This window comes from Bombus terrestris, chromosome 5 (genome assembly GCF_910591885.1).
Source record: "Bombus terrestris chromosome 5, iyBomTerr1.2, whole genome shotgun sequence".
Taxonomy (NCBI): domain Eukaryota; kingdom Metazoa; phylum Arthropoda; class Insecta; order Hymenoptera; family Apidae; genus Bombus; species Bombus terrestris.
In genome coordinates this window covers 2022310-2278635 of record NC_063273.1, presented here as the reverse complement: position 1 = coordinate 2278635, position 256326 = coordinate 2022310, and the positions used below count along the sequence as shown (strand labels likewise).

General features: G+C 37.4%; 1 protein-coding gene across 2 annotated transcripts; it reads right to left on the bottom strand.

Annotated features, from left to right (window-relative positions):
- Positions 1-19728: 19728 nt before the first annotated feature.
- On the bottom strand, positions 19729-224850 carry LOC100645946 (hemicentin-2). 2 transcript variants are annotated; one of them, XM_003395723.4, is made up of 13 exons: positions 224622-224850; positions 223865-224089; positions 81682-81811; positions 75473-75684; positions 74299-74616; positions 59965-60116; positions 56000-56275; positions 55367-55526; positions 51047-51381; positions 48980-49346; positions 28313-28561; positions 24476-24756; positions 19729-21571 (listed from the first exon to the last, which is right to left on the bottom strand). In XM_003395723.4, the coding sequence occupies exons 3-13, from the start codon at positions 81804-81806 to the stop codon at positions 21428-21430; spliced, it is 2619 nt and encodes an 872-aa protein (XP_003395771.1). In that variant the 5' UTR covers positions 81807-81811; positions 223865-224089; positions 224622-224850; the 3' UTR covers positions 19729-21427. The 2 variants fall into 2 exon arrangements, with proteins under 2 accessions (XP_003395771.1, XP_003395772.1); XM_003395724.4 differs by lacking the exons at positions 223865-224089; positions 224622-224850 and adding an exon at positions 179831-182123.
- Between the last annotated feature and the right edge of the window lie 31476 nt (positions 224851-256326).

Genomic DNA, 256326 nt, shown 5'->3' with positions numbered 1-256326 from the left:
CGTAATGCCGTGATTTAATACCCAGGCGAGACGAATATCCTCCATTTCTAGAATTAATGGCAGGATGCACTTTGCAATGACAAAAGAAAACGGAGCTGAATTCGTGAGACATTCGTTCGTAATGCTTAATTTATTATACATTATCTCGTCGCACTGAATAGAAAGTCGACGATCCTTAGACACTAAGATTACTTACTGAATAATACATGTATGTACAACAGAATATGTATAATAGATATGCGTAATGGGAGAGACGAAAGTTGCTTGAAATGAAAGTTTTGTAACATCACGTTGACAATTTTGTATTAAAACAGTATCATGGTTTTCGATAATATACTCTAATTTTTTCCATTGACTGCTTACAATCACATCAACTACTATAATCGATCAACAGTATGAAAACTTATGATAAAGAATTGTCAGATCTTGATTTCTCATCATCGTCTTTTAAATCACTACATGCAGATAATTCTTTTTAAATGTGCGCGGATGTCCTATCAATCCTGTCAAATTGTTATAACAATTAATCGAACACCGGTCGAAGTTTCAAACGTTCCGTCGTTCACGAAACTAATTACAACCGTCGGCAGCAATGCACGATCCTAGAGATTAGGGCAATCATTATTCAGATCAAGGTCTCACGTGCGCTCGAACCGGAAACGGATCTCAATAAATGGCCATGCCAGATGGGCCAATCCTTTCCGAGATATATAATAGAGGCAGGAAACAATGTGCTCCCTGTGTGCCGCAGGCATTATCCTTTCATTCTCCTTGCGGCTTAGAATCTACTCGACGATCCGTGGTTGCAGAACCGTCGAGTTTTCTGCGTTAATATCCGAAGACTGTTTGTATTAGAATCTATAGGTAATACAATTGCTGCTTCATTCGTGGCTACGATTACTTCAATGAAAATCGATTTCACGATTTATCGTTGAAAGAGTTCCCATTGGCTTCGAGTTTAATATAGAAATTATTTGAAAAATTGACAGAAAAAAAATTGACAATATACAGATTGTCCCAGCTTTCTTTTACAAAATGTTGGTACATTCTGTGAGTAAAAATAGGGAACTTTTTTAAAAATTCCGAGAAAAATATGAAAATCTCTTGATTTTTCGTTATGGTTTATTTTTGTATGGTATATCTATTTTTTTTATTTTTACTTGTAAAATGTGCTAACCTCGTTTCACAGGAGAAATATGGGACATTTTGTATATGAAAGCTACGCATTGCATGATATCGAATAAGTTTCTTAATCAAATTTTTCATTCGTATAGGGCATCTTTTTAACTTTACATCCGTTTCTTTCCTATTGTAGTATGTATTAATGTTTACTTTTGTATATTAAGGATATGTCTTACAGAACTAAATGTACACATTTTATGTTCTTCTTTTCTGTCCCTTATGTCGTGTTTTTCGATATATATGTAGGAATATCGATCTTTAAGGAAGTAACATCTATGTATATTTAATTGATGAATTTTAAACCATTTAGTATAAACTGCTACTTGAATATTGTATATTATATATGAAACAAAAATAACGACAAATTGCAGAATGAATATTGAATTAATTTGCAGAATGATTATTACTATCTGTTAATTATTAATACTTTTGCGAACACAATGCTGCTTCTACAAAATTTTCAAACCTTTCCCATCTACAAATAAACATGATTTAATCTCGCGAACGGAAGCGCTCCCACTCGATAGCGAATTAAGTTTCCGAAACGTGCAAATATGTATTCTAACGATACACGAATATCGTAGATCACTCGTGCAATTCGCAAGTAGTACAAAGTGAACCGACCAATACATAGACCGCCGCAATCTTCATATATTTCTCCTCGTTCGTTCACTCAGGCAGTTGCTTCAACTTTTAATTTAACTTGTATTCAAGCCGAAATATGTTGCCACCGGTAAATTGTATAGTCCGCCGGTAACAATATCTCGGAGCGTTTATGCGAGAATCATGGTTTCCGTTGTGGTGTCCGTACAAGGTAAAATATGCTGGCGATAATTTTACGAAACGCGCGAAGAAAATAAGCGTACCGATATCGGTGGATCGTTCCGCCGGAAAGTGTTTCCATAGCAATTTTTTTATTGCTTTTATTTTCTTTTGTTTTTAGTAACGTATCCGGCGTGAACAAGAAATATAGGTGTCGTGATTTTAATCCAAATCCGACCGGAAATGGAAGTAGTCACCGAATGTATCGACGCGTCAACTTGTCAAACCGATCCTTTCGGCCGTTTATCTACCGGCGTGGCCAACGTTTGTCACTTTTTTCACTCTTGTGCGACCGTGGGGAATGAAGTTATTATCTTAAACCTTCTTGGATCGACGCGAAATCTCGCGTTACAATTCGAGTAGATTGTTTTTAAATTAATTATATTTTTACAACCAGAATGATGTCTAGCGTTAACAACATAGTATCGTGTCCTGTGATATTTATTGTATCTTTAAAATAATATTTAGATTGTGGATTTTTATGCACTCGTGGTGTAAAATTTATGCAAAAGTATAAATATTAATCGTAAGCGATTATAAAGACTAACTCTGCGATTTTGACGATCCAGATAATATGTGTATAACATACGAAGATATATAAAATATCTAAAATACAGTTTAAGATCCAGTGGAACACCCGTTGAAAGGAATATTCGAAGATTCATTTCCTTATAACAGCATGTGCTATAGAACCGTATTGTAAAATATACGTATCTCGTCGCTATTAGAAAACCAATATCGTCCAAAACTTTCATAGAACTTGTATCCATCACTTGCTCCTGATTCAAAGAGATCAATACTTGAAATCCGAGAAAGCGATGTCTCCGCGTCAATGACGTTTCCTAGTCCAAAAAAAAAAAAAAAACGGATCGTGAACCACATAAGAACTCAAAACAAAGTTGCTAGGGGTACGAAACTTCGCGGCTACTCTCAAGCTAGGTCAAACTCCCACAGGGTTTGCATAATTAATTTGAGAAACCAAGATTATCCCGTACGCTTCTCTCGACCCCCTGTACCAGGATTGGAACTTCTGTTACTATTCCTGTTTTCTTTTTCAGTAGATGCTATCCCTTTCAGCGCACGTATAAAGCCGAAGACATCGCATCGTAATCATATTTATTTCATTGGCCAACAGAAGCCAAGCCACCGTTGGCTGCCATGCCTCTTAAAAGCAATCCGAAAAAAGAAGTAACGGCCTAGGTTTCCACAATTCTCTTTTTTTTCTCTTTCGTCGGACTATTGTGCGTCTTCGTCGAATTTGCTTGAGTTTCCGTTCTCCGTCGCAGTCTCAACGGTCGTTATTAAAGGCAGCGAATTGCGACGATGCGGCACCGTGCCGTGAATAAGAAATTAATTTTCTTTTCCTGCATCCGGATTCCGGCGTGTCTGGCCTCCACCCACCGATCCTCCTTGTGATCCATTCCTTCTCTTTCCCTCGTTATCTCTCCCCTTACAGCCTTTCCTTTTTCTCACAGGCTAATCCAATCGCTAATAGGCAAGGAAGCCGCTCAACTTTATAGTTACAAGCGTAAACTTCATTAGCAGCTTCCAATTACTTTTCTTTTCCCTTCTCTCAGCTCTCTTTACCGCGCGCTTTTCTTGGACCGACTTCATCTTATCGTCTCCAACGCCCGTATTATCTTGCTGGCGCAGGAAATGAAAGGGCGCTTCCGTTTTAACGAACGCAACGGCGCCTGTGTGAGACAGCTCTGCAACGTGGTGCGTTGTCGAAAAGAACGTTGCCCACTTAGCGTAATTATAGTGAGATTTAATTAACGTCGTTCACAAGCAGCATATTTTTCTGCTCCTTCTTCAGTTTTGCTCGGGATGACTTAACAATGAAATTATTCGTTATAGGTTTGTTTTATGTTTTGACAAGAGACTGTAAGAAGTCGAGGATGTGATTAACGGATAGTGCTTCTTTCTTTAGGTGTCACAGTTTCTCAATTTACTGGTTGATCTCAAACTGACACGTTGCTTTCAGTATCTATGATAAAACTGGTATAAAATATCGATTTCGAAGCACGTTATACTTGCATAACCCAGAAGTGTGCATCCATTACTCGGCAATTAAATTTTTAGAATGAAAACTGCTACGCGAGTATGAACTGACTCTACACCATTCTGCGTATAACAGTATGCTTGCAAATTTTGGATTTAACAAAAAGTTTTGAATCGGAAATGTGATGGTCCCTGAATATAAATACTTTAATTAATATTGATATTATTGTATACTGTATATTACGTCATATACGTATATTTCATGCATTTATTTGTACCATTAATAATGCATGCATATATACCAGATGTAAAAAGCGTATTGGTCATGCTCTCTGCAAATGAATCTACGATAATGGCACGATAAAGGCTATGCCGTTATTACGCATAATATCTGAAGAGTAGCTGCGAGTACATAATAATTGTGGATTAATTCAAATAACAAGAATCAATATATATATATATATATATATCTCTGATGACTGACTGCATAGTATTAAATTTATTTTGCGATCTTTCAGTACTATTTATACTTGCAATCATTTTCGGAAGTGATTATATTATATGCGATTGTTATATTATATCATTTGAAATATCAACTGACAGTGATTCAAAATTTAACGAATACATTCGATTTAGAACTGTAATAAAGGGATGACGTTATTAAAAAGAAATTATTACAAAAACGTCGGGTTCCTAGATGAGAAAACATCGATACACCAGCTTTAAAATGTTTAAAAACGAGGTATTAGCGCGATTCTCTTTTTCTTTCGTTTTGAGATTTGATAAACGTGTAAGAATAGGAAAAAATTACCTATTAATAGAATGTACTGATTTTTAATTACAGTCTCGAAATGACTCTGGCACACGGCCGACAAAAAGAACCATGACGTGATACATTTCTTTCTATTGCTTTCGTCACGAGTATACACGCAACTGAATCAAATGGATACCTTCCTACATCTTGGCCAATATAAAAAAAGAGTTTACGAGTTCGATGAACGTCGCCGATTATGTCTGGAGCTGAATTATTTAATAAAAATGAGAAAGTATCGCGTGTTAAGTTGCAGTTCCGTTGTAGCTTCCGGCAGACGTGTTACTACCCTTTTTCATGCTGTTAACTCGTGGCTGAAGAGTGGTCTAGAAAAGGACAACGCGGAAATGGAGGACGAAAACGGAGCGCGGCTAAATTATTACGAAATGATTAGAGTTACCATTAGTCACGAGTCGTTTCATGACTGATCGATGATATGGAAATTGAGTCATCAAGGGACGTTTCGTGTCGTACGTGAATATATATATATAAAACTATCAGCAGTTCCTTTATCGATCAATAATCCTCCAAGGGTAGATTTCACGTGTCGCGAAATTTTAATTTCTAAAACATTACGTCGTCTAGCGCTAGATGTAATTTTCGTTGTGTTATTCTGTTGCAAATTTTAACGTCCTATTAACGTTAGAATCAAGTTCTATTAAATATAGTAAGTAGTTAAAATAATATATACGATGGTACCACTTGTGCCAGAAATATTGAAATCACGTTTTCCTGGAATGAATAATGCAAGGACAAGGGGATTGCTGGTTCTCGTAAGAGTCGCGCTAAAGTTTTATAAGTCGATAATAGAGAATAGTTAGGGATACAACAATTCTTCTCATACGAGAATAAGTAACAAATTTGATTGTCTGTTAAAATCGTCTGTCATGTACTACGTCTCGGTTTTTGTTATTATTTTATTATTGATTGAAATTTCAGCAGAAGTTCTTTTCTTGGCTTTAAACATGTTGCTTTAAACTTTAAACGCGACATAGTAAAAGGTGAAGTAACGTTCAATTTTCAACAAACATAAAAAGCTCGTTACTACAACGACAACAGCTAACCTCATATTTCTTGTCGCTCCATGCAAGAATACCATCAATAACAGCGCAATAACGTATACTTACATATACAGAAGGAGTAACATACAGAAAGTGACGGAGCCATAACTATATAACACGTAACAATAGCTACTCACCTTTTGTTCCGTTAATTGTTACTTTCTTGTTCTTTTGCTACTTTCTCACTGCGAAAAATTTCTTCGTTTAAATCCAACTAATTTTCAAATAACATACATTTTGGATCATAGCAATATCTCTACATATTTATGAACAAAATTTACTAAAATACAAGATATAAATTTTTACTTAAACAATAAGAAAGGAGTACTAGTTGAACATATTTATATTCAATTCCATGACAGATCAATGCTTAGTTTGCGAATAATAAAGATATAGATATTTATTTTACACAAACTCAAAATGATCAGATCTGCTTAGACTGAAATATTCGAAGTATTTGGAAAAATAGTTTTGATAATTTGAAGTGCAAAAAGAAGCTACTCGTGTCGAAAGAGTTATATAATTAGGCAGCCAAATAAATATGGGACAATTCTCGTATCGAAACAGGCTGACAATTTCTTGATTAATATTTGAGTAAATGAAACTATTTATTGTCTGTCGAATCTATCTGTCTGTTTATTCGTTCGAATGCAGATAATTATGTAATGTTACGTATACTGTAATTATGTGTAAATATCGCAGTAAATCCACTGAAATCGCCAAGACTATCGTCTCGGGGCATGTGTCAAAAATTTAACCTTGTCGTACAAAAGCAACAAATTCGAAAAACCCAAATGCGTCCAATCGCTACAACGATCAGGCTTATTTACAGTCAGCAAGAAGAAACCGTTTATTAATCATAGCCCCATCGAGCTTTGCTAAAAAAAGCGAATCGATAAGACGTAACTTTCGGTTGGAGTGACTCTTGAGTTTTTCATGCGATTTCGTCCCTTGGGAACAGGTTCTGTGACGTCTAATGGATCGTTCCACGGCATTTTTTCGTTCACGCCTCAACTGTGACTGCCCCAGGCGTTAGATAAAGACATTAGGATGGCCACGATCCCGATTCGATTCCCTTTTTTCCCGAGAATTCGACGACTGGTCAACGACGACATCGAAATTTATACGCATCACTTCTCGCGGCGATCGTTTCAATTTCGAGCCACGAAATTGGCCTGGATTTCGAGAGAGAACCGATCTCGTAGTTTACGATAGAAGATTTCCGATTATTTTCTATCAACTTGGTCTCTCTACCCTTTTATTTTTATAGAGGTTTTGTTAATACGATAGAACGTCCATTGTCCAGACTATCGTAATTACTCACACAAAAAGCAAATAATTAAATTTTTTATCGAACGATTAAAATCGAAGATTGACAAAGAAAAACGCGATAAGTCCATTTTTATCGGTTTCCTGATCTTGATGTTACCCGATAGCTGAGAAAAAGTATATTTTAATATGAAATCATCGCGATAGGAACAATTAGATCGAAATACATGTATTTTGTAAAAAGCCAATGATATTTATATATATGTATGTTTGAATCATTTTCTTTTCAGTCTTCTAATCTGTATTCAGAAATCTTTTCGAGCCACCAAGTTAGAAATTGTTTTTAAACTTGGTAGATCTGCAGATTTTATTGGATAGGAGAAGGTTGACTCGACGGTAATCGATTAAAATTTGACAGATGCCGTTCGAAGTGGGTTGGACTAAGGGATCGGTTGTTAAGCCGTTGTGTTGAGAGGATTCAATTAACGATGTCGTTTTAACGAGACTGTGTTGTCGCGGCTTGTAAGATTGATAGTTTCGGACGAATTAGCGTAAGAAAGTGAATCGATAAAATAATGATTAACGAGCGACTGTCCTTCGCGCGTGGCTGGTAAACACAACACGAACATAACATGACAATTACTGTTTTGCGAATATCAAATAATAACGAAGTTTAATTAGATTTAATTATTTTATATTTTTATTATTGTAATAAATGATTATAGTTCTATTGCCAAGGATATTGTTTAAAGCAAATTCGAAAATGTATATAACAGTTACGGGAAAAATATATTTAGTTTACAAATTATTTAATTTTACGTTCGCTCGATCAATTCGTACGTGATTTATAGCAAATTTCTTCCTGTTTAACGTAATTAACAGAATAACGTTATAACCATATAATTCCAATTTCACGTCGTTATCCTCAATCCTTTGTAATGGTTTCTAGATTTTCGTAAGTACTTAGACTATACTATCGTTTAACCATGCTGATTTTAATAACGCGTAACTTGTTCAGACGAATGTGTCAAACCGCCGAAACTGAAGCGATCCCTGGGCAGACAATCGTTACGCGGCTCGTTTTCAACGGCTCTCAGCAACGTCACGTTGCAATTAACCGTATCTCTTGCATAATAAGCCAAAACTCTGGCTGCGTCGTACGACGCATCATGCCGCGCTAGCTGTCTTTGCAAAATTAAGCGTTTCGTCGAACGCGAAACGCGAAGCACCCTTCAAACATTCTCGCTCGTTTCGCGAGCGAGACTTCGTCGGCGCTCGCCTAAGAACCCAGTCAGGCCGAAACTAAAGCTAACTTGTAACCCTGTTCGCTGTGTAACTGCATCGCAAAGCGGCACTTGTATAAATTAACTGGAATCTCAAGAAGTAAAGTGGCCGAAGAGCAACGCGCTGGTTGACTTGTTAATTCCATTTACCGGCGCGCGCCTCCGTTCTCGCGTGTGTTCGCCGATCGCGTTCATGCAGCTTGCGTTGCAGCTACTGATTTTAAGTGGGTATCTTATGTACGGTAGTCGCGGTGCGACTGGTATAGTGAGATTATAAATTAAAAAGTCAAGTAGCGATTGAGAAATGTTAAAGCGACGTATAAAATCCTTTTAGGAATTTTTCCTATATATACGAGACGATACTTACTCGACGTATATAAATATATATATACACATACGTAATTAGTAAACCATAAAATGTCACATTATAAAACACAGTTGCTGAGCCTTACTCAAATTCATTAAGTTACTTGAGTCGAAGTAAATTAACATCTGTATTAATCGAAAATGATCGAGATTATTGACAACTTTATCCGTGACATTTCAGATATCTCACTTGCCTGAGTATTTAGGTAAATATCGGCTACTCTAGTGGCTACGTAATCATCCGAATACTCGCCTGAATACTCATCTCATAAATTAATAGCTCTAAACGTAAGCACCTGTTGGAAATTGTTCTTACGAAACAGCTATGTCCAGCTCGTGCGTCTCTTCCCTCTAATTTCCCGGCGGCGACCACGCAACGTCAAAAGTCGGCCTTTCTCTTCCAGCCACTGGCTGAAATTCGCCGCACGTAGTCCTGTATTAACATCCTGGAAAATGAATGGTTCGTTGCGACTCGTCGAGTCGAAAGAGGATCCCTCTCTCTCTCTTAACGAACTTTTCAGGTATACGTTTCTGTGTCATACACCTACCTTTTCGTTCCTTCCCACCCTTTTTGTCATTTTGTTGCACCCACTTTTGGATTTGATTTCGTCTCTCTGTTTCTGAAAGGTATACGTTTTTTCATTTTGAAATTCAAATCACACGGGCAAACCTACACATTCTCTGTTTGTCGGTGTTCTGCCTTTGTGTCTGATTCCAACGGAGAATTGCAGAATTACTGACTAGTTCAAAGGTCACGTGGATTTCAGCCGCCTTTCTAATGCATTTGTCTGGGTGGAACGACCGATTCGAAAGTTGATTGCAGTAGGTCATAGTGTCAGACGACACGCGGTTATAGGAGAAATAGTAGCTCGATGTTTTTGGTTTCAGTTCTATTTCAGGTGATTTTTGATGGATGATACCTTAAATACATGACGTTGCTATGTGCCAATATATCTATATATATTTCTTATAATACGACAGACACGTACATCGCATAATATCTATCACGCGATGTATTATACATACGTACCTTTTTAATTTTATTATCTTATTAACTTTATTTCCACACAACTTTCTTCTAGTTCCACTTATACTCTAGTTACACTTATTATAAGGTGTCATGACAGGTCACATAAGTTTCTTTAACATATAATTTTTAATTTTCGAAAAGGATGAAGCAAAATGTTAAACTATGGAAGAAATAACGGAAAACGAAGTATATTTCTTGCGTATAATTATTGTACATAACTCGATGTGGTCGGTAAAAGATATTTAGATACTTAGAAGTTACCCTATTATCTTATTTTATGTAAAATTATAAAAGTACAAAAGACAAGTCTGTAATTTACAATTTCTAATAAATTATTGCAATAAAGGGCTCAGTAGTCGGGATTGAACGCTAGAGAATTATTAACTTGTATAATAACGTTGTTAACTCGTTATACTATCAACATTTTTTATGCTTCGAAATCTTTAACAAGAGAAATACTTACTATCACTATTTCTGTGTTTATTTTCAAGATTGGCTCGGAACAGTTTTATCGACGTTTGATAGGCGAACCACTTTTTCACGTCAAGTCTCAGAGACTCACGCATCAATCGGGAAATGTCTAGAATGAAAATCGCATACGTGGCAACTTTTTCCGTTTAACTGCCATGTAACTATTTAATTTTATTCGTAAAAATTCCCATTTTATCGTCTTGCTTGCCAATCTTTAATCGAAATACGAAAATATTTATACATATTATATAATACGTTAAATTAAAAATACGTTAGACAAAAGCATTTATTATCGGAAATAGTTCTGTGTCAAATTTCCGTCAAAATCACTGAACAGTTATGAAACATAATAACCCCTAATTGGTTTGAAGAACGATCTCCGCCACTTAACGGTCAAAAGAGAAAACTTTTTGATAAGTCATCCCCGCGACGATCCTCCTCGATCAAATCTACCACTTTGCGCGAAACTTTTCCGTCGATGCGACGCCTCAAAGCGTTCATAATCGAGCTCGGAGCGTTGCATTGTATGACTGACGTTGCTATGTTAGACGTTTGTAATTTTCCAAGTTGCCAGCTTTAGGCTTATCGTATATCAGGCGTTGCCATTATTCTATGTCCCGTTTACGGCGAAGGCTTGTATTCAAACTATACTCAACCGTACTCTTCGCCACTTACCTCGACTGACGTGCATCGTGTGTACCAACGGCGTTTCAACAGCTCGTTTGGTTAACATGTGCCGTCGTATTTCTAACACGAAACACACTCAGGCCAAAGGAAACGAATCCTCGCCGCTTGTGCTTCTGCGCGAAGACGCAAATTGCGCGAGGCGATGTCGAGGGTGCGACGATTCGAACGGAAGAACGTAATTCCACAGGTTCAATCGTCGTACTAGCCAAGTGTTAATTACGCGTTAATTGACTTGCTGTCACGTTTTCAAACCTCGTTACTACCTGGCCACGTAAGAAATTACGTTTGTTCCAAGTGGTTGTCGTTACGAAATTTGCAGCGATCCCATGACCCCCTATTAGTCTTCTTGCAAATGAACTCGCGTTGGATCGCGAGTTTGCAAATATTTGGCAAAGATGGATCCTCAGTTAGGACATTAGAATTGCCTGTCACGTTTTCGTGAAATAATCGATACGGGTAGTTTTTAAGTGAGGAACGACGAGGATATAAAATTGCAAGCATAGCAACAAAAGGTACTAGTTTTGCTTGTAGTTAGACGCGAAAAGTTGTTGAAGAAAGAACATCGAGCTTTCTTAAGATACTTGCTTACTATTTATCGAATCTAACAATCGTAAGGTTATTCGGCATTTCTTATGTTCAATAAAATTCGTGATCTCGCAGTTCCATTTTCCAAAAATGGTTAACTTATCGCGCCGTGCATCACGGTGCCATTTCATCCATTCATCGTCGATAATATTCCATCAATTCCTGCAATCATGGCTGCTGGAGACTATCGCGAAATCTACTGCGCGATTCTTTCGTGCAAGTCGACATTTTGCTAAAATCCTCTCGGCGTACAATGTGGCCGTGGAAAATTACTGGGGAAACGATGGCGGGCCCGCAGTTGTTACCGCAGATTGCTACGATGCGAGTGACAGTGCTTAACTTTTCATACGCGCGGAAACTTCAATCCAAACTTTTCCACACCGCTCCTCTCCCTTCTCATCCTAACCCATCGTTCTTTCGTATGTCGCTTTACGACGTTCACGGAAAGCGTCCAGATGCACATTTTCGGCAAGATTTCCCGCGACGAACCGTCTTCGATTGCTCGTTTCCGCTCCTCTGCCCTTCTGTCGATCGAAACTTCGAGCGCCTACTCGTTGCGAATCCTCGACTAGGGCTGCATCGACGAGTGGCTGTGCTGCACGCCGGATGGGTTCTGGACAACGAGAGTGGCACCGAATGGCTCGTAAAAAATGATCGTAGCCGCCCGTAAAAATAGAACGAGCGCGAACGAGGCGGTCGAGACGATTCGCGTTGCGTCCGCGAACAACGCCTGGAGCTGACTTTCCGTGGAACTGCGGATGAGGGATAGACTGATACTGATAACAACGATGGCAAGGGAATGGAAAACCATGAAACCGTGTAATCCGGTGAATCGATAATGTGTCTTGCTCTTACGTATTTTTTATTCCTCGAATATGTATACGAATTGTTTGGTCGTAAACATACATATAGATATAATTTCGGATTTTTTTCGTTAAAATAAATCATATCGTAAGTAGACGAATTAGCAAATAAATTCTTATACATAAATAGAAACCAAACATTTAGCGTAAAAAATAATAAGAAGACTTAAAATTTTTAATTGACAATTTTTCGAGATATTAATCGGATCTAGCAACATCTTCATTCACATAAGTTATATATGTTATCAACAGCACTGTTTGGTACAATTAGTGAGACCATTAAACAATTTCAAATTAAGAAGTTTGCATATTGTCGAATATTCAATCGACTTTAGATATTTCATTACTCATCCAATCATTAAAACCTACAACATGATTGGATTCCAGAGAAAATAATTTTAATAATGTGAAATTTCAGCATGTAATATTAAATCATATATGTATATAGTCGTATACATTGCAAGAAACATTTTAATCATTTCGCACTTTAAAATGTACGACGAAATAAAAAATTATGAAACATTGGAACATTTAGTGAAAAATTTCCAACGTTTGCTTTAATTAAAATGATCATACGCGAATGAAATACACAAAATGTATTCGGCGAGAAATATTTTTCGATATAAAGTTATTTTATTTCCAGATATCCGAAAGTCGAATGTTAAAATTGATTTTGTGCGTTCTTGATTTTATTGAAATCGATAATTCATTACTTTATGCACAAACTTACAGTTATACCTTCGATAATTTCTATCTTCTCTCAATTAATTGATCGTTAATCCCGATAGTTATAATTCTGTCTTATGGCGTATGATTTTTTAATGTTAATGTTATAGCTAAACCGTCACACATTACCTATCCAAAATCTTATTATATGATTATTTCAGATGCGAAAGTTTATCAGTTAAAAGTTAGATTAACTTTCGTCTGTAAAGATTATTTCAGTTAATTTCCTGCGTTTATCATAATCATATAACAATTATTACTTCGGTCAAGTTATTACGGCTATAAACTTCTAATTTATAAACGAAACAACTGGCATAATATTAATTTTAATAGCGTGAATCGAAGAATAAAATGAACTTTAAAATTGTCTGTGAGAAAGCTTTCAAATATTCCTATGAATTCTTTCAATTGCGCTTCAATTTTTAATTAAGAACTCAACTACCTTTTCAACAGTCTTGTTTAATTTTGTAGGGCTTTCGCGCTATAGAAACTCTATATTAAATTCACCATCACATTTAACACTAATTAAATCTTCTAATTTCGTGCTTCGTCATTTGTCGTAAATAGTACGCCAATTTTATCGACGAACTGTTTCTAAATCGATCACAACAGAAATTGAACAACCTCGGAAAACATATGTAGGTGCGCGGAAATTAATTTTACGGTGTTTCCATCGTGAAATCCAATCGGAGTGATGAAGAAATATCGGCAGAAGCAAATAACTCGTCTTCCCATGTCGAACGACACGTATTGCGAGAAAGGTGGCACATTTTTATGGAAGTCAAGTCGGGCGACGCGATGTCATAAACGGGTGATCTATAACATTTGACGAGATATTCGACCGTCGATTTCACTTCTTCTTCGACGGAACGATCGATGAAACGGAGTGACACACGCAATCGGCGCATTCGCCTTCCAACATACACCCGATACGCTCGATACACGTCTCTTTCAACATTCATAGCGTATCCGCAGCGTCCATTGGCTGCTTCCACGTGTCACTTCGCAGCCATCGATCCGCAATTATTTACGGGCCATTCCGGACATCAGACACTGTCGATTATCCCCGACTAGAGTTGGTCGCCTCTCTGAATCGTACGCGGCACGCGGCTCACATTTTGTATTCGCTACACGTTCATCAGCATCTCGGAACCAAAAGGCTACTTCTTCCCTGTCGTGGAACGTGGCTCGAGGTAATGAAATATTAGGCGAACAGGCGAATTTCTAGTTTAATTCTCGACCATAATCAAATTGTAGGCGAGTAACAGGAGTTAAGTCAAATTAATAAATTCGAAAGAATAGAAACTCAAACGTACAAGCTTTTATTTTAAGCGATTCACGGTTGATCCCGCAGGGTTAAACTCCTAATCTGCTGTATTCTTTGGTCTCTGCGTCAATTACGAAAATGAAAAAGATTGCAATCTGAAATACAACGAATAATTAGTCGCTAAAGCATCGAAATAAAATTTCCATAGCTTCGCTAGTGTATTTTAATCGCGTCTGTTATTTACACCGAAATAAAATAACCTGTATTAGTATAATTAATATAGGAAGAAAGTTTACTAACATAAACAGATTAATCGTGAAATCTACCTGTGGACGTCCTTATGAATATGTAACGAGAATAAAACTGGAAGAACATTAATTATTAAGCAATATACCAACTAGCAAAAGCTCGGATACTTCCATCATAAATATTTAAGACGTTTTTGATAATTAGGGAACTATAATTCTTGATCGGTTACAACGATAACAGATCATTTTAAATAGCATGCAACGTTTAAAATTCTGCTTCAATAGGAACTATATCTTTCATTTCATTGTTAATTTTTTATTCAAACCTGCGCCACTACTTTCCTATATATAGCTAATTACAATTTTAACTGTCGGCTCTTGTCGAGCCATTTAGCCCTTTATCTGATGTCAACGTGACATATCACATTATTCATATATATCAACACTGTCTATCTTTACATCCTTCGCGACTTTGTTTAAGGGCTTCGAGATAAAGCAAAAGGTTGTAAAGAAGCGTGTGCATGTATAAGTATGTCTGGCGACCAAGTTGTAAAAACGAGTTCAGTAACGCGAACCATGAAACTGATTCTCCTTTATATCGCTAGATACAATATTATTGTAGAAAATAAACATTATCTTTGTTAAAACCTGTTTTTGCTAAGGCTGACGTTATTTCAGTCTTAATATTAGAATTTCTTTCTGATTACTATTTTACAATTTACTTTAGAACGTCAACAGAATGTAAATGAAAACAAAGTAGTATAAATGATATCCTGATCGGTTCAAACTAAATAGTTCCGCGCGTAATCCTATTTCATTCATCTGAATTTATTCGACGAATTAATAAACAGTTAGCAGAAAGCTCGCTAAAGCTAATCGTTAATTGAATCAGTGTGTGCCCGTAGATCTTATTCCGGTTCAATACTCGGAGAACATTTTGGCTAATTTTCTGGTACGATAACATCAAGCCTATTCCACTGGGTATATTTGATCTAAGCTTAGAAGACAAATATGAGACAATAGACGGCATCAAAGTAAATGGAATTACTGCGTAGGCAATTGCCAGACATGATCCAAAGCTACGGATTAAATTATACTGATTTGCTTAATTACGTTTAAACGAAAAATCATTCTTTTTCGTAAAAAAAAGTATTAAACGACTAATATGTACGTTAGAAATTAGTTAGGAGAAAAATAGACGAAGAAGATTGAAAGTACATATATTCCAATTTTAATCTAAAAATGATACCTAAATAATATAACAAGCTACTAATAATGATAATGGAGAAACAGAACTCTTTTAAAATAAAACAGAAAAGGTTATCATAAAGGCATACACGTATCTACTATTGATCTCTATATTAATAAATAAGTAGCATAATAATGTATATTTAAATATACGTACCTTCTGTTTCTTATGATCTTCTTAATAACATTCCTTTTCCTAATTTATTTTCTTACAAGAACAAAATAATAATACATGTAGCATACAAATTAAGCTTCTTACCTAGTCGATGATAAATTATTGCAATTATTCCATTGTACTATAAACTCTAACTAAATAAAGCTAAATAAAACTAAACTTTAAAATTATATAACTGAACCCACCCTATTTTCAACTATCTATAAATGCAACGAACTATCTACAAGGGAGAGAGTCAAATTTTGCAAACGTTCCACATCATAAACCAACTACCCATGAAAAACATTTGTCATTATTCCTATTTTAATCTTCAGTTAAAAGTTGATGATGGTCAGAAAATATGTCAAGGGCAGCGACAACGATTACAAGAAAAAGCTAAGCGTATAATTGGGAATTCGGTGAACGTTTAAACAAAGTGTACAAATCAGGCTAAAGCCGATACTTATGCACCAGGCGTACGTTGTTCATATCGATCACAACAGGCTGTGCTTAAAATAATACAGGTTTCTGTGTAGATTTAATGGGCGGTTTAGGTAGGTAAGTGCAGTAATTTAGACTACGATTCCATGACCATACCGCGAGCTCGTTAATTATTAGAGAACGATACCGCCCATGGATATCGAGTACTTTACAGCGTGTTGTGTACATTTACATACTAGACGTTTTCACATACAGTATATCGAGGACATCTCCGAAGATATTTTTCATGTTTTCAAATAATACGATACCGTTCGACCATTTGTCAGAAATATGAAATGGTTACCGCGATCAGTCCCCATGGAAATTTATTCGTGTATTAAAGCGACTGTTATCGACGGCGAACGTTCCATTATGTCAGAACGCGGGAACAATATTCTATGAACTGTTAAAGAGTTCTATCGTAATTTGAAATATCTCATCTCTCTCAACGGAGTTTGACTTTGAGAATTTTGTTTCGGGAATTTGTTGTAACTTGTATAATTACGCGTACACAGTACAGCTTATTTATAAGTTTTGATTACCTATATTGCACTTTATTATAAGTTCTGATTAAATTTTGATTAAATTTTGATTAAAACGATGAGTAAGAATGTGTATGAATACTTATAGGCCATGGTTTTCGATGTATATTAATCCTTTGACAATGTAACAAAGTAACGGAGAATTGAAAATTAATGATTTAGAAAATAATTATTTATTTTCGTTTCTTGTGTTCCCCATATCAGATATAAAATACACGTGCTCATAATTTTTTATAAATAATAAATATTGATACGAAATTCCTACCACTGTAATTGTTGGATCGTTCGAATCTGCCTCTGAATACACCGTGAAGGGGTTAAACAGAGAAGCATAAATGTAGGCGTATTGTATCTTATATCTTAATACGTGAGCTTTTTAAAATTAAACGCAGCTCTATCCATATCCAAATCAAATTAAATTTAATTCATAATAGAAAAGATACGATGCCTGAAACTTGTCGCCACGAATTAATTTCGCTAATGCGGTCACGATCAACCAGTTTTGGTTAATTTTGAGCACAACTGGTTAATTGGATATCGACTATGACAAAACCAGGTCAAGGAGACAGCCATAGAATCGAGTTCCAACAATAATACATGTATATCATTGACAATGATTTGTGGATATTTCAGGATAATTTAATATTAACTCGAATAAGTCGCAGTTGAATCACTTTGTTTTAAAATATTGCAAGATACTTTAATTTCTCACGTCAAATTCATTTTTCTAATTTCTGAATATGCGATAAAATATACTTAACGTTCGTACGTTTACGTGACAAGTAAGAAGCCCAACTTACAATTAAATTTTAACATCGTAAAGAAGTAAACGTTTATGGAAATGATTATTTTTATCAAAAAATGATCGTGAAATTGAAATATAGTTCCATTATTTGACCACTTTATTTTTATCCTCGTGGAATAAACTACAAATCGTTAAGCTGCTAAAACAAATCAAAGCTGGCAAGTAATATAATATACGTACACATTTTTAATAGGTTTTGACGTTACATGAAATGCGCGTATATGGATATTAGCAACGATAATGAAACATGAAAATATCACAAGGATTAAAATTTGTTGTAAAACGAAGATAGCTTTTGAAATTTGTTTTTATCCCATAATTTACAAATTTATGCCAGAAATACGACATTTTCGACTTTATCGTCATCTTCAGAAGCCGTCATCTTTCTTCGGTTCATATTACGCTCCATTATAAGCATCGTTCGTCTTCGCTCGTGTCACTTACCTCCTACCTACAGTGGCAAACAAATCATCTCCTCGAATTAACAACAACCAGCACCAGTGTACAGGAAGTAACCAACGGAGAGCCAAAACCCATAGAACCGAGTCAACTTCCCAAAATAGCAATTAGAACAGACACAAAGATCCCCCATCGAACAAGCCATCGAAGCAAAATCAACTACCCTACGTCGTTCAAGTACGTAGCGTAGCTGCACGAAGTACAGTCAACCCAAAATTCGAAGAACCAATTACGCGTCAGCACTGTAGACGCTTTCGCTGATGGAGCAACGACGATCATGAGTGTTCACCACATCTGTATCCACTACAAAATCATCGGATTACAATGGTTGGATGGATCGTAATTACATAGTGTATTCACGAGTAGAATGGGCGACAGTTGGAGGCGCGGGGTGAACGCTGCTTGAACGTTAGGTGTAGAGAGTCGGGGTCGTCTTAACAGCCCCAGAGACACGGTTGGCACATAGAATAATAGGGTTCGTCAGTGTGCCGGGTTAGTCCCTGTTAGCAAGACCGAAGGTGCACAATGTATGCAAACACCGTCGCGCCACGGGATTCCCTGGAAATGCTCTAATTAATGCGCTCTGCCCAATAGGGCGCATCCTCTCCTTCTTGTCAGCCCGCTCTGCGTTCAAAACTAACGGTGACAAGCCGGCCATTCGTTTTCCTTAAAATGTTGGAAAGTAGGTCGAGGTGATATTCGAATGTTTATTCCTCGGGTTTGCTCGGAATCAAAGAGTTGAAACAACGTACGCTACACACTACCGCTTAGAAGTACGTGGACTGGTTTATTTGTTATTTTTTGGGAGTATAATTTGATTAGAAAGTTAGAATTGGAGAGATACAAAATGATCCCTTCGACGTAATTTAACTTTTTGGTCTGATTTCATATCTTTAATTCAATCGAGCCTTTATCAGAGCAGTCGTGGGATATCAGCACACGATAAAATTTATTTTTTCAACTTTGTATATAAAATATGTACATACGTAGTATATACATAAGCGTAGTTTTTGAGAAGTCTTCCATATTTTGTTAAAGTGCCAAACGCTGAAAACCCAAAGATTCGAGCAATAATCGCTGTAAGTGTCAAAATGAACGAAGATGCGTTTTTCTTACGCGTTATTCCTATCGGGATAATTTACGAATGTGAAATTATACTTACCTGCGTTGTAAAGGTACTTGGAAATTATAATACGATACAAATGGGCGTATGAATATACGTTTGATTGAGCAAACTTAATCAAGCAAATTTCAAGCTTTTTGAGGAATACCTTCATCTTACCTTTACCTTTTTCTTAACAACGCATATCACAGAAACTAAAATAGAAGGTAAAGTTTGAAAGAAATCGTAAAATTAACAACACAAAAGACAAAATGAAATTTATATTGAAGCAGTATAATACACAAAATATATCGACTTAATATTCATTTACGAATGACAATAATGTCAACGAAAATGAACCTAAACGATACATCCAGCTTCGTTTAAAACGAACACAAATAAGAGAAAGAAGGTTTACATGGCTTAATAGAGAAAATAAATTTTTAAGATTAAAATGATCTCAAACGAGATAATAACATAACAACGCATTGATATTAATCTGTTAACTGTGTCATCTCTTAAATAAGTACCTACTTCTGTAATCATGGAATTCAAAATTAATACGGACACATTAATTTTCGTTAGACTCGATTTAGCTCTCGCAAATGTAGACGTATTATATTTTCAAAGAAGATGGAACGACACAGGAAAGAGATAGGAGATTCGTCAATTAAAAAATTATTATATTCGTCTTCTCCGGTTAACAGGGTAAACGTTAGAAGATTATTTGGAAATGAAAGGTTAATCGTGTCTTTATCGTCGTCGAAAATTTAAACCAAAGTCGAATCGTCTTTCGGTACGATCGTAGATGTTATTTGATAGTTGAGTGGTTCTGATACGAATAAAATTTTCACGCTGCTTTCACCGCCGTAAATGCACGTGATGCGCTAAGATTTTCTTCACGTGCAGGATGGAGAATGGTTAGCGGTCAGTGAGAGGAAAGGCGAAATGCGATTCGACTCACGTGCGACTGAAATTTTGACTGCTCGTTCGGTACGTTTTCTGTTCTCTTAATAGAGAAGATCGGGAAAAGGTTCGGACAGGACGACAAGTGGGCTAGGCTCGTTTCTGTAAAACAGATGAAACGTATTCTCTTTATTTCGTATGCCATCGAGTATTTATCTTACGTGACCGAACAATCCTCTCCCCGACATAACACGTGACTTTAGCGAATGAAATTCGGACATCGGTAACTATCCACTAGGACCAGGCTGTCTCGCCTATTTACAATAGATCTTTGTACAAAAACTAATCTCATATAAACAGTACAATGCACGATTCCAAGGTTCATGTACGCAACGTGAACAAGAACGAAGATCGTTCGAGATATCCATTTCGCGTTACAAACTGTATATTCGATAATTCAAGGACGCTGCCTCGTCAAATTGGACTTTGCTCTTATCGAGCTCTGTTTCCGTTCTCTCTGCTTTTCTATTTCCGTTTTATTCGTGTAACGTGGCCGTACTCTATTATAAAAATCTGCAGGTAAAAAAAGAACGTACAATTCAAACGATTCGATACACTTCGTCAAGCATCGAGTTCCTGTCTGATCATCAACGTTTCATTAAACCTGCAACTGGACATCCACTTGTCCAATCTGATGGTGTACGCGACTGAAATCGTCGGCCCATCCGGGTGCAGGTCCTCGTTCTCGTCACAGACACGGAATTTTTCCGACGGTTTCTCCCTCTTTTATTTTTTTATTTTTCACTTCTTTCTCTCTTTTCCTCTCGTTATCTCCGTGTTTCTTTTGTACAGCGAATTGTTCGCAGTGTTTCGCGAAGATGCTTGGAATTTCGCACGTCGATCGTAGAAAGACGCAACGTGCGATTCGACTCGCGAGAATTTCAACTCCGTTTCACAGACCCGGCAACGATGTTCGCGCACTTTGTAACTAGCTTTTCGTACGAACGTTGTGCAGAGTCGCTCAAGTGTCTAGACTCGGTGAGACTTTCATCGCGAGCTTTATATACAACTCTCTTGTATTCGATTCGAGCGCGTCACCACTTCCGGTTGATGGAACTTCCCCTGCGCGGAAACCGACGAGGAAACTGGCCTCTGCGGCATCGACGATAAACCTTTGCCTGACCTCTGGAGACTGTAGTATACCTGCAATCAATGAAACAGGATTCTTCGTTTCGAAAAATAAATGTCAACCATCTGGTTGAGTAACGAGCTAATTCCTTAAGGCTAAAGTTCTTCGTCAGTTCACTGATATTAGATTATCCTGAAAATTCTCGCGTTTTTTGTCATATTTAACTTTGACGCGAAGGATGATTCTTATTGTAATAAAAATATTCGGAATTTTATAAATTCGACATTGGATAAAATAAATAAATTCCATGTATTTTATGGAACAAATTAATCTACAATGTTTCATGAAAAATTGAATAAATATGTAAAGCGGTTCATATCATTTAGATTTTCCATGTTTCAAGAGTACAAGGAAAATGTTTTAATAGGATTGAACGTAATAAAAACAGAAGGCTACACGCATTAAGTAGGAGTAATAATTACGTAATTTCGAATTTTAATGGCTGTCCAGTTTGGCAGAAACTAGCGCTTAACTAGTTTACGATGCCGAGGAGAGAGATTAATTATTTTCCTTAACGCTTTTCGAAGGATGTAAACATTCTTTAAAATTGAGTTTCAGTTAATTGCGTCGAGAACGTAAAACGTTAAATGCTTTACGGAAGGTTAGTTCGCGTCCTTAGAGACTTTTCTGAAAGGTAAACGTGCTTTTTCTAACTTGTTTTTTCAATGTTAATTGAGTTTGCACGTTACCATATTGCATCAACGCGTTCTATTTTCATTTAATATATCAAAAAGCCATTCCAAAGCAGTTTTAAAATTGACGATAAATGGATTTAATTTTTATGAATGATTACTTATTAATGCATCGCGTTTATTTTATAAAAACAGAGAAAGGACACGCTTTTGCATCTTCAAAATTGCGCGTTTAAAACTCGTTAATTTCAGTGTAACTTATAACAAAATATACCAAAGGCGAGCCAAGTAAAACGATGCCAACTGTTGTTTCCAAATATACTGCAGATAGATACCGATTCCAATTTCTTTTTTCAATTAAGCTACAAAAATTTACTTCAAAATTGCAGTTCCTCGAGTTCAAATCACATATTAAAAATGTTTAATTTACATACACCGCGAGTGTATAATTTAGCGTCGCTTATAACCGTATCATTAGCGCAAAAATCAGATACGTTAAATCGGATCTCGAGATCAATAAAATCTATATCGTATTGCAGAAGCTGCATAAACTATTCGTTTGGAAAATAACGAAAACTTCCGATTTGCGATAGAGCCGCGTGAAATGCGAGTGGACGAGCGAAAGAGAGAGAGGCTACAAAGGGAGGAAGAAAGAGGGTGGAAAAAGAAAAACGGTAAATGCAAATGTATCGATACTTGTGAAAATTGCAAATTCGGGGTTGGAATTAATAATGGAAGAGCTGACGGGGAACGAACGCGCGGAGCGAGGTTGAAAATAATCGAAAACCGCGGCCGGCTACGTAATTCCGAGGAAAACAAAAACAGTGAAACGAAAACATCCAGGAGGAATATCGGGATCGGTTAATGAAAAGAACGACGAAGTAATGGTGTAGATGGTGGCTGGATGGGGGACTGGTTCGAATCGGTATTAAAATTATTCAGACACTCAACGGAACGCGACCAGTGTCGAAAGGAAACTGAAGTCGAGTTCAAGACGAGTTATATACGCGCATCGGAACCTCTCGAATTATCGAGGAAACTTCGATGTAATTAAACTGGCGAAAGCACAGATAACCCAAGGCCTCGCTAAACCGGAAAAGTTAAAGTAGAAGACTGCCGCATATTAAAACGAGCGATCCCTTTTCTTGGCTCGTGCCCTAGGTCTCCTGTGGTCGTCTTCGAAACTTCGAATATTTAAAACAACCTTGTCGGTTTGGCTATGCGAGACAGAGTAGAAATTATACAGAAGAAAAAGAGAGGCAAGACCGGTCGCGATAAAGAAGAGAAATCGCGTCGACGAAAGAGGATCGATTGTATTACTTCCTCCGGCGAAAAAAAGGAACGCGATCTCCCTGTTGAATATTGTATCACGTTTTATCGATCGTTCGTTCGGTAATTCGCTAGTTTCCCCTACGACCTTCCACTTCTTCCTCTCTACTCTCTTCGGTAGCTAGGGGAAGCGTTAATTGCTTCTCATTAATCAAACGGCTTCGACTAAATACACTCTATTAGATATCGCTAAAAAAGGCACCCGATTAAATTTACAGACCGTAATGAGTTTACGGGGCTAATTGTCGGAATGATTTATATGGCCACGGGACTCATCGATTAGTTCCGCTTCCGGGATATCGCCTATTCTGCTTCTACGCCATTTTTGTCATCTCTCGGCACCAGGGAATATGAGTGAAACGCTATTAAAACAATAGACTGGAAAGGAATGAAATCTGTATGATATCGCAGATGCTTCTTCTTTCGCTTGTATATTCGTTTACCTGTCATCTCGTTTCTTGTCCTACTACCTATAAGAATGAGGGTTCGTGAATTGTTCCCTCAAAGAAGTAGCCTCTATCGAACAATTTCGAGGAAATTTAGCTTAAATCGAGTAAAGAAATCTATACTTTTAGTGGAATCCACTATCACGATTGTAAGGTTAATATCAACGCTGCAGTTTCAAAAATTATACGTTTATTTTCGGTGTTGTAATTAATTTCGAGATATGTTTCTACTGTAAAATATTTAACTTCTCCTAGATTGCTGCTGTATGAATATAACTTCTAATAAAATTAACTCTATGCGGAACTATTCTTTCAAAGCATCGTAAAAGTTTCATTCTTTATGTCAGATCGATGGATATGAAATATATATTCGTTATCCTTTACTATCCTCAATACATAGATGCGATGCTTCAAATTTGGATATTATTGAAGCTTGGACAACGATCCGTTTAAACTTCATTGTCACTTTGACTTGAAATATATATTACGAAAATATTCTTGAAAATCTCACATTTTGGTTGTTTCGCTGGTTGTAAGCGTCCATTGCCATCTGCTTGAAGTCCGCCATAGTGGGTGGATTACTGTAAGTATTCGCTTGGGATACATGGTTTTGGGGATAATTTATGGTCGGCGTTGGCAGACAATCGGTCAACATTGGATCCGGTGGTAGATCTAAACCGTGTTGCACGATCGGCCTTTTCTCTGGCGAGATCGCCTCGTCTATAACTCGATCTTTCTTTCTTCGTTGAGGCGGTGTCTTATATATCGGAGTATACGTTAGAGGTCTTCTCTCTGTGAACAGATTCGAACGAAGCCATGCAAAGTCGCGCATCCACTAAGCAGATTAGTCGATTAAATCTAGACGAGAATGGTCTCCGCGTACGATACAATACGTTACAACAGGACAAAGAAGTTCGCAAGCAGCGCTAGATTTATCTAATATGCCATTTTTCAAAATAGAAAATTATATTTCTCTATATAGCGACGTACTGAGTTAATTTCTCGATAGTAAACAGCTTATTGGTCATACGATTCAATTCCATTTGTTTCTCTTTGAAGGACGTACAGAAAACAATTTCCGTGAGATGTTGGTAGCGTTAGAGGAAATTTAATGAAATAAAGCGGAGGAAAGATGGTAAAAAATTATTGAAATCCGAATGCATCGATATTTAAAGTACGAAGAATAGAACCAATGTTACACTTATGCGTACTATGTATTCACGATATTACCAATTATGATTTTACTTCCTTTCGCAACCACCAAATGCACGCAAATGCTTCTAAAACTAATGTTGACTTCGATTGAAATGAAAACACGATTATACTATACATATAGCTATCAATTTTCAACACATCGCTTTAATTATAATTATTTGCGTGGAATATATTCAGATCCTATATCTAGTTGCAATATCAATAAGGTATTATTAACAACAAGGACCTAAGTAATTGTAAAACAATGATTATTTACTATAAACTCGTTTACTTAATGGAATTGAATATATTTTAAATATCGGAGGTATCTAAATTCACATCATTCTCTATCATGTTCCTTCAAACAAAGAGGAAATAGATCAAAGAAATTGAAAGAAATTGAAACCGAAAGAAAAGAATACTTTCAGACTATTACATTTTAAGGAGAAATAGTTATTATTGCTTCGTTCATTTTTCTTTCGACGTATCGCGCGTCAAAGCTTTCGACGCGGCGGACAGTGCGTTTGCGTTCGCCCACGTTAATGCTGAGATAATAATGTAGAAGTTTGATGAGCACACATTGATCACTATTCACTGTGGATAAAGGCATTGCATTTCCGATCTATTAATGTGTATTGAAGCGTACCAATTTAACCTGACAATGCATTTCGAAATTCATTGCTACGCGACGCGGAAATATCTTTGATGGGAAAAGAACGCCAAAGCATTCGCTATTAACATTCCCGGGAATTTGAATAGAAAGAAACGACAATACACTATCATACCTTTATCGATCTTTTCTTCCGTCCGATCAACGAATTATCCAAAATTAAACCAAAATTATACCGTGAATCAGAGCTTAAATAGAAAGCAAGCGTGTTTATGATTAAAACTCAAATCAGATGACAAAGTTTAAAAGAACGAAATTGTACATTTACATTGGACTTGGGCAAATTTTATTTGAAATAGAGATGGAAAAATCTAGTGCCGATTATCTTAATGAAATTTAGGTTAAGTATCTAAATATTTCAAACAAAATATAATTATCTACTCGTTCTACCTTCTACATTTTTTATTTCTTTTATTTCAAACGATCTATCGGAGACAGAATGTGATAAGAAAAAAGCTCGGTATTTGACAGATGATATGTAACTCTATAAATGTTTTGCAACTGGTAAATTGCAACCGAAACGAATAAACCGCGGAATTTCCACTTTCAATCAAGCGATTTAACGAGGAAGAGAGACACGGTACTTCAAAACCAATAACGATTCCATGAAACGATAATAATCTGTCCAGGACAATCATCGCGTGAAAAAATCTTTCTGAAATTTTCATTTCATCCGAAGATTATGGCCTGAAAAAACATAATATGTCCTACGGGGCAGGAGTGTCGTATCCCAATTAATTCTTTGAAAAATAAAGATTCCACGTGTGTGTGTGTGTGTGTTTGTATGCGTTATCTTTTAGTGGAATATTAAATTTATATTCTCGTATATACATATACAGGGTGATTTTGAAGTAATATTTAATACTTGTAACAGGGGAAAAAAGTTATTATTCGGATAAAAATAAATCGAATATATAAATTGACGTTCTTTCATGCTTCGTTTCCGAGAAAATCGAGTTTGAAAAGCTGTCAAATAGACTTCAATTTCATTAATTATCGCCTGTACAGAAGCGAATATATTTAATTTATCTACTTACAAAATAATTGGAAATGGCTATCGTTTTTTTTTTATCCTAGTTTTAAAATAATAGGTAGTAAATTTCAACAATTGAATAATACATTTTTCTACTCCGGGTGATATATTAATCATGAAAAAGAAAATACAGAATTAGAAGTTTACAGCAATAGCGGTTATTCAAAGCAAAAATTGGTCTTTCTAACTCGACATCCTAAGCATCTTTTATCACGTCCTGACCCAGTACACGTAGCAGGATTAAAGGAATCCATGAAATTTGTTTTTAACTCTACTGAAAATAGCCACGATTCTCAATGAACAATTGAAACAAAAATAGAGCGGGCCACGTCGATAATCCAAGAAATTGCACGATCTGGAGGCACACGGAGGTATAAGTACAGGCACACGAAAGCGGTACGATAATCGACCTGCGATTGTTCCAGTTACGCGAATCGTGGCTATCAATCGTGGCGAAGACGAGCAATTAAACAACCAACGAAATAAACAGATAAAAGTACATTTTAACCAGTTCAGCAACAAGAATTCTTTTTCTAACCTTAGGCGTATATTTGCCAAATCTAGTTTATTTGGCGAACTTTGTGCTTCGTGTATATTTTTTCTTTCTTTTGGACAGAAAAAATGTTTGCAGTGAATAGGACCATTGTACCTAGCTTTACGATACAAACACTGAATCCATCCTTTGTTTTCAAGCATTTAGGTTTTCAGCTTTTGGGTATAGCATAGTCGAACATTTCCACTCACGATTTTGTAACAACGTTCGACCCTTTTGAACTGAATTTTTGTTTGCTGACAAGAAGCTCTAATTAATCACAGCTTCTCATTACGATCCACAGACTAGGAACAAATAATTGTCATAAATAGACTCTCTGTTACTGATATAAAAAAAAAAATAGGAAAAATTAAATTAGCCAAGTTTGCTCATACTCGACAAATCTTCAAGGATGTTGGTTTCATTTTGAGTCATGGGATAACTTGTACCGATTTTTTCAACCTGTTAAACCATATTAAAATGTAAGATTTTAATTGTAATAAAAGACACCTATATTTTGGTTTAGTCCACATGGTGATTCCAAGATCATGGTTCAAATTTCATTTTCTCAAGAACAAGGCGTCGAACGAAAAAACTTTATTATACGTTCTCGACATATTTTCACCCGTAGGATAAGCTCCTGCCGAGTCTTCGCTTCTGTACAGGCGATAATTAATTAAACTGAAGTCTACCTGACAGCTTTTCAAAGCCGATTTTCTCGGAAACAAAACGTCAAACATGGAAAAATGTCATTTTATATCTTCGATTTATTTTTGTCCGAAGAATCACGTTCTTTCCCGTTGCAAGTAGCGTTACTTCAAAATCACCCTGTATATGTATTGGTCTGTATGGCCGCATTGTGTACACGAAGGCCATAGTTTAGCGAACGTTTCGAACAATCGGAAAGCCGTAGACTCACCATACTCGTTGGGTATGATGTCCGGATCGATGTCATCGACCGCCTGCTTGGTCTGGGGGTGTACCGGAGTAGTTGCACCTGCATTAGGTGGCTCGCACACGATGGGAGCGTGCTTTGGACTTCCGGGCCGACCGTTCGAGTGCTTCCGGTAGAGCGCCATCAGGATTCCAGCTACAGCCAGGGCCAAAAGGGTCGCTGTTGCTGCCAGGCCCAGCAGCAACGGGTTCAACATTGATGCGTCCGTGTTCCCTGTCATGGCAGCAATGTAAAATGCTCGATCAGGCGGAACTTCCATCGGGTTACCTATCTGTTTTGTCCCTGCTTCTCGGTTATTGCGGCAAGTATATTTTTACCTCGTGATACATCCACCCACTCACCCTTTTTCTACCCCTTGCGATCTCGCCACCGACGATCCGATTTTGTCGGCAGACATCGCTAAATCTATCGGTATTGTTCGTCTTTTTGGGATACACTGGCTCGCGAAACAATTCCAGCATATATGACAATCTTTTACGAATATATTAAATACACGCGCTGTACGAAACATTTTGAAAATTCACTATCACTGTAACGAGATTATAATCATGATTATATTGATAAAATATAAAACAAGATTGACAACCTGCGTCGAGTATAAGAGTTGCAAGATATTTGTTACAAATATGTAATTAGTAGCAAATTTTATTACAAAAAAATACAAACAAAACAGTATACGACATAAACAGCCATCTTAAACATATAATGAATGTTAGAGATCGATCTACCGAATGGATAATAGCACTTTTGTGATTTTTATGAAATGTATACTTAAAATATCTTGTACCTTTCGTGTATATTTCTAATCCTATTTCAATTAACAACATAATCGCGAATGTCGTGCCCTACTACAATGCTAATGAAATTTCAGAATGTTTCACGCGACACGCGTTATATATTCATACAAGATTTTTACATATGTATCGTATGTTTAAGTTTAATTCAAAGATATATCTAACATTGGAGCAATAAAATATTTCTAAACAATGTGTAAATGTATTGGCACTTTTTTTATGTTATCCAGACACTTAGCACGATCCTCTATTTTCAACCGCATCATTATTCCCACTCGTGCTCTTTCTAGGATAGGCCAGCTTAATAAGCAGAAGGATAATTAACGAAGGTATGTCAATTACGCTGCTATTGCAGTTCAGCCGTAGTACACGTACAGTGTCCCGCTTTAATTATTCGATGCGACTATCTCTAAACCTTGTGACTGTTAAAAGAAATGTTATCGCTCAAAGTTAATCTGCTTGCAGACGAATGGCAATAACTTTTTGAAAGGCTTTCACGATTTAGTACGCTGTTTGAAAAATAGTGCTAGCATTTAAACAAAGGTCGATTCTTACCGTTTTAAGAAAGAAAACGACGAAATATTTGTATCAAGAAAATGTTTAAGTTCAATTTAAAGTAAGATATCATTCAAAAATAAAAGACTACAACGGTGCTCCTCTTGTATTCTATTACGAATTTGTAGCATCAAAAATAAAATATATCTTCGAATATTACAAAACTAATAGTATTTATAAAAATGGCATAAAATTCGATTGAGTTTAATAAAAAAACAGTGAAAGTATCCGTTGGAAAACTAACAATTTCAACGCGATTTCCTGGTAAGCGAGAATGTTGATTTAGAACGAAATCGTTGAAATAGGGCACCGCCCATTCACATAACAAAGAGTGATCCTTGTGTCCACTTCTCTGAATACAAAATGCTGTTGATCCTTAGAAATATTACAAAAATTAAAATGAATCTTCCGGATGTCACGACGCAAATCCTTGTTTCGATTTCTCTTGAAACACAACGCGTATAACTCATTTCTACCAACGTTGAAGCACAGCATCGTCTATGTATAATCAGATAATACAGCATGATCCTTATGCCCATTTCTCGGAATACAAAATACGATTCAACTTTAAAAACATTACAAACAATAAAATAAATTCTTCTGCCCTATAACGACGCATGAACTTCTGCATTGTTCTATACACAATACACAATGAAATATAATTTTGTCAACTAAAAAAACGAGATGAGCAATGAAAATTCTAAGGACAACAGTATACATCATATTATCGATTGGAATATGCTTGAACGCAGCCGTCGCTCAAACACGCACGTTTCTTCCATCGACTTCGTATTGAACGCGTTCAGACTTTCTCTACTTAAAATCTGTTCACTTTAAATTAAAACCCTCACAGCCGTCATATATCGATGCACGAGAGAAACGTTACAAAGACTAAAACAAATCTTCGTAGAACGAGGCGACAGAAATTCTTACGTGCATTTCTTTCGGCACGCAACGCGACTGATACTCAGCATCCGGCTTTTGTACGCCTGGTGCATGCGGATACATGGAAGCGTGTGCACGCGTCACTGCAGGGGGTTGAATCGTAAATCAGCCGTTAGAAGCCGTTTAAAGCTAGTCGCGCCGATGTCGCGCGTTGTAAATTTTGTTCCGGCGTGGCGCGCGTAATCGTTGTAAATTATTAAGCGGCCGGTGTCCGTTTCGCACGAGGCATCGGTTCGCTTTCGCCCTTATCGATTTTTCCGCGCCGATTTTTCCCAGCGCCTTCGATGCTATCGTGTCTGCTAATTGGTGTTTGCGCGAAAATGTTTGCTAGCCGGGCATTAATAAGGCTGTTTGGTTTCGTTACGCGGCGTGTTTGCTCACTATCAAGCGAACGGATTATTCGTTAGCCATTAATTGGGAAGTATTCATAGGCATTGCCCGCGCGCTAATACCGCGATGAAAAAAACTTGATTGCTTTCAGTTCATTGTGAAAACATTCGATCAATTTTTATTACCGTTCCTGCAAATATTATTAATCATTATACAGCTCTCGTAGATGGCAAACGCTTTGGTTAGACAGATGTTAATATCGATATGTTTATTGGGAATTTTTGCAAATTTAATTCGTGTTGAAAGTTGTTCTATTAGGTACGCTAATTTTTCCACAAGTATCATTCTTGCTGAGTATCATTATGGCATCGTTGCAGAATATAACGACGTTTATTGAAAACAGATCTCGAGTTGTGTTTTTTCTATTGCCGCGTAATTTTACATAAAATATACCAAGTAATTTATACAGGCGAATAATTTTGCGAATATTATTTTATATTATGAACACAAAACATAAATAATACAAACATAAGGAATAAATAAAAGAATCTCGGGAAATAATATGATTGATAATTATAAAATTATACAACATTAATTGATATAATAAAAATATTTAATGCTAAAACGCTGAATTCTATAAACAGTTTGGTTTTTCCACTGCATCCCTACCCAGGTGCATGTAGGTTTCAAACCACATCCCTCTCATTTTCATGGAAATTTCGCATTCATTGCACCTTTTTGTTCGGCGAGAGTACGTTTTAAAACTTCATGAAATGAAATCGATAAATTCGCGTATAGCTCGCGGGCCGAAATAAATGCGAACGAAAATAGCCGTAAATAAAGAGTCGCAGTACGAGCGACGATACGAAAGAGTTCAGTGAAATGTTATATTTCAATCGTCGTGCCTTCATACGAAAAGAATCATTTCAAAAATAGCGTCGAAAATTACGAAAATCATTTATTTTTAATATATCAATTATCAGCTGCAAGCACTGGTCAAAGCAAATATCAAGAAATACGTATTTTTCAATTCGAGTGAACTTTAATTTCACGAAAAAGATTGTGATTGACGTCACATTATTTTACCTAAAGGAAAAGAATTTTTAGAAACTTTAATTCGTAGTTGATGTAATTGAATTTATTATTCGATGATAGGTTGAGAACAGTGGCGATATTTTATCCGAGAAAAAATAATTATTCGATAAATAAAGTGATTTTTATATTGGGCATATTATATTTCGTTTTTGCAAATAAAACTTTAACTGCATGTTAATGTTAAGGTATTATATTTAACTCAAGTAATTTCTACATGATTTTGCGCAATTTTATTATTTCAAAGTCGTAAATATAGGGAATTGACCACTAAATTTTACGATTATGAAGATGTTAATGACTTCATTTACACGTATCACACTTAAACATTGGCCCGATATTTCCTTAACGTAAGAATCAAAAAATGATCCGAATTAAAAGAGAAATCCAGTTATGATTGATCCGAGGAATTCGCAGTTATTACTCTAAGTACTTCAATACCTTTTCAAACGTATTTCAACAATCTTACGACGAACATAGCTAAATTTTTGGTTATGGTATTGCAGAAAAAGGTTTAAAATTTGCATTAGAATACTCTCTACTTGAAAGGGATCAAAAATCTATAATAACATACTCCAGGAACTTCGAGGATAGTTACATTTTATATAGGAGAAATATATACATACACGAGGAATATTTTATCTGATCATTTTCATCGGTCATTTAAATATCATTTCACAAAGGACTTCGCATTAAATAAATTGAATCGAAGCCGCGCAACGACATTGTTTAACTTAAATATATGTTTCAAGACAAATCTACCGATAAAATTAGCGCCGTGCATTGTTCGGAACGTAAAGCATCCTCTGGAAATAATCAAATTTCATAATATCGTTTAAATATTATTAAGTACCATTGTACGATAATTAATTATTAATGTCTTTCGTATTAATAGTAATTATAGTACTTGTGAATAAAACCACAATGTTCAGCAACTATATAGAGAAGAATATAGCGAACTATAAAAATTTCTATAACGCGACGGAATTTGATACTTTAAGGTTTAATCATACTTCGGTTGAATGGACGTGGTCTCATTGTCAGTGGAAAAAAGGGGAACGAAACCTATCGGTAAAATTTAATTCAGCGGTCGGGACATACATCTGCCTATATTCAACGTTGTCGGCTGATCGTTGAAATTTTTAAAAGAGCCGTAAATCCAGCGTAACCCTTGCCGACTATACTGTCGCAGATCGAGCCGGCGTTGAATTCCCGAGCTGGACGATCGTCCAGGGAGCATTCGTGATACTCGTTAAAGTTTGATTAGACTTTGATTGCCGGCAGAAAGCGGACCAATTTAAACTCCACCTAGCGAACGGCAGTCGGTGTGTACAAGATAAAAAGAGGAGCAACGATGAGCAAAAGGGTAGAACGATAACGAAACGACATCCGGTGATCAAGCGAGCGGCGCGTCACCATCGAGGAAGAATTCTACCTCGAGAAGAGTCGTCGAACTGTCTTTCTCTACTGGCGCGCTGTACAGACGTGTTTACACCGGAATATGTCACCAACGTTCACTGTAATTAAACTTTTTCCGCCGCGAAATTGGTTGCTCGCCACTCCCATCCCGATATCCCTGCACCGGAACCAGCTCGACGGCAGATTAATCGATTGCTGTGGAAAATGGCAACGGCGAAATTGCTCAGACGTACGCGCCAAGAAGAATATGTTGTAACGCCCGCGATTCCAAATGGATCTTGTCTAGATGAGCCATAACCTTCACTACGTTCTCAGATATACCGAAAGATAAGTCGTTATTTGTATTAACGATAAAAATGGTTGATTAACGCGTTGATTGTAATCATATATTTGTAGAACAATATACACAAAGTGTACGCTAACACGCAATTAATAAAACATAAATCGTTCTACCCAAGGACAGAACCAACTTTTGACGATCGTTATCTGATACTTTTAACGTTTCTCTTTGGACGATATTTTTCTCTTTTATTTAGCTTTTCATAGCGATGCATGAATATTTTCGTTTGATCCATTAGCCGGAGTTATGAACGTTGGACGATTTCATCCTGTAATTTGTACAGCACGAATAAATATAAATTTCTTAATTTATCGATGCATTAACCTATCGCGCTCAGTCGCTTCTGGATCTGATCGTACAAAAATTGCGTTTTATATATGTTTGCATAAATAACACCAGACTATTTTCCATGTAAAAGTCACTATATAAATTCTTAACAACACGATTGATACGGGTTTACTCACTATACCACATACCATACGCTTTTACATTTTATTTGTTCCTAACTTTTATTTGTTCATTTGCCAGAATTTAGAATAATATCTGTATATTTTAGTTTTGCTATTAGACTAGATTTATGTGAACGAACGATTTTATTAATAAAATTTCTCTAACTAACTCCTCGATTATTCTCTGACAATAGTTATCTTATTACTTCATTACTTCATTCCTTTCTGCAATAGGAAAAAATGTCAGAAGATTCAACGTCCTTTCCACACAATTCAAAAACAAATATCCATGTTCCATGCGGAAAAAAGAGATTCAGAGGATTCGGTATAAATCATAACGCATCCCGCGATTATTTTGCTAGCACGACGCTTGCAAGAAATCACCCATCTGAAATCACAGCGACGATCCGTGTTCCCCATCTGCTGAAACAGTCTAAATGAGCTTCAAGTTTAACCGTAGAATAGGAGTCGTAAGACTGGTGTCTCAACTATTCCCATTGGTGAACCAAACATACTCAGCTAGCTTAAATACGTTTCCTGGACTGTTTGCGTTGGAACTCGTGAGCTCCGCCAACCTACCGTCCCATTACTAATTGTGACAGAAACAAGAGCAAATAATGAAGCAACGACGGGGAATAGGTACCACCACGTCAACTGTTGCCAAATATTGATATACCTGCTACTAGGTTGCAGTAACGACTGATGGAAATTACTACCACTACGAGGTAATAACAACAACGGTAACAACAACGCATGTTACTGCCAGGACTGCCTTTTATAGGAGAAATAACCGGCTAAACACGCACGAAATACTTAGGATAGACGTTTATATATCCAGCGGTAATGTAGCTTGCGTTGCGTGCTACTACGTTTCTACCGCCTTTCCGTATCGCCTCCTTTGAATATTTAGGCAGCAACTTTAAATATTGAAAGTATTCCTTAATAATGAACCAACTATCTTTTCGCGTACAGCCAAAGGGAAAGCCAGCTGCAGATAGAAGAACAAATATCCTGGGGAATACATATGTCGTGATGTTTCTGGATTTTTATAACTTTTTGTACTATCGTAGGTAGATAGCACGAATGAGAGTTTTAATGAAACATTGAAAAGTATCGATATTTACAGAAAAGGAGAATAAGCAATCGATAAAATATTGTAATAGTCTTATATTTTGTCGAAGTAATTACTTCAAGAAAAACTCTATACCTTTTCTTTTGTATACCCATCACCTGGAGACAGCTGTTACGAAGAGAATAGAATTTAGTGAAACAAAAAAATATTCTAAATAAGGAGAGGTCCAAATTATGTTTTGGGTTACAAGGTATAGAAACAAAAGAGCTATAAGATTTCTATTGTTGTTTCTTGTAGTTTTTAGCTACAGCTACAAGGTTAACCTTTTTGGTAATGTTCTTTGCTATAAATATATGTACGTGTTCTCTATCAATTCTATTGTATTGTAACACTATAACAGTAATAATCTGGATCAGTACACATTATATTTATACTTATACCCTTATTTATTTCAATATATTTTTCTATTACAAATTCATCTACTCGTTCTTTTATCAGTCAACCTCGACACATTTAGTGATTCGTGTTCTTTTTTATATGGCCTATTGTTCTCTTTTCCGAAATGAAGAAAGGTTAAAAATTTCGAAATTTATTGTTTTGTTTTTCGTCTTACTTGAATCGAACTGTAGTAGATGCCTGCTTCACGAGAATCTTATAGTTCAAAAAGATACAATGGAAACGTACAGCGCAGGAATGCGTTCCTCGTTATATGGGCGCATATTTTTCAAACCAAAAAGTCGACAAATATGTCAAAATTTATTTAAAGCATTTATTGTACAGAGCGTTTATCGCGTTGTAAATGTACCAGGCCGTAATTTTTTCGTCGTGTCAGGGATCCACCGTACAGGTGGCCAAATACTTATGAACGATAGTGTATGTCTTGGTCCAATTGCGTGCAACACCGTGTATTGCTTGATTATTCCCGAGGCCGTCGATCTTCATTTCATATCTTAATTAGTCTGTTTCGTCTTAACAAAGTCAAGTTGTCGTTTCAATGCACCGCGACGTCGCCCCATTTGGCATCTTTTTCCCATCTCGCTCTCTTGAATAGTTTGCCGACTATCGTCGAAAATCTCTCATGGCGTTAATAATTAATAATAATTTCGCTAAACGACACTTATTATCATTCAGAACGAAATATCTCATTGCACGAATCTTCGGGCTCTATATATTTTTCTGGATGATACGCTGCTCGTAGGAGCTGGCAATTTTAAACGGACATATTCGCAAAGAGCTTTACGATCCCGCAGCATTTATTTCGGGATAGGAGTGAACGGGCGAAAAAAGCGGAAGATTATGGGAGCACATTTCTAACAACTGGCTCCTCTGGCAATTCGTGTTTCAGTTTTCGTATATTTCACGGAGAAATAACCATCGTATTTAAAAAGAACTTTTCATTCGTTCTTTTCTATTCTTTTTATTAAGAGATAAACTATGGCTATTTAAATTATTTGAACACTCATAAGAAATATTTATAAATACTTTTATTAATATATTATGTGTCTTATATGAAACATATTTCGACAATCTTGTTGATATTTGATAGAGTTTGATACAAGATACGAAAATCTACACAGAAACTAAAAGATATTTTGTGCAAATATACATTTCATAAAAATGAAAAAAGTATTTAAAGTAATTTAAGTAGTCGATCGTCTACTATATTAATAAATCTCATTTCACATTACTTTTGTATAATCACCACAATTCTTCAGAACCCCACAAAAAAAGACCTCGATCTAATTAATCTTGTCTTTAAAAATTCTTCGAGTAATACATCAAGGCACGCCAGTGAACGAGTTAAAAGCCAATAAAGTTCCAACGAATTTAATCGCAGAAGGATACAGTGCGCCAGTCTTAATCGGTTGATTCTTTTTTCTTTTAGCCATTGGAAAGTTTAAAACGGTAAACAGAGGGCAACAGTAAATAAGGTTGAAAATGTCTAGGAATTTTAAGAGGACAGCTCCTCGTTCCTTTATGAGTGCAACTTCTTCAGGATGGAATTTGAATACACTTAAGACACTCACCTTGTCGTAACTTCGTGTTGACCATGCACTTTGTTCCGCCTGCATAAACAATGCAGTCACGGCACGCTAGTAAAGCGAAACGCGTGGATAACCGTGCGTTGGAAACTACGATGCAAGTGTATGCACTTGAAATCATTATGCAACCCTTCTGGAGAGTTGACAGATGCCAACTGTCATCTAAGCTATCTGTCAACACTCCTCCAGAAAGAGAATTTTTCTGCTGGATGGTTTCGGAATGCTGCACGCCCTGACAGTCAAAAGACACGAAGAAAAATGGGAGCTCGACGCGCAGCCTGCTTCTCTCGTCACCGTGTATACATTTAACCGACAATGGTAATTCGTATTTCAGAAGACGAAGTGAACATTCTCGTGTCGAAAAGTGACTTACGCGTCTGACAGCCGAACTTCGTAATACGCATGCTTCTCGTAATTATCGATGGCTTAAATTTTAGTTTGTAGCTTGATTTTCAAATCTATCGTATTCCCACCTACCTTAATATTAAGCAGTTTACCAAAAATCTGAATTGAAATTTGAAACGAAATAACGATATACGATAAAGAAAAAGCATTGTAGTAACACAAGTGTCAGAATAGATTTGGAACATAGGGATAAAATTATTTATTTCTATTTGATAGCAAGTATTCGAATACGAATAATCTTCAAGCAGATAATAAAATTCTCGAAGGTTTTAATAATTTCCTAATTGTGTGTCATGCAAGGAGAATTTACGTCCTCTGAATGATATGTTTTAACAAAGGAAAGGAATCGTTATTGCGTTCTTTTTCATTTTACGAACGTTTGCTAAAGATTTATTTATTTTAATCGATAATTTATTTAACCAAATACTTATTTCACTAAAGAATATAAAGATACGTAAGAAACTTAAGGCATAGGTCCATAAATACAAAAATAAAAATTAACAATGTCGCAAATGAAGATTGTTTATCTTTAAAACGTACTAGGAACATTTCTCACATTCTTCAGAAATTTACTCCTTGGACTTTTCGTTTCTTCTCCGAGTTATACAAAATATCCAAAAGCGCAGCTTAAATCTTCGTAATATCTATCTGTTCAAGAATGAAGTTTAATGCTTCTTAGAAATAAGATCTTAGAACTGAAACCGTAATTTTGTCGCGATAACATCGATTTAAGCTTCTTTCCTGTATCTTGTTTCGCGTTTGCTCTTCATAAAGTAAACATAACGAAGAGAATGGAAAAGAACAAGATGTCGCTTCCGCGGAATACTCGAGACTATTGCGAGAAAGTTTCACAGACGTCGAGTTGGCCGAAACTTCTCCGCGTTCTAAGCTGGCCGGAAGTGTTGGGCATGCTAGCGTGCGACTTTAAGGCAGTCAAGACAATTCATCCTAAATCGAAGCAATCTCGCGGAAACCCGAAACCAATTTCGAAAGAATTGCATTCTAAAACCATCCACGTGCTAGCTTCCGGCCAAACAATCGACCACCGCGCGCATACGATCGAAATGTCTATCCGAGCAAATGCAGGAACTTGTCGAGGAGTTCGTGGTCGAAATCGATATCTTGCTAAGTCAAGAACAGGGAAACGACCCTGAAGGTACTCGATTCTCTTTTTCCTTTTTTTTTTTTTTTTTCTTATTCTATCAGCCAGCGATTCGATGCTCCTGATTTCGTGCACGATTTCTTTCTGTTGCGTTGCTTTCAACTCGTCGATCTCCTTTTTCCTCTGACATTTTACTCGATAGACTACGTAGACGGTGTACGCTAATTCACGGAAGTATTCAAATAGTTACCATAGAAAACTTGATCAATATATTATGTACGTTATACGAAAGTTCTCGGAACTTAATTAGCATTGTAACGAGACACGACCGTCGTGATTATATTGATAAAATTGGAGAAAATGCGAAAGTATACATATATAGGTGTTACAAGATGTTAAGTACAAACACGTGAAATTAGTAAAAAATTTCTATATGGCATGAATAACTGTTTTCAACCTGTAATAAGTGTCAAACATAATCTCAGCGAAGATCGAGGCTTAATGCAATGGATAATGTTTTTCAGAGAGTAATCTAAGATTAGCATATTCTGTGTCATGTTCATTTTCAGTATTTTGTTGGGTAAACATTTACTATAGTTTAATTCTATCCTAAAGGAAATGTAACTAAAGATAGTAATTTGAGAAATGAAACGGATAAAAGTATTATTAGATGTAAATTATTACTATATTTTAGTGAAAATCAATTACATTAAATTTGTACGTTACAATATCTAGGATAAACTTTTGATAAACTTTTTCTTTAGTACATCGCATTCGGTCGTTCTAACTTTTGAAAGTTTCCGCGAAGCGAATTTTAAGACACTTAGAAAATTGAATTGGATGCCGGATCTCGACGGATGCTAGATCCTGGCAAGTAATTTTCTTTTAATTTTTAAATGATTAAAAGTTGCACGGAGTGGTAAATGAGTTTTAGAAAATAGAGCGGAGCTTTTCCTTTGAAATTTAGAAACCTCATCGTGCCACTTTCCTTCCTTCGTCATTGGTAAGTATTTTTCAAAACTAGAGCAACTTTTCCGGAATATTTTCGTCCGAAATTTTTAAATCAGAATACTCGATGACATAAAAATTATAATGGAAGAGTTATGTGATAGGAGATACTAGAAAGAACACGGAATAAAATTCTATAATTTCATACAACTCGACAATTTGATTTTCACATAGATGAGTCGCTTTTTTTCATAAATTAACGATAAAATAAAATTGTCAAAGCATGAAATTATATGACTTTGTTATATTTCAATGGAAATATACGTATAATAAAAAGAATCAATGTTTACGATTTTATGATTTCATGATTCTATATCTGTATAGAAAATCATATCACATTTTCACCACATTGCCATTTTTGTTACGACGTCGAGGACGGAGCTTTCACTTTGAATTGAATTTTTATGGTTGTGGAGAATTCTTTCTCAATGTAGTTTTTGGCACGGATGTGGAAGTACTTTCGAAATTTTTTGGAACTTGGATGAGTAATGAGATAGAATCTACTTGTGTATGGTGCCCTAAGGGTCTTCACTGGCGAACTATGGTGTTCAGCTTCGGTAGAACAATATCGCGTAACTAGTATTCTATGAAGAAGTTAGCAGCTGCGGAATAGATTTTAATTTCAGATGTACCATTATGCCGAGAACGCATTAAATCTGTCATATTTTAAATTAAACTTAGTAGGTAATATTATTTTATCAATTTTTCGTAAAAAGCGATAAAATTTATGAAATGTAATTATTATCGCAAATTATTTCAATGTTATTATTATCATAGCTTTTATAACTTCAGTGTTCCAATTGTAAAAATTCAATTATCATCTCAATATTCCGTTTAATTTTTCCATTTTAATTTCGATCTGAATTCCAAATATTATTTTGCTCCCATACAAAGTGAAATTTAAAGAAAATTAAATAAGTGGTATTTAAAGAGTTATAAAGAGCTATGCAAATATCAAATTTTGCATGTTTCACGTATTAAAAGTAATAGTCACTTAAAACTTGGGAAATTGCTATAAAATCTAAATTTCAAATAGCTTGATAAAGATTCGAGCAGTGCGTCTTACATTTTTCGAAGTATTTTAGAATTCTTCTCGTGTATGAAAATACATAAATAAATTGATATGTTATGGAAAAGTTCATCGAATTTTAAATTTCAAATAGGTTTTTAACGTAAACATAAATAGATTTAGTAGAAAAATATTCGTTTTAAAAAGCATTTGTCAATATTAAATTTCCTTTTAATAAAGTAAACCAAACATTCGAATCGAAATCAAGCAATTAAAATATTTAATTTCCAGCGAAAAGAAAAATAACACGGAAATCGCGAAATAATTACGGTGCGAATTTCAATAGCTCTTGGAGTATAAAATTTATCGATATTCAGAGAAAAGCAATTGCATAAATTGCTTGTCTGAGGAGCCAAAACAGAAGCGTTCTTCGAATAGTTCTCGACTGGATATGAAAGGGAGAATGGTGGTCGGAAAAAGACGTGGGAGAATGACTATTTATCACCTTGCTTTCGTTTCCTCATCTCCGATATCTTATTCGTTTTTTCACTCTCCAGGGCTATGGTTCCTCCCTCTATCTTTTTCTTGGCTGACGGAGCATGGTGTGTGCTTAAAGAAGGGACGGCCTTATTTCTTATTCCACGATCCGCGACAGGTCGGGCGGGGTTAACAAAGAAGAACCAGAGGATACATTACTCCGTCAGGAATAAGGAAAGCCCTATCCCACGCTTAATTTTCCTAATGGATTAGCTGGAGCTAGTTCAACAGCTACCACCATGAAATGGAGAGAAGCGATTCTGTTCGCGCGTCGTTCGCGTTTTCATTCTCCGCGCTCATTTCCTTGCTCCGTCGCGTCATCATCGCCACCACGGCTCGATTCGCCGTTTTTCTTTCGTCTTTCCTAACGGCCAACCGGGTTCCTTTTCCTCGATACCTGAGAAACCGCTCGTCTACCCGGCATTGTCTTTGTCCACTGACAAAGAATCTCCTCGAATCCCTTCGCATTTCATAACGCGACTCGTTTTGTACTGTTGCCTTGAGTCGAGAGAGAGAGAGAGAGAGAGAGAGAGATAGAATAAGGGAGATAGGGACAAGGAACGCGAGCAGGTTTCGGCTGCCATTTGTTTTTCCACCTTGGGAATTACGCTTGATGTCTTTCGGTTGCCAAGATGAAGCCTCCGCATAGAAGAATTTCAACCCACGTTGAATGAATCTTAATGCCAAATTCAATGTTGAGATATTAGATGTTCGCTGTCCCTTGGAATTGAGACGATACGAAGTTATATCGGTTAAATGCAGAAATTGAAAAATATAGGTAAATGAGGTGTTAGAAATAGCAATAATGGTAAATAATATGACGTAGTATCTGTACCGATTACAGTTATTGTCTCTATGTTACGTAGTAACCCAATTACCATGCAAACGAGGTTTTGATAAGAGAGCAACGATAATGTAGCATCCGTGCAGATTATAGACTCGTATTCTATAATACGTAGAGAATTCGACTATCTTGTTATACATTCTACTAGTTAGTTGCTTCTGCTAGACAACCAACAGACAATCGTGGATTTCTAAAACGAAATCTTCCTGAATTGTTCTTTATTTGACAATGGTATTAATGCCGATTGCAATACTAATTTCTGGCAAAAGAATTATAATACTAATTGACGCCCAGCAAGAGGAATATACTCTAGGAAACAATGATCAAATATTATCTTTACAATTTTCTATTCTTAGCTCTTGAAATCTCCCTTTGATAATTTTCATACGCTTGTAACGCGAAACTGATTTATGTCGTATCATGATACTTTTGATCACAACACTAATATCAATTTCAATTCAAATATAATACACTCTGTTCACATTCTGAAAAAATTCTACCACCTACAAAGGCAACGTAGCCAGTTCCAACATTCCAAGTTAGCCAGTGTGTTTCGAACGGAAGCTTCGGAGAAGCTACAGAATAGAAGCGCTGAATGCGCGGAGAGAGCGGCACAAAGGGCGGTGCTGCGACGACTTTCTCGAAGAATTGACCCCAATGGCGTTCCAACAAACGAGGACAAAGCAAAGAGGCCGAAAATTGGCTGCGACGGCTCCGCAGCCGCCGTGTCGTTCGGACAAATCAACGCCGCGGGCTTACGGTCGTCAAATCAATATTTGCAGCTCGCCACCCTTACACACGGACAGACTAGGGTGCAAAGTCAGGCGTGTTGGAATTAGGAGAAGGAGGAACAGGGTTGCCAAGAGTGGTAAGGCCGAAGAAGGAGAAGAGGCGAATTGGATGATAGTCGGCACCTACTCTGTGCGGTTGGTCGCACCGAAGATCGCCGGCAAACTGAATTAACCCAATGTTAACCCCGTGACCGTATGTTACCAACGACTTTCTGTTATGTCCCACGGGCTGCCAGGGTAAAGTCGATTATAACCGAGACGCCTCTGGCGCGCCAGGAATCCGCCACGAGCAATTTCGCAAACATACAGGCCGATACTCTGGACCAGTGACGTCTTTGTCCGTGATTCCCACGGGAGTCGAAACCGCGCTACGAATTCGCGTTTGCTCCGGCCAATTTCCTTGGGAACGGATACACGATAAATTTGATCGTTGGAGAAACATGACGTGTAATGAAAATGCATGGTAAATAGAACCAGATACAATATACATATGTGCAACTAAATAATTATCAAAGTTCGATGAATTTCATTGCGAAACCCCTCGGAACAATCCGCTTTGATAATATCGCGAGAGCGACTGCAGATAAAAGAAGTTAGCTCGATCGTGCCCGAGATCTTTGCTTGGAGCGTGCATTTGATCGTCGGTGTTATAGCGAAGGACATTATGCTTGATTAAAATTGTTTTATTTAGTTTAGCAAGATAATTTTCTCGAAAATTAAGACGATCTTGATATGTTCGATTAACTTATCGTTAATTTCCTGCTGCTATACTTTCATCGCGATTATAATTTTAAATAGAACGACATCGATTACTTTGAAAGCTACATTAATCGGACAAATGTATTCCGCCGCAAAATATTCCCACTCTACCGATTCTATCGAGTTTTACCGAATCCAATTCGTCCTCCTTTCCCTATCACTTAGCCCATCGCATCAATCGCTTCATCAGCCTGCTACCATGACAAACGTCCGCTTGCTACAATCGGTAGCCATTGAAACTTCGATATCGCACACTCACTTCGCACAATCCTTTCTCGTCAGATCCATGCCAACACGGAAACCCTACCACCTGAAACTAATTCGGCAAACGATCGTGGCTATGGTAGAAACGGATGCGCCGTATCGACCAGAGGAAGAGGCACCAGCCGACTGGGGGATTCCGGTATTTATCATAGAGAGTCGGCGCTCGCAGAAGGCATCGCGGAAGGCCCGTGAAAGCCAGTGTAACGATTCTGACACACGGACACCGGAAGAGATATAGGTGCTCGTTGATTGTATAATCTGTTTTGTTAATTGCAAGGTCCGCAGAGTCCGATACCTGCGGTTGCGTTCTGCTATGTTCAGCGCCAGTAAACCAGCCGGACCTCTGTTCGGTCCCTCGTTTCTACTTCAAGCATTGTGTGTACCAGCAAAGGCCAACAACGAGCCAGACCACAGTCAGGTTCCCTTATGGGGCCCATGTCGAGCGTAGCGTCGGCGATGGGCCGAGTTTGAGGGGCGGTTAACCAACTAATTGCAATACCGACGCGTGCGCTTGGACTATTTGCGCAATTGCAATCATATCCGTCGTCGTTGTGTCGACTATCGCGAGTATAATAGACACAGAGGCCACGTGCAAGCGCCGATGGACCGACAAAAGCGGAATTCAGCGTTTTTCCGCCAGTCATTTTTCAAAAGCCATCCTACGCCGGAATCGGCAGCGGTGATTCGCCGTCGCGACAGCGGCTGTTACCATTGCGACTCTAGCGTTTTTCTTTTTTTTTTTCTTTCTTCTTTTATTTATTTCGTTCGTTCCCCTCGTCTCACTGTCCTCTACCATCGTGAGTCAGTTTCGGCAAGCCGCGTGAAAAACGATCGCGCAGGATTTATGTGCAGCTTTGTACGCCGTTTTGTTCCCCGAGACCTTCGGGCGACTTCGACGAACGATCTGTGGGTTTTGTTCGACTCTTAGCCAATTACGGCTGAAAAATATCGACGGGTGAAGTTTCTGTGATTGTAAAGGAACGATGAGGGCACTTAATTTCTAGGTGGTTTAACGCGTTTAATGGTATTGACACTCTGAAACCTGGGGTGGCTTTGTGAAACAGTTTGGGTCATTGCTGCAAAGTTTCCTTCACTGTCAAAGTAACGGTTATATTTCTGACGAGACAAAGAGCGAGTCAGTATTAATAAATAAAACGTTAGAAGCTGTTTTAGAAATCATCGCAAATATCCTTTTACTTATTTTTGTAAATCGTAAAACTTCGCTCTTGTAATAACTCGCTAACAATATTTGTTGGATCGTGCAAACGAGTTCAGAATATAGAATTATAAATATAATATTATAGAATATAGCAAATATAGAAGAAGCATTGATCTTTTAGCTCTGGTATCTTCTAAATTTGTACAAATTAAAGAAATTTCGAAGAATCGAGTCATTTAACGTTTAACGTTCCTTCGACTAATAATTCACAAAGGATATAAACTTATTTACTCGGCTAATACCGAATGCTTAATAAATATAAATCTAATTAGTTTCTTACAAGGCAAAAGTCCGTCTTTGAGCGCAAAGCACGTTGAAGACCGCTTTTTATTTCAGAAACCTCAAGTACTTTAGAGTTAATAATAAAATGTTACAAAGAGGTTGCGAAAGTTGTACGTTTCAAAGGAAAGAAACTGTTGAAGGGGGAAAATTTGAACTACTTGGAATGAAACCTAAAATAATGAATGCTATCGATCGACCTTTTTTGCTTCTTATAAATAAGACACCGCACACAGCATTACGAATAACGATGACACAAAGTATCTTTGATTAAGTTGGTTGCATCGTGTTAACAATAGTTTCATAGCGTGTAACGAAGATAAAGCGTTTGCAAAGTTCTTCCCATATCGACGGTACGGTCGACTAGGAATTTTTAATATCGCGTCAGTCGTTGTTTCAAACGTTAGCAACATCAACGTTCGCGAATTACAGCGAGATTCATAAATGCTCGATAGTATTGATGCACTCGCGTGGCGTATTAAAAAGAACAATTACGATTAAAGTTTGCGTTGCAGCGAGATTTGACAGTTGTGGACGTCAACGATTTAATTAATGCCGATTACGTACGTTTCCAATGTCATAGGATTTTACATTTTTTGTCAAACGAAAATCACGCTGGATTCGCACCTTTCCCTATTTTCCGCCATTTTATGAATTTTCCCTTAAATTAAAATTTTTATAAAATCCTGTCGATAATAATTTATATTTCGAAGGATATTTCAGCTTCAAAGTAGACATAGTTGTCAAATAAAATAATACCCTGATACAATTGATACTTTGTAACTGTAATGAAATTTACCGCATTTAGTAATTTCTATTAACGTAGCGTAATCTTATCGATCAACTCTTGACGCGGTTCGCGTAAAATTATCATTTTCGAAAATGGATCTAGTCTCGTAAAAATCTCAAAAGGCTTGGTATAAAACAAAGCGACAGAAGTTTCCACGGGTCTTGATACAATCAATATCAAATCATTGCTTAACGAGTATCGCGACATATTTTCCACGAAAACAAAGAACGACGATAACGATCATTGAATATTACTTTTAGATTAAAGTAGGTTCTCGGAAGGTGTATTTAAATCCGATATTCGATGAAGGAGATCTGAATACCTCCTTCAATTATACCTCTTCCAATTTATAATCTGTTTCGATCATTTTCCTGGCCGTTAATCGTGCCGTGCCACGATTCGAGAATAGCCTCGTGACCGAGGCTTAAAATTTACCGGACGTTCCGTTTTCTTTTAACTTCTCGTTTTCTCAATTGCAAGAAGTTCGTTCGCGAGAACCGTCCCAGTTTCCCTTAGCTTCCGTTCTCCTCCTTACAGATAATGCGAAAATAATCATCATCGGTAACGAGAAAACTTCTCGACGCTTCTTGCGCTTTACTGAACTCGATAATGTAAATACACCCCCCTGCTATCTCAGTCGAATTAGAGAATCGTAGAGAATATGAATGCCCAGTTTCGTTCTCCTATTCTTACGACAACTCGAGAAGCGTTAGATTACACATCGCTTACACATAGAAGTTGATTTGATCAGGTATCTGTTGCGCGGTTAAATTAATGTTATTAGCGAAATTTCATAAGCTGCAAACTGGAAATTGCCAACACTATTCGATTCTCTTATACGATGGGAAGAAAATGAATAAAACAGATAGCAGTTCTACAAGTGCAACTTTTCAAACTTGCCAGGGTCTTCTTGCACAATAACTTAATACCTGATTAATACTCGATGCTTTTATTGAAGTCTTTTAAAAGTCAATAAATTTTGGAAATTTTCCACCAAATAATTTACTCTAAGATCGTTTGACGCTGATACGATTAATAATTTATACAACTTACAGTCGTAATCGTAAGCAAGCATTGCAATGTATTCGAAACACAATTGAAGCAACTGAAATTGTCATTATAGAGAAAAATACTCTGTGCGCACAAAGTTTTGCCAATTTTTCAGAATCATCGTTCTTACTCAAATTGGAGGAAAGAAAGGAAACAGATCGCTGTCAAAATTCAATTTCACGCGACACGTTTAACCGATTCGTTTCGAACGTCGTTCGCGACCAAAATCCTTCGAGTGAAAGTATTTCGAGGTCAGAAGAAATAATTAATTTGCAAGTTTATATTCACTAGGATTTCTTACACACCTATAATTACTGAGCCCAACCATCATGGTGTTACTCTCTTTGTATCGTCGCTATCGAAATAACAGTCGAATAAGCAGTAATTACATCCTTGATCGCTTATCTTTGAGAAGCAATTTTCGTTTAATTGTTTCTGCTTCAAACGATTGCGTGATTGCCAGTTGTTGCGACTAATACTCGAAACGAACGAAAATCAGTGCACGATCGATCGGCCGGTGCAAAGATTTAAATCGAGATCTTTAAAACGTGGTTATTTCGTATGCAACTGGAAAAGGGCTTGGCGATATTTATTACCTTTGTAATTGCATGCTTCCGCGTAACATTACCATTTTCGATTGTGGTAATTCTATTAGATCGTTCAATAAGTTCGTGCTAAGGTGTCGTTTTATGACGAATTTCTTGCCTACCTGCAATGTATCCAGTCGTTTCATAAGTTTTGCTCTTTCTTCGTTGTTCCATTCATACGAACCATTATTTCCTATTTCGTTTTATATTCCAAATCGAAAATACTTTGAATGGAAACCTCGATCATCATAAGCGAATATTAAAAGTGTTCTTCGTTTAAAAAAATTTAATTACGTAACAAAAATCTATATAACAAATATCGCTAACGTTAATGATCACGTAGTACATGCAATGATTCGTGTAGTTATGTAAACAGAAATGTAGGTTAATATTTCAGACTATCATCTCATATGGATATACAAACTGGCCTGCTTTCGCTGTTCAGGCTAGAGATGTTCAATAATCTGATTTGCCACGTGACATTCAACGACAATGTGACGATACATAAATTCTAACCATGTCGTAACTAATTATAATAAACCAAAGACGAGATTCCGCAAATTTTTTATTTATCGTGTAATGGGAATTGAGCTTAATAAATTTTTCCTTTTTATAAAATAATTCTCCTCTAGTACTCGTCTCAATAGTACCCGTTTTTTTGTTCTAATACATAAAACTTAAAACCCTTTCCAAGCAGGAATAGAATCTACGAAATGTGGCACAGCGCACCTTCTCGAACATTCAGATCGCTTCTACACATGCTCCATCTCATAGGTGTCTATCCCAACATATATAAAATAGATTCGACGAGCAGAAAACGTTAAACGAGACTGGTGGTCGTTTAACGCGTCGTTTAACGCGAAGAATCGTTTCTCATTAGAGAAGTGATTTGACATGTGTCAAACGGTTCCGCTAAATGCGATACGCATTAGAAAGTCAATGTACTCACCGGTCGTGTACATGGCGACACCCTTCAGGGTCACTGGCTCGAGAATGGCAGGTTCGCTCCTCCCCTTTGCATTAATCGCGTACAGAAAAAGTCGATAACTCCTTCCTGTCGTTAGGCCTGCCACCTCGAAAGTTGGTCCGTTCGGGCTGGCGGGCATAGTTTTGTTCAACAGAATTGGCCCGCCGTCTTCATCCGCGACCACTTCCAATTGATAGCTATAGATCGGAAGACCGCCATCGTAACCCTCCAAGCAGCGAACTATCAGTCCGGTTCCGGACTTGGCGTTCAGTTCCTCCGCGTCTAAAGGCGCGGACATTTCCGTCGTGCTGCAGTTGTGCAGAGCGTACGGACGTCCTGCGGCTATCACCTGGAAAACGTGACCATTCGGCTCTCGATATTGGATGTTTGCACTTTTGAATTTAATACAGTTGGAAAAAGTTCGTATTAGATTTCGATTTAGACGGTTCGATTCAATTATGGCACTTTCGATGTGGATGAGACATGCCACGTGTTTTAATCCATTAAAGCAATTGTTGCGTTAACGCAACATTTCGTTTGTAGGTATTTTAATTACAGTACATTGAATTTTGCTTTTTAACGTTGTGATTATGAAAAATTCCAAGGGTTCGCTTAATATCCTTCTCGTCGAGAATATTATAATATATTAATGATTGCTGCTAAAACTGAGTATTCTATGAAAAAGCGATTTTAGTAAATTACGATGAAAATCTATGGCGTACGTAATTCACCGGCACAAAATGACGAAATTTATCGGAAAAATTTCCAAGTGACAGAAATTTAAAGTAAATCTTGCCGTTGCTACAATAGTTTACGTGTACATGTGTATGTAGGATATTACGTAATCGATATAACTATGCTTAGATTGAACAGATCAACGTAGCAATCATGTGGTATTGTGTTGACTTAATTAATTGATAGAACTTGATTGATAGGCTTGATTGAAACCGATACATAACGTCGTATGGGGTTGTTATTCATCGCTACGAAAACTTTCACGTACATAGATGAAACACGAGGAAAAGAGCTTTTAACCTAACCCCAATCTTGTTAGGCTAGATATATATTGACGACAGCAAATGTATTAATTCGACCAAAGATAATTTACTGATTGAAATTAGCTTAATTTAATTAGTCCTATTCAAAGTATCAACCGGTGCAAATATTTTTCTCCAATCTTCGAAGAAAAAACGTGCTCTGTCATAACTTATTTCATTTTCATTTCACTGTTCAAATATTCGTAGTCTTTTAACAAATATGTTAAATAACAAATTAGAATTCTTGGCAAAGATATACCATTTTCATTCATCGACCTGTTACATTATTGATATACCGTGCTGGTCCATGAATGTACAAAAGTGCGCAACTATCAAACATTTAGCTAGATGGAGTATTTTCCATTTTGGAAGAAATTCGATTCCGGGCCATTAAAAGCAATTCTATGTTTGCATGGCCGATCTGAAATACGCTCGTCGCATACAAATACGTATTCGAACATTTCTCTTTAATAGACTCAATTCCTGTAAATTTGTCAATTATACAATAGATAGATCTTGCCTTATTTTAAAATTCATTCACACGTCAAACTCCATTCTTTTTTCTTGTTCTCTTGTTCGTGTAAACTAATCGCACGCTTTACGTAAAATTCAATATCAACCAATAATTGAAATGAAATGTACCGATCTGATTATTAAATAGGTATTTAATTTTTCATTGTTTAGGTATAATCAATAAGAATCATTGATATTAACATTTCACAGAAAATGCACATACAGCGACTCGTGAAGGTAATTGAATCTTACCGTGTCATAATATTTTACTATACATATTTGTAACTATCATAAAAAATAAAATCACCAGAAATCCATTCATTCGTAAAAATAGACTTGCGCATTCTGCGTAAATCCAAACAACTATAAACGTATTTAAATTATTTTCTATGCCTAATATCCCTAATATCGTCCATTCTAAGTAATATAGCGTAGTGAACAATTCGGAAAATTGTAAGCTGCCGGTGCAACGTAAGATAAACGAGAGAAATGCATTTACCTGAAAGAGGCATGGCGTCCGTTGCTTGCCAACCTGGTTGCTCGCCCAGCACGCTACCGTACCATAGTCCATTTCCGTTGCGGGCGTGTAGTTCAGCCTGGACCCATGAAATTGTGGATACTCCTTCAGGTTTTCGGCAACGGACGGCGTCCCGACCGCTGCCACGTGAGAGTAACGAGAATGAGGGACCTCCACCAACTCTCCGGAATTATTGAATGTCCAGTGGAAAATCAACGGTGCTGGGTGACTCTCCACGGAACAAACCAACGATACAGTTTCTTGCTTCAGCGCGCCAACCACCACTTCGCTTCTGCCCTCCTTGCAAACTGGCGTGTCTGCGAAAGAATGTCACGCTTGTTTTTATTGTAACGTTTCAGTCGCGGAATTAAAGATCGCTTAACGCGAATCAATTTTAGAGAAAAACGTCTTGATTATTATAAGTAAAGATAGGAATGATGTATAGACGAAATAGAAATAGAAACGAAGACCAGAGGGGGAAAGACATAATAAATTATATTTTTCATTTTTTAGAAGAGAGCAATTTTTAAATTTGATACGCCATCCTATATTATCACCATTCCTTTATGTTCCATTTTAGGGTTAAATACGTATTCTTGATGGTATTTGTTTAAATAATATCCAAGGCTACCTGATTCATTCGTACAAAGGGGAGTATATTATAATTTATCGAATTCGATCATCGAATCACAACAATGTCTCGTACTTCAATGTGAATTGTGCTTTAGTGTGATCGAACGCTTATTACAAATCCGAAGCCGTATATCGTAACAAACTGAAGCGGTCATGCGGATCCAATTGACCTAATACACGGATAAGTTGGACAGCGTACTAAAAGTAGCAAATTAAACATACGTTTTAACGTTTCGAAGGTTTACGCAGATACGATATCGTTAAAATTTAACCAATTTTTAAGTTGACACTTGCCGAGGTAATCGCTTGATGCTTGAGCTCGTATCAGCGCTGTAAATGAATTGTTTTCGAGCGAATTGTTACCTCTCCGATGGGTTTAACTTGCTTGCAAAAGTCTTCAGAAATGCTTGAGTTGTACTACTTCACCTTCAAATATTTACTCCTTAATCAAGTAATCATTTCCCTTAACCCAAATCTGATTGGGAAAGTTTCATATCGGATGTAAAACTCGGAGAAGTTTATTCAATTCTGAGTCGAAACTTGGAACCAAACGAAGGGTCCATGGTAAAAAGGTATAATATTTTATCGCGTGCTCCTTGCGTGCTCTATATCGTTGGCTATGCCGCATTGGAAATTAATATTTTCCGAGTTTTATAGCAATTACGTGGCAATTGAGATGTACGACGAAAAATAAATACATTTTATTTTTTAGAATTCAACGTGCTATACATTACGTAAAATGGTAATTAAAAGTTAAGACTGATGCAGAATATTGAAAAATAAATCTCCGTTTTCTGAGAGATGCTGAAACTTGATATTCTTCCTTTTTCCCACGGATCCTTCAAAGAAACGCCAAATACAATAGAGAAATTAATAAGACGAGTGCCAGAATTGAATGTTTAGATCAACCGAAGCAACGACTTAATATAAATGAAGAAGAAGTTGGAAATTGTCGCACATAAAGATGAGATCTTTATCATAACGCTGAATATACGAATTCTTTATTTACATTAAATCTCTATAGTTTTTGTGTAAGTTTCAAATCAGATAACAATTAATAATTTTAATAAATCTTCCATCCAGATGATAATTAATAATTTCGGTCCCCGATGCTTATGAACATGGCTGTATCTCTACCACTCGAAACAGGGTTATTCGCAACAAACAACTATCCAGAATTGTCATTCCCTCAGAATTACCTACAATCTTTTAAAGGATTTAATTCAACCTTTCCTTAATTTGTTCTTTCAAGCAGAAGAAATTACGACCGATATGGAAAGCGTCTAGAGAAGACGATGCTCGAGGGAGCGTTTAATATCCAAATGTGAGAGATGTTGGCGCGTGAAACGGAAGAAGAAGCTCGACACCACCGAACTAGCGACTGGTTCGATCGATCGCCTAATAGGAAATTCCCTTGACATCGGTATTTGCAATAGGCCATGGCATACGGAAATTCCAAATGGCACGGGAGATGATTTACGGCGGAAGTACGGGATCACCAGACGGCTTGGTTTCAATCTGATGCGTTTGATGCACTGCCGAATTAATTACTAATACGAGAAGTCGACGATACTGGATGCTCGACGTATCACCGGCACTGCATTTGTCGAGTGAAACGCACAGTACACAGTTCCTGATTAGTACGCATTACCAGTCGCCTGATGTTAATCGAGATGCGTATAATGTTGTCTTACGGATGCACTGTAGGTTCTTTGTATAGCAGAGCTGTATATTATTCGAAATTTACTTCTCGAACTATTAGGTAAATCAATTTCATTTAAACGGGTGGCTTTCCAGCTCAGGTTGCAAATGAAGAGCGACGCGTTGCAGTGATATATTACGATTTGATTACGAATATAATGAACATGTTATTATTAGACTGTGGATTATTTAGGGAATTCAATTTTTATGAATAAAAATGAGAGAAGAGTATATAACGAAAGGAGAAATATTATTACGGGTACTTTACCTTGGATATTTTATACGACTTTACGAATTGTGTGTTTAAATTTTGAGTCCATAAACATCCACAGGATATTTATTCTAAATTGAGGGATGGAACTGCTGGATAATAGTTTTCGCGTGTTTCATAATTGAATTTCCTGTTTCTTGAGAACATTAGTCCTCGGATGGTGAACAACAGATGGTAGCGGGTGCTTAGTTATCTCTTACCCAACGCTTTCTGAATCACGTGTTTGTCATTATTTTTATCAACTTATATATACAATTTTATTTCTTTAAGTAATTTCACTATCGAGTAAAGATCAGGTAGAATAAAACGCGCACCACTAGTTAAATTCGTCAGCGGAAATAACTCGATTTTCGAAATTCTTGAGCGACTCGACTCAAGGATCAATGCCAACGGTCGAAACAGCAGCGAGTGACGGAGAAATCCTAAAACATTAGGGCGAATTCGCGGTTTCCTTTAACTCGGCGCGCTCCCACTGTTGTCTCGCGTCGCGTCGGCCTGGCTTAGCACATTGCCAGGCTGCGTTCACCCACACATGAATATTCAGTTATGCTTTACATACATTGAATATGCATCGGAGTCCTTCCTTCCCTCTTAGGTCATTTACAAGATGCAGATATGCCGGGCTACCAACGCCGCTACCGACCATTCTAATAGAATAACTCGTGCTGTGTGTTTTACAGAAAACTATCCGCCCTATCCTCATCCTATCTTTATCCTCTGTCCTTATTGCCTCCTGTGTTCCTCTTGCCGCTTCCTTTCACACCAATTTTCTCTAACGGAGGCTAGGAAAGGTCCCTTCGAGTCTCTGATTCCAGTATTCGACCGCTACTTGCCATCGATTAAGTAATTATCGAACAGCCGAGGCGAGAGCTGGCAAATTAGAGAATTGGCGAGAGAATATCAAGCCCAAGCCGCAATTCTATTCGCGACCTCTTCCGTTGTTCTTGTGATTAACGAGTAGAAGCAGGGCTTGAGATCGGGCCAACGGAACGCTTTTGTGCTCACGAGGTAGGAGAACGGTGTTGCCCGTTGTTTGGGTAAAATTTTCGAATCGTTGTTTCAACGAAGTTTCGTTGGCCGATTGTGTTAACGACAGGAGCGTTTGTTTATTCGCGAAAACAATCGTGGATCGATTACTCGAAGATTAAGAACGAAGAAAGTTATTTAAAGTGTGTAAAAAAGCGTGGTAATCTGAGAATTAAAAAAAATCATTTAAAGTAAGAAGATGTATTCAGTGAAGAAATAGAATTTGAAAATATGTACATGTATATATAGTATTTTGTTCGTATTCTAGCAAGTGAAATAAAAAACTAGTGTAATTTAATTTTTCTCCTTGTAAATTGTTTGCAAATAAAAATTTCTTGTCGTTTGCCTTAATTTCGCTATAATTTATTCTTATTTATATTACTAACAAGAAGCAATATAATTCGAATAATTGTATAAAATACTCTAAGAATAACTGTTCGATAAAAAAACCCTCAACGATTCTTTTGTTAAAATATGTGTGTAACCATATACAAATTTTGTCTATAGTACAGCATTCGAAAATTTTCTAATACACGTATCATAAAGTATCATTCGATTAAATTTTGTACGTAACATTAAGAAATTAATCAATGAAGTTAACGATGGATATATTTAAGGGCAAATTTATTTGAAGAATCGAGAAAATAAAAGTGAGAGATACGTAAACTCACACATTATTTGAAGAGTCACCGGGTTACTGGCAGTTTTCCCTTCGCTATTGGCAACAAGACAAGTATAATCACCTGCCGAGTATCGGGTTATACGCTGAAGTACCAGAGAATGATCGCTGAGGACGATACCTGCCGTGGCATTGTTCTTTAGCTCTTTGCCCTGCAACAAATAACTCTATTCCGTGTAATGGCAGTTGCGAAATTTTATTATCGTACATTACAAAATCTTGTTATTTGTCAATTATTTTACAACAAGAGGTATGAAATTTATTTTAGAATAATTATTAATCCTTGAAATCTAGATCAAATATAACCATTGCGTGTAACAATTTTTAATAAAAATTATCCATTTCTATTAAATATCCTGTTAAATATAAATTTACTCAACGCTATTTCTCATCAATATTATCAGCGTTTATTTTCTTCGTTAATTTTAATATACAAGATATGATAGTACGTGGAACACAGAAAGTGGAATAAAGGAAAATTAAATTTCTAAGAGAAATATCCAATAATTTTCTAACTGTTGTATACATCATAATCGAAAGAATCAGAAGAAACGCAACTAGCTGCTCATCTTATCGTAAAACCCTTAAAATGTATTATTTAAAAATACACTATGTCGAAACTTACGTCTTTGAACCAGGCAAGCTTGTACACTTTTGGATTAGCCCTGACCGAGCACTCGAAGTAGACATCGTCACCCTCTTTGATATCATCTGGATTCAAGGTTTTGCCCATTTTCAGAGTGACTACCGGCTGATACTGCACGTCCAGTCTCCACTTGTCCTCCAAAGCGCTGCCAGAAATAACGGGATTCTCCGCTCGACAAGTTAAGTATTTGCCATCGTCGTCAATGCTTGGCACGAAACTCAGGACACTGAGGCTCTCGTTATTTTCCAACGGATACTGCCAATGAAAATATTCCAGCATCTAGTTATAATTGCGAGAACGATTGAACGTTTTGATATAGAGTGAAAGGTGGATGTATAAATTACGGAAAATGAATAATTTTTGTAGGATACAGAGCGAGATGAATTAAATATTAGAATTGAAAGCAATATTTTCAGATATAGATTGAATGTTTGATGAGGTTTGTCGGAGGGGGTAATGCAAATTATACGTTTTAGATTTTATTTAAAAAGCGGAATATCAGCTTTTTTATCTTTGTAATTCAGATCGATATTTGTAGCGAGAAATTTCGAGAGAAAAAAAGCTACCGATAATATCAGATGAAGATCAAACTGACGATTGAAAATTTATATGGAGTTAACAAAGTTACCGTGAATAAATATCGGTGCTGCTATCAATATCTTTAAAAGAGGCATTTCTTATATAGAAAACTACTGTTATTTGTATGAAATTAAATCTTCATTGTATTTTCTTATAAAAAAAAAGTTATTTTAAAAATATAAGCATTACTTGATATTTTTTTCACATCAATGAACAATTTCAGAAGATTGCTATTCGTTACGAGGAAGTATCGTAGTAACGAAAGCGTATATCGTTTCTGTCAAACAACGTTCGCTTCATGCTTTTCATTACCCTCTGTCCATCACTTACCCTAATCCCTCGATCTAACAAAGATTAACGTTTCCGATTTTACACAATCAAACGCTAAACAGATTTCGCAGGCTGTAATGGCCCGGTTGCGTAAACGAAAGCATCCGGGCGATTTGTCACTGGTTTAATATGAAAATCCATTCGACAGTGGCTTGCATTGCCGCGCGAGAGAAATGAGAAAATAAAGGGGCACGACGACAAGAGGCGGAGAGGAGGGGAGGGGCTGAAAAATAGATTAACGATTTTTCAGAATTTACGATGCAGTCGCGTGAAATTGAGGAAACTGTAACCCGACCAGACGGGTTAGTATAGCAAATGGGTGGCAGGTCGATGACTGTCTCCTGGCTGGATTTCATCTTTCTGTTTCTCTTATAGCGCGCCGCGTAACCTTCCGTTTCCGCGATGTCATTTTAATGATAGCGCCACGAGGCATACGTATCGAGAAAAGCCGCGTATTCCGCATGAGTATTGCGAGCACGATGAATGGAACTAACAGTTCGTCAGGATGAATGTCGCTTCGCGAGCTACCACCGCGCTTCTCTCTCTCTCTCTCTCTCTCTCTTTCTCTTATGCTGTTTTTCTTTTTCCAACCCTTTCTGACCAGCAACGCCATTATCCGTTTATTTCACTGATTTTTCGTCTCGCTCGCTCAACGTTGACGGTTCGTCTCTCATTTTTCCAGCGTAAGCTACGAACCGCACAGACTCGGTTCGCTTCGCCTCGTTGCGGAGCGATCGAATTTCTCGATAAAATTCTGCGGATAGTCGAGCACCAGCGTCGATATATCTTGCAGGGAGAATAGTGTGCGCAGGCTACGATGGTGCGACCGCTATGCCGGATACGCGCGAACGCGAAACTTATCCGCGCAGAAATTGAGACTATCTCTTCCGTGAATGATGTAAAATAAATCAGATCTTTCGCGGCTTTCCCTCGCTTCATAACGCTTTCAGTCGTCAACAGCTGACGCTTCGATCGGGTTATGGAACTACGCAATTTATCTATTCCGTTCTTTTGTATATGATCGAAGTAAGGAAGAAATGAAATACTCTGTTCTGTCAGTGTAACTAGGCATAAATCAACGACTAAGAATTTTGCAAGAACCATTGACGACGAGCAGTAACTTTTTTGAGCAAAGATTCAACGACGTAGCGAATTTAGCGTTATTTGTTCTCAGCTTTTGATTAAGATTAATATTGTACTTTATAGATGCGATCTCTTAGACATTCTTTTAAGAAGACTATTTTCTTAAACGTTGCATGCGTCTGTGTGTAATAAAACTAAAACGCATGGTTGCAGTGAACATAAATGCAAATGTGTATACCCGGTGGACATGACATAACGTGGTTATAAATAAAATAAGGAGCGGCTAGCATAATGTAATGCGAGAGAATATCAGATAAGCCATAGCATTTTAAAACATCAAAGATAATTAGCTATCATATTAAAAGCAGTAGAAATTTGTGATACCTACACCATGCAAGACGAACAGAGCTCTCATATTTTTTTACTCTATTATATTGTTTCAAATAAACTAAAAAACTTCGAATTACACTATTATCGATTACAGCTATTAAATTGTAATTTAGTCTATATCTTTATGAACATAATTAGAGAAATAAAACCTAAGCAAAGATTTGCTTCTTCCCACTTCTTTTTCTACCCATATTTTCTCCGCGATAATGTAGCATAATCCAAACTGTCGAAAAGTTTCGGAAAGTGAAGAATCTCCGTTTCGAAACGCAGGAAAAGTAAATTCGGTTTTCAGATTGTAAGATTACGAAGGAGAAACAGCCCCGTTGCAAATAAGAAATGAAAGTAAAGTCTTCGGTAATTTATCGAGGGGCGTGGAAGGAGTCGTAGAAAAAGAAGGGAATGGAAAGGGAGTATCCAGTGGATTTGAAGTTCTATCTCGTCAGTACCGGGGAAGGTGTCGAGTCGACTGAGGATCGAAACGAAAAAAGAAGCAGACCGCTTGTTGGAAAAACGGAATAACTTCATTGCACCAACTTCCCGATGAGTCGTTGCGAACTGGAGAAACTCGTGGCGCATCGATTTCCAGAATTCTCCTTAAAATCGCGTCACGAACCTCGCTGACACATGCGTAACTTCCACAACTCGAAACGCTAACGTGGTCGATTCGATTGGCGACTTTTGCGATTTGCTGATTCTGTAAAGCTCGCGGTTTTCCTTCCGTGTTCCTTACTTTTCTCTTCAATTTGCATCGTGGATGCTGTCGAAGCTCGAAGCTTGTTTCTAAAACGACGGCAATACCGTCTAAAATCAGTGAAAACGTTTTATGCAGCACCAGAGAAGTCGTAGCGAATATACGGAATTGGGGATTTTTCGCGTATCAAGTGGTTATAGAGGCATAAAGTCTAACAAAAGGCAACGAAACTCGCTTAGATATTCCTCGAACAGTTACAATTGACATGAGAGTTTATAGAAGCGTGTATCTAGAAAATGAGTGATACTTAAATGAAACTATGCCACGTGACAAGTAATATATTGTCTGATGTAATAATAATAATATAATGTCTGATGTAAATGTAGACAAACCGACATATTTGTATTATATAATTACAGTAGCAAATACTTGAATTCGTATCTATGGAAGAATTTCATTTCCATTGCCTATCGTACAAAACTCGAGCAGTTTTAGAAAAGGAAGTAAGAAATTTGACGGCATTCGTCGAGAGAATAGTAAGGTTGAAAACAGAATATCGAGCGAGAGAAATTATATTGAAAACAGAACGGAGCGGACTATTGGATTTTGCAAAATTCCAATTATCGGTAGCGGAACGTTTTTAATTATCACGAATTATATTACACATTGTTTCCAACATCGATGCATGCTTTCTCTTTAGGCATTGTAATCCAGTCGTTCGAACGATAAAATTACATCGTGAATAGAGAACGAGGCAATTTCCATTGTAACGCGAACAGTATTTTCATAATAAATCCGTTACGAAATAAATGTACGCTTTCACATCGTCGTTTGTGGAAATTGTTAGGTATTTATCCTCGACAAAGCTTACATTTTGCGCCATTTTCTTAATCTGCTTTTCCGCCTTCCACCAAGTAATTACTGCTTCTGGTCTAGAACCACTTGTCCTGCACTCCACATCGTAGTTCTTGTCAGCGGAAACTCGAGGCTCCTTCGTCAAAATCTGCACGACCAGTGGCTTTACTGAAATAAAAGATACAAAATGCCGGTTTTTGCATAAGATCGATAAAAAGCAGATTCCAAAAAAGTAAAGCCCGGTTTATTAAATACATGAAAATGTTATATAAAATTCATCGAGGAACAACGCATCGTGTAAAGCTTCGATATCGTCGAATATGTGTAATAATAAGTGCTTCTACACAGTTTTAAATCGAAGCTCGTAGATGAAAAACATGATAAGTCGTATTTCCTATCTTTTGTAACAAAGTAGTTTTAAAATTCGATACGATATCAATCGATTGTACGACAAAAACATCTTTTTCATTTGATTTCAACTACAGTGGCTCGCGAAAATACTTGGCCACTTACTATACGAACTTTTTAAGCGTATATATAGCTGTAGTATATTAATTTCAATGTTAATATTTTCGATAACTTTTTCTAAATACGACGCAACTTTTGCATTCGTTAGTTTCTGTTTGAGAAGTAGTCGTCGTTCTAAAAACGTTGAATATGAATTTCGATGCATCGTTGAATTTGTTCCAAGCTAACAGGAAAACTTTCTTTCCTCTAAAACTGAAATTTTCCTGTAACTTTGTTAAGTTGTATAAAGGATCGAAACTGATAGCGAGCAATTTCTGTTTCTACTCTGTTTTCACTTCTTTACAAGAAACTTCAAACATCGAGTACTCGATTTGCGCTGTTATACAAATATAATATTTGTAATACGCTACTCCTCCTTTTACTTAATAATTTTACATAGTTAGAATTTGCAACGAACAAAAATCTGCCTAAAATATGTGACTAAGATATGTACGACGTAACATCCTCTCTAGAACAGTTGCATCGTTCTAGATACTAATTTTCCAGTATATTCCAATAATTTTCTGTATCCTGCATCTCTAAATTTTCTGATTTCTTTTTAATTTCGTGCTGAGCTTTCCAAAGATCGTTTTAAATAATTTTCCTAAAAATATTTATCCTTGTACGTATATTATAAAACTACAAGTCAATTTGCATTTGCGTCGTATGTGAGTGTAAGTACATATTAAAGAACATATTAAAATAATTCAAATCTTCTAACTATTAAAACTCGCAAAAACAAGAAAGCATTGGATGCGACATCAGCATAATTTAACGCGAATAACGACACGATAAACATGCAACGAAATAAGTAAGAAGGAATTAAAATTTCGGCAGAAGATTCTTAACTAGACATAGTTTGTTCTAAAGCACGTTATATAACCGACTCTCACCTAGTTGCAAAAACAAATTTTCTCCCTGAACAACTTAACTTTAACCAACTTATGCGAGCGCTGCCACTTTCCGAACTTATCCTCTTGGCTCTGTCGTTCGTGAAAACTGCAAATTATTCCGACGAAGTGTCCTGTCGTGTCGTCCTATTTTCGTAGTGCTCCACGCGTCGAGATAATGTGAACGAATCCAAGAGGACGATAAGACAAGAATGTCTAATTCTGGGAGGCGTTGGTAGAACGTGTTTAACAAACAGAGACAGGCCTTTCTTAAACTCCATGTAACAAGTTCGTATTCAACTCGATCGTCAAAAATGTTTCACATCGTTGCTCCAACGATTCGCTGTAGATTGCTGTACATAAATATATTTCGAAGGTTTTGGTCGATTATTAGTGAAAATGTTTGAATTTGCCAATAGTGTACGAATTACTATCAAGGTCTCTACGATAAGTGTTTCAATATTTTTATAATTCACTGTATATATGACAGAAAAGTGTCGAAGTACTGTACTCTTACTGTTAAGTAACCGATAAATTATACCAAGTAATTGGAACAAGGCAACTTCAGAAATAGCGTCTTCGAAATTACAGAAACGGAATAGAAACGTATAAGCCGCACGTGTTTCGCGGAAATATTACGTTGCTTAGGGTTAAGGAGAATCTTTCAAGGCGTTTATTGCCGCGTAAACGAGCGAGAGAGGCTCGAAGAAGGGCGTCTTACACGCCGAAAGAACCTCTTAAAATGCCGACGGCGTGATACTGCGGTAAATCTCAATTATTTAATTTCTTGGTTATGTCAACAACCCCTGTGTTTTGCGGTCTATTGAGATTAAACGATTTTCTTGGTCAATTTCCGGGCTCTAAATTAAAACGAACTGAAACGAATTAATGCGAAGGTATTCAAGGAAATAAAGTTTCAGTTACAGAGAGTCAATCATACGTCTCAAGTACATAAATTATGATATTCTTATTTAGAATTAAGAGTATCATCCGTTCGTATCGTACTCTTAAATCTATTCAATCACTTAAGTTTAATTATTAAAGTAGTTCGTCTAGAGTGTTGAAAACTTTCTGAGTTTTAATCTCCGTAACAAGTTTTACGTCTGGAATATTAAATTTCATAACTCACTTTGAAAAGTGATAGTAATTTTCGTACACGGAGTTTTTAGTAATATAGCTACTCATCTTTACAGTCAATATTTGTCGTAGATAAGAATCAAATATTTAACAAATTTAAGATAAATAATGAAATCCTGTAATTCTTGCTATTCAATTGTTTGTATTTACATATACCCGATCATACTGCCTTTAGGCAAGATTTATCAACAACTTTATAATTGGAAATTTAATTTCGATGTTATATAACGCATTAACATATTTTAAAACACGTATAATGCTAGACGTGTTTATTCTTCGTTAAATATACAGCACGCTGCTACGTATTGCTTGTACAACATATGCAAACGTTTCATTACAATTATCAGCGGCTACTTATATCGAGCAATTTTGCAGGATGAACGATAGAGAATATTGAATTTCCTATTAACGTCGTCGCTTGTGCGTTGACTACGGAAATTCATAGGTTGGAACGTATACATCTGTCACGGTAAATGCATATATGTACCGCCTGTCCATTTCCATCAGCGATAAATCTTGGAACGTCTATTGATTGCAATTATTGCATGCAATATTGGATCGCCTTAATCACGCAGAATAAGGCATGTGCAACGCCAACGAGTCGCTGCAACATTCTGTTTACGATAATTGTTTCGCCACTTTAACGTTTTATCGAATGTGATCTACGAATACGGTTAGCAACGAAAATGTGATACATCTGTTCTATCGAATTAACTAAAATTTCACATCAACATATATATGTATCTTAAGACAATGTCTTGATATTATGAAACAACTCGTCCAAATATTACAAGGAACCAAGAATTCAAGTTGTTCAAACTTTCATATAACTTTTTCTCTATTAAATTACTTATTAAATTTAGAAAATTAAAGAAAGGACAGAATAACGTTGCATGTCCGTTCGCGTATTCCTTCTCGTCTTATATTCCACAAAGCCTATACCACCGACTAGTTACATTTTACTGGCCGTTCATCGGTAGAAATTTAATAACGATCGAGACTGAAAACAAAAGGCCAGTTGTATCTAGCACGATCTATAATACCACGTTGCCCATCGCGCGGTCTGCCTCGTAAATTCCAGTGCACGCTTATGCGCTGCCGCAACCGGCCACTCGTACAACCCCTAATTGCCATTAGCCGGTAGCCACTTCTCTGAAATTGGTTCCTCCGTTCCGTTTCGTGGCTTCGCTGCTACTCTATGTGCGATGGCGATCCTTCTCGTCGCTCGACCAACCCCCATTCTCCTTTCACTCGCCAACAGATACATACGTTCGCGTTTATAAAGATTTTCGTTTCCCGAAACATTCGATTTTTGGATACCAAACGAACTTTTCCGTAACTTGTGACGGAGGAAAGAAACGAAATTGTCTTGTTCCCGTGACGGTTCATGCATCGATGGTTATCGATAACACAATGAAGATTATGTACCACGTTCGAGACGTTACACGTTATGTGTCACTATCGGGTGTTCACACGAGATTGTTATACTGTAACGATTATAACTCGTTACAACTTTCCAAACTACAACATTTTGTTATACTTCAAATCGATAATGAACGGCTATAGTTATGTTAACTCATTAACGTTCACGCTCGTAGGAAACACCACTTACGCGAGAGAGTCGTATGTCGTAAAAATCGAATTTATCGTACCAGCCGGAAATAAAATTGCAACGACAGTTAAACAACTAGATAGAATAATACATTGCGAGAAATTATAGATATAAAGCCGGAAAGGCATGTCATATAAAATTGAAAGTTACAGTCAATCAGAGACATATGTATCTTAAGATATCGAGTTGCAATGCGAATTTCTGTTTTCTAGATATTCGCTTTCAGATCAAAGCCTTATGAGATGATAAGTGGTCAAAGAAGAGTCTGAAATAATGTCTGAAATTTTCGATAGTCTCGACTGGTTTTAGCAATTATTAAGACATGGCATTACTACTACAGCTGGGTGCAGTTAGCATCCCCAAATGCGAATTTTTACAAAAACCAAACGACATTCGTTTGTCCACGATATGTCCACATTCACCCAACCAAAATTTTCGTTTGTCTTTCCGTCCCAAAAAATGTACCGGTCCTTTTAAATTTTCATTTAGCAATAACTTTTTTTTTAAATGGCGGACAAACAAAAATTCTGGGTGAACAAACGTATCTCACTTGAAAGTCAACGAAAAAGTTCACGGGGCGCTGATTACAAATTGTTTGAAATTTTCATTTGGTGATAACTTCTTTTTCGAGGGTGGACGAACGAAAATTCTGGATGGACAAACGTAAAAAAATCGTGACCAACCGAACGCAGCTTGGGTTTTGTAAAAGCTCGCATTTGGGGATATCAAATCCATACCCCTTTTTAAAAAATTTGGTGATAACATCGTTTCGAAGGGAAGACAAACGAAAATGTTGCTTGAATAAACGTGGACGAGCGAATGTTGTTCGGTTTGTTAAAAACTCGCATTTGGAGGCGCCAAGTTCATTCAGCTTACTGGTACGCTTTAATGTCTGTAGGATTTTGTAAATTAAAATACTTATTGTTCATATCATTAATAGTACGATTCCTCGTTATATCTACTGATTATCGTGGATTATACAAAAAGTTAAAAAATAAAGAAAATCCAATTATAGGAAGAAAATATAAAGATTGTAATTAAAGAGTATTTCGAAGCAATAAATAAAGTAAGAATTTGAATAATATTACCTTTTGAGTAAAACGAATTTGAAAAGAAGAATAAGTGGTAGGATTGATGAATAAACAGAAGAATGAATAAAGGAATTTAAATGAGATTCAAATCGAATGAATAGCAGAATGAATGTTTGTACTGAAGAGTGTGTAGAAGTCCTAAGGATTCAAAGGCTTTCATCTTACGAGCATTATGAGAAGTGTTTTAATATCCTCAGATAATTTTTGTGCTGATTTACTGGAAAAAAAATTAAAATTGAAATTAATTTACTTCTCTGTTTGTAAGATATTTTCATATTACCATGATATAATAAATAATTGTTTAGTATTAATACTATTAAAAATAATTAATTAGTAATTTCGTTTTTTAATGTTTTAAGTAGATTATAATTTGTACTATTGATATAGTCAATGATATTTCATTGGAAACTTTCTACGTGTTTATATAAGAATAGAATCTGATGACGGCTGACTCTTTTAAGGTTACTCTACTTGCAAATTATAACACCATTTATTCCACCAATTATTCCGTTTCAATAAAGGGATATTTTTTAGTAACAGAGATTGGCCCGAACCCTACATTCTGTTTTCTTTTGTCAGATAAAATATTTATAAACAAAAATTAATTTCAATATTTTGCATTCGATATACTATGGCAACAACAAACGCTGAAATGCTTTAATGCTGAAAATATCGTAAGACAAAAGGTTAAAAAATTAAAGTTAATAACATACACAAGAGTTCAGACAATATGACTATTTATTTTAACCAAATAATTATCGCATTTTAAAAAGAGAACAGAACGATGAGATAAAAATAAAATCACGAGTTAAATTAATGGAGAGTGCGACAATTTCAACTTTCAATTAGACCGCGATGTTTGAAAAATCGTGGACAAGAATCGCAAAAGTTCGTTTCGTGCGAGACATGTCAGGAACATGTATCAAGCATCGATAAGAATGGCATAGCTGAAATCAAAGGCTGTATCGTTTGGTGCACGAAGCATCGCGTGTTGTTGCATCGTGATCACGCCTTCCTGCCTTTTAAGAAGCAGAAGAGAATCGACTGTACTTTTTGCGATCAATTACGGAGAAAATCTGCTCCGAATGATTCTTCGAATTGCTTTACAATGTCAAACCAAAGGTTTGATTCGTACTTTTCTATGATTTTTCGTACGACTTCATTTCAAAATCTTTTTACTTTTATAATCGAGGCGATTAATACGAACAGTGTAAAATGTAGTATACTCGTTACTGTTTTCACACGTAGATACATCTATACGTGATAATCAATCCAGATTTATCAAACAAATTTATTACGATCTTACATTTTTCGTTTACACTCTTGCAACGAACTTTTTTATTATAAAATGATTTGTATATGATAACTTCAGTTTCTTTCATTTTGCAAAAAATATTACAGTGCTCTCCAGCTTTAATTCAGATATACTGTCTATTGTATGCTACCAATATTGTATGGTTATACTACTATAATATTTTTGAGACTTACTTAACATTCTAAAAATTGTATAGAGCTTTGGGTTTCAAAATGTATAATATCCATTTCTATTTACTTGGAGCTTCAGAACAGAGCCATTACAGATACCCTGGGATAGGTGAAATTTCAGCTAATAGATCTCTTTCTGCTTTAGAAATTTCATGCAATAGATTTCTTTTTGCTTTAGAAATTTCATCCATGATTGTTTTAGGGAAAATATGAAACATTTGAAACAGAAGCTACAAAATTCGCAATTTTTATGTTCCAAGAATTCTATATTACCTATTCAAATTCTCTATTTTTATCAGAAAATCTACAAAGGAAAGTATTCAATGTTGTCGGTAAAATAGCACGAAGAAAATTCAAGGAAACACAACTACATATGCATTAAATTTCCAAGGAAACAATGTTCCATATAAAACGCAACACGCACGGTCTAAACTTTAAATACAACAACGTACAAATTAAAAAATTAGAACGAACAGCAGGAAACGTTAAGTGTATTCGCATCTTTATCGCACGTAATTACGTGCAGCGCACCACTCTAATAAGTTCACGACTAAGTTCACCTTGTGCTATTATCGTTAATCTGAGTGTGTAAGCTTCGGCCATACGACGCACGTTCTATTGACCACTGGTGCACGTCCATCGTTTACATAGATGTACGCTAACTATCGAAATCGTGAGTTAACACCTGTGTAGTTGGCGCTACACAATGTAACTTAATGTCCCCACGCCTGTTTATCACGGCGCGACGTTGTCGTTTTCTATTCGAATGATTCTCTAAGAATCGACAACTCGCTGATACGCTTGTTGCACGCCCATCAAATCGCATTTCTGCATATACATATACATAGGTTTTTGACATAATACAACGATTAATATGTAGACAGATGTACGTGTGATCTTTCTCTCGACGTATTCGACAACATCCTTTACCTACATTTTGCATTATTTGATATACTATACCCGCATAAACATCTGCAGTCTGGTTATAGCCTATTGCATGTCAGAACATGTAACATACCATGAATAAATTCACATTTAGAAAACGACGTATCAAGGCCGCATAATATTTTATTTTTCAATTTTCTTTACTTTTCTACTAAACATTCAAGAAGTTGGTTACAGTTATTAGTATACAATATGAATCATAACAGTGGATCAGTGAAACAGCGAATGAATTCTTTCCAACTGTTGATACTTTTGCTATGAAATTGATTTTGCTGTGATACGTAGATAATTGACAGTTATTTCTTGTTATAGGCGTTCATAGTTCTACTTTCCCTTCTACGTATTATACAGGTTTTCTTAGAAATCAACTAGTCGTAGGATACAAATATCTATGATTGTACAGTGATGTACGTCTGCATGTTTATCTTTAGTTTCTCCACGAGAATGAAACTTCTGATTAATTCATAATAGTCTATCACCAGATCCGAATACGAGGACTAAAAAAAGGATAAGAACATTTTCACTATATATATTCCTTTAAAAAATAGAAATATTTGCGACTGAAGCAGTAAAGTCAGTAATAATACTATAACGCTTATTAAAAGATCATATTCGTCCCTTTTGAGACAAATTTCTGTTTTAGCAATGACTATAATTAAATAGATCGTATATCAAGCTAACTAATAGTTACATTTATAATAAGATTTTAATCCCAACAAATGAAAATTACAACAATCTGTTTTTTCCAAATGTTACTTCAGGGCCTATAGGCCAATTAGTTTGAAATGGGTGAACATACTGAGAAAGAAATCACAGATTACCAAAATAAATCAACGCTATAGTTTCTTTCGCAAAAATATTTCACTTGGGCTATCAAACAGATTTTAATCACACGAATTATCAATTATCTAGTAATTTATCGTTCTTCCTATTTTCTGTATTAACGACCATCATATATAACGTTAAAGCCATAAAAGATGAAAAACGTTCGAACGCCAACTCCGTCATCGAACGAAATTCGAACTTGGCCACAGAGGCGAAAAACGGCCAGATTGACCCGGGGCTACTTTAATGAAAAACGATAAAGTTCTCCGAGAACATTTCTGGAAAGGAAGGAAGAAAATCGAAGTACATAGAAGAAGCGAAAGGATTCGCGAAAAAGCAAAGTTGCTTGGCCGTCGAACACCGTATCGCTTAAGGACATTTAATTGGCAATCGAATCGGTAACGCTAATGCGGGCTGAACAATTAAAAGAGAATTTATTGGCGGTAAACCAACCAGTACCAGGAACGGGAATGCTTATTATTATTTGTGCTGTTGAATGAAACTTGCTACGGGCTGGCAATGCTTCGAATTAATAGCTATCACCCGGGGGGGAATATATGAAATTATAGCTGGTTATGTGTACTTTCCTATACCATTGCGCGCCACTGTCGAAATCGGCTAACCGCAAGCAGGCCGTGTTCGTACGTCTAAATTTATTTACAACCGTTCTTTGGCACGAATTAATCAAACGGCAGTTCGGCCGACCTCCATCAGCTCTTACGCGGCGCAGGCAACGCTTGTCAATTAGGAATTTAGGGGATTGGTCTCTCTGTGAAACGAGATAATTGATTCCTACGCGCGTTTCCTACAGCTAGAGAAATTCAATTCCTCTGATTATAATATCCGGTAATTTATCAGCGAAATTCGCAGTATCCCAATATGTAGCCGTGTACCTATTTATTATTGGTATGTGCAAATATCGTAATAAAGAAGCATGATATAAATTGTGTTGGAGAATTTTCATTGATTACGCGAAGCTTGTACAGTAAAATGGTAGCGATTGGTCCAAAATTAAATGCCAGACGTTTTTAAAAAAAATATTGATTTTAACTAAATTGGAACTTTTTATATTAAATTGTATTAAATTATTTATAGTAAATTAAACGGAAAATAGAAATTCAAAAATAACAGATTACCTTCGTGTTCTGCGTTTCTATAAATTCATTTGAACTTGTATATTGTTCCGTAATAGAATTTAATTATTCTATATATAATTGAAATTTCAACGTTGATAAAACATAAAATATATTTATAATTGATTTAAACTTACATAAATATAGTTTTCAAAATAGCTTTATCACCGAATATTAATTTAAAACATTACTAATTTTCATAAAAATTGGATATATTATATTCCTGAACGGAAGAAACTATTATTTATTACGATACGCATCAACATTAGATGAAGATTATCTTCCTAGAAATACATAATTGATTAATTTCACGTGCTACAATGCACTAGATCCTAATTTCCTGATAATTTTCTTAAAATGATACAATCTAGATCGCAGTTTTTTTTCTCTGTTTACGAAAAATTTAAAGCTTCCAAAAATACCTACGATTTTCATAATATAAAAAAATGTATAAAATATCCAAGATAACTTGTCAGAATATGTACATATTCGGCGGATGAAACAAATTTCTACTTATCCAAATTTCTCTTATCCAAAGTGGAACAGTATACCGATATGGCGATCGACAGGATCAGATACCGATGTTCGAGTTAAAAGCACGAACTGTAACTCAAGCTACTAATCGTTTCACGCGTGTTTACATTAACGTTATCGCTCGGTTCGAATAGTTTTACCCCTCGTAATGGTTACGACTCCCTAACCCTCGCCCTAACTCTATTCTTGCAAGTAAGGCAGCGCTTCTAGCTTCTCCGGAGTGGAACACCCTTCAGCCACCGCTTGTACAATATATCTATCTCGTCACCCCAAGCAGCTCTTTGCTCGGTAACACCTAAACGCGTGCCGCGGTCGTGCAAGCGCGTATTCTTTAGCCCGTAGAAAGCAGAAACTAGCGGCAAACACAATCGCACATATACATTGAGTGTCTCAATACTCGTGGTACAATCGTCGAAGACGGTTCTACATGTAGAAATTAGTCGAAAATATACAGCAACGATTCTTCATATGACCTTTTATTCCCTATAAAATGCAGTTTAAAAATTCGTCAAATATATCAATTAATTTTAGATTAGACCGAAGCGAATAATTGACAGGAGGTCGACCTACTTGCGAAGATAAATCGAGAAGCGTAGAATAACATTTCTTCGCGCGATGTTTCGTTTCTGAGAAAATTAAATTCGAGAATTCTCATCAAGTACGCGTGTATCTGGCTAATTTTTAACTAAACACGATGAAACTCTGTTTTCTTGGAAACGAGGCCTCGAACGAACAAATTTTATTCTACATTTCTCGCTTATTTCTTCACGTAGAATCTCTTTCATACCGACTGTAGTACGATTATACCGAGATACTCTGTCTTTGCCGTATGCAAAGATTCTGTTCTACATACGTATCTTCGATTTATTTGCTCATGTAGAATCACCCCCACGCTGACGTATCATGATTATTGGAACACTCTATATATACACATGCGAAGAGAGGCATATATGTATTACACATAGGACGCCTCGTCACAAGTATCGACCGACAACGGCTGAACACGCCAAGAGCTCGCGTAGAAACACGGAATCGAAGCCGCGGACCTAGAAAGCACGCGATCCACTGATCCGTCTTGCGAGAGGCGTTACTGTTATCTTCGCTGACCAATCTCGAGCGGACGACTAATAGGTTCAGCGCGTGAACACCTTGTCCTGGCAGGACCACGTGAAAAGGCGTTCGGTAGCGAGAGTCCGTCGGCTCGGCTCAGGTCCGAGAAATCGTCGTGGCGAATTGTTTAACCGCGATGGTAGATAGAACGATAACCGGGGCAGAGGCCGATCAAGCCTCGGGTCAGGTGGCTTCGCGAGCCGCGAAGAATATTACTTTGAAGCGTTTATCGTCGGAATCTAGCACGCCGGATTTTCCTCTGATTCCCTTGCAGATTAGTTCGAATTGGACTTTAATTCTGATAGTCGTACGAGGATCTTTCTACCGTAGTACTGTTTCTTTCGTCGTATGAATATTCTCTGGACTTTTCTACTGCAAATATTTATGTGGCGTTGATCGATGTTAAAAGCTATAGGTATATATTTAAATGGAACCAATTGAGCGTAACTGAGAAAGATATATTTTATATATTATGGTGGCAAATAAAGAGGTGCTGATTTATGTAAAACGGTAGATAAGTTGTTAGGATAACCATTCGTACTCGTTGTACCGTATAACGTAGCATTAGTCAAGTTATTCATTTGTAATTAATCTGCCGTTAAGAATACAATAAAGATGTGGAAATATTTCGAGTTGCTTTCTCTGATTTATTATCTTTAGTTTCCTATCGTCGGATGGTTCTTGAAATTGCATGAAATGTAATGAAATCACGTCACCGCAATCTAGTCACGAATATTCGGAATATTACTGTGATTTTACGCGAGTCTAAATTTGAGAAAAGTGAAATGAAAGTTACCGGAGACGTTATTTTAGCGTCTGAGGATACTTCTGATCCTCAACGTCGCCTAGGTAATTTCTTAGCGCGTAAACTATTTTTAAGAAAACTGCAACAATTCTAATCGGAGAATTTATAGAACTGATAACTCCTATAAATCTGGAATAACGAAACTAATTCATTTAAAGTGGCAGAGAAAATGCATTGAATCGCGTGGGATACTTTAGAGAAACGAAATGCCACCAAAATCTTTCTTAAAAGACTATATTTCATACACCTCGACCAATAAATCTCAACTTAATAAATGTCTATCAGATTTGCTGCTTTTTCTATCATACGACGTTATGCCTAATATTCTCTTCGCAAATGAAGAAATCCTGTTCATACACCATGGGAACTCCAGACCACCAGCAAGGCAATACATACGGATAAATTCTCGAACGAGTGTCAAACACGTTTGTTAATCGGTCTTTCATTCGTTTGCGCGTATGATCGTCTGAAGCCGTAAAAGACCAAACTTACTGGCGCGAGTCAAGCGTGTAAATTGTATGACCTATGCGTTAATTCGCCGCAAAAGCAGCTGATTTCTGTATAATTTCGTTGCGAAAGTTTCGACAACACGAACCAGAGATCGCACGAAACGCGCCCTGCGTCTCGTTAATGCTTACCACTTGACGTCACCGGTATCGTGATTCTATCTACTTATAGCAGACGGAAATATGTAACCGTTTAGCCTGGTATTCGCGCGATTTCGCCATTATAACTGCAATACGTTGTACATGATTTAGAGAAGCCGTTGAGGAAACATACTTTGTTAATTATGAAGAAATATTGCGAGGTATTTAGAAAGGTGAAAGTAATATGTGCATTCTATCCAATGTTTAATTTACGATAGACACGTAGTTCTTACTGTCATTTTCTCGGAAAGTATGTATCCTTAATAGAGAGTTATTTATATCGCTAATTTAAAATTTATTATTACGTGCAACATGTAGACAAAAAATTAAATACTGTACTCAATGTGATAAATTGTATCACAACACATGTTTAAGAACAGAACTTTTTTCGATATTCGAAGCAGTAAGGATCAGAAAAATTGTTAGAAAATATTTTGATATGTTTCAACTCTTGAAACCAGTGGAATAACACGACCCAAGATAAGTTTATCATTTTTCTGACACCTAACATATAAGAGACATAAGATATTGTTATAAGCGAAATATAAAGTTAGCCAAGACCCGAAGCACCTAATAAAGTCTAACGTTATAAGATTTCGGTACACTGTTTCAAAAATATATAAATTTTAGAAAAATAATGAAATGAATATTTAAACGATTTCATTAGCCTTTTCTTCGTTATATGCTGTTTCAATTACAATTAAATCACCAACTCTCTATTTCTGGATCTTCTATCTAGAAGTCTTCTATCTGAAACTGCACCAGTTTGAACGACACAATTATCTCCGAATTACGACAAGCACGATGTTGAAATTCTCGGAATGAGAACAGAAATAGAACCAATGATGAGATTAAAGGAGTAATGTCATTTCAAAATGCGACGAAGAGAAATGAACAAAAAATCGAAGAAGGGTATTTTCACAGAAAAATATTGAGATATCTTATTCGATTTTTTAGATACCTCAAAAGTATTACATTTTCAATATAAAACATAAACAAACATCAAAGCAAGTCGCTAAATTCTCCACTTTAATCCATCATTTATCCGAATTCCTCTGACTCCATTCATCATCCTATTTCGTTCATTCCCATCTGCAAATAAACGCAAGCTCCGTCTCAAAGAAAATTCTCATCAACCGATGACAGCTACTTTCCAAAACACCTTGTACTTACTAACGCCACCATAAACGCCCATATTAAAGTCTCGAAAATATCTGTTGGAATACATCGGGGTAGCGCGTTATTAGAAGCGCGAGCCAGTCAAAACGTGCGTGGAAATTTTTTAATTGCAGCTGTTCATCACAGTTATTTTACGCATTAGGTTTGCTGTGTTCAGTGGTAGCGCTTTTACGCTTTTAACGAACAAGAGATTAAAATGCAACAATGACGAATGTAATAACTAGACCACGGATTTTTATGGGAAATTTGAAAATGTAAAAATCTACAGAAAGTTTATAATCTGCAAAAATATATAAAACATCCAAAGCGTAATATTTTTTACTAAATATTTAATACGGAAAACGATCTTCCGCTCGGGTGCAATTGTTTCAATTACATTCGTAAAAATACGAATATACGTAAATATCCGTGGTCTAGTAATACGATCGCGAGTAAGATTCTGTAACTTACGATTCACATCGAGAACGACCAGCCTGGTTTGCGGCGGCACAAGGTTAGTGTTGCTGGCCTCGCATATCAGGCGAGCCTTGAGATGTTGCCTTCCAACTTTAGGATAGGACAAGCGGTTAACCGTCAGGCCAGAGTCGGCGTTGTAGTGATAGGACTCGTCTATCACGGTGTTGTCGAGGTACCACGTCAGCTTCGGGGGCGGCTTGCCACCTCGTACCTCGCAAATCAGGTTCACGTCACTCCCCTCGTTGTATGGTTCCTCTAACCTCGAGATGTCCCTCGTCGTCCCGTCCAGTATCACCGGCTTCGACGGAGGCACTGTGCGAAACACACATACGTACGTACACATGTACACGTGTATATACAGACGCACATTCACACAGAGGCAGCATGATTGAATCAGCGGAAATGCGGATTGATTATTTGTCCGCCGCTTGAGAATGGCTGATCTATCGCGCTACCTGCGTGCCGGCGTGATTTACTCGTGAAAGATTGATTAGGGCCAATTGAGTTCCGCTGATGCGAGTGATTTACCATTCGGTGAATACTCTTTTGTCGACGATTACGCGCAAACCGTGGAAATGAACGGTTAAAAACCAGCAAATCCTGCTGGAATTCGTGCAAGCGTGAAACGGTAAATTGCGCAAGCCTTGGATGGTTCGTTTATCTCTTCTACTGGATATATAATTGTTCTTCTCGTTGCCAGAAATACGAACGATTTCGTGCAATGAATAGCGTAAACGAAGGTGTTCCGTGCAACGTTAGAAATATTTTCTAAAATGAATTCGATGAGATATGATATCGTGTACTTAGTAAATGTCATAATCAAGACGATAGTTATGTCGTGTGGTTAGTACGATAGCTTATCTTTCTTGGTTGGTTTGGAATCCAACTGGCATTGAGAGATTATTATTGTATGATATATCGAATGCGATTATTAAATTATTATACTTTCAGGATTATTAACACAATTAAATCTTTTTCATTTATATCTTTTCTTTCTCTTACTAGCGAACGTTACGTTGTATAGGTTGGTAGATGTTTCCATATTTCTGAAGGGAGATGTACAGCGTTACAGTTCCGGCGATTACGGTATTAATTGCAGTACGAAATATTCGCTGAGACTTTTTAAGAATTGGAACAGCTACTGATAAATGACAGGCGCACTACTCACTTATAACAGTCAGATTCATCTTCTGCTTTCTCGTCGGCGAATTCTTGAAGTCCACTCGACACCGATAGATCCCTTCGTCTTTCGTCTCCAACCGATCGATGCTGAGGTGAGCAGGATTCGATGCTGTGATAAAAAAAGCTCTTGGTCCTAGCGCCGTTGGCGACGACCACAGACGAGCATTGTTCAACTGTCGACGACCACGGACGTCGAAGCTGAAACCATCGGTTCTTTGTAGCAATGACAAGCATCCGCGAAACTTTACTATTTCTTATTACATTGCGATAAATCTGATAGTCGCGAAGAAGAGATATTAAATCTAATTTTTGAAATTGTAGAAAACACGATTACTAATGTAATCTTACGATATGTTTCTCATTTTCGTTGAAAATCTGCGAAAGAAACGTTTATCAAACGACCCATATCGTAACGGAAAAGATTTCAAGTAGTAGGAATTTCTTCGCGAGAATGTTTCTGCTGGATATGAGTCAGTACTAAAATCACATGGAATTGAGACGAGAATTTTCATGCAACAAGCACTTGTAATCTCGAAGATCCGACAGCCGACAACGGTCTTCGAGTCGTCTCGCGTCGTAGACTTTACTTGGTGTAACGTGCGAACTTGAGAACATGCTTGCGCGAGCTTATCGCTCTTGAAATCCTCCACGATTCCGCCTTCGATCTAGCTACGAATCTCGAAATCATTGGTAACACGATTATGGAGTGAATAATCGTGTCTCTCGAGTCTAATTGAGCAGGAAGGAAAGCTTCCATTCGAGAAACTTAGTAATGTTCGAAGTTTAATCATATGAATATTAAGTAAGTGTAAAGTCTTCTAAAGCGCAGATGACAAATGTATAGCTTCTCTTGTTACATATTATCGATCCGCTAAAAGAGCGGCAAAACTAAAAAATATAAATTTAATAGTAATTTTGAAACAGAATTTTTAGTCAAAGAATTATCGTTTATAATTTACAATTTAGATTGTGTTTTTTGATATGATTGACGAAATGTTTATACTAATGTTACCTACTATTCGAACGATTATTTCCTATTGCAAAGAATATCGTCAAAAATCTTGGAATAATCCTTTCGGAAGGACGATAGTCGTATGTAGATTAAATCACAATGTTTTCCGTTTCTCAAATATCGAAAAAAATATTTTTCTTTAAACACCTGAACAAGATCCTATTATTTGTAACGTAATCCCGATATCGAGGTCAGGGTCCAAGTCCAGTCACGATTTAAGATTCTTCGCTGTACCGTGAAGGATCTCAGCGGGAGAAGCATAACGGAATTAGGATGCGGACAGGACAAAGAGGTAGGCGTGTACGTCGAGTCTCGCCCGGGGAGCTATTCACCATGCATGATTGCATATTAAACAGTCAAGGACGAGGGAGCCGCGAGAAAGGAGATGATTCCGCGAGTGGAACGACAGACGGAAGTTTCGGGAAGATCCAAAGACAACGAGACGTTAAGCCTTTCTCCTTTCACTCGTCGTCTCTACCTGTTTCTCATACCTGGTATCACGAAGGTGAAGAGGGAGGAAAAGAGAGAGGGAAAGAGAGAGAGAGAGAGAGAGAGTCGAGAATGAAAGAAGTGGGAATTGGTAGGAGGCCGAGGAACATGGAAACCGACGGTTCCTCACGAGCGACTAAAAGTTAAATTGCGTTCCACGACTGCACGGGAGTTCGGATTTCCGCTCGTGACTGAATATTCCCAAAGCTATCCCACTCTGCCGGCTGCTTCCGCGGCATTGACGTTGAAATACGATTTAATTCTTCCACTTCGCACTTCCAACAGACGAGGAAAGCGCTTCCGTGACGTGCCGCCGCCGTCCGGACGTCCGTATGGTTGCTTGCCTCGAGGCCGCCGCACCATCGGCCCTTAGGGCTTCTCCACACTGATGCAACACATCACACACATACATACACGTATACATATGTATAATATGAGTCTCTTCTACATATTCCCAATTCCTCGTCTCCTTTCAGAAAATCACCAGTTTTCCATCGAGGCTGAAACGATTCTGGGATATAACGCGTTCATTCCTTCGTTCGATTGGCTTTCGACGAGCGATAACCCCCGCAAAGCGATTCCTTGCTATCAGTCTTCCGACTCTTGGCTGAATCTTCGGATCGATCGACGGTCTCTCACGTGCCTCGTCGATCACCTGACTGATTCGCGGAGATTTTCGAAAGAAGAATCGCCGATCGAACGTTCCTGAACGCGGCGTTGCATAGAAATCGAGACGATCCGCGGCGAAAACCCTCGTTTTTATTGGAAATCACAAGCGCTGGATTCGAGAATTTCAGCAAGACTCGATGCCTGCATTCGTGAACGCACGGCGAACTATCTTACTGTCGTAAGAACTGCTCCCCCGTGGTCTGTATGCAGCATGTTGCTCCTCTTTGATTTGCTGAGTTTCGGTTTCGTTATTATTTGCAACGATCGATGGCGTGTCCATGGCTCCTGGCTCTAAGTTTGTAAATTTGGTATAAAAGAGTATTGCTAAATGAGAAGCATGTTCAACTTCTTGAAAGTTTAACGAAATGAGTAGGATAAATACGTTAAAATAAATATTTTAAGCTAAATTCGTTGTATTAGTAAGTTCGCATTCATGAAGCCACGGAACGAATTCTTGTACAATATATAATTTCGTATAATAATTATTTTAGTAATTTTTATTATATACGTTGTAAAGAAATTACTTATTGAACGAATACCTACGAAACAGTGACTTCAGACGTTGCAAGTTGCAACATATTTGACTATTTTTTCCCTGTCCTTTGCCAGAACACGCTCTCATCTTTTGTCTCCCTACGGCTTCGATAGTAAACTATTAACCCTTTGGCGGAAGAACGACACCAGGACAATCATTCGTATAATGCAAGCGATTTAGAAGGTTTCTAAGGGGAGTAGCGAATGAAATTGGACAGATTCAATTCGATGGAACGATGTCCCTTAAGAGCAATTCAGGACGCTGTTCGGAGATCTCACAAATATTACGGAAAATTTCATAAAAAGCTGACGGTGGCCGAGTCTAAAGAAAATACGGAAGAGTGGAGCAGCGGTAGGAACTGGAGAATAAGAAGGAAGAAAACGTAGAAATAAGGTCAGCCAAGAAAACGAAGTAGATGAATCGATAATCGGGAGAATCGAATGAACGAAACGTCCTGGCGGGGTGAAACATTCAAGTGACCGAATAAATCGGTGTAATAGGATTACAAATGAGATTAAGCGGCAACTACGCGACGGGGTTAACACGGGTGAGGTGATTTAAACGGGTGAGAGGGTAGATTTAAAAACGTTAACAACTCAGTCAAGTTAACTCGTAAAAGAGATTCCAAATATAATATCATAATTCGTCGGAGTTTTACGACGCGACATACAGAGAACTAGATTTACATATAAAACAAGCCAGCGCTTATCTCCCGACATGGGTTTGCTCGAGGGCGGGCCAGCGTTTCGTTTCGTTGGATTAGTCAAAAAATTACCCCTGTTTATCAGGCATAACAGTGCTTAGTCATAATCACAGCAGGTATTCGCTTTCTCTTTACAACATACGTTTTCATTATGCCGCATTAATTAAAGAAATCTGAAAGGTTATTATTTCTCGTATTATACGAACGAACGAATAAATTTGGTCTACATTGATAAACAGAGTATAAGCAAGGTGTAGAATATCATGCAAGCCATACGAAGAGGACGTGAATGATTTACATCGTAAAGGAAATAATCGTTTCTGTTATTACAGGGAGTAGAAAATAGAAATTAAAAAACGAATATGAAGCGAAACCTGATAAAACGAAATATCGATTAATATTTCATTTATATCGAAGCTTTAAACAAAATTTGGAATTTGAAGAGGTTATTGAAGAGATTAATTCAATTTTATTCTTTATAATTATGCGCGGAAAAGAAACGTGATATTTGCATTGCTATTGAAAAGTTTGAGTTGTTTGCTTCATATTCATATGCTTCGATTCATATCTAGCGTATAGTATTTAACGGCAGATTATCGCTGACTAAGACTAATTGTAAAGAAGGTTGTACAACATAATTAGAGGGATTATTAATCAAATTATTGCGCTACATTTGGAACTAAAAGCACCTCTGATGTGTGAAATGAAATAATTAGTCTACTCTGCTGTATTTATATGCTAAATATTTAGATATTTCGCATAATTAATTAGCAAATAATTTACAACCGCTTACAAACGATAACGTCGTATAGTAAATAGATTCGTATGTTTGACAAATAATAATTTCAATTTTGCCGTTTCTTCGTAAATATACTATGCGTAAGATTATAAAGAAATAACTTTACTTGAAGCTATAAAAATATATGTTAGATAGAAATTGTTAAAAGAAGATATGTAAGCTAAGTCTATAGAAGATAACAAATAGATGAAGTTCAAAAATTCTTCACAACTTTTCTTTTGGAGTGGTAGGAATTTTTAACGTATCCTTGCAATAGACGTAACACTCAATAATATACGTATGATATGGTAACTTAGAGGTAGTTTTCACGTTTTACGCATCTAAAATGTGCACTTTTGTGCGTAAAATACACACACTATTTTTATACCTCGTAGAATTTGTATAAACCGATCGTGTTAGCAATAAAACATCGTATAGCACCAGATTTTGTTAAGAATTTACGAGCTACTCATAAAATCGTATAATTCCGATACGGACACCCGGCTTATATGTTATTTCAAAAACACAACTTTCTATATATCACTGAATTTCTCTCTATAGCAACTGAAACAGAACAAATAAAACGTAATAATAAAAAATGCAATTTTTAAAAACAGAACATTCGATATGCTTCATTTCATAACACATTTTTACAAAACCTAGTCTTTTCCACTTTTTATTTTCCTTTTGATATACTTTTTACATTCTTGAAAATAAAGAAACATTTTAGGGGTTTAAATACACGTGCGATTATTGTTAAAATCCATTGCAAAAGTCCCGGTATCAATTTCAAATTGATTTAAATTGTAATTATTCCTCGGAATAATTTCTTTCTCAGTTAAAAAATCGAATTCTCAATTCATTTATAAAAATTCTGATGGAAAGCTTACCATCGCTTTTACATCGTACCGTTGAGGAGAGGGTGCGCGATAACTCGAGGAAAACAAGAGAAAGCCGAAGAAACGATATTCGCCATTTCGTGTCTTTAACAGTCTGGCGCACGTATGATAAGCGAGCCGGCACGTCTCGTAATAAATATTTTACTGCCTCAGCCGGAAAAGGGTACGCGGGGAGGACAGGAAGAAAAGCTCGTCGAGAGGATACAAGGGGTGTCTGTCTGCCTCTAAATTTAAAGTTCCCTCTCTAGCGGCGAGGATTAAACTGACTTTACAACAGGCAACGACCTATGCCTCCAACCATCCGATTCAACCCCTACATCGCTTTTACTAGGGATGGAAGAGAAGAAAACGGTGGAAAAGCTCGAGACGATGCATCGCCACCACCGCACATATCTTACACCTTATTACATTTCTTAAATATGACCCGACGGGCAGCAACGTCGACTACCCCCACGACCACATGCCCCCACCCTATGATAGAGAGTGTCGCGCTTCTTCGCGAAAGCGACGAGCTTCGAAGGTTTGCGGGCCAAGCACCATTCTATATGCAAAATTTCACGGGTCGCGGAAGCGAAATAGCGAGTCGGCAAGCAAATGAAGTTCACCGTGGAAAATAACGCGAGGAATTTCTGGACCGTCCCTTCTCCATCCCTACGACCACGCCCGCAGTGCTCCCCGTTTTATTTCTTCTAGGCAATTTATATTCCCGGATTATCGGGTTTCAAGAGAATTTTAGACGTCGCATAGCCTCGCGTGATATCCTTCTAACCGTTGGCTGGTTTTTAAAGGCTTCTGATGAATTCGGGGCTTTTAATAGCGATTCGGGATTACAGTGGATTTTATTGGCGGATAGGAGTACGGGAGAATTTACTTTTCTATCGTGTTCTCTCGTTATTCAAGCTGTTCCGTCGTGTCTTTTCTATCAGTGATCATCAGTGTTTTCTGGCTGTTTGTAAATTGAGATTATCGCAATATTTCTTTAGCGTAAATATCTAATAGCGATCAAGTAATGTCATTCCTTTTTCTGTTTTAAGGAGAAAGGAGGTTGGTTTTCGTGTTGGTAGAATTTATGTATCTTTGGTTATGCAAGTAAAAGATTTAATGGCTCACCTGTAGATTGGTTCACCAGCACCCTCTTTGTACCAGAGTACCATGCTGACTTCGTCGTTGTCGTTGGAACGAATATCGCAAGGAAGGTGCACTTTGTTTCCTACAACCCCACTGATAGTAATCATTGGAACTGTAAGCAAAAAAGATGAAATATTTATAGTTAATTGTACCATAATAGGATAAAAATTGGATTAAAAGCGACGAAGACGATTAAATTTGAAATTTTATTATCCTCCGGTATCCTTTCACAGTAATTCGCTAACTGTAACCTTAATTAAATTAACATGAAATTAATTATAAGTTTAAGCGGTTACTAACAGATATTTCCTCGTAATATAATACTTGATATAATACTTAAAAAGAACGTAAAACTACATTTAAAGTTTAATTCAACAAAGGTTCCAAAGTTTAAAAAGACTTTAAATTATACTTTGTAGAATATAATACATATTTCGTTTATGGAAGATTATACATATATTGTATAATATAATTTAGACGTTAAATAAAAATGTTGAACGTATGATGTCTCCTGGTCTTAGTATCTAAGATTTTTATTGAAATTTTGTACTTTAAAATTAAAATTTAAACTTTGGTCTTGCCTCACTGTAACGATATATCTAATCAATCCAAAAAGAGTTCAAATAAAATATTGGCTGAATGATATTGAAACAGTAAAATATTTATTTCTATTCTATGCTTTGTCTAAACATCAATACCTGTCAATATAATACGCATTATACATATCATATATTCATATTAATGTAAATTGTGTTTGTAAAGTTTGAAAAGAATGGAACACAAACAGAGACGTGTTTCGTAAAATTTTATAATTAATTATACTTAATTCAAATCTGCTCTTTAATTAATCATACGCAGGGATACTTGCTAACCGATTTATTCGCAACAGAACCTACATTGTAACCATTTTTCAAGGCAGCATCAATCACGCTCAGAAGTGTAAGCGAACTTCTTTCGAAATCAATGAACACACCAACGCCTCGAAATATCTAATCTCGTCATTAATCAAACTAAATTAATCTGCTTTTATCAATTTGCCATGTACCTCGACAATTTTCTTTCCTCTTGCGTAAATGTGAACGCGCGATTCGTATCGAATTAAATGACTGTCACCGACAACGTAGCATGACAAAACTTTTCCTACGTCACATTCACGGCCAAACAATGAAAAGAACTTACCATTCTTCTGAAACGCGCAAATCCGACGTGTGTCCTAATATTTTCTTCCTTTAGCTCTCAAATTTCAAAATATTTAATGCTGCATTTTGAAACAGAAAATTATCCACCATACATGGTATTAACAACGGCCGAAAGAGTTTCTTAAAAATGATATTAATTCTCGATTCTACTATCAAAACCAGCGAGCCATCCCAAGCATGCACATTATCGCACATCCACGACGAGAATAATTAACCACATTCGTCTGGTAGGTGGATAGCGTAGTTTTACCAAGTAATAGAAAGCGCCCGTGAGAAGCAGAACCAAGGTGGTGCACGCAAACTACGAAGACATCCTTCGGGATTAGGTCTCATTACATGAGAATTCTGCGGTGACGTACGCGCTGACGGTTAAGGTCGTGGCTTTCCGACCGAGCTTAAGGCGGCCAAGTCGTCTTGCTGGTTGACGATGCAAGCTGCGGTTAACGGGGGTTTGATGTCCTCATCGCCTTGTCTACTCGATTAGATTTACATGTAGATGGAGTTATCGCGTTTTAACGAGCTACACGGTGACGTACATATCACGAATACCACTCCTTATTTTCCGTCTTGATTGACACGTTTGCCATCCTTGTCAGCTGAAAATCAAATTGCGTGGAACATTCTCGAGGACCAATGGGCGGACAATCTCATCGATCAATGACACTCTCCTACCCGCTTGTTCCACAAAACAATCGTAATAGCTCACTGTTACGTGGACTTCCATCTTGGGTCACAGGACGCTGATGCTTCTCTACAAGTTTGGAAACATAACCGCGAAAGTCGGGAAATCGTGGGTGGAGGATAGATAGTGGATGAGTGTTCCGAGATGAACCGTTAGAAAGTTGGTCCGGCAGTTCCGACTGAATATCATTGGCCGAGTAAGTTTCTATGTTGAATTGGCCGCATTGTAAGATTCGTAAATTCTGTTATCAAATTTAACTTTGCTGTTCGAAGGAAAATAGCTAGTTGAGGCACTTGGAGATCATGCCGAAGATCATTTCGTTTAGGTCTTCGTATAGTTCGCGAATAATAACAATAATATAGTATAGTACATAAATATCATTAAGTGATACGAAATTTGATGTACCTACATTTAATTAATTAGTATGTAAATACCATAATGAATACAGTGGTGTATAAATACTTTTTGTAGCCACTGTAGATTACCAATTTCCGATATGCTCGTCCTATGGAAATCTAAAAGAATCCTGTCTATGTTAATTTTGTAATCCGTGAATCATAAATGTAGTTCTAATTTTACAAATATAATTGAATTATAAAAGTTCAAATCTCCCACCAACGCCGGTCATCCGACCAACATTTGTAAACTAAAATTCAAACGAAGAAAAATTTCACGCAACATTATATAACAAGCGCAGTCACAATCCGACGAACTTATCGCGACATTTATTTTTCGGCAAACACAGACTACGAAAACGTGCACAGTGACAAGCACCAGGCTCGGTTATATTGGAACAATTTCATTTACCACAAGAAAAATGCTGGCTAAATTTCACGGCTAGGCGTAACCATACATTTTCTTGACATCCTGATCTGGAAGGAAGAACCAGTTACAAGCTCATGAAACGTCGAGAAATGGGGAGCAATGATGGCTGAGTCGTTTCTTCTTCTTTGTCTCCCATCGTTATACGAGGAATATTAACGTAGGAACAGTGAGCCGATACAACTACCATTTTTTACGACGTTTAGCGAATTCCAGACGAACAATTTGCATCGTTATGCAAGTCCGCATCACGCGAGTCGTGGTAAGATTTTAATAATTGTACGTGTTTCGATCGCCGTTGTTGTGTCCGGTTGATCAGGTATCGACTATCGGCCAACGTAACTTCTCCAACCTCTGGCTAGGGTCGACTGATTTTAATTACTTTTGCGAAAGTTTAGCAACTGAAAGTGTATTTACCGTGGAAATTCGCAATTTTGTTGGCTGGTTCGTTAGTTCACTGATTGTTCTCTATTTTTCTTTATATCTGAATGATTTCAGAAGGAAGATAGCTCTATAGGTAATTTATTATATAGGGTGAGGTACGTTACGCGTTTCCACCGAGTATTTTATGAATATCGGTTATATTGAAAAGTTTCAGTAGACCAAGTTGAAACTTTCCGTATTAAGTTGAGTTTGTAGATAGATAGTAATAAATCCAAAATAAAGCAAGACTAACTTAAAGAACGACTCGACGTAGATTCATCCTACGGTGCAAAAATTCCATGTGCCATACATATTCGAATACACCGATTTACGATAATCAGAAGATAAAAATACCGAATCGTTGAAACAGTTCTGCCAAATTTCCACCTTAGTAACGTTTCATAGTCTAATCGATTGGACTGACGAGCGAATAGTACCATTTGGCGTCGTTGACGTTGACAAAAGCGTCAATTATCATGGTCGAATAGGAGACTATTTCGAACTTGTTTCAATCGAAATTCTAGTTCTAGTGGTCGTCTAGTTTGTCGATTGGGCAGATATGCGTGTAGCGTGCATCGTAATTCGTTTCTGTTGCCGAAGAATCCTCGAACCCCCACGTCGTTCCCGGTACGGATCGATGCCTCGACTCGTGCGGTTCATAAATAACCTTTCTACGCGGAAAACGAATCCATCAACGGGTTTGCTTCTTAACTAGCCAATTCGAGGTAACATCAAACGCAACATAAGGCTGCCGTCTTCTTCCATCCCCTCGCAGCTGCTGCGCGTTGCCAGACCCCCGTAAATAAGTAATCTTTCCGTTTCCAGGAATGCGCGAGAGGGTTTTGAATCTCGAGGATGATCGCCTTCGGGCGAGCGTGTCCAAGATACCAGCCGCGTTTATTTTCTTTTTTATCGAACGCGTAAATTTAACTGGCCTTATTTTTGCCCGACGCTTTCATTCGTTTCCGTTGCTCGCCATCGGCAAAATGAAATATAACGTTATTATTCTGGCATGCCGCGAATCCTTTCGCGATCTCCTTCCTCTCTCTTCTGCTTCTTGGTTGCGCGTATCGTAAGAACCACGTTCCTTTTCAGCGTGAAATCTTTTGATAATTTATCGACGCACGAAACAATCTTTCGCATAACTCAAACGTAAATAAAGAGGCCGTGTGTCAATGGCGCAAAGAATTTTTACTCTTGTTTTATGGATTTTTAGCTGTCAACATGTATTACACGAGTCGTCGACGTTCTATCGTGAAAATATGCGAAGACGCTGTGAATGATTGTTGATTTCGGACAATTTAATCAAAGCTGGTTATGTAAAAAAGCAATTAACGTGTACTTGTTACAACGGAAACTACCGAAGACAAATAATAAATAAAGTTTAGGCATAAATTCGTTTCACTTACTAAATATTATAACGAGTATTGCACTCTGCATATTTTATACATATTCGCGCCTTAAATTTCCCATAGATGTATAAGAATGACCACTGCAATTATAAAGTTTGACGATCTTGAGGATAACCCTAAGGATGATAATGATAGACACCTTGGTAATTTAATAATCTACAGATCGTCGATAACGGCACCATATTCCTCGATTCCATTGTAAAGTTGGAGATAACACAAATTGTCTCGTACCGAGGTAATTAAGATTTGGCCTACCCTTGGGAATCGTCGAATGAAAATGTCAAAAGATTCTTAAGCCCTAGTCGTCTCCACCGTCGCGTGTAATCCAGATTTATACGGTGATAGATCTTGTTTCTGCGTTAATTATTTCCTTGAGTCGTTATTCAGCATATAGGACCGTTTTACGATAGTGGCGGAACGAAGCAAAGCTATTGAGATAAACTAGCTGAGCGCTGTTCGAGTATCGTTCGTTATCTTTGCCGCGGCATAAATACGACTGTAAAGGAATAGCGTTAACAGGAAAGGGTGAAAATGTCGAGGTTCGTAGTCGTAAAATAATAACAAGAGTAATTTGTTCTTGGTTCCGCGTACATTTTCCTTCTCTGTAAGGGATTAACGTTATCGAATTAGTAGTAGAATGTACTTGAAATTTTGTAACACGACATTGACGAACTTGACGATTCTGACGATCAAAATATTGTTTCTTAATTCTTTGTTATAGATAATATTTGTCTAACTTTTTCTTCGTGAACATAATATGAATTAACAATTATTTCTATATTGAAATAAAAGATTCAAACAATGCCTTATGTAAGCAAATCTAATTATCTGGAGGAAGAATTTTTTTCCTATTCGATTACATAAATAGCGCTATCTTCTTTATAAAATAGAGATATAACATGTAGAGGGCGGAGAAAATAAAACTGAACGTACTCGTCCGAAAGAGGACTGTTATTAATTATTCAGAATGTTATGTCACAGTGCAATTTACTATCGGCTAAATCGTTTAACTAGATTCGACCGACAGATGACACTAGATTGGCTGATTGTTTATTAAATGCTGTCAAATTATTGATGCTAATAAGCCATGGTTTGCCGAGCACGCGTTCGAACGATGCCAAATAAGCGACGGTGGATGTCGAAAATATCTGGCAATGACGCATATGGGTAACTATATGACGCCCACCAATCAAAATTATTGTAATATTCGAACGCGGCCGTGACTCGAAAACGTCGGCTCTGTCCATAAGTACCTAATGAATCGAGAATTTATGTTAAAGCATTTTAATGGTGTTGGTAACAGTTTCTCGTATCACAATAAGTTGAATGACATACATGCAACGCTGCATGAATTAATTAGATACGATGCTTCGGTTTTATTAATTTCGATAAATTTATACATGCATCGTGTATGTTCATATATGTCAATTAAATGTGTACATTCGATGCTATTCTATCTTTATAATTTCGTTGAAATTCTCACTACTTGTTAGTGCATTAGTCTAAAATTCCAGGATGCAGGGACCAGCCGAATAACACGCACCAGGTATGTAAATATGAAACCGGAATTTTTCTATAGAAAATACACGTTTATTGTATGAAAATGATTAAAAATATTTTATTCGAAGTATTGCCCATCGCTAGCTATATATTTTTCCCACCTGTCTGGCAACTACATTATCAGCTAGGGCCATCTATAGGCAAATTCCGGTTTCATACTTACAGACCTGATATTGATGTACCTATTCAGAAATCTGAGGCATATTTAATATTTCGGTAATTATATACTTAAAACTTGTACTTTATTGCGACAAAATACTACTCGACTTACTTTAACAATAAAATCCGGACAGGATGCGCTTGAAGAAAAAGATCCTGAAAAGATGAAAAGTTACATAGATGTAGCTTTTCGTCAATAAGCGAGTAAAGATACAAAGAGTGTCATCTCTCTTGGAATAATCGTACTTGTCATCCGACTTCCAAGCAATCGAAATCCCTTTCAAACGAATAAACACGGGTGAAACAAATTACACGAGGAAAAAGAAAAACGCGAAAAATGTGGCGCTCTTGGCCAGTTTCTTAATGTCCTCCTTTGTAGCGGAGAAATGAAGGGAGACTATTAAAATGGTGCTGGTCTGTCGAAGAAAAATTCCCCTGGCAGCGGAGACGACTTCTCTGTTAAGTCCAGATGTATCGTAGACCGCAATGTAGTAGGTAGATTAATGGTTTTTACCGGTGCTCCACCGGAGCTTTTTATAGCAAAAGGTGGCCCTGCTCGGGATAGAGTGCCGCGACCGGCACATTCGGGTTCCGCTCAGCCAGTAAAACTTGTAATTACTGTAAATCGCGATGTAATTGCCGTAGTAATTACCGTGGAGCAAAGTAGGCGCCGGCTCGCGTAAATAAAGCTGTGCTTGCGAGCTTACCCGCAACCCCCGTAAATTTCAATCGTGAATGTTTCATTTGTTATGGAACCACTTTTAATCGCCCGCCCTGTTCTCTCAGTTCTATTAACTCCTCTGTACGGTGGATATCGTTTTTCCCAGTTACCAATCTTATTTTTTCTCTTTCATTTCGCTAATAACAAAGATCGTTTCCAGTCCTTTTGGGATACCGTGTTGCGGTAAGCGTCATGGTTTCCTTTTTTTTTTTAGGGGTTTCGTACGTACCATTTATTTATATGCCGGGTTATTCGTTCGTGTATGTTAATGTTTCTATAAGTGTGTGATTTAATAAGAAATTTATTCGGTTTATTAAGGACTTGTTATATTTTTGCAAAGATTGCTGTTACGAAATGTATTGAAAATGCTTTTTTTTTCTTAATTCCATAGAATATTAAGATTTTCTGAATATTTGTATTTGGAATGAATTATTGAACTCAAGTTAGAGGATTCGTATATAGTTACTTTCCATGAATTTCTGGCTGGAATATCTCGTAAACTTCAGGGACACCCTATGCGGACGCAGTTGTCGCGATTTTATGGATTCCCTTTGACGATCCCCATCCAGAAATGAGATTATGTATATCTCCGATTTACTTTACTAACTACGCAAAGCCGATTTATCAGCGAGCTGTGACTACCAGGTCGCGTGTTTCTCTCTTTTACAATCGATTCGAGAAGTACCGTCTACCTAATTATCGGTGCTGCTTTAAAGTTAGGAAATACTTTCAAACGTGCGGCCACCACCAGGCTGCATTGCAAATTCTTTTAGGATCATGACTAGAGGTACGTGCACCGGCATCCTCGTTCCTTTCAGTTCCAGAGGAGAAGTAGAAATTATTCCTTTTTTACAGGGAAATCTTGAGAAACCCATCCGGTATCTCGTTGAAGTAAATTACGTTTCCAAAAGACGAGGAGTTCGCCGTACACTCTGATTAATTTCAAGTGAGATCGTTAATTGACTTTATATGTTGATAATATTCCATACCTATCGCAGGGAATGTTACGTCAAAGAAATGTTTCTGAAACTTTGAATAGATCGAGAAAATAAATCAAATATCAGAAATTTTAAGAGGTACGCTATATATATTTCGAGGCTTTTAGAGTATCGGGTAATTTAATTAGTTTCACTGCTGTAGTTATAAATATTTAGCCCTTGCTAACATTAAACATCTGTAAATTATTTTACCTAAAATTAATCAATTTGAACGTTTGTAATACCAGTGTTTAATACAAAATTGTTCAAGTATTTAATGACCAATTATATGTGCTTTAATAAATAATATGTTACAGCATGATACAGGATTTAATTGCTTTCCACCCGTTATTATCCACTAATTAGTGTAAGTGTTGCTCCAATATAAATGATTGAATTAATAATAACTTTATTTCCAATTAATTTTCTATCAGGCTAATAACCTCGCGTTATATTATTTTCATCAACCAAATAATCAAAAGATGATTAATTGAAATGTATTAATTGAAAAGAGTAAGATTAATACTACAACCTCCTTTCCAAATATTATGCCAACTACTCCTACATATGTGTATGTAACACACTAGAAAAATATTAAACACAGGGGAGTTCCCCTAATGCCGGACGGCACATAATTCCGGGCATTAGCTATATTGGTAACATTTGAAACGCAACAGAGCCGTTATTCCATGTAGAACATAGACGAGCAAATGGAATAAATAACGAGTACTTTTCGAAACATTCCAGTCGCATGTGCACATCTAACGAGATTCGTTGATTATAGTGTTTGATAAGAAACTGGTGCATCGTACAAATTATAGCCTATTATATTTACCAAATTTCGTGGCCAAAAGACGCGTGAGTCGCTTAGTTACATCTTTCGGGAAGTGCTTTTTAAATTACCTTTGTATGTTATGCGTACAGTGCGCTGATTTTTGCAAACAAAATTTTTCGATGGGTTTACTGTCTCATAGTTGCGAATAAAACATTTTTCGTCATCAGCGGACAGAAGAAATCTCAATTTTCTGTGTCTCTATTCGTATTATTATTTATTATTTTGGTCTTATCGGTTGAAAGATACGTACATTTAAACAACACGAATAACAACAAATATTTCACTGCAGGAATTAAGGGATCGATAAGATCGTGAAACTATCGTCGATATTTTTTATATGAATATTCTTTCATATAATCCATACAGTTCACGCGCGTACATAAACTTCGAAACAACACGAACCCCTACTCCAGGGACCAATAAAGGGTCGCGAAGAAAGAGGAAAACTAAAAAAGAAAAAGAAAAGAAAAACGTGGAATAGCGGGATAAAAACATCCGTCTATTATCCCCCGTTGGCCGCTTTATTCACGAGAAGCGTATTCGGAAACGATTTCCCCTATTCACGCAGGGTTATCAATAAAGAAAGGCCGAATTTCCCGTAGAAACGGCAAAAGGCGGCCAGGCTGAATACTCAAAGCTGCTCTTTACGACGTTCTACAGTCGCATCACGATCCTCGACTCAGTTTCCTCTGCCGAGTAACAGCTTTCGTACAGTAACGGAACAGTTTCTGTAGCGAAGCTTTACAGTTCTCCAGTTCCGCCGGAGACATTAATCTCCCTTATGAGTTACGACGTGTGCGCGCCACCGGTACACACACACACCCACATCTTTCTCGAGATCCGAGCATTTTCGGCACGCACGCGCTCGATATTTATACAAGTATATATTTATAAGCGTGACGCAAGGATTTCGTAATCGCTATGGTGGATAGTATCGAAGAAGCACGAGCCATAAAACGGCACGTGCTACGCGAAACAGAGAACACGAAACAGAGAAGAAGAAGGAAGGAACGGGAGAAAAGGAAAAAAGTAGAGAAATTAATCGTAGGTGTAGGGGTGGAGTGAAATAAAAACGAGCCCCCGTGTGTCAACGCTGCTCCTTTTCCCTCCATCGACACGTAAGTCGAGTCGTTTTACAGGGCGTCGTAATTCACGCTTTACGAGCGGCCTGCGCTCGCTGCTCGCTTGGCCTCTCACACCCGTCCGTCCTGTTCTCGTGCCCAGGACGTTTTATCGAATTTAATTAAGTCGCCGCGCGTCTCCGGATTCCTCTGATTCCTGAGCGTTAGCACGAAAGTTGCCGCGGTGAAGTTCGCTAAATTACGCGAGCGCAACTTACGTTCTCCGCCGAAAACTTTCAAGGGAAACTGGCGAACGTGTGAACCAGGGCCACCGTGAAACGCGAAGCTGCGTGTCGTGCGAAGCAAGCACATAACGTGATCATGCAGAGATTCTTCTGGCAGAGAAACGCTGGATACTCGGTTTCTCCAGAGAAATCTCCTTTCTAGTTCCAGCAATCAATAGACCAGTGATGGCGCGAGTGATATGGTAATTGAAAACGATTCTATGAGATTCTATGAGAGTTGTATGCAGTTTAATAGCGACAATGAAGTAAATTTCTGACAAATTGAATTGCGGAATAGAGTTTCGTTCTTGTAGACGCTATATAGTTGTCGGGGTTTGTCATTTTGCTTACTATTGTTAGGCAAATGGTTTGCTCGCGTTCTTCATCGATAGAATTTCCACCAATCACATGGAAATCCTCGCTCGTTTTTTTCAGATATACCAAGCATATCGAAATTGTACGACATTTTAAGCGGTCAAACATTTTTTATTAAATCATTAAATTTTATTAAACGTTCTTTTGATATATCTCGTATACGTTTAAAATAGCGAATCTTAAAGATTTGAGACTCTAAGAGTTATTAAATGTAGAAAAATAAGAAACTTAAGAACTTCTTTGTTTCGCTGATAGAAAACACGAAATAAACAAACAAAGGTTAAATAAGATGTACACATTGTCCAGTCAAAGAAGTTTCATGTTCATCGATCAAAGCCAAATTGGATACAAACTTTTCTCCATAAATCGTAATATTTTCACTTGAATACCCCGTTGTGTCGCTCACACTTGTTTGCAAGATGTACCGATTTTCTTTTATGGACCGATAAAAAGTTCGATGATGAAACCCATCGAACCTCGTCCTTTCCTTTACAGCCTTCCGTTTCTCTGCTTTTTACGACTGACAGCTTTCGCAGAGTAGAGTAGCGGGTAGCGGTTAGCCTTTACACCACTTTGATGTCGCTAAGAACACCTAAGAAAGAGAACTATTTTTTATCGTACCTCGACGATTTCCACACATACCAGAAGAATCTATGGAACGCATAGCAACAAGGAATAACACGATGAAGGATCAAATAATGCAAACGTCAAAATGCACGAAGAAAAATATACGTATAGTAGCGAAGATGCGATAAGAAAGAGAAAACACATAACGAGAGAATGATTCAGTCGCGTTATTTATTTTTTTATTTATAAAGATTTCTATTATAACGTAGAACATACGATATAGATTCCTTGTATCTTACGATTCGAAATGGAATAATAATTCTAAAGTCTGTAACAAGATCTAAGTTGCGAATACTTTACTGGAAAAGAATTAGAATATTCGAGCAGCTTTGTTTAGACCAAAGTAATTTACAGCGTCGCGGCTTTAGAATCTTTTTCTCGTTCGTGATAGAATTTAAATTTAGCGTTGAAAGGACGACGACAAATTGGGGACACAAGGATGCTCTGGGTTCCGCACAGTTTGCAACACTAACGGCCGAAGTTGGTAGACGCGTGACTGTCGCCGCTTTTACGATCAAGTGATTTCAAACATCGATACTATTCGCTGCGCTGTTTTGGAACGGAAGCGTTGTATTGTTCACGATATAAAAGAGAATAGAAAGACTGGAAATTGTTTGAGGGCTGAAACCTGTACCTAAATCGGAAAAAAACTAGAACGTATTATTTCATAGAAAAGATAAATGATATTTCCGATACGAATCATTTTTATAGAAATACCAATGCTTAATCGTATTATTGTCCTTATAAAAATTACATCTTAATCAAATCTTATTTATGAGTGTCAATATTCGATTCTTATATTCATGTTAGTTTCATTTCAAAGTACTTCTCTTTTACTATAACGCGATACGTTTTAAATTATTCTTATCATAATCGTGCATGATCTACCGGAGGTTGTCGATTATGTGGTTCATACTGATATGCTACTCCGTAATTATCATCGGCGCACGTTGACTCGTGGCCGAAGATTATGTCGGATAATTGTTTGCGAATAAGACGACCATCTTTCACGCGATAAACGATTACTTCGAGCTTGATATATGGTTTCGTCGCTGTGCGTGCCATGATTTATCGATCAACGACGGTCTCCGATCCGCAGCATCTTTCTTTCTTGCTGGCGAGAAAAAGAAGTCCCGTGACAGGTATTCGTAATTACATAGCCTCAAACGTAGCGCAATTATCAACAGGTCTGGAGCTTTAGAGTTATCGGGGGCCAGGAAGAAAATCGAAATCAGTTCGTTGGTAGCAGAAGAGTTGTGGCTAATAATTATGGGTCCACGGAAACAAAGATGATCGTGGTTAGGTCGAGACCTGATTAAGGCTCGATGGAGATGACCGATACCACCCGATCGATTGTTGCGTTCCGTACAAGCGATGAAAGATTCGGTAGTATAGTACAGAAAAATTATCAGAAGACAATTTCACCTAATTCCCGACTTTTTCTAATTCCAAATACTTCAAGGTTCTGCTAACAACATATGCATTGAGTGTAAATGTTCTTTACAACCGTATGCTCCACATTATCCGTATAGGCCTATACATAGAATTTCGGAGAAATAGCACGTACGTATAAATAACATCAAGGTTCTAAACGTACGTACGTTTGTGTACGTACACTATTTGTGTACTAATAGTACACAAATAGTACACAAGTACTAATAGTACTAATAACACAATAGTACTAATAGTACACAAATAGTGTACGTACGTTTAGAACCTTGATGTTATTTATACGTACGTGCTATTTCTATTAGTTTGTGACAGCATTGTAATAAAGATGGTATTACTAAGTACCTGTAGGACATACAGAGTTGATCGGCACAGGCCCGACAATTGATTCTATCGATGAGGAATACAATTTGTTTCTTATATGCTATGAGATGTTCAATATGGCTTTTCTTCGTTAGAATGTCAAATCACCTAGTGCCACCGCTACAGGATAGCAATAACTCAAAAGTATTATTATACGGCTGCGTCCAGTCTGGCTACTATTCGTAGCGTTCGATTTTTTCACGCGGTATATATATGTATGTACGTACGTATGTATGCACCCGTGGCTGATTCATCTCGGTGCGTGGTCGGTTACCAAACACTTTCCCGCCGATTAGGTTTCTTTCGCCTGTATGAAAATTGCGCTTTGATCGTGAAAGTAGACGCGAGAGGCGACTCGCGCGGAAATTGCAGGGGAGATTCTCCTCGGGGGAAAAAAGTGATTTAATGAAGGCTTCACGAGCATAATACGCGGCGCTGCGGCGCGACGCGGCGTTCCACTGCATGATGGAAAAGTCGAACGTTGAACCAGGGAAACGGATAACGTGGCTCCCTTACTCGTTTATTTAACTTCGCCGCTTACTTAACTCTGATTCTTCTCGTTAACACTTTCACGTTCTCCTGGAAAAAGTATCTCTGCAAGAAACATTGTTTCGTCTCCGGTACAGCTGACGATGCAATTTGATTTTGGGACGATATTGTTTTACAACTATCCGGTTTTCTTTCATTGCAACGTTTTTGTTGACGTTTCTGTATTGGGAAGAACAGCTGCTGGAATCGAACGATCATTCATCTAATTTAAGGGTATACCGGTATTCGATGGGTCAATTAAATATTAATGTGACACGTATTGTTAATGATTGAAAGAGAATTAATACGAACTTATCTTCCCCCTTTGAAGTAGATAAATTAAGCGTTGTTTGAGAGTGTGTGCTGTACAAAATTTTCAGGAAGAAAAATAATCTTCATTGTTAGAATATTATCTGTCGTAAGTGATATGGATGCGACGTACCTAGTCTTCTAAGTCGTTAAAATCGTTCGACCCTTTATACCATTCAGATAATTATACGAGCATTGAAAACGTGGTAATCGAGTGGCGCTATATAACGCGAAATTACCTTTAAAACCTGCTGGATTATCGATCGAAATCTTGATGGGATATCACGGCTCTTCGATTCACTAGGAAACTGTTAGGATATTCACGGCGTTGAATGAAATTAAGTTTGTAAAGCCTGTAATAGCGGTGAAGTTGTTTTGGTATTTTGAGGTTTTACGATTTAAATTTTCATTGAGAATTTTGTCATTGACTTCCATTTACGAAACATATTCGACGAAATAATCTCTCATCGGTATATAATTTTTTCTTTATTAAGATATTTAAAAATAGTTTGCAAACATTTCTTTCGTTGTATCGCATTCTACATTTTTTAACAAGCATCTCTCAGATTAATGAAACGGCGATATAAACGTGATATGGATTTAAAGTCTACGATAACAATAACGAAGCCATATTGTAACTCAAATCGTTGTTTTTATTATCGAACGTGCTGTTGATCAAATAACAAAACGAACGTTTTCACAAATTTCCAGCATAATCGCATAGAACTAAAAATATCAATGAAAAGAGGAAAAATTCAGATTATTAGGTATCTAAAATGTAATTCAGTCGTGAATTGTGGTAGACGAATATATTCATCGTACAATCGTAATAAAATTAATTGTTTATTGCAGAAACAATTATTTTTTAGGGCAAAATGATGAAACGTATCTGAATGAAATCGAACAGACTGAATAATGTAGTAGAAGGTAAATTGGAGAAAAATCGAGGACAACAGCCCATCAATTTCACGATGCACGAGTGACTTGACTAAATTTGCTTATATCATCGCGTATCAATAACAACAATGGAAAAAATAATTATCGAAAATTTTTGTCGCGATGGAATATTATTTTTGTTTATTTCGTGTCGTTTTATTTGCTCCAATACGTCTATTTCACAGGTTTCATGCTTTTGATGACGTTAAAGCGTACAAACAAAATGGTAAAGTATTGAAAATAACTTTTAATAAATGTGAAAAATATCGTAACATATTACAATATAATTTTCATTATTAAGAATTATATAGTGGCATTTAAAAACTATATCGAACATTATGTTGAAGACACTACAATGTTTAAATTCAATAAATACATATTTTTAGATCTACAACTTTACCATTAATTTATAATATAAACTTTCTTAAACGCCGCAGAAGACTAATTAAGTGTTATGTTTTTGCAGTATATTATGCTTGGACCAATAGCAACTAGATCGATTGATTATTCTGCGTAAAGTTCAGAGTTCAAAAATAACTTGATTTTGTCCTCTCATAATTTTTTCACTTTACATTAAAACAAGTCACCAATTGCAAGCTGCAAACATTATGATTTCGTTATTTCATTATCGTATTTTCTCAAACAACAATCTCCCTTTCTATCAACTTTTTCTTTATAAATTAGATACGATGCTCCCGGTGAAAACGACACGGCAAACCTAATATCGCATCGAATATATAACGAGAGCCTAATATTTTACTTTGGTAATACAAGGACAACTAACTTTCACCCTCGTCCCCTTTACAAACTCATGCAAAACGTGGTCCGTCACAGTTAGCCACCCTTTTATCAAAGATTCAGTAACCTGTTAAACGAGCATCCAACATGGTCCGTTTTCAGGCTTGCCGCAGTTTCGATTTTTGTTTCTATTTCTCGTAGACACGGACCGGGTATGTGCCCAGAACCGTGAAAGCCGTGTGCAGAATAGCATTTGGTGTCTACTCTGGCAGGTTTTAACGGCTTGGTCCCGTATGCCAGACGCGTGCCAACTTCATCCCCCCACCCTCGCATCTTTTCGTCTGTCTGCGCGTTTATCTTTCACCCTGAAAAAGAAGAAGCAGAGGGAGCAGCCAGCTACTATTTTCCCTCTGCAAGCATCCTCCATCTTGCCTTCAACCCCTTCGAATAATTCCACGTCGGGTGTCTTGGCTAAGTAGCTGGTAGCCGAAGGATCTGACCGATTTCGAACGTGTTTCCTTATTTTATGGTCGTTAATTATTAAAATTGTATTTCACAAAATTAAAAACATGCAAAATTCTAGAATGTTCGATATAGATAAAATAAAAAAATGATATTTCGTTAATGTTATATTATACTGTAAAGCTTCATTGCCTATGATATAGTTAAAATAGATTCGATATTTATAGCTAGAGAATTCTAAACTATTAAATACAGATTCCAGCAAAATAGTGCAACTTTATATACTTCTCTGACTATGAATTTACGAATTCAGATGTTTGCACGGTAAATTTTTGTTGTTTGTTAGCGATGACCGTGTGAGGAGATTGAAAGGAGAAGTTTGATACAGCTGCTAGTTGCGTCGTTTCTCATACTTAGCTTCCTTCTTATAACACGCTGTTATATCGATGGTCGTAATGTTTTACAAATTCCTTCAAGTTGTTCCAAAGCTAGAATTACTTTTTCTTCTGAAACTTATAGCAATAAGTAAGATTATTGTTAATTTTATTACAAATTTTAATATTACGATTATTACTGTTTCTTTATTTAGTTACGAGATTTGAGCAGAATATGCTAATTTTATAAAACTCGGAAATCCTTCCTTTTCCCGGAAATTCCAATTTTCAAGTTCACTTCTAAAACGATTTGTTAACAAGAAACGTGTTGCGAACCAATCTTTCGGAAAATTTCATAAAAAATTTCAATTTCTTTTTTTTATCGCTGTTATACTATTTGTAAAGAAATTTCAATTCGACGCGCATAGTAATTTATAGTAGAAAATATAATCCAGTTTCAAACCTGCCTATTCAAATATTTTTTCTTTTTATGAGAGGAAATATTCGAACAACGTACGCGAGGACAAACAGTGTACTTCGAAATTGTAATTTTGATGCGTTTGAAGGATAGCAGTCTATCTCAGGATCAAATTTGCGTAGGACAAATAGCGCTTATATCAAATACATAACGGCGATAGAAAGGACCGCTGCATCGGTTCGAAGCCACGATGACTCTCGAACGATTTTCAGCAGGGAAATCTCTCTTCCACCTCTGTTCGTGCCTCCAAGGAAGTAGAGACTCCGGTTCCTGTAGGATTTCCGGAGACAAGCGTCCTTTTACTCCGAGGAAAATCAAGAATATATGCCGCAGGTCAGACTGGGCTGCTTACAATGAGAAATTGCATATTTCGTTGTCCTCGAATTGTCAAACAGAAACCGTTCAAATAAAAACCGATTTCTATTCTTCTCGTTTTGACGCTCATAACCTTTGACTTTTCAAGTAGCGACGTTTCGGTACGATACACCGCATTATATTTTCTATTCCTTTTTATTCGCATATGTAAATAAAGCAATTTAAGAGAAGTTTGAATAGTCGATCCTTCTCTTACGTAGGATGCTAAAAGACAAAACTAAACAATATACTCTCTTTATGAAACCATCCGAAGAAATGGGTTCTCGTTATTGCAATTGACAAAACCAATTTTTCCCGCATGTTGAGTAAGAATTCGCTTACGAAAATCCGTGTATCTTGGAAAATATAATAGTAGCAGCATCGAGCGTTTAACGATTTGTTTCTCGCATTTTCTTTCAATTGGAACGAACTTAACAAATTCTAAAGACATTATCGTGTAACAGCTTTCAATTAATCGAATTTCTTTTCGTACTACTCGCTGACGTTATCGAAAATCGGCACAATTCCTTTTTCATCTCCTTCGACATTAATTCTAATCCACGTTTCCAGCATATTACGGCGAATCACTACAAGGTATACACAGAACGCATTCGTATCCGATTGCTTTTTCGTTCTCGTTGAAAGACGTCTGGGATCAAAGGGTAAGGCCGCGGACTCTTGGGAAACGGAGAGAAATAGTATCTACTTAGACCGTCGATCTTCTAGACATCTCTCTTTCATACTTGCAGCATCCGCAATACTCGTTTTACCGCAATACTCAATTGAACTTGAACAAGTTCTATCGCTGCTTCTTCGAACATTCATCAAGCGCTTTTTCGACAAATCAACGAACATTTGAGATGTAGTTACACGATGCATCCAAGTTTTAAAAGTAGCACAATCTTAGCTTTCCTGGTTGCATCGTTTCTCATACCTAGCTTCCTTCTTATAACACGCTGTCGATATCGATGATCCTTATATTAGGTTGTCCGAAAAGTTTCTTTCGTTTCATACGGTGATAACAGATGAACGACAATTTCTGTTTTATATTATTTTATTGAACTACATACGATTTATTTCGTTATATTTATATTATTATGCTCGTGCATAATTCAATAAAGTAATATTAAACAAAGAAACATTGTGCGTCTATTATTTCCTTATAAAACGAAAGAAACTTTTCGGACGACCTAATATATATCATATATACATTGTCATAAATCATTAACAAATTTCAAAAATGGCTATTAAAATATTTCTGCCTGTTTGAATGCTCTGTATAAATGGTTTTTTTATAAGCAATGTCAGCTGTTGTAACGTTCGTACAGCTAATTATTATACAGAAAGAATTTTAATAAAACATATTCCACGCTTGCTACTAAAGTGATATGTACAAACGGACAAATGTTAAAGACAGTTATTTCTTAATAAAATTAGTTGCCTTAATTCAGAAATAGAATTTATTTTAGTGTTTGCGTTCGGTATAACACGGAATTCATATTACGTGGAACGTGTTTCTTGCGTTACAGGCAGTTCCACTTTAATTGCATTAATATTTCATCAATTCTGTCCCTTTTAAAATATTCTCGGTATCAATCGAAAAGCATACAGCAGAGATATTAACGCATCTGCAATATTGGTAAAAAGAAAAAAAGGGAATTATTGCGCATGGCAGGGTCTCGTCAATAATATGTGCCAATAATGACATATAATATTTCTCGCTGATGCATTATTACAATATACAGATAGACATCGGCCGTGCAATTAAATTTCATTCACCGATCGTCCAACCAGTTTTTGTCGTTTCGTTGAAACGTCACGCAATCGTATGTCCATTACACGGAATAAAGTTCCACGAACGGAATCATGGGTACGTGCATGAAAATATGGTCGATGTACAAATTTTAAAATTGCGTAGCAATAAATTTTTCCGGTCGCATGTTCCGACCAAATTCTCCAACGGATATTCTGTGACGCACGAAACTACTGCAACGTTTTATCCAGTCTAAAATTGCCTTTTATTGCGAAAATAGGATGGCTGGAATGTCTTTTCAAGGCGAGAATATAACTCCGATCGACACGGTTCGCACACACGATGCTAAAATATTTGAAGACCAGGTTTGTGATGCGCGCGATTAAAATACCATTAACTTTGTAATCAGGGTTCAGGCAAGTCGCTTATTACCGTGTATTCCGTAAATGTATGTGTTTTTTCAATGCTTTAAATTTGCTACGTAAGAACTTTTTATACCAGCTAATGTAAAACCATATAACCCTGCACGAGACGTTTCTTTTTTCTTCTTTTTCTTTGACTAATAAAAAGAAAAAGAATATTATATAGCATAATATAGTATATTTCATACTTTATTTCTATCATTCGGCAACTTTATGGACAATTTTCGAATAAGTTTTCTCGGTTAATCGTCATGAGAGTCTGACCAGTCTATAATGTCAGAGTTCTTGCAGCGATCATCAAAGGTATTTTATTTGAAGATCATACTTGAAAATCGAGAATTATGTGACGTTTTTCAAAGCAGACTTCGGTTCATCAAGGATTTCCATCCTCCTCTGCTTCAAAGATCGAGTTACCTAATTAATGACCCTTTTATCTCTCGGCATAGCCTTCTTCGCCCTCGTTGATTACTCTTTGATCGGGCGCGTGAAAAGCGACTTTGTGAGAAAATTTTTAAACAGACGAATTTTCGCCGGTGGTCTGATTTCAAGTATCACGTATAGTATGAGTCTAGAAGAAAAATTGCCAAACAAAATATCCATTTAGTAGAAGCTGACGCTTGCGAATGATCAAACAAGTAATTCTCTTATAGGAAAATGCAATTTGCTCGAAAATGACACGAAGAACGTACACGAGAATTAAGGTCACGTGGAAAGAACTTGCAATTATTGAAAGATAATTTTCACAAGTAACCTTAACCGTTGCGCTTAAAGCGTTACGCTAAAATAGCGTGAAGAAAATTACTTAGAATTGAACGACGTCTAGCATCGATCAAAGTCGTGACGAGTTGTGCGAAGAAAAGTTCAAACGAAATCGACGCCATGAAAAACTGGCGAGAAAGGCAAAGGGGAAAGAAAGGAAAGATTCGTCGGAACGGAAACCGCGAAGTTGGGGGGGAAAAAGTACGACAGCAGCAAAAAGAAAAAGAACAGTAAAAAGCGGATGAGATAAAGGTGAAAAGAAAAGGCTAACGCGAAGCTGCCAACCGTGGAGAACCTTGATACTTTCGCGATCGATAAAAAATAGTATTACGTCTCTTTGTTTATAAAACTTGAGAATCGTCGATAAAGTACTTGCCTCTTTTCATAAAACACAAACCTTTGACAAGCGGTTGTATTTTTTGTTCCGCGTTTTATCTCAAAAAAGAATAGCTAAGAGAAGAGATATTATTACTGTTGTTCTCGCTCATGCAATATTTAGCGGTGTTTGTTTTTTGAAGTTTTTGCTCTCACAAAGATATTTAGTAGCTTGTCTTATCTTCAGTTCTCCTTAAAGATAAAGCATTCGGAAATTTATAATTACAAGAAAAATGCAATCCTGCAGAAAGTATAGGATATTCTAAATCCCGTCGATTTATTTAAATCATATAATAAGTGAGTAATAATAATAATAAATGATTAAAAGGTCTTTAAGAATTCCATTTGTATCATGGATAAATGTTCAATTAATAAGAAAAGCAATTTTCTATTATTTGTTCACGAGTATGTTAAGAAGCTAATTACTTCAAGTAACTTAATAATACGATATAAAAAAAAATTAATGCAGAAAAATAGGGTAGATACATAAATCGTAAAATGTCACTATTGCTGATAAATTTAACGATATCATAGAAATAAAATATTTCTCCGATAAATCACCATAGTCGATTAAACTAATCGTCGTCTGATGAAGCAATCTCATCGCTCTCGTCCCTTTTCTCACCAAACGGATCACTTAGCAAACTAACGAAGCAAACCGCGAGAACATAAAACACGCAAGAGAAACCGAAGAATAATCAACGACAAACACCGGCACGACGAAACGAGCGCTGCTTCGTAAACGAAGAAAACTCGGGAGAAAGGAAGAGCTAAGCGACAGAGCAGGAGACAGAAGCTACGAAACAAAGCAAGTAAAAACCACTTTTAGAAAAAGTAGAAAAAGAAGAGGGAAAAAAGGAAGACGAAGCAGAGTAAAGGCAAACGAGGAAGGAGGAAAGTTAAACGAGCAGAGGAAGGGCTAAATAGCCCGTTACCGTCGGTCGTGTGTAACTTCCGGGGCTTGACTTACTCCTCTATTAGTCGGCGAGCCGGCAGCTCTCCGTCTCGAAACTTCGTTTTAATACGCTCGCATCGAAGAACGACGGCAGAGGAAAGGAAAAGCGGCGTCTCCCCGCAATGGAACATACCAACGAGCGTACAACCTTAAGCCTCCTCGGTTTGCTCTACTCCCACGGCTTGCTCTCTGCCAACTTTCCTGAAGTTCCAGCAAGCGCGATCGTTTCGTCGCGAAGCCGACGGGAGAACCTTTCGAATCGCGAGCGGAACGTAATCCCCTCTTGCCTCGATGCCCCGAGAACAACAGGGGCTTCGTGCAACCCCCATTCTCTCCGTTCCCTACTTTCGTCTATCGAAATTTTGGCTCCTTTATTCAATGGGGGTAATAATGCGCAGATTAAAAGTTACCAGCAATTCTGCTACGAGCATCGATGCAGTTTGCGGCACTAATCGCATCCGATGATTCATAGATCACGCGTTGGTATAATTAAACCAGCAGACTTTAGCGAGATTGGATAGGTTATTCTGGAAAGAGGCATAGAGGTAATTGTGGATGATAGAGGATGGTAATTGGAGTAAAGATCGTTGAGAATGTAACGCGGGAAATTGATGTTTCAGGGTTTTAAGTGGAACTGAAAAAGGCTGATTTACGATAAGACTTTTATGAAATTCATATCTGAAAGAAATGAAAAAAATGGAACCTATGTAAGGATTTAAATATTCGATATATTTTTGTGTATCGTACGATCTATAAATATTTGCGCTTTTAAATATTACAGGAATCCAATAAAAGTTCAACAGACTAATGATAACGAGCTGAATGGAATTTTTTTGTTCATACCGGTCGAAGGCAGACCCGGTATTGGAATTTCGTTAAAAAAAAAACAAAAAAACAAAATCAAATGAAATAAAATTCGGATTTGAAACACTTCTGTGAACAGCGCGAAAATAAGGGATAAATTAATAATTCATTTAGTATTAATTTCGGTAAACAGCGACGAAAGCTTTGGATTCAAATAATAATTAGAATTTTAAAACGATTTCTAAAAAGGAATTCCTCTTTCCTATGGAATTCTATGCAGTGTGATTTTAACAACTGGGTCAAGTTATATCATACTTTCAAACGAAGATAAAAAGAGAAGCAGTAAAGGAAAATTTCTGCCCGTTCTAATAAACAAATTGGATGAGCTATGCAAATTATAGATCGGACATGTTGCACGATATTTTAATCAATGGTAATTTTTAATTAAAAGTATTCTTGACTAAAATGAAATCCCAAATTCTGAATAAATATACGCATAATATTCTATTGTTTCCAGTTCTTTGTGAGATCGCCTAATATTGCCAAGTGTAGAAGAATTTAATAAATCGTATGACGCGTAACAAACTCTTCAATCCATCTTCCAGTGACATTCTACAAAATAATTTTTACACAAAAGTTAAAGTTGGAAAAAAGAGAAAAAGGGAATTCAAGATATGTAAGAGAAGAAATTATAATTAAAAACCCATGCAACGATTTAAGCGAGTATTTTGTTAAAAACGCTAAAGCCAAGCTAATAGCCAAGTGCGCACAACAAAGTCTTGTCATGTATGTAACTTTCTGGCGTAACATAGTGAAGAGACAGTAGCAAAGTTACTTACGCGAAACCTAATTTGATCCTCGCTGTCTGCGCTTACGTTGTTTAGTATAGTTATTTTAACTTTGAAAATATAAAAACGCTCTTCGCGCATACCGTATACGTATTAGCGACGAAAACATTGCAACAAGATGTAAAGCTGATTAGTCTAATCGAAATCCAATAACTTAATTTAATTACTCTGAAAATTTATCATTACGGAACAAACTTACAAATTTTCTCATAACCTTATTTTCGGGGAATAACGCGCTACGAACCCCTCTCCTTAAACGTATCTTCGACCAATGCAATATAAAAGTTAGGTTTCCTTGCGACTGAAATATTGTTTCTCGGCCGAACCGCAATTACAGAAAAGACACGCAAGGAACTGCATTCTGCACTCGTCAGCTGGACACCGTGGAATGTCAGGGTGGATAAAGTTTTACCAAGGAATCGTATGCGAGACGCGCAACTCGCCGAATTGCCTTGCCTCTATTATTTCGAGCTCGTATCGCCAGGCACGTTCCACGGTTTATCCGGATCCGATGAAGCTGAAAAGACACGACCCCAAGACAGTTTCTCGTGTCTGTCTTGGTTCTATTGACCAATCTCATCAGCACGATCACGAGGATATAAATGAAGATTCTACCTTCTGGTTCGTATTCTTTCGGCGAAACGTTCTCTTTTAACCGAGCTGGAGCTTCTTTGCACGAGTGTGATCGTTCCGGATCCAATTGACGACGAATTGGTTCGCGTTTAAAGCATAATTGAGCGCTAGAAACCGCACATGCCGTACATCCAGCGCTCAGACTCGATAACAGTACAAACGAAAACGGAAATTTGTGTCTTGAGGCAGTTGTCGATCTCTCTTTCTCTCTCCTACGCCTTTCTCTAGTTGCGTTCATTGGCCAGACCTAGTCGACGTGACCATTCTACTCAGAGTAGAGGAACTTTGGTCAACTTCGCTGACCAATCTCAGACACGCGAGTGGAATTTCCGTGTAATGTCGTACTGTCTCGAATGCTTGCTTCTAGATTACGTTTACCGTCAAAGAAACTTTGCGTTCGGAACGCTCGGTTAGAATCGAAGTTCCAAGGTTCGGACTAAAGTACCTGCAAACCCTTGCTTGCGTTCACGTTGACGTTCTACGAACGATGTACATCAAGGTTTCGAGGAATCTCGAACGCTTCCATTATGGTGTTTATGAAGAGATTCTCAGCTAGTTGAGAAGTTGCCGCCGCGATGAAGATGGCTGGTAAGATTGATCGACTGCTAATGTATCGATCAAAGTCGGCTGATGGACAAATAATACCTGACAGAGATATACAGGGTTCGATCGATGAATTAGTCATTTATTTAGAAAAATCGAGAGAGATAGATCGGACAAGACTCTCCAACTTGCCACGTCAAAATGAAAACTGAATCAAGAAGAAGAAGACGAAACGTAGTGGCTCTTAACATCTACCGATATTTCCTCTAAATTAAATACCTTTTACTGTTTTTATTTTCTAGCTGTTTTAGTATAGATGCATCATTTCATTTGCCTCGTATATATCTCATAATGTAAAATACCAAGTAAAGGAAAATTCGTTAGAATCTGCCAATAAATGTGGCGCAACGTGTATATCCAACATATTTTTGATATATTTTTCGCGAATATTTGCATATTCTGCGCGTATAAATGTCACATACTTCTTGCATATTCAACGCGCATAAACATCCGCAGTTTACTCATAAGTATAGTGTATAGTATACACGAATACCTTCGTCATCTGTGAACGATTACACGTACTACCGTCACGGTAAATATTTTATCCAACTTATTCGATTCGCGTCGGTTGCCGGAAATAGCGACAAATCGCGGGTGAGAAAAGTCAGGGAACCGAATTTACGCTTTTCACTCGACGGGGAGAATTTCGTTGCCGAATACAGGCGCCGGTTTGCAGAAGTAATACGTCTCGTGATATTTGCTCGAATCACTTTCCCCTTTCAAACCAACCTTCGCTCCTTTTTCTTCCAGCCATTTCGTGATTCCTGGCACTCTAGGCGATTCGGTTTCGATTCTCAGCCAAACGCGTTTCCTTCCTTTCCGCCACCATCTTTCATAAACTACGCCTTGGAATATCTCGCTATTTCCACATTATTTCAACGATAAATTTCTACGTGGAAAATGGCATGGAATCGTCGAAGGGCAGCAGCTATTCACCAAGCAACGGTGAATTTATCGTCCAAGAAAAAAGATGGTCAGGACGTTGCGGCTGCTTCAATTCATTCCTATTATCGGTTTCCTCCTTTTCCTTCTTGCGTAAAAACTTGCGAAGAATAGAATACGAGAAATATGTTTATCTCAAATTTGCCAGAATTACGACGTGGAACATTATTTTACGTTGGAACACATTTTCCTCGATATTATTGGGAAGCATCAAACCATTCAACAGCGATGCTACTAATAGAAAAATGATTTTTAAAAATAATTTTGGCACTTTGTTGTATAATAATTTATTTTTATCGATATCTCGTTACTTATAGCGGAAATAAACAACCAATAATTTATTTATCCGGCATTAGTTTTATACATTTAATTTCGCTTAAATCGTAGAACAGCACAGTCGATTATTCTAAACACACCTAGCGTGTATTTCGTACATTGTTCGATTCATTTATATCATTGGACGAAACGTCACAGAAAAACGAAATTTAGATTCCAGTACGAAACAAAAATCGAGCGGGGCCCGCGACAAAGTGATTGGGAGAGGGCATGCCGGTGAATCGAAAATCAACGTTGCATCGACGATCTTTGTTCCGGGACAGAGAACACCTCAATTACTTCGGCTTTCGGGGCTTTGCTGATACACGTAAATTACAGACGTGACCCAACTCGCCCCCTAGGGGGCAGCAAATTCGCATGGTCAGTGTTAAGGTGCTAGTACAATAGCAGTACCGCGAACAGAGAAATTGTACCACCAATGAAATATACGCTGTCGTCCGGCATCGGCCGAAGATTTGTCAAACGAGAATTGATTTAGGTTGCAGAAGAGGGAGGGGAGGACCTTAATCCTCGAGGGAGCTGGCAGCAGCAGTTGGTTTGGTTTGCCTTGGAACTCGTTCGATTGCAACGCAGCCCGCCTGTTTCTACGCAAATAAATTGAGATCCTTTATGTCGGTCAAAGGACACAAGCCTCATGTTTTATTCTGCGTCGCTCCAAATCTGTTGACGTATTGCCCGCTGCTCCGCTTTAATATTAATCCTGGATACTTTCGCCGGGAATTTCCGCAAAATTGTACCATCTGTAATTTTCCTTCTATTTTTCTTTCAAGCAAGCATTTTCCCGTATCTTCGAACAAAGATGGAAATATTTATGATTTTCTGTAACGTTAATCCTTTCCGGTCTAAGCCTATATTTTCAGGTAAACGTGATATTTATATGGCGCGTTTATCCAAACTTGTATCTTTATGAAAACAACCGTACAAATACCAAGTAGAAATTCGTTTCACCCTTTAAGTTACGGCAGATACTTTATTTATATTTTGCATGTTTCACGTTTCAGTATCTTTACATGTTGTTCTTTGTCAGGGAATTATATCTCGAAAAATTTCATCCTTTGAATGTTTTTCAAGAGACGCAGATTTTTAATCTGAGATACGCGAGTCTTAGAAGATCTCAATAGTCATAAGAACAGTTTCTATCGGAATTTCTTACAGATACGTTTCGCGGTGAATTGTTTTCACAAAATGTAAATTCGATCGAGCCAACTGGGAATTGGATTTACTCTAATCGAGAACCAGGTTGCATCGCAGCAAAGCACACCGTGAATTGGTTTGTATAATAAAAATTATTATCATGCGGTACACGGATTTCAGGTTACGTGACCCACTTTTTCCACAAGAACATATCATAATGCCAGTACAGCCACATAACGAGGGGCCCTAATTACGCTGCAAGCCAGCTGCGCCACGTTTGATGTTGCAAATGATCTTAAGAACAGCTGTGCTCGCGAAATATCCGTCTACGACCCAAGAATTTTTTGTCAAATATAATAAAACGTTTTCGGAAATTCTCTGTTGCCGTGCTAAACGCTAACAAGATTATTCGTTTCTTTGGGCGTTATAATATACTCATAATGGTACTTTAAATAAAATTATCGGCTTCAACGTAGCTACAAAAATCTCATACCATAAGCAACGGAATGTGTGAAACCTAAAAAACAAACTTTATAGATAAATAAGAGAATGTGGAAATTTTTGTAACCACTGTATCTATACATAAAAATTTTATACGATAAATGTTCAAATATTTTCGCGAGCCATTATACATTTGTTCGTATACAAGAACATCAATTGCAAATGACATTAAGACCGAAGTATCTAACGAACCACAAAATCACGAAACAATACTGCCATCCGTGGCGATACCATCGGATCAAATTCACCCTCTGGGTACGATTTGTCCAATTTTAATAAACATTGGAATCAAGCAAATTGTCCAGGGCACCGAACGAGCCTCCGGAACCAAGTTGCTTTTTTATGAAGCTTTATCTCTCGCCATAAAGTCAGGGAGCAGAGGGAAACCAATATCGTGAAAATGTTACTTCCTCGTCATAGTCCTCCGGTCTGCCATAAATAAAGAGAAACACGATTTCGAGCTAACGTGCTCGTCGTTTCGTTCATCCTGTCCTCCATTAACCCTTCGTACGTGATAGGGACTGCGATTCCCTTGGAACGAGGGTAAATACCTTTGGCTAATGGTCTCCTAAATGGGATCGGAAACAGTTACCATGAAACGCTTGATACCTTGAGAATAGCTACTAAAATAAATGCGTGTGTGAAAGTGCAATTATCACTTGCATGTTTACAACGTTTGTTAAGTGTCCGAGAGATTCGCCAACTGCTTGTAACATCGCCACCTGGTCGAAACTAGCGCGCTATTCTTTTTTTTTCGCGTCTCGATGGAAGTACGGCAGAACTGCATTTAATGTGCTGAAAATTGCACTTTTGTCAATTAAATCTCTATGTATCGAACGTAAGTTTCGATCATCTAAACCAAAAGTCATAGACAACTATTGTATGAATTATAATTGTTATGAAATTTTCGTCACAGGGTGGTTTCAGATAAACGCAGTAGCAGTGTATATTTTAGGAAGTTTACCTCCTGTTCTTTGAACGTTGTCCTAATCGTTGATCCAAATCACTTACACGCTGCAGATACCAATTCACGATATAAACGAATAGGTTAAATCGTATGGAAATCAGAGGAGAGAATTTCATTTGAATAGTATTAAATCGTCGAACGCTTAGCGCTAATTGAAAAGAAAATTAACATGATTCTCGAGTCGTCTAAAAGATCTTTCAGTTGGAAAGTTCGAATCGAAATTGCAAAGTTTGTGTTCCTTAAAAGCAACAACGATGATCACTGAAACGAGAGTGGATTTAGCAATACGAACAGAGAATATAACAGCGTAATGCATAGCAACGAATGCAAATTTTCTTGCACGCGATAAAATCGAATTCGCGAAACACTGGATGAAATTAATATTGCCGCCGTGCCGTTTCCAACATCTGTTTCGTTTTGAGACCGAATCGACGCAAGTTTCAAGAGTATTGCACCGAATTGATAGCCGAAGAAGGCGAGAACGAGCAATTCCCGTTCGAGTGTATACGATGATTCATCGTGTTAATAGATATTCGGATTGTACAATTTTGAGAATGGTTCTTGCCAAGAACTTTAAACGAATCGACCGTGTAAAGGCACGAGGAAATTCCCATTTCACAGTAAATGCTTGTGGCTAACGTTCTTACCACAGAAAGCCGATAGCTGTTACGAACTGAATGTTCGTGTCTTCGAAATGGTTCGCAGAATTAATACTAACGTAATCGCAGGCTTCACAGTCTACTTGCAAATGAGATGGCAATAGTATCTTCGACGCTTCGTATAAACGATCTGGTTAGGAACTCTGCTGTCGTGAAATTCTTTACGATATCTTTAATATTACCGAAATACGACGAAAGCGAAATCATTTAGAAATAAAATGTATGTCTTTGTAACAATAAAACTGTAGTAACGAAGTACACACAGTTCATGATCGTATTGGAACACTCACAAAGAACCGAGTTAACCATAATTGTACAGTATACTAGATACACATAAATACTAGTTGTTCCATTAAACAAATTACTTCGTCAACCAAATCTCCATAAAATCAATCTAAACTATCCAAACGTACCAATCACTCTGCCAATGTGCCATTGCATATCACAGAACGCTGAAGCATTCTCGGTGCTGAAATTAAAGTACTTAACATAACATCCTAACCATTCATCGACAGAAGCAATGTGGTCGGATCTCTCGGCAAAATCAGCTGGACGTAACCGTAAATTTCCATTTCTCCCGACATGAAGTTCAGCCATCAAATTTTCAGCATGCTATCGTGGTTCTCCATTCTGAGCGAACACGGCGGCGAAAAGCAATCCGCGCGGCCGACTGGCCGCCGATATCGCCCGAGCATCGACAAACGCGTGGCCCACGGAAGCTCGATTTCCCCAGATAACGACGCGCGAGGCCGTCGGACAGTTCGCGATGCCGCGTGCACCGGTTGGACATTAATCCAACTGTCCTCTCCTGGACGAGCACCATAAATTACGGGATTCCAATTTCCAGACGACGAGCCGTTGTGCACTGTTCTCGCGGATAGAGGGTAAAAGAGAAAGAGAGACGAACAGACAGAGACAGGGAGAGAGAGAAAGAGACAGGCAGGCAGACAGACAGACAGACAAAGAGGATGGAAACAGCCGGTGGCAACAGAAAACCACGGGGTTAGAGGGAACGAGGGTCGCGCGTCGGTCATACGGAGTTGCGTTTAATTATCCACGCTCCTAAGGACGCCGAAGAGGCGACAGGTATTGCATTTCCGGTGGATAGACGACTGAAAATCCTGTTACAGTTTAATTGTTAATTTACCAACTCGCCAACTGGGCCACGCCATAGTTCGGGCGAAAACAATAGGCCAACCCTTTCGGGAACCAACCCTCCTGAAACTCGCACACACATACGGCAACCGCCTCAATGCCTCGGGAAGAGTTTGATCTCTAACAAGTTTCTAGAACGAGGCGTGAAACTTCGCCGCTTGTGTCCGCAGGAATGAACGTGGTCCTTCGACCATTGGCCTCAGGAGAGACAAACGAGAATCAATACCTTATGAATGGGAACACTAAGTTTAAATGGTATAAAGGATATCGACGTTGTTTCATAAATACTACTTTGGTGGAAGGTGTCAAAGATTGTTGCAGGATGACATGTTAGATTAGTAGCAATGCGGACACGTAGCTTCGTAAATTATGGATTTCATCGGAGGATATGGAAAACATTGTTGCACTTTAGCTATTTTTGTGAATCGACGTAATTATTGGAAAATGGAATTTCTACCGTAAACAATAGGAAATGTTAACAAAATATGGACGTTTTGAAGTCTATTTACCAATTCTCAATTAAACACTATTTTCGAGACTCAAATATCCAATTATCATCTTCCAAATCCATTTAACTTAATCTTTCCACACCATTATCCTCGCATCAAGTTTTTCTGTCATTTTACGATTCTTTCAATTCCTTCTATTTTATTTTAAACGCAAAAACCGCACAACTATTCCTTCCGGTCCCATAACCGCTAGAGCACGGATTTTATAGATCAGTGTTGCCTAACGAAATGAAACGAAGGTGCGGCAATCTCTCCTAATCCCCTGCTTCCAGTAGGAAACCAAGGACCTGAAAGTAGATCGAGTTTCGCCATCGACGACAAAGCCTATCTTTTCTCGTTCTAAGCTCGTACTAGCCACTTTTTTCCACTTTGGCTTCGCCAACACCGGAGCTGTGTTGTAAAACACAATTGCGTCTGGTAGCGGTCAGTTAACCTCGACCAACAAGCATCCACTTCCGACTACGAGCTTCGGTAATAGGTTCATTGACATTTTCTTAAATGAGCACGTCAAGTGTTGTTGCTTTCACGTAAAATCTATCTAGCCAAAAAACAATTTACTAATCTCATTTCTTCATAAATCCAGATACATGTATTTTTACAATCTTTAAACTCTTTTCATAACATTCTTCGGAATATATACGTCAATGAAAAGCGAACAAAGTCATTTCTCGATCCAATATTTTCCACAACGTTATTATTCGAAGTACCTGCTATTCGAAGTACCTTAACTTCTGCCATTTTTCCATCCCACGCCGAGACAAACGAAGTTTTCTCCACCATCTGGTTGCTTCTCCTTTCACCATGACCTCTTTTCGTGTCGAGGATCGTTCGCGGCGTTAAATTCGTGGAATTAAAGAAGATCAGTCCGCTTGCACCCCGAATCGGTTTAACCACACCAGGTACAGGTAAATATGTAATTAGTATAGAAGCGTATACTGGCGCGTTCGATCGATACGAGCGAACCAGAAAGTTGTTATACGTATGTTGCAGCGTTGGAAAGATACAGAACGTGGATGTTAATACACGGGTTTTAGCCGTTGTACAAATTAATGACAAATCGATGTTTGGAAGCGAAACTCGAATCAGTAAGTAATTGGTCAAATTCTAAAAATCAGTATTTTCTATAATATTTAAAAATAAATAATTTCAAAAACTCTAAAACATAAGTAAGTCTGCTAAATAAGTTATACAACAGCATCCATATCGTAAATTACAGTCTAGCGGTGAAAACAAGCAATCCTGTTATGACTAACTGGTCAACCGGAGTATAAGAAACGTCTTTAGTAAGTTGGTTGATGATCGTCGTGACAAGGTGATCGTTTGGTGAATTGATTAGGACGCAACGCGCTTCTTCGTGGTCATTGAACATCAGCGCGGCGCAGGTGAAATAAACGAGCACCGAGATAAACGCGTGCATGAAACAAGCTTGGTAAAATGCAATGTCAGAGCTTGTTTCATTAAGGTGATTGATGATCTTGCAGGGAATCTTTGCGGTCACGGCGTGTTTTTCCTATTCCGTGCGAGGCAATTTGAATTAAGGCAAATTCGTTTACCAAAGGACCAGAAGGGAGGGATGTTTGCACGAATGCATGCATTATCCCTTAATAATGGACGGTCGGTCGAGTACTGTCCGTCAATTTCTTGCTGCTAGCGTTTGCGATCTTATCGTTTCTTAGAAAACCTCGTTATAAATCATATCTGCACATAAAATGTCGTAAACCGGGTTTTTATAAATTCGTAAATGATAATAGATCGAACGAGTGATATTAATATCTGTATGTTTCGATAAATGTATATTTTTAACATCAGAAACCAGATAAAATGACTGGTTTCGACCCTTTTGTGTTCGCAAAAGCAAGTAGAGATTTTTTAACAAGATTAACGTTCAATTTTATCAAGACAGAAACATAACGTTACGTTCTATGCACTTCTAATGTTATATTTAAGTTCAAGTGCGGATTAGAGATCGCTAATTGTGGTATTGATTGGATATTTAAAAAATGGGCAATATGTATATGATGTATTTGTAATATTTTTATGCTGATTCGATAAATTTGAATTTTTAATTGCCCTTTTATGAAATTCTTTTCAAAATTAACATTTCACGTCACTAGCTTCTTTTTTGTTCTCATCAAATGTAATGTCCCATTCCTTTTACGATTACTATCGGAAAAGTCAACTTTTCTATCAATTTATTATACAGATAATTTAAACAAAGTTAAACAACTTTTATGCGAAAATTCTTTTTACATATTCGATGGTCGAATAAATAATAACATGTCCTATAACTCATTGCAGATATATTGTATATTCGTTGCAAAGAATTCTTGCTATCTACTTACAATTTTTGATCTTGTCGGAGAAAAAGAGTCTAAAATCCGATGATATACTACTCTCTTCTCTACTACGAAGCTTTTTACAGAACGCAAATAGCAAGATAAAATTTCGTGAGAGAATGCGTATGTTAATGTCACGCCAACTTATTTCACTTTAAAATCCTCGCTGTCAAACTATATTTTCTCCCGATTCTTACCTCGTAGGTTGGTTTTTTCAGATAGTCGACGGGAGGAAAACACGCTCGGTTGGAAGCCATACACGGACGCGACGGCTGGGCTCCTTCTTTAGATTCCACCGGATATCTGTTGGCGGTTAGTGAACCGTTACGCCAAAATTAATAGATCCCTGGCTTCGCTTCTCTTCCGGAAGGTGAAAGAGCCTTGATAAACAGCCGGTCGCAGTGTATCGGGCTGCTTTGAAATTTATGTTCGCACCGTAGACCGCGACCTAGCACAGTGATTTTTCATTGGCCCTTTCGCCATGACAGCCAAGGAAAAACCGAAAATCGCGTGCACCACATCTTCGCAAAAACCGTTTCTCTGACGCTATATTGACACTTTTAATTCCCTAGATCGAGGAAGGGACGTTATATTTTTTAAAATATCTCTTTTCCTGGTATTTTCTCAGATAAGAGTTTAGAAATACAACCTGGAAATTTTTATCTGGTCTTTTTACTTGAAATATTTGAGATATTATTTGCCGAGTCATAGCGCTTATTTTTACTCTGATATTTACGTGTCATGGAAATTATTATAACGTAATAAAAATGATTTACGTTGTATAGGTTATAGCAAAGGGACAGATTATAGTAAAAAGAGGCCAGTATTCATGCTAATCGAATTAAGAATGGTCAGTTAAGAATAGACAATTTACGAGGAGACAACAGACGTAAAGCTATTTCCTCTATAAATTCTCTTGATCTTATTTTGACTGCGTGCAAAGTAGCTATTATTCTCTTGCCTCGGCGAATTCGGGCCATGATATTTCGCGCATTACGAGGATTAACAAGATTGAAACTGTCAGTAGTTAACGTATCACTAGACGTTCGTTCTTTAGAGATTACGGATCTTCTTATGGCTTGAAAATGTAAAGTTGCTTCCAAGTGGAAGAAGTTTCCAGCAATATTATTTGCATATCAATCATCAAAAATTTTAAAGAAGAATTTTATAAAAGACTATCGTAAAATGATATAGGGAAGGTTAGCGGAAAAATAAAAAAACAAGAAATTAATTTTATACGCTTCCAAATTTTCTTCTCTGGATACATGATTAATGTGTACGTACGTATGTAACTTCTCTAAAAATAAATGACTTACTACCATAAATTTATTCGTCGTAACGGGATATCACGAATACTCGTACATTCGAAGATAAATTCTAAAAAATTACATCGATACTTTCCTCTGCTTCTCGAAATAGCGGCTTAGATATATACTTCAGCTTTGAAAATAGAATTCTCGACCAATCGAAATTAATTTACCATGCAGATAAAAATATGAAGCTCGACTTAATCTCTAGCAATACATCAAGGAACTTCTGCTCTCCAAAGATAGTCGTAATAAAAAATTTCCCTTATCAACCCGTGGAATTTTTAATCTTTAGACGTGCTCATTTCCAGCCCCCTTTTTCCTCTTTCCTTTTTTCTCGTCCAGCAAAACGTCAGCCGCGAAGTGTCTGATCGCGCGCGAAGGATTCGAGATAACTGCGCGCGAGGTTGGTTCTAAGGGGCTGGCAGTTAGAAAGCCAAGGGATTCCACGGAGTAGGAGGACCACGAAGAGTAATCAGAGATGACGAAGCGCTCCCAGGATGGCCCTTACCCATTTTCAACCAACCTACTACCTCCTGCTCGACCTTTCTAGCACAGAGAAGGCTATGGATACCTCGCAAACTCAGCATGGGGAACATTTGCAAGCTTCGCTGTGAAAAATGAGTTTTGACAGTTTGCAATTAGTCAGTCAGTTCCGTTCCCCTAAGATATCTAACATATCTAAGATATCCTCTATCTAAGATATCTTTCTCAAATTGTAATTGAGGAATCTTTCTATTCTTTTCGTTATGTACTACGATTTTAAAATAATCTGTGTAAAAAGAATCCCATTTGTTTTAAAAGTAAAAATACATATTGATTTTGATTATGAACATTCGTCACAACATTCAATTATGTACAAAACAATTGTTACAAAAACGCGTTTATGCCTCTTTTTCATTTCTATTTTGTTCATTTCTATTTTAAAAAATGTTATTTTTTCATTAATTTTTGTGAAACATCCGATATCAAAACGCAAATACTTTTAATTCTCGGAAACGTGAAAATTCTGATGAATGGATTCGCGCATTCAATCAAACGCATTCGAATGTTTAGTTTCCGAACGATTAACACAGTCATTTAATTAACACGGATCGATGCCTTCATTAGCATAGGAAGCTTAAATTGACGTACGAAAATTACTTTGGTATCAATGGAATCTTGACAGGTGTCAAGATAATAACAAATTTCCAAATTTCTACGTGGTTAATCGTCACCGATTATTCGTTATCTGTTCAATTAACCTCTTGCATGGTTTCGATGGTCTATTGTTCCAATCGATAAAGTCGAAACTTACTCGTTTCCATTCTTCTTCCCTTTTGGCTAATATTACAACTACCTAACCCTAAACAAAGGCCTTTTTTAAATTATTATCGTCGTATGAACAATAAAAACTCCGTGATATTTTGCCAAGTTATCGCAACTTGTAAAATTAGAAAAATATTTGTATGTTTTTAACTATAGCCTCTTTGCTTGTTTTATATTAACATTTTTATCTGCATTAATTCGGGCTATCGTGTGTGATATTAAAATATAAACCTACATAAACGATGGTTCAACTCTTTTACATCTCTGTCTAAACCAATTAGTAACGAACTGTCTCTACAAATAAATTTAACCGGTACATAATTATTATACGTGACAGCTTGGCAGTAAAATTCCTCCATTATCCGTAGCAACTTACTTTCAGCCAACAAGCGGACAGCGAGAAAATTAAAATTCCCTGTCGTCGAAATTTGCTCCTCGGAAGAAGCAGAGGTCATTTACTTGCGCTTAGGGCGCGTAAGCACGAGCTGTTGTGTAACGTGCGCGACGCAGAGGCGGAACATTTGTCAGTAAAGAACGATCGTAAGGAAAAATGATGTTCCCAAAACTTACAAGCCGTCACGTGGTGCGAAGAATGCGGTCGAATGGCACGGACCGAGCTCCGTTTCGGAATTCGAGGCATTCGTTGGTCCCGGAATCCCGAGAATCGCGATAAACGTCGCGCTTCGTCGAACGTTTGGTATGTTTACGATTGCAGGATGCGTTCGTGGATAGAATTTCTCGCGAGTAGAAAAACCGCATGTTTCTCGTTGATAAGCGAACGAAAATTGTATCAGGTGGGAAAATTTTAACAGGCTACCTCCACCTATCTATCCACTGGACGAAAAATGCGAACGAGCCATTGCCATCAGTAACCAGCAACGCTCGTACAGCGCGGCACTCCTGATAGCTTTAGTATCGAATAAAAAGCACGATTTAACATTTTATTCGAGCTTTCGTTCTAATCTTTCTTCCCTTGTTTCATCGGTTCATTGGTTTTCTCTTTTCGTTGGATTCTACTCGCGAGTGATGACTTTTTACGGTTAGTTTTATACGTACGTGCGTATGATTTTGATAAGACCTGACGAAGTTAAGAGTTATGTTGGAAGAAGTATAAAATCTAGAGTAGAAATGGTAAAATGATAATATGTCTTCAATGATTCTTTGTAATTAATTATTCTATTTCTTGTGTACTATTGGATGTTAAAAGGTATATATTAATGTATTATTATAATATTGATATATACATTGACATATTTAATTTTATATCCAGAGTAAGTAATTCCATTTCTTACAAGGGTTAGGGAAATTTGAAAAAGATTATCCTGGAAATAAGATTCTGCATTTCTACTAACACTGGCCGCAAAATAGAAACTTATCGTCTGCAAAAGCTTTCACAAACACGGAGCAGTAATCCAGTCCTTCAAAAAAAAAAAGAGAGAGAGAGAGAAACTAGCATCTCTACATATGACCTGTAATTAAAAAAAGGCACACATACACCGGCACGAAGGGAAAAAATTCGTAACAATGGTAAGTTAGTTTCTAAAAAACTATTGTGCTCTCGTTCCACGAGAAAACACAATTATTCTCCAAGCTTTTGCGTACGCACTTAGGAAGCTTTTTCCACCTTAAATGAACGAGGTTGCTCTAACGGACGGAATGTTCGCAACAAAACGTTCCACTGTTTTGTACGTTCTAACAATAAACTTCTTCTATTACTACGCTCTTTTCTCGCGAAAGTAATATTTAAACGCGTTGTTTAGCCCGCTTCCCCGTTCTGCGTTAATCGGCTCTCGTGCACGCTTCAACCAGGAAACGAAAACATATTTCGTAATTAATGTTGCATTATGCCAAAAGTGGCATTAAATTAATTGTCGGTTGTTACTCGGCGAGCAACCGGTTATTACGTGTAATCAAATGTTTTCGGTTTAAAACCCGTCGCAACAACGTCAACCTACTTTCGCTATCTTCAAACTACGCTGTTACCATTTCTTTTTCAATTGTCCTCTTGTTTCTTCACGGCCATAATTTCGCTGAACGATTTGATCGAGGCGAGAAACTACGTAAAGCAACTTTTATTTTGTTTGTCATAAAAATAAGAATCACGTATTTTCAATGTTGATAAAAATCTACGCTTTTATGGAGGTTGAATATTTTGTACATAGAACTTAGTATATATCCAATAAATATTGTCTTTTTCCTGCAAAGACATAACCATTGCCTTCTACGTGAACACACCAAAAAATAATTAACGATATAGTCGAAAACCATTTAGACATCAAGGACGTATTTAAATTACAACAAGGTTGTATAGGAAATAGAAAAGTTTCACCAGAGTAACAAGCAATAATTCAAAAAATGACAGCACTGAATTATCGTCATAAACCACACCTCAAATAGACACGAATGGTCGTAATTAATATCGACTTCTATTTAAGGACATGAAACACGCGGTGGGCCATATATCACGGGAAACTGTGTTAAGAGGGAATTCAACCGGTATTAAATATTAATGAGTCAGTCTTGTGCGAAAAGTTACGACTCTGTATTTTGTCTTATTTTATTACGCCCACGCGAGCATACTACCGTCTGTTATAATTACCACCTATATAGCGTGCTGAATAATAATCCGAATACTCCTTCAAGTTATTTTTCGTTCCTCTAAAATACTAACGAAAGATTAATGCCGGTTCCGGCAGACATATGTATGCCCACGACCACGATACGCCCGCTTCCATTCATCAATTATTACGACGAGCAACAGTGTTTCCTGCACGTGGTTTCGTTGTGGTTAGAATTTGAAAAGAAAGGGCGTGCGTTGAGGGAAAATTTTTTCAAAATGCGGAATTTAATGAACGGAAGAATTTCAGATGTTATTGTTGAGAATTGTGGATTTTAATCGTTGAAATAAAAGTAAAGGAACGCTAAGGTTACACTTAGAATTCATATTAAAATAGTTTTAGATTTATTTGATAAACGATTCCCAAGATCTTCGTCGATATACATTTGCACGCGTCTCAGCACTCACTTTGTCTCATCATCTGCCATACCACACTGCCAATGGAACAGTTACATTCATCTGTTTCTCGAGACGCCGTGCACACATATACTTCCACACACTCATATTCACATAGGTGTGTCATTACTACGCGGCCAATCTAGTTTAGCATAGAAAATTATACATATCTCAACAGTTATTTCCAAAGAATAGAATAAAAAGGAAAATGGAAAGAAATTCACGACATATCATTTAGGCATAGTTCACTTATCGTATTGATGCAGCGTACAATTTCGAATTTATGTATCTCAATATACCACAACGACGAATTTGCCATTTTTTCGATATTCTCGCTTTAAATATTAATTTATTCGATGATTAAATTTCATATTCGAGATACTACTACCCTCGTCTATCGTCGCTTTGTGTCATTAACGTCGTCAACGCGACTAGCTTGAATGTAACACGAACGGAATGTAACAGAAAATACCGAACTAATATCCGAGCCTGTAAAATTGAAATTTTATTTTTAATTCTCCATTCGGGAAAATTGCTTGCGTGTCATATTTTTCGCGCGAGTTATGCATTCCCAGTTTGTATATCTTTCTCCGTGTATCGTGCAACTACTATTTGCAGTGTGACAAACAATCGAGAAACAAACTAACAAACACGCGAAACAGAACGAGTAAAGCTTACATTTTTTAAATAAATTCCAGGCATAGCGTACTGTATCGTTGCTGTAGAAATATAAATGTTGCCGGAATGTCAATCACGTGCAATGAGTTAATCGTTCCAGCGTTAAGACGATAAAGCGATCGATCAAAATGAAATACAACGCGATGAGTGTGGAAAATTGTCTAGTTGATCGGTAAAACAAGAGACAAAAATTTCACTTTCTATCGCCCTCGACAAAACTTTTCGAGACTAGTCGGCCGAAGAACCAGCCGCTACATCGGTTACAAGCCCTTTTTGGACATGACCCGAATAATGATCGTTCCTCACGCGTCAACAAATTTATGAGAAATTTCCGTATAAAGAAAAGGAACAATTGCAGCGTATAGCATACGATGGAAGAAGGAGGAAATCGATGTGAGCTGCAGTCAATCTCTTTTCGATCTTTCATTGCAACATTACCATTCTCGCTTATGGCAATTAGCCTCGACCATCGTCCACTTTCACGGTTTCGGAACACGCTGTCAATCTCTATTTCCATTTCCTTTTATCCGGCTGTTTGAACACTTTACAATTTTATGCGGTCGTACCTCTTTCTAAAATCTTCTTAATGTTCTCTTCCAGTTCCGTTTTACTGCTCGATCGTCTTTCGGTTTTATTTTATTCCCTTCCTTTTTTCATTCCCTTAAAGTGAAACGTTGAATAATATCTTTCATAGACATTTGAAGGGCGGTATTTTAACGAGGGAGCTTGATGGTTTGCAAATTCTCCGTTTAATTCTTGTTACAAGCGATAATATTCATAATTAATGACTGGTGGTATTATTGTTAAGCCGTCAATGCTTATGATCATTAATACGAATAAATATAATAAATGACGAATAAATAATATTAATCAATTTGCATGCGATATGAATTTGGTAAGTTTTCCGTTTCACTTTTGCAAGTGGAAATGGAAAAAAAGTATTTTTGCGAGGGAGGACCGAAAGGACGAATACCATTTATCGTCGACGAGAAAATTGTTCATTATTTCTAATTTAAATGAAAACCAGGCACAGTTAACTTGTATTCACCTTTAAATCTGACACGATAATAATTCATTTCGTTCTATGTTTCCTTTTTATTGAATTTTTATACAATTTATTCGTAAGATTGTTATTTATGTTATAACAAAGATTTGATGTGAATATTTAAAGCAAGTGACATTAAATATAGTTACATAAATAGATGAATAACCAAATAAAAAGACCGACATGTTGGAGAAAATTGAACACATACATATATACACCATACATTTTAAGAAGAAAAATTCGAAGCCAAATCTTGCTCTTGCCGGATGAGTACTTTCCCAATTAACCAGTTAGCCAAAAAGTAAGCGATGACGAGCATATTCGCCAAAGTTGTAATGAAACGACTGTTTTATTCTTCAATTTTATTACTGGCAGGACTCGTCGTAACAGATTACCGTTCCTCCATGACGAGTATACTCGTGAAAGAGAACTAACTTGGATAAAAATTTAGCAAACTAATTTAAAATAGTAATTACTGACGAATGTAGACAGAAAATGTGCAGTCGATCAGTTTGGCCTCCGAGAAACTCATACGATAATCGCCCTTTAAATAACAAATGAGAAACCATTCATTCAAATACATATTATTATTAACATACATATTCCTAAAAAAATTCAATCGGATCTTATCAAACACAGACTAATTCTCACAAATCTACGCCATGTCGTATTAACTTCGAACCTAACAGAATGAATTTCTCTCCACGCTTCATCTCGAGAGCAACAACATATCAGCTGCACGTACGCCATAAACTCAATGGATGAAGAACTGCCAATCACCTTCCCTGCGTAACAGACACCCCCTTCTGTGCATTCCATCCGATCTGATCCTTCGTCACGAATCAAAGGCCCACTTCGATCTGACAAAAGAGCGTACAGGGAAAGAGAGAGAGAGAGAGAGAGTAATAACGTCAAACCATTCGGAACTTGTAAGTTGCTTTGGAAGGCAGCTTCCGCGAAGCAACTACCCCGCCAACGACCGTCATTATTTATGAAGCATGCGTGCCCAGCATACGCGTGCCATTTCACGTGTGAGACTTGTGGCACAGAGATCACGTGTGCAGCAACAGGGAAACGTGAGCCAGGAAAAAGCCCACCTTGCCCAATGGAAACGAACTCTTGACTCATGACTCGACACGCGATATCGACATACAAACTACCAGCGTGACGTTCGCTTCCTGCATATACACTGGTGCGCCTCTAGTAATAACGAAATATTGCCCTCGATAAGAATTCGACAAAGATAGGGATCTGGATCGAGACGATCCATAAATTCACGGGGTTAGATAACGTTTCGCGTCATTCCTTGCCGGACATGCATTTTTGTGGTGAAATTTCAGTTCGTTTCAGCTTGAGACGTATACAGAGGTAACGAGGGTACGGACGTGACTTGTTTATCGCTGTTAAGCGACGAATACGGGCAATGGAAGCACCTCTGGCTTGGCGTTTCACCCACTTTATTCGTTCGTGGAAGAGCAGACTGTGGAATCGTGTTTCAAACGTGTTATTGTTTTTGTTAGACGTAATTGGGGTGTTTTGCAGTTAATTGAACGATAGATTTTGATGAATTGCACACCGAGATTGTCCAATGAATTTCTAAAGATGTTTCGGGAAATACTGTAGAGTTGATATATGTATATCATCGGTTTTCTTAAAACAGTAAATTAAATTTCAAACTTTTTGCTTTAAATGAATTCCCCGAAAGAAGGAAGCGTGGTAATTATCGATATCCCGTTGATTTCACCTCACCGATTTCGATGATTTTTGTATATGTTGTAGATATCGATATTTTGCAAAACTTTTTCTGAGATGATTGCGAAAAAGTGTCGGTATCGCTACGGTGAACTCTAAACCTAATTCGTATCTTTTATTTATAGTTTATATAGGTTTGAGTTAGGTGTCATCTAATTCGGCCACCGGCTGCCGGCATCGCGTAGGTACTGACGCATGCGCTGCTACGGACGCACAATTATAGACAGAATTCACTGTAGCGGTGTGAACAAGCGGTTTTGCGAATATCTCGGAAATCAAGGCCGAGCAGCCTTGTATTATTTGTACAGGAAAATGTTACTCGGAATTATAGCCCGATAACATGTTGAAGAATCGTCGAAATCGATAAGACGGATGAGATATCGATAGTTGCCGAAGATAGCATAAATAATACGCAGTGAATTCCTTTAATTAAAAGAAAAAGTTGCAACATTTTTATTTTTCTTTATTTCTCGATCTAACAGTTCAAATATGCTGAATAAAATCACCGATATGTTTGAAACTAATAAACCACTAAAACACAAGGCCGAGTGGCCAGCAAACTCAGTTCAAACTTCATGTTCGCTTATTGTTAAATCCAGATACTTAAAGCGAACGTTTCCGAGATAGAAGCGAAAGAAAATGACCCGATTGTTAGAAAGGCCGTTTCGCAGGAAACTACACTCCCGGGTGTCATAGCGACAGATGCGTTGATTAGAAACTGGCCTGGATTCGCTGGCGTAAAAATCGTGCCCTATAAATCACGCGACGGCGATTCGAAGCCGACCTACACACGTCGACGCATTTCCATATTATTCAACGTGCCCTCGGTACGCATCAAAAAGAAACTCGTCGATATTTTTTTTTTTCTCTTCCACGAAACACTCATCCCCGTTTAATCATTGATCCGTTATTACTTCTATCTCCTTGAGAAAAAAAAAGAAGAAGAAGAATACGGTGACGCTTCGTCGGTGGTACGTGCTTCCCGCGATTCACTGAACGAGGATTGTCCCAACGAGAACGGTTCATTTCCATCTGAGGAATTCATCCATTTGCCCCAGGGAGAAGGTGAATTTCGTCGAAACGGCATGGCTCGCCTTTAGCACAGGGAACCTCAATTTGCAAGGAAAACAACGGTCTAAGTAGATTTAATTCCCAAACGGGAACGAGAGAACGCAAGAACGTGCGAGTCCAAGACGAGCGAGCTCAACTTCCGTGAACCTGTGTCCCGTGGGGGACGTTGCCTTTTTCCGAGAGTGGCAGGAGTATAGTGGTAGCAACAGGAAAGACCGCACGTCTAGACTATATGTCATCCCCTGTGTCCCGGTAACCACAAGTCAACTACCCCCTTCACGACCGCCGTACGTTCCGGGTGCGGTTAGTGACGACTCTACTCACGGATTCTCGCTCCGCGCCGACCGCCGGAAGATTCTCGATTCTATTGTTTCCATAGGAAATACACGCTGAATATGTTCACTCGGAAAGGGAACATTTCTTGCGGCATCTTAAAATGGGAAAATATCTTGTAAAACGTACACGCTAATTTTTGGATTTCTCCCAACAGGATTATCGACGATAAGAACCATAAGATAGCCTAATCGTAGATCAGCCAATATCATCGAAGCGATAAGATTTCAAATAAGAACGATGTTCAGCGGTTTGGCAAAAACAAAATTGACACGCTCTAACGAATTCTGATTGTTTCATTCTGCTAGCTTTATACAATAATAGTTTGTACCACCACTACATTGAATTTTTGGTCCCTGAGGAGGAAAACTTTCATAACCCATGTCTAGCTTCTGATTTCTAGTTTAACTACGCGAAAGTCGTATTACAAGATTACGAACTTAGTCGAGGTACTATAAATCAACAAAAAGAAGTCAACGAATGAATTACGCTATACAACTTCCTTGTAGAGCATGCTAGTTAAAAAAAAAAAAAAAAAAAAAAGGGAAATGATAACAGAGAATAGTTTCGTGACAGCATTTCTCTTATTTATTTTTATTTGGTAACACGATTGATGAAGAGTAATATATCTTTGCAGAAGAAATGCAACCTTTGGTTAGTACTGTTTACAAAATTCGATCTAGATATTCGTAATAGTCTTTCTCGAAACAAGTTAGTCAGACTTTCGACGGCTCTCCAAAAACTATGAATCGTTACTTCGAGTTTTACGTATCTATCCATATATGTGTTTTTTCTTTATATCCATTCATATGTCTATTTCTCTTTATTTATCTCTATCCATATATCGTCAGGTTGAAAGGAGAGTGGCTAAATTTAAAATATCGCCTGTCTCGAAATATCTGTCAAAAGTTATTCTAGAAGTGAACTATTTACTAGAATAGAAGCGTCATAATTATTCAATGAAACCATACTATGTAACAAACAAATGTTATAATTCATAGAGTGTTTTGTTTCAACGCTTTGACTGCCGCTGTCATATAAATGGTATTTCCAAATACAAGTTCGCTTTTTCTCAATGCGATTTCCTTAAAAAGTGTATCTCGATTATAGAATAATAGACTGAATGAAAAATACCGGCGGCTGGCAGTAAAGTTTACGCCGAAATGTGCGGTCGTCAAAGCGTTAAAACCTAAAAAAGTATGAACTAAAACAACTTTTACTCCGCTAAAATAATTGAGTAACGTATAATTGTAATTTCCTGCTTTAATCTTTCAAATTGATTAAATTTCAAAGCTTAAGAAAAATTCTACCACCAATGTCTTATATAGAATTGTCATTGTATCAAATGATATACCTACGTACACGATCCACGTACGTAAGTGAATCTTTTTTCAAATATTACTAACTTTCTTCAAGAGTGAATTTTCCATAGTAAATTTTGTTACATATATGTATAAGGTATTCAGCCTGTCACTCGAACAGAAAGACAATGTTTTCATCCGATGTATTTCTTTTGTCTCTTATCGAAGTCGATGCTGGATACATCATGTCACTCAATGAATAGACACATCGCGTTACGTTCCTACACATAGATTTTAATATGGTGGAAGACAGTCGACGAAGTAGGAGTTCGGAGCAGAATAGGAAAGGATGTCACTGCATTATTCAGAATGTGATTACATTAAAGCAGTAACTCCTTCATGATTTTCGTGAAATCGATTTTCTTAACAGAACTGGAAAGTAATAGACACGCTACATATATGAAGATGTTAAAGTAGTTTATTTTCCATCGCGATTTTATTTGTATAGCGGTTCCGCAAAATCGATTTTTATGAATTTTGGATTAAAAGGAATCGAACTTCTTCTATGTACCGTATAAAATTATTAAGATATTTAAAAAAGAAGCTGGCAGTTATAATACGTGCAGATACACAATCTTGTGAAGATATATCGTAGTCGAGTTATTTAATACCTATTATCTTGCTGAAATTAGATTATGGTATACACTGTCAACCACAAGCAATATCTTCTATGTCTTCTAAATAAAATTACCTATTGTCGTTCGTGTCTTCCAATTACTATCGAGGACCATAAAATTAATGGAAACATCGTCATTCAGCCAGTAGCGAATAAAACCATCCAAGTCATCCAGTCACCCCTCTTTCGCTCAAAAGTACGCTTTACCCAAAGTCCCAGTTATTGGGTGGCATAATCGAAGTAAGAAAGACCGTGGTATAAATCAAGGAAATCTCTTTCGTCCCTTTTCTTCTCCCTTGATCCCACCATCGATTCCCTCCCTCTTGTTCCAGTCTCGTAATTTCAGCCAGCCCCTGCTGAAGTGGTTCTACGTGGTCGCGTAATATCCGCGCGAGGGTAGCGTAAATACGTGGATTGGAGCACGGTGTTCGCGAAACCAGGGGTGGCAATCTTCCCTCGTAAAACTGATTCGGATCGTATTCAGGACGATTCGATGCTCCTTTGCCCGTTTCCTCGCGGCACAGCGCGTAAGCAGGCCTATTGTGCCACGGTCCACTTTGAAACGTGCAAGCTCGAAACTCGACGAGCACAATCGATGAAAGCAAAGTCGTAAAAAGGAAGCTCAAGCGCACGATCGGCACGAGCTTTTACCCAGCGTCGACCGCAAAGCTCTTACCCGACGCGACGGCAGGATTTCGTGAAAAGCTGAACCGATCGCCAAAGGAATCGATAGGCGATCGTCTCGAACAACGAGCTGCCGCCTGTTCCCTCGTTGAAGAGAGACAACGAGGTCGCGCACGGTAATTCACTATGTGGCCTGAATCACTTTCATCCACGGAAGTGATCCGACGATCGAACCGGTATTCGTTTCGTATGCGAGAACCATCACGAAACGATTTTAGCAAATTGGTATTATTAATCGTTCGTGTGCTTCGCTTGCTATTTCGACAAAGAGATTGCTGTAGGTAATGGTTTGAATAAATTTTTATTCGCTATTTAATTTTAACTTTTTCTTTGTTTATTCGTTGGACGATTTCAATTTCCCTTCGTTTGATCATTTATTCGAAAGTTCGTCTATCCGTGATTTTTACATCATTTTTTCATTATTCCTGTTTTATATTCTCGTATTGCGCGTGAATTTCTACTGTAAATCTTTCGTGCCCCGAAAAGAAATTTATCGTGATCATTGTAGTTATTAACATTCAAAATAATTATCTTATTTTCGGTTCATTATTTATATATTATTCAATTTTTATTCAGCTGTTATTCAATTATCACATTATTCGATATCAATATCCAAATTATTTATTATTTGCAGTTCATATTGGAAAATAAATTTGCATTTATCTTCCTACATTGTAAAGTGCCTCTTTCCGTCGAACCGTCTGCATTTTATCGCTGTACAGTTGGCGGAAACAATGATATATGTCAATAAAATGTAAAGAGAATTAATTGAAAAAGGAGTTTTATTCGTTTTGCCTACTTGAAAATTCTAGATATATAAATAATAAATTTAATTCACGAATGAGCAATAAACATATAGGTACATGCAAGATACGATATCGACGATGTAGAATTTGTATGTAACTGAAATTTGTATGCGTTAATCTATCGCAGCTGGATCATTTCATAGCCAGAATCTCCCTTTAGCATGGAATTAAAGATTAATTAAAGCTAATCTTATTGAATTATAATCATAACTCTGTGAATTATATTCTATTAAGATATTGCATGTGAAATGGTCACATTTCTTTCTGAACGTTATAGCATCAATTGTACATTAAATCCAAAATGTTATATCTTAAAAAGAAGTTTAAAAAGAAGACGATATAGTTTTAGATAAGACGATATTTTATCGTATTAATAAGTAAAACCTTTTAACTCAGTGAAGATATTTAAATATATAAATATATAAAATATTCAATAAATCGCGTAAAAGCAACATGTCAACCCAAATATTTAACTTGCTTTATAATGTTGATGGAATTATTCATTTACTCTAAAATCAATTATGAAATATAGTTACGAGAAGAAGGCGATTAACAGTAAGATTTGAGTACATATTTAATTGAATCACGATTCTGATGATCGCAATGCTTGAAACATTAAATAAAATTCTGCTGGCAACGAGGTATTCATTCAGCTTCGACGTGACGTTTCAATTTCGGAATTAAAGTAGAATTTTCGATCGAACATTTCTCACTCAGATCGAATCCTAAGCATTCGATGATGTCACATATTCGATTTCCTTCAGTTTCAACTGCACGACTGCCCGTTTAAAGTGAATCGATTGCAATGTGAATAGCATAAAGTAACTTTTCCTTGGGAAAAACGCGGCCAAGTATTAGATACTTAATTCGATCGATTGCTTCGATAAAGGGTAGTCGTATCGCTTTAATTCGATTATTATAAAAATGATCTTTTAAATTATTAAACGCTCTTCCTCGTTAAAATTTATTCAATGAGATTATTTTTAATACTAGCAATATGCTTGATACGTAACTTTGACAAATATGGAGGAAATTAAATTGATATATCGTTCGCTCTGTGCTTAATACGAATATTAATGCTTCGAAAGTATTAAGTGAAAAGTAAAATAGAAATGTCTTGTTAATGCCCGCCAAATGCACACAGTTTAGTAAGTTTAAAGTTAACAAACAGGAGTCTCGTTCAAACTCTTGCATCACAGTCACAGTTCAACTTCTCTCAGCGTTATGGTTACAGTGACTTGTCAAGATATTCAAGCTTCAGTTTGACTTCTCAGAATGTTCCGCTTACTACGAGTTGTTAAAACATTCAGGTTAGCGACTCGCAAAGACGCTCTGATTTGCAAGTTTTAGTTTTAACTTTGAAGTTAAACTAACGTTACTTTCTCCACATGCGTTGGTCTTTCAAAGTTACACCTTCGGCAAGTGAATAAATGTTTTAGTAAATTTAAACGCTTGGATATTATTATGCTCTTTCCATGGTGCCTGCATAGCGCTAGAACAGTTTCTACACATTGCAGAATAATATTTTCTGTATATGTATTTCTTACTTTTGGATTTGAATTCTTTTTGAAGCTTAAAAAACTGAATTCAAATTTAGAATCACGTGCATCTCGTAGGAAAAGATATAAAGAACGTAGGGGAGAATATATTGTAAGAGAATAAAATTGAAACATCTGCCAATTGCAATAGAGTCGTTGTAGTTTACTTGGAATTTACCGAATCGCTTAAATTTTTGAAAAATCGTTTGAAAATTGGTTTGTTTTCTAGAAAATGGAGAAAACATTATCTACTGGCTGTTTCAGGAGAATTACAGAATATCGTAAGAGCAAACAATTACGAAACTCATTTTATCGTTTATTTTATATTCATCATAATCAAAAACATATTGACGGAACGATAGACGTAACTATGAATTGCGGAATAACCTGAATTCACGTTCATCTTTGGGCATACGTAATTTAATAAATATAGTTTAATCAAAATACAGTGTATAAAAAAAGTCATATGACAACAATTCTTTTACATGTACCTACTATAACCTTTATCAGATGCCCGAGAATATTGCTATTATACACATACAATAAGCACTTATATCATACAAAATGACTCATAAAAAGGAACGAGTAGTGTTATTACTGAGAGAAAATGTAGAGATTATGAACAGCTATAAAAAGATGAAGATATTTTCGATATAGAGGATAACAATATATACGAAGAAATACATGTAAATAACCAAATATGAATAGAAATTGTTCAGGATACAAAATATAAAATAGTAATATAAATACATAAATATAGCCATTTTATTTATTATATACACATTCGTAACCCCTTCACCTCCAATAAACAGCCTGACTCGTACCGATGTAATACGATGTTCGATATATAAAAACATTGCATATACAGTATAATATCAAGCTAATCGCAATTAAATGGTCCGACAAGTTGTTAATTAAATATTCATTAATACAAAGAACGAGAAGGTAAAAACAGTTAATACTCGAGGAATCTTTTAGACACGTAGTAACAATAAATACATTGGATAATAAACTGATCATAGTGAACCATAATAACTAACCACAATAAACTGAATACTGTAAGGAAATAAACAGAATTATGTAGCAAAGTAGACACTGACTAAACATTTATATCGCAAACATCATGAAACTTAAACGCACCTAATATCGTTAAGTGCATAAATCATCCTATTAAAGATCCCAAGGTCTTTGTAGAAATTATTTTCTCATACAGAAATATGGAAAGTTATGGAATGTTATTTCAATATAGAATATTGTGTATGTAAAAGAAAGATATCTGCAGTCGTCGCGTTTATACTTACGTACCTGAAAGACGAATATGGCAATAGAAATTTTGCAAAGTCTTAGCGAATATCCTTGCGTTATTTCTAAAATCAAAACATCGTTCAACCCCCTTAATGCAATATTCCATCTCTAGTGATCACGACCGACTCTCTCTAGCGCGATCCGATTTATAAACCTTAAGCCGGTATAAATTTCAGTCAATGTCGTTTTCAGGCTTCCTTGGCTTTTGCATCACCGTGTCACACCGACCGAGTACAACTGTAAATACTGTCCATAAGGGAATTCACGCGACGTATTTCTCTAACGTATCCCGACTCGACCAATAATATCACTGCTCCGAATCTGTTCGCATTAATCAGACGAGACAGACAGTAATTTCTGAGAATATAGAGTCGGTCGTTTTGCATCCGGACGTGACGGGATGTCTCCTTCTCTTTCTGTTTCCCAATTGCTCGACGATGAACAAAGAAAATTCGAAAACTACCGCGCGACACGAAGCGAAAAAAAGAAGGAACAATGAAACGCGACAATATCGATGGAATTGATGAGCGAGATACACCGTCGTTTCGACGCTGTCCAGTGGGCGACGGCTGACAGAGAAACGAGAAGAAACGCGTTGACAGCCCGCTCGGACAGTGTAATTGCGAAATATCTTCACCGTGCACACGGTGCTTTTTGAAAAATGAAAATCTTCACGGAGACGACAACTCGGTGGAAATTGAGAAATTGCAGTTCACGCTGAAATTATATATTTTTTTTAGCGAAGCGATAATAATGCTTTTATCGTTATTCGCTTGTTCGTCTTATTCGGAGCACCTAGTTTTAATTTGTATAAAACTTGGATACAAATTTACACAAAAAATAATATTAGCTTGTAAGTTAGTTCGCATTTTTTTTTTAAAAAAGAATCGAATGAACCACTATCTCATAACATTTTTGAATGTGTAATAGAGAAGTAAAACGACGATGGTTTCAGTGCCTTCGGGGCATTGGTCTTTATGGTTTCAGAGGGACGAACGTAGAGTAACAGAGACGTAAGTAAATGGTTTTCTTAAATACAAGGAAGAAAGTGTAACAACGTTCTAGGTTTTAGTAAAAAGTTACAATACGAATAATAAATGTTTCGAAACTTTGCATGTACTTTCGTACAAAAAAGAAAAGATAATTTTCTGATTTTATTACAATCTCCCGAACTTACACTTTTACGTGCTATTACATCAAAATTATGATATATTCGATACTTGAGAAACGTGTATTACAATTTTAAAACGAATATGGAACATTTATTTCCTTTTAAAAATCAGAACTTTTGCTTCTTCGAACAAGCATCACACTGGCGTTTATATCCCAAAATTTACAGACAACTGAGCAACGACTATCCGAATATTAGTATCCAGATACTAGGGACGCTAAATTTAAACACTCAAAAATAACAGACACCTCTATTATGAACTGTGCTTCGTAGCAAACTCTAACACGATCAAACCGAAAGATCTCGATTGGATTTCGTTCACTGTCAAGTTAGCTAATAACATAACAGATCGTAGTTGCACCGCTTCGAACGGCTGATGGTTGGTAGTGTCTACAATCTGCTCTACCCATTATTTCTCTGCACGTCCGCGATTCGGAGTAGCGTGTCTGAAACACGAGTTCGATATTATCGCCTATCGTGTAATTTTGCTCGTGCAGCTACACCATATAGCTAGCAATACGAAAACGGACTAGCTCTGGTCCCGTTCGATCGATTTCGTTCACACGATGACGCGACTGGGGGAAATGGTCGCGATTCTAGCGGCATGTTAATTGGGTGACAGTAAATAATGCGTCCATCTGATACAATCGCGCGCGACGTGACACGAGGCGCCACAGACGCGTCGCTGCGAGTTATTCACGGGCAAGAATGGCCAATGTTCGTGAAAATTAATTCCCCGCCATGCAGCTTAGTGTCGGTGGGATGATCCTGCGACCGTGCCCTCTATTTTATTACTTCGAATTACACAAAGTCGACAATTTTTGCCGATACCAAGGTTTCTATGGTGAAATTTATGTATCTGCGTTTCAATTATATCGATGTTACTATTTGGGATAGTTGATCGTTTGAAGTTTGTGACATGGATAAAGGATAGAGACTGGGGATGTTCATACAAGTTCATATTTTTATGAACACCGTCAAAGAAGTATATGTAACATACGCAAAGATTTGTTTTATGAACGAAATACATACAGTGGACAAACAACCCCTAATTTTTCTACATTTTTTATGTACCTACATTTGGCTGTACAGTATTCTCATCGATGAAAGGTTTCTGAAATTTACCTACCCCACTACCTTGATTTTCTATATGCAAGAAAAGGATTCTTATATGTTCAGATTTTTCTTCGCTGCTACTTTTCTTAAATACGTTTACTTGTCTAGAATAGAATTATTGCGTTGAACTTTTAAAACATTCGTATTTTAGAATTCAATTTTAAATAAACGCATTTATAAACTAAATTCGACACAGAATTGTCGAATTTAGTTTATAAATGCGTTTGTACCGACATATAATTAAATTGTAACTATTCGCTGCATAGTTAACTTTGAGAACTAGATGGAAATCCTGAGAGCTATAGAAAGCTACGTAAGGCAAAGCTTGTGTATGTTAAATGTGCGGCATTTCTCCAGGGAAATATTGCCATTTCGCGATATCTGTAGGAATAAATAAAAATTATATTGTGGAAACCTGCGTAACCTTAGACGGAGATAGCATTTAGTTTATATGCGAATAGATTGGCTATTGTACGGTAAACGAAGGGTAGCCTGCAAAGAGACTTTCGTTTACAATGAAATATATGAAACATGTTTGCGCACCACTGCAACTGAATAACAAGCCGCTACCAGGAAGAATCTTTCCAGTAAAAGTACCTACGATGAGGAATAACAGTTCCAAAGTTCTTTCAAAGTTGGCACGCTTGAAATATTCTGCAGTTTAGAAGAATAAATGTTTCGCGATCCTACGTTGTTGTGCGTTTTTCTGATATAAAGAAATATTATTGTTTGAAAGCTTAGGAAAAGCTTATATTATTCCGTAGTGTGTATATTTTTCTTTATTTAGTGCAAGTAAATTATTAACATTGATTAGAGTATAAGCAAAGACACATCCTAACTCATTTAAGAAACAATACTTTTTGTTTCTATTCAAAATAAGATACTGTATTCTTATTATACTTGTAACTATCATAAATAAGCCAACAAGTTGACATATTGATGTTATCGCGGAGAATACAATTATTGGAAAGTAAAAAGATAATAATTAATGGAAAGCATTTCTTCGTATAATCGAGGAAATTCGTATTATTCGCATTTTCGTATATAAATATTATTATTATTCGTACATTGAGTAACAGCGTGTCCCTAATTATAGAGGACCGACAAACTAAGAAAAAGAATTCTTTAGAGATTTGCCGGTTGTTGCTTCATTCTGAAGAACATCACGAAAATAGAAACAAAGATTCCATTTTTACGCTTATTCGTTTATGTTATCATCTATTTAATGAAGCCTGTTCAAAACAGCGATGCATACGTTACATCTAACACTAACCGCTCTAATTGCAGCTAAATATTGTTCGATGTCATTTACTGTATTGCACTACGATTCGGTCCTCGGTAAATAAACGATAACACGAACGAATAAGCGTAAACAGATAAATGGGGAAGCAAAAATATTGGTGATTCGATCGAACAAAAACGAGCAAATTTCCAAAGGACTTGTTTTTAGTTTATCGATCCCATTCACGCTGCCAAAGTTTCAACATCTCAATCGGCGACACTCTGCGTAATTGTATATAAAATGTCGTGTGTATAACTACGTGTATGGAATATAACAAGTGTACGTGATTATGATAAAACGTTTCTTTACGAATACTCCTACAACGCCGTTATGAAAAAGCGAACGTAGCAGAAATTGAAACATTAGCATAATCATTTCGAAGGGTATCTACCTGTAGAATGGAACAATTGAAACCTCGATACACTTAAAAGATGCATTAGCGTTCGACAGTGATGCTGTACAGGTTCCTGCATCAGCTGCATAGAACCGATATTTTGCCGAAATCCGATTTGCATTGCAAACTTCGAAATCATTCGTTCCAATGGTAGTCCATCGAAGAACTTTGGCCATTGATGATTAATTGCACCAATGTGTTTCACGAGTAGTTTAGCTTGTTATCAGCTTCTAGAGGAGAGCTATTATATGTATATTTCCATTTGTTGATATCATAATCGCTACCCTCACAGAACCATTTCATAATCGCAATTGTTTCGTTTAACGATACGCATAAATCCAATAATTGGCATAGCGTGAAACGCACGGACCCGAAATGCCAGCCGAATAATTACTGACAACGTTACAAAATCAAAATTCAATATACCCCGCGTAATCCGTAATTCGTGCCGTTTCATATAAGCGGTAAACGCCGTTCGAAATAGTTGCATTATTAGCGCACTCCTGGCAACATATTAACACAACGTACTACTTTGATACGTTCAAATGGTGCGTAATCGCGAATGAATGAACTGAGAGTGGAATAAGTGTAATCTAGATGCACGCGAAAGGTGTACATGCAATTTAAATGAATATAGAAAAATAATAACCTTGGTTCTATAGAAAATATAATTTCCTTTAAAAACAAATTTCAATTTATTTTATTCGTTTAATATTATGCAAATGATTAGATTCCTCGTTTCTCTATTATGTAAAAGAATAATATTTTTAATATACAGGGTGTCGATAAGTGCCATTTGGTATAATTACTGAACGGTAAGCGATAGAACAAAAATGTAAGGAGACCTTTATCATTATTTTTTTACGTAGAACATCAGAATTTTACGTGGAAAAAATAATTTTTACCTTCGATTTTTCAAGCTCGTACTAAGGTCACCTCTGTTTGTTCAAATGGAGCTATTCCAGCAACGAACATCCTCAGGCAGCATCGATGATCGATTCGTTTCACGAACTTGAATACGAATAATTCAACAGTGTTCCCGGTTCATGGCGATCCTATGTAATAATTTTCATGTCGAACGGTGGTCGTACGTTGGACAGTGTAATCAAGTTTTCGAAAAATTCCCGACTATCACGGTCGCACGAGTAGACTAATGGATTCGTGGTGCTACGTTCAATTGAAACACCATTCCCGAAATTGCGCGTAATCTGATGCAAACGATGATTCACGGACTGTATACAAATTGAATAATCCTATAAAATGTACACATTTTACTTTCCCGCCAGCGTCGCTTTCGATATCCGTATATTTGCGCGGATTAATGCTCAGTAGGTGTTCATAAATTTTATTAAGCCTTTGCTATCGTGCAAAGTCCGTGTAATTTATGTTGCACGAAGATATTTATAAAAAATCGAAAAGAACATGCTAGTGGCTGATTTTTAATGGACTATGCTACGCTGTTATAATAGGTTTTTATGACGATGAATCAACCTTCGATTTGAAATAGCGTGAATCGATCGATCGATGTTCTATCTAGCATTTTCTCATTTTTTTTTTTTTAAGTACCTGAAGTTTTCCTACGTTTTTCATTTTTTAAGAAAAATTATAGTCCTAACTGCTTGTCAGATGATTTCACTAGTTCGTAGCATCTGTCATCACATCTAGCAAATTGCATCCGTAATAGTAAGTTATAAAATACAATATTCGGATTCGAATGGCGAATATTTATAAAAATCTTACACAGTTTACGCAGCGTTCCACAACTATTTGACAGAAAACGTTCGATATATCACAAAGTTTCTAGTTGAAAGTAGCGTGACGCGATACACATCGCGAGCTGCGATGCAATTGGATTTTTTTAACGCCCGTTGGTTGCAATTGAATCTATCAGTTTTTATTGCTGCCGAGTCCGACAATGGAACTTGTTTTCTCTCTGTCATGCGTGAACAGAGCGTTTTATAACATTGCAGATACGTGCTATGATATCGTTGAAAGCAGAATGTGTTGGAATCAAGCAAAATAGGATTCGTGTTATGCAATCGATATGAATATATTGTACGATCGAGTATGTTTGACAATAACTCACGATGAATTACATTGTCGAAAAAATATTCAATTAGGTACTCGTTTAATTTCATTGACCCAATCAAGAACAAAGTCGGTTCTATTTTATTAAATCCACATTGCACTCCTAACAAGAGATGTTAAGGATTTGTTCGATATTTCTTTTGTTACTATTTCTTCTTTCGTCTAGATCGCACACTTTTATGAAACGTGAAGAGACTGAAGTATTTTGTATTATTCTGATAAAGATACTTTTTTCTTTTTTTGTAATTATAAAATGTAAAGTGAATAATTTGGTCAGAAATCGGTACTGATCGCTGGTTAAAATCTGTTTTTTCGCTACTCATCACTCAAGTTCCAAGAGGATGCACACAGAATGTAGAAGATAGTTAATCGATACTTTTCTATCGAGCTAACAGAACTTCCGCGAGTGTATTCGTGATTGATGATATAAACTGATAAACTCAGTTACTCGTTTATTGATTAACGCAGTATTTATTTAGTAAAACTAAGATCTTGCAAATAATGCGTAGAAAAAGACGATAGAAGGAAGGACAAATAAATTATATACTTTTTGTTGAAAATAACAACGTGAGTTCTCGCTCGCCATCTATATGCTGACGGCTAGTTACAAAAGAAGTAACTAGAAGTTGTTCCTAGACACGGTCGATAGACCTGATCGATAGTTTTAGGACCCCTCTTGCTTTTTTTCTTTCATTCGTTTGTGACCCTTCTAAGTGTGTGCAATAAAGTTCTTTCTGCCTCGAGAAGTGTGGATTTATTATCTATATAACATAATAATAACTAACGCGATCCTACCTCTAAAACATAAAATAACAACACTTTTCTTTCTTAAATACTTGATACTTAATGGCTTGTGAATAAGATGATACGTGTGTAATGATCGATTAATAATTTAATAAAGAAAGGAATTAGTCTGTGATTTGTGACTCGCAGAAACAAATGGAAATACAGAAGGAAAACATGAATGGCCAAATGATACTAGAACTTGTTCCTTAACGTTGTTGACAATTGGAATGTAGATGAAACACTGGAACATGCAGCGAGATGTAAGAAAGTAAAAGAAGCTGGAAAAAATCTAAAGAGAATACTTGTTAAACATAAAAGATAAACATGGATGAAAGACATACTGAAAAGAGTGAGACAATACAAAGGAGCAAATATATTTTTTGCTATTTCAAGAAAAGTAAATACAGGAAAAGCACGATAAGTATAGTAAACAAAATATAATAAGAAAGTAAAATATGTCCCTTGCAATGCCGGAAGGCAGGCAATAAATAAAATTACTACTAGAACAATGAATCCTATGTAGAAAATTATTTTATCTATTGTGGTTTGAATGGGTTGAGTATTTTTTACACCTTCAGATTTCCTATAATTGTATATCTTTCTACATAAATAATATTACCTAAATTCTATCGTTTCTAAAATACCGAACGAAAAATTTATTCGACCCAACGTTCCTGCATATCGCTGTAGTTAATATTAAAAATCTGACGCTAGAAATAAAATACTTCCAACGCACGTTACTCGATTCATCATTCTGTCTTATGTGCCTTTTTTCCAAAAATCTCCTTGATTAATCCCCCGGTAGGATGTTACAATAAAATAGCGCAAGATACATATAACTACGACTCTAATAACCGGCTCGTAATTTTAAACATTGCCGGCTATCGTACATGAGCAAACGAACGGCCAACCAGAATGGAGGCTGTTGCTTGCAGTCAAGTTATACGCGCGTGACGTAATCAGATTTTCGTAGAACGGATAGAATCGCATGGTCCCAGAGCACGAGGCCGTGTGCTTCTATCGTAACGCGAATCGAAGCGCTGTTTCCGAAATCATGCGTAATCTGATGCAAACGATGATTTAGCGTCGCTGCTGGGCAGAACGCGTTCGCGAAAAGGGGCTGGCAAATGGCCGCCAGCTCGAATGGGATGCTGTGACGTTACAGTCGGCATTATTTTGCGTTTTGTTCGACCGCCGCGCCGTTTACAACGACGGAAAACGCCGTTAATATTGATGAAAGCCGTCGCCACTACCGTTGTCGAAACGGTCATGCTAGTTTCCACCCGCACCTGTCCACCCCTAGTCACTCTTCACACCCTCTGTTCGTGCAACGAGTTTGCCGATCTTTTGCAACGAATTGCACGGACAATGACTGTCCTTGCATCCACGACGACAGCCTGGGTTATTGACCGCTGTTTGCAATTTGCAATTTTGAACGTGTTGTGTCGTCGGGACGCAGTTTCGCGAGAAAATTTCGCTGACGGGGGGAGAGAATCGAAGAGTATGCAACAGGAGAAAGCGTCAATATTTAAATTGTATTTATTGAAAGCGAGAGACAGATATGACTCCATATTCAGACTGCAGAAGTTTACTGCTACGAATAAATAGCAGATTATTCTTTAACGATTATGCTTGAAATACGGCAAAAACGAATTTAAAAAGAATTTGAGTTGGGAGAATGTGAGAATGAAAAGTTAAAAACAATTCCCATTCGCCGTTTCAAATATTAAATGGGGTAGACATTTTGGATTGCACAAGTTAAATTTTACATTCAAGCCGCAGATGTTTCCAATGCGTGTAAAACAAGTGACGACGTGTACCATTGCTGGTACACGTGGCTCGAGATGAAAGTCGTACAAAAACAGAACGAATCACGATGTGCCACGTTATTTTATACCTTTGACCGATTGGGGTATTTGCCAAAATTTACAAGATTCCACATGTATACGACTGATTGCAATTATTTTATTATATATATACATATATTTCGTATTTTTCATATCTACTACTCTAATTCATGAGATACTTATAAACTGTTTGTAATGTAATATCGTACTTAGAGAAGTAAACCCTCTACACGTGGTTCTAACTCGTATATTTAATATAACATTGTACTTAGAAAAGTGAAATTGTTACCTATGATCCTCTTATTCCGATATTCAACAGCGTTCAATTGAAATGCAAAACTCTCGAAACTAGGTAAACCCAAAAACAAGTGACTGATAAAAACTACCAAACAAGCCAGCACGATCGAATAAACATTTTCTTTACGTTCGACCAATCAAAAAAAAATCGATCTCGTATCATCGATGCATGGAGAAAATAGGGGGGGGGTGGCACCCGGCACCACCTTCCACGCTATACTCATCCTCCGCAAATAAACAGAAAAGTACTAACCCAATAATGCTAGCGGCAGTGATTGATATCCGGCACGCAATAATACCGGGTGGCTGGATAAAAAGTTCCAGCCAAGCTGACGGATGGGCGACGTGCGGCAGGATACAAACGGGTGGACGACGAATCGGAAAAATTTCAACGTTAATGGCAGCGACATATCGACCGGTTGGAATCGTCGTACGATTTTCGTTTCATTAAAAAGCCCTTGCGAAATTCCGAACGCCGTCCAACGAACTCACGCGTTTTTTTATTTTTACGCTCTTCCCTTCATCGTCTCCACCCCTTTTCCCGACGAGATCATTATTTTCTCATGCATCTGTTCTTCCGATCGCAAAACCACTTTCGACCAAATGTATTCTGTGACGGGGATATTTCGACCAGAAACTCTGTGCTTCGCGTGCTTTTTCACGCGAGATTAATCGTTTTTTTTCCCTTTTTTCTCCTTTCGTTCTTTTCGTTTCCTTTTTACACGGGGTTATGAATCGCGTTACTCGTGCCATGATCTTCGTAATCAAAACGGCGATACGAAGGGACAATGGCGGCGATGAAATTTCACTGTGAATTTCGAATCGCTCGGACGAATCGCACTCGTCGCACGACTGATAATATTGTTTCGCGTAGCCGCGTTTTTTCACTAAGGCGCGAATGTAGCCTCTATCGAGAGCAGGTACATTTATCATACTAGTTGCACCGTTTGAATTTTATCTCGGTGTAAATGGTACGCGTGATATTTTCATGGTTTAATCTACTTTCAGCGGATATTTTGTCTTTGGAGTAATAACTTGTGACCGTGGAACAACAATGTTCACAGAAATCGATGTGTATTTCATGTCGACATGATATCGTGATTAACGAAACTGTGAAAAATGATAAATTTCTATCTTTTCTTGTTGAATTTCAATAATTGTACATTTCAATTAAAAGATCGATAGAATCAAACGTTTTATGAATTTTTCATTGCCGAAATGATAAAAAGAGACGTTTTAAAACACATCGCGACTGCAAATATTATTTCAAGTACAATCTTTCGAAGCAAATCGACTGCGATAAATAAACTTCTATTATGAGAAAGTTAATTCGATCTTTGTAAATAACGTTCAACTTAAATCTAAAAATATGACAGAGATACTTTGATAAATGAGAAAAGGCAAATAATTATTGCTAGGAATCGTTGAGCAGAGGTGGACATTGGAAGAGAAATTTGCCTGTTAGATCGTCCAATGACCGACGTTAATTTCGAATCAAAGGTAATCGATGCGCGTTCGTTTACAGCCGAAGTAACTAACTTAAATGGTCAAAGGTTAGAGACGTGGTCACCGACATTATACGTATATGAAGCACTGTGTACAGGCGTAAGTGTAACGGGTGGCCAGGTAAGATAGCGTAATGATAGCACCTCTACGCTATGTTGTAATTGCCTATTAGTTAGTTAGCTAGTGCAATGCACTTCATAACCGACATGCACCCTTTTAACATGACGTACAGGATATACGCAGTCGCCTAGTCCTCTAGGAAAATTACGATCAAATATCGCAGTCAGTGATTCTCCGTATTAGAATTTTATCAGAAACAGGAAGTATCACAAAACTTTTCGAACAAACTATAACAGCATAATCTACAAATGAAGATTAAAAGAACAGAATACGATATTTCGAATTACCATAAAGTATACTTCATCTTGATAGGTATGGTTTCCTTTATTTGCCTCGAAATCCCCTTTTATTCTTAACAATTAAAAATTCATAGAAATGTATCATGATATCGGTAGCGTGATAATCGATCTTAAATATTAATTACACGTTTGTTATCCGCAATACCAAAACATTACAATAAAGCTAACGTAAAGCTAGCTATACTTCAGAAGCCACGTTTTAATGTAACGATAAACCAAATTGAAATATTAAAACAGCGGACGTTTGAACGTAACATTTAACGATATTTTGAGATATCAAATGTTGAAAAAAACAACCGTTATCTCGAATGTATCTCATATCGAGATTTATGTCCTACCGCCATCTACGTAGCAGTTATTAATCCATGTCATTTTATAGCGAGTCCCTCCTTTGTTAAACATATATAAATCAATGAAAAAAAAAGAAGTAACCAAAGATAAAATTCATCTATCCGCGTTATACCGAAAGGTCCCTAGCTCCTGCATTGTAAAACCTTGTATTCAAACGCTTAATACTCTTGCATAGCGTTAAGCAGTATAAATATGACGGGCTACGCTTTGCTACCAGGATTGCCTGGTATTATTTCAGACTTAATGCCAATGTTACCGTAATGTATTATTACCGTACCTCGGCCACTGTTATCTTACAAACCAGCCGCTTTTATCGTAACATAGAAATATCGGGATACGACTTTTGAATCTTTAAACGTATATTTTAATACATCTGGATCGAGCAGTTCATAGACTTTACATAATGCACTACCGCGTGTGTACATTCGCATAAAGTAGCAGATTATTGAAAGGAATTCCTGCACGATGTCTCGTTCGTATCACGTTATTCCGATATTTATCGAGCCCTTTCTCTGCTATCCACGTAAAAACCATTACCGTCGAATTGTGCTTTTACAAATTTTTCTTGTTCTCTTGAAGCAACGTCATCTCGGAAAAGGTGTAACAAAGAAAACTCGACTAGAACGATAAACGTTTAGAGCGAATGGAATGTGAAAAAATTGAAAGATACCAAAAAAGGTACTGATTATTTTATGCGTGTTATTTGATCGAAATTTAGTTGGGAATTAGTCGATAAAATCGTCTCGACAACACAAATAAAAGTTTGATATAAAAATATAGAGAAGAGTGATCGTTGTTATCAATACAAGTTAATACGAATAAATCTACTTTTGGTTTCCTCTTCCGGAACAAATTCATTGACAGAGTGGAACTTATTAGCAAAGAAACATCTTATACACGTGTTCTTCGAGCTGAAACTACTCGTGGTTGGGATGCAAAGTTAGTAACACTCTGAGTTTGTAAGCTGATTTGACCATAGTTGTGATAAGAGAACTGTTATCAGTTCTCTGGGGTGTTGCGAACTTACACATTCTCTAAATTGCTAGGGACTGTGAAATTAATAATACAAGACTATCTTAGAAATACATTTGGTTAGCAAAAATTACACGTAGTAACTACTCTAGATATTTTAAAGTCAAATTTGTAATGAAGTTACAAGACAACGAAGGCAGTGAAACGTATTCAATCCAGATACATATATCAAACATCAGTAGGTATGTTTCATGGCCAACAGTATACATCTTTGCTTAAAATATTGTGTAGTCTTTAAATATCCATTATAGATTTACAAATATCGTATATTTCATAAAATAATAATATTAATGTAGAAACTAAATACTTAATATGTATTTCATATAAGTTATGGAATAAAAACTATCCTATTTATATGCTGGTCACTGTAAACGAGAATACTTAAGTACTTGATTGTTAAATAAATACTTAATAACACTCGAACAGAATTCGTAACTCTCGCTATAAACCAACTTTTCAAAGGTAGTATAACTTGCTGAAAATTCGTGTAGAAATACAATTATCTATGTATTAATATTCTCGTTAAAAGTTAGAAAAGCAGAGGAAAAAGTACAAATATTTAGAAATCCTGGCTAGTCCTGGATAGCTGCCAAAGGAAAAGTACCATGGACTAAGATAGTTTTATCCCTTAATCAACTCCCTTGATCCTTCGAATCACTGTAAATGTCGCAAGAGCTGCAAACAGAGCTTGCAATAATCCCATCCAGTGTAATCGTTTCCGGATGAACGGCCGAGGGGCAGTGAAAACTTTCCAAAGTCGAAAACGCTCAAATTCCATGAACTTTTGACCCCTTCGCGTTTCCTGCCTAACCAACATAGCCGAGCTCAGGAGCCACGCTACTATGAAACTTTGAGATTTGACTTAATACGTTGCTTCGACTCGCCAACAGACCTCACCTAACAACGGCATGCAAGCTTCTCGCTTTCCTGTCTGTTTAGTTCACTGTCACGCACGATAAATCCGCTTAGCAGAGGCGAAATGGCAGTTTCATCTTGTTTACATTTTCCCAGAATCCTGTCCAGTAAATCACCGTTTTGAATGTTAAGATGGTCCTGTGTTTTTTGGGGAAAACAGTGAACGAATTTTGCAATTTTGTAGACACGGATAATTAACTAAATATAAGTAGAAAATTATAAGCGTATAAGGTGTATAAGTCGAAGAAGAATTTTTATGGTGTAGAGAATTCTATGTCATATAACATAGTTTGAAGTTCATTTTTCCTCGATGCCCTACTATATCATTTTTATATATTGTGCATAAATTATCCATCCTTCGCTTTTCATAATACGTGTATTGAACAGTTCAATAATATACGATAAATTGATTATGAGTTTATAGAGGAAACTTATTGAAAGCAAGCGAAAATCGTACGCGAAATTCTCAGCATTCCAGTATCAAAAAATCGATTGATCTTAACATCCTTCGCTACATATTATAAAATCTTTCTCTAGATAACCTACTTAACGATCAAAAGTAACCGATATTTTATCATTTCTCTGTGATGTATTCAAGCTACAGCTACTCAAATTAAGTTTCTTCGTATAATAAAGAGCGGCCGTGCGTTATCGTTTCACCGATACTCAAATTCAAAATAGCGAATCAGAAATCAGACCGTGGAAACAAGATTCAAGTGACGCTATCGTATTACCTAGGTATCAGTTACAACGTTGCCAGCAAGACAACGACAGGCGAAGCTCTAATTAGGCAGCAACATAATTCCCATATTTCAGACTGCAACGAGCTCGCTACTTGGATCAGAAACTGCGCGATACGTGTTCATAGGGATCTGTTATTAATTAGCGACTAATACGTCGCTTCGTTAGCGAATAAAGAGAGCGTGGAGAGTCGTGAAGCAGACGTCAAACGCAAATCGTAGCAACGATTCGACGACTGGCTGGCTGTTCGCCGTGTTTCAACAATTCGCGACTCTTCCCTTTTTTCTTCGACCTCTTTTGCAAGCGGTCGTTGTCACAGGCGAACAATGAGCGACGAAGAACAACAACGCGTTACTAGCGGGAAGATGGCAACGACCCCGGCACAGATACCGAAAGTCGAGGACACTCGATTCGCTTCAAGATTAACGATCAAATACGATTTCACCGAACCCTCGGTTTTCCGTAAAACAACGGGCTCGTTTGTACATTCATCGGAGTTAGTTCACTGTAAAACGAGTTTGCATTAGTATTGTCACTCGGCTAGCATTCTGTTGACGAAAGGACGCTTCTAGAACCATTCCCCTGCTCAATTCTGTAATCTAGATTTTCAAACGAAGATGAAGTAGTCTTTCAAACCGTCGCTGAATGGATGTTTGCAGCTTTAATGTAATCTTGGAATTAAAAGAATCATTTTTTCTATTAACAGCGTATGAAAGGAATTCATATCGAATAATAAAAGTTAATTACGAAAACTGGTTTGTGAATCCATTAATTTATTACAATCTTACGAGTGTTTCCAATCCAATTAGTTTAATATTTCCCTACGTCCGTTGTCAAATAATTTGTACAAAATTTTTCCTATATATTCCGCATCACCGTGCTGCATAAATTCTAACCGATCAATCGTTCCCTCAACGATCCAGATCAACTATCGCATTTTATATGAAGCCAGCAGGTGTCCTAACACTGACGAACGAAGGCGTAAATCGGCTACCAAGGTAAGGTATTATCCACATCGCATTCAATATATCTACATCTACATACAAGCATAACGAAACGTACCGTCTGAGCCACGTCCGTGGGAGAAGATCGAATCGGTTCGCGTGATTAACGCCCACGAGCAGCGCAGTCTAATTAATTGGATCTCTTCGAATGCGAATATTAATCGGTGTTAGAAGGGCCGATTAGGACCTCGATTAGAATCTTCCGAGGCGGTTTCCATCGTGGCATTACGCTCGAGGGAAAACCGCCCGCTGCGAGAAATCGCGACTGACAACTCGATACGGATCGAGGTACAAAGAGATACGACCGGATAGACGTGTCTCTTAACCATCCGTGATTCTCCTTCTTGTTTCTCTTCTAATCCCGTGACTTCCAACTCTTGATCGCGATACCCGCACCATCGAGAGGGAGGGAGAGAGAGAGGGGGTGAGAAGGAGAGAGATTCCATGGCTTCTTCGTTCGACTTTTTGTCGGCAAAGATGGGAGGAGGTTGAAAGCGAACCGTAATGGAACCGGAGATGTATCGTTCCCTCGCGAATAACGAGTTTTATATTTCTAGCCGGCCCCTAGGGCCCGTAACTTCCCCGGCAACAAGATCGAGGCCGTTGCCAGCCCAGGGTAATTAGTTGCGTTCGAGTTATGTTACTCCGGTAACCGATTTCGTTTTTAATTCCGTTGCTTACGCGCAACACCGACCTGAGTAACGAGCTCAAGTTCGGCTCCGGCATTTTCGCGATACTGTTGCAATTGCACGCAGAACTCTCTTCGCGACGCATACAGCATTGCTGCCGGCGCTTGAATCTCAGAGTCATCATCCTCCATGAACAGTGTGGTAAACGTTTGATAGTATGAAACGTTCAGTCTTGCGGATGAAAGTTTTTTTCGATTATTAGGCTTCCGCTTGCGTTTTGATGTACGCTACGTCGACTATTTAGCGTTTCTTGCTCGTGATATTTTTAAGAAACTTGTACATATGTATGTACAAATTTCCCATTGTAAATACCTTCGTGAGCCATTCTAACGCTTTACACGGAATTGCTTCGACCTAAAAAATGTTCTTCGTGTCACTATTCAACGAACCACATACTACAAAAATGCTTCTTCGTAGCCAACGTAATTATTATTTATTCGACTTTTCTAATCGATGTACTTATTCCAAATGGAAGACATTGGGCACCGTTATTAAAATTAATACGATATTGGTGAGAAACGGCTGTAATAATTTTCTCCAAGCGGTCGATGTATTATAGAAAGTGGCATGTATCGGTGTTGTAAAATCGCATCGACCTCTCTCTATTAGAAGCTCATATGCACACGATCGACTCGTACGGTGGTAGCGGCGCCCCATTGACCCACAAGGAATGATATTGATCTAAACTCGGTTGACTTACACTAACGCGTGCCTATTATTAGTCGACCCTAACGGAGTTGGTCTCCCAGGCTAATTACAAAAACCAGGAAAGAGAAAAAAGGTAATATTCCAGATCTTATCAAGCCCGTTCAACACGGGAGATCGAACAAAGCTCGAGTGAATGTTGAAGTAGGTAATTACAGTTCAAAAACGAAACGAACGCTGTCGATCGTAGTGGAACGAGAATTTCTCTCCGTGGCATCTTCCTTCGTTCGTTTCGTTAAGTAGTCATCGTTTCGAATGGTGACTTTTCGTATCGAGTATGTTTATTTTTATTGATATTATATTATTATCAATAATTAGTAAAATATATGATAGAAATACAAATAAATGAAGGCAATCTTTTAAATCAAAGTGAAAGACTACCAAAGGTTTTATCTGACATCGTATCAGTTTCCAATTATCTTGTTCCATTGTGTACCGAAGGAAACAAAGTCGTGAAAAGGGAAGCCTATGAAGTTATCAAAGATGTGGAATATTGTCTGGATTTTGATTCAACGTCGTTCTCACGTTGCACGCGGCATGCATGAACGTTTGAACGCGTTAATCGACGTCTGAGAGAAAGCTGAACGCAAAGCAGCACGATCAGATTGAGGAATAAACGCTGGCGAATCCGATCGAACTTAGATAAACCAAGGATCCCGTCGACGTTATCGTTTGTCATCCGAGGAAAGTCAATTTTTAAAGACTTCTATAAGGCGAAGGTTACAACGTTCTACGGAATCCGCATATACGAGAACTAGAATAAAAGAAGCCTGAAATATCGTATAAATTATATACCGTGCAGACCTATTTTCGTCAATTTAGCTCTTATCGAGCATTAAAATATACTATCGTTAGAACTATTATCTTTGTCTAAATACATAGTGTGTACCTAAGGCGTGCATGTTTTACGACTATTTTCTCAGAGATTTGAAAATTTTTCATAAAAATAGCATTACGTGGCTTGCAGAAGAACGATGAACTGGCATAAGCAATTCATAAATGGCGATAATTCTGACCTGAAATATACAATGTAGTCTATAGACGATTATGCAGTAAGGTGAGTTATGTTGGTATACAGATGGAAGGAAATCGCAGAGGAGACGATTGCTTGGATAGAAGGAAAGCTTTCTTTCCCACATTACAGAACTTATAGCCCTGTGCTTCTTCGTAAATCCACGTACTCACTTATGTTCGAAATGCAATTTTATTTTTTTTACTATACACCGTAATGTGCCGTGTAATTTCAAATGCATATACGTAGCTTTGTGCGAATACCTTGTCAAACATAAAAAAAAGAATATCCTACAACCTGCAATGGTTGGTAGTAGTGCATAGAATTACGCAGAAATTATTTCTATCAAGCGTATTAGTGTCTAAGAAATTTCATACGTTTACTTTCTCCAAACATCCAGCTCGAAGACGTTGGTCTTTTAAAAAATACAAGAACTGTCTTCCAACGTGATAATAATTCTATTATTATTAGTGGATTCGTTTTATATTGATCGATGAATGTTCATTCCTGAGAAAAAGATCGATCGAGAGGATCGAGAGGATCTCCGAATGAAATACACTCGGATGCCAAGACATGTTTGCACCATAAACCGCTATTCTCGGTCAACGAATCGTGTAAGGGAAAAAGCGCTTCGTTTTTTTTGTCGTAAAATTCCACCGAATTATTTTCGTATCCACTCTCATCGAGTAGAGTATCGAAACTACTTATTTTATCGATATACATGGACTACGACGAAGACGAAAGAGGACTGGCAAAAATGATCTCCGCCGATGAAAATATGAAACTGGATCACCAAGGTCCAGTCGATTCCCTTCGATCCATGCGTTTCAATGGCTAATAACTTGTCGATGGGTTTCAATTTAAAATCACCGGCCATGTATATACCTCGTCGTAAAGTTCGTCAGGGTTGTGGGGTTATTGACAGATATCCTGCATTTTTCAAGCAACCGAGTGGCTTCACAGCCGCTCTATATTGTACAATATTCACGAGGGAGCTCTCTGCCTGTAAAATGACCGCTCTATCTCTCTCTCTCTCTTCCTGCATTTCACTCTGTCCCTCTTTCTCTTCGCGCTTTTTCACCAACCGTGAGAGCACCGGTATTCGTCATCCTTTTAAAACAGATTATTTCACGGTTAACTGATGGTGCTGACACCGGGGTTGCGAGCGCTTTATAAAAATGCAAGCGTACAACTTTTCGCTCGATGGTCTAAGCCACGGTTTTTTCGACCATAGAGTTTCGGCTGCTCTCCGAGCAATCGGAATACCGCGCTATCCTCGTTCACAGTGAACCTCAGTCTGAACAGGATGTGTATTTTGAATTGCTCGAATGCTTAACTGCAGTTGCATTTTTTTCGGTTTACGAAACATATATAGATGAGCGAAGAGAAATTTCATTTTTCTTGCATCTACGATAAAAGAATTCGTAAATTTGATTACGATAAATAAATAGCGAATCTTTAATATTTCGCCAGTTTGACATCATGCGACACCGTACAATATCGTAAGAACAAATTAGGATAAGAGAACGAGGAACAAAAAGGAATTAAAAGCAGACTTAACACTATGATAATTAAACTACATTTACATGTATGAAAAAATGTAAAATGTGGTGTACGTAATATACAGAAAAATAAGAAATATTCGCTGTGAAGTAATCATTGTACTTTATAGTATTCAGCGAATGAAATAAATCGATTAGGATGTATTTGGAATCCATTTTTTTATTTACGCTTCTCTCAATTTTAAATGAAAATATGATTTCATACGAACATTCGCCTTCTAGCAATTACTGCCTATTGAGTTCTATTCCTGTGTGTATTTCCTAAATGAAAAGACTTATTACTCTCTCAGTTGTGAGAAGAGATTTATTATTTTCTTTTATCTAAAAGAACCGCGACGCAGTAAAATCATTTCAACTTAAACGCGTCCTTGAAAGGTGGTAATATCTTTTCATGACAGAAGTAATAACGACGTGTTGCAACAATTTCATAGCACATTATTCACCGTCCTCCCAGCATATGGAGTAACATTGTTATACATTAAGGTCCAATCTGAAATGTCCATAGCTGAAATTGCGTTCAGTAACATAAAAAGACCGTTGGCAAGTACACGGGAGAAAACAAGCGAAATTGATTTGCAAGGTGGAGTCGTAATCACCTGGAATGTATTACATGAAATCGATAAAATGATATACAAACGTACTCGTTACATGTTTCTTGATAAATTAATATCACAAATAGCTAAAAATTAGCGTGACGGAGAAACAAGACGCAAAATACTGTTCTACATTTTTGTTACTCCGTGTTTTAAGCAAACATGAATATGTATACGTCGGAATAAAATAGAAATGTCTTTTTATTATAACATTAAAAATATATTTAAAAATATATGTATGCTAGAAAGAGGGAAATTTTTAAAACCAAAATGTGCTTCCGATATTTGGAGAGTGAAGAGCTTAGAAACGCGTGCAGGCGGCAGTGTGGCTAAATGGCCGCTGTGAATGGTCATCTAATGTAGAAATAACTTCTTAAGGATGAATGGCACGCCGTAACAGTGGTTTTCGAAAACGAGTTTAGAACGAGTGCATGAGAAACGTTCAGTGTATTGTGAAAGAAAATGTCGGTGTAAAATACTCTTGCACATTTCACTCGACATATTTATATCGTTATTTGTATTTGTGATATGAGACATTGCAATCAAACCGATATTCTGAATAGAAAACATCAATCAATATTACTCTTCCTTTATATCTCTGATATCCAATGAATTCTTCATATTTGGCCCGTCATTTTGCGTGTACCAGAAAAATTATTCATCGGAATTTTATAAAATAGAAAACTATGAAAGATATAAAACCTACAAAATTGTATTCGCCAATATTAACTAATTAATTACTAGCTGAATAATTAACATAACATGATAGAGAATTCCATGAATCGTGACATAGTTTGCAACGAGAAAAACAGAATCATTGCTATACGTGCCCCATAGATGATCGACATGCATCAAAAAGGGAGATTGGTTGCGTGATATAACGCACTCCCGAGTTTGCAGCGATCCCAAGGCGATGACATACTTTATTTATTGATTACTCTATTTCGTTTTCCCTGTCTCCCGATCCATTCCAAGATAGAAGGTAAATTTTATTAACGATAATATCTAACATTTCTTCTTGTTTGCTAAGAAATATTTGCACAGGGATATTTACCGTCGAAGAGCACGCACAACCGTTCAATCGAGAAATACGAATTATTAGCGTAGTTTATAATATGTAACGTTGCTTTCCCATCTCACAGATATGTATTTTATTTAATCTTTGTATATTTAATTAACAGTTCTCGATGTACTTTTGGTAAAATATTCGCTTCTGATCTTCTTACATTTTGATCGTTATATTTTACCGTTACAAACGGAGAATTGGAAAATATTTAAATGATAATCCGGAATGCTTTCGATATGCATTTCTCGTATAATACAACGTAGATTGCTCGAGGACAATATAATTGTTTCATTGCAGAAACGTTTTTATGATAAATTGCTAATATTTACATTTTTCCGGTATTATAAACTGTAATTTTAACGCTATTTATCTCAACAGTGTTACATTCGGATGATGAGAATTTTTATACAACGCGACGTTAATGAAATGAATACAATTTCGCTCTTTAAATTTCTTTAAATAACGCTGAATATTTGCTCTAAAGCTCTCTACCATTTACTGTACTTATTCTCTTTAAAAACTTCCAGGATGCACGTTTCACTCACAGTACTCGCTAAATTCCGCTCTCACCACGCACTGACCACAGTTAAGAACCCTCTTCATCTCACACCTTAAACATATCCACACATACGCGCCGTATCTGCCACTATTCAGCTAGACCGGAAGAGAAGCACAATTTTAGATCGATCGTGTTAAAAAATTCATACTTTTCCAGTGTGGCAAATAATTCTCGTTCTTTGACTTTTATAACTATTGAACTATAGGCATCGTATCCATCGTATAATTTAACGTTAATTTCCCATTTACTAATTTGCTGATCCACTTGTATAGTAATAATAATCCATTTGTCAAAGTGTCGTCAAGTAATCTTCTAAAACAAAATTGTTATCGCAGAAAATTCAAAAGAATCAGTTTGACAATCGTCTCTACTGAACACTACGATGTTTTTAGAACAAGCAAAGAACTAAGGAGACGATCCACGCAAAGCTAACTCTCGTGTTATTTCCTTAACTGCTTTCGCTACTGTATCGTTGGCTGTACAGTTATTATAGAAAACCACTGCTACGCTACACATACGAACGATGGAACTATAATGATATAGAATATAGAGGGTGTGGATGATAGCGTGGTAGAAGCAAGCAGCAGGTAATTTCCTATGCAAACCTGAATCAAGAGCATGAAACAAAAGTTTACATCCCGAGCTTCGTTTTTAATAAATTTTTAGAATCTCAGAGATTTTAGAGATCTCATGCATGCTATGTATGTACTTGATAACGGCCTTAAATCGCGATCAGGCTGTTAAAAACCCCAAAAAGCCGACGATATCAAAATTAGGCTGACACCATTCAGGACCACGGCGACAATTTATTTACATAATTTTATATTTCAATATTTTTATAATCGCACAAATAATTAACGTTTTCTATATTTTTTCTATTTAACATGCATTATACAGAGATTAAATAACTACCTATCTCTACGATGTAATTAAAACGATTCAATCTGCAAGCAGAATTTTTCTCAGCCACGGTAATATCATCGCTAATTCACGCCCTCGCGAGGCGTTCAGCACGAATGTGATTATACGACTTATCGCCGTTTGAATAAATCATGGTTACTTCGTCGATAATCATTGACGACGTTGAATGAAAGGAATTTCTTCGATTCGATGTTGCACGCTCTCTAAGAGAGAAGAATTCGAGAAAAGACGGGAAACGAACAAACGAAAGAGAGGCAAAACGTCATCGAGCAAACTCATTTCTCGTTTTTCTGCCATGGTGTCGTTCATTTATACTATTGCAGAGGTCCAATCGTAATCGCAAGTAGCTCGTTAACGCGCTCTCTGAACCGGTCGAGGGATAACTTTGGTGCCGATAAAAAGCTAATAACGGCAACCTTTAATAAGCGTCGACGTATAATTTACTCTCCAACTCGCTCTTGCCCTTTCTCTCTCTCTTTCTCTATTCACTTATTCCTAACGTTCATGTTTTTTATCGTCTACATTCACCGGAACTGCATTTCCTCTTTTTCTGACGATCTCTAACGAAAAATAGTTTCCATGAGTTTTATAAAATCACATAAAAACAACAGCAAATTAATTCGAAACAAAATTCGATTAGTTATAATGGTTATTTATAATCGGAACACTTAAAAATTAATATTCTCTAGTCATTTAATTTTTTGAAAAATCTCTAAGATTTTACGATTATTATTTTCTATTTGAACAAAGGTTAACATTTTCTCAGTAATTTGTATTGTACAAATTTCGAAAACAGCTATTATCATTTAACCCTGCATTTAGGCTAATATGTAATAACATGCGAACTAAATTGTATGCTTAGAACTGATTAACAAATGAATGATTAAATGATCTTAACAAGTCTAGTGTTAATATAAACAGAATTACAGGAAGTCTGAGATTAAAATTTCCTTTTTCACTCTAGCTTCTTCTCCTTCTCGCTGTTTTTCTCTCTGCCACTCCTTTCCTCTCTGTCTGTGAACTGCCGCTTTAAAATTTCTTCTTTCATCAAGCACTGTTCCCTCTAAAGAAGTTTCACCCCGTATGTACACGAGGACAAACATATTCAGACTTGTTAGTTACGAGTGTCAATTACACCAACACGGTACTACGATTCTAGCTCTGCAAACACCACAGACACGTATCACCCTTAAAATTTTTCGCTGCCAGGCTATTCATACCTTAAAACCAGGAATTTTCGTTTATGTACCTATGTCATGAAAGCACGTAGCTAGGTATGATGAAATTTTCAAAGTCAATCTGCATACTTCTCAGCTGTAGCTGATGTATGAATTTACAATTTGCAAGTCTATTTGCAGGCAACACGCGAACGATCGGTTAGGATTTGCTTGTTGTATAAAATATTTTTATATTCAAATGCCAGAGCCGACAAATTGAAATTGTAGGATTTATACACGAGAACACGCTTGAATATTTGGTTCATAAAGTAAAGACACTAAAATGGAACCATGTTTAGTGGTGGGTACAATTGGTGTTCTCTTAAATTCTCTAATCGACGGTTAAAACATCATCGCCTCGACAAATAATAAATTTATAATGTACGAGATTTACGTGAAAGATAATTTAAAGCCATGTAATTCTTCGTAAGGATGTTTTTCCTTTCAATTTAATAAATACAGAGGAAAGGTAAATTTCAAATTCTTGAAACGATATCAACTCACGCGTTTCAGACTGGCAATACAATTTATTATTTATACCTTTGATTTTTAATATCATGGAATTCTACAGGGTGAATCCTTCGTACGTATATTTGATTCGAAAGTTAAACGGAGAACAATTTTGCTAATATAGAATTTCTTCAAACCACACGTATTGAATTTTAAGCTACGCTTATGCCTGTGATTATCCAATATTAATGGCCTAGTCGTTTCTTAATATTCTGAAGTGAAACGAATAAAAATACCTTTTTTTCGAAGCGATACTGGAATTATATTAAATTAGAATATACATAAATAAATAATCGGCATTCGATTGATAATTTACATGTCATATTCGTTCACAAGTCAGATTTGTTATTAAATTAAAAAGAGTGCAAGTTGAAAATACAGTAAGTAAAATACAACACTTATTAATAGTAAAAAATATTCTTCGCGTAATATGTTTAATCATATCTAAACGATAATAATGCTAATGCTATGCATCGATAATATTGAACGAATATCGTCGTTTTTACGAGGGCCCGATCCAAGAAAGAATCGAACAGTATCCAGGAACATATGTGCATAGAAGGAATCGAAAAAAGAAACTACCGTAATCCGTAACGTTACAGTTCATAGCAGCGGTATGCGGTTACGTAAATCGTAATATTACGACTGAAAATTGCATCGTATTCCCTCGGGTAGAGGTATGTCAGAAACATAGTGCATGGATATTTGGCGTCGACATAAAATCACTACAGCCTATTATAAGTTCGTATTTCACTGAAAGTACCGATTTTTACTATACGAATTCACCCAGAACATTATGTTTCATTTATTAAGAGATAAAAATATAAAAGATACTCGTCGGATGATATATGTATTTCATATACTCCTGGGACTTGGTAATATAATTTAGAGCGTGAAAATTACAAATATAGTATTAATGGGTAAATTATTACGTGTAATCTTCGATCGAAATATTATTTAATTTTTACGAATTGTAGAGATGTCAAACATCTAAGCACAAATGAAAATTTTACAGGAAAATTTTACGAATTACAAGTTGTCTAATTGTTCTATTCGATAAAGTTATAAAATTGTAGAAGAAAAGTGTAGAATCTATAATCCGTAACTTGCCAGTTTACTAAAATATTATTAGTTAGTAAATTACTGTACAGGAAAGCCCTTCAGGTCGTAATAAATATTCATTTCTTCCTTTTATTCTCTACTTTCGTAAAACGCGTAATTAAATTGTAATTAAACATCTAAACTTGAGCTTTCTGCCTTTTTCAACGCAAGTTTTCTCCTGTTCGAAATATTTTCGACTTTGTTCTTTCATATCTAACAATCGTAACTGGTAAAATATAAAACGAATGTTTGATAGGGTGAGTTTGTTTAATAAGTTTAATTAAAACGGTAACATAATAAGCTAATTGAAAATGCGAAATGTTTGCCGTATAACTGATGAAGTAAATAGAAATGCAGAAATTAATTACGCATTTCATCTTATGGAATGTAAATCTGTTTAACTAAATAAAATCATTTTAAAAGTTGTTCATAAATAAGAAATTCTATCTTTTCCACTGTAACCGACATGTAATTAAGTAGCGTTAATTATCTACTAAAACACTCGAAAGGATAATATCAGTTTACTCAATGCCATTTTACAATCTCATTCGAAAAGAATTAAGTGTCATTCTATTTAAATTCTACTTCTTTAATGGTGTTCATAAAAAAGTTAATTTGTATAAAAGTATAGTACACTACAGGATATACTACACATACTGCGTTATACTACCTTCTATTATATACCGTTACACTACGCTCAGAACCTAACAGTAACATGTTCATAACTCTGAAATTTTATATCAACGCGGAAAACTAAAAAACCTCCAACCATGATAAAAAAAAAAAAGGAACTTTCGTATTCTCCTTATCCTTGGACTGTCACGTTTTAATCGTCAGTGAACAATTTTCTTACAGTTATCCAATTTCGTAGCTGTTCACAGCAACGGATAGCTAACCGAATTCCCTGAACGCCTACTCACCCACAGGTTCCGATGGCTCTCTCCTCTCATTAAGCGAAATGGAGAGATAAATCAGAACGAAAGGTAAATCAAAGTCGGTTCCAGCGCGGCTGGCGCATTACGCAAAGGCAAAACCTTCAAAACGGAGCGGTGGCCAAGCACACGTCGCACCGGTGTGGACCACCAGAAAAACAATCCCGCTCGACGATCGAGTCACCAGGATAGATTATCTAACGTCGGATTATGACATTGGAAAATTGGGTCGTGCTATCCAGCCTGTACAATTCGTCACATCGCTGGTCACGATGTAACGCCATCCGTCCCACGAGTCTCTGGGATCGGATAGCGGATACTTGACCAACGACTACAGCGTTAACTAACATGACTGTGACACTGTCTCGAGGGAACGTGGACAAGGATTACGGTGATATCACGAGATCGTTCAACCTTGGTATCGTTTACGAGGGCAACTTCGTTCTTTGCTACCTGTCGGCGTATCTTTTCTTTTTTCTCTCACGAAACAGTCTTCTGCGGTGATTTTAATTAGGTTTCAAGATTTCTAGAAAGCAGTTTCGCGAGATGGGATTTACGAATTGTTTGTACTTCGTTTGAGAGAATATTTATATAGATCTAATATACATCTTTTACGTTAATGTACCTTGTATAATATACGTGTAGGTTATATAACACATATATAGCGTACGAAGCTTTCAGAGGAAAAGTGGATTAAGCTACATTTCTTTTGTAACGGGTACTTACTTTGTCGTACAACGAAGGACGTAAGTATTAGAAAATAATGTCTACGTAGAAGTTCAAATTGCTTTAATAGAAGAAAACAACATCGATTATAGACGGCGATCGATTATTGCTAAAAGAAAACGTCTCTAATCGTAAACCTACCGATTTTTTAGTGCACTCTTTCGCGATACAAGTAGGTCACTGCGAACGTTTTACTTCGAAAAGAAGAGCTCGATTTTCGAAAAGGTAGGCGCTACCGTTCCAGTTTCTTTTCAATTCCTTTCGCAGATAATTTCTCGAGATCCGTTCTTTCTTTACGAACGCCGATAAAGTCTCGCGTTACTTTGATTCTGAAGTGGAGAGAGGCGCGGCACCCAGGATAATCCTCGATACCAGCACGATCTCCAGCTTAAGAATCGGAATCCAATCTAAAAAGGGCTATCGGTGTTTACGCAGTTTATGCGGGCATTCGTCGGTTAAGGGGATGTTTCAGCCGAGATTATCCGGTAAAACACCATAAAAATCTAAACGGGAACCGTGGCCTGGTCGGTTCCTTAAAAGCGATCCCATCGTGATTTTACGTGTTCTTGTCTTCAACAAGGGAATGTTCGCAATGTTGCTGAATGTTTTCAGCCAACAGAGATCCAACGTTTTATCGACGTTACCTCAGATTGGACGTAAGACAGGTATACTGAAATCCTTTTGTGCCAGGTATCATTTGCCGCGCCTGTTGTTCCACTTTATATTCCTCTGCCTTCTCCTCCGCCTCCCGTGTTAATCCTTGCGGCACGATCGCGCCACCCTCTTTGTCTTCGTTTCTCTCTTGCTGCGTCTAGCCATAGAAATTTTCATTGTCTTAATCCAACGGAACGACATTCGGTTTCCGAACGTTTCTCCGACTATCCGCAAGAGCCACCGTGTAACCATTCATCTGGCTGCAATAAACTGGGCGCGAGCTCGTTCCTTTTACGCTTGGTGCCGCGTAAAATAACGGGACGGTGTATTGTACGTCCCTGGTCGTGAAACAAGCAAATTATGGTTTATACGTTGCCGAGCTAGTCATGCCTCCGATTTTTCACTGTTTCGGAATTACAGGTCTCGCGCCCGATACACGTGTTCCATTGTAATTAAGGTGCGTGTGCTTCTGAAAGAATTACGTATCGAAAATGTACGAATCGACAGAACCGTGTTTCAATACTTTCTCTTTTGGTATCGAACCTTTTGGCGCGTTTTTCGCGCTATTCTTCCTTTACACCATTTTTGTACAATGTTTCAGCGGTAGATGTTAGCCTGGTGCACGAACAGTTTCGGTCTCTTAAACCAGACTTTGCGCATTTTAAGTCTACAAAGATGGTATATCGCGTGTGGCTAATACGTCCGTCATTTGCAAGTTTATCTTAGCTATTGATTTTCGTAAATTCAAGCTCTGTTATTCCCTTCTTATTATTTCTTTTTTATTATCATTTATCGTTCGGTGTTCCTTGTTACGATAAGTTTGACTATATAAATCTAACAAATCGGGGAAAACTGACGCGTTACGAAGTTAATGAAACGATTCGATTCTCTTGCCTTTCCCTTTATTGCTCGTTTATTCTTCTCAGACAAGTTTATCACGCAACCACGTACATATGTATATTCATAAGATCATTACCAAGAGTATGACGAATCGCGTGCTTTTGTAAATTATCCAGTATGAAACGAACTGACCGGACAATAATTTATGGCATTAAATACGTGTCATTAATTAATACCGCGCGGAAATTTATGGCTATATTCACTTGCCAAGCTTACGAGATGCGATGTTATGTTCGTGATGTAATAATGATCCAGCGGCGTAAACGGACTAATTAAGCTAGTGTAATGATCCTTTAAACTGGAAATCCAATACTGGAAACACGCAGAACCACGCTACACGTATAATCCTTTTTAACGATAAGATTGCAAGGCGTAAGTAAAAGCAGACGACGTATCACTGCGATTGCCGAGAACCGTTAGAAAAGTTTGCAATTCGCATTTTCCAACTTTCCACGCTAATGCACCAGTGACAGATTCTAAATAATTAATGCCGCGGTAGGAAGAACATTTTCCTAGTAATGCACTCTTGCCGTTGCTTAACACGCCCAACAGACTGTATTTTTGTAATTTTAGTTCTTTAATGAAAGTGTAAACGAATTGAAAAAGCTACGTTGCGAGATTTAATTATGCGTGAATTTGTAGCAACTTCATTGGTTTTTATGTTTAATTTATTTTTTCAACAGGAAAGAAAAATTGCTCGTTCATTCCCCCCCCTTTTTTTTACAGAAATTCTAGTTAAAAATTCACACGCTATGGAAATACGTGTTAAGTCGAAAGTTTTTTAATTTCATCCCTGTATCTATATATTGCTTTCGGTATGCGATACTTTTCCCTTACTCATTTGCATTTCGATTGAAATAACATTAAATAGATTAGAGATACAGTTTGCACTGTTTCTCGTTTAACATTTATAATTTACAGCTTTTGTTTCAAACAGTTACCCTATTATCTGTAAGATAATATTTTTAACTGATTTTGTTTTAATAGAGCGACGTTAGAAAATGTTTAGAAAATATACCTCTGTTTTTTGTCGCTGAAAAAAGGAATTGTTTTATACTTTAAAAGAAATCGACGATTAAAATTGCGATAACTCTCGAAGAAACTTTTATACCTCTAGTAATAGTTTATAGGATATTATTTAAAAATATACTGCACCTTTGGCATAAAATTGATCTCGACTGTACTATATAGCAGCTGATGTTAAAACATTCGACAAAATATTACTACAACAGCTAGCTGCCTTTATGTTGAAACTAAAGAAGAAGAACTGTGTCATTGGATTAACATGCGTAACGATAACGTAGGAAAGCATGGTAGCGGTGAATAGGATTTGAATAACACCTTTAATCAGCGCCATCGTTCACGCACAGTGACAAGGGAATTAAAAGTGATCAAGGCATACACGAGTACCTTATTTGATTTGTGCTCATCAGTTAGTTAGATAATCAACGCCTTTGGTTGCTTACAAAGCTGACACCTGCGAACAAGCAGGCGCCAGCATTAGAGTAAATTGCTCAAGTGCTTCAATCAGAGAATGATCAGGAAAAGGCATCTGGCGAAAGAAAGAGAAAAAAGAACCAAAAAATTGTCTCTCTGTGCAGTTTGTGCTGAGAAAGTGTCGAATTATACTTGCAGATATACATTTTCATTTATATTTATTTTAAATATAAATATATTAAATATATTTTCAAATATACTTGAAATGTTACTTTAATATCTTAGAATATATTTAGGAATATTCTATTCTATGATATTGTGCCAGTAATAAAGGGTACTCTAGCATTACACATAATTTGTTAATCCTAAGTTTCTCTCAAGTCCCTTTGATCCTTTGAAAGTTCTTAAGCGGTGAAAGAGAAGTTAAGAAAAAAGAAGAAACCGTTATAACGTAAAAGAGAACAGGCAAAGCACTTACTTCGCGCACTTATTTCGTTCTACTTTGTTTTCGTTACAGAGGAATGGTAATAGTATATGAAGCATTTGAAAGAGTATATACTTCATTATGTTTTATCGATGTACGGACGTCAAACGAGAGAACAGGAAAACTGTGATACGCGTATGCATGCAAACTCCAGCAGAGATAATATAGAATTAATATTTTTTATGAGAAATGTGGTTATAATATAAACGAAAGGACGGTTTAAAAAATAACCTTAAACTTCGATATATTTATAGGTGTAGATAATGATAATATTTCGCAGAGTGTAAGATAAAGAAGAAAGTAGAAGTAAATAATATTAGGGTGAAAAAGAAACGACGAATTTGGAGAATAGATATTAAATTAGCAAAATAAAATCGTAATATAAACAAATGGAAAAGAGATAGCAAATATTATTCGAATAGATTTTGCAAGAAAAATTTAGATTTAAAGGAGAATCAAAATTACTATCAATAAAGTACGACTACGTGATATTGTGTTATTCTTTTTGCTCTAAAAGCGAACAAAATGAATATTCTACCAGAACGGGTATAATTCAGTAATATAATTCAACAATTGCAAAATCTTGCATCTTTATCTATCCACGGAATAAATTTTACAATGCAGGATAAATTCAGCACAACGCAGAAGACATATCGCATATATTTTTCCGCTTTACACGAAAACGCGCTTACCTAACGAGCTATTACGGAGGAAGTGCATTTCTCTATGAAATAATGTGCGTCAAGAGCAAACTTTTTCTAAAAAAACATGCATAAAAATAAAATATAGACGCACATTCCAAGTACCGAAGTGGAATTAAATTTGAAAATATACAGATAAGCAAGTTACATTGACATTGATTGTTTTGGAAACCTATAGATGTTCCTGCTAGAGCGTGATCCAGACCAAATAAAACCAGATACATACAGTTCTGAGTTAGAGTCGTGCGAGAAAAAATGTCGACACTTCGGAGATCGAATGTCAGAACGAATAAATTTGTAGAAAAATAATTGTTCTGATATAGCGTAGTAACGAATTAGTTGATAATTTGGAGATTCGTAACAAAATTCTCGACATGAACACGGACGCTGTGTACCTATCGTTCCATTTTTTTCTAAAACGCGATAAATCTCGGGGAAATGTCGAATAATTTTCATAACTTATCGAAATCGTCGACCCAGTGATATTTCGTTCCATAGGAATATTTACACAGTGACAAAAAGCGGCGTTTATAAGTCACCAGAAAGAAAAAAGCTTAAAATTCATTTGCTGAAATATTTGTGAAGCTTTTGACGTAAAAACATAAATATATCCTCTAGCAGGCAAATGGAAATATCGCAGCAAAAAAGCTTAATGAGATTCTAGGTAGCTTTCGGTTTAAAGAGTTTCAATTACACAAATCAGAGGTTTAATTATTTAAAGACACATTCGCATACTTTTGCCAAGAGAGAAATCACGACATTGTTATAGAAATCTGTACTGTACTCTGTACTCAATTATTTTTAACACCAAAATTATCGAAATGGATAAATCGACGAATTCGTAACATATCACAGCAATTTTATAGATTCACGAAGGTACAGTTTCAAGGATATGTACGTGGATGAAAGCATAGTTTTCTTCTTGGGCTATACGAGATATTTATCATGCTTTAATTCTTGGTAGCTCTGATATTAACTAAAACATCTAATTATTATTAAATTATTATTATTAAACTATTATTATTAAAACATACTAATTATTAGCAACAGGAATGTGTCGTTTCTAATATTTTTATAAGGAAGACTTACTAAGTATACTTAAATACGCAAGCAACTTTCTCCAAAATAAACACAATTATGTTATACAATATATTTAGTTAGCTAAGAGTACATGCGTCGCTTAAGAATCATTCCAAACTTACATCATTATCTCAAAGGTATTAATTAAAGGACATTTCATCGATTCGGTGTCTCGAAGGTAAAATATTATCCGGAGAAAAGAATCAAAGACCTATATTTCAATCGCTTCAACGCGTAATGAATTCGACGCAAGTCCATTCTCTCGCATCAATCACCCGGTTCGATTCAAAGCAGATTCCGCGATTAGTATCTCTTTTCCGTCGTGACACGACCTAAGTGGTACACGCGGCGTCAGATAACACAAGAAAATAGGGAGTTTACTTGGTCGAACTTTGTCGAACCTGTTACAGGACTTGGTAGTCGCGGTTGAACGTAGTTGCGTTCGTTCCGTTGCTTGGCGAAAAGGAGAATGGGTCATCAATACCTGTTAGATAAATAGATACAGATACGGAATAACGTTTCGCGCGTATCTCACGACCGCGTAGCACCGACCTGTGTTGGTCGGCAAAGTTTACGGCGTGCAATATGCGCCGCGAACTTACGTAAGCCGGAACGTTTTCACAGAAATGGCACAAAGACGCGGACGCCCAGTTGAATCGCGTGTAACGGGAGCAGAGGCTGGCAAAGCACAATGAGTCGGTGACGAGTACCGATCGCTAACGGGGGAATATCTTTTATTAAAATAATAAAGGAATTTCATTAAAGGAGACGTCGTCGAAACGTCCCGGGTGAGCCCGGGTTGGTCGAGTGGGATGAGAAGGAGAAAGAGGTCGATAGTGGCGAAAGGAAATAGGAGGGCGAGAGAGGAGAGATGGTTGAGTAGAGGAAAAAGAATATGACACGGTAAACGGTAGAGGGTAGGAAAACCCAGCGAGTATCTTTTCACCCTCCATCCCTTATTTCTTCATCCTTTACTCTGGTCGCGTGCATTTTTCTCCACAACCCCTCGCAGGCCAGTTTTCTTTCCCGTCTCACGATATCCGCGCCCCGTTTAATCCTGTTGACACGGATTAACGAGGATTCTTGACCGTTGTGCATCAATGCCTACTTTGTTCTGTGGTGAATTAATGGACGTCGCGTTTCGGATTCTTTCGTCCGAGACGGGGCGAAGGTACGCCGCGTTAACGATCGTTGTCGCAGCACGTCATCATGGTTCTCTATCAAAGGCAAAGTTGACGAACGTCCCACTCGTTATTTTTTAGAAGAGTCATGCAACGCCCCTTTGCGCCTTCGTCTCTCGCGTGAAATATGAGCGGATCGAACACATACCTGGATTAATACGGCTTATAGTTCGTTAGAAAAGTCTGTCAGACGGCATTTTCCTCGCTGAACATGGTAATTTCATCGAGAATAGCTGTGTGACTCACCCAGCATCGTGAAAAATATATTTGCACGAAAAAATGCAAGGACAACATTACTATTAACGTTTCAACCTCGCTATAGTCCTTGCATCTTTCCCTCTCAACTTTGATCCTGTTTTAAAAGACGAAAGAACGTTTGCTGTTTGAGAAAGGCTCTAATATAAAATAGAAACTTGTAACAAAAAGCAAAAGAACTAAAAACTAAAGCATTCGAAAATAACTTGAACGTAACAAGATTCAGCCTGTATCAAATATTTTACGATCTTTGAATTTAGCAATTGAACGTAACAAAAAGCTTGTAAGAGAAATTAGGCCCATCGCTGAAAGAACCGCGTTTTGTTTCTTCCCACAAGGGGCCACGTGCAGTGAATCCGTTACCTCCGGCACCATGCGCATCAATTTGCATTAGGCCTTGAGGAGTTTTTCCCGGACCATACCCTTGCAAAGGGCCCTTTCTCAGTCTAACGAACCATCTTCGCTTTCAAACAGTAAAACACTGTATCGGTGACGCGTCTCCCGTTTTTATAGATTTCGTCTAACAAACTGTTCCGCTGCAAAGTTTCTACGCGTTTACCTCATACATTATTTAATATTTCGAGAACTCTTCTTGTCTAGATGGAGATATTTTCGAGTTTCCAAGCGGTCTCTACTTTTTCAAATGAAACTATTTTCATATATTCGTTATACATACTTTCCATTCTTTCTATATCGTACATTCGTTGCAACAATGATGAAAAATAAATACTTCGAATCGTCATTTAATCATACAAATGCTAACCAAAAGTTAACAAAATCTCGATCCAAACATTTGATTTTATACAGTGGATTCCGCTTGAACGGGACGCCGGTTAATCAGAACCACCGTTTATTTGGGACAAATACCGAAGAACGGAAACAAAAGCTAGAATACAATGCGATTTCAATTCGCTTATATGGAACATACCGCCGTTTTATTGCCACAGCTTACGCTCGTATAGTTTACAGTTGCGGATAGAACGAAACTTACGAAGTAGCGATGCTGATCTGAAGCATAGCTATGGCTTGAACGTAGGAGAGGGCAACGTGAATGAAAGAGAAAGAGATCCGACAGTCGAAATCGCATTAAAATGATTAAAACAAGATCAGGTTGACACGCCCGAGCCCTGGCACAAGAACGCGAGTGACGTGGGGGCGTGACACGCGTCTTCCCATTACAGCTTCAGCGATAGCTTTTTGTTTATCGGTATAGTGAGGCTACCCGAGGGGCGGAGAATAATTTGCTCTGCTGTAGCTCGTTTCGGCCAGTTACTAATAAGTTACAAAGGTGAGCGTACGTGTACGATTGAGATGTTTATCGTGTGTTGCATATATTGTCATTCCCTCTCCAGCGTGCTTAGGAAATATTTAACCCTTTGCACCCCTATATCGAGCGTGACTCGACATTCTTTCAGTCCCACCTCTTTTTGTGAAACGTGCGGAAGGAAAGCAGGATTGCATCCTGGAAATTGTTTCGAGATATATCATACGCTTAAAAATTACAAAATACAACAATAGTGTGAATAAAACTGGCATTTAAGTGAATTTCTTTCTTCCTTTATTTATTTAAATTATTTTAAATAAGTCTTATTTTTTAGTTAAAGTAAATTTCAAATAAAACGCTTAAAAGCGTTGGGAGCTGCTGGTAACGAAATTGAAATAAAATTCCGAGTGCAAAGGGTTAACTTTCAGCGATAAAATCGCTTTGCTCGATGAAATACAAATAGGGCTAACGCCTAACGTTGGTTTACATCAATTGGAAACATTAAGAGGTATCCTAAAATCTACGATTACAAGGGTGACGAAGCTAAATAATGAAAAGGGTGAAATAATAAGCAGCAAGGAAGAACACGGAAAAGAAAGGGTACATGTATTTACACACCAAATATTACGTACGTTCCTCGATAAATCGTTTTTAGCTGTACGTTTTGCGTTGCTTAGATTTTGTCCGTTCAAGTTCGATTTATTGGGACAAGTTAGCTCGGATCCAAAGCGTATGAAAACTGGAATCCGCTGTATCTGTTTGCATTGTGTTTGATAATTAAGATATATTAAAACGTATAGCTGGTACTTGAAGCGTTCGAGCGTTATCTAAATCGCACGATTTATGTATCGATAAACTTACTTAATAAACTCGTCAAATTTCGTTTATTACGCTTCAAATCCTTGAAATGTAGCGGTAAAGATTTTGATCAATTAGTCGACATCACGCAATACAACGATTTGAAAATTTTCAGATTAACAGCACGCATAAGTTCATGGAATCATGAGGTCACATATAAAAATATGTATCAGGAACTTCGATCTAGTTTATCTGCCATTAACTGGAAATACGAGACTTCCGTAGCGGCCTCTAATCCGTTGGCAACCGATTCACCCCTGTCTACCGCTCATTTACACCACGCCACGGGTAATTCTACACGAGAGCCGAGCAAAACGAAGTAACCCCATTAAACGTACGTTGCTCGTCAAGCGGCGAACGTTTAATCGGATAATCGGGACACTTCAAAAGCAGTTGCCAACAGAGTATTGTTGTTCGTGCCTAACCACTTCAATTTTTGTCCGTTTAAGGTATTCCTAGCGTACAGCTGAATTTCATACAATTCCACTGAAATTTTGACAATCCATCGACCAACGTGTTATCGATACACGATCGAATTTCTAGAGAGCCTAGTCTTACCGAGATGGAAATGTTCGTCTTCGAAGTTGAAAGTTTTAATTCTTGCAGTAAACCGTTGTAAAAATTACTTTTTGATTAATTACAAAAAAAGAACTGTTTCTACAAAGTTGTTAAAAAGCTAATATCGCGTAGAATGGCTAGGAGAATCTTTTTTCAAGGAAAAATTTAGACCTCGCTTCACCGTTTTCGAATAGAAGTAATATGAAGTAATATACAAAGTATAGGTAACTTCGTCGTCCAAACTGCTGTACGTTATAACGTAAAGTTCCCGTTATGTTAGTGTGTGTGCGTAGAAAGTACAGATAGCCAAGAAATTTCTTCCTAAAGAAGACACATTTAGACACGCGTGTTAGATGTTAGGGATTTTTAAGAACGCCTTAGGCTTTGGTAGAGTCTCTATTCTTCTAAATTCTAAAGAATCGTATCAACGACATTGGCGCCTCATAGTTCGACCACTTTGAGTAGTAACGTTCGCTCAAGCAACCTGTCGAGCTTCTCATTAATCCCTCGGCCCAGCCATAAATTACGATAAGGCTAAATAGCGGCGGGCTATCTGCCATTATATCATCGTTATATCGTATCATCGCGAAGACGCTTCGTTGTTACATGCATGAAGACTGTGACTTTCGAATCTCAGCGTGTGTTCCTCTTGTGGGATATCGTGGCGCTACGAACATCTCAAGTGGCGTAAATCCTTAATTCGTAATAGCTAAACTTAATACATAACAAGTTACGATTATTTCGTTACAAATTAGGGATACAAAAATCATAAATCGTACAAGAACTTCGGCAAAATTGCTACCAGACCTAACAAATTGTTAGACGCACTGTACGTATGTATCACGTGGGGAAATTCGTCCTCCGGCTTGTCCCAGCGGCCTACGAATACCACGGGGAGATTCAACGACGTCGTCAGCGTGAATGGAAGTTCGTTTCGCCGCGGGCCGACATAGAGCGTGGTCAAACTTCCCTGTCTCTCGTTGAAAGCGTGTAACTGTTACCCGAACCCGAGGGATTACCGGTAATCTGCGGTAAGCTAAGCTACGTGAACAGGTACGGGCAACCTGTTTCGGATATTGTTACGAGTAGCCGGCAGCCATTTCGTCGAATCGTTCGAACTCAAGACAATTCACCCTTATTCCCAACCATTTCCCGATGCATCTTCTCCACTCGCCTACACTGCCGGTCAGACTAGTTAGCGACTACTCGGCTATGGCCGGGAGGACCGATAGGGATGCTACGATAATAGTTTCTCTACGAATTAACGCGTAACTTGCAAAATTTCTATCGCTACCTGGAGAAAAGCAGCTGCCGTTTGGCTAGCGATGCACGAATTACGTTACGGGCTCTGGTTATCGCTTTTAATATGCTAAAATACGTAGCTATTACGAAAGCATATTTCCGACAACTTTCCGAATTCGAGGCTGTCGTACTGCGTCCATTATCTACCCACTGGCTATCGAAACGTTTGAACGTGATACAAAATGCACGATCCGTGACGATAAAGTCTCAAGAATAAATACGCAACTGTCGAAATTGCGTCAGCGTATCGTACAACCGGATTACTTCTTCATCGGCACGTAGAAGATCGATACCATCGATCAAAAATCGATTAAAAAATTGAAATTTAGTTCGTCAAAGATGCTGAACTAAAATGTAAAATCATCGTAGATTGTTTTTACAGCCTTCGCCATGTGTTTCGCATATTGCACAAACACAGAATTCCAATCTGTAATCTGCCTAGTGATCTGAATCAATTATCGTGTTCTGTGTGAGATCAGAGGATGTCTCAGTATTTACGAATAGGGATGTATTTGTAGACACCTCTGTATACAAATCAGAAGGAAGGACGCGTAAATTTTAGAAAAACGAGGTTCGTGTAATATCGACCTACTTACAGACTCGCTTTTTATTATTACGTAACATCTATTCTTATATACTTTATACTTTTTCAACCAATTTTCAATTTATGCAACATACACAATAAATTTCGTGCTTTCGAGATGTTCGATGTTCGATATCCCTGTTTGTTTATTTTTCAAAATAGCTGATAAACTCATAAATTAATTACTCACTGGTTAACCAGTAAATAATCGATGAATTGTTAAACGAGTAATTTTGAATATCTCATGGTCGCGGTCGGTACATCGGCAAGGAACTTCGCGTTATTGATTAATCCGAAAGGAAGGTTAGTTTTCCTTCGTGCAACGGCACGACAACTTTTCATTTCCCCGAATAATTCCAACTTACTTCGCTAGAAACAGCCGGCAGGCAAATTTTTGCCAAACTTCTGTTTCCAATAGGTAAGATGGAGTTCCGGCTGAACGAACGAACGAATGGAATCGAACGACGCGTGAAGGAGTATCGATTCGCGACGCGAAAACTAATTACCGTTAAACGAGAATAACAAAAGGAAGGATGCAGCTCGGTGTCGTATTCGTCGAGGAGAAAAGATCTGCGATCGAATCTTCCACTAGCAATAGCTAGAACGCGTGACTGATTGAAATTGATAGCTTGCTATAAGAGGATTTCATGAATACAAAGTAGCAACTGCGCGTCTCTTTGACATGGATCTGTTAATGAGATTCGAATAAATAGATCTAATTAAAATTTAATGTAATCTCGTTTCCTATACCGCCGCTAACGCAGCTTTGACCAGCAAGGGCGAAGGCGAAAATTGAAGTTATCAGCCTGCTAAGATTAATTAATTCTGCAAATTATGGATATTCAGTAAATATCGACAGTGGTGCGAGAAAAATGAAATTTATAAACGCTTCGGGTAACGATCGCCAAACAAATTAATGTTTGCCAGGGAAAATGTTTCAAATGTTTAAAATGTGATTCTGAAATCAAGGAAAATAGTAGCTACGTTTTAAGTTTACTCCAGTTATTCTTAACGCATATACGCACATATTTTATACGACACTCGTACATATTTATGGAAGTGTGTAATTATGCAAACGTAAAGTTACGATAAACACAGTCCAGGTTGAAGTTTCCCTTCATATCGGTGAAAACATAAGAGCAATGAGTTTAGTAAATATTTAAGCATCGAAACACAATGAAATCTGCACGATTACTGCGCAAATGGTGAACGTTCGACTGATTACGGCGCACTAGGGAAAATTCGCGAAAAATTCCAGCCTAGTCTGGATCACGGGTTTAGCTAGGCTGTATAGGGACAGCGAAGTGGATCCACTTGTTACCTGCATCACAGTTTTACGAAACGAGACCCGCGGGTGTGATACTCCGCATTTTCACCATCAACCACGGGAACACCCGTGAGATACGCGGAACACGAAACGCGAACATCGGTCGCGAGCGACATAATTGCGTGGCACATAATGAATTATAATAATACAGAGATGCGCACTCGATCCTTGACAGGGGGTTCCATCGAAACAGACGTTCGTTACGAACCACAGGGATACGACGATTACGCGTAATTCGTATAATCCGCGTAATTTGACGAACGTTTTGATGCACGCATCGTGACTTAATTGAATAAACTGTCTGGCAAATTGTGAAAACACGTGACATAGAACCGTCGGTTTAAACAATTGCGGTGCTATATTGTTGAGCGTTATTTACTCGAATGCACAAACAGATGGATAACGTTGGATTCGTACGTCGTTGACTAGATAGTTCTTATCTGTTGCTGTTTAAAAAGATGCAAACTTATTACGCAACCTAGTACGTTATTGCATTATGATTTATGAATTATGTATATACACTCTCTATTTATAGTAAGTGGATTTTCTCCGAACCGGTCTGTATAGAACTGGACTTCTACTCGGCATGATGGAATCTCAGAAATAGTTGCAGGATTCGTTAATTTAAAGATATTACTGAAAAAATTAAATCACCGATACAATGTATATCGCATATATATTGTTATCAGAAATAGATATAGATTACGCTGCATGCTCTGTACTAATAACATTCAAATCGAAATTTTTCCCCAAGTTTGTTCGCGTAACAAAATACGTTAAATTTGTCCCGAAGTTCGCATGCAAAAAGCCCAATTCGGACAAAGGGAGAATAATTTCATAGGCGACATTTGTTGCGATACAATTTGACGATCGATCAAAATTAGTCTCATGGATCTTACGTGAGAACAGCTTTTAGATTGGATGAATGATGCAGCGACATTCCGCGGCGTGGTATCGTCTTTCACCACGGAGGGCAACGTGTTCTTTCCCCGTTGAGAGGCCAGGAAAGCGTAATTCGTGACAAGAAACGTTGCAGCGGTATACCCCGTTTCTACGAGCACATTCAAATTAAGAGCTCTCTAGATGGGACGCACGCCGTTCAATAAACAGAACACGCCATGTCACTTGACCGCCCACTCGCGTTTTACGCTACAGGAATAGCGTACTATTTTCACAAAAACCTAGATCAAACGGTTCGTGCCGACCAAGTCGCGTATACACCGTCGATTCCGCTTTTATTTTCGGTTTTTCCGTATCGACCGGGAGATGCTGCGACGTTTAATCGCGGCTGTTAAAGCCAGCTTGGGTTCGAACGACGAGCAGAGAAAAAAAAGGGGATAAAAATTCCTCGGAAAAATTCTCCGTCGTGTATTTCGTAACTCACGTGTAGGACGCGCGACGTGACCAACAACACGAACGATTCGCGTTTCTTTTTTTCAACTATTGCTTCGTGTGTGTTTTACGTGTGTTTCTATTAGCAGATATCATTGGACGGAAACGTATACGCCGAGTGCAACTAGCGTGTAAAGACCATATAAATAGTACTAATCTGTGCTCTCTGTATCGCTGAAGTTATCGGTGTTGCCTAGCTATTGCGATAGAAGGTGTCGGCTAGTTAGACTCTTAAGATTGTCGTGTGTATTGAGTATATCTACGATGTTAACGATCTGTAAAGAATAATTATACTAGGATTGCAGTTACGATAAACCTGCAAATCTATTTGCGTAGAACGCGTTAGTTAAAATCAATGTATAGGCCTTTTAGAGACAGATAAGAAAACTAAAAGTCAAACAAAATTCGTGTCTTAAATCTTATAACTTACGTATATTCAAGTAGCACAACACCGAGGAACATGCATACGCATAATCGTTACCCTGATTTATTAAAGCTAACAACTTCCATCTTTTTCTTATCATTCCCATAAATTATTAAAATCAATAACATGCATCAACAAAAAAGAACTCGTGTAACCACTTGTACGATTTAAAGTAACTACCAAGAGACATTTTCAAGAGTTTCCAAATATCCCAAAGCACGTTCCATCAGACCTATCATAATCCAACGGCAGAAACCTAAACAAACCTGGAATGTCCACCTCGTTCTCAATCTGCCTCGATCGACAACGACGTTTAAACTCAACCTCTCAAATCTACCATCGTCGGATTTCAGATAAAAATGTCAGAAACAGTGCGTGTTACGGAAGTAGACGAAAAAGGCTGCGTCATTTATCGGGTACAAAGTTCGTGAGCAACGTTACTCGTGTTTCCATTAAGTCGTACAGGTCGGAAAGTGTGTACTTACGAAGGTGGACAGAGTGCAAATTATCGTTTGTCTTTCGTCGAGGATGTGCAAAAGGCTTCCGCCTTCGGCCGTTCATAAAATGACAAATGACCAGCCATTAGACCGATTTCGTGGTCATTCCGCGGTTCCTTCGCTCACGAGAGTCGCACGCAAAAAATTAATTACCATGAGCGTTCGGCCGCGCGATGCTGCAATTGCCGTTTTCGAGTGTCATCGACTCTTCGGCCAGTCACCAGGACGCACAGAATGCGCCGCTCTTATCCTTGTGAACGTGTTGGAGCGGAATTTATCACCCGGCCGGAGGTCGTGCCGCGTTAATACGTTTGAAAGCCATGACTGACTCCTCCTGATAAATAGCGCATGTAAGTAGTGAAACGGATTTCTATAGATTGTATGGGTGTGACCAAAAACAGGTATTAATTATCTGCACCTACGTGGAGTTCATGCTGTTTTCTAAATTGAATTACGTATCGTGCTGAGTTTTATTAAAAAACGTGTCATTTTTATATCGATTATCAGGCTGGTAGATACCAAATGAAAGATTTTTATCAGATAAATGTTCCAAGTTTTTTACTTTCTCCGCGAAATGAAATTAATAATAATTGTATGGATAGGCAAGTGTAAATAATTCGCTGACAAAATGCGTTCTTACTTTTTCTGTTAAGTCAAATACGTAAAATTCGTTAGCTGTATATACAGATTTTCTATCCGACTCTGGCACTGGAAATAAAGATGGAATGCCAGATATGAAATCCTCCGAGTTTTAATATTGCGCTTATCAAAGTACTACTCGCACTTTTCACTGTTCGATCACGTTACGTACGTACGAACGCATATAAAGGAAAGAAGAAACAGATGTAGCGCATTTCGCGAAAAGAGAAGCAAAACCATCTGCGCTTTTAATCCTCTATTTAGACCGTTCAAACCGTTAGTCAGCGGTAAAGGAACCACAGATACGTTTTCCCTCGGTGGTTTTCGACGTTAGATGGTCTTCAATGGAGGCGTTCAGGTGGCTGCGCCGCGGTTTTTCACGATACAGCGTCCTGCACGGAGATTTCTGTGCGTTTTACCACGCGGCACTCGTGTAAAAGCTTGCGGGTAAAAAAGGGGCACGTCTTTGAAAATCGCAGACAAATATCATGCGGCGAAACTCGGTCGATGTGAAATGAGCGTTAATGGAAATGGATCGAAGAGCGACTTTTCCTCCTCGAACAAGCAAAGAAACTTCGACCAGTGATTGTCAGCCATTTACGACCTTTCCTTCGTATGGTCTCAATGTATCAGTTTTTTACGAGTTATGGATGGCGTAAAAATTAAAAGACAGTTACAACGTCATATGAAAGAGAGATCAGACGATATTTCGTAGCAAAGATAATAAACCAGAGATAGCAGATGAATATGACGGCGAGTAGCTATTCGTGCGTTCATACAGATTCGCTTTACTATGACATACATTGAAATAGCACGATACATATATAATAGTAATTTTAAGCATAGAAGAACGTCGGTGAGATGATAAAGGAAGACTTCATTACCCATGTTAATTTTATTATTCATATTTTTGCAGAATAAAATTAGACATGACATTTAAATTTCTTGGTATCCTATGATACTATGCAACAAATACATACAGAGATAATGTTACGTCCGAATATTAACGTAACTGTACTTTACTATTAAGATTAGATAGAATATAACATCATTATCAAGCACATAGACGATTCGTGCTAATTTTCAGGCATATATTTTGCTAAAAATGTTTGTTTACGTTACGGGAAACCACCCACATATCGTTAAATTGTTCCGCTCTATTTCGAATTACACTGCGTATCATCGGCTCGATCTTTACAAGACTCATAAATCTAAGACTAGTTATTTCCAGCCGTAAACTACCTGCTTGGCTTACTTGTTGAATGACCACAAAATTAATCGAAATTCATTGAGAAATTAATCACGGCGCCACAATATCACAGAACTGGGATGTCTTCTAACGGTACCGTGTCTGTTCGCCGCGAAAGCCTGTAAAATTTCTAGCCTTCGCTTTCTACGATTCCCGAATATCGCTGCTCGAATATCAAATGATCCGTAAAGCGATCAGATCAAGTTCAATGCGTACAAACTAGCAAATCCGAATCAGAGTATGAACACTGTGAATCTTCGAATCTATTCGCGACGTAAATATTTAAGCCTGTCACTAATAATCGCTGCAAAGGTTCGAGCGATCGACGATCATCGTATCTGTTCGTTATTTTTCTCAATACGAATCAAAACAAATTATTCGATGTTTTGAAAAACCATATTGGATATCGCTGACGTCCTTCTGTACGTAAACCGGCGTAAAAACTATTAATTAACACGACATACGAACGAAAAAGTTACCACGCGTTCTGTTTTTCATCCTTGCCAGCACCTGTTGAAACAAATGTTCAACAAACCCGGCTGAACCACGGGGATAACATTCGATCACACACGGTCATAGCACAGTTTTGTAACTGCAACGCGATCGCCAATTGCAATCGCAATTAACCACTTTCGAATTCACTACGAAGCTTGTATTGTAGTATATTAATTCGCTTCGAGCAACGTTTGTTTCCCTATACCGAGTTAAAATTGTATTTTTTCTTTCCACAATTCACAGAGTTTGTCCGATACCCTGCGAGATTCTATTGAAAAATGAATTCCCCCTAACCGTTTAACGCTGTAGCCATATAACAAAGAATTCAGAATGAACGACTCAAGAACACAGATATTTCCTTATTACAAAGATTCTCCGCATATCGAGTATTAGATACAAAGACTACTTACGTTTGATTTTTTATAGGAAATGAATATTATTAAGTGCGTGAAACGTAATAACATTCGCTAATTACATAGCTGGAATCCTACTGAAAAATTCCTTTATCCAACCAATTATACCTTCGTATCGATGCAAATACTAGATATTTCATTGTAACAATTGTCATTCAACGATAGCCGCTTGCAACGAATAATTAAATCATAAAAGTAACAATGGAAAAGAAAGAACGAAGAGGAGAGGGAGAACGCAATGATTAAAGGGTTCGCGAAGGAAAGGGCCGTTTTAATAAATAGAGAACTTTTACAAGGAAGTTTGGGAAGTTGCGAAGTCGGTGCCACATTATTTTCCGTCTTACAGCCCAGAAAGCTGAACTTCGCTATTGAAATTCCAATTTTTTTCTGCCTCTCCTTTTCTCTCAGTGGACCGGGAATTTCTTTTCCTTTGTCATTTGACGATAAATTCAGAAGGGGCTTAGAGCAGCGGTTTAATTAAACTAGTTTAACTGTCATTCCGTTCCTTCGACTTAGCTTGTTCCACACTGTCCACTCAAATCGATAACGCGGCTTTCGTTCTACATTTTTATTACATCTACGTACGGATTGTAGGCTTTAATATTAATTTTCCGTGACAAAGGAGGGCCTACTCCATTACGTACGGGAAACGACCAAATATCCAGCTTTATTGGAAATCCTTATCCGACATTGCGTCCTTCCACGAATAAAACATTCGAAATGAAACTATTCACTGCGATATTAACGCTTTAAATTACATTCGGTATTGAGAAATCGGTTTGCTAGTAGCTTCAGCAATTGCGCTAGATAATAATACTATCAAAAGCTGGTCGCGTTTCGAATGTAATTTTTAGCTTCTTTATCAACTTAAAACCGTGTCGGATAGAAACGTGTTGCCATTAAATGTTCGATCGACGTTCGCGATAGGTGGTAAAATCCAAGTTCAACGCGATCAGTTAAGGGTTCTGACATTTACGAGATCTCGCAGCGTTTTAACCAGTAGAAAATTTATTTTGTTGCCTTCGCTTCGATCACGAATAATTTCCCTATGAGAGAAGCGCGACCGCGAACCTGTCAGCAATTTCTGAGAAACGTTCTCTTAGTCTTCGTCATCTTGCGAGCTTCAACGTGGAACGCAGGAATTTACGCACATTCGTACACACGGATTGCATAAAGTGCATTTATATCTATCCTCGACTTGTCATTATCCGTAGAGAATGGAGATTAAATCAATCAAAGAACAGCCTGGCTATCTCTTACTCCCGCGCAGTACACGCAATGAGAAATTTATTTCAATGGAAAATAGATACTGTAAATGTTTCTCAATGGCACGTAATATCGTTTTGTAACGCGGTGAATCTTGCTTTTACATGGCTGAACGTTTATGTTAAAATTCTACGTGTGATTTTTCGTTTTCGCCGAGTAAATATTACAAAGGCAGAGCTTGTACTCTGATGATTTTTCGAAAGCAATAATATCGCGGTTCTGATGGAAAGAAATCGATCTAAATAAAGAATTCTTCCTCTTAAAAATGGAAACATTTATTCTAAAGCATTACGAGGAAATAATAATTATATATTTATTGGATCGTTTGGAAGGATCGATTTTTAGATAAACGAGGAGCTACGTATGTTGTAAACAAGTAAGACGTCTTCTTCTTTTACAATTTTTCTGTTATTTCTTGCACGATCTGTTCTGAATTATTTGCAATTAATGTTTTGATCGATGGAAGGTAGCTTTTTAAAGGGCGTCTTTCGACTTATGGCCAAAGTTCTCGTCTTTAGAAAGAGGAAAAGACTTTCTGAAACATCGCGCATTTTATATATCGTCGTTTCAGTGAGTCCTTTTCCTATTTGAAAGAACACAAATATTAAATTTCGAACACGTATTCAATTTCCTTCATCTTCGAAATACTACAATTTCCATAAAAATTAACCGAATACAATAAAACTTCTCTGAAAGATACGCGAATTTTCGTTTGTTTCGAAGTATTTGAAATATCGCTTATATAACTTTCCAGACAAGCCGATATACGAACCTGTAATTAAAATTTTAACGAGATATACGAACGGTAAAAGTATTTGACGTTGTAGTTGTACAATAGTTGCAAGCTTATCGAAATACAATATTCGATACACTGCAAGTATGTGCAGCTATGTAAAAAAAACAACGGTAGAAAAAATGTTGTGGATGCAGTTATTGCTTTTTCGATGTAAACAAGGTTGAACGTTAAGAAAATGTATCTTTATTGTTTTCCATTGCGTTTCATTTAAAAGAGGGAATTTCATAGCATAATCAACGTCGATGTTCCTAAAATACCAACTGTTGAGGAAACTTTCAAGCTCCACAGACGGTGGCTTGCATTAACTACATAAATTATGCTCCTTTCGATGCCTGACATAACTCGATAATCAATATTGACTTCTGAATTAAGATTTCGTACAGTAACTTTGACGTAAGTATAATTCCGGAGGGATATCAGAATTTATCAGTGAAGGGAAGTTTATAATAATTGATATTCTAATAGAATATTATTAAAGCGAAATATTAAATCGTAATACCTACTCTAATTATTTTGACGACATATTCAGCTTATAAAAGTATTTTGTTCCACCTGTACAACAATATTAACTTTGACATCTTAGAAGATCTCACTTTTTAACTTTTATGCGAGTTATACAAATTACACACGAAATATTATTCTTTTTTTTTTTTTAATTTAGAATTTGAAAGTCAAGCGATAAATTATCTCGTAGAGATAGACAGATATTGTAAAAATCGTTACCAAGAAAACTTTTCCATAAAGAGATTGACTTAAGACGATGGTTCTTACCCGATGGCCCGCGGGCCTCCGGAAGACCGCTAAATTCTCGCACACGCACCAAGTTATTATAATTTATTATTCGAATAAAAAATACTTTATATGCATATTTATTTACTTATAATAATTCTTCTCTTCAAATTTGAAGGTTATCGATGATCAGTTGTTGAGTGTTTTAAATATACATATTTGGCACATTACGGATTCAAGTTTTGAGCTAAGTCTTGAGGTTACAAGACAACGGAAAAGTTTGAAAATCGTTAGTCTAAGATAAAAAAAACATAGAATTGAGACCAACATCACAGGAACAAAATATTCCAAGCATATTTTCTTCGATAAGTCCAAAAACAACTGTTTAGTTTATACTTTTCTAATTTCGATATTTTGATGGCCATACTCTGTTAAACTTATCGATCATTAAAAATACAACGAAATACGTGTACATACATATACATGCTGGAAATAAAATCTGCAGAGTAATACAATTTCTCAGGCGTGAAAGCTAAAGCGCAAAATGTCCGCTCACTGAAATGTCGAAACAAAAACAAAAGTGAACGGATGTTCGTCTTTTTTATAACATGACTTCACTTTGAATAGCTATACGTGTGCCGTGTATACGCACGTATACTTTAATTTCTCTCGTTGCCCTTTGATCTTTCAAATTTCTCTTACAAACTTAATTAATTGATTCTCGTACGACGTAATTCGAAAACAAGGTGCTTAACTTATATCACAGTCCGGATAACACGTATCTTTTCCTTCGTCTGTTTCTTTTGTAATTTGATTTCCAACTGCACGGTTAGTGTAACAATCGAATCATTGCCTCTATGTATTTCTTTTTGCTTGGCTTAATGGTAATTTCTATAAGATGTACCTTCATTCAACGTAGAATGCAACAAGCTAAGTACGTATTCCTTATACGAATACTCAATGAGTTTACCCATTGAAGACCAAAGTTGTATGAACGTAACATTTCACTCGTAATTCCTTTGTAGTAAACTTGTATCGTTAAATTCTATAAAATTCATATGCTATTTATGAAAAGGAATTTCGAGAATTCGTTCGATATTTTCTTCGTTACTAGATTCTACGAGTTTACGAAAGAAGAAATTGAAGTATTCTATACAGCTATGATAAACTATATTTTTCGAATGTTAAAAAGTCATTTTCTACCTTCGTCCTGAGCAACGGGCTTCTAGAATACATGTTTTGTAACTTGACAAAAAAATAACTTGCTTTAATAACGTTGCCTGAAATTTTACCCATTATTTCGATACTTGAACCATGACGAGTTAAACATAGGACTTTTTTGTCATCGTATTTGGCTTCGTACCTCGCCAAAAATTGCCAAAAAATTTCGAGTAACAGAGACAAAGGCGTTGATTATCTTTCAGCGTGGTGGGATCAGATATAAATAATAATAACTATGTACAACTTACTTGGCTTATCCAGATCAGATATCTCCAGCTGCGAGCACACCGTGGCAATCCCCAACACGAACACCGTGGTCGTAGTCGCGACACTCCACCGGCACCTCCACCACCACATTTTGTCTCCTTTTCGCGCACTCTTGGCACACACACCGTCGAACCAACACCCCGACCGACCTAGCCGCCCCCGCGCTCGCCGCCTTTTCAGCGGTTACCTAGTCTCGCGATCGTCGTGAACCGGCACTAATTGCAGCTGCTGTTGCTGCTGCCGCGACCGGTGCAGTCGGTGTTCTCCTTCTTGTTGCCGATGTTGCCGCCACTGCTGCATTGCGCCGCCGTCGTCGACATCCTCTCAACGCCTTTCTGTCCTCCTCGACTCCTCGCTACACCCTCGACGATCACCACTTTTGTCACTCGATCGGAGATTTCAACTGTGATCAATGATTTCGTCGTCGACCATTTAATCGACGTACAACACACTACGAACCAAAGCTTCCCTCTGCTATCCCCGAGAGTCTTTTCTTCCCCGAGTCTTTCTTCCAACGACTCGACGAACCAATTGATCTTGTAACCTTCCCTTCGAGTACTCGTTCCAATTACGGTGGCGAGATCACCTTCCAAGGGAGTCTCAATTAATCCACTTGTAAGATAGTAACTGAACGAGAGGTGTTCGAACGTTGTGATGGTTTCTCGCGCGATTGTTAGCCAAGAAGTTTCCAGCAACTTTCTAACTGGTACTAAGTTCGTTGGATATCACGCTGGGATAGCTGCGTCGCAGAGTTGGCAGATTCTTCTTGAGAAAATTCGCTAGGAAATGTGTGCGGTCGGATTTCGATGGCAGTTAGAAGCGTTAGATGAAACTTTGTGTCTTTCGATGTATTCACCGTAAAACGTGAACCATGTTAAATATTAATGCGACGTCAGGCTGAGTAATAAAACCTCCGTAAGATTCGAAACTTGTACGCACTTTCGAGAGACACGAGTATCGCTTCGAGTTTGTCGAATTACGCTCTAAGTTCAAGATCGATGTATGTATACACGCTATTGACGTTAAATCTCCGATCGTCGAGCTTGATGTATAAATTCAATCGTGAATTCGAGGAAATTGAAATTCGGCAGTAACGAGACACTGTGCGTAAAAATCGTGAAAAAGGCGGCAGTGTGATCTGTACCGAAGCACGTCGAGTATGAGACTGAAGGGACGCGTTTGACTCGTTCTAACGTCCCTGAGAAATCGTACTGTGCTTGCACAAAACCATCCACGTCCGATAGACTTCGATAGACCGTCTTGTTCTCGAATTGTAGTGTGGGTGGAGCTACGTCGAGCTTCTGGATATTTTTCGTATCGAATACGCAAGGTTATTGCGAAGAGAAAGCAGCAAAAGTGCAGAACGACGATCACGAGTTCGTTCAAAATTCAAAGTTCGAATTGCCAGTTTCGCGAGAATTGGTCGACTTCGAAACGGGTCGCACTGAACCGCAAGTAACGCTCCGGACACGAGTCTAGTTTACTGCACCACTAGCTCCGAATGAACTCGTCGGTTTGCCCCTATCTCACGGCTCGTTACTCGCGTCGCTACTCGAGGGGCGCGTACACGGAAGGACATTCGCACAGCAGAGGCATCCACCCGGGATTCGTGCGGTCCTCGTAATTAAATCCCTGCGTATCGATATTAATCAGTCAACGAAATTGAGTCCGCGAACGTTACTAAGTTAATTACTCGGTCAGCCGGTGTCCACGAGTATTGCAATCAGATTTATGAACCCGACTCTCCGCAAATTATTCCTCCAAACACGAAACTTCGTTTCTAGTTTTATTTTATTTGATTTTCTTCTCTCCACTTGCTCTTTTGTCTGGTACAGTGAATCGGATCTAAATGAATTTCCAGACTAGCTGTATTTCGCATTTACCGCAGCGTAAACACGTGTGTAAGTCTTCTTAACGATTGTTGCAGGAAGTCAGGCACCGTCGGCAAATTGTCTTCCGTACACAATACCATCACATTGTCCAACATATTCACTATGATCGATCATTTACATTTTTAAAAGGAAAAGACAAGATGCTTCGTGTCAGTCTGTCTTCGCCATCGGTCTTGTTGGACGGGTCATCGATCGAGCGAGACAGATGAGAAACGTGACGGCACGCAGAAGCCGAGATCACGTTGTCTCGGCACGATTTTAATTCATAGATCACACAATGCCACTGTGATCGTACTCGAATACGAGTTTACAACAAATGCCCCACGTGATAGAACCACGTCGAGTCCTGACCCGTGGCGGCTCGGTACTGAAACCATTGAATAGCGTGAAGGACCACCGCAAGCCGGTTCGGCTGCCTTCGCGGCTACTCGGTCGACTTCGGGCACGCTCGCGTTTCACGTTTCTGTCTCGCTCGTCAATCCGTCCTCGTCTCGACTGGCGCTACGTCCATCTTTGCTTTCTCTCTCGGTTTCCTACGGTCCGTTCGGTCGGATCGGGTCTTCTTCTCGCCTCTTCCTCGCGCGTTCTCCACCACGCACTACGCGTTGAGATCATTATGATTTAGTGGCGGCGAGGCTAATGAGCCGCCATCGTCATAATCGCCGCGGTACAGGTCATGCAATATCTTCGAAGGATCGACAAGGTGACGCGAATTCGCGCCGGCTGAACGACAGCTTGTATATATGGAATTTGAACGGTGTTCTCGTTCGTTTTTAATAAAGCTGCTAGGTAATATACCGTTGCCGCGAGAACGTCTTCGAGAGCCGTGTTCCGACTAAATCATTTTCGAGACAGGTTTTTATTAGTAAAGGAACTAACGCCGAACGCGAGGTGTTGAAATTCTTGAAAATTGCCGCGTTATATAAGATCCGGGGCGAGCCGACCTCTTCGCTTATTCCACTCTAAACGCTTGCGAAATTAATATGTTTTATAGGTCGATGACGACCGTAATTCTCTCATCTCGCAATATCATGCGAATTGGTTAATATTCATGGTGTTTTAGGGCCAGATTGCTTTAGAGAATCTTCGACAAATCAGATTTTCTCCCATAAAATATTTATGCCGGCATACCGACAAATACGGTTGTGAGGATTTTACCATAGGTGTTTTATCTGCGTTGCTTGTGTTTGGAATTTCTCTCGGAATACAGGATTTTTATTTATTAACTCCTTCGAGATTCCGGCTATAGAAAATATCTATATGCGTACTATCGGATCTTTCCTCGTGATTGATTTTAAAAATCACGCGACTGCCATTCAATTTGTAATTTATTCAGATCGATCGATAAATCTTGTTACGACTTAGTACTACTATTCCTGTTTGTCTTTATAAACATGGAGTAGAGAATTATTAGTTTCCATTAATCTCTGTCAGTCTCCGCCAAGTCACTGTAAAGACAAGATATTGTGCAACGATGATACAGTGGTATGACCCTTAGTTTCATTGTCAGTGATAATACAAATTCGCCATTATTTACACGTTTGTGCTTCTTCGATACTTCTGTATCCACCTGTATCTCTATACAAATTGTTTTTCGTTCCTTGACAACTGTTATTTCCAAATATGTACCTAACCGTACAGCTTTACTACTTTCTTATCACTTGCCCTTTTTACGTAACGATCGAAGAAAAACTCTTTTGTAAAAGTCTTCGAATTCTTCGTCAGAACGAAAGCTTGTTGCATCTTTTACGATCTTGAAATCATTTAATCTTTCACGTCTGAACAAGTTGTCGAAAGCTCGAAAAAGTCTTAAAAGTAGGACGTTTTAATTTGGAACAACTAAGAAAGATTTTTAATTTAGTACGTGTTAAATAGATATTAGCGATACAATGAACTCAAGCGTAAGACTCTACGTCCAGTGAAATTCGTACTTCCTAAATTTACTGGATAGGCACTTCATTCGTTTACGTTCTATAAAGGCGCTGTTCCTCTTTCTAAAATTCTCATTCATCATACAGTACTTTCCTGTAAAAAGACTCAGCCTCGTATAGATATGCGTTCCTGCACGTGCACGCGCCACTACCACCCAGGAGCTTCATTGTCTACACGCATTCTTCAAATTCATAGCTTTTATGTATTGCGCATAGTTCCTAAAATTCTTCCATTCTTGAAATATATTAAATAGTCGAACGATAAATTAATTGTCTATATGTATCGTAAGACATACATAATGTAAAGAATTATTAGAAACATACGAATGTAAGCAATACGTGGAAATTTGTAAAACTCACAGGAACATTATTTCATCGTTGTCAATCACATGTCTTAAGCAACTTATTAATGTGACTTGCAAAGGAGAAGCCTATAATCTATAACTCGTACCTTTTCAATCTACTAATACTATTAATTAATCAATTTTTGTACAAGAGGATCCTACTCAATGGCCCTTGTATTAAATTAAAAGCTTCCACTATCGACTTTTGGTATCGAAACCGTTTCAATCTTGAATACGGTATGTGAATTAAAAGAAAGGAAACTTTCATTCGGAGGAATTTTGATTTGACCCAGACTTTCTACAACTTGACAGCGATCATAACGCATACTAAACGTATTAACTAACTTTGTAACTGTGTGTATAATGATTACAAAGTACCTTTCATAAAATGGCTACGTTTCTAGATATATGATACTCGTCCTTGTGAACAGTGGTTACTTTAAGAGTTTCAATTCAAAATTACTTCACGCTAACGAACGAGCTCCTAATTTTATAACTCCGTGATAAGCATTATCGGTGAGAATCCGTTCGAAAGTTAATGTGTTCGATACACAAAATACATTTCACCAGCGTGGCCGATGGTAACTTTAAATGCTCCGTTTACGGATTTAAGCGCGGCCAAGTCGGAACGAGGTTAATGAGCATCACGAAACATATGTTTCGATTGGAACACTGAAGGGTTCAGAGGGGGTAGGACGCTTATTTGCGTCATAAACATGTTCATGAAAACTGATAGTTCGTGCATAGGTGGTGCACGCGCGAGATAACACCCCTCGAAACTTCATGACTACGAGAACTCTCTGCGATCACGATAAATTCCGGCTTTCGTGTTTCCGTCGCTATCGGGAATCGCCTGCAAATCACTTCCTAATCCTCATCGAGTAGGTATCTGCGAAGGTATCTTTCCCAAATCCCCTTTGAACGTTTGAGAACATTCCCGGCTTAGTTATGTGTATCGTTGTTTTCCTACCGTTCGCGATCTGTAACGCTAGATAGGGTGAAATTTTTCCCTCTTGGAAATTCATGTGAAACCATTCCATTGCTCTTTGACAACATTATGCGTATAGTACGCAGAATAGTTGCTTGAGAAAGATGCTTCACTTCTATAAATAGAATAATGAAATGAGATATTACGTACACGTTAATTGGAAGATATTTTGTTAAAATTAAAAAGATATAGTAGATATAAATTCTGGTTTGGACATTAAAAGATGAAAAGAGGACATCTTAACTGAAGAACTGTCATACAAAAAAATTAGGTGTTAGAACGAAGCAAGTTAGATAGGAATCTTCTCCTTGCTTATTTTTGTGTTAATCGTCACTGATGATTATTACGGTCATTAGCGAGAAGGATTAATACTGTAAAATAGCGTCTGAAATACTACCTTGAACTCTTTCTCACTTTCTTAATAGTACAAGTTGTAATTATCCGAGCATTATGTCCTCACTGCTCAAAAAGCAGGCTTATAAAAATAAAAATTTCGAGGACAGATACATACAGATAGTATTGTATACAAGATATTTCAAGCTACGTATATAAACTCAAATTATATATATATGTGATTTTGAATGAATTGATAAGACGATATAAAGGTATTTACTTCGAATATTTTTGTATGTTTTTGTACAATTAAAGAGAAATAATATATATAATTAAAAAAAATGGTAATAATATTAATTAGAATATAAGAAATCAACAAGAATACCTAGATACATATAGCAAAATCTATCATAGAATTATGAGTTATGATTTACGATTAATTAAGCAATGACCTATCGAAGGAAGATTGATAGTTCAGTTTGCTAGTAGTGGAACAAATTGAACTGCGATATGTCTGTAACTGTCTAAAACGAACCAACCTCGATTAAGGTTTTATTGTAAGCATCGCACCTTAACCCTGAGGTTAAGTGAATATATCCTCGAGACGTTTATCTCGAGAACAGGTTTTAATCTTTGAAAGACATGAACGAATCATTGTAATTTTAAATCGTATTGCAACTTTGTACGTTCGTGATTAAAATGGCATTATCCATGAAACGATTTCCTGCATAACAAATGGATAAACGACGAATTTAATGTCACGTATATAATTATGTAAGTCTAATTACAATTTCAATTTTTCATCGGTGCATAGACAACCGCAGTCTACAAATAACTTCATCCACAACAGAAAACATATTTTCAATTTCTTATTGCGTTTATTTTAATTTCCGTCACCTTATCCGAACTTTCATTTTAATTTTCTTTCTATGGGTTTCTTCCTAACGACCGAGCCTCTGATAATGCGATAATGCTTTCTCGTATCGCATGTATCGTACGCATCGTTAATTTAAGCGCATATCAGAATCAGAGAAATCTCGAACGACTTTAAATCTCAGTCACTGCAGTGAAAACTAATCGTGTGGCTCGCACGCTATCGAATTTAACGTACTTTTTAAAAAGTCTCGATGCCTGGCGAGATCGAATTGTAATCAGAGACTACGATCGATGTGTGCCCGTGAGCAGATCAACGTGTCAGGATCAACAATAATTTATCTACATCGAGATAGCTGTACCGTGCGCGCGTTCTCTCACTTGCGTTTTTAATTTGCGAACTGAGGCCGGTGTTCAGTTTCAATTTCCCTTCAAATTGGAAAATTGTTTTCTCCTTGCTCGCGAGAAGCGGAGAATTACCGTGAGTCACAAAATTATTGGCAGCGACAGGGATAGAAAAATGAAAAATGGAAAATAAAAAGATCATACCAGCAAGCTTTTATATCTTTTATTCGTTTGAAAACTCTTTCAAATAGGCTTTGGACTGTCGAAAATATAAAATATAACATTGATTATATTTATAATTATATTAATTATTACGGTGTGAAAAAATTATAGTTGAATTATCGAAACGATCTCTGATACTATAAACGATGGATTTAAATCTCCTAAAAGGTAAATTGAAACAAAATACTATGAAGACTTCAAATATTTTTTATTTATGTCAAAATACGTATTCAAAGCAAAAAGACATCTGGATAACAAATATTAATTTCATTACGTTCGAAATTTACAGAATAAATTCCAATTGGTTTTACAGTAAAAAAAAAGAAAAAAAAAACAGAGACAATAAAACAAACAGATGTGAAAGGAAAAAGTTATCGAAAGTTTGATCTTTCCTTCGATGCTGCCAGTCGAAATTTCCCTAAAATACTAAATCGAATACCAAAATTTTTTGCACACGAAGGATGCAACTTCTCGAGAAACATCTCATACAATAAAAATAAACTTAATCCTATGTTATCAAGCAACCAATTCAGACATGGAATAAATATTACGTATTTGAACGTACAAAATGAATATGAGAATCGTGCTTTAAAAAAGCGTTTACTGGTGAGAAGATATTAATCGAGGAAACGTTGTATCATAACGACCATAACCGATAACGTTGATCCATTACCTAACAGGTTTAAGAGAACTTGTTGATGGATTATCCTGCTAACCATTACTAATTTATTTTATTATGCAGAACTCACAAGTTGCAGTACCGCCAAAAATCAATCTATCATAAGCATTAGAACGTTTGTATACCCTACGTTAATTCATAGATGATTATACTACGATGTATTAAGTATTCAAAAAGTAAAGAGGAGAAGATTAGAAGAGGGAAATAGAAAGCCGAAAGAAGACCAAACTACTATAATTAAATGAAAACAAATCATTTCTGTTGCAACGAATAGGAAATTGTTAACTGTGCACTGTATTTACATTGGAATACTGTACAAAATTTCGTCGAAACTATTTCGCAAAATTAAAAAATTTTATTTCATATTTTCTGGCGAATAAAGAGAAGAATTTTTATTCGTAAAATTATTACACGAAACGTACACTTGTGGTCATAAATTCATCCGATTGAGATTGAGACTTATGCAAAGATAGATAAACATTATAGAAATTTTAGATAAGTAAAACTATACATTACAACACTATACTTTACGATCGTTGCTTTAATCAATTCGCTTTATTCAAATTTCTATTGTATCTTCGAATTTCAATTGAGAATTTAAATAAACTGTCTTTAAATAAATGTATCTAATCCGTACAAAACTTTTCGTTCGAACTATGACTCCTAGTTAATGTTGCTCACATTTCTCTTGCGAATCTTACAAAGTTTTTACGTGATTATCTTACACGAATACAGATCATGATCGGTTGTATGAAACGAAACAGTGTTCCGATACTTATGAACGGGATTGTAGAAACGCACATACGCCAGTAACGTGTCCCGACTTTAGCTATGATTATGTACTTACCAATGGCTCATTAATCTTGCAAAGGCGAGGTAGTTTCGTTATGCTACTGATTGACAATGATTATTCATTATGTAGAATCCATTAGCTTTCCTACCAAGTTTTAATCCTTGGATTAAACTCACTACAATACACGAACACATTAATCAATGTTATTTCATTACTATATAATAGTCAAAGATTAATGTCATTGCAGGAAATTTGAAATACCGCGTATTTTCCTAAGGAAGGAAGAGAAAATACGCCGTGGAAGTTTCCAGAAAAATTGGCGCGTGGACTATTGCTAGATTCTCCATGCGTTTGGTAAATATTTGGAATCGGGGACATCTCGCTGATCACACAGTACGTGTTCTATTATATACGTAATATAATGTAAGATCTGTTTATAAAGTAATGTACAAATTCTTTGGAATTTAGCAAATATCCGGACGACAGAAGTTCTACTGTAAAGAAAGACATAATTTAAGAGTTCGAAAAATTCTTGTGTAAAACTTTGATTCGGAGAAACATATTTCTTCCGACATGAAAAATTTCTTAATCTTATGCTTGGCATTCATACGTTGCTAATGGAGCAACTAATCGCGACATGATACACGAAGATTAACGTGGCTATTAAAAAAATAAAAGATATTCAAAGAAGACCTCCCCATTTTCTGTTCCCTAGTTCCCGAACTTAATATCCTATGAATATGCATTACTTAGGTGGCACCAAGCTATAAAATCATGACAAATTCCCTTTTTCAAATTATCATAAATATATCTTCATTAAGGAATTCGAAGATTATAATTAAGAATCGTAATGTATAATACATATACTATGTGAAATATTCTGCGGTATAATTAGTTTAGGCTATTGATTCATGTGTAATAATTTAAAAAATATACGGAGATACGGTCGCACATTTGGAAATTCTTCGTTCGTACAATAAAAATATGATTAATTATCCATTTTAATGAACATGTGAAATAATTGAATTTGTAATACGATCCGATTATATTCCTTTTAAACCAGCAAAAATCTATACCATATGAAAATAATTATCAGAGTATATAGGTATACTTTATATCAATCCTTAAAATTATGAATAAAGGGATAGAATAAGAAAGGTAAAAAATAGAAAAAGCATTATAATGCGTGTAAAACAAATACAAGGGGTATAATTTAATATCTTCTATGTTATATATTCTTAAAAATAAGAAAGAAATCTATCCTAAATGATACTAATAAACGCAATATTAATTCTGCTTGATATTATACGAATCATGTAGGATTATGCAAGTTACACTGATGTATTCCAAAACTGAAAACTAGAGGAAAGAGATAATACTAGGAGTGTCATTTTATGAAGTATACCTTGGAATTTACATTTCTGAAAGTCATTCTTATTAACAATTAGACGTTAATTGTCTACATATTTATGGTAATGAAGTTGGGAAATTAAAAAGAAGGTGGAATTGATCGGTTTGACCTCTGAAACGCCCACATAATATCTAGCACACAATTCGAAGAAGTAAAATTATTCGTACAACGATCGCATAATGGCGCTTAAATTAACAACCCGAAAGTCCTCAAAAGTCTCATATTCACCTGCAAAAATAAACATGTTCGAACAATCTAGAAATCCCACACACGACCGTAATCTTCTTTCGAAACTGGCAAAGCATAAAGCATGCTTGCACAAACAATCCGCGTAACGTACCGGTTCAGTGGGGAAAGCATTAAAAAGTCGTTAAAAGCAGCCATGTTTCAGATTATCGGGGATAAAGCCACTTGAACGCGGATTCGAAAGACTCCGATGCGCTGGTAATCGGTGACCACCATTCAAAACCTGCTGCTGGTGAATTGGTCAGAGTGTGTCTGGTACTAGTCCAGACCGCGTGCCAGATCAACGATATTTTACATCGAGCACAGAACCCGCTTTCATGGCATTCCCAGAGGATTGGAACCTGACACCACGTCATACATCATGGTACACCGTCGAACACCCAGGCTGTTAACCCGAAGCACAAGTTGGATACGATGTTGTATCGCAGGTTTTCCTGGTCTGATCTCCAACTTGTCGAATAAACTATGAAACCTGTCAGTCACATCCTTTCCTCGTTTACGATTAGTTTGTTGATTTCTTTTTTATCTTTATCTCGTGAACGAATTATCGTCTTCATCGATGATCGTTTCTCCATTTTTTTTATTGTTTGTGTTTTATTGTTTGTCTGTGTTTCAACTCTTATTCTTATTTTACATATATAGGTTTCTCTTTTGTATTAGAAACTTGGGAAGTTTAAATGTAGCTAATTAAATTTGTCAAAGTTACGAGTGATTTTTTATTTGCCTGTAACAAGAAATATTTGATATACGAATCCCCTACATGGATCATCGATATATAAATATTTCTCGATCATTAATTAATCAACGATTAGGATGCTTTTTCACTAGCTAATGAACGATCTCCATTCAACATTAATACCCTATTTTTCTCTTACATCTGAACTAGATTTACACAAAGATATCCACCTGAATAATGTCTTCTGTTTCTTCTTGTACTGCTTACAGCACTGAATCACAAAGCATAATTCCTTTTTCTACCGGCAAATAAGAGAATGTTTGTTCGAAGAACCCTCCTTTATCCAACTTCCACGTACTGAGACAAAACAACCCTTCCGATTCGATCATAAGCACGTTATGTTAAGCTCTTAACGAGAGCTTAATTCGCGTCAGCCAAGTAAGGCGTCGCCAGCATTGTCGTCGTTATGATCGAAATCGATCAGATAAATGGAATACGTTGGTCCGTGAGTTTGTTCCAGTCGAATGGGAAGGGTACTACGTTAAGTGGAGGGTGAGAAATACTAGATGGTCCGTAACAGTTAACGGTGGAGCAGAATGGTCAGGATGTAATGTAAAAGTGGGTGGAAGAGGACCGCGTAGAAATTTATGTTGGTGTTTACGCGGAGTGGTGTTACCGGTGAAGCTCAGAAGGAGAATAGTTATTACGATTACCGTGCCAAACACCGAGTTTCCATTCGGAAAACAGAAGATTTTACCTTCATCCTGTTTCTTCTTGATTTCTACGTGTACATATTATTGAGGCTGATGCTGTTCGCGCAACTAGGTACTTAGCAAATAAATCGATCCTATTTTCCAACGTTAAATGTACTTGGCAGCAATAATGACAGCGAGTTAGTATAAAGTTTTAAGTTTTGTCGCTTCATCAAATTCAAAGTTTTCAAAGCTGAAGGGATTACCGCGATAAGGAGATAGATTTACTTTCTAATAATCTGAGTAAATTCGACGAAAACCAACTGGATACCGATCAAGAACAAATAATTGTTTTCAATTCATTATAAATTCATAGCTATCCGATATTCGTAGTAACGAGCTTTTTGCATTACACATGGAACCTTGAGAGTCAAATCTAAAAGTCTATTTTTATTTTCCAAAGAAGTTCCATGTTTAAGCACGATTTAAATCTGCCTTCTCATTGCTGCAAATCCTTCGATTGGCGAAAGATTTTTAAAAATCCATAAGTTTCGTAACGGATTAATAATACAATATTGTAACAACCAATATCTTTGAAATGTTTACGAAAGCGACGAAGACAAACATGGAATTCTTAAGTTATTTCTTTATAAAACGCGAGAAGTTGCGACTTGTTAAGTTTCTTTCCTATAATTTTCATTTGTCTTTTATCGTACACTCTCTCGCGATTCTTCTTCTTGCCTGACCATTGTCCTCCATTTCCTCGGTTTTCTTCCCTTCGTGACTTCATTTCATTCTTTCCTTCAATTTTGTTTTTCATCCACTAACGGCGCCATGAGACGCAGAAGTTTCCGGCAAGAAAAAAACTCGAGAGATTGCAGGCCATACGGCAAATCTAACGTATAATTCGCAATGCAAAAATAGACGAGCCCATGTACTCTATTTATAACGTTAACGTAATTTATGCGCTGTCTCTCACGGAAGCACGAGCCACTAATGGGCGATGCATTAACCCCGCTCCCGTATAAAAATCGCTTCAAGCGCAGGAAAATTATTCAGAATAGTCGTCCTAGCAAACTTGATTATGTTCAAACCCGTTCAATTATACGTATAAAAGATATTTCGTTCTTTCGTTCCGTTTTGCGCGGACGCGTGCATTCGTACGAAAAAAATTCTGATTTCTAACAAACTGTATTTTCATCATAGTCGTGTACATAAACAGCGAACTGATGTATCGATGCTGTACTGACGCATTACTGACCATTCAGTCAAGTCTTGGTCATAAAGAGTGTGCGAAACATCTAAAGGAACATCTTGTCCCTGTTTGTTTTTCGGGAGAAAGATCTGACGGGAGAATAAAAAAAGAAAAAACAGTTTTCGATTGCTGCGGTTGAAAGACGTGTTCGAGCAACGATAATGGACGACAAGGACAACGCGTGCTACGAATATCAGGGGCGTTCGCGCGAACCGTTCGCATCTGCATCGCACCTGCACCACTGCCATGGGAACCCATGGACGGGCCACGTCACATTATGCAGATGACTCGCGATTCAAGAAACGTAAGCGACGCACGGTCCTTTCGTTTGCGTCTCTCTGATTCGCGCGCAACGCAGCCAAAAGGGAGACGCAGATCAGGACACGATCGACCATTGTGTACAACGTACAATAACAAGTTCCGATACGTCGATGCAATCCCAGTTGCTGGAAATTATATCATTTTTTATCGAATGGAAACATCTACGCGTGAATTCGCGCCGCGAATTCGTGTAACCGAGCGTATTACGTATCGAAGCAGTGGTTCGTACGCTTCGATAAATTCGAACTATGCGTTCTCGCGACAGAAGCTTCTTTGCGAAACGCGTTTCGGTGGTAAAGCCGCAAATTTCTCGTTACGAGCTCGAGGACGAACGAATTGGAAAAATTATTCGCCGAAAATGTTAATAATTTCTTGATAATTATTCAGGTTCGCCTAATTTTTCGAAAGCGTTCTAATTCGATTATCGCAAACAGTTTATTTCTTTTAACGATCAACGGGTACTTTAGTAGTAAATGAAAGGTACGAATTGATTTACACGAAAGACAAATATCTAAAAGTTTATAACGAGCAAAATCCAATTAAAAAGGATTCCTCTCGATCGTTCTCGAAATATCCTATATAAAAAGGATTAATAACGAAAGAAGTTAGTCACATTGGCAACTAAAAGATTTCAGAAGTATTACAAAGCATCGGTGACGCAAGAAGTCTTATTATTGCCGGAATTACCTTTATGCGGTGATTACCTTTACAGCGCGTTGCTCGACTTTTATATTGAAACGAGCACATATGTAAGTCGACGGTATCTTATCGACGATGTATACGTTCATAATGAAAGCTCGAATCGCGAACGAGAAGACGGCGAAACGAGCGTGTGTGGCCGTTTCAAGAATAAGAGAGCTCGCGATACATGTACTTGTAAAGTAGACAACATCCGCTGGATCAACATAATAAAGGCAAGAAGAGAGCGTTGAAAGAAGCACGAGTGGAAATAGAGTAGAAAAAGGGTAGAGACAAGAGAAGGAACCTTTCGCTGAGAATTTGCTGCGGATACGGAGTTCACCGGTTGCTTCTAGGCCCCGCTTCTCTCGAGGCTTTCCTCTTAACGAGAAACGACTTGTCCTCGTTACCACGCTCAGAAAACACAGATCAAGGGAAAGGAAAGGGAGAAAGATGTTTCTTTTGAACCGAAGGATTCACAGAGCCCCAGGGAGAATTAGTCTCGTATAATGCGATGCCTTGCGAACATCGCTGCTGCCACCGCTCTGTCGCATTCAATTTTATAAACGAAAAAGACTTCGAATCAACGATTGACGTATAAATAAAAAAGCAGATTAACTAGGTCAAGAGTAACGCATATCGTTAAATCCAAATTCATCTAATTCTTCCTTATACATACTCTTGCTATATCCTCGTAGAAGATGTTGAGATTGACTGATAGAATAATAGAAAAATATATTGAAATAAGTATAAGTATAAGTACAGGTATAGTGTTACAATACAATAGAAAGTAATAGGGAGCACGTCCATATATTTATAACAAAGGACGTTACCAAAAAGTTAACCTTGGTGTGTAGCTCTAGCTGAAAAAAGAAGAACAGCTACGAGAAACAGTAAGAGAAATCTACTTATAGCTCTTCTGTTTCTAGACCTTGTAACCCAAAACAACATTTATATTCAAGGGCACAATAATACGGACCTCCCCTTGTTTTGAATTTTTATTTCACTAAATTCTATTCTCTTCGTAACAGCGGCCTCCGGGTCACGAATATACAAAAGTAAAGATGTAGAGTTTTTCTTGAAGTAATTACTTCAACACGTACTAAACGTCATTTGTTTTTAAATAAATAATATTTATTGCGTACTTGTACCAACTCATTTACTATATCGTGTTCTTTCCCCTTTTTTCTCTATCAATGGTTCTCGGATCGAAGACTTTAAAGATCACGCGAATGAAACAGAGATTTAAGGACGAATTTAAAAAGGAATTTAAAGAAAGCATCGAGAAATATTAATGCCAGAAATGTTACAAGGAGAATGCGCTTTCTGTTTGCTTTCTCGAGCATTTTCGATCTCGAACAAATGTAATGCAGAATAATACAGATACGAAAGTGTTGAAAGTTCTTAACGACAGTAATCTACCATCTTCCCTCTCAGAGAATTATTTGCTCCGTTGCAAGGTGGAAAGTAAGAAGATTAAAACAATTGAATCTTGTAAATGTTCATTAATTATAGCAATAGCTTATGATGTTTGTTACGTGAATTGTTAAAGATAATCTGTAAATTCCTTGCTATACATAATTTCTTTACTGTATAAAAATTAACTATAAGTAATTTCCTTAAGAACATTACTTTCTCTGTCAATTACGAATATACATGAACACGAAAATACAGCGTAGAATGAAAATAGTAGTAAATCCTAGAAATAGTAGATAAATAGTAGAAAATCCTAGTAATAGTTCCTACTATGTTATTTGTGCCTGAACGGTATTATTCGCGACAAGAAAAAGATAAATTTGCTCGATTCGTATTCAATGAAGGTTCGAATGATTGAGGAATCACGTACAACTACGTGCCCAGGCGTCAAAATGTTAACATTTGATGAATATGCCAATTGCGTTTAGCCAAGTGCTATGTATGCGCGAAAATATTACGGTATGATTATATTAACAACGCGATAAATCTGAATATCGTAAAAAGAAAGAAGTAAATTCGTAATTCAGTGCCACGTGTCTTATATACGTATCTATGAGTATACCACCGCTCAAAAGTTTGAGATTACTTATTCGATGAATAGGATGCTCGAATTTTTTAAGCACCAGATGCGCATGCCCATGATATATGCGGGCATAAATTGAATTTAGTTTAGCGGATTATTTTCGCATGATTATTATCGCATACCTATTACTTCATTTTTATTATCGTTTATTTTTCATTTTACCGTAAACACTAGCTGTTATTCATATCGTAATTCATTTGCATAAGTCATTTTGCGTAAGTCATTTTGATTATTAAATCAAATCGTGTTCGATTTACTTTTATACAAGGGATGAATCCCTTTTGCCTTGTACCACGATTTGCGGTGCACCCTGTGTAGTAAAAGTATCAACATTTTGATCGAATTGCACCAGATGTGCAAACACTTATGCGCGATAGTGTATATCATATTTTTCCGCTATAGTCTTCAATTATTGTGAAAGTTTCTTGCCAGCGAAGGATCGCGAACGCAAAAAAGAAGGGGCGAGGGGAGGAAATAACGAAGGAAGAAGATGGCTGGAAAAATAGAAAGGTCGTACCCGAAGAAAAAGGATAGCGAATCAGAGGACACTTGCCTGAAAACCGAAAAAGTTTGACCGAGTCGCGACGTGATACGGGACACGATAGTGCAACACATGAGTTACACCTGCTGGAGGCGCAAAACTCGGAACGAGAGGAATAAACCGACCGGCGGAGAAATGAGTTTGGAAAGAAGAGGATGCGGTTGGTTATTAAAAAGCGGCGGTACTAAAATCGTCCATCTCGTTACGTAAGCGTGACGCAACACACGTTTCGAGTATAATTTCACAAGGCTTTCTTCTCGCCAGCTTGCGATCCATGCAACCGCGGTGCGGCGCGGCGGCCGTTTTAAAAAGCAAGGCGGCCAGCGAGATTTTTACGAGTGGAATACTAAATGAACGGTTCGCTGAAATTCCATGTTTATACGAAATTCTTCCTGGGATCAGTTTCGTGCACGCAACGAACATTCGCACCGAACTCGATGGAAACACCGTGACATATCGCACTGAATTTTAAGTGGTAATTGATACACAGCATTACGCGAAAAACCGTACATTTTCATTTCTCGGTATGTACATACATTGATTTTACTACGATCGGTAAATTTTTACAGTTATGTATTCTTTTATATCGTAGCATTTTTATTATATCGTATTATAGCATCGTTTCTAGCGTTTCATACGATTAAATTAAACTGTACGATATATATAGAATACGAATAAGAATCAAGTAACTTAACTCACGATCCACTTATACGGGAAGTCGGTAAGTAATTATGGTAATTTCCATAATTAAAGATCGTAAAAATGTGATACAACCTATTATTTACCACCTTCGCTGTCGCTATCGGAAAGTTATCCACGCATAGCACGCGTAATTTCCTTGTTCAGCTAAACGATTGTCATTGCAATTTTCTAAAATATACCGCCTTACCATTTTATATGAATTACCCATAATATCTCGCCATCGATACTAATTGGTAGAAATTGCGGTACCTACAAACCTGTACCGAAAAACACGCGAAACAGATTTAATTTCAGAATGCGTTATATCAACGACAATCTCGGTGCTCTCCGAGCGGCGTAACGTAATCTCTCCGCGCTCTCACCTCAGAGTACACGGTAAATCTAGTCAGAACGTATTCATCCCAGCCTCCCTTGAATGACGATAATCTCCGGCCGGGATCTAAATCACCCCTTGTATTCCGCGCATTATCGCCATCGAGTCTTTTCTTATTTAATCCCCGACACGTCGATCAATCTCGAGGCATAGCGGTACCATCCTCATTCACGCTCGCGCGCACGCACGCATCCCTGCGTCCTTGTACGCTCGTGTTGGTGGCTACATATATCGACAGGCGTTACACATCGCGATTCGAAGCTCTTGCAACATCGTTACACCATGCATCAGATAAAAGCGTAATTAAAGGGTTGGCGCATTTATGAGGCCGCCATGTTGCCTCATGATGATGCTCTAGCTATATGCAAGTGTAAGTGGTGAGGACCTTTTAGAGAGAGCGAGAAAGAGACAGAGACAAGGTATGGTTTTTAGGAGGGAGGGGGGACCAATACAGGTGGCAAAGGGTGGAATGGAAGGTAAAGGGACGTGTGCAGGCAAATGGTAGTCGGCAAATTGTAAAACGTGACGCAGATTACGCGCAATAGCTGCACCGGTCGTAATAATAAATTATCATCGACGGGGCTCGACGTTAAACACTACTGGTTTCGGGGCAACCGAACGGGCTTGCAAATTCGTCGGTGATTCGGTGCTGCATACCATGCCCGCATAAAACGTGCAACCTGGAAACGTTGAAACGTGTCGCGCGCTTGCTTCTCGTCCCTTTCACCTCACCGAACCTTCGACCCCCTCTGCGCCTCTACCCTTCCGGACCGAGTTCCGCGCAAAACGCTAAAAGAACGGGGGCGGATTTAATGCCGGTCTGATTGCCGTTGCGCGCCGTATCGCGGCACCAGCATACTTTATTTCTTGTAATCCTCCCCGCTCGCTACGAATTTCGCTATGGAAAGGTCGTCGTAATGTTTATTACGTACGACGCTTTGTTAGTTCGGAATTGCACTGGCATTTATCATGGCTGGAATGGCAGCTGGTAGAACGGGCAGGGGAGTCGAGGAGAAGTCGAATTAGAGGCTGTGAAAATTTGAAAACATTATTAGGACGTTGATAAATGTTACGCCGCGCAGAAAATTCTTTAACTCGGTCTCGGTATTATTGCGGCACCTGGCCAGCGCCGGCTACGAAAAAGCTGATTCCCGACGCTGCAGCGATTTTCTCCTTTCTTTACGGGCAAACCCGCTGTGTGACGCGATATGCAAATAGGATCTAGCTGACACGGGATAGTTTCGGTCAGCGTACACTGCTTAGATGTAGAACGAGTTTAATTGACACTTGCTGCGCCTGGTAATACACCTACGCGATTAAACGATCGTTAACGGTCGAATTCGTAACTGGAACACCTGGACGTCAAGTTTTGCAGGTTATGACGATAACTGTAACGTAATGGAAGAGTAGCCATGGCGCGCCGCGGGTATTTGCCCAAACATTGAACAACGCGTGCAAATAACCAATGCAGCGCGATACGTCAAAGTGCCCCGCGAGTTATAAATTCCAATTTCGAGCACGACAAAACAGGCCGCGCGCCATTTGTAGATTGAATTGCTGATATTAACGAAAAATTCATTAAACACGTGGGATTTATAGATTATATACCTACGCCGCATTAATAGAACACACGCGCCCTCTGAATTTTGCCTTTTGAAATTTTAGCGAGATAAAGGCCTTCTCGAACTACCTATTTCCGATTGTTTAATCTTTATTGTCAGGGAACATCTGATCGTAAATATCGTTATTTAATGGTAGACCGACTGGACCGTATTGATCGCTATAAAGGATTTATCGACCTCTATAAAACAGATCTTACGCCGTTGTTATTTCAGCCAAGTGAATATCGATGTTTAAAAACTCAGTATGGCCAACTGGAAAGTACGAATTTTATAAAATCATTCGCGAGGATGAAGTTGACGTAGCTTTTCGAAATAACAGAGAGAAGGAATTTTAGATCGCGTTAATTCCTATTCATCCGTTCTCTCCCTTTAATTATACCTTTTAGCATTTCGATTTCCAACGGGTTATTAAATTTATACAGAAAGAATTCTTACATTGATTTAATATTTTAGGCATGAAAGACCATTTATGTTAAGCATTCGACGTACGTATACACATTTGTGTATGCATACACATTTATGTATACACAGATGTATACACATTTACATCATGAACTTTATCGTCTAAACTTAATAGAACAAGATCGCTAATGCAGAAGATCGGTCGGGCATCTTGCTGACGGCAACCGTATATAATCGTCTCTCCGAGATTTTAAGCCCTGAGTCACGTTCCTTAATTGTTTTAGCGCAATCAGTTACAGTTCGTTGACTGGTAATTACACGGGGCGCTCTCATCCGGAACGCCACGATTACCGAAACTCACAACCCTTTTTACCAAGAAAACCGTTCCCTCTTTTCCGCTGCTCTAAGAAACGGTGACATTCGTTTCAACGAACCTGGCGGCAGATCGCTGTGCCGTGATGAGTAAACATCCATTATCCAAGCGGAATCGAAGAGAGAGAAACATCGAGGGGAGAAGAGAAGCGCTCGGACCCTGACGATTTGACCGTTTCAAAGGGAAGAGAAATCGATCTTGGTGACCTTTGGCCAACTTCTCGAGGAAAAAGCTGAACGTCGACCCCCGTGACTGGTTGCTTTCTCTACAGATATCTGGAAAAGATATTACGATTTCTCGATTGAGCCCGATTGACCTTTTCACGAGACACTCTATTCGTTCAGGATTAAGAGGTAGGAATGATTTAAGGTTAATTTCCAACGGATTACTGTTCGCCTCGCCCTTTTTTCCCCTTTCCGTCAGACCCTTTTTCTCCGAATGTCTGTCTAGATATTTGCTTGCGAAGAAATATTGCGTTGATATCTTGGAAGAATAGTCGGGAGACACGACGGTATGCCGGATTTGTTGTAATATTAAATTTTTAATAAGCGTTCGCCATTGTTGAGGTATTTTTCTAACGAGGAGGTGATTCCTTTTGAAAAGGTATGGACGTACACGAGTTGACGAATTTTGCCAGGGATTTAATTCTACGAACAGCTCGTTATATAACTCTGCTCTATAGTTAATGAAACAATACCTGCATACTTAATAATATGTTACAATAGAATATCAACGTTTTTCCTAATTCGTTCGTTTGCAACGTAACGTATAAGAGTCGTAAAAAGTAAGAATGTTTGACAATTGGAAATTAAATTAAATTATCCGAGATTCGCGTTATTTGCTTCACCAAGCGTAGTGTTATTTTGAACAAACAAATATTTTAAAGAAATAGTAAAGAGTGTAAATAACAAACACTGTACGTATTACAGGCTATATATCAAGTATCAGCTTTGCGTTAAGCGATTTGTATTCTGATTGACCATTGACTATGATATTTATATTCATGGCACAGACTTGCGTACATTATGTGGAATCAATTACGCACATATCTTCGAATTTTCATGTCTCAACCTCGTTCCTCTTTCAACTAACGAAAAGGTTTTAGAAAAACATGTCTTAAAAAACTTTAGCGCACATCTTTGGATTTTCCATTTGCTTATTAACGACAATTCCTTCGTATCTTCCCCAAGTTTAGAAATTCACGATCAAAAAAGAAACAGCTAACGCGATACAACGAACGCAGTACAATTAAACGTTATAAAGCCCTATTTTTTATCCCTATCGCAGAATCTTACTTTCAATTAACCCTACAACTACCCTTCGAACAAAAATCTCGTATACATACGTATACATAGCCTGATATCAACAAAAGTTTCATGCACAAGCCATTACACGCAAGCGATAGTGGACAGGCAATAAAGTTGCAAAGATCACGCTCCTCGAGGATGTGAGGGGAGACGGAGCCTTATTTGGGATTTACGAGCGAGGCTAGTTAACCGAGATACACGAATCGGAAGTTCATCGCCGGAAGTTTCTCGGAGGCGACACTATCGGCACGTAGCCGTGTCCAGTATCTAACCAAAGTAAAAGGAAGCTGGCATCCAACCGTGGCGAAGGGTTGGGAGGTTGAAACGGTGGTGCAACGGGTTAAAAGCTGAGTGCTCAAGATGTCATTTAGTTGGACATTCCTCTCAAGATCTTACCAGGGTCCTGCCATCTCATCGTGTATCTCTTCCACTTCGAGGCATCGCTTCACGATAACCCACGGTGCCAGCAACTACGAGAAGTTTCATTTCAGGATTACGAACACTCTGCTCGCACTGCTAAAGCCCACGCTGGTCGGTCGATTCGCAGTCGGGAGACCTTGTATTACAAGACGAGACGAGCATCGTAATGAGGGATGAGAATTACAGGTCCGGGAGCTCGATGCGGTTCGCCACAAAGCTCTGTCCTGTCGTTGCGTTACTCTTCGACCGGCTACAATCATCGGCCGTTATCGAATACGAAAAATCTTTTATCCCGGCTGCGACCAAGTTCCTTTTCAACCTTTCTCATCTCCCGATCTTTTTACGTCTGACTTCGAACGTCGCGCTTTGATCTTCGTACTGGGGTCCGATAATGATTTTATTGTGAAGTATTTTGTGAATAGAAAATGCAAATAAACGATACGGTAGCCTCTAGAATTATTTGGATGTCTAGGCCCTTTGGCGTAATAACTTCGACGAATTGACAAGTGACCAGTAAATTATAGGTTGCTTTTTTATACTTTTATAATTTTACACGGAATAGGATAGCATTCGACGATTTTTGGTTTGCAAAATTGATCCGTAAAATTTCACTTGTTACAATTATATATTTGTATATATTTTTTATTAGCGATAAATGGAAAAAGTGCAAAATCATAGAAAATACAAGTCGCCGCGTAAAATTTAGCGACCGATAACACGAGCAAAAATCCTGACGTATCGAGCCACTCAGAAGCTTACCTCCAACTTGGTTTCTCGAAAATTTTTAAATTTCAATCTCAGAATACGTTATTAGAATTCAATTCTTCGAGAACTAAACGATCGACGTTTATGGAGATAATCGGATCAGCTTCTTAGTGGCTTATATCTAAGAGAATAATAGTAGGTATGTATCACAGATACGCACGAATCTTACGATCCTAAGCGAAGATCCTATTTCTCTGACAAAAATATTTCAATAAATCTAGCGACCTCTGGCGAGCGTCGTGTATAAACCAGAAAGTACGTGCATAAAGCAAAGTAACATAACGGGTGTAGTAAAGTGTCGCCTCGTCCAGATACGTATAATAAAAAAGTCTAAGCTATATTTAGGATAAGTATCGTCTAGCGTGCAACACGAAAGAAGCTCGTTGCTGAATTCGCAACAATTGTCCATAAGAGTAGTTGAAGATTATACAACTTCAAATGTCCTTCGTACGATTGGCTTGACACGAAGCCACATTACAGAACGTTATGATCTTGCGTAGTGGCATAGTCGCGGCACAAAAGGTCGAAATGAACTTGACACTCGTGCAGCCTATGACAGATAATGGAGACGTGGCGAAACGTATAACCATGGCGTGAAGAGGAGTTCGTTCGCAAAGTGGTTATTTCGACTCCCTTTGTCGAGCCGACGCGACGACGTAAGAACAGAAAGATCGTTGATCGTGGCAGAAACTCATTCGACTCTGACATTTATCGTTTCACGATCATTTACCGAATCGAAATGCTTCCCGAACCGCCCTCCGTAATAAACGCAGACCGCTTATATCGAGAATAATATGGAGTTTCGAAATGATTGGGCCGATTGGATGGTTAGATTCTTTTCTCTTCTATCTTTCGCTACGATCGTCGTTCGTGCTTCGTACAATAAAATTATTAGATACGTTTAAATTTAATCGAGATACCATAGCATTTTACTTGAAGCTGTAAGATGTTCTCTCGAGCTATGATTTAACCTCTTGATCCTGTGATATTATAGGATGATGAAGAATTTAGAATAAATAGCATAGAGAACAATCGTCTGTTTGTCCTGAAAACTGCCTATTTTTGGAATTAGATACAAAAATACATGCTTTCGATATTTTATAGGAGATAAATACATATTCATAATTGCGATACGCGCGTTTTTAAAATGCCAAATACCAAATTCTAAGCCGCTAAAGAGATGGATGGCGTTCAATCGACGTACTAACCATAAAACAAACAATTATACTAATACCTATAAGCCTATTTCCACTGGTTCGATCTAATAGGATCCGCAACCCCAAAATATCAATTATATATTCGCAGGCTCAGGTATATCCTGTCCCAATATATCCGACAATCTCTAAACATTGGAAACAAACACCGACGATGCAATCGTCTCCTACAACAAGAACGATAAGCAATTTTTTTGAAAAATATTCAGGTTTACTTCAGGGAATATGTAGATAATAGTATCCCACAAAATTGTTTGCAGGTAATTTTTTTTTATACTTCAAAAATGATAGAATTCCGCCGAAAGTTTCGTGTGCGAAAAAATCAAGAAAATCAATATAAAAATTTGCCTAGTATATATACATGAATTTGAGTTGAATTCCCAACTGGACACAAACAAACAATTGGCGAAAGGTTATTTCACACGCGAAAATAAATCGAAAATGTACAATACAATTTTTCGCCCAAAGTTTCGTTTTCGAGAGATGTGAATTTCAAGAGTTATTATGTGCACCGATTTAATTCCTAAGGAAAGAAATTCAACCTTTATTTTCTACGTAACGAAGCCTTAAGTGAAAAATATTTACTCTACTTTCTCAAATTATTTTCGTAAGAAGAACAATCTCCTGTCAATTATCTATCGCTGTCGATTATGATTAGATAAATTCGTATATATTCGACAGGTTATCAAACTCTCTTTTCTCTGAAACAAAACCTGCGACGTAGTTTTATTATTCCTCACTTTCACCTTATTTCAAGCCATAGAATCTCCTATATTTTACTCGTACCATGAATTTAAGCCACGGTGTATCATAACGGAAACAGTGTCGATATAGTTTCTAAGGTGTATGCCAAGTCACTATTCTGTTCCCGTCTAATAGCCCGCGTTTGGTTCGCCAATCGATCCTACGAATTCATGCAGAGAACGTAGAGCATCGGCCCCATGCATTATTTGAAATGTCGAAACTACTTTCGCCGTATCGGTTTGAGTGCCAGGACTCGGCAAACGTCGTTACTGGCTGTCCCTGGTGCTCCCGTTTAATCCTACGCGGCCAGTTTCCTGAATCTCGTACGAACTTCTCCACTAACTTATGCATCGTTCGCTACGTTTCTATGTTACGACTGATGTGGTCGGTGCATTGTCGGAATGCATTACCGGTGTCGTATATCACTCGCTCTTTCACGACGCACGTACGTATTGACGTTTGAGAAGTCGCAAACGGTATTACGCGTAACATAATTTCGTGCATCGAGTCGGAATTTAAATGTCACGCGGACATTGTGACAATACGGCGACGCGCGACGTCGAACGACCCATCAGTCCATGAGGTAGTCAAGATATTTCTCTCGAGACAGTTTATATTTATATAATATGACGATTAATTTTCATCTGCTGAAGGCTTTGCCATGGTTCGCACGAGTATCGAACGTTTTATAGAAGAATTTTTTATAGAAGAAGAGAATTTGTAATCCTATGTAATAGAAAAGTCACTTTGCGCATAATATTCATTAAAAAAATGACGCTATTCGCGTGGCTTATAGAATGATAATTAAACTGTGAATATTTATGCAAATTTAGATTATCGTGAAAATAAAAAAATATAGATATTAACGCTGCTTTTTACTTTGCGATTAATTTTCCACCGTTATTTCCAGTAATTTGTAGGCAACCGCATCATCATACCGACAAAACGTAGGATTTGCACAGCGTATCCCGAACAGCATGGCACGTTAGTACCTTGATATCCATGTTGATACGGTATTACATATTATTACGCGTGCGGAATCGCGTATGAGATGTTACAGTATAGAGAATAGCATAATTGAGATGCATTGCTTGCGGCGGACTTTAGAGAACGCGCAGCTGCGGCATTCGCGTTATGCGAAATTTCCCGGCGAAACTTTTTGACGGTAGGATTTAAGCCTATGCTTGATAGTTTTGCCGACGAGCAACTCCTTCCGGGAAGATTTATGCATCGTTCGCGAATATATCGACATCGTGCCTAATACGTCGCTGCGCTACCCAAATATATTACTCCCATCATACATCACTCTGCGATGGATATAGCGCACGGATGCATGCGCGTTGCCCGCACTTACGTACACATGAATATACGAGCCCTAATAACGCCGGAAAAATATGATCAATCTCGCTGATTTATCTGGCGTTCATTGAAAATTATTCCGCTATACAGCCGGATTGCATACTATTTGCTCGGTTACACGCTAAATATTTTCCACTGGCTCATCGATAATTTTACTCTCGCGCTAAACTCCGAAAAAGTGTTTGTAGCAAGCTGATCGAGCATTCGATGACAAATTATTTTCGTACCAATAACCGAGTCACGATGGAGACGGTTCGTTCGATCATAAGCTTAAGCGAGATCGCCTCGTTCGACATTCCTTCTAATTTATTCGGATCATAACGTTATTTTTGCAGAACGGTTAAACATGTTTGATGCTACGTTCGTGACTGAACGCACTATGTTACATCAGATACACCGAAGATTTATCGCCAACGAAGAGAATAGGGGAAAAAGCGCGAGCTTTCCTCCGGAACGGTTCCTTCGTTTCCTTCTGCCATTCGAAGCTTAAATCAAACTCCGTTCGTTTTCTTCTGCGCAACAGAGATCGATCGATGGATAAATCGGCCAACCCATTCATACCCGTTTTCATTAACAATCATAATGTAGGTGAGCTTTATAAAAAGATGGAAGGTAACTGGCTTGGAGTCTGTTAAATCGATGAGATTGAGCATCGAACGCGAAGAATAGTCGTTCAGGTAGCGATAAAAGTCTGTTTACTGCCTGGTTCTTTTCAACAGGACTTTAACTTTAATAAATCTGTCACGCAGGATAACAGTGTAAATACGACTGGACCGTAGACCTTCGGGAGAGTAACTCCCAGTCGTCGAACTTTCTCATTGTCATTCGTTGACTCCGCTGGTTCGTGCTCTTCAATCGATTTCATTGTATTGGGTATCGTACGTGCATTAATTGGGTATAACCGTAATATATGACTCGTGAAAGGTTTTCGAGTCTTCTTCGGAACAGATACCATCGTTCCTGGAATGACACTGACAGAGTAATTACCATTCAGAGTAAGAAGTTACGAAACGTGATGGTTTTTCCCCGTTGTTACTCTGACCAGTTGCGAGTCTTCTCGTGATTTATTAAAACACACGTCACGCTTCTTTGGATATTTATATCTAATAATCTTCGATAACCTTTTGCTATTGCTATGGATAGAATACGCAGAATTTTACAACGTGTAACTAACAATAACAATATAGTATTTTCTCTAGTGATAATCTTTTGTTTTATATAAGTTATACTCGATATAATTTTTCATTTCTAAATATTGCACATGTACGCGAGAATAGGCAGTAACTCGCTTCCCTTTGGTTATCGGGACGATGCTTTAATACGAAGCTGAATCTTTTTAGAAAATACACGAACGAACGAGTAAACGAGCATGCAGATATAACTTCCTACACTAGATCAATAGAATTCTATCCTGTCTGTGTCCCTTTAGGAACACCAGCCAAGTATCCGTAAACTACCTTCGTTATTTTCAGTAATCCAAGCGTATTGCTATCACATTTCTCGAAAAGAATTATCGATTTCGTCATTACATGTGCGAAGCGTATCTGCGACATAAGATTGTAAAAATCTCCATCGAAATCGAGCCTGTTATTCATCTATTTGTTAATCTGTGGAAAACATTCGTCTTTCCGAAAATATGTATCAAAGGTTGTCTTCGTAAATACAAAATTTAACAAATTTCGCCAAATATATAATATAGAAAGATCACGTATTACATTAAAAAAGAAGTTTTATTATTTTTCCTAAATATTAGTTGAACAATGTTATCGATGAAATCTTAATTCTGTACAAGACATTATAAATTCGTTTCGATACTGTATGCATTTGGAATGTACTACATATATACCCATAATTAGAATTTCCTGTGCGAATTGATACTACTGAATACCATTAGCAGAGAATCGAAAATCAATCCGAAATTTGTAACGGGATGGACATCACGGTATATAATTTCTGTTACATATTCGTATAACAGATGTGTTTTGGTGTGTTGCTTGAGGTTATAAAATAATTTATATGAGAGTTGGATGGTAGAGATTTTAGAGTTATTATGATACAAGAGTGTATTTGAAGTAGGTGTATCTCGTAGTTGGAATAGCAATCTCTGTTGGTTGGAATAACAATTTTTCGACCGAGAACTTGAATTTCCGATTTGTAGTAGATCAACGAAATATGAAATTACTATGATTTCTAAATTATGTTTAAAATATGGCTAATATTGTTTCGAAAATGATAATAAAGGATACACCGGTTAATAATACGATCTGATGAATAAATGTAAAAGTATGATGAATTAAGTAACAAATTTCTCTCAAGAAACGATAAATTGAGTTATTCAAATATTCCGATTGATTGTTGATTTGCAACACGATCCGTATGTTACTTAAGAAAGTTGATAAATCACAATATAATTAATTTACACTATTTATTTATGTTGAGATACTACAGATTCTTATATATATGTATACATATGTTTATGTTTTCTTTTTATTAATTATAACCAAGATATTAAGAAGAGGGAACAGATAATAGTTGATATTGCAATTAGCTTTTTTAAATTATATATTACTACACACTGTATATAGCAAAATATGTGCTCTTAATGAAGCGCTGAGTTTTGTATGTTATCGATGTTCTTGCTGATTATGCGTGATCGACATGCATATGTGAGTATGTAGCGGCTCTACGTGTGCACTCTTGAAACTAAAATCGATATCACTGTATTAATGATAAAAGCTTCTCGATTTTAATTGCTTTAGTGGTGGAATTCGATCATTAGCTTACGGCAAAGTCAAAAACATCGGTTTTGACGTTTATTCTACTTCTGAACTAATGCCTTATCCGCATAGTGAATTGATGCAAATTGGTGCAAAACGCTTCGACAGATGGGTAAGAATAATTAAATCACAACGCTATTGAATCACAATTACTAACACATTTCCGCAGATTAATTAACTTTTGTCAATAACTCTTACCTGCTTTAATTAGAAATCAATAAATTCTTGAAATTATCTACAGCTATTTGCTGTTACCAATGCTGCGACTAATTGCTGTTAAAGACTTTATAATGATCGAACTTTGTTTAACTTATATGAAGTCGATCAATGCTCGAATTTCCCACAATATGATGGCTGGCTTAATTTCGGCAACGAAACAAATGAAAATTTTCGTCTGAAACATTGGAAGTTAAAAACTGGCAACCTATACATAATCTATTCTCTGCGATATTACTAAAAGTTTCATTGTTCAAAAATATAACATGAAAATAGTATTATACATAAACTTGGTCGATCAACATAAACATAATAATTTTATGCCTGAAGTTTAAAAACATATCGAATTCAAAAAGCGCGTTTAAAAGCCGTATTTAAATATTCTACTAAATTGACGTTAACATTAATGATGAGTTTTGAATATCAATTAGAATGTTCCATATAGATCATCAATTTTAAATGAATCTGTCTCATTTTGCACAACGCTTTTGCATATTGTAGATTGCGCGACTGATATTCCGCATAACAATAAATTTATTCGTATAATTGATTCGCAATGAGAAACAAGAGCATTTAATTTTCAATTTTGCTGCATTTCCCCCTAGTAATTTCAAAAAGAGGCCAAGAGAAATTTCGCTTGTTATCGTATTTTCTGCCCTTTAAAAATCGTTTCTCCATATGCTTACATATGGCGCGTGTGTGAATACGATATGCCGACCAACTTCGTTGGAGGCCTTAATTATTCGGATGGCTTCTTAATTTAATTGCATCAATTAGCATACTACTCCAACTGTGGTTTTGGCCAGGCTGAATCGTTCGTTCCTTCCTGCCTCGGTTTCAAGTTTGAAGCAACATTCTGCGAATCGCTATTCGCGTTACAACGACGGTGATTCTTTTACCATGTACTTTCCATTCTTATTTTCTTGTATAAAGAATCACCATATTTCCTTGAAATTTATCAACATTAATAACTTTATTTATATATAATTGTATTCAGTACAATTTCTTTACCTTCCTTAGCAAATATAATATTTATCTCTTTGTTTAATGTTAATATTTTGCAAGGCGTACCGCGTAAGATAAAATCTGTGTAGCAATAAAGCATTAAATCGAACAATTTAGTATAACACCTTTTGTTATTAATCTGGTTCTCTATTCTTCTTCGAAATAATAAATATGATAGAGTGTAGCACGAAGCAAAGATTATACCGTAAGCATTTTCTAATATTTCTCTAATTATAAGATAGCCACTGTTCACTATATTTCAATCGGAACTTGGACGATCACGTAAATATAGAGAAATAGACGTCGTGCCGCGTGAGCCTGCATGCGTGCGGGCGCACGCAGACGAGCTCGTAGGTAAAATAAATTTCCGTGCGAGCGTAATTAAGCACTCGCTGCCGGGAATTACATTGGGATCGGCGAAAACAACTCTTCGAGCACGTCCACTCGAGCGCCGGTACCTCTCCGCATAATTAAGCCCTTAACATCCCTCTACTCTTGGCTGCCACTCAGCACGCGCGAAGGAATGCAGTTTCGTTTGGACGTTTCGTTTGGGCGTTTCATTGGTGAACATCGTAGACAAGGTGGACTCGTCCGTTCACGCGTATATTTTCTCTTTCTCTCTTTTCGAACCAACTTTTTCGTTCGACAGCCTGGCTCGATTTTTTGTACCCGAACCTGCCACTTCGTCTTTTTCTCCATAACCGCGAAAATGAGACGAGAAAAAATCGCTGCTGCGAGGAATTTCTGGCGAAGTAAAAAAAGAGCGTACCAGTTCGAGGATTGTGTGTCATTACAGCCAGAGATATTGTATCGCCGAAAAACGAGTAGAGCGAGTGTCCTTCTTTTTCTTCGTTTGAAATCTGGTTCGGTAGCATCGAGCATAAAGGGGCCCACATTCCACACACGAACAACGTACTGATATGGGAAGTTCGATGAAACGAAAATGAAAAGAATTTGTTGAAAAGTTTGTATTTCCGTATTATCCGCCAGTTTCCATCAGCAACCAATGTTGTCAATATCGACAATTATCGGCAAAATCATTGATCGTGTGCAGGCCCCTTAAAGAGAACATGGTGGTCTTGCTTCGTGTGTCCGATTCCATCCGACGTACCGATGTCGAAAGTAGGAGCCAATTAACGGGAGTAAACGTTGAATTAATTCCAAGATAGGCTATTAGAATGTAATATACAAGTTCGTGTCGTAATTTGAGCAGTTGCGACGTAGCATTTCCTGTAGTTCGTGTAACAAAGATTTCAGTTCAGTTTCCTCGGACTTGGTGAAACCACCGCGTTTAATCAAGTCGCGCGACATGAAACTCTTTATCGTTGCGGAGATAACTATCGGAGAGCGCCACTACATAACGAGTGTACACTGTCACGGTCTCTAATCTGTGATTTCGACGAAACCTTATCGTACAATTATCGGCGGACGGAGAACGGCGAAACGGTCACACTGTAATCTGCGACATCTCGTGAGACGTTCAATCAGAAAGCCTCGTAGACAGCGGTAAATAGAGTTACTCGCGACAAAAACGAACAAAGAAATTGAAATCGAAAGAGCGACATTTTCAAACAGCCGGAAGACCGCGTCGTGGGTTCGACATTAGATACATTAGTTGCTGTGAGAAAAATTCGATCGGAAAATTGATCGTACGATATGATATCGGACAAAAAAGAAATGCAAAGGATAATTAAGCAACGCAAAGAGAGACGAGATTAATTCTTTCTAAAAATACAATAATCCTATCGTATTCCTTCGTATTCCTCATATTTCAAGTTATATATATGCCAAAAATAATTCTTCACCTGTTCTTCTCGTGTTATCTTCTCTGCTACTCAAATAACCCTTAAACGTTCGAAGAACACTCGTAAGCGAAGGAAGAAATCGAATTAGTCGATTGGCTCGTTGGAGTTGTAATTCGAACATCGACGCTTCAGTCGCTGAGAGCATTAAATTGTATCAATTTAAGCAATCCACGTCATAACGATTTATACCTGTCTAAAGAAATCAATATCCTGTAGCTTCTTAATTCGTATAAATCACGATCAAATCTAGATCAGTTTATTCGAAATTATTATTGCCTGTTACTATATGACTAAATCTCAAATAACGTAGCAAATAACGCGTTTCTATGCCTCTGTCAATTCCGGCCTATTCTATTTCTTTTAGACTGTTTAAATGATGAACCGGATTCAGTCTAAGACCGTAAATACTTCACGGTGGTCCACGCTAACAGAGAGACGCAGTTAATTCGGCCGACTCTGTAGCAGTGAGGTTGTGAAAACAATTTATCGACGTATCAGCCTTTCCAGAATGTTGAAAGTAACAGCGACAATAGTATCGGTCGCGTAAGTATTATTTATTGTATATCGTTTACAAAATATATAGCCTATTAAAGTATACAAAGTTAATATACAAGGAGAATACACATATAAAAAAAATAAGAGTTAAAAAAAGTACAATGAGATATGGCATAATGACTCTTTGATAGTAGAAGAAGATTTAGAGAATATATATATCAATTGCGGAAAGTGGGTTATCAATGTTAATGGCCATGCGATCTATGCCGGTACGGTAAGCAAACTCAGTGTTATGTTATGCGGCTTGACATAGAAAATTTCATGGTGCCGCACATTTCTCTACGGACTGAAACATTAATTTTCAAACTGTTGACCATTATACACTTTACGTACAAATAATAGGATGTCATGAAGCTTCCTTCTACTTTTCAGTGACACGAGGCTAAGATCAATAGCCGTGGCAGGTGATAAAAATGGAATCGTCACAATCTCTCGCAGTTAAACGTAAAAATTTATGTTAAACTCTCTTTGATATCGGAAGATAAAGAAAGCCACATTTTTTTTTTTTTTTTTTTTTTGCAAAAATGGGAATTAGAGAACTATTGGGAGGACTAGATTCGAGGACTAACGGGAATCGTATGTTTTACGAAAAGTTGTATTTGCATTTACAAATTTTAGTAACAAAACATAAATATATATATATATATATATATATATATATATATATATATATATATATATATTTTTGAAGATAAAATTATTTTATACGATTCTATGTAGATCAGGACTCCTTAAATTTTGGATTCGTGAAAGAAAAAAGATATTTAGAAATTAAAGTCTTAATTCCAAGCTTTAAGAACGCTCGTAAAACCCTACTATGAGATTAAGATTATGTTAATTATTTTAAGCACTATTTTATGTATTTTGTTGGTCATAACTGGAACTGAAAATTTGAAGAAATTTACATCTGGTGGTTTACTTCGAAGAACTTGCGAAGTTGGTAAATACGAGCACACTAACTTTTGGATTTAACTTTGGATTAAGGTTTTAATACTTGATTTGTTCCGGGACAATAAGAAGTTGAAAAATAAAGTTAAGTAGGTACATAGAAATTAAAGTTAGTTCATCTCACTAGAGATTAAAAAGAAGTTTTACGTATGAAATTAAGAATTTATTATTAAAGGCAACTAAAAAAAAAGCTTCTCGTCCGCATACGAAACCAAATAACAGAAATCACTTCGAGGATACACCATCGCTGTTCGAAGACTTGCACGGACTGAATTGGTTCCCTTTGTTTCTCTTTTGCATTTTGCAAATTCACGGTCGCGGAAAGGAAAGATGGGAACACGACTATGGACACCGGGATTTGAACCTCCGGATCCCGAACATTCGTAACCAAAGGCGCTAACCACTGAGCTGCCGTGATCAACGCATTTATGGACTGTCATACATACTTATACAAGAATCAAATTCCTGTAACTCAATTTAGCTACAACTAATATAAGAACGAATTCCTGTAATTAATATATGTCTACCACCATTGGTCTTCAGCAAGGTGTACTTTGGAATGACGTCTGTCGAAAACAAATGAAATGAACTAGGATCTAAAATAGCAGCGTTTTTTAACTCGAACAACGACAAATCAGTTAGGAAATCTCGATTAAGCTTGGCTATTACGAGCGAGCTAGTTCCAGTCGACGATCAAACCAAAGAGAATTCGTCGCGATATGACGTAGGTATATAACGTTATCGATGACAAAGAGATATCAATCACGAAGATACACGCGGATTCCTGGATCCTCGGGAATCTCGCGAACAGGCGATGGATTGGATATTCAGGTGACCGCGTTCAAAGCTATCGATTACAATCAAAGCACGGATCGATCTGGGAGCGAAATTCACACCGCGTGCGAAAACCAGTCCTCATACGATATCTTGATGATTATTGGCAAGAAAAAATTCCACGGATGGTAGCAACAGGGGCCGATGATTGCGGCTATTTTCCTTGCGGCGTGACGCGGTGTTTGGCCATGGAATACGAGAGGAGAAAACTGTATATGTGTGTGAGTTGGAGAGAGAGAAGGAGAGAGAGGATGAGGCAATAACATACGAGAGAGGGAAACAAAAGTAACTTGGGAAAATTGAAACCAGAGAAAAAAGGGAATGATCATTTTAACGGTTGTTATAATTTTTTGATAAAATAGCTATTTCAAAGAACAAATTGTAATATAAAAAGTGATAAACAAATTTGTATTGAATAAAGAATGAACATCGCTATAACTTTTTTAAGCAACGCGATATACAGAGTGTTCGAAAAATTGTGTCAATATATTTTAATTAAGAAGAAGAACAACAGTATATGCTTGTGAGGTTAGATCCGAATTTTTTGAAGCAGAAGCACCTGTATAGAGGCGAAAAATACGATCATGAACTATGAAAATTAATATATACTTAAAGAGAAATATGCTCAGCCTATGATTCGCGTATTTAATTCAAGCTCGTTGTGAATCGACATTCTCTGCTTCGTGCGTTATTCTACGTGCACACGTATCAGATTTTTCCCGCGAGGAACTCACAGGACCGTCCGAAATGTTCAGTGAAACGTTCGGCCAGGTATTGGACGAGGTATATTTTTCCGGTGATCACGATTAGATCGGACGGATTGATATTTGTGAAAAATCGCGAAAGTTATTTTGCGACGTACTGCGCGCCGGTTGATTGATTAACTGTATTGTATTTCTTTGCCTCAGTTGTTTGTACAACGGGTACAATTTTCATTGAATTTGCATCGCACGAGTGTAAACAATACGTTGCACGGTTTTTTGAACGCTTCGATTTTTAGTTGTAACAATGGAAAATGCGTGTGGGATTTTGTTCTTCTATTGTGTAAGAAATATTTTGTTCTCCTTCTTCGATCGTTTGCGAATATATGTGATGATATATCTTGTCTTTCTTTAGACTCTCTAGAGTGTTGGCAATTCATTTTGGAAAAAAAAATACGTAATTTACGATTTTGATCGCAGTGAAACTGGAAAAATAATAGTAAATAGACAGAATGTCTCCTAATACAGAATTATTGAATAAAAATGTTCGAAGAATAAAAGGAAAGACATCCGTACAACAGAGAATTTTTCACTGATTGATTCAAGATACATTTTGTTAAATAAAGCCTGTAGAGTGAAACGATTAGCTTGTACGAAAGTTAAGACAATAATTATATAATTAAAATTAGGAGCAAAGAATCTTGCTTGATTTGATTATTGCTTAGAAATTTAGTAATCAATTTAGTAAGTGTAATTTGTACCATTACTTATCGATAAGTAGCTCGAAAATATACGGTAAAGTTGTAAACTCGTCCATTAAGGTCTAAGTACACGTGTTGCAAAGTTACTTCACGTACAGCGTAATTACATGAAAAACATGCCACACAGAGAAATATATTGACAGGAATAAATATACGGTTGAGGCCAGAATCATTATCTAATACACACAACATGTTGCGAAATCATGATCGATCATGCGTCATTAGAAACTTCACACGAGATTCGACAAGTAGTTCAGTCCAACATTTGATGCTTTTGATAAATATTTATACTTTAAAAAATTAAATCAGAGAACTATACAAAGTTTAAAAATCGAAGAACAAAGGTAGGAACTATAATAAGAAAACTTTCGAAATGTTAGGTTATATAACTTTATCGTTTGTTATATAAAATAAAAATTATAACTTCCGTACTAATTACGTGTTTTCAAACGTTTCCTTCTCACGCTATGCTAATTAAATTATCTAGAATATTTACTCAACCCTTTCTACGAACTGTGTCTTTCAATACATTTCAACATCGATGTGATATTCGAAGCATTAAATCTTGTTTTAAATATAAATGAATAATGCAAAAATAACTTCAAGAACTATAACACATATTCTCGCTGAGATAACACAGTAAAATAAACTGATAGCAATTTTTCAAATAATTTAACAGGCACAGTGTTGCAATCCAAAATAGCGGTGTTTTAGCTCTTTCTTATAATACGTAACATCTATAAACAACACGTCATTAGAGACGCTAAAAATTGCGAAAAGAAAAGAATTTTTTCAGTTCTATACAATTTTCCAATTTGCTACAATCCTATAATTTCAAACCACTTTTCTCAAAAATTCACTTTCCTTAATTTCCTTTTTCAAGCTACCATTTTTCTAGCAAACTGATTATATATATACACGTATATCGATAAGAAAATAAATTTTGCCTATAGGTGTTCATAGGGTCGTAAGTGTTAAAATAGAAGTTTTTAGATCAAAATTCTTCTCTTTAATCATCAATGTATTATAGATTTTCTGATTACTAGGCGCTTCGTCCTTTCCGATCCCATACTTTTCCGTGTCTAATTATCTAGTCTCATCTCGACTGCTTCGATTTTTAACGATCACGCGGCGGATTCAAGAACTTCGCTATAATAATGATAAGGAAAAAGGAGCAAAATACACAAAGAAGGGGTGAAAGGCGGTTCTATCTGTCGTGCTATCGGTAGAAACGATTATCGAACGAAAATGTGTGTGCAGCGTCGGAGAGTTTGGTCAGGACAAAGAAGCAATCGGTGCGTCAAGCAACCGATTAGTTTGCCAGTCAGGTATGTATTTATATTGTTAGTCAGCTCGTAACTGTCTACCTGCGGAATCGTTTCACGCTAGCCGACCTGTCTGGTTGGTCTGACGCGTCTCATAATGCAGGACGGAACATCGATACGCTTCCTTACGACCTGTTCGATATGTTTCTTTTGGCCGAACGCGTAAAATCGGGACCTGACAAAATAACGCAGTGTTATTATCTCGCCCCACAGGTTTTTCAGGTCTTTTAATGGTCTTTTACCTCTTCAGCGCGGTAACGTGTTACTTTTGCTTTACAAAGAGGATAAAGTTGATTAAAATTGCGCCCTCACGCTTCATATTGAATTCATTTTGTAACCGGCACGAGAAATTTATAGCGAAATGAATATAAACGTATTATAAAAGAAAGGTGTTTCAAAATTTTATATTCGAACGGAACAATGCGATAATTGACGTTAAAATAAAATAATTCTTGTCACCATAATGTAATTCTAAATATTCCGTAGTCACTGAATGTTTTATTCTAAATTGAATCGTGTGTTTCCGTAATACCTGATTAATACTACGCACGCCTGTGTACTATGTACTATGTATTAATGTTATGAACGAAACATGAACGTTGTCATCGATTTTGATGTTTAAAGTAAAACCGACTGGACACTTTACTAACTTTCGCATAGATAATTTGAAAACAATTATGCATCTAACAACATTTTGATCGAGCACGAGCCTAAAAGTTGCAGTTTGTTGCAAGCTTGTCACAACAGCGTGACAATACATGCCGCTTTAATCGAACGGTCGTTAATTGAATATTTACATATATCCTGTATTTATGGTACGTACGTAGTTGCGTTAACGTGATTAAATGCCGAGGTCTCTTTAGCCTGTTACATCCTTCTGGTGAATGGGAACGGAATTTTATTACTGTGCTCGTAGAATGTGGTTACGCTGTTGTGTAACACGTAATTGCGGTAGTAGCGTAAAGCGTGTAAATTTAAGAGCCTATAATTATGTTAGTAACGATAACATGTGACTATAAAGCAGTTCGAAATTGGAATCTTTGTATCCTAAGAAGGACATAACTATATTATAAACTGTAATTTACTAGATATAACGAATATTCTACGCATAATAATTTTAGAAAATGTTACAAGCCAAATACCAATATAGTCTTAAGAAAGCTGAAAATATTTCGTTTATGTTTTGAATATCATATAATTAAAGTGATGGTATAAAATATGGGAATATGAAAAGCTATGATCATACATTTTATATATCTATATATATGTATCACTGACAATAACCTGTATTTACGTAGGAAATTATTTGTATCATTATTCCTTCTCTTAATGGAACGAGGCAACATAACCGAAATAATTGAACGTTACAGAAATTTATTTCTTCATAACGAATTCAATTGAAAATGAAATATTCATATAATACCATAGAAATTGAAAATAATTGATTTACATCTTCGAGACGTGACATTAACGTCATCAATATCTTACTTTTAAGGATTCACATATATAATAATAATGTAAGAATAATTATAGGAACTGAATATCTTATTCTCAAAACCTACAGTCACGACTTGTAACGGTCTCCATATGTAACGGTATACGTAAAAAATGAGTAAACGTATCATTTGAATAATCAGCTATAGCGAAGATTAACGTTTGATTAGAAGATTTAACTGTAACCATAGAATAAAGGAAAAAAGGGATTAAATTAAATGGCGTGAGCCGGAAACTGGCTATAAACGTAACTGTTACAACACGACGATCAATGACGACTGCTACGACGCGTCCAAGTGGTTGCAGCTGTCACAACAACCAGACAATGAAAAAAAGTGTTCCTGTCTCTTTAATAAGCTTCATGTTACATGTGCTACGGCGCGACGTCGCTTCTACTATCTTTTTCAGATTTGTATCGCCGATTAAGATAAATGCAAACATGTGTTTCACTGTCAGAGAATATTAAAAGGGTATTAAATTTTGGTACGTACTTAAAACAATGGAAGATTTGGGAAATAAATGTATTAGATTGCGTATTTTCTCAGAAACTGTGAAAAAATTCTAATTGCCAATTATTTAGATATAAGTACACTCCTACTCCTAAAAGTCTTAGAACGCGTATTCTTGATCAACTTTCAGTATTTCGTGTAGATCATAAATTCGTAATTTCATTTAATATATTTTTCGTCGTATAAAGCATCAAGTTAAGCGATTTTTCAACCATTCATTGCCCCACTTTTGACGGAAATATAAGCAATAACTGTCTTCAGGTTTTCAAAAGAGGGTGTATATCTTAAAAAAATGTTAATGCTTAAAAGTCGCCCAAAATATCTTCCAACAGACATCATTTACTCTAGAAATTTTCAAATAATGTAAAGTATAAAACGATAAGTATAAAATATTCATCGTAACAAAGCCTATTGTTTAAATTTAGAAATGTTTATCGTATAATTTTTATTTAGAAGAAAATTACTTGTATTTAAGAGATCCATGCTAAAAAGAACCGTCTGAAATATTTTCCGAAATGTACACATTGCCTTGGAATTTCGTAAACGATGTAAAGTGCGAAACCATGTAAAATATTCACTTGCACGTTTCCATGTTTAAGAAGAAAGCTCGAAGTTAATCTTTACGTGAACTTTACAAGCGCGATAACGTATTCTTTCAACACACGTCTCACAAACTCTTCGCCAGGTACATTCATCGTCGTGCAACTTAACACTTATTTATACGATTTTTTACGTGGTGGCTATTCGCACTTCAAATGGAGCCAAATACGAAAGGTGGGCCGCGTGAGAAAGTCCCGTGGCGCGCTTTTGATTGTCTTTTTTCGTTTAAATAAACAGTACGTCTCTGGTCTACCTTTCGTCCATCCACCGGCTTCCTTTATTCCACGGTCCTTCTCTCGGACCAGCCACGGTGAATAATGGCTGCTCCAACCTTTAGTGAGAGGAAGCCTCACGCTGAGTGCACGACGACGACTTGCACGCGTTTTTTATTCTAAGGACGCCAACTGCAGCCAACTGCGATATTGTTTTTAAGAGCAGCTGAGAGTATTGCATTCGAATATAACGGGTAGCGGAGTACGCGTTCGCACCCATGGTGTTGCTTCCGTGATGTTCACGCGAAATTTAAATTGGTACGCGTTACGATGGTTAATTAAAGTTTAATTAAAAGTTCATTAGGCTCGATATGAAGTGCCAACTGTCGGCAAAATTTATCGGGCTATTCGGCAACGACTCAGTTTCGTAATGGCTTCGGAATTACTTGCGGTCATAACTGCAATTATTTCGATACAATATTCTCCGTTCATTAAAGCTTTCTAATTAAAACAAACCTAACGCGCTAATGTCTACGGATCGTTGAAGAATAAGACATCTTCGAAGGAATTGGAACGATCACATTCGTCTCGTGTAGTTTTAGAAGAACGGTTCCACGGCTTCCACTTTCGTTTCCTCCCTAATTCAACAGAAGTCTAAACTCGCTTCCTCCGACGGATAGACGTTCCAGCTTTCCATCTTGGCACGCCATATCAGGACTGCATTAGACTAATGATCATGATGCATTAATATTCCGGCTGCTTTTCTGTGATGCATCATTCAAGCATACTCCTTCAATCTATCTTGCTCCATTAATTACTTCGGCTTTTTGTGCCTGCGTATTCCAGTCGGCAGTTCCACTCTTTGGGAAAATAATTTCCTTCCTCACGTCATCGTCCCCAAGCGGCGACTGCTTTAATTGCCGCACACTCTAGGACTCGACGCTACGAAATCTACTTGCTCGTTTCCCCGGTGGACTCGAATGCTCCTCCCATTATACCCTAATGGCATAATAATCTGTATATCCCGCGATATGGTTTCCAATTTCAAGCGCTGATGCAGTCGGGGCGCAGCGTGTATAGTGTATACGTATAACAGCTGGCTTTCTGGGCCGCCGGTGAGTTACGATTGCCACCAAGTAATGGCTACGTGGATGTTTCGCTGGTTTGTGCAACTCTACTGCGTATTCCCCAAACCAGATTTTCTCCCGCCAAACCGGCCCGTTCAAGATCGTTTCTCAATCCAGCTGAGGAAAATGTAATTTTGTATTTTCCTTGAGAGGATTTTAAACGAACGCCGCGGCTAATGGGACCTCCCATGGTCGCTCGATACCACCGATTCGATTGCTCGAAATGCGCTGCTGCCTGATTGAATTTAAGTATTCCATATATTTGCGCTTTCACGTTTGCTTCATTTGTCACGCGATTTGTATTGCGAACAAAATGCGAATAGTACATTTGGTTCCATCCAATTTACCTTTCTTTGTTTTTATTTCGTACGTTTTACGTTATTTAACATTAACGATGAATGTATCGATATAGTCTTTTTAAGCATCATAACAGTCTTCTAATGGCGTTATACGAAACTAGAGGGAATCATACTGTATTTTGATAAATTTAAGACACTTGTATAAATAAACGCCATCCCTCTCGAAAGTCCCATTCGTTCGAGCAAATTCACAGTACCAGTTTTAAAATACACGTTTGCACGATTTTTCATTTCTCGACCAGAAGCTTTACTAACAAGGAATTCTTTGAATATTAGATACCCATCGAATCGCGAAGAAGTTTTATGACTCATTATGAAAAACACACTTCATCGGTAAAACAAGGAGTAGCCGAAATTTACGGATATGTCTTTCGATTTTACATGACATTTACGGGTATCGTATAGCGACACAAGGGGCCACTTATTTTTCGAAGGGTGCTTCGCTAATGAGACATCCAAACGGGAACCTGTGTTACGTGATCGTGAACACTTCTACGGCTCGTAAACGTCCGGCGGTTTTACGCGGCGAAGCGTGTCAGCGTCGCCGTCATGGTAAATTTGCAACAAATAGAAACTGTGCGGCCGTGAGTGTATGCATGCTTCACAACTAGAAGGTTTCTTCAATAATGCACGCTTGTCGTCGAACATATAGGGCCGTAGAGTAAGGTCCGACATGGTCGACATTGTTTTATCTTTCAACAACGTGTTCGTGATAATGCGCCTGCATGTAGATATTCGTGATAAAGGGTGTACTTGCAAATATTGTCCTTTTCGTGGACGTGTCAAAAATTCATCGCACGTCTCTTATTATACTTGGCGAGCTATATTACATTCGTCGATTTTTCGTCGCTCCGTAAAAATGCTAGCAATTGAAATTTTTCTCTGATATTTACAGCGCGGCAATTTGAAAACTCACCGATATAGAAAACGCTTTTTCCGCTTAATATCGACGCTGAGGATGCTTAAACAAGGAAGCCGCCGCCAGCTTTCGACTCTCGATTGTCACTCTAACTGGCACAAATTGACACTGGTACGGGAAATAATTAAACGCTCGTTTCGCTCGGCCCACGCTCTGTAGGGAAACAAGTTAAAATAAATCACCGAAATGTCGTTCGTTGTCGTGTGACTCGGCGCATCGACCCGCTGATCTGTGGACAAGGTCCCGCAACTTCGAAACAACAATCGTTAATCGACCTTAAATTCGGATCGTAAATTATTTTTTATTCCATGAGCGCTCGATGAAAATGAATCAAGCGTTTCATGGTTCTACGTGCTTGTATTATCCAATGGAGCTGTTAGTACTTCATGTAATAACATGTATTTACTTAATTAAATCGCGTGTATCATTGTGAATACGTTTTATGCTCTATTAAACACCATTTACAGAACATTAATTAATTTCTTTGAACGTAAAAAAATGAAACGATCGGAATCGACACGCACCTGGAAATCGATCAATTTCAAAGTGCACGGTACTCTAATCTTTTTGCTTTATGAACTTTTCGTGATCGGTAGAACGACAATAGTCGTTAAAAATTCATGTAAAACTTTGGAATTGGAATTCGATGAGAAAGTTTACAGTCAAATTTTAGAAAGTCATTCTTCGAAATTATAACCTACGAATACTGGGTAGGAAATAAATTCTCAAAAAATTATTAATACGGTTGTTAAATGAATTTCAAAAAAATAGGAAAATTACTTTCGCCAAGACTGTATATCTGATAATTACATCAAAATATTAATTTATATTCTGAAAAAGTTTTCTAAAAAATGCATCACCTAGGTATGTCACGAACTACTGAACGATAATACAAAAGCAGTGTGGTAATTAAATACGGTAATTAATCATATCGTAAATGAGCTGGACGCATCTTTGCACCTTTGCTTATCTCGTTAAGTTGTCAAAGAAATGTACAGCACGGTCACGTTTCTGAGGAAACTAATGTTGTGTGTCCAACACGTTAATCGTTGGTCTTTGTTAATGAATTATTACCCTACACTTCGCGTACAAACCAAGTACCGGTACGACAGCCAGTCAGCCAGTCAGTCACTGCAGTTAATCGCGACGTTGACGAAGAACGAGTGGCTAAGTGCGACACGGGAATTTTTATGTTGCTCCTCGAGCAAGCGTTAACCTCGCCGACCGATTTCTATCATTGTACATGTCCGGCTGTACGGACGGAAGCAGAGAAACACGTGTATTCATATTACGAAAGCGATAACGCGCCTTTTATACGTAACAAACGAAAAAATTCCCACCTTTATCACGACCATTCTATTCACCTAACAAATGGAAGTGTTATTTACGCTCTTTTTCTTTTAATCGGTGATAGGCAAAAAGCAACTATTGTATCGTTTTGCATTTTACATCGATATTAAACGATATTTGATTACGAAAGGAAAGTGTAAGCTATTGTTGAATGATTTAAAGTAAAATAAAATATTGCGAGTGAAGTAGATAAAGCGAAGAAAACGAAGTATCTTGTACGTAAGAACGAATAAAATACAGCTGTAATTAAGTTACTTATATACCATGTTATATCTATAATTCTCAATTCAAGTTGCGTTATAAACCTTAAATTTTAACAAATGGCTAATCTTATTGTTAGTTTACTCGATTGTTCGACATTTATTAAATTAATCTTATCTCATCTATTGTTCGAATCTATTGTTAGAAAGATAGCATAAAGTTATATAAAAAAGTTGTATAATTAAATAAATTTTATTTAAAAGTAAAACATACCGATATAATAATATATTCCTATTATTAATTTCTATCAAGATATAATGTAACATATATGTTCCTTTCATTTCCACGAATAAATTCTATTATGCAAAACCCTATTAATTTCACAATTCTATCTCATAAAGAAGTACGTGGTAAATGCGTTACTGTATCAAACGAGGAATTAATTACCACGAACATCGCAGAAAGTTTGTTCGCAGCACAGAAATCATCAGCTTGTCGATTAAATATTCAGGATCAGTTTCGACAAGTTTGAATTTTCTATTCGCTAGTGGCAAACCACCAAACTCGTGACAGGAGTACAGGTACACTCGCATACAGAGTACTTACGTTCCTAAGTGCGACAGATATTATCAGCCGCGAGAACGACTGTGTTTCTGGTCGTCGAAGGGACCCGCGAAAACGACGAGATTATTCAGTAAAAGTTCGCCGCCACTGTCTTATCATTCGTGTTCAAAACTTGTTCATGCTTTCCACTTACCGGAACGTGATGAGAAATCGGGATGGGAGGTCTTGGCTGTGTGTGTTCTCAGAGCTGGTTCCTGAGCTGGAGACGTTTCTTACACCGGTGACAACCCACCTGCCCTCTGTAGATCGCGCAACATCTGCGCTGGATTCACGTGTGTTCGCGATATGTTCGCGGTTATGACATCATTTATTTGAAGAACGGAATTTATACGGCACAAAAACTTCACATTGCAAGTTCCTGCAAGGAAACAGACACGATTTACTTAAGTAACTTTTTCAACGAATAACTCGAATCTCGTTATTATCGAGTATCGAGAAGAGAAACCGTAAAGGAACGGTAAAGAGACACGTACAGGATCGATAATATTATCGATATCCCCACCACTTAACACTAGTGGTACGTGGATTGCAAAATATATAAATTCTTGACAATATTTAACCTCAGTTCTTTAATATCGATCACACACAATTGATAATATTGTCAATGTCATTAAACGTATATCGTTATTAAATATTGACGGTTATTATTGCCAGATATTCGGAATATTACTGATCGTGTGCAAACCCTTTAAAGAAATAATCGATTTTACACGATACAAAAAGTTTTTTGCATCGTCGGTTAAGTGATTGGTTTAAAGTGTATTAAAATGTATTAAACGTTTGACGAATTGTCTTTTATGTATATGTTAACACTTGTTATAATATATACATAGTAGTTAATATATTGTTTGCGATTTTAAATGAATAACAATAAAAATATAGCTACTTACGACTCGAAGTCGCCTCCCCACAGTTTAGCAAGAACGACACTAGCGACCCTGGTGGAAGTTGTTATTACAATTCGGTTATATTTGGGCAGTAGAGTAAATGTGTTTTCGCGTTTCCGAAGGATTTATTTACCAACATTTGAACTTTCGATACATATTTGATTTCGGATGTTTATATTACATTTCGTGTTACGAGCGTGTTATATGTTATAAAAACAGTATTTTGACGTACATACACCGTCCAAAACAATTGAATAATCATTACTATGAACAGTTTTATTACACGAAAAAGGTTAACAGAAACGAAGAACTCTTGTGGACTTCGATACATTATTCGTGCGTTGCTGCGATAAAGACTGGCTTAAAGACAATCATGGAGGCAAGGTATGTAAGAAACAAGTAAGTGACATAGTGAACGATTCGCTAATTATTTTAAGCAGTGCATTTACATGATTTACAACAAATAACTGACTTTCATATTATATGACATATAATTCAAATAACTTTATTTTAATGATAATTGTTAATTCATGAAATTTGAAATTGATTTCACTGCTTGGTTATGTTTAATGCAAATCATTTGTTTATGTATGCATGTTTTATTTATATTTTATCTTTTATATTATTTCGTATTTATTGCTTGTTAAAAATTACTGGTAATTTTATTGTAAAGTATTTTTATTTATCCTATTTACTTTTTACATTTAATTATATTTATCTACTTTTATACATCTGAAATTTAGATCTATATACAGATATGGAAGTACAAATTTAACCACTAAAGTTATTTGACAAGGAACAAGTTCTTAATCTGCCTTTTCAATCTTTATAGTCTTGAATTTTATTTATAATAGCATAAAATAATATTCTAGATATTATATAATCTTTTATTCACGTAACTTAAACAAGTTCAAAGTATGTTTTCGTTGATTATGTTTTTGATCATATCTGTTATCCAGAATCCAATATGGAGGAACAATTTATGGAACGAAATAATAAAAATAATTCATGAATTCATTTTAGTGAGACGGTAAATGAAAATACTTTTCCATTTTCGCGGAAGTGTAGTTTCTTTATTCCCTATTAACATCTATCTTAAAGCAAATTTAGAGGCGCTTAAAGTTACACAGTAACCCCCTCGATTTATCAGGATTATCGATATTTTAAGGATATAAAGACAGTTTTATGGTCGCCGATACTTGGCCATTATTTATGGATAATCGATTGTAACATCTGTACTTCATAGCAGTGGTGTGGCGTATATCAATATTTATTTTATCGAAACGTTTCGTCGAAATATTGTGCTTTTATGCCTTTACATCTTTATTAAACGATAATGTTGAGAATAATGGTTCTGTGGTTGAATTTCTCAGCAAAGTTCAAAGTAATATAAGTTGACTGGAAATATAAATAATATCTGAGATAAAATTAAATTAATAATAAGTATACTAAGTAAGTAAAGTAAATAAATATGTATATTTTTATATTTACCATAACGAAGATAGAATGTATGAAAATGAATGAAGCTGCAGGAAATTAATGCTTTAGTTTCAATCAATAAAATCAGAATACTATAACAAATCCAAACTTTTATGTATTGATATACTTTGTTAACCTATTTATCTTTTAAGCAGAAATGTTTGAAATTACAGTGTTAACAGTTAATAAAGACAAATAAATTTTAATTAAATCAGTTTTAATCTTTAAAAATGAAAATATAATTTATTCTTTTGACACTGAAAGCACAAGGTCCTTCGATAAAGAAATTCTTACATCCAGGAGATTGGTAATTCAAGTGACAAGTTAGCCCTTCTTCTTCGCGTAACAAGGTAAGGCAAGTTATTTTTTATGGTTTAGCACGTAGGCATAGCACCTACATAAATGATACATAAATTAATTTGAGGTATTATTTTTATACTATTTGTACTGGATTCTAATTTTATTTTGACCGTGGCTAAATTTTTAAAATTAAAGTATAATAAAACGGTACATGATACCTTTGAGAGCATACATAAAATTTAATCCTATCTAAGAAAGTTATAAACAGAAGTCTCCTATTGCAATATAGCTACATACATATAGATGAAATTGAAAAATCGTCAATTTTATTTTTGCTTGCTCGTATTCGTATTCTACTACGTTTATAAACTTCGTCCATAGTTTAAATACCAGAACGAACATGAAACTTCGTACTTCTATCTCACGATCGACCAAAATTACCGTTTTCGACCCTTTTAAACACTGGGTCGATTCTACTTACCGTGAATCGGGTTCACCTACCTTATTACATTCCGTGATAATCGATGGTGATGTTATTTCAGTAACGATAGGTACCTTAAAGCACGATAGTTTCATATAACCGCTCTGAACTTACGACTTATACGTCATTCTTTATCGATGCTACTTCTAAAATTGATCTGTTAAATTTCGGCATTTCTAATTTGCAATTTATAATGAGAATACTCAATGATGTACATCGGTTCATAAGTACTAGGAACTAATATAATTAACAAAATTGTGTAAGGTACGAATTAAAAATTGTTAATATCAAGAGATTTTCTTCTGTAATCGAATAGTATTTATCGAAGATTTTAGTAATCTTCTAATGATTATTCAGATTAGCAATTTTTTGTAAGTACTTAAATATTGATACTTTACATACATTGATACACGTGACAAAAGTAATAAAATGGTGGTGGGAAATGTTTTGATTTTAATAAAAACACCACCAAACCATTGCATGGCGGTGCGCTGCAGAGTGAAAGATATCAGCAGCAAGTATCTTGGGCTTTTGTCCTTAACGGGGCTGCAGAGAGCACCAAAGAACCAGTGGTTTGCGTGCACGATGCGATAGGTTAATTAATTAGGTTCCCTTGGAAAGGCATAGCGGCAGCCGGTAGAAGGAATCGGGCGACGTGGATGACACGGGAGATAGGTTATGTATTCTAATCCAGCTAGGCAGACATACTCGCACATGCCCCGATGTAGCACGAGTTCGCATTTCAATGAGAGACCTTCTCATAAGATGTTAGATCGTCGTTCCCCTGTTTCGCTCTCTTTATCTTCCACCAAGTTTCCTCCTTCTCCCATTTGTCTGTTCAGAAGCTAAACCGATCCTATCCAAAGGATACGCCTAACTCCTCTTACGTGACGTCTATCTCCCTTCGGCAAAAGGTTGTAGTTCGCACCAGCAACCACTCGGAAACTGCTCATATAGAGCATGGAGTACGTATGAAACCGCCACTTTGAAACTGAACTGGTGGAGCTATTGGCGTTGCTGGCTCAAGATGGTTTGTTAGGGGGTTACTCGGTGTTACCGTCTTCCACGTACGGAAGTTAGTTCGACCGCAGTCTTTCCGTCAAGACTTTATGTCACACCGTCTAGCAAGACATTCAACATCTATCCTCGGTCTTTACCGAAAAACGAATACGTGTGCGCGTACTTGGTCTCGTGTGCACACGGAATGACAAGTGGTCGGATCTCTAGACCTCCCTTGGAACACGGCTTTTCTATGGAACGCTTGAGAGATGCTTCGTAGATCTGGTTTTTGTTAACGATAACAGCCACTTCAGTCTGGCGCCTGGCAATGAACTTGTTTCTCGAGAATCGCAGCACGATCGTGATGTGTGTCGATTTATTCACCTCGAGTCGATATCTTGTACTTGTTGATATTTCTTGGCTCTCGAGCGTCCGACATCTTCGACGAACTGGAAGTGATACAATTAGCTTTGGAAGTTGTTTTGTGGAATTTTCTTTAAGAATTATGCTACAGCGAATATGTTACGCCTATTGTTTGTAGGAATTCTCGTTTATTGCGAAAACAATGTTATATTTAGTTATAGAGTTGTATATTTAATTAATTGAATTAGATAATAGAACTGGAAGCGGTATTTTGTCTATTTATAGTCATTTAATAGTGACATATAACTCGTTTGTTTAAAGAAAAATAGCAACGTATTCTCTACTCGCGAAATTTAACGATTAACCCGTTGTTGGCAGCCCTGTTTGTAAAACCGTCTGGTAAATCTGAGACTACGAGGATAGGCAGCAGTACATAAAAATTTACTCGAAGTCGAGTATTTTTAAGCGACAACTCGTGAGAGTTACATCTCGTGAATTACGTCAAGAACAGAGTAGGATTCTCCTAGAGCGAGCTTAATTTGCGAATTACGTTGGGTACACGAGAGAAGTGCAATGTCTCTTGCAACGAGACAGTCCTTTGCAGCTTACAGGCGGTTTATGTTTCGCTTCGTTGAAAAACGAGTCGAGGGTTGCAATAATTCGAAACATCTCGTAAATAATTTCACGAATGAATTTATGCACTTGCTACCGTTTCACGATAATTATCGGGCCATTAAATATCAATCTGGCATAAATTTTCCCCAATAAGATCATCGTATGATTTTGTAACGAATGTTTCATTTAACCGAACAGTTTATCTTCTCGCAATCTTCTCGCGAAGGAATTTCTAGCTTATCGACTCATGAAAGTATCAGCAATCAGCTAAAACGACCGCTTCCTGCAGTTTTACCTCACTAATTACGGACAGAGTATCGCGAAAGTTCCCTGAATCGAATCGTGGCAAGCTCTCACTGCCTTTCAGGTGACTTATCGTCCCCGTCGACAGGAATTACGAGCAGCGACAAGGAGAGACGAGGAGACACGCGAGGTTCGTGAAGACGGCACCGATCGATCGATCGATCTGTGGAACAACAAAACCATTATCTGCTTCAGGCGTTCAAGCACAAGGTAAACTGTTTCTCCTCGTTGAAGTAGGACTGTTCTGTCGGAAGTCACAGGGTCACTCTTGCTTCTCCACGTTGTGGCAAGACGTGCACTCTCCATTCTATCTGTTGTTAGTCGTTTCCAAACCATTGAGATCGATTTAAAGTTCGCATCTAAGGAAGAAAAGACAATATCGACCGTTTTAACAGCATAGATAGGTATGTATGCGTGTTTAGCGTCGTTTTAGGGTCGCGATGATTTTCTGATACGATGATCTAACGTTGTTGGCAATTTAAATATCTCAATTTTATTAATAGCTTTTCGCAATTTACGAAGATGTTTTCGTAAGGTGATGCTACTTTTTTGGAATATCATATCTCTTTAATATGTAAAAGATCTTAATTTCTTCAGTGCATGTAACTTTTCAATCAATATGTCGTATTTTTCAGTCTAAAAGTTCAAATTTCTTTTAATGAAAATGATAATTTAGCTTTCTGTCGATTTTCATAGTGCTGCGCAAGAGGAAAGATTCATTTAAAGACGATAAACAATGGGCGATTGTTTTCGAGGAATGTTTCAGCATAATATTTAGATTGGTGTAGCTTCCAACTGGAAACGTTGGTGTCTTTTCTTAATTTCAGCCTGCCTCTTCTCATGAATACCGTGGTTTACTGAGACCGATACGCCGACGTGAAGCTAAGAAAAGGATTACAATGATTATTTGTACAGGCCGATTCCGGCAGTGCTTTGCATCTGCCGTGGGAAATAGAACATTGAACCCGAGCGCAGATGCATATTTACCATTTTCTTGCCACGAATACCGCTCCCATGAATTGATTCTTAATTCGTCGATACATAGATTAAATTTACATACAGGCTATTGAAAAATTGGAAATTTCAAGTTCTGAAGGAAACTATATTTATATATCCAAATGTAATTCAATACATATATCCAAATACATTTTTACTTAAACGTAGGACATGGGAAAGTTATCCTCAATCTTAAGATTTCACGAAAATGGGGCAACAATTTTTGTATAAGAAACAACAGATATGTTACGAGTCAAGTTTGAAATGTTTTAAGGTGATCGGTATATAAATTGCAGAATATAGAGGCATATACGTATAGTATATACATATAAGTATGGTAGATCTCTATCAAGGAGTTCAGAGAACGACGTTAGAAGTAGTTAAGAAGGCAGTTTTAAAAGGCGTTTTCCAATTTTGCCAGTCGTGTAAAACGTCCATATTACGTGCACGATTTTATACGCACGCTACAATCAGCCATACGCTTTTTGTCGATTTGACCTATCAATTCAAATGATTATGGAGCTCTGAACCCTCCGGTTAATTAGGCTCCTACTATGCAGGTATGTACTCTGAAAGGTAGTCGTGACGGCGACGAACGTTTGACTCGAAGTTATCAGATCCTGTAAGTCGTAGGAAATTTATGAACAGCAAGTACTTGCTAATGCTTTGATATGTATCCAAATTCTTTCCAATTATACCTTAAAACGTAAAATGCCTTGCTACTTTTGTTTCCGTTTTCTATTTCCAAGAATGTTAGTTTGACCGAAAGATTCTGTCTCTTTTGTTCTTTGAAAAGCGAAGAGGAATAAATCAATTGTTTTAACAGAAATTTTTATTTATTTATTTTTGTTTAATTATTTCAAATGAACTTGTTTGTTGATTATAATAGCTCGTCAAAGCGACGACATGGTATTTAGGGATGGATCGTTGAAAGCGTATCTTTGCCACCTGCCGTGGATAGAATTGTACGCCATTGTCGATGAATAATGTATGTGCAGCCCGTAACACGTGTTCCTACGAAGAAAACCCTTCTATTCTCTAACGCACATATGCTAGCATATGCGTTCATGTACGAAAAAGTGCAGCAACGATGGTAGGAGAATTCTTTGCAAAGTTCTGCCAACAACGCTTCGCCGTTATTATTTTTCTCAAATTTTCCTATTTTCCTTCCCGTTCAACTTCAATTTGTCCATTGTTCTGGCCATAAATCTCATCGTATCTACACCACTATCATTTTCAATCATTTTCAATCGCTTGTTTTTTGTCACCTTATGTACCATTCAATAGCTCTTCTTGAATAATATGAACTTATTTTGAAAATTATAGAGTACATTAATATTTATAGAATCCATTGGCGAAGTGATTAGATTGAAAAATAATTAGTAGAAATATTCCACATTTCAAAGTAAACATGAAAGATTATTCCTTTCGTTGTATGTACATGAAACAACCAAAGTATAAAATATGTAAATATAACACATAAGATTAGTTCAAAAAATATATGATTTCAAAAAATATAAATCATTGCCAGAAATATGTTTATATCAAAAGTAAATAGAAAGTACATTTTTTCATGCGAGGAATCAGAAAATATCGTAAAGGGATGTGAGTCGGTTTCCGGCAATATTTGGATAAACACCGGAAATATTGATACCGTCTATATCATCCTTTAGAAGCAAATAGTCGATGTATGCGAACGTATGATAGGTACCTGCACACGAATAATTTCAGTAAATGTATTCGTCACGACCGCGGCATATAATTAATGCAAACCTTTAGTTGTAACAAATTATGCGTCCTCGCGGCTGCGACAGCTGTTGTTTACTTTACGTGCTATCAGTACGCATTTATTTGCCTATTGGTGTCATTAGTCACGTTCACATGCTCGCTTCGTGCTCTTTCCGGGTAAGCTCTATAGCTGACTTTGATAGATTCTCTCACGATCCTCTTATAAGCTTGGCATTCGTTACTAAACAATAACAGAATTTGATATTTTACCGTTATTTCAGTGGTTCTAATTTCACTCAATTCTCGCCGTTGCACAATCGAGGGCTGGCTGTTAATTATCCTCGAAGAAACAATGAACAAACTTCCACCAAACGTGAAAAAAGTAGAAATCGATATTCAGCATTTTTTTAATTCACATCGTAACATTTTTATATAAAGCTACGAATTTTCCCACTTAAATTTTGTTAATAAATTGATAGACGACTTTTTACTTTTCGACAGTCGATCTATTCTAAGTTAAAAGAAATTATTAAATAACTTTAAAGATAGTAATCCTAATAATTAAGTATCGCGTCAACGTAACGGTTCGATTTAGTACTTTAATAATTTAGTAATTTAGTAATTTAGTTTAATTATTCTAAATTTCTAAAATTTATTTTTATACGTGTAATTTAGGAAATTTCTGTTTAAATCCTGGTAGATACGACTGATAAGAGGATTCCGTTTCACTCGGTTTCAAAACGATTCTTTCCGGATTGCCTCTGCCCTGGGCCGAATATTTTCTTCGACAGCCGGTCTCTGATATTTCAAGCGCGTCGACGGAAATGTAAGAAGTGATATCTTTACGAGAGTGCTTTTTTCCGTCGTTTTCCAACGAACTTCCTCTCGTGTTTTTCTTAGAGCTTACTTGACTGCACAGTGGTCGTATAGCGACCGACAATCCTGCGATGAGAAATCGAAACGAGGGTAGGAAATGACTCACTTTCAAGACATTCTCAGCAGACGCAACGGTTGCATCGGACGAGCTACCATTGTTTTTCTTCTCTGCATCGGATTTTGATGAATTTCAAATACGATCCGATTTTGATCAGCACGATCGCTTAAGAAAGCAAGACAACGTCGGTCAAAGTAATTGCATAATTTAAAAAATAGAGAATCTTAAAAATAGTCCTTAACAAAATATATAACAAATATGTCCGAATAGTGAAAAATATCAATTTTGTATCAAATATAACGTATATAACAAGCTTAATGTTTGATTCGCGTTCACTGTTCTAATTAAATTATAATTCGATTTTGTAAAATTATGGCATTTCCAGTTTTATATACTCCTTAAACTTTCTTTTGTCCATCGCTGCATTTCGAATATTTATAATTCAATTAGGTTTCTACGTTATTCCAATGTTTACAGTACACGATAAAAGAGATTCGTAACCACTTAAAGATCGCATAAAAAAGGAGAAATCAAGTTGGTTAACTGACAATGAGAAACATAAAAAAATTAAGTCTCCCTTGAATAGATCATAATCTGAAATGAAATTGTGTAACTGTCTTCGCACTGTGTCCTTTTCATTTCCCTTTCGTTCGTAGTTCTACGGGATCTTCCGCAAACAGCACGCCTCATATTTGCATTTGCACTGGTAATTGTAACTTCCTGAATGAATGTAATCTTTCTCAAGCCGAGAGTTTTCATTAAAAGGAACCATCATGGCATTTCCAACGTTATAAAGGAAACATTTGCGCTTCCTGAAAGGAAGAAAAGTTACTTCGTCTCGTTCCTTTCGTGACAAAGTGGTGTATTAATATAAAAAAACAGCGGAAAGTGTGAAACGGACCTAGAACCATGCTGCAGCACTTTTTTTACAGCATCATCTTATCATTGCTCGTTTCACGTAAACATTCTTCTGTCTAAAACGTGGTTAAGGAATTTATGATAATCGAATTGTCACTTAATGCAAAATAATATTTTTTCTTCAAAGAAAAATATTTATGAGAGGATATAAGTATGTGATTTTACAATAGTAAAATAGGTTTGAATGACTAAAAAACGCTTGAATTTTCTAGAGAAGAGATTTTGGTAAACTAAAGATTCATAATAGCATTTTTCAACAAAATCTTTATTTATTACGATTCCTAAGGTTTCTAAGTTCATTTTCAATTGTTTATTAACAGAAAATATAAAAATTCTTATTATTATTATTATTAAAATTCTTAAATTCTTCTTATTTCAAAGGCTCTAAATTCTTTCGATCACATTTTTTATCTATATTTTAAAATAATTCGTGATCAATTTTAATGTTGATGGAAATTATATAGCGATAGATAAAAGCATAAAATATACTAAAAAAGATATAATTTTCAATCTATATTAAAGTAACTTTTGTTCAATTTTATCATAAATTACATTTTTCACTCTATGTGCATTCCTCCACAAAAGTCACGTAAACACTGAAATGTCAACTTTTAATCAACCACGTTCAATTTTATTCGTTTACAAAGTAAACTATCATTTTTATCAGCCAGATTAATTCTTTGTCACTTGAGATCATTCTCGCAACGGAAGATTAAATATTGTTTGTTCTCTATGACAGGCTTTCGAGAGCTTTCATCTCACAAAGAGGCAAACCATGGCACGACGTAATGCGATTGCTCGCTATACCTTTCTTCAGCCTTTCTCTTCACGATAGTTCGTATCTATACGCTTATGACAACTCACGTTTCAGGGTAACTGAGTTATTTTCACGTACGTTTCGATGGATCTTGTGTCGACCCCTTACAACCTCTTTTAGCGGATACATACGTTTCTACTTATGCGCACCTATATCTGCACACGCAGGCACAAGAAACTCAAGAAGAGACGACGAAATCATCTTAACGATTACTATCATGACTATCACTGATGCATTATGTTCCTTCATGTGGAACGTGCGTCCGAACGAACTGCTTTCCTGAATTTAATACATTGTTTTAAATAATTAGAGACTACATCGTCCGAATGAAATAATCGATATTTTAAAAGTCCATTGATACCACAGACACTAAATGTTTTGCAAGCCAAAGTTTAATTCTATAAAATTCAACGAATATCCGATAAAAATATACTCTTTTGCGTGACCGATTAAATGTTGTTAAAAGTTTCATAAATATTGGGATATAAAAATATTAATCGTCCAAATTTTATATCAGTACATAGAAATATCGTGTCCGTTATTTAGGTTAATTTTAAACTAGCTATGCAGATTGAAAATCAGATTATAACATTTAAATAGTTAAATAAGTTTCGATATTAAAACTTGTATTACTTGTTTCTACGATTAAAACGATTAATAGAAAATATCCCCAGTCGTACATCTTTGCTTAATCTGGTGCAAATTTGCGGTCGGACATAATAATAAATAACGACGATGTCCAATCGCGATATTTCATGGAAGTAGCGCGGATGGTTTAATTGAAAAATAACCAGCTTTGTAATTGCAAGGCGTTGGTGGAGAATGAAATGAATACTTTTGCCGATGCGTGGTTTAATCGATAGATATTTTAAGCGTTTCTTAATTAATCTGTGCGTATGCATAACCTACGTAACAGCGTGTATTTGTTTCAGCGGATCGGTAATCAGTTTACGCGCTTTTACTTAAAAATCATCGGCAGAAAGATAATGGAATTAAAAACCAATCCGTTTTAATCAAAGGTTATTCGATAAATATTCATGCTGCTATCGGACAAGATTATATTTGTACAAGCCGATTCATATTTACTCATTAGTATTATTTCTGTCAGAGATCTTTGCGTCATGGATAGGTTAATTAATACAAACTGTCTATTCCGCGAGTTGATTCGTCGATTAATCGTGAAATCTCCAAAGGATAATTTTATATCGCACGTAATTTACTAGAGACGTAGAAACAAAGGTGCAATAAATAGCATAAAAGTCATAAATCGTGGTGAACGCGTAACACGTGCTAAAAAATGAAAGTGACGAACAGAAGAACAATTTCGATGCTATAACGAAAAATAAGGTCTAGAACGACGTTAATTCCCTTTTGTACATATGCATTGATTCGATAAACTGTCTGCCATTGATTTACTAGATTCTACTACGTCACTTACAATAAATAATATTTCATTATTTAATGAATAATACAATTTAAAAATTTGTTTGCCTTATTGTTAATAACGAAAATTTTCCGCGTGAAGGGATAAAGTATTTGCACTCCTTTAAGAACTTAGGACAACGTAAATCGGCAAGATTATAATTATCGTCTATTGTAATCGAATAATCGATTTTCTTAAGAACGCGAATTGGAACTAAAATAATACTTCGGTTTCATTTCTCTCTCTGTTTCTGATTTATTAATACGCTTCTATTTTATATATTTCATTTACATTGACGTATTTTAGAAATGCCAAAATATCCGCAGTTTAACAGCGATGTAAATCCAACGTAAAATTTCCTAAGAATTTTTCGGAAACGTTTACGTGTAATTCATATAAAAAACAGTAATCGGAAACATGTTTATTTTCCTGTAAGAAAACAATCGGCGCAATAGTTGTAAATACCGAAAATTGACAATGGCGATTCTATGCGAGATTTGCACTTTTACGACCACCTATTTTTCCATTTCTATTCCCTTGAAGAGAAAAGGTCGATATCGCGTGGCAAGGACGGTGTCGCAGTCGTAGAGTCTAAGGTAAATGCAAGTCCGGAAGAAGCGCATACGATAGTAAGAGCAATATTATCGTTGAGAGGGAATGATAACACCTGGCTGCATACGTTACTCCACGCTGATACAAGTGTTCCTCTTCTCCTTGGAACACTGATATACTTCCTGCGGGTATGCTCGAACCAATACCGCGAACGGACGTAAGGATGTTTTAAAACAGAGACAAACGTACCGTAAACCTACGTAAGGAACGTTCGAGCAAAGGAACGGTCCCTTTGAAGGCAATGTTAGCACTATATCGACCTATCGAAACACGAAGCGTGAGGTAAATTTGATCGTTTAAGTGCGCGTAAGTTTCAGTAATTTGCATTACACACGGTAATTCGAGCGTGAGGTCTATAGACGATGGGGGATTAAGTAAAGATCCTGGGACGTTTAAGTTTAATTTATTTCGTAAAAATCTTTTCTTCTTTAAATATTTGTAGGTTCTCGGCGAAGTAAAATTATATTATATAGTTGAAGAAAAAGTTGTTTGAGATTAAGTTGTTTGAGATAGTACAAAAGATTCCTTCGTTCATATTTTCTTTATAGAAACGCGGCACTTATCAATCGACTTATCGCCATAAATAGAAGAGACATGTTCGTCACGAGGAACGAAAATTATTTCGTAAAGAATCTTTGTTCGACAGGCCCGCGATAGTTAGTTCGAGATGAATTTTCCTATTCGTCCAACCTTTTCACAGTTAATATAAAATCACCGAAACTTCAGGTTCGTGAATAGAAAAAAGGCAGAAAGATCGGCTGCGATAAAGTGGTGCAAAACAAAATTTAACGAGGGCACTTTATAGTTCACTCGGCTGGGAAGACGGAGAGCGCACCGTAATCGAGGATACGCAAAGCGCCAGCCAGATCGTTAGAACTCCATTTCGCTTTATTGTAATTCCATTTTTCTCGTCTGCAAATAAACGCTCGGCTGGTTACGTACATTACGTTAACCGCGAGCAGAGGAAAAGTTTCGGTTCGGCTCCGAGGGTTAAATAGCCTCTCCTTCCTCTTTGCCGTCTAGCTTCTCACCCCTTCTCGATTTCATCCATTGCTCCCTTCCGAGTCTTCACCCGTCACTCTCTATTACCTTCGTATTTTTCGTACTTTGTACTCTCTTTCCTGTACCATCCCTCTCGCCTCTCGCTCTACAACTCGTTCTTCTTATTCTATTAGCCGGCGATTCTGCTTATTTACCGTTGAATATTTCTCCCATTTTGCTACAATTTCTGCGCCTTTATCATATCCTTTCTGTCCCGCTGTTCCGTTCACCGGACTGCTTTGATCATCGACTCTTTTTCCTTTTTTTTTTTCAACCCCTCTTATAACGCCTGAAATGATTTTCTTTTATGCACCCCTATATCTGCCACCCTCTCGTCGCGCGTTTCCGCACTTTCTTAGTCGCTTTTTCGCTTTTGTTATGACAGGAATTACGGTTATATTCGGTTTCCTTTTGCTTCTCGTCTCATCGTTGTATCTGCTTGACAATCTATCTCTCGCTTTTCTTTCACGATCGCTGTTCGAACGCGTGGCCAGATCACGCAATTCCAGCGATAAAATTCCAGGATAGCCGATAATATTAACGAGCTATTGCGGGAACATCGCTTCTTCCTTTGGCAACGTCGTATCTCCGTTTTGTTCATTCTTGTTCTTGATAAACGGTGTAAAAAGAGGAGCAGTTTGTTCATCCTGGTATTTGCATGCGATATTTAAATCGTGGAAGGTACAAAAGGGCTTTTTAGCCCCTTTTACGTTCACTGAAAAGTCCTTGGGAAAGTTTTCACGTTTACAATTTACAAAGAGTTAAGGAAATTTCGCGTCTGGTTATCCTAGTAATATCTACTTTTATTTCTGATTAAGTTACTGGCCGCGAAAAAGAATCTCGATCACCTTTTAATAGTAATAATGGAACCAGTCGAAACAGCTTTTAACGTTTTCCGATATCGACTAAAAGTGTCTGCGTTATTCGTTTTCTCGCTAAAAGTGTAACGTCGAACATGAAAGTAAAATGACATACACTTTTCGTACATTTATGTCTTCGAATATGTTTGTCGACTTTGCTTTTCAATTTAGAGAAATATGAAACGGTGTTAGTTCCTGTTCCGTCGCTAAAACACCGGCGAATTCTGAACGATCGACATCGAAACGAATGTAATCTGTGGTAAAGCACGTAATTAGATAAAAACGACTATTTGTATATTTACGGAACAGAGCAGCATCGACGGGGGACACGATGGGTGGAACGCCGTAAGTCAGTTACGGCCTCGTAAAAGAGGCAGAATGAATTTTAAGCTGACGATGACGAGACACGTGGAGCTGGTCGCTTCTGTTTTTATCGACGTACGCGCGAATGGAATCGCACGTTAGTCGAATCGCGTTTTAATCAATCCCGTTTATTCAAAATTATGTTTCCATTGGGAGATTTAAAGAATGCCATATCACGTCGCGTGATATTTCATCTCGCTGACAAACGATTTTTCTCCAATTTTTTTCTTCTTTTTTTGGTCTATTTTTTCCTTTCCTACCTGCTACTATTTTGTTTGTTTCGTTTCGTACAAATACGTGTTTCGCGTAGGGAAACGGGGCTGTCTCGTTTTTTATTCGCAAATAGTGAAAAAATATTTCGTCAGAGCAAATAAAGTCGCCGTTCGGACATTGTTAAGTATTATTCAAAGATATGTGTCGCGCTCTGTGTGTTCAAGCTCGTTTGTTCACATCTGTGTGATGATAAAATAGTCGCGTGCTTGAGAACGGAAGAAAAGACAAATATACAGAATGAATAAAACTACCGACAACGCGGTGCAGACCGAAGGAAAATAGAATGGACGGAAATAGTAATCTGTTCCGCCGTTTTCGGAAACAGGTATCCATAAAAGCGATACGAAAATATGTCTGATGCATGTTCCTGGAATTAACAGTCATATGTGGGAAGGTTTATCTTGAATCTTATTATAAATATTTGGGAGAGGCCATGTTGAAAGAGCTAGGTTGCAGAAGGATGTTTCGTCCAGATGGCACTGTCGGATTTTTTGCTCCAATAGTGTTTTCATAAGACAGGAAAGCGTTATCTCTCTTCGCGTCTCGTCCACTCTCTTTGAATATTTAAGAAGCACACGTGTAGATACCATCGTGACCGTACTTATGGTTTACCACGGCACATATGTACCTTTATTGCTACATACTGTCGCTCGTACACGTACATACACACTACATGTTCCTGGAAAAGTGGCTGTCACCCCTTTTTGCATTCTCGTTACGTTACATATTGATTTACATTTGCATGTTAGTAAAAATGATATGAAAACTTTGTAATATTAAATATCGATATTATCAAAATAAATCTAAAGGTCTTACTATCAGTTAAAGAGGTACTTTGAATCGAAAATTTGGAGAAAATTATGCAATAGCGAGTCAGATACTTTAGGCTGGAAAGATTACGAGCTGATAAGGAAGAACGAAAGGTGTTTGCAACACGCTTAAGGCTTTGCTACTAGGGTAACTTGAATCATTAAAGCTCCCCTACTGTAATATTTTCTGCTCATTTCACCATTAGCCGTTTGCCCCAAACATCGCCGATCTTATGGTATTTCTTCGGGTCCTGTGCCGTAACAAAGGTGCTCGAAAGTCGGAGATTATCTTTGCTTCTAAAATTTCTTTCTCCTTCAACAATTATGTCGGATCAACGTTTAGAATACTAGAGAACTTGATGTATAAAAGTGAGTTGGTTTTCTTAATTATTTGTTACGTATGTAAAGATATAGCCAGCTGTGCGATTTTTGGAAAACTGATACGCAAGTATAAAACGAGTGTTCCTCTTTCGTTCTTTCTGATCCCTTCTCTCCTTTTTTATTTATTTTCGTTTTTGTTTAGATTTTGTTCACTGGCTTTATGTCTAAATTCAGCAGTTTGTTCTTCGTAAAATGTCAAACTGCGCTATAGCCGTGCTTCATACATATGTGTATTGGCATTTCATAGTTCGAACGGTATGATTCGCGTTCGATCAATTCGTCCCCCGTTCCCTGGACGCTTCTGTTTTGTCGATGTTTCGAACGGCCCTTAACGAGTCATTGTGAACGTGACTGTCAGACATTATTTATGCGTAGCATGGCGCATTCGTAATAAAAACCAGGCCGTGCCTTTTCGGTCGGTCGAGATGGCGAGAGAGATCGGCCGTGCCAAATGAGTTGTAAAGGATAGCTCGTAAAGGAATTTCTGTCAGCTCGTTTTTACGATTTTAGAGATTTAGAGACCTCGGCCACGAGGCATCGTTGGAAACGACACGAGATGAACAAAGCGAGAGCTCTGTACTGTCGGTCATTCACGCGGTTCCAATCGGAGAATGGCTTTAAAGTAAATTAAAGACAACGATTTATCCTTTAACTTTGTAGCCAATCGAATGGATAACTCCCCGATTTTGTTTGCTATTGATCAGCGAAGGGATAACGTGGATAATCAACGTGATCGAGGAAAGTATAACGATAAGATGAAGTGGAACAGTGCGAATTTAAATTCGAAAGGTAGAGATCCTTTTTTCTTATTTTTTAATTCCAAAAAATTGTTCACGACACAATCTCGTGCCAGCCGGAGCTCAATTTTTTCAAGTACCAGGGGCAGTTTAGCTCGCTAATGGTGACGATTCCATATAAATACATTGAAGCATCTTGAATTGGCTCAGCTCGCCAATGGATCTTCGACTTGTAGAAGTCGACGCTAACAAGTAACAGCTAATTTGAGTTAAATGCGTGGAGATCGTTTGTTTTATGTCTCGGGTGCTTCGATGCACAAAAAAGTAGAAACTTTTCATCTTGGAACAGGGGTAAATTAATTATTTGCTTTTCTTTGTACAGAGCTAAAAATTATTATAAGTACAAATTCCAATCGGTACAGTTTATCCAGATTTATGCATATTTCTTTCTCAAGATCAGGTTTACAAAGAAGGTGTTATTCCTTCCTTGATATAACATAGAAATCAGGATCGGAATTGCTGATTACAGATTACTGAAAAATTGCCTATTACCTTCGTCGATATTTTCAATGAAACGTTAGCTTTAAAAATGTAACGTTGTACAAAATCATCGATTTCAGTAGTTCATATCGAGGAGACGGAACGTATCTATCTTGAACGCGGTCGAATGGATAAGCTTTAATCCATGGAGGAGCGATTCCATAATCTCGGAAAGTGGACTCGATTCTCTCTATTTTTCTGACAAAATTATCTCTCTTCCGATATTCGAATCTCTCGACCGATTTGATGCAAGAATACGACGATCAGAATGAGACAACCGCGACGGACCTTTTACTCTCATTGAATTATTATGCAAAGTAGCAATTAACCTCTCTATTCGGATAATGTTGCCGAGAGACTTTTATATGTATAAGATGTCGCCGATGAATATTTAAATATTACATCGAAACGGTGAAAACGATTGGACGGTTCCTTTTGCTTCGGAAATGAGGCCTTTCTCCTTTCTCTGCGGCTAGGTAAAAGTGATAAAACGTGATTTCAACTTCTCTCGTTCTCGTCAAACGAACGCCTCAACGGGTATGCATGCAGAGGAATATTTTAATATTTCAATGGGCGATTCTGTGAAAATATTCCTGTTTAATGGCATTCCAATCTTTTGTACTTTCGCGAGACATGAAATACTAAGTAGCAACTTGAACGAGAATTGTTAAGGTTCGAAATTTACATACTCGCGAAATTTCATCTCCTAAGATCTAAGATTTCGAGGCTGAGCGCGAGTAAATTTTGAAAATGTGTATGTTCAGGCTCGTTGTTCGTTAAATCCTATCTTTTTCTCTTTGAAGATGGAAAATTAAATAAAACGCGTCTGCCATTTTCTACGCCAATTAACGAACTTCAAAAAGAAATTAAAATTAATCAAACATCGTTTAGAACACACGAGATCGAAGCTATAAAATTCCAAGTGCCATTTCTTTACTCGACTGAAATAATCGACGCAAGCATCCTGCAGCTTTCCACCCAACGCTATTTTAATAATCTCTCAGTTAATTATCCAAATTAACCGAGTCTTAACAAACATGCTTAACAGCTGCTGCATAAAAGTCACTCTACTTCTAACGATAAGTACATATGACCTACCGCTTTAACTCAAACGTTTCACACGAATAAATCTACCCCGAAAGTAAATCCAATAGCTGACCAGTCTGTCTCCGCCAGTCTAGTCTAAACATTAGTGTTGTTTGTGAGAACAAACGTTCTAGCCGCGAATGCTTAGGTACACGCGCGCGGATGTAGGTTTTGGTACGCTTCGCTTTAAATTTAGACAGGTACAAGTCCTGTCGCGGTCTCCGATGGTGGCCCTGCCGTGTTGTGATGCGCTCGCAAATTCGAATGACGCACGGAGAACAAGGCTGGACGTGCCGCGACGATGATTGCCGAGTCGCAATGCAGTCGCGCATTATGTCGCACGCATAATGACGAGCTCGCATGAATGCATTGCATTTTCGGGACGTTCACGCCGATTCGAGTGCCGACAAAGGCCGAAATTGGGCCGAATCTGTCGGCTACCCCCAGTTGTCTGTCCGCCTGTCTGTCTCTTTCGGCTCGTTGATTCGCTCTTTACGGTGGTCCACCGTCTTTCTCGTGCAATTTACTTGTTCTCTCTGGTTTCCCTTTTGTTGGACAAAACAGCGGCGTCTATGAATAGCGACCCTTCTTTATGGAAGCAGGTGTTTAACCCTTAAATGCGTAATTCCCTTCAGACAGGACAATCAGTTTGAAACGACTAATTTACGTATCACAAAATTACGTATCATTAAAAAAAGAATATATATCGATCGGATTTATTTATTTGACAGTAGAGTTTGTTGAACGCGATTTAATTATCCGAGAACTATATCAAGATATCTAGAAATAGCAGCCCTTCTTTACGGAAGAATGTTAATTCGATGTTGAAGTTTAAAATTGTTCTTTTATGATACACGAGATGTGAAACTTATCGTCCGATCTTTACCCAAACCTAAATCTTCACGATGCACAAATTTAGTCTCCTGCAATGGATTTAACTCGATCATTTAACCGTGATTTTGCTCGTGTACCGGTCATCGCCGCATTTCTTTACGGCTTACATGTAGAATCCGATCTTTACGATTTATTACGATGTATGTACAAAGTATAAATTGAAGTCATCTTATAAATTCAATCTCTTCGAATATTCTCTTCAAATAATTATGCGTCTTTCGTTAGTCATTGAGTGAATCTAGAAATTGTAAGCATTTACGATTATCACAGTATATTACACGTATTTTATTACATTACATTACATTATATCACAGATGCAAGTATCGAAAGTAATTCTCCCTTAAAAGTCATTCACTTTATCCGTACGGAAGCATAATTCGCATGGCAGGCATCATAGAATTTCCATAATTAATTCCCATGCCGAAGAGGTTATTATCGGTCGTTCGAATTTTCATTAACTGGTAATCGCATTATAGCGGGCAGAAAGAGGAAGAAAAGTCGTGGCGGAATAACCGGGAACACCGTTCGAGGGGATGAATTATCTCGAACGCGGTGAATTCGATTGCTTAATTCGCGAACAGATATGCCGCGTCGCGTCGCGTTGTGCCGCGTCGATCGGGTTGCACGGTGAAAAGGAGAAGAAGGATATATATTCGGCGACGAAGGCACAACGCAAACTCCGTAATCCAATTAACGCGGTGAAAGGCGAGATTGACGGTGAGACGACGGGGTTTCGAGGGGCTACGGATCGATTCGGGGATCTGGTGGCAGATCGATCGTCGGGACGCAAACCTGTCAAACTGTACTCTTGGGACCAGAGGTTGCATTACGAGCGACCTAGCAGTCGCGCGTGTTCGCACGATTAGCGCATTCCAAAGCGTCTGTTCACCGATGCTCTTGTGTCCGAGTGGAGATAAGTCGATTTGCGACCCGTTCACGATACCGCATTGTTTCCTTCCACACCTGCGCTCGACATTTGGATACGAGCAACGTTCACTCTCTTCTCGCCTACGACAATGTTTCCAGCTGCGTTGAGCGCCGTTCCTCCGATCGCCCGATAGTCCATTTCGCTATCCTTTATACCCAATTGTCTATCCAGGATGGCTTAATTTTCGAGAAGAATTGCGGCTCACGTGCGATTCAATGCACTCTTTGCAGGTGTCCGTCCTGTCGACGTAAATCCAAGCAAATTACTTTTTTCTTCCTGACATAGAGAAGAAGCGATTCAACGTTCTTAATTACCTTGATACGCTTAATAAATTATATTATTTATCGGATATCAACGCAAAGTTAAACGAATAATCATCGATCCTCCGATGAATCGGAAAACATATTGGCCTACGAATATTTTAACATTCTAACGCGAATCTACTTGATCAACGGTTATTAATTAATGATTAATTAGTTGTCGAGTATCGGAAAATAATCTTCATAAATGCAAAGTTTCGTTACGAGGCACTCGAGCATTCGATCATTTTCAGATTTCTCTCTCGGAAGGGGTCGCTCATTTTCTCCGTTTTTACTAACCTTGACGACATCACGACGTGAATGTAAATTGCACGGGAACGCAAAATATTCCTTGCCTCTTCGCTTTTTCACGGATACGGAAGGAAGAGTTGCGACTTGGTAAGCGTGTATCAAAATCCGAGCGACTGGCTGGTGGAGGTTTTCAAGCAGCTATCCAAACCCGTAACGCAGCTTTGCAACCCCTTCGTTCCACGAAGTGTGTCTGCAGCTGCTGCCGGCTGCTGCCATCTATACAGCGATGCGAAACGTTCACTTACGTAAATCCACGTGGGCTTCTGACGCTCGTACACACAGAGAGGCGGGCATCGCGCGCAAACGTATCGACGTGTCTCTTTATAACCGATCGCATTGCAACAGAGCAGTAGCTGGAGAAGGCGGCAGAAGCTTTTCATTCGATCGCCTTCCTTCCTTCCTTCCTTCCTTCCTTCGCTCCCCGTACCCTTCTCCTTTTTTACGACCACTAACACCGACCTCCATTCTTCGCGCGATCGTCATTCTCAGCCTTCGTTCCTATCCTCGACTCGCTCGCAACCTCTTTCTCTTGATTTCCTTCCCTGTCCCTACGCCATGCTGCTCCCAGCAACGTCTCGACGAAAGGGAAGTCTATAAATTTACCGGGAGAAATTGTCACAAGAAATATGGAATATCGAGTGCGAAAGGAGTTCTCAGGTTTTACCCCGACGCCGGATGCTGAAAAGGAGGAGAGATTTGCCAGCCGGGGTAACATCGGTTCGCGCATCGACCCCATTTTCTTCACCCTTACTTTGTAGAAGGTCCGAACCAGTTGCCCCCGCTGCTCCTCTTTTTTCTTCTTTTTCATATTTATTTTCTGCTCTTCGAGTATCGCGAACAGCGCCCAAACGACAGCCCGCGTTTGTAAGATTGCAACGGCAGCGTGGCTCAGTTTCGCAGTCGGATCAAAGTACATTTGTTTCTCCGATTCTCATCGATAACGAGGATCGCGTGATTTGCGTTAGTACTTCTCGGTGAAATTTCCACGCTCGATGGTGCGATTGTCATCCGCTCCTGTTTATTCATCAGGGACGGTTAAAAACGTGAATTTTGCGTTTCCACCGTGAAGAGGTGAAAAAGCAGAGAGTGCTTTCGTTCAATTAACCGATGGGATTCGGTATGTAATTTTTTGAAACGATGCTCGTTAGATTGGCCATCGAGACGAACGAGCGCTCGAGAACGCTTGTCGAACTTTGTTCGATCGCGCGTTATTTATTCGGGCAACGAGAGCCCGCGTTTCGTGTATTCGATGCGAGGCCTCGTTTTATTCGATTCTTGCCAGGGATCGTTGAACTTTCGATCGTTCGTTTTTCATCCATAGATTTTCTAACGTAAATTCCTGCGTAATTATTCGTGAAAAGTTTTTACTCGAATGGAATAGAACAGTGGCTCACAACGAATATGTGTGACATATTTATCGATAAAAGCTAACAAAAGCTTTAAATACGTTTCTAGCAATAAGTAAAAAACAATTTTGATCGTGGATCATTCGTTTCATTTCGTTTATGTCGTTATTGTATCTATTATTTCCAAGAAATTGTTGATACGAGTGATTCTAGAATCCGAAAAAGATCAGAATCAGAATAAGATACATACTTTTGTTAGCATTATAGTAGCCAGAAATTCAGAAGGTTTCTTACAAACTCTTGATATGACTAGCCATATAAAACATTGCGTGTTCTACGAGTTTCAGTTTGATCACAAAAAACATTCATTTTGCATTTGGCGAATGTGCTATGACGGTTCCCACTTGTCAACTACGGTTTTGCAAAGGTTCGTGCGAGAAATTTCAATCTTGAAGTAAGTTCAGCCAAGGCTTTTTATACAAGTACAGGAAACTAATTAATCGAACAAAATACAGAATTAACTATTTGTAATAGTATTTGCATTCACTGAATTCATAATCGAGGAGCCGAAATGGTAAACGATGAGAATGATAAAAAAACAAAACAGCTGTTCACAGCGTAATATATTTACACGTTGTATGACAAAACGCGTATTGAACTAATCGTTAGAACGTATAAACGTAGAACAATACGCTTATGTTACAAGATAAATAAAAATTGACATCTGTAGGAAGCTATGAAAGTTGGAAAGTGAAAACATATTATTATACGTAATCACAAAAAAAAGAATTCACAGAAAAATTCTCGAAATAAATAATCTAAGGACCTAGATCTAATGTATCATTTTCTATAGATATTTATTTTTTTTTTCAAAATAAAATACCCTTGTACCATTTTTTCACTGGCAATGGCCCCTTCGCATAATTTAAATCACTCTACGTTTCGCCATACGTGTTACGTGTAATATATATCAATAGCGTAATATTTTACTATATTGCACATTACAAAGATAATTTATCGAAAATTCCGCTATTTTGAGAACGTGATAGCATACCTTGCTACTAAATACTTGACAGTATTTTTCTTTACACGTAAGTTAAATACAGGCTATCTTCTATCACGTAGCAGAGATACGCGAAGAGTGGCAGCTGTCGAATTTCAGATTTTGCGATCGAATACCGATAGTGCTGAAAATGCTTTTGACAAAAAGAATGTCACCGATGTCCTTTGCATCATGGATCGAATGATGAGCCTGAATACACCACGTTCCGTCTATCCTATACAAATCGGCAGATAGTTTTCAATATCGCATAAGCGAACAGATGATGCGAGCAAAGAGACGTCGCTCACGTCGATCTATTTTCAGAAAAAATTCACGTCCTCTCGTCTACAATTGCTGGGCCGTCTATATAATAGATAATAATTCATCGTGAAATTTTTGCGTCATAGACACGTAGGATATATTTTTCTTTCTCTCTGTCTACTCATCTTTCATCTTCCGTTTTAGTTTTTTCTTCCTGATTCACATCGTATCAACTCTTTAACACATTTACCGCTATCGATGCGTTCGTCGTATCGATACGATTGCCTAAGTAACGCTATCGAAACGACTGTTGCGTTTTTGTCTGATAAAATTGCTTTATTATCAGAAGATTAACGAAGGAAACGAATGTTCAATCTAAAAAATCTAAAAAATTCATATGTAACATAGCAAAAGTTACGCGTACTTGAGAACATCTCGAGAACATCGAGAGTACGAAAGCTACGATCCCCGAGTGTGTGTTCACGCGTCGCGTGCACGTTCGGCAACCACAAATACAGGGAGGCGTTAGTTTGTTATTACGGATAGGTAACCCTGCAAAACGCGAGCGGGCGCTAACGTCTGCGTATAAATTATTAGTCGATATTTCAAGCATGACGTCACTTCCGGCAATGTGCCGGCTGGTTTCCGCCGTATGATGGATGGTCCACCCCTCCATGCCGTTGGCCCGTGTCTCGCCATCCCCGTCGTCGTGCTCTTCCTCAAATCGTTGCGCATACACGGATCTTCTGGCGGATACACGTCAACGAAGTTTCGCGTAATACCTGCATTATACGAGCAGTTCGGACAGCGGATATACATGTGCAATATTACGTAAAATTTTCTATAGCACGAAGAAATCAATGGCATTAACGTATCAACGGATAATTAATCAGCAAGCTTTGATCATCCAGGATCATGAAGCGATCGAAAATCCGAACGATATTAATTGTTAAAAAGATATAAAAAGTTCGTTTCTAGCGAGAGAGAATGTGAATTTCACGCGAAATACAGTGGAAGAAATCAAAAGCATCGAAATAATTAATTTCGACTTTTGGAGTATCTTTTTAGCGCAAAACAAAGTTGTATCGAATTAGCCAATATTCACGATATGATCCTGTAAAGTAATTCGAGCAATCTCCACTCTTCAACGAAGAACGGTGTGTTTGTGTAAAGAAACCGGAGAAACGATGCCTGGAGAATTCTTCGGTTGGCTGAAACCGTTGCAGTTGGAATTTCTGTACGTCGATAAATAAGGCGACGGGATTATTAGATATCATGACCACCGATCAAATTCCAATTTCATCGTCGGAAAGCAAAGGGCTGTTCCGCCGGTGAGTCCAAAGCTCAAAGGGGTTGAATCAGTGTCTAGTCGGCGCTGGAGGATCTTGGCCGATGTCCTAACTGCAAGCTACGTTGGGTCACTGAAACGTTTACGCTTGATCTATTACAACGATACTCGACAGACGATCGATCGTTTAACGTAATTCCGTAATCCCATTTCACTTTCTGCCCTTCAGAAATTCATACTTTTATTATAGAGGAAAGTTTGCTCTCAAAGCATAGTTTAATGTACTTTATTCACAGTTAAATATAGAATTATCTTCAATAGCGAAAACTTCTAAATGTTTCTTTGATACAGCGATAGAAATTACAATCGGTATACAAACTATCGACACGCCATTGTACTTATATAGCGTCTACATATCGTAGCGCAAAATTTTCTAAACTTTTGTATAGAGAATGTTCGATTCGTTATTTCGTTACAATAAATTTTATTTAATATCGTACATGTACGCGTATCTTGTTCATATTTACAACTTCGAACTGTACCTAACCATGCGTATATCCGATACGCTTTACATTTAAAAGAAGACTTAGTGATATAAAAAGGTGCAATACACGTATCCTTGTATCCTTAATATCTAGCATGAGGTTGCCAAAGGAAAAGGTTTTATATTGTACACGTAGACATATATCGCTTCGCTATCCTCGTATATCTTCGGTATTTAGATTCAGAGATATTCCGATTCATTTCCTTTCATAAGTCGAACCAACTACTTGTATCACACACACACACACACACACACACACGTACAATCAGCTTCGCCACGTCCACTTCCGCGGCTTTTGCTCGCGTCAAGGTTTATCGCGCTTTTGTGTGGAATCTCAAAATGCACGATGAAAGCGGAAAGGATTGGCTCTTCGCACGAAAATTCAGCACGGAAAATACAGGTGTAGAGTTTTCACAGCCGCCATGACAAATAACATATCTCCCCGTTCAAACTTCGAAATGTAGGTCGATTTTTGTGATTTACTTGACACGATTTTGCTTTTTCCTCGGCTCGCGTTTTAAAACTCTCTGTTTCGCGCGAATCAAAATTTATCTGACCAAGGTGATTGCCGACGTTCGTTACGCGCGTTCGTTCGTTCGCGACAGCGCTGACAACGCGACGAGATTGCATAATTTTTCAGACCAGCTTCGGACATGCCGATAACTTATGGGATTTATCTGCGACCGTTTAATGGTAAGTTACAGAGCTGCGCCGCGAAAAGAACGATCCATGTCAGCAGAATACAGGACGTTCGATCGTAATCATCGGTGATGAATCTCGCTAGGTATGCCGCGATTTGTTATGCAATGTTTCCTGCATAACTCGTTTTTGGAGCACAGTTCATGCCATATTGCCAATTAATTAATACTTAATGTAACATTTATTAACGCATAATTGAATCATTACCTGTAACGATTAACATCTAATTAGCACGATAAAATGGAAACATATCAACTTTTTGATCAGGTCCTAAAATATTGAAATAAAAATTTTTAATCTGTAATTATAAGTCATAATTATAAATGTTGACCTAATTGAAACTGAAATTGTGGAAATTTGTATCTACATACTCGTAACATCTGAAGTGCTATATTTTAGATTCCTACAATGAGTGACTCGGAAAGATATTCGAACGCTTACCACAAAATGTTTCTTACGAATATATTGTGTGCATTGTACGAAACTTTTTGAAACTTTAACACTGTAATACGATACGATTATTATGATTACATGCAATAGGAAAATTTGAAATCAATCCGGGAATGTATAGAAATGTTACTGCATTTACTACAATTGTTAAAATCATCCTGTATAGAAACTGAAGTAACGTGACCATTAAATTATAATCTCTACCAAGTTAAAAGCCAACGCGTGAATCGTTCAGAATTGCTTTATACCCGTGCGATCCTTTTCAAAGCTGGCCGTCGGAACAGTTATTCGACATCTCCGGCAACGAAAATGTTTCGCGTGTACAATTCACGCAATACTCAGCGCTGTAAGTAGAAAGTGGCACGGGGATTGCGGCGAATCATATGGTCTGTGATTCTCATTGCGTCAGTGTAAGTTGCTAATTTAAGGAAGATAAAGTTAAATTTTCATCGAGTGATTTTCTACATTATAATTGACATTTAACTAATTGATTTTTAAGATGTCTAAATTTTAAATGTCTAAGTTTTAAATGTCTAAATTAAATCTCACTTTATCAGCCCTATTATTTTTCACAGACCCGCTGTAAAATATTCCCTGATAGCAACAAACAAGCCCAATGGAGAGAAAAAAATTCTTACACAAAAATCGTTTAAAATCAAATATCATTTCCTATCCTTTTTTGCCCGTTCACGTCATTCAACCTCGAATGGTTATTTCCACGCTCACCCTCTGCCTTTTCTCCGTGGCGTTTTCAATGGTCGGAACTTTGTTAGCCGATTCACAAAGGCAAAGCGGCAGAAAACGATCCGCGGCGCGAGAGGTCGGACCACGCGTATAATCGATTCGAAAGAAAGCCGCGAAAAATAATTTCGAGCGTTGTCGGTTGGGAAAATGCGATGCGGCAGAGATTCTCCCGGTGTCTATCAGGCGCAACGCGCGTCTTGATGACGCATAGACCCGACGATACAGGTCGGTTCAAAAAACGAGCAGGTCAGAGGCGTGCGGTAACCATCGAGCGCTTCGTTAGGTCAGCGTTTGCGTTTCCTGCCCTGGCCGAAAACCACCGTCAACCGGCCAGTTCTCCCTCCAGCTCGTTCCAGTTTCAATGGCAGATAAAATAGCGCGGTGTTCAGCCTCCGCCAACAGCAGCAACGCTACCATTGCCACCCTCCAACCCTTTTTCCAACCGGTCAATAGTGGACGTGTACACCGCCAATGTGCCGTTGGCATTTTTAGCGGTTATATACACCTCCGTTCATAAGTATGAAAAAGCCGTATACTCTATAATTTTGTAATGTAAAAGTGTAATGAAAATTACATTCATCGAATACCTTCATAACGAACGTAAAGTGACGGAAACAGAATGCAAAGATTCGAATATGATAGTCGAAATAAGAATAGAACGAAATGTCTCCCTTTTCCGATTGTGATTCGTAGACAGAGTAAAACTATACACATACGTATGTTGTACGATCTAAACTAATAGCAATATTTATAATATGCGCGACATAACGTCTATACAGTATAGTACTCGTAATATTTCAGGTATTCGCAAGAGTAAAAGTTTGTATTAACCTTCGCAATCTAATTAGAACGTTGAACAGTCTAGCAGTCTAATAATAATTGTTAAAAGTTGTCATAATTTCCCAACAATATCTGAGGCTTTCTTCATGTTTCATAGGTACCCTAATATTTATAACCGGGAATATACCCTTTTCTCTACTTCTTCTTTGTCACTTTGTTTCCGTTTCTGTCGTTCTCGGTTTCTTCCACTGTTTCTCCCTCGTTATTTTCATCCGCCTTGCTTTTGACATCGGCCGTTTCCCTCTTTCACCCACTACATTCATCCCTCTACATGCCGTTCCTCGTTCTCGCTTCTAGCTTCTGCATCCAGTTTTTCATTGTTCTTTTCGCGGTCTATCGTGCACTCTGGTCTTTTTTTTCCTATTTCCGTTTCATGCTTCTTACTTCTTTTGCCGACTCTCTCGATCCACCTTGATTTTCACCACTCGTCTAGTTTCCGTCGTTCTCTACGCTGCGTTATTTCTCATTATTCCTGTTGCGCACCGTTCGCCTGCCATTGTTCGACCGCCGTGAATTTTTCTGGCGTTTTAATTCCGTTATTTCTTCTCTATTTTAATTAATTCTCGTCCGCGGGCCACTTCACGAGCCTCGTCTGGTTCAACGTTCGATAAAAGTATGCCTTGTGCTCGGTTGGTTCGCTCTTTTATGTAAGTACACTACCGCTCAGAAGTATATTGATATTTACTAATTTTTAATAAAATGTAATTTCGTTGTAAAATCCAGGATAGCAAAACCACCGAGGAGTTCATATTTTATTCAGTGCCATAGAATATTACCATATCATCGTATTCTTTTTTTTTTCCTGAAGAATTTATTTTATTTTAAAGAGTTAATGTCAACTGGATCCCATTTTTTAAACGATGATTCCGAATATTCAAGTCTCTTACTAATCGATGTCACAGAAACCAAAATACGTTATCATCGACGTAATATTTTTTTTTTTTTCCTAGTCGGTCGGTTGGCAGAGACGAGCCGAGAGCGAAAGTTAAGTTGCACGCAGCTATAGAAAAAATAGGCCGCGAAAAATTGGGATGTAGTTACCAATCTGCAATGCAAACTCGCGGTTTCGTGGCAGTTGTGTACTCGATTCGACCGGCAGGAAAAAATGTCGGGAAAGGGATACGAACATGTAGCATATTAGTACAGAACGGAGAAGGATGATCTCGCTCGTCTCGTTTTTCCCCAGATTCGCGAACGCCCGTGAAACGCATCCTTCACTGTGCCAATTAAATTCCCGTGTTTCGTTTCTCTACGATTACTATACCCCTCGTCATTCTAATTTCAAGTCGTTCCCTTTCTGTTTTCGACGAAAAGATACGTAAAATCCTGAAAACGCTCGATCAATAGCGTGACATATTTTCCGCTCTCGTTGGTTTTCATTGTTTTCTGACCTAATTTTTACTATATTACGCTGTTACTCTTTTCTTTGTGACGAATATTTTTAAGTGAAAAATTAAGACTTGCAATTCGTTGAATTATCTTTCGCAACATGGTAATGCGACTAATTATTCGGGACGATACATTGTTCGTGATTTTATTTACATTTACCAAATCTTCAACTTAATCTCGATCTTAAAATTCAGTGGTATGTATTAAAATATCTATAGAATGATTTTAGGAAGATTTTACGTGCCTATCTTTCCTATGTTTAACGAACTGCAGATCTGATTTGGTAGATTATAAGTGTACAGTATAGATTGCACACGAAAAAAATAACAGAAGCTGAGATACGAGTTACGATCAATGAAACTTTTCTCCACGACGTTTACCAAGAAGGACAGGGCCGATACGATCAACGTTCAATCAACGGACAATTCTCGTTCTATTCTTGTAAAAAAAGTAGGTCGACATCGAGTGTCTTTTGTAGTCGATTAGCAGGCCTATGCTATTAACAAACTAATGAAAGCGAGCATCGAGGGCATTTCAAATCCACGTTGAACTTTATTCATTCGTGAAATCGCTGGATGCCGAATATTTGGAATAGCCACAGAAATAAATACTCGACCCTTACAACTCGAAATCTTAATTCTTCTAATAATCCTTAGGTATACTATCGAGAATAACGTTATAAATAATTTTATATGTACATGCATAACTGTCCTTTCATTTTCAACCCCGCTGAACTCTTATTCGAAGCGACGCAGAAGCGTAAAGAAGTAGTATGCTAGCGCTTGAATAAATTTTCAACCTCGTGTAAACTGAAACAGGAGTCAATATCATTAACCAATTATGTGGTATAATTTTGATCCATATGTTGCACGATTTATATATTTTGATTCGTATATTAACGTGAAATTAATCGACAACATGTTGAATTTTAAAATTGTTCTTCTATAAAAGATGAGGAATTTACCATGCGTTTCGTTCGTGACTTACATTTATAAACGGTACGGAATTATAAATTCATTGTCATTTTTAGCAATTTTATTTAAACGAATATCAACGACGAGGGTCAGTCTCCGAAATCGAGCGACGATGTTGCAACAAATCCCAATGTAAATATGGTTACTACAAGATTTTAAGTAATTCCGTTTAATTCAAATATGAGATATTTAAACTTAAACCACGTTGTTGGAATATTTTGACGCAATTCCTCGCAATAGTCGCGAATACTGGTACTCTTTCTTCGGAATACGATACGAGCGGTGCTATTGGAATGCCGTTTACACAGGAAGTCGAGTGCATTCCAAGTGCAGAGGTATAGTCGACTCGTGAAGCAACGTAAATCCATGCAAATGCACGAAAATCTGCAACGAGACGTCGCATAATAAAATGTTTAAACGCGTTATAGGAAGAAAATTACATACAAGATATTCGCATAGTCAAGTGCATGCTTATTCGTACATATTTGCAATTGAAGGAAATCTGTTTAAGCATAACTCTTAAAATGATTATTTCATGTTTGTACATCGTTATTACCTATATTATATATTATGTTATATATTTCCCAAATTTTCTGAAACGTTGCAAAAGTTACGAAAAACTGAAGCGACAAGTAATTTACCGTTCAAATATTAATATCGGAGTACTTAGATATTGAAGTAACACTTCTATTTGACGCTTCAAATACTTCGGTGAATTCTGTGAAACATGCGTTTGCAATAAATATTTCGCATCTTTTATATACATTTTCAAGCATTGTCAGTATAATAGGGTGATAACCATACATAGTCGATAGCTGTACACGAGTACTTTTCTAAACTTAGATTTAAATATCAGTAGCTACGATTGTTACCTGCTGTTACCTGTTTATTTATCTACGTATATTATTATAACAATTACGAAATAGAAATGGTATAGGAATTATGTCACCGTTCTCGAAAAACTTAATTCCTCGAGATTCATTCTCTAAAACCGTTTGATGTAAAAACGAAACCGTGGAAACTGATCCCAGCAGCGCAGCGTAGCGCGTTGCGGTATGTACCCATGAAGATTAATCACCGACGGCTGGCGGGCGTAATAATTTTACCCTGTGTAAAATTTCGTCGATAGCTTAACCGCAGCTTCCGTTTACAACGCGAACCTTTCACGGCTGGACATTGGGTTCAATCTGGCCGTCACGTGACACACAGTAGTTACGCGAGGGTTAATTTTCTCGCGCAATTCCCTAGATTCGTCGCCTGCAAACCCTCCGAACGTCTCCTCCACCCTCAGCGATGCCGATCTGATCGACAATTCTCGTGTCTGAGAGCGTCCATATAATACCGGTGGCATTATGTACAGGCACGAGTTGCAACGACAGCACGAGTCACGTAAGTCACGAGTATCACGCCCACGATAATAGCGAGCGCACGCTCGCACGAGCATTAACCCGTATGTCTTATTCCGTGGGGCTGCGGCGTGTGATTAATCCGCACCGCAAGCCCGTCGTTAAACCTGTCTTCCGACATCTCCGTGATATTATTTACGCCATTTTGCTCGTTGCAAGAAACCCAGGTAACAGCCACAACCTGCGCATACTTTTTAACGTGTATCCTCTCGTTTTGCCACTCGACATTACGTC

What these genes read in the sequence shown, in the direction of transcription:
- LOC100645946 (XM_003395724.4), bottom strand. Translation starts at nt 179,939, where the DNA reads ATGTGGTGGTGGAGGTGCCGGTGGAGTGTCGCGACTACGACCACGGTG. An exon ending in ATCTGATCTGGATAAGCCAA is followed by an intron (nt 81,812 to 179,830) that starts GTAAGTTGTACA and finishes TTTTGCTTACAG; the next exon opens with TTCCAATGATTACTATCAGT. An exon ending in GGACGCCATGCCTCTTTCAG is followed by an intron (nt 49,347 to 51,046) that starts GTAAATGCATTT and finishes CACGTTTTCCAG; the next exon opens with GTGATAGCCGCAGGACGTCC.